Here is a 279655-nt window from a genome sequence, read left to right as displayed (position 1 = left end):
TCCTTCTGAGGTTCCTTTCCTACTTCTGCTGAGACTGGTTCTCATTTAGGCTTTTCCTAACACTTGTTTCTTATCTGCCTGGAACAGACTGTACTGGTGGGAGAGACTGATCTCAGTTGACTTTCTGTAGCAGAACTTTAAATGTTTTCTATTCTCACATAAAAGAGCCAAGCAGCTTCATGTGTCTTAAATCCTTGTGTGGCATATTCATGTTGTTTTATCTAAAAAAAGCTTGTGTGAGGGCTGGTTGCTAATGGAAGAAAATTTATGATCAGATGTGAGGTGCTGCACTGCAAAGTGAGTGCAGGATCAGTTTGACCCTGTGCTGTTTGCTTTCTCTCCACAGTGAGTTTGGTAGTTGGAGCAGTACTGCTGACCCTGGTACCATGTGTTGTCAGTGCAGAGAAGTCCTGCAGAAAATAATGGTTTATTGCAGGGGTTTCTTTTGGGTAACATTTATTTGCATTATGCAAAAGTGAGTGTAGGATGAAAAAATGGGAGGAATGGGTGTCCCAAGGGAAACAGAAGCCCAGAAGTTAATGTGATGTGTATTTTCTGAAAGGGGGATAATAGATGAAAATACTTTTTTTGGGGTTAGGAAAGATGGTCAAAATGATGTATTTTTATCCTTTGCTCTTACAGGCTGGTGAGGAGAGAGAGCCCAGGGGAAGACAGTTTTAACCTTTATCAGGTGTGTTCCCAGCACACCATTTGCACAGCAGGGTCTGTCTGGCCAACAGCCATTCCCCACTCCCAGGCAGGGGGGTTTGGGCTCCCCCAGGGAGGGGCTGTGTTAGCAGAGCCCTGTCACCGTGCCTGCCTCACACCTGGGGTGCTGTGCCTGGGTGGAGGCATCTCCTGAGTGCACCCCAGTGTGGTGGGAAGCTGGTGCCAGACCCAAGGGCTGGGGAGGGATGGGAACAGATCCTGCTCCAGTGATGGTTTTATGGCTCAAGGGCAAGCACCAAGCTGGGTTTTTAACAGAACAGACCATCTTTGGCCATGTCACCTGCCAGCCAGCAGCACACAGCATTGACAAGTTACTATAAAATCTCTGAGTTGTGATGGTGCTTCCTGGGTGCCTTTCACAAAATAGAAAGGAAAAGGCAAGACTGTAGCCATCCCTGGCACTGCAGGGTCCCTCAGTAAGGGGTTGCTGGTGTGGTTCAGCAGAAGGGGGGATGAGATTTCAGTGTGCAGGGAGGCTGTTGGGGCAGGTACCTGCTCTGTGGACAGGGCAGCAAAAGCAAACTGGCAGGGCAGAGACAGGCTGTGATCAGACCTGCAGCTGTGAGAGAACATTGGGGAAAATCGATTGTGGGCTGAGAGAAGGGGTAAATTAATGTAACTTACCATGATAACAGTGTTCTAGGTGAGTGTGCTGTGCTCTTGAGTTGTGTGTGAGGGGCTGTGGTGGGTGTGGCTGGGCAGTGGGACAGGAGGGGGTGGGACTCAGGCTGGCATGGATGCCACTCTGTGGCTGCCATCTTTTTACCACCTCTGTTTTGTGCATTGGTGCCCACTGCAGGACACACCACAAGAACACAGTCAAGTGGGTAAAGGAATGGAAATTTCTCTACATCAGGCTCTTTTCATTCTTTTCCCTGACTTTTCTAGCAGATGTTCTGGAACTCTTGCTAGTGGAGAGGTGGGGAGGAAATGAATGTCTGTCTATAGCTGGAAAGGGATTAGGTTAAGAGATGTAGCAGGCCTTTTTTAAAAAAGCAAACCCAAGCTGCTTTCCCCTGAAATTCTCATCCTAGAAACAGGTAAGTAATTTGAAAGAAAATTCACCTCTTTCCCTCTCAAAAGCTCTGTGGTGAGGACCTGTACTGCAGGTAGGGGGCTCAGCCTTTCTCTGCAGCCACTGGCTCTGCCTGGGGTGCCTGTTTGGGGTGTCCATGGCAGTACAGGGACGTGGGCTGCTGGAATCAGTCCTGCATGGAACTGAGCAACAACCTTCCTTCCTGCCCTTGCAGGATCTTTTAAAGCTTTTCAGGGACTGATCTGACAAACCAAGCCCTAAGTAGAGGGTGTAGTTGCTTAGCAAGGGTCAGAGGCAGATAATTCTTGGTGTATAAATGCAGCTGTGATTAACTGAGCAGACAAAACCAAGGTCAGGGAGGCAGCTGTTGCCTTGTCCTTTTGCTGTTGAGCTCTCTGTGAGAGCATCTGTTGCTAAGGCTGTCCTGTGTAATGATGCAGTGACCCTGCAGCAGGAGGCTGTGATCACCTTGTCACATCTCCAGTGGCACTGGTGATAGTAAAACTCTTTGCTCCCTATTTCTTCAGAGGCAGCCAAGTGCTGCAGCTTTCTTCTGGGAAGATGGGAAAGAACAGCTTGTTTGGGGATACTTGCTAAGACCTCTGTTTTTAAAAGGCATCCCCAAAGCTGGGGTTTATTTGCACCTTCCTTACTCAGACTGGTGCAACGATACTTCTTGTAAAGACTTTTTTTTTTTTCTGCCAATGCCCAGTGAATGCAAATTATGTCTGATATTTGGCCTTGGCAGTGGACCTGCTGGTGAGAGAAAATGTCCATGCTTGCAATATAACGTTAATGTTTAGCAATTAATGCTTCAAGGAGCCTTAAGGGACTTTGCCTGCTGCCTTTTGTGCACTGGCAAGGGTTTGATGGTGCAGGTCTGTCCACCATCTGCCCTTCCACACAGTGCTTGCTAGAGCACTGGCATGCATTTGAGCTGACTTAGTTAAAAGCATGTGAAATAATTCATATTTTCTGCCATAGCTTAGCATCATTTCCAAAGCATTTCTGGTTGCTGCTGGCCCAGGAGAAAGGGAGTGTCACCTTTCCCTGCCTTCCAGAGGAGTTTTGTGAGAGCTGGTACATGAACTAGTCAAAACATGAACCTTTAAGGCTGCGTAGTGCAGCCTCCCCTGGGTGAGAGCTGAAGGCATGCTCTGAAAACAAGTGGGGCTTCCACTTACCAAAATTCAAGCAAAATCTCACTGTGGCTTGGTTTGGGGTTTTTTGTTTGTTTGTTTGTGGTTTGGGTTTTTGGTTTTGTTTTGCTTTGCATATATATATATAGAAATATTCAGAGTTGCAGGACCAGTAATTTTATTTGTGAAAGAATGAAACACAAAGCCAGACTGGTTTGGGGTCAGGGGAACCCTGGTATGGTCTGGGGACAAGAGGCAAACAGCTGCTGGCCAGGCTGGGCAGCAAAGCAGATTTCAGACGCTTTCAGCAGAACCAGTTGCTCTGCAGCAGCTGCTTCTGAGTCCCTGCAGAGCCCAGGTGTTGGTGTCTATTGCTAGGTTTAGCTGTAATAGCCATAAAAATGGAACTGAAAGGGGTTGGGGTTGGGTTTTACCCTTAAAAATTTTCCTGTAATTACAAGGTGAGAGTGTATTTTGCCACAGGATTGTCCAGTTGTAGAGTGCTCAGCACGTAGGACTATTTTGGAAAAGAAAAAAAAAGCAGGGGGAGCTGAGTTTTGACTCATGAATAACATTTGAAAATTACTGTTTAGCAAAGCTTAATTCCTTGGCTGGTGGTTGGTTACTAAACGTGACTGTGAACAACAGTGGCATTTAAAGTGAGCAGGGCAGGGTGCCCCCACCTTTGGCTCTGCATGCATCAGGTGCTGCGGTGGCCGTGCTTCAGCTGGTAGTGTGGGCTTTAGTGGGCACCTTTCCTGAAGTTTAGAAATTCACTTTGCAAATTTTGAACTTCTTTGGAATAACAGGAAGCTCATTAAACCTTTACTTACCATATGCGGTTTAACAGCATCCTTTGAGTTTCACTCGAGCCTGACTAATGCAAAGGAGTGGTCACTGTAGCAGTCTCTGGAGGCTTGTGGAGAGAGGAAATACTTTTTACATGGCCAGCATCACCTGAGGGGGAATGGACTGGCTTTCATTCCTCCACTAGCAGCACCTGGACCCACCCCTGTGTGGCAAACTGCAGCCTCTGCTGCTGCTCATCCAAGGGCTCACAGCTTTGAGAGCGTTCTGCAGCTTTTATAAAATATTTCTTGTGATCTCTGATGATACTGGTATAAAGTTGTCATTTCTGGGCCTCAGCCTTAGCTCAGTTGATTTGAAGTCCCAACTGCAGAGCCCAGGAGCCTGGCAGATGGGGGCGGGGGTGGATGTTTCTTCTAACTCCACAGAAAACAGATGTGTTCAAGGCAACTGCAGAGGTGTTGTGGCAAGAAAAAGCAGAAGTGAGACTCTCCGACCTTATGCTGGTGTATCTCTAGCGAAAAGTGCCAGCTGTTTCCGTCGGCACTGTCCGTGGCCTGTCGCGGCTCGCTGTGCCCTCAGGGCCGATGGCGCTGTGCGGGCTGGGCCCTGCCCGGACCCCGAGCAGGGAGGAGGCGGCGATGCTGCAGCCGTGGGACCCCGTGGGCTGCGGCACCGCTCCCCGGTCACTGCGTGGGGCTGAGCGGGGCCTGTCCCTCCCTGCTGGAACTGCTTGTGGCTCATCCTTCCCTTAAAAAGGGAGCTTGCAGTGGCGGGTTGTGTTCCCTTTGCAGTCCGGTTAAACAGCTCTGCAGGTGGCACAGGGCCAGCGCGGCCGGGCGTGCCCCAGAGAGGGAGCCGCGGCCGGGGCAGGCCGGGCTGCTCCGGCACGGGAGGTGCTGGCACAGGAGGAGCTGGAAGCTCCCGGTGGGATGCAGCCCGATGTCGCTGGAGGGGATTCCAGCCTGCTCGCTCCTGCCCAGGCATCCTTGAGCACCGGGCAGCGTTTGGCCGCGTTTTCTGCCTGACCTCGCTGGGGAGGGCCCTGAGGGGATCCGTGAGGCGGCACTGGCAGCACCAAAGCCGGGCCCCGGCCCCCGCAACGCTGCCGGCTCGGCTGCTGAGCACTGACGCTGCCAGCTTCTGCTTGTTATTTATTTCTCCATTTATCTCTCTTTCCTCCTTTCTCTCCCGCCCCGCTTTCCTGCAGAATGGTTTCAGTGCTTCTCGGCTGGGTGGCAGCGGTGCCACAGCCCCCCCAGCCGAGCCTGCCCCTCTCCCAGACACTGCTGTGCCGTCAGGAGCCAGGGCCACGACACGGCACGGGAAAAAATGGTTCAGAAAAGGCAAAACACTAAAATGGCCTCAGGAGATTTTCATTTCTTTCCCTTCTTCTGTCTGCTTTAACTTTTCAGATCAGTAACATTAATGAGCTGTGGTGAAGTGAAGTAAATAATCACCTCCGCCAAAGTCAGCGCACTGAGTGTTAAGTCTCTCCTCACTAATTAGTGACGGCCTTTGTAGGGACTGACAGCAGCACTTAAACCTCTGGCAGCAGGAAGGCAAAGCAACACAGTGGAAAGGGAAAAAAGAAAAGACCTTTGCTTGTTTTCTGACTTTCATCATGTTTCTACTAGAATCATACTGGCATAGTTTAAAAAAGCTACTGTTTTTTGAATAGATCTATTGGTGTATCATAAATTTGAATTACCTTAAAAAAATTATTCCAGTTTACTGCTCAGTCCAAACAACCCATGTAAAAAGGTGGGTAGCAGTCAGCATCAAGGTGACTGCAGGGAAAAAAGTTGTATCACCATTTAATAATTATTGTAATTCTGCTGCTTAACCGAACAAGGACCAGTATAAGTATTGAGGAGTCTTGCTGAGGTGCCTAAAGGTCAAGGCACTGTCCTCACAGTGCTTGCACATCTCACAGGAGTAGCAAAGAACATTCCTGAAACTGTCTGTTAGAAATTTCACCTGGGTTCACTTCTAAATTTTTGGTAAATGATGTTTCCCTTTGTTAATACAACAATAACTAATACATCTTGTAGTTTCTTCCTCTTAAAACAATGAATTTTAAAATATGGATATGCAATAAGTATGATTCTTCATTTTCATGTGATTATGCTATTCTGTATTTATAAATTAATTGTTGCAAAGACACATGCCTACCTAACAAAACAGAACAAAAAAAAAGAGAAGTTACCAAGTAGTATGCTGGCAGCCAGTGAGTTATACCTGTTCAAAGGCCATGAAGAAGGCTTTATGTAAGAGAGTGTGCAGGTCAGTACAGTCCTGGGATGAAGAACTAATTGAGAGAGAAATAACAGAATACTTGCTAGTTTTGATGAGGAAATTTGGTTCTCTTAAGACAGGTAAGGGGAGCTCTTTCCAGATATTTTTTAAATTAATGACAAAAGCCAGAAAGTAAGTGAGAAAAATTGTTCATATGCTTTTCTACTTGAAAAACTAATAGAAAAATATGACTGTCACTGTCATTCACTGAGACTCATAGTTTTCCCTGACTACTTTCTCATGTCTCTGGTATCTGAAGTGTTCATTGTAGAATGGATTATTTGTCTTGCAAACACCCATGTTTTGGGGTTAAACCACACCTGAGAGGCCTCATTCTCTCTCCTCCCTTATGTGTCCCAGTTTTGCCCCAAAGTGGTGCATGAAGTAGTAACAGAATAATAATAGGGGACACTGGAGGGAGTGTGAGTGTTCAGAGGAATGCCAGGACATAATTCCAAAAGTGCATTAAATCAGGCTGCACAGCTTGTTTATAGTATAGGAACTGCTTGTAAAAGAAATGAGGTTAAAATTAATGACCAGGTGAATCTGCATATGTAATTTATCAGAGCAAGCAACCAATAAAAAAGAATTACTCTAATTAAAGCCAGTAACACAGGAGGGGAAGGATACTCTAAAGAACCCCCAACAGTACCCAATCAAGCACTGTGTATGTTTAGTCTCCTTGCCTTTAGGGTAGTGAGGGACATGGGGTTACTCACCTGTCCCAGCTCAGGTGTTGAGTCACACCACACCACATGCTTGTTTCCCATGAGCAAACAGGCTCTCCTCTGAAGTAAGGGTTATCTGTTTTCACATGTTGGATGTTATCCTAAGCATGCAAGCAACTATATCTGACAGAACTTGCCCTCTTATGTGATCAGCTTGCACTGGTTTCAAACAGCTCCACTGAAACCAGAGTGAACACGAAGCGATGGATATTTATTTTTCCCTCTTTCCTAATAGTTTGTCAGTAGACATGTTCTGGGAACAGGTTTCAATGGTGCTGCTCCTGCCCTTGGTGGCAGGTGCCAGCTGGGGAGGGCATGCCAGGCCCTGAGCACTTTGAACAAGAAGCACCAACACAAGATGTTCTCTAAATATTTTCTTGCAGTACTATTTTTAGTATTTGGTGAGGATGCAGTGGGATCACTGTGCTCACAGTCCCAGTGAATTACCACCATGACAGAATTTTTCTCTCCAGCCACAGATAAATCAGCAGTGGCCAGTTGAGTCGGGTTTGCCATGAGCTCCTGACTCACTTTTGGCTGCTGTTTCTTTTGTTCTTTGCCCTCCCTGTAATACTGAATGCATGACCCAATTGATCTATGGATCAATGTTATCCAGAGCCTTGGAGAGGTGAGGAATGACTGCAGGGACAATTCTCCTTACAGGTCACCTCCCATCTCTGGGGAAGGCTGCAGGAACACCACGCAGAAGGGAAACAGGGAAAGGGAAAAGGGCTCAAGACATGCACTGCAACAGAGCAGTGTGCAGCAGGAATGCAGCTGTGTCAATAATACTTACAGAGCCAGGATTTTGCATCACCCTGAAGGAAATAAATGCCACAAAAGCTGCACAGAAAAACCCCTCCTTAAAAATTCAATGATGAGAAAGGAGACTTACATTATTAACAAAGCACAGTTTTATTAGAAATGTTTAGGCTTACATTTCAAAATTACTTACAAATAAACTTAATCACAATGTATATATTCTTTTCTTTTAAAAAAACCAACCATATTCATTCTAACATAATATATATTTTCTGAGTTATAAAATCCCATATAAATAGCAAATTCTTCTCAGTACACAGATTACAAGAATTCATAGAAACTGGGATGCATATCTGAAAAGAATCCTGAGTATGCATTCCACAACTGGCAGAAAATAGATCAATGCTAGAGTTGGACATAAGAAATGCTGTTGTCCCAGTATGTAATTTTCCAAAAAGAAAGAAACAAACAAAAAACACAAAAAAAACCCCAAACAAAAAACTGAGAACTTTTTGGTTGCTCAACCTTGTTCAGCTCCATAGACTCAGGAATGGCTCTGGATGCTCCACTCCCTGAGGTTTTTGGGAGCACCCTGTGGATTCTTCTGGTATCAAAAAAAGAAGTGTCTGTCTTCAGGAGGACAGAAATAAGGCACGTCCTTAGAGCAGGTCAGTGTGGGCTGTAAGCAGCAGCTTGCACTTACAGCCAGAAAGCAGCAAAAAGTGCCTCTTGAATGATGATGTGTAGAAACAAATTTGGAAGAGGCAGCCAGTTCTTACACTCCTCAAGGTTCCCCTGATTACCCCCAAAACAACACAAATTCCAACAAGAATGAGTAAGTGGAAACTTTGCATGTTAGAAAAATCAAAGCAAAAGTTCCCCTTTTTTTAGACTGAGGTAAGCAAACAAGCAAGTTGGACTAAGAGCAAGTCATAGCAGCATTTAGACCAGAGCAGTGACCCCGTGCTTTCTCTTCTCTCTTCCCAGAGAGCTGCCCAAGGGAGTTTTGTGCCTGGCACTGTTCCCAGCCCAGTGCTGTGACTGCAGCGCTGCACGAGGGCACCGACGGGAGGAGGCCTCACCGTGTGTTTAATCTGGAGCTATTTTATTAGAGTAGCACAATGGGGTTTTTTCTGGTCATAATGGAAAAAAAAAAAGTCAATTATTCATGGAAGAAACACAGACAATTCTGCCTGTTGTTTTAAAGAGTAATGTAGTAATTACATATTCCTTTAAACACTGCTGTTAGATGACGTTTTTTCACAGGGTCACGAGCTCTGACATTACAAAACCATGAATCACAGGAGCAAACTCATACATGCAAAGTGCAGTAAGCACACAGAGGCTTAAATTTTGCTTCTTATTAGAGTGTCAACTCATAGAGATAATGAAGTAAATTAGAGCCACTTATAGTCTCCTGGCTTATTCCCAGTTTAACTGGGATCAAAAACTGAATGAACGATGTTATACCTAAGTTGAGCCATAGTTGCAGAGAGCAGAACTTCACAGGTAAACAACAGATCCATGATAGCATTTAAGAATCAGAAATTCCCAACAGTTTTCTGTCCTTTCAAATATTAAAAATAACTTCTTTCTTCTTGGCATCCTATGAATACTCTCATGGTAATTTTCTTCCTGCTTTAGGTTAAAAATAACAGGAAGAAGAAGTTGTAAATATTGCACAGTATGTTAGCATGGAAGACTAGAAAAAAAATGGCACTTGCAGGGTGACTTTTCAGTCCAAAGAAAAGCTCTTCATTTTTTCTGCTAATTCCTGTCTCATTTCTATGTGTTTTTTCAGGTTTTGCACTTCATGGGGCAGGTTAATGTCCCACACTGACACGCAGGATTGTAACTCTGGGGAAAAAAAATGAGAATTTGAAAACTGCAACAGAGATGAGTTACTGCATAATCAGAAATTATTTTGCTTATCTGCTTGTTCTCAATTACTCATAAATTTACCCAATGAAGCATGATCATTAAGATCCAGAAGACAAATTCCATGACACTTTGTGTGTGAGGTGATGCAGTTATGTGTTACAAGCTGTTTGTATTTGCACAATGATTTGCACTCTAGTTCCTAAATTTAGACTATACCATTTAAAAGTACTTGAAAAAAAACATTTCTGGTGCCCATGGGCATTAAGGAACTGACCTGAGCTACAGCTAATGCCAATACTGAGGTGCTGCTAAAATTTCATCTCTCTTTCCAAGCAGATATACCCCAATGCCTATGAGACTCAAACCACATTCACTGTAAAATAAAAATTGATTTAATTTAAGTAGTGAATATACTGAGAAAAGGTCACTTCCTCAGTCTCCATTCATCCAAACAACTCTTTGTTCATGAAAAATTCACACTGTTTTTAGTGGAATAGGGACAACTGAGAACACTTACATGAACTGAGGCTTACAAACTAAGGCCCCAAGCATTCTGGAGTCCCTGATTCTTCTCTGTAATTAATGTCATTCTTAAATAAAATAAAAATGCTAACAAGCCAATAAATGTTCTTATGGTTCAGAAATTGGGGAATACCACAATGTAAACCCAATGCTCTAAAGTTTCAGTCATTTCAGTCAGCTCACCCACACTTGCCCTCCTTGACTTTATACTGTCATTGCCACATTTTTAGGGGTCACTGAAACAGGGATGAGATAAAGATGAAGAAGGGCATTGATCAGAGCATCAGCTTTAACTGTTCTTAGAAAAATCTAAAGATGCAGCTCTTCTATCTTCCAGCACTTTGCTGTCCTAATTGTCAGGAAACTTTTACCGAAAGTTGTCTGACCGAAATCTCCCTTGCTGTAACAGAAACCCCTTAGTGCTTATCCTACCCATGGGGAATACAGAGAAGTCTTTATTCTCTTGCTCTTCATTTACATATTTGAAGGCTATTATTGTGTCCTCTCTAAGCTTTATTTATATTAACCAATTTAATTCCCTTCAACATTTCTTCACAGGTTGCATTTGTCTCCTCTGGATTATTCCTAATAGTCCAGATCATTCAGCAATAAATGGTTAGGCTCCTCCAGCAGAGGCCACATTAGCACCCAGCAGAGTGTAAGAACTAGCTCATGCCTTATATACACCACTTCATGGTGTGAGAGTGGTGTTTGCCTCATCTGCACCCACGTGACAGGGCTGATTCATGACCAGCCTCTGATCAATTCTGACCCATTTTCTGCAGCACTGCTGTTTAAGCTGATCATTTCCTCATGCTGGTGCAGCAGATTATTCCTAATTAAATAAAGGTCTTGCATTTGTCCTTACAGAATTGTATCCTATTTCCTTCCAGACCATTAGTTCTATTTGTCAGGGTCACTTTGACTTCTAATCCTGCCCTCTGGGGAGCTTGTCTTAGCTGTGAGTTGTCTGCAAAACTAAAAAGTACATTCACTATTCTTTCATTCACATCACTCATGAAAGCACCGAGGATTCCTGACCTAGCACAGACATCTCTGGAAATCCTTTTGATACATTCTCCAATTAGACAATGACATTTACTTTCCAAATACAGCTTTGAAACAAATTGTATTAAATCCTTCAAACAGTGGCTTCCTCAGATTCTTTTTTGGAAGTTACTTTCAGTTTGTATGACCCCAGATATGCAAAATAAAACAAAAACTACTTAATAGTAGTGTTTCAATAAAATTTCATCAAATGATGATCAACTCTTCACTCTCAGTGAGTAGTCAAGCACAATAGTGTCTCCTCCACTAATAATACAAGTTAGTAAAACACAATGCAGATACCTTTGTGATATTTGTTGTCTTCGGTGTCACTTTTATAGCAATATCCCAAAACAAGGACCACATTCTTGAGACTCCCTTTTACAAAGAAATAAAATGTCAAATCTTAATTTCAATGTGAACTTTGTAATTCAATACAGAAAGAGTAAATGACATCAAGGCATAAGAGCATAAGAGGACAGAGAGCAGAGTTCAATCAATCAGACCCTTTATTCAAAATCATTAACCATGAAAAACCCAGACACAAAGACAATATAGTTCCCATCTCCATTTAATGTCAGGGTTTATCAGGGTTCCAAGGCATAAGCACAGGATCAGCCCACCAGCCTGCTGAACAAGCCCAAGAACAAAGCACCCTATTATACAGCACAGGCAGAGGTGGCAGAGTCACAGGAAACATGTCACAGCAAAAGGACAGGCTGCAAGTGAAGTCCCAGTGCACAGCAAACGTACCAGTTCAGTTATGAAAAAAACCAAACCAACCAAATATGACAAAAAACTGAGTAAAAACTATGAACTAAAACTTATGATGGCATATGGGTGGGAAGTGGAAATAGGGGATAGATCATAAGAAGCTGCCTAATGAATAACACAAAAAAAAAGACCTGGAAGACAGGAGTGGTTGGATCACAAAAGGATAAACAGAATGTGCCAGTGTTTCAATATCAACTTCCTGCTTATTTTCAACAAGTCATGTCTATAAATGTCTTGCAAAGACAGACAGAAGCTGTCACATGTTCTCCTGCCACAGCAGCTCCCTGTTCCTACTGGCAGCACATGAGGGTGGAGAGCCCTTGGCTTTCAGCTGGTAGGAGAATCCAGGGCCCAGCCTGGGTCCCTGGAGAGGAGCAGGCCAGGGAAGGAGCAGCCCCCCTGTGCAGACACCCCACTGCAGCTTCAAGCATGGAGCCTGATGCTCCTAGGGCAAACATGAGCAGGGGAGCAGTTCCTGGGGCATAAATAGTCTGGAATATGGCTTAACTTTTTGTGTGAAAGCTGCAGTTGGGAAGTTTAACATGCCTGGGACCTCTGCAAGGTAGAGAGAGGTGTTTCCTGCCCCAAGGAGTTCAGCACTATATTCTCCTCTGAGAGTGATGTAAATCTGCTTATAGTAGATGAGGGATGGTAGAAACCACACTCATGCTCCATGCTCAGATTTTTCATAAATTTAATTTTTTCCTATAGCCAGTCCTACCCATACTCCTTACAAAAGTGATTGGAACTAAAGTATAATGTTTCTTATTTAGACCTTGGTCCTGTCTTACTGTATAGAAATCTAAATTTGCACTTGCAAAATAAACAAGAGATTTATATCTAAATTATTCTCTATGGTAAGTCTCATGCCTATTGAACATCAATGTGTTAGGTAACAGAGTTGGAAAACAACATTGTATTTCCATATTCATATATGAAGTACAGATAAAATTAATGTCTCAAAGTCTGGCAATCTCTTTTTCCTTTTTTACCCCTCCATGACATTATATATTTTAACCTTAAATGAAACTATTTCACACAAATATTATAAAAAATATTTCTCTCTATCTTCTCTTATTTCATATAAGCCATGTGGTACTGTTGAAACACTGCTCAGCAGTGTTTCAGTGCCATTTTCAGGGATTCCAGTAGAAACCAAGTCCTTGAATTTAGGAAAAAAACCCTAGCCCTTATAAATAATTGCTGCAAAAAGATGATCAAAAGAAAAAAATGCACATCAAACTGCATATATCAATCTTATTTTCTGTTCTTGAGATTTGTGCAAATGAAGCTAAACTCCTCAATATTAATTTTTCTACAAATAAAACGTTGATTAAAATTTTGACATGACTGAGCCTCAAGGCTTTTTAAATCACACTATTCTATATATTTTCCCAATCAATGACAGCAGCAAGGCAAAAATTATTATGTTTTCATAGCAACTATTCTTTACAAAGTGCTGAAAATAAAATGTCCCTTTAAGATACTAACACTGTAGCCATCAGGCCTAGATGGAATGATAATGCTCTGCTGTAGCTGGCACCATTACCAGCTGGGCTCTGACCAGACTGTAACACTTGCTGTTTCAGGCAAAGGAAAGCAGAGGAAGGTGAGGTATGTTTGACTCATACAGCCTTGCCAGAACTATGACCTGACTGCAGTCTATGCATTCATCTGGTGCCAGAAAGGAAGAAACAGCTTGCAGAATAAGTTCCTCGTGGTACAGAGAAAACATCCACAGCCTACAACTGTGATATTTACTAGCAGAATTACAGTGTGCTGCTGAATTCACAACAGCTTCAGTGTTTGCTTGTTTGTTTTTTTTTTGGACAGCAAACACACTTTAAATAACACTGACAAGGAAACTCCAGAGTTTTTTCCAAAACACGGTGGAAAGGGATGGGAATCCACATATTGTGCCACAAAGTACTTTTTGAACTATGTGTATTTTGACTGTATTCACCACAGCAGTACCACAAACTTGAGTTTATATGGCTTTTATTACTTTTGAGAAAGGTGCAGGACAGTGCACAGGTGAAGGAAGCTTCAACAGCCAAAGAGTGTCCCTTCCTCAGCTGCCTTCCTGTGGCTGTTGGTGGTCACCACTGAAACCTCACAACTCCTGTCTGCCTACAGCAGCTCAAAACAACTGTCCCTGATGAAAGCAGCAGCACATCTGTACAAGTCCACACCCCAAGTCCAGGTCTGTAGCACTTAACCAGCTCTGCTCTGATCTGCCTGTGACCCAAATCTAAAAGAACCATTCCTGAATGAGGACAGAAGAAGAAAACTAGCCAATAAGCAATGAAAGAAAAATTATTAAAATCCAGTAAAGTCCACAGAGAGAGAAGCCATAAGTGTAACACTTGAGATGGAGAAAGAACAAAGGCAGACACATGTAAGAGAAGACAGAGTGACCTGTGACAGGATGGTGAGAGCTGTGCTGAAGCACAGCATAGGGATGCAGGTAAGGTGGGGAGCTCATGTGCAGACCAATGACCAGCCAGGGAAGAGCTGCTGATTTATGTGGGCTCAGGTATTCAGCCTGCTCAGTTTGCACCCTAGAGTCTGACACTGATGGAAGAGGACAGCCGTGGAGTAGCATGAATGAACAAATCCTGGATAATGCTAATCTGTTCCTGGAACACCACAACAAGCAGCACAGAGCAAACCTCAAAGTACTCATCACTTGAAGGTTTTACTTACCCAGCTGAGCTGTTACCATGACTCGAACAGAATCACAGAACTTGTCTATAACTCGTACAGGACGACGCGTTGACAAGTCAAGCAGCAAGATGTGTCCTCCTCCTGTCCCTATCCACAGTGCAGTATTCTTCTGCAGACAAATGGTCTTCACTCTTCCTGAATAAGCCAGTTTGTGTTTTGATTCCTTATTTAATTTTTCCACTTTGTTCCTATAAGTATGGAAAGAATTTGCATTGGAATTTGGTGGCACCTATTCTGCAGCTACTAAATGACACTCTGAATATGAGACTTTAAGCAATCATTTACCAAGCCAAACACAAAATTCTCATGCAAACAAACTGGGATGAAAACTATTGGACTCCAAAGAGCCATCTGGTCTGCTTCAGAAGACCTTTAAATAGAAGGCAGGAACACTTCTCAGTTCTCCCCCAGTCTGCAGGAGGTTAATGGCACAGCAAAGCACACCTACACCTGCTCCTAACCTCACCATAAAAATAAATGGATGTGGCATGTTAAGGCAGAGCAACAATTTAAATGCAAATGAAAAAGTTGTCACAATTAATAAAAATCTAATTTCCTACTGAATTTGTGCACTGTAAAAACATTCTTGTTCAGGGGATGCAGGAAGTAGCTGGATTAGCCTTAGTACCTGAAGGGCAGCAAAAGACTTTCTTCTTTCTTGAGCTAAATGAGCCTTCTTGACATCATAGAGAAATTGGGAAATACACTAAGGGTCTTTAAAAAGTGGGATTCTGCATGGAATATTCTGAAGTTCTGGGCCAAAAGACAGGATAGGAAATCCAACAAACTGGATAAATGCCTGACTTCTGGCAGGTTAGGGTAGCATGCTAGAGAAGGCAGTCTAATACTCCCCTTCCTATCGACCAGGCCAAAAATCCGAAATAAACCACTTACTTCAGAAAATGTGCACAGTCAATTAATTCAGAAAGTTTTTCTGTTTTCTTGTCCCAGATTTCCACAAAATGGCTGTTTTTCTTTGCCAAGTAGATGGATTTGTCTATTGCTATTGAAATAATGTTTGCATCACTGTAAGCATTATGGCAGAACCTAGAAGAGAGAAGAACTCCAGTCAGATACACAGAACATACCTAGTAGAAAACGTCACTACTTTGAATGGGATTAGTTTCCCTCTGACTGTTGTAGAATCATTCAGCCCTAAAATCAAATTAGGCTAAGATACAATTGAAAGGCTTTGCTTTAATCTTCCTACAGTTCAACATAAATTCTCATAGTAACAGAGTTAGGCTGCTGACATCCTTGGAGGCACATTAATGCTCTAAGTCTATTAATAAATCTTTCTCATCAAACACTGTTTCCCTGCTCAGCAAAAATTCCCCTTAACTTCAGAGTAGGATTTGTCCATATGAGAATTACATCAAACACTCCAAACCCTCAGTCAATAATTTCTAAATAGTGAGAATTCAGCAATCAGACATGATTAAATATATATAGGGCAAGGATATGCACACATATACTGACAAACATGGAAGGACAAATACTATGATAAATATGTATGTGTAATTCTAAATAAAGCAAACAGGGCCTGGACTAGGCCAACTGGAGATGAAAACTGATCAGTTGCATAGATATTGACTTCATCATTCTCTATGGAGTAAAAATGTATTTCCTTGCTTAAAAGCAGCAACAAATACTTTCAACATTACTCACTGATACTCCATCTGCATTATGGAAAGAAAAGAAGAGAAACAAGCAAACTCAAAGAATGAGCTCTAGAACAAGACATTACATCAAAGTACTGTCAGAAACCTTTGATGAAAACAAATGAGCCAAATAACATCACTTATAAAACTCAAGAACTTACAGTTGACTTGTCTTTGTTTCAATGAGCTTATGAACAGAGAAGTCACTGGTTAAGGCAATGATTTTTGTTCCACAGCCTCCCCAGATTACATTTTTTTCAGAGAAGCATGAGGATTCGTTTAAGCACATCAGGGGTGTGCTAACATTTCCTATTGCCAGTATCTTCAAAGGTGTAGCACCCTTACACTGCAAAAAATATATTCTGTATTAGAAACAAGGAGGATGCAGACACTCAGAATGCTGTTAAAACAAGGCCACACAGCCTGCTGAATTAAATTTACTCATCCAGATTTTCTGATGACCCAGAACATTTCCAGAACATTACTGACTGAAAAGCACCATATTCCCATTATGGATGTGCCATAGGAGACAGCCTGAGAGCAGAAACAGAGCAGGGACTGACACTGTCTGCAACCCCTGGCACAATTCAAGGACTGGCTGGAAAGACACATCTGTGTCTCTGAAGACAGCCTACACTGGACCATATTCTAATTCTGAAATGCACTGCAACTCCATCACTGCTCTAAATGCTTGGTCAGGAACTAAACCTTCAGGTGCCAGATGATATAAACAGCTCCCAGCATTTCTTCATCTGTTCTGTGAGGAGAACTCTGATCTACAGAAAATCTAAGCAATATTTTATTTTTGAACATAGCTGTTATATAAAAATTTACTAAATGAGAGGAAAAAGGAGCTATTACAGCAATAAATAAAGGAGGTCAAAACTGTTAGAATATTCTTAACAACAACCAGTAATGTCAGTCTCTAGATAGTTTGCCAGGCCTTTCAAAGGAATTGTCCACCTCTTAACTCCTTTGCTTATAGCAGTTATTGTAAAGAGTGAAGTTCCTCTCAGACTGCAATAGAAAATTAATTTCAGTTTTAGAGAAGCAATTAATTTTAGTTTTAGAGAAGCAGCTAAAAATAAGTGGCATGAAATAAAGCTCTTGGTAGCTGCTTTAGACATTAATGATAACACTCTGTAGAAGAGACAGCAAAGTTGTCTACCTTTACTGCTCTGTCTTCAAAAACTGCCAGTTTGCCATCAGCTGTGCCTACCAAGAAGAAATTCTTCTGTTTGCTGAAATAAAATAAAATAATTAATTCTAGAAGTGCCTTAATCAGGTAAGAAAAATTAAAATGAGAAGTCTCTAGTATTTCAAGTATTCAATTAAACACTAAAAGCAAACACAACCCCTGTGATCATGAATGAAGTCCCGAGCTGCACTGGCTGCGAAATAAAGTGGAAACACAGGCAAAATAAGCAGTTGTCAGAACAAAAGTGCAGTGTGTACAGATGTCATTTTCTGAACACTTCAGTTCAGTAGTGTTTTCAAAATGTAACCCAAAACATTTAAAATTAATTTATACCTTTGCTTTGAAAGAGAATTACAGTACAAACAAGTGACAGAATCTGACATTTTCTGCAGACGATGCCTTCTTGTTTCATCTTCTGTGTTAACTGCCCACAGAGAACCAGACTGGGTTCCTGCTACAATCCAGTTTTCTTTCTCAGTAGGAAGAGTCACTAAGGCCAAACTTATAATTTTACTGTCTGCAATATCCTGAGTCAGAAAAGAAGAAAAACAACTTGGTCATTATTTCAGTAATGGTAAATGCTAGAAATTACTGATGATAAAAATATAGCACAATCTTCTTGGACTCTGGACAGACCCATGGCCTAATTTCCCCTTTAAGAAATCTAATTCCCTATTAGCAGAATACATCATCAACTGGGCCACCTATCTTCCAAGTGCTGGGAAGGACCCCTCAAACAGTACACAGGAAAATCTCTCAGTTGAATGCTGACAAAAAAAGATACTCTTTTATTTATTTAGAATTGAAAAAATGGAACTCTTGCAGTACTAATTGCTAACAATGAAAATAGTGGCCTAATATTTCTTTTTCTCATTTTATTTTTAGAAAAACAACCCATATAATTTATACCAAAGCTGGCAATTCAGATGTATCGTGGTCAACAGATGGCAGATGGAAATAGAACTGAAACAACTTTGATGATGAATCATGCTCAGTTCTGGCACACATGTTCATCACAGCACATCAGTCCTTGGTAAAACCTTTCCTCTTTGCTGATGGGATAGGATTGAGATGTACAAAATCAAATGAAAAGAACTGGAGGCCATCACCAAAGTGGCACAAGGAGATGGCATTTGTGGGAAGCGAGAAGTTGTTAAGAGACAACCTGGATGGTAAAAAGGAGGTAGAGATATGAAGGTCTGCCTAACTATTAACTCCTTTCTGTAGTCTCCATGCTAGAAATAGTTTCCATCTCAGTAGAAGAAAGTAATCCAGCAGTAGAAAGACAGTATTATGAGAAAGTTCAGGCTGGATAACAGGAAGAGAGTAAAAAGCAACTGCTCTTCTACCTCATTTCATGGATACAAAGATGACTCACTTATGAGCAATCTTTGTCCTCTCAAAGCTTAGCTTTCCAGAAGTAATATCTTGCTGTAAAAATGCAATTAATTTTTCTGAAATATATCTGTCTGCCAGAAAAAACAGAATAAATGTCAACTTTCCCACATACCTCACAAGTATGTCCATCTGTGTTTAGGTTAACAAATGAAAGCTGTGCCTTTTCTGTGTTCCCATTTCCTATCCAGACTCCTGCCTTCTTGCAGCTTTGATTGGCAGCCACCATGCACTCTGCTGTAGATGTGCTAGGTATGGAGACATATCTCATCAAACAGATCAGCTCTGCAGAATTCAGGATCTCATAAACCTATAAAGAAAGGCACAGCACACCCATGGTGACAACAATGGCTTGTACAGCAATAAATAACAAGCAACAGATAACAGCATTTTTTAGATATGGACACAGTATCTCAGCAGGCTTGGTCATTTGTACTGGCACAGAACACTGTGTAACTGCACTGATATTACTTAACAAAGGCTTTTTGCATAGCTCCAGTAAAGTAATCAGAATTGTAAAAAAAATCAGAAGTAATCTGAATTGTGTTTCACTCCAATTGCTACACAGCAACACAGGAAAATAGCAAGCTAGAACATGTGGTTAGTAGATTTCAATGGAATAGTTTATTCTGGAAGGTGAGAGCAGGCAATATTTCATGCCAGTTTCCATTCCAGAAAAGAACAACACAAAGAAACCTGTGCTTCTCATTAACTGAATGTCTGATTCCTTTTCAGAAACCACAACTTTATACTTGCCATCTATCATAAAAAAGCAAATAAACTAAGTAATACCTGGCAAGATGTTGGTCGTTCCTGAGGGTTTTCCTTCAAACACTTTTTAATTAAGTTTTCAACTTCAGGCCATGGGGAACACCCATATTCTTTGACAGGATCTAGAATGGAAAATTACATAACTTATTAACCAGCATTTACTATAGTTCTAACTAACCTTCTTATTTTTAGAATTCATCTAACTTCTTACTGAGCTGCTCTAAGAAATATCACATTCTTAGGTAAAATGTCAGCATGAACAGCTTGGAATTGCTCATCTACCATTATAGGCTAGAGCATAAAATGCTAGAACTAGACTCCTTTTAATTAATAGCAGTTAAAGGAAATGGATTTTGCTTTATCTTTTTCTTTGATGTCCCTGTGGCTGGGACTGAATCCCAGATATACATGGGCTGTGCTTCCATTAATGCTGACCATTCAAGGCTATGGCACTTCAGTCAACAGTCTTTCCAATTCCTGTAAACAGTTTTCCACATTTATTCTTCTGAGTATATGGAATACAGATGAACTTCCAATACAAGATACAGCAAATAGATAAACAACTCCATAAAGCATTTACAAAATATGGAAATTTAAATTTCCACTTAGTGCTTGGAATATGTCTCTTATGTCTACAGCTGCTGAGCTCTCTGAGAATAAATCATTCATGATGGTGCCTGTATTGCTTTTCCTTTTAGTTTATCATAATCCACAGCAAATATTCCAGTCCTACCTCAGACAGAGGTAACATTAGTGATGAATACCTGCAAATGAACATATTCAGTGCAGCAAAAGACAGGCACTGTTTGCTTGTGAGATCAGCCAGCCCCTCTTTTGGTGGAAATACAGAAATTGTGAGCACAGGTGGAAGGAACTGTACTATCTCCAGAAACTAATACTTCAATTATTCCACAAAGCTTATAGTACAGTCAATACAGCTGCATTTAAGGGATACTTAGTCATCAGTTCCTGGGATACCCTCTTCAGGAAGGGGGCAGAAACTGTCTGAGCTTACAACTGGACTGTTTTCCTTAAGGAGCAGAAAATGCATGAACACTCTGCCTCTCATAATGGAGAAGCTATGCCAGACTGAGTGATGCAGTTCTTTCCTAAATGGAGCAAAACATTCCTTAAAGAATGTTTCATGAGTACACCCACTATTGTTGGGCAGTAAATAAGAACACCAGACATTCAGCTTGTAGTGCTATAAAAATTAAACAGCTCTCAACACTGGTAGAAGTTGCCCAAGTTATGTTGTCCAGATGACTACATCATGTCCAGCCTGATAGCCTGTTTAATCTTCCTTCCAGCAGCCAATAATTCCATATTGTAATGCAGAAGGAATATGAAGAATGTATTTTTCTAAGTCTCCTTCTATGATCTGTTAGATACAACATAACTCATAATATATGCTATTTCTGGGGGAGGCAGGACAAAAGCTAAAACTTTTAGAAACAAGGCATACCTGGTAATTTTCCTTGTATTGCTAATTCATCAAATTCATTTGGAAACTTCAAGCCTTCCATTATTCTACCTCCTCCTGTTAAAATGTCATAAAGCAGCAAGCCAAATGAATAAACATCAGCTTGCTGATTGTAAATAACATTTCCTCTGGCAACCTCTGGCGCTCGAAATCCTGCAAATAAATCATTTGTTAATAAGTATGCTTCATGTCAAGATGAAGCTATCTTTGTACTTTAAAAAGTAAACAATTATTGATAAAAATGGCACAGGAAGTGCAAGGAAAAACAAACTATTTCTGGGCTGGCAACAGCTTGTATTTGGCAGATGTCCAAAAATATCAGCAGTAAGTATAAAAGAAGGGGACAGAACATCAGTTACAGAGCTCCTGCCCCTTTTAATGTAAAATAATTACTTTATCAATGAATGCTGAAAATCAAGGGCAAGTCTGCAGTCTTTTTGATGGACTAACATTTAACACTTGAAGTGACACTCCCAAGCACAATTTAAAAGACCTAAAGGAACTTTTCAAAGTGATTGAGTTGTTCAGGGCTTTAGAATGGATGCTAATGTGTTCTCTCTAAAGTTGGGGAAGAGTGAAGATATTTACTGTCTTAAAAAAAATTAAGTCTTACGTACACTTTACTGAAAATTAAAGCAAAAACTTTTAGCATAGTTGTAATTTAGTATAATTTCAATATCACAATAACCATATTAAAATCAGACAACAAAAAATATGAATGCATGTAATTTAATTTCTTCTTTTTAAACCTTTAATATACTCCTTGATTCTTCTAAAAGGTGTTAAAACATGAACAGGAGGAATGGCCAAGAGGTATAAATCTGGCATCACAACTTGTAATATGATTAGGACTACTTTTTGTGACTTTTGACTAGAATATAGATTTGAGTTACTTCTTACAGACTACATGAAAAATATATTAGCTATTTTTGGACATAATGGACTTTAAATCAAATCCTATCTCCATACCTGGTGTGCCTTCCGAGGTTTTTATTCCCATTCGGCAACAATACTGGGCAATGCCATAGTCAGCTATTTTTGCAATAACAGCTGAATTGGGATATAAGGTAAAGAGCAACACATTGTGAGGCTTTAAATCACGGTAGATGATCATTGCTGAATGCAGGTACCTAGTAATCAAAAAATATTTACTGAAAGCATTCACAAGTTAGGGATGCATCTGTACACACACACTGAGTGCATTATTCTGGTAACAGTAAATTGTGCTTTCAAACATGAAATACTGTGTTAAAAATGTCAAATATCGCCACCAAGACACAGCCTTTCTGGATAATGACTTTATAATTGTTCAAAAATACAATTTACTATTTACTACTTTACTATTTACATTGCAGTATTTTAGTACCAAGTTTTATCTGAAGAGTCACTGATAGTCTGAAAAATGCATCTTAGAACCTTAAGCTTAACCCTCTTGCAGGTTTTGTCTTTTTAAAAGTCACGCTGCAATGAGGTAAAGTGATTAATGGATTTTCAGAACTTGAAATATGCACTAAATTAATTTCTTTGACATTTCAGTAAGAAATCAACAGCCACATGGAGTCTTGCAATTTCTTTACTTATATGGACATCACTTGTTAGCAGGAACAAAACAGGTAATGAAAGTACACATTACATATCAGCCAATCAACCATAAAAATACAAGAATTTGTCAGAGCCAGGAAATATTCTGCTTGAGATGTGAGAGAACAGAAGCTTTTCATTTGCAGTATATCATCTTTGAAGCTATATCCTGTTTTTACAGCAATGCAGAAGTCCCATTTACCTTAAGCCATCTGCTACATGTAGAGCTATCCTGTGCTGCAGTGTTCTAGTCAAACTTGCATTTTCCTGTTGAAGCAAACGATCAAGAGATCCTTTGAGGGCCAATTCCATCACCAGCATCCGGGGACGGATTGCAGCAGCCAGCAAAGACACCAGACTGGGGTGGTGGAGGTGACAAAGCACAGCAAGCTCCTGCAAATTGTAAAACCAGATGAAATAGTGCAAAAAGCATAATCTCTACATCTGAAGTAAACTGAGGAATGTTTTGGAGTGAGGACTTGCAATTAACTTAAACTTATAAAACTCTTTGCTAGGGCTGGTATTCCAAGAGTAGCACTACAGAAAAAAGGCAGGATTCCTTACTTGTCTTAGGAGCCTGAGGGAAGTATGTTTATTGAAAATCTTTACAGCAACCTCTTCACCACCATAGGATGCACGGTAGACAGATCCAAAGCCACCATCACCTTTTGAACAATAACATGGAAGAGTACTATTAGGGAAGGGATAACAACCATTTCTCAAAAATAATAGCTGAAAGGGTTCAGTTTTAAAATATGATCCACATATTTTACTGTGTTAAGATTCATGATCAGTAAACTAAACACATAAAACCCAGTGTCCTAGTGCACAAATTAATGGAAAATTCAATACTCAATAACCTGAAATTCAGAATACTTTAAAATAATACATTTCTTCAGAAAAGAAATATCTAAAATGCTTTTCATATGTTACAGAACTGACTTAAATAGATTTGTTTACATAATCTCCATAAAAAAACACACCCTACAAAATAATGCTTACCCAAGAGAAATTCAGGAGCTTCATCAAATTCCAGGTCATCATTGTTCAACATAATATTTCTAGGCAAATCAGCCAGTATCAGATCAGGAGCAATCTGAGCAATTGGAATGGTCTGTCTTGGATGATCTGGATTTACCAAAAGGTCACCTAAGAAAAACAAACGAGAAAATGAAAAAGAAAGAAAAAGAAAGGTATCAGTGAAAAAGCACTGAAAGGCATGAGGACCTTTTAGAATGCATAAGATCAATGTACCTAAAATAAGATTAATATATGTGCTTATATATATACTTATTTGTGTATGTATATATATATATATATATGCCTATGCATGCACACAGACATACATACTAATTAAGTTTGCCATTCAAAATCTTGGCTCTTCCATGTTTAAGTATTTTCAAGGTTCTATATATGTACCTCTCAAATGTGAAAAAAATGGCTACAACATAACACTAACCAAGACTAATAATTTTCTGTCTGTAAAAAGAAAGAATGCTGTCAGTATGTAGAATGCCATACTGAATATTGTCTTTTAAATTACTGTGCTATGTGATCCAACCAAGACATCAAATATTAGTTTTACTATCTGCTGGATTCAGTTCCAAGATTGAAGCTGCATTATCAGTATTATGACAAAATTATTCTTTCCATTATTGTTTTTTTAATATAACTACACAGAGTAGATTCAATCTGTTTCATATTCTATTCTTATTTATACTAGACAGCTCTGACATAAAAAATCCCCAAGCTGCTTTTGACTTCCACTGTAATTTTTTCTTACAAAAATGAAACATTTTAAAATAACATGAAATACCCAAATGTTATAAAGGGGATGTTGCACAGTATTTGTGTAGATACAAGTGTACCTCTATATACCTCAAATGGCATAAATATATACCTTCTTCAGCCTTCCTAAGCAAGTCATCAAGTAGTATTTTTTGGTGTTCTTCACCATCTTGAAAGCTGTACAGAGCCCATTTCTTCAACAGCGTTTCCCCTTCACCACAAACATCAATTTCCAACAAACCTGGAAACCATTCTTCCATAAGAGAATCTATGTGATCTACAACTTGCCCCAAAAGGATGCACCCTTTAAGAAACAAAAAGAGGGGAATTACAGACCCAGTCTGCCATACTTTTAATTGCAAAGGTAAAACTCTATATTCCAAAGGCAGAAGCACAACAAACCAAAATGCCAAGCTGCAATCAAACTGGAGCAAAATTCAGGCTCAGGAATAATAATTAACCTTTTCTGCAAGAAGGTGCTGTGATTTTCAAAAAACTGTCTGGGTTGTTGTCAAATACTGCTGACTCCACTAGACAATAAGCCTCAGGAGACCAGTTCAAGTAGATGCCTTGTCTCCAGTACATTCTGTTAGGACGAAGAGCTCGCTCTAGAAAACACAAAATTAGATTAAAAGTCTGATCTCTAAGTTAATGTCAATTTAAAAATATTTAGAATAATTAATGGTACTTTGAATATATAACTATGATTGTAGGGTTATAATTACCCAAATAACAAACAAAATAAAGGCTACAACGTTGCAGGCAGCACAAAAACTAAATATATCTCAACTTGTGTTCGGTTCTAGAAGGCATTACAGAAATGCTTAGGTACGTTCAGGTTCAAGCACAGAGTATCTCAGGCAAAATATGAAAAGAAGCTGTGATTTAAATTTTTCCTGTCACACACTCATGAAATAGCAGGATGCAACTGGAATTTGATGCTCAGAAAAACTCAAATGCCAGGAAATCAGGCATTTACAAATGATATTTGTAGAGTATTACCATATGAAAGCATGGAATTCTTGGGCAAAAAGCGAAGACATATCCCCTCTTTCTGATAAAAGCAAAGCTTTGAGACTTAAATAAAGAGAGAATTAATGAACCTGAAGAAAAACAGTTTGTTTTTCTGTGTGGAAGACATATCCCTTATTGTATTCTTTGTGGAATCAAATAGCAGCAAACATAAGGATTTCCCCTGTCTCTAGCATGTGAAGGAGAGAAATGGACCACTTAAAACCTTTACTTTCTTTTACACATAACTGCAAGATCAGGCTATCTGATCCTGGATACTTCTAAATTACAAAAACGACCACTGTCTTTTTCTTACAGTTGTGAAGTGTTCAGGATTTAGCTAAAGCAAAACAGTGTTGGGGACTAAAGCTTTAACATGCAGGTGTTGGCATTCAAGGCAAACTTGCACACTATTGCTTTTGAAGATAAAGATTTGTACCTCTTCCTGAGAGCATGTAAGGAGATATCTCAAGCAACCTGTTGATGAGCCTGGACCAAAATCCCATGGGAAAGTATGGCATCTCATACAGCCTGATGATAATTTCAGAATTTTCACAGTGGGGAAGCTCTATAACAGGTCTGTGATCAGACAAGCTGAAAGAAGAAAAACATTAAGACAGTATTTGATGATGTAATATATCTGAGCTTATGACATATATTATGTATAATGTAAAATGCATGATTTATTAATGAGTGCATGATTCAGATGGTCAGGGAGCTACCAGATAGTGTGTTTGTTTATTATGCTTGCTTGTGTCAAAGTGAAGTTCTGACTGTAATTTAAACCCAACAGTGGCTCGCTAATGGATCATTAGATATTTAATGCAAACATGAGAAAAATCTGAGACATACATAAGGCAGGTAAGATATTCAGATAAAATCTTCCTATCCCAGGGCTTTGAAGGACGTAAAAATCCTAATCAGTGCAGCCATGCAACACTCTCTCCACTAGGCAACATAAACATTACCAAACACATTAGGGAAATCTGCAACTGAGGCACAGAAACTGAGTTATTTGCTTCAGATAAAACAAAAATACCACATTCAAAATCATGACAATTTTTGTCACCACATTTAGTATGTACAATTTTTGAAGGAGGTAATGCCTCTGAGTAACTTGTGAGTGGTTCTCACTTCATGCAAATAAGTTACGGAAATGTTTTGTTATCTTTTAAACTTCAATAAATATCTTTAATGCTGGCACACTGCTGTGAAATTAAATTATAACCTCCTTGGTGTAGTCTTGAAGCATGGTAACTGTAAAAGAAGTACTATCCTCATAAAATATTCTATCCTTTATAGTTTCCATTTATCCACCATGTTGATACATAAGCTTTACCTGCTACAAGATGAGTTTAACATATCTCTTCTGAAAGCATTTACTAAAATGTAATATACAAAGAATCTGTCATGTTTTCATGTACCAAAAGCTCTGATGATCAGTGAAACTAGTTAGCCTGATGGGAGATTTCAATTTTGATCTATCTCTGTGGAGGTCATTTTTGGATTTAGCTCCTTGCTTACCTGCTTGGGATTAGTAGTTGGTCCTCTCCTAATGGCAAAGCAATCTGGAACTTTTCCAGAAGCTTAAAGTATTGTGACATATAGATTTTAGGGAACTTGCTCTTCTTCAAAAGGAATTTTTCCACATCTGAACGCTTCACAATTCCCTTAGGGTATTTAGAACAGCCTTCCACTTTCACCATCAGAATCTTTTAAAAAAAAGTGAAACAATTTCAGGTGTACATTCATAATTAGATGAAAGTTTCAGAGGTTAGAAAATATGAGTATATATAATAAATTTTGAGAGTGTTTCTAGATCAACATTTCAATGATGGTCTCACTTAAGCAGTCAGTCTGCTTCATATCCAACTTCATATCCACTCACTTGTCTCTGCCATCTGTACCTGGCATACAATTAAAATTCTTTCCCATTCTTACAGCCTTTAGCCCAAAGTTCCAGCTTTCATCCCAACCTGTGGCAACATATTGCAGGATTACCTTGCATCCATGGGGTTTTTCTATTCTACATGTATTCTTGTGTCTGTTGCAGTTTAAATGATATAGGACATTACAATGTAAGAACAGAGAAGCGACAACACAGTTGTCCAGAAAGCAACAGACATAGAAAAGAGTAAAGTGAAAAAATGTGGTCCTTGAGAAAATTCTAGATTATGAAACACTAAAGAAATGGTGAAGAAGGAACATTGATGAGTTACAGTGATTTTGGACAGGGGAAAATGTACCATAAATTCATACACAAAAAGTGTTCAGTCTGACCTGTGCCATGATTTTACACAGCCACTTTGGATCTACGAAATACAGATCTCTCAGCTGAAGTGCTGGGTCTTGGAAATGAAGGAGAACACCTGCACAAAGAATACTGTAATTAGCAATGCATTGCACAAGATCAATATCAAGCAAAGTAAGCACTCCACTCTGGGCTGTTTTTATTATATTACTTGACATAAAGAATCTGAATAATACATACAGTTTTATTGATGTCAGTATCTCAGAACAGTAGAGTGCAAGCACATCATGCTCAGCTTTACCTTTATTTTCAGAATTTTTGTTAGATTTTTAATCTGACTTGCTTTTTTGCTATGATCTGTGTGGTTTATTATTTAATCTTATGAAGTCAGTACTGCACTGAGATAAACTTTTACATGTGTTTCTCTAATCACAATTCTGAGTGATTGGAGCAATTGCATCTTTCTTCTGCAACTATGCTGCCTAACCAGCAGTAGAATGTCTTCAAGGAGGGGTAAAAGAGAGAAAGAGATATAAACTGTTACAGTGCTGATCCTTCACATCATGGAATTCCTTTCCTAATAATGTGGTTTAACAAACTGATGTTACCCAAGCTTAGACACCTCAGCTTACCATCGTGGGGCTCCCTTGTGAAAGATGTAAAATCATGTACAGATCTGTCAGCTGCAGACTTACAGCAAACTGGTAACAAACACACATAGAAGAGAATATTTTACCTGATTCATTCAGAAAGTGAATTGCATGAGGGAGTTCATTTTCATCCAGCTGTAACTGGCCTTCTTGTACCAGTTCCAGCAAGCGCTTCTGATCAATTACAGGAAATTCCACTGGGACGTTTTTACGTTCCAGCAAAATTCTCTTTTCCAGCTCCAGGTAGCTGTCAGGAATTAGCTGACCAACCACTGGCTGATCTCTGATCTGTAAAATTATGAATAATAATCTTAAATGTATTCATTTATTCATGTGAAATGAAGAAGATAAAACTAAGATATAAAGTGTATGTCCACTCAATAGAAGCAGAAAGGAACAAGAACACTCATTTATTGACTAACATGGCTTCTGAAAGGTAGATGTAAATAATTACTCTTTCAGAATTATAATGTATTCCTGTAAATAACTACTCAGAGAAGAAAATATTTCCATATTACTTGTACATAAAAAAATAATAAATGAGGTCTCTCAGAAGACGTTATTTCAAAGAAAAGCTTTGGTTCAAAGGAAAATATTCACTATATGAGCAGATTATATCATATATCTTCAGTTAATACAGAGCAATATACAAATTAAGAATAAAAACCTATACTTCTTGTAGTATGTAATATCTCTAGCCATGTATTTAGATAAATGGGAGGGAAGAGGATAGTAGCTTGATTAAAAGTCTCCACTCCTGGCAGTCAGTGGACAAGAGAATAGAATGAAATAAATTTAGCCACAATGAGTGACTCAAATGGGTGCCTTGTGCCTGTTTCCTGAGCCTCTGTTCCTTCCTGCAGACACCCTTTGGTATTTGGTAATCACTAGTACCCAGTCAGGCTTTCCTTTCTCCATGCATGCTGACCCACCAACTTTTTTGAGGAAATGGGAAACAACTTTCCCAATATTTACAAACTGGCCTCATAACTGTAATTTTTCTCTCACCAATGTACTGTGACGTTTTTGATGTGTCAAAAATATAATTGGTACCTTGTGCAGATGAAATTAGCACCTTGTGTAATTTCAAAGACTCCGGAGTACTTGATGACAATGCTGAATATTAAACTAATGTGGTCTAATCTCTAAGCAGATTAGAGATTGCAGCCTTGTAACATTCCTTTCACAAATTACCTACATAATTTATGGTAATTATCTCCTTTCAGGCCACCTTACATCTGTGTAGAAGTTTAAACATCAGTTTAAGTCACAGTCTCAAGAGATGTAGACATTAAAGGAACAACATTTTTCAAAAAGCAGAATTGCTCTGGGGTGTTCACTAAGTGTGGTAAGACAGAAGCCACATAAAAGCACCAGCTCAATTCATGCCCACTGGATGTATGAGAGGAGGAATTAACCCATTTCACTTGAGAGGGCACCTCCTTGCCATTTAGGACTGGTTAGCTGTTCTTTGCACTGTGGAATGAAGTTGGAGACAATCTGGATATGGCTAAGCTGCTAATTCCTGAGAGAAACAAGAGAGGTGTGTACACTTTAACACATTTGTAGCACCACTGGTGTGAGGCTGGTCATAAATACATCATTTGCTCTATAAAATCTTCCAAACAGTCATTTGGAAGAAAATTGAGTTCTGGTACAATTTATGAAGCTCTTGACCATTAATTTAAGTAGCACAGGACATCACTTTTTCTCTTTAATGTGCTATGACATAAATGAAAAATGAAAAATGTGTTGTTGCATAAATTTAAAAAAAAAGTATATTCTTTTTGTTACAGATAAGATCCTGTCTTTCCACAAGCTCCATGCCTGAGTAAGTATCTTCATCACACTCAGGGCTTCATGTTGTGGCTAAGGATAGAGCAGGGAATGAGTTGGGATGACTTTGGAGACAGAATTACAAGTGCAGATATTCCAGTCTAGGAGGTTCACTCAGTCCACAGGATCTTCCTTTCCTGCTTTAATTCACTTTCCTCTTTATAGAAACAGTTTCACGCTATGTAAACTAAAATTAGTAAATGAGAAATCAGTTGGTTTTCACAAACCACAACATCCTATTTCCTGTCCCCTGAAATCTTGCCATACTTACTGTAATTACATGATGCTGCCCAAGAAACCAAGATTTTAATTAAATTTCTTTGTAAGCCAAAGATGGCTTGTTTTTCATTGAATACTTGATTTATGGCACTAGTGCTTGAAAACAGAACTTTGCTGGGATTTCAAGTTAATTTTCGGGGAAGAAAATCAAATTAAAACAAACCTGGTGATTTTCCTTCACTATTTTGCTGTAACATTTTATAGACAGCAAGATGACTTTGGTATCACACGGTAATTTATTTAATTACGCATTAATATTCAAAAAGGCATTCACTTAAGTAAAACAAGGTGTTTTCAACATTAAAACAGTATGGATCTCACCTTGAAGTGAAGACTCTCCTTTATGATGATTTTCCTAAGTCTGATGATGGAATCAGATTCTTCTGTGGCATTGACAAAGTGGTAATCCTGGATTGCTGGGAAGCCCCGCTTGTTCAGCAGCTCTCTGGTGATTTTACTCATGCAGACCTTACGCTGCGTTTCATCAGAAACATCCAGATGAGTGCCAACAAGAATCACAGGGGATGTTGATGCTCGAGCCTGATAGTGAGATCCATACTGTCCATTAACTCAACAGCAAATGTTGATTTTAGAGTTTTATATTCACATAAAATGTGAGCAATTTAGTCAAACATTCAGAGAGCTATTTCAAAAGAGAAATATTAAAAAATCAGCTTTTTCCAAAAGGAAGGAGTGTACATCTGTATTTCATTCTCCACAGATTAACACTATTGGCAGTAAAATAGAGGGACATTTTTTTTAAGAACATCCAACAAAATGGAATAGTCAAAAGAAATGGTACTTTGCTAGCTGTCTTTGGAACAGGGCAGCAGGGAAACATCAGCAGGTACTGCACAGCAAAGGAGAGCACATCAGAAATTATTTTCACCAACACTAAACTGACTGCTGTGTCCTGTATCACTGTCCAAGGTGAAAAGAGTGGAAAAGACAAGCTCATTAACAGGAACAGTAAACAAACTCTTTCTGTGAGTGTATTGCCCAGTCATGGCTAAGCATCCTATAAAAGAAAAGACAAGTAATGCTCACTCACCATGCCATGGCTCCATAAATGGAGATAAACACTTATAAAAAAATGACAAATACACAGGCAGGTTCTCAGGTCAATTCCCTACCATAGTTCTGGAATAATTCCTATTAATAATAGGATACTAAGCATACACTTAATAGCATGGTTTCAGGCCTGTATCTATTTATGAGTTTTAAACTAGGCTAATTCTGATTTCCCCAAAATTTACACTGGTGTAAAAGAAAAATGAAATTTAACTCCTTATTTCTTTAATACTATTCCTTTCTTATTTTTATCAATAAATTCAAAATATTGCCAGAATATACAAACTATTCTTTTGCACAGTACTTTGTACAATTTTAAGTCCAAATGGTGCTGATCATGTCTTTTTATGTCTAAAATTACTGTCATATCCAATACATGATGTATTTCAGCTCTTGTTTAATACAATTGTTCTTTCTTTTAGAAGATTTTTTTTTTCTTCTTCCCCTATATAAATATTTATGGCTAATTTGCTGTTCACCTACAGCACCCTGGAAAGGAGAATTCCATTCTGTAAGTCTTACCTTGATGTTAAAAAGCCATGGCTTCATAGCATCCACCTCTGCTTGTCCTTTGCTGAGATCATAAACAGCAAGATATAAAGCCCTCTGGGTCATGAAATGAGGATGGGTACTGTAGAACTCCTCTTGTCCTAATGATCAAAAATTTCCATTATTTAGTACTTCCTTGACTGAACATCTGCAGGTCACAGAAAGGCAGAGGAACACATGTCCCCAGACCACGAGTTCAGAAGTGAAATTAATGTTTGCAGAACTTTATATAAATTGACAGGAAACCAGAAAAACTATGAATTTTAGGAAGGCACTCAGTGGTAGCTCACAGATTGAAGTGTAATGTTTAAACACACTGGTTTTATACCAATGTAAGATTTAACTGGATAAACATGGTTGCTGCATGGACAACTTAAAAGGTTGTGATTCTTTAAAAACCTCAATACTGAATTTCTCCCTCACTCTTTCCTTTCCCTTTATTTTCTTCCTTTCCTTTCTCCTATACTTTCAGCAACTTCAAAATAAATTCACATAACTAAGCATTTAAAATTACAACTAAAGCTGGAGATGCAGCTTGAATGGCACTGACCTGTGCTTATGCATTGTGATAGACTGTATTTAAATGATGACAGACATCTGTTTAAAAATAACTTTTCTACACCCTCAAATAGCCCTGGATTTTAGAAGTGCTTCTGTACTCCTCCAGACTCAGAAAGGTTTCCAGAAACACAAGGTTCAAAGACTCATCCTAAGTGCTTTCCTTACAAACTTGTGATATTGCAGAGCCTAGAGAGACCTGGACTACAAAATGGAGAAACAGAGTTTAATGAAAGATTCTTCTGGTGATTACACGCAATTTCTTTCTATTCTGAAATGATTATTCTAAGTATTATAGTTTAAATGAGTGGTCAAACAACATTTGGTGATAAGAAATTCCTGAGGCTTTATATTAAATTTGAGGGATTAGCTGCTAATTTACAGAATCCACTAATTTATAAGTGGTCATTGGACTTTGGGTGTACGTTTGTGATTCTACTGTCCCCAGTCTGAATTACCACAGGCTGACTCTAAGAATAAGTAATGCATTAAAATGTTAGAAAAGACAATAGGAAAGGAAAATAAACTCAGGAAATACCTCCAAAGTCCCACACATTTAATATAAGCTCCTTCTTCATTTTGCCTTTCCCTTGAATGATCCAGTCTTTCACATCAATGCCTACTGTAGCTTTTGGAGAACCCAGTTCTGTTCGTTTGCTTCTCATGAGCTGTTGCAGCAGGGTGGTTTTCCCACTGCCAGTGTTCCCAACAATCATGAGCTTCACTCTGTTATAAGGCACTGCCTTCTTCAGTCGCTGCTGAAGAAATCTGGTAGAAAAAGTTTGCAAAACTCACAGAAGTGTATAACAAAGAAAAAGATGAACAGAACTCAAGAACAAAGAAAAATCTAGAACCATAAAATTTTCTTCAAATTTTCAGTATCTGATTGATATTACTGTTCTTTTAACAGTCCACTCTAATTTCTGATTTGAAAGCTAAAGTTTAATTCAGAATATGTCTTTTTTTGCTTTGTAATTATCCCAAAATTGTGCTCTGTGCAGTGCACAGAGGAACTGGAGAATACAATAAACATATTACAAATAATTGGTAAGCATCACTTATTGTACAGTTTGTGGAAGCATCAAATTCAAGAGGTAATAATAGTATAGTCTAAACCACTCTGTTATCTGTGTGTGTTGTTATCATAATCTCCCACACAACAGCAGGCTGGATTTCATATGAAAAACCAGTATGTCTTTACAAAACAGCATGGTATTTCCTCAATGCTTACTGCAAATCCCAAGAAAGCAAACCAGGAATATTCAAGAACAATAGGGCAACAAACCTGATAATGTCTCTGGCTTTGCATCCCACATGCTTGAAGTCTAAATTAAGATGGAGTCCTTCCAAAGGAAGATCCCAGACTTTGGACAGTCTTCCCATTTCATCAGGAAAGAATCTCAAATCAGGATTATGACTTACATCCAGAGAAGTCAAGTTCTCTAGGAAGCCAATCTGAGGAGGAATCTAAATAAAATAACATTTAATGAGCAATTAAATGTTAAAAAATGAGTAACATGAATACATTAATTATTTAACAGAACTAGGTATTATTTTTACTGCTGTAGTTCATTTCTTGTAATAAACAGGCCTAATATCCTACAGTAAGAGAGAAAAGACCTTATAAGTAATTCAGTATACAAACTGAGTATATGACACATTCCAGGCAGAAAAGCTGAATAGCATATAGCAATTTTCCTTCACAGAGGAAGGAAATATTTGCATTTACATAACACTTCACTAACACAATGCAATTGCATGAGAGGTGACATGAAAATCAAATTAACATTGAAAAACTGCATTCAACTGAAAAGCAATTAAATTTTCTTCAGGTAGAATTTTACACTTTACCTCCTTTAACTTGTTGTGGGAGAGGTGTAGCTTTTCTAGCCTAGACCATACACATGCCTTTTCACTCAAGTCCAAGACATCTATTTCATTATGATTAAATAACAGCTCCCTTAAATTTAGTGATTTCCAGTGCATTGGTCCAGGCAGGCTTGTGATCTTGTTTTGGCTTAAATCTACTGATCTCAAACTAAAAATGTGAAAATAAAAAAGAGAGAAGTCAGCAAATGAAAAAATAAAACCCAGGTTAGCTGAAACCAAAGCTGTATTAATTTTTAATAAACAAGTTGATTAGCTATCAGAAGAGATGGTTTTCTGACTGAAATCCAAATAAAATAGATATACTTGTATGCAAATACATGTATGTGCAGAAATTACATAGCTCACCTAGACCTATTGGACAAGTTTATGTTGCTATGAAACATGAACCACACAAAATTGCATGCAACACCTTCCTGATTTGTTTGAACTGTGAGATGTAGAACCTGAAAACTGCATTTTTTCAACACATCCATTAAATCTGCAGCTGTGAATGTCAACATGCTGAAATTGTGCAATATCATGGTAATTTCATTAATATAAATTCCCAAATCTGTGGATCTGCTCTCTCTATGGTGCCATCAGCACTCACATCTCCCCACACCTATTGGATCACCCTTCCAAGCACTCCCTCCACAATCTCGTTCTAGTGATCAGTTAAGGTCAGCAACTTTTATAAAAAAAGCAAAAGTCCAATTTTCACATAAGCAATGCTTTGAATGTATAGCAAAATAAATGTCACATGCTTCTTTACCACAACTCCTTCTGGAGGAAGTGTTTTTCTTTGAGAATAAGTATCTCATGTTATTTAGGAAGTGAAAAACTAATCTCAGTAGTCTTGTGCAAAAGTCTGCAGAACTAAAAAAGTTGCTGATATATTTTTATTGTTGTTTCCTAGGAAATATGAGAATTCTAGTATTCTCAATTAAAGAATTGTCAGCTTCAGCTGTCAAGGAATATATTTTCAAGAACAGCAATTTGAATCTGAGGAACAGAATTTTCAGAATCATGAAGAAAATGTGACAAATTAGTCTTTAGTTTAAAAGCTACCAAGTTCTGGATTTACCCAGTGAGGATTCCCTGAAAATCAGTAAACCATGCAGGATTTTCTGCAGAGCAACAATTTTGTCATCAGATTTTCTTTATCAAGAACTTGACATTAACATCAATGAATAAAAGAGTAACTTACTGTGGTAGAAGAAGAATAGCTTCTGGAACATTAATAAAACAATTCTGGGATAATTTTAAACTTGTTATGCTGGATGACAAGTCAGGTATCTTTTCTAGAGCAGAAAAAGGGGTTAATCCTATGATTTTAAGAATGGTTTAAATTATTTTAAAGACTGGAGTTTACACAGACTAAAAGGTCAGGCTATCATTTTCATACAAAGGAATCACCTACCAAAGGCACAGTTCAAATCCTTTTTCTTAAAGCTTATTAAAAACTAAAGTCCCAAAATTAATTAATATATAATCTTTTAACAAATTATACATTGTTATCCTTCATCTCCCGGTGGCATTAAACACCAAAATAATCTTACTTATACTTTACTGTACTGCAAATACAAAACTGAACACAGGATTTGAGGTGTGGCCTCACCAGTGCTGAGCACAGAGGGACAATCCCTGCCCTGGTTCTGATGGTCACACTGCTGTTTATACAGACCAGGATGCATCTATATATTACAGGACAGTATTAAACCTGCATTAGTACTAGATTTGCAAGCTAAATCTCAATGATTTTCTCTTCTTTGAACCTTCCTCAGCAGTGTGTACAATCTCAAGTGCACTCAGCCATTTTTACAGCATCCACTCCAAATGCAGGAACAAGAGGAGTTGTGTGAGTCAGATCAAATGACTGGAAGCATGCTCTGTGCTTCAGTGATCACAAGCTGATGCTTAGGAAACTCTATAAACAAGGACTAGTACTTGTATTACTCTTTTCTGTTCTTCCAAGACTCCAAATATTGGTGGCAGAGGAATTCTGTGACTTGGAATAGTTCCTAAAAGCTGAATCCTATTTTCACAGATACTTACCAAGAACATTCATCCTGGCATTGAACTGCTCCAGTTTTGTACAGCCCATGAAGACATTCTCAGCAAGGGATGAAATATTGTTCTTACTAATGTTTAAAATTTTCAGGTCTTTCAAGCATAGGGGTGAACATAAGCATGAAATCTTGTTTCTATGAGAACAAGAAAAAACAATCCATTTAGAAACTATTAAGTAAAAGGTCAAAGTAGTGTTGATCTGACAAGTAAACACCAGTAAAGCAAAAAGAAGACTTTATCTATATAAAGACTGACCAGTCAGCAAAACCACTTGAACATGTGGCAGCATGGAATAACATGACTGGTATTAAAATCAGTTTAATTAATTTGGAGATCAAGTGTCAAAATGTGTTGCAAGGTTTAATTTTCTGATTACATACTGGAGCTCAATCCCATGCAAAGAGGATTGCTGCATTTGTGAGAGGTTCTGTGTACTAAAATTATGTGTTTGCAATATTACAGAATTGCTAACAACCTACAAAATCTTTTAAAAAAGGAATCCTGTATGGAATGCTATTCAGGATGATTATATAATTTTACACAATATATTCTGGGGAGAAGAAAACTAGAAAGAGGAAGAGAAAGATCCTGAAAATACAGAGATAAAAGATCCATCCACTGTTATGCCAGGGTACTATTACTAACAAAGTTCACCATCTGATTTAGCATGAACTGTAGGAAGTGAATGAGACAGCCTCTGCAGTTTACAGAGCTATCACCAATCTCATTCTTAAGAATTCCACATGGGTATGAATTACCTCACTAAGAAATATGGTAATAAGTGCTGGCAAAGAAAAAGCTACATGTTTTAACCCATTTCTGTGGCTTAAAACATATCCATACCAATACATAAAATTCCATTACTACTACTTCCAGAAAAGCTTTTATGCATAGGAAATAAAGTGGAAACTATTGTGTATACAGAAAACCTAGCTGAATATGTCAGACTACACAGCCCTGTGGATTAATAGTATGGCAGCAGAAAGAAACTGAACTACAACTTATTTAGTATGGTAATGGAACAGCAATGCTGTTTCATTAGATTCCAACAGAATCTAGATTCCAACAAGGTCCAAAGTCATTCCCATACCTTGTACTTTGCAATCCAACTACAAAAACTGTAGCAATTCAATACATTTGGAAGACAATGGCAGTGTTCCACCTTTCTTTACATGGTCTAGAGAGTCATCATTATGCATGACAAATCTATTATTTCCTATTATGTTTATTATGCTGCAGTCCGTTTACTCATGCTACTCACCCTTCCAGCGAGAGCTGTTCCAGATTTTCAGCAACACTTGTAAGAAATTCAGGAGTGCACACCAGCTGATTGTATGAAAGGTTGAGTTGCTTTAGAGTTGGACATCTGAGGCTGGGATCCAGAGCAAAGGAAGGGCCGATGTCATTTCGTGAGATGTCAAGGTTTGTGATACAATTCATCCTCAGTAAGTACGGCGGGAAAGCCGTGAATCGGTTACTGTGCAAGTCCAGGTAAGTCAGGCATTTCAAGTTCTGAAAGAAAAGGATCATTTGTTTGAAAAAAGTTAAAAGATGAATTTATATGTTTGCAATTGAGTTATATTTTTATACAAATTATTGATTTATTTATATTTATCTCACTATGGAAAAGTACGAGAAAATAGCAATCGTACCAATGTAACCTATAATGTTTCTACAAAAAAATAAAGTATAGGGCATTATTCAAAAACAATTAGCTCCATTTAATAAAATTTAAGATATTAATTGCCTGCAGTTCCATTGCTATTATTATGCTACTTAATATCACACATCTTACAGCAGTTCTCTGCAGTAAATTACTTAAAACAATCCCATTAAAACACTTTTTTTTCTAATGAACACGAATCCACTGAATGGAAGTTGAGTAAATGTATGAGGCATACCAAAATATACACCCATATTCTTGAGTAATATTGCTATGGATACATTATTACAATATATATGGATTACATTATTAGAGAACAATACTTTATTTTAACTAATTTCAACTAGTGTTACAAAAAATTATGCAGAATTACTTCACACAGTTGTTCTGGAATGTTTGTAAGAGCATTTTGGTGGAGCTCCAGTTTCTCAAGGTGTTCCAGATGACTTATTAAGCAGCTGTTCTGGCTGATGGCATCAATGTTCTCCAGCTCATTTGATGAAAGATCTAGTGATTTAATATACTCTTTCTCTGTGATCAATGAAGAAAGACTGTCTGATGATCTTATATGCGATGACAATTTTGAGATGCCTTCTATTAAAACAAAAAAGTGAAAATAACATTATTTAATTTATCACTATCACTTAGGTAAAATTACAATCATTTAGCTTGGGATCTAAAGATGCAGAAAAGAGTGAATGTTTGGATATTGGTTAACATCCAGATCCATGAAGAATTCTATTAAGACACAGAAATTTTTAAGACAGTAGGGAAGGGGAAGAGGTGAATGTTTATGCACTGCACAACAGAAGGAGCTTTTGAAAGCTAATAAGGGCACTCATTAAATTTCATTGCTACATAAATTATTTGTGGAGTCCAAGAAATAAAAATCTCCATACATGCATTATTTGTACTTTACTGTAGTATTTCCAAAATGTAGCCTCCTCTTAAACAAATACATATTGTGTCTCAAATCTTTGCATGCAATGCTTGTGAAAGCATTAAGGCTGCAAAATCTGTTATATAATTGTACAGTTTACTTACTGGAGGATTCATCTGAGAGCAAGAATTTTCGTCTTTGTTTCATTAATGGTTCATAATCTGAACCAGGTCCCTGCAAAATCCAAGAGAAAAAGCATTTAGGAACATGTTCTGAAATCATCCAAATTCAGTAAAACTCTTTTTATTGTGATTTCTTTTTATCAGAGCTTATAGGGAGAAGACAAAAAAACTATACACTTGAACTCAAAACAACAACAGGTCACATCTTTAAAAAATATATTTATCCATGAAATATGAAAGGATGGTAGATTTAACGTGCAATGGAAGTCGTGCATTTCTGGCAACCCAGAATGACTTTCACTAGGGTGCAGTAATAGGATGGAGCAGAGTATTACAGAACATAACTTTCTCTAGGAAAGCCAGTCTCTCCAGTTTACCTTTACAGTTAATGGAAAGAGACAAGGTCCTTCCAAAGGAACCTGACCTCTATTCCACCAATTTGTCCTCTTATGTCTCCTTAGGGAATCAGTCTCTCTCCATTGATCATTACTGAAGATCAGCTTCACTAAGGGGAAGTTAATTTTTTGTGACTGGGCCCATGATCCCTGTATTTCCATTTGAACACCAGACTGGAAATCTGAACACTTCAAAAGGGTGTCTACTCTTTAGTGATCATAAATTTTTGCTGACAAACTCATCCACACAGTGCACCACAGCAGAAGGAAACACTGAATGGCAACAGTGAGACAAAGCCCATATGGTTACATGACCTTTCCTATCACTTGATTATTAACAATTTTGGAGCAGGCTATGTAGATGGACTTAAAAACCTGGAATGAGCATGGATCTGACTTACCACAGAGTAGGAATGTCGCATCAAAGTAGGAGAACCTCTCTGACATGCCATTTCCCTACAATATAAATCAGCAACTGCAATGGAATTGGACTTCTTTTTTGTAAAAAGTGAGCCTTCACTTCCTTGAACACAAGAACAGAAATAGGTAAGAAAATGTATTTAAAGATGAGGCTCAGAATTCAACTGTACTATAGATGCTGACATACAAAGAAGAGATGCATTTCAAAAGCATCAATACTGGCAGGATCTCACTGGCCAATTCTGTGGGCAATAGGCCAAGAATGATGTCTGTGTGTTTTAGAGCAGAGGGGCCAGACTCACTTGACATTCTTCAAGTAGGACCTACAGGTGATTGCAGGACCTGCACTGATAATTTATGATACAAAATTTCCATTGGGTTGGGATTATTATGCATGTTTCATAGCACATGTTTCTGCTACTTCAGTGTAAATAACTTTTTAAATTGAAAAGAGTTGTATTTCAATAGATAAATTTGCACTCCCACACTTATTGAGAATGAAACATCAAATGCCACTCTGAATTTGGTGAATCAGGAGACATTTGGTGTCATTATCTGGAGATATTTGATTGTTCCTCTTCTCAAAGCTACTTCTAAAACTCCCCAAATCACTCCTGAATTTTTTAATGATAACAACTTTTCTACATGGAGCAACAAATAGACCCACAGAAATTAAAAGTGGTGCTGAATGATATAAGGAAAACAACAAAGCAGAATAAAAAAATGTTCCTTAGGATTCTCTGATTCCAAAATTCAAATTCTTCACCTGTGTTGATTTTAAGTAACCAGCTGGTTTAAAACAAGAGCAACATTTGAACAACAAAAAAGATATGTTAAAAATTAAGGCTACTTTCATCATTAAGTTGCTGGTATTACAGACACAAATGCTGCCTTTCTATAAGTTAAAGGCATTCAAATGTCCTGGTTACAAAGAATGGTGTTGGGCTGAACATAAACCTGTCATTTACACTTTCAGATCAATTAGTTATCTTTGGGATACAGCTTGTTTCACCTACTTAATTTGTTAATAACATAGTCCTCTATGCCAGATCTGGTTGTATGAACTTTATTTACAGACTACCCAGGGAACAGAGGAGTTTCTAGATCACAATACATCACTGACTTCATGATGAGACAAACTGGGCTCTTGAAGCTCTTGCTTTTTGTCATAGACTATAAAGGCAGCTCAGAAAAAGACAAAAAAAGTCAAAATCGAAATTCAGTTGCAAGAATCTTACTCTTTCTCTCTACAAGAAACTGAATGCATGACAAACTAATTTTAAATGTATAACTGTAAAATTCTTCAAGGTCTTAGTTTTGTACATGAAGCACATACTCACCACAAACTACTTTCCAATGCTACCTCAAACAAAATTTTAGATAGAAGTTTTTTTCTTCATGGGAGATGTTAAATCTCAAATACAAGTAAATAACTGATTTATGGCTACAGTCTAGCCGTAGTACATTAGATTTGGATTATAAAAAGCAAAAAAGAAAATAAAAACAATTACCTTCACTATCAATATCATCACTCAAAGGAAAAATACTGTCCACTAATGGGTCAGGTATGAAATTCCAGTCATAGTTTCTGTCCACTCCATCTTCAGACAAGTTTGGATCAGAGGAGGCTCTTGATCTATCCTCTGAAATATTCTTCATCTGGAATTTGAGCACCATCCTTGCCAGTGCAGAACCTGCATCTATATGTACAAGAAATGGAAAAGATAAAATAATCTCCACGAAATCCAAGTAGCTTCAACAAATAACAGAAATAACTTGATTTGCTTTCAAGTTTTGCCAAACTTTTCATAGCAAGCTGAATGCTATGAAGAGATTCTCAACTGAAAATCTTCAGCCAAAACACATTCATAGTATCATCAGAAGATATTGACACATTTTCTATATTTACAGCAATTTCTACATATACTCACTCTGTTTTCTTGTTTGAGTAAGTTTATCTGGGAACAAAGGAATGAGCCAGGAAGGCTCTAATCTGCCAAAACCAAATCCTCCAAGACAAATACTGCTGTTGGTGACATCAAGGCTAAGTTTCTTTAAGAGCAAGCTGATGATCTGGCTGTCTCCTCTCTTTATACTGATGGTCAAAGCACTCCGAACGTCCTGCTCACGAGCACCACTGGCCAATAACAATTCCACCAATTTAGCATTACTTCCTTTCTCACAAACCTAATACAGAAAAGCAAATAAAACAAACCAAGAATGTGAAGCATTCAAGTAACAGCTCAGACTGCATTAAGATGTGTGTCTCAAATTCAGAGTGACTTTATTTTAAGGATTGTGTCTCTTTCTCAATTATGCAATTCCTTACTCCTTTGAGCATATGCCTGCCTAAGGTGTTTGAGTACCAACTCTAACTTTCATGAAGGCTTTGCCCAAATGTATCAAATGCTTTAGATCTGCAATTGTAATTCTTGTCATGAGTGCACACAATTTTCAGGCAGAAATGAATGATAATTTTTATCTAGTTCGTTTATTGCATGTGGCCTATTGCAACTTCACTTATTTATCTGTTTAGTGGAAAATAGACATTTAGGGGTTATCATCGGGATATTTAATGAACAGGCAACAATAGTCAGTTTCATCAAGCCTTGTCTAATGATTCTGAGCTCAGCTCTGCTGGCTTTAACTACCTGAAAGGAGGGTGCAGCCAGGTAGAGATCAGCCACTTCCCCCGGGCAGCCAGGGACAGGACAAGCGGACATGGCCTCAAGCTGCTCCAGGGCTGCTCAGGCTGGACATCAGGAAGAATATCTTCACTGACAGGGTGGTTAAGCATTGACACCCTAAGTGGTGGAGTCCCCATCCCTGAAGTGTCCAAGAAACAACTGGATGTGGCATTTAGTGCTCTGGCTTAGTGGACAAGGCAGTTTCAGCCAAAATTTGGACTTCACTATCATGGAGGTCTTTTCCAACCTTTATGTTTCTATGGTTCAGTCAGCTCCTCCCAATCTCCAAGTCTGCATTGCTACACAGACCAGTCTTGATTGTGAACATTAAAAACATTTTCTAAAAATACTTTCAGTTACATCAATAAGTGCACTGTGGTTTCCTACACTGATTTGCCTACCTCACACTCTATGAATGGATGGCAGTTCCAAACCCAGCTGTGCTTCATCACCCACAAAGTTCTACTTCCTAATTCCCTCCAGGCAGTATAGGTGGGGTTCTCTCAGACTGTTTAAAACTTTGACACTGAGCCAAAATAAAGAAGTGCTTATGCAAATCACTTTAAAAAATTAAATTTAAAGGTGGTCACAGTTAGGAAGAAGGACTGGTGAGCATGAGGGAGCAGCATCTCTGTTCCCTGTGTTCAGCCAAATAAATATTTAACAACAACAGAAAGGAACCCAAAAGCACGAACTTGTAAGCAATGAAATTGTATATATATTTCCACGTATTACCTGATAGATCAAAGAGTTTGTCTTCGTCTTCTTATTAACATCAGCTCCCAGTAAAAGTAAACATTCAGCCATAATACTATTGTACTCCATACATGCTTTTTCCAGCATTGTATTTTTTAACTCATCATTTTCAGCTATTTTAGCAAAACATCTACAACACAGGCTTTGAAACTGAATGGAAAGACAAAAAATTAAAAGTTAGGACAAAAAAGCACCAACATTTTTCAGCTGTGGAACTGTCAGAGAAAAAAGATACCTGTTGATCTCGCTGGTCAGTGAAACACATAGACATCTGATAGAAAATGACTGTGTCAAATGATTCATTTACCAGCAGCTTTGCAAAACAAGGTGACAAACCAAGAATTGCCAAGATTGCATGAAATCCCTAAGAACACAATGAGAACATTGAAAGAAGTACAGTGTTAAAAAGTGTTACTTTAAAACAGGTCATGCAACAAAATGAAATTTCAACCAAAAAATTTGTGCTTTATTTTTTTCTGTCTTACTTTTAAACATGTAATAGTAACAAATAGGAAAAGTTTGGGAGAGAAGGCAGAAATAGCAGGTGTCTCTGTTTATATAGCTGTAGTCTCATGCTTATTTAGCTGATCCACTTAAACAGATATTAACTGACACTTTGAAAAGTCATATATGCAACATTATATCTGACAACATCCTGCCTGGTAGTGACAAATGTACTTGTGATTTCCTGAAAATGTAAAGAGGAAACAATCTCCTTCTAACGACATGGAATGAAGATACATCCCCTGTTCCAGTGTGCTGCTCTGTAACCCCTGAATTTTAAAAGAACTATTAGACTAAATGAAAAAATTAACAGGTGCATCTAATAACTAAGAAGAAATACAAAATTATCCCATGATTCTGCAAGTAAAGTTTACCCAGAAGGATGAACTGGGTAAATTATGGACTCTGTCCAAACCCAATTGAAACAAAATCACTTAAAGTAACTTCCTTATTCCAGCATACTGTTTTTATTTCTCTCTAATTTGGTTGCTAAGGTAAATGTGGAAAGGCTGGGCAAAAAACAGCAGCAGAGAAGGGAGACTGTATTTGCAATATTTTCATATTCATATGAAAGAGAAATATAGAAATTCTCACAGAAAGCTGATGTCACATGCACATTCTATCCCACTAGAAAAATGAAACTGGTAACAAACAGGGAAAACTTCTGAAGCAGAGGAAACAAAACTTTACACAAGGATTAGATGTGTGTTTACAGACAAAGAACTCTCCTTCCATATACAGATGTGGCTCCAAAGTCTGATAGTATTCCAGTAATATATTTTCTTAAATACAACATTCCTACACTAAGTTTATTCCTGGTGACAAGGCTGGGAACTGTTATCTTCTATGACTTCTCAAAGAAGGGCAAACAGTACTCTAATGATGGTTACTTCATGAAATGGTTACAGATTGACAGAATGATGGATCATGACTGAGAAATTTGTTCTAGTTTGCAGATCTCATAAGTTTTAGATAAACATTTAACCTATGCTTACACATTCTGGATTGAATATGTGCCTGCAAGAAAACCACCTCTACAATCAATGTCTCAGTTTATTTACAAAGGTTTATGCTAATCTAATAATTTCAACAAAATCAAAATCAAGTAAGTAAAATATGGAATTATACTTAAATATAACATATTAAAATAATTTTCTATGGTTTTGAGTTTTGTTTTCATCTTCATAGACAGAAATGACACATACATGCATCTGGATTTCAGTGACCTCTTTAAATCGTCGCAGGGTAGAAACCAGAACTGCTGACAGGACGTGCATGGTGGCAATGCACAAACTCCTCCGTGTGATCAAAGAGCGCAGAAGACTCAAACCCAAACACTGTATGTCTAGAAGAAAAAGAAATATTATTCAGACACTGATCATTCAGACATTCTGATGGAATAAGCCCATGATTGAAGTAGTCTTTCAGTAACATTCCAGAAAGTTACTCCTGGAGTGCACAAGCCATTACAGGACCAGGCATAACTGCAGTAATGATGAATCTGAGGACTGTGCAACACTGCAGCCTCCTCTTGCCATGCAACCAAAATCACATCCAGCACTAAAGAGAGCAGCAGATCTGGTGCAAACCTCCTACCATGCCATTCTCATTCTGCTGACAAAACACCTTCCCTACCTTGTTCATCTGGATACATCTGTAGGGTGTGAAGCACAGTGTCAGTAGCTCCTTGCTGGGTTAAAATTTCCAGTGCACCAGTGCACTCAGCTACAGAACCAAGCAGTTTCAATCCACACTTCTGAATGCTAGGATTTCCAATAAACTAATGGAGAAAAGAAGATAAAATCAGATCAAGATTGTTCTGCTTACAGTGGCAATAGAGGAGTTGCTTGTTCTTAAAGCTGCTCTGTAATAACAAGTGAATGCTGTTCTTAAGTGAAGTTACAGCTGATGTGACAATAAATAACAACAATCAACAATTCCAAAAAGATTCTCTTATCAAACATCAGTTTCAGCTGCTCATAACTTGCCCAGATTTTAATCTTTGATTCTGAAAATATTCCCTAGCTACTTTTCTGATGAAAAATTGGATTTTTCCCCCTCAAATTCTCATTGATAAGACTACACCATTTTTCTAGGGCAAGCAGAGGGAGAAAATCTACTTCCTTTGTGGTTAAAAAGGAAATAATACAGGGTTTGTTTTTTGGGTTTTTTTTTTTTTGATAACTGGAAAAAGTGATAACCATGCTGGCAACTGAAAAATATTAAAAGAAAAAGATATGAAGCAACATATCTCTTACCATCCCCCACCTTGAGATGGAGGAGACCTAGATGAGGGCCTAGATCTGTGTCACAGCCATCACAAATCTGCAAAATTACTTCAATGGAGTCATGTCCATCTCTTCCTCCTTATTCTGTCTCTAGTTTTTAATTAAATGTGTCAATTTCTAGCCCTTCTGCCTGATATTGTAATACCCCAAACCACAAACCAGCTGCATTGGAAAATGCAATCAGGATGATAACAAAATACTGAAGACCTTCTGGAGCAAAAATTATTTTACCTCCTTTGTTAACTTCTCTATCTGATACCTTCAGGTCAAGATGTCCTTTAGACACTCTAGAACTGTTTCACTGATACACTACTTGCTCTGACTTCTATAGTAAGAGACATAAATTTCCTTGACTGAATCTATTTGGCTAGCTTAAAATTCCTGAGAGGGCTTCTAAAAACTAGGAATTGCTACATTTTGATTGTGATCATGTGAACCTTGAAAATCTTGTAGAGACTGGATTCTTCTGAAGGCCATGAAGTTAAATATTTCCAATCACTAGGATTTGAGGTTAATTTGCTGTGCAAAGTTCCCAGTTCCCAAAGTTCCCAGTCTATGTTTGGCATAGAGTGAGTCTGCTTCAGCCTTTCATTTTTCAGCTTCTCCTTCAAGGTACTGTGATCATTCTATTTTACAGGGGTTGGAAAAAGTTGAACAGTGAAAAGAATGCAGACAACTGAGCTGTCCACTCAGTTTTATGTGCAGCTGAGGTGTAGGCATGAGGACACTTCTCATATATACACTAGTCTGTTTTAAGAAAATAGAAATACCAAATAAACTTCATCCTTGAAAAAACCCCTACTTTTTTTTTTTATAAATATCCTTTGGAATTACTGTATAAAGAATCATCTAATACACTCCAGAAAAGAAAGTAAGAAGAAACTCTACAAGATTCATGAAACTTAGGAGTAAAGATTAATTCTATTAAATCAGTAGGAAAATCAATGCAGAACTAAAATGTACAAATGATTCACTGCTTCAAGTGTAAAATAATGACAAAATCCATTAGAATAAAGCTTTAACTATACCCTGTTTAAAGCATTAAGCACCAATGAGTGAGTTCCCTCCAACAGACACTGGCTTTTAATGACTTTTCCTGTAAGTGCAAAAGCAGCATCTCCCACATCTCTGGAAGAACCATTCTGGTGTTCATTCTTTGTACCTGCAACAATGGAAAACAGCCTTCCTCAGAACAGCAGAATTCATATTCTCCCCATCACCAACCCAATAATACAATCTAACAATCAAATGAACACTGAGGTGACTCAAATGAACACTGAGGTGACTCAGAGAACATATTCCAGATCTCATGGTACTTTCAGAACACTGTATTGCAGAGACTGGAATCCCTCCAGATTTACATTGTAATATGAGTACATTGTGCTTGAAAGGAAAATTTCACCACATATTTGCTCACTGCTTACTAGGAAAATACAAAACCATGCCAAAGAATCTGTTCTAAGGTCCACTGCAACCTATTACTTTTTTGAGCTATGGAGTTCCCTGATACCTACTTCAGAATGCCTCTTCCTTCTGGTAAGGAGACACTATAGAGAAGCTATAAACTATTTGTTCTTGCTCACTTGGCAGCACACCATAGGACAAGTTTTACACACAGATGACATTAAGTGGAATGTGAGCATATACAAAAAGAAAAACAACAGAGAAAACCAGTCTTTCAAATTAACCACTGTAGCATTTGGCACTTGCAGTCAAGTGACACTACAGAAAGTACCCAGAGATCCTTTCAAAGTCACTTCAGCATACATTTTTACTGTGATTATTATTTTCCCCATGAATTACTTTTTTATTCTCTAATTAACCTGCAAGTTCCAACATCCAGTTGGTGCTCTCTGTGCTTGATTACACTTTAGAAGGGCCTCACTTCCAGGACAATGGCAAGCAAAGTGCCTTGCCTCCATGTTAGAACACATATATCAAATCTAAATCTTGCTCTTCATTGAAAAAAGAGGAAAGTATTAGGATTAGAACTCAAATAATGGAAGGAAACTGAAAACCTGTAATCAGTCTGCATATTGGTCAGGTTACTATTTTCAGAGTTATTAGTTTTGTAAATGTTCAGCTCAAACTGCTGAGAGATACCTACAAAAAGTTACTCTGAAAAAAAAATCAGTATCCATGTCTGTATTCCTACACTCAATATCACAGGAAAAAAGCAAGATTTACAGCAGTACATTGACAAAAAGAGTTAAAACTTTTCCAAAATTCTACTAAAGCCCTAAAATTAATAAAGATCATTTTTCCACCCTCTGGATTGCTGATAAAGAGGGTTTTTTTTCAGAAAGGAATTTATAACTAGTCAGTTTGGTTTCTCCTTTTTGATAGAAAGTAGTATATAACTGTATATTTTACATCTTTAAATATACAGATCACTGTCCAGTCTTTATGTTCCTTCCAAGAGACACTAACAAAACAATTGCATTTTGTGGTACAACAATGTTCATGTCACTATCATGATTTGCTCTCACCTAAAGGGCATTGATGATGCAAACCACAATGACACTGATAGCTCCACACTCATTCCCTGAGTTCCTTAGAAGGAATGGAGCTAACTCTTCACTGATGAAATCAAGGGGAAATCAGCAGTGATCAGTTTGGTCTGTTACCTTCAATACCTCAAATGCTTTCTCCCATCTCGTATGTTCCTAAAGACTTACACCTGTTCTCTGCTATGTGCAGAACAGCAATTTTTTGAAGTCCCATTAAAGGCTATCTCATTAGATAAGAAAGACTAAAACCCAGCTATCTGATTCTATTCTCTGATTTGGTGTATGCCTTTGGAGGACTTACTGGGCATCATGAAGTGTAAAAGGACTCGAAGTGCTTCCAGTTGTACAGAGAGTGATTTTTCATGTTTCCTCATGGCTTTTACAACTTCTGATACTGCTACTGTCATTACATCCAGATGAGGGAAACTGAAAATATCATTCATAAAATAAATAAAAATAATACATTTCCAAATTTTACATGTATTTGTCCTTAATTAACACTGTGTCATAACCCTTTGGAACACTGTAAATCTGAAACATAAATTAAACTGTAGTAATTTTTTTCATCATAGCAAACTATTTTCATGCCATTCCATTAATTCAGTCTATGTAAATAATTGCATCCTAGCCAACAAGAAATTAATATTAACAAAATGCTATTTTAATAATCAGAGGTAATTTTGTGGCAAATTTCTTATCTCTCCATGCAATTCTGTGGAGCTAACAGAAGGGGAGACCACTCAGTGATTGTCTATTTGAATCTCACTGCTCAAGAACCATGAAGGGAAGAACATGCAGCTCCCTACACACACCCCACTTGGGCATTTGACTACAGGACTTACCAAATTTCATGTCTTAAACAGGGAATTTGGTCAGTCTGTGGTCAATTTCACTACCAGCCAACAACCAAAATGTAATACTCTTGGCACAGAACCTCAAAACTCTTCACCATGAAAACGGACATGCATTTCTAATTTTATTACCTTCCTTCGAAAACATGATTCAGAATCCTGCAGGCACTTTCAACCATTTCAGGAGAATGTGGATGTTTCCTCATTATATCCAAAACATTCATATGTATGCCTTTTGCCAGTAGTGTCTTCCTAATATGTACTAAAACACAAAATAGCAAGCATCCTATAAGTAAATCTTTCTTTCTGTGTAATTCTCAAGCACAACTGGTTTTCCTCCTTTTTTTTTCCCAATGTTTTCGCCTCTTCAAACAGACATTGTAGTATAAATTAAAATGGGAAATAATTTGAGCTGAAGCTGACTTATGTTTGCATAGCTTAATAAAACACCTTATAATTTCTGACTGTCTCATAAGTTTCTATACATTTGCTATTTTTACTTAGGTAAAGTTAACATATGGGAAGAAGAATGTATAGCCTCACTCATATTTACAGAAAAGTTTATTCCTAAACTTTTTCCTTGTATTTGAATTCTGTGATCATGTAGGAAAGCTAGAGCTTAAAACTTAAAAAAAAAACTTCTAACTTCCAAAATGAAACTTTAAAAATGAACTCATATTTATTAATTCTCTTTACTTTGTTAATTCACTTCTTGCAAATTCAAATAGCCAAGCACACATTGTAGCTATAACTGCAATTAATAAAAATTACAACATTATTAAAATTATCATAGTAACTACCACCAAATCTTGTTATTACCAGTTCAGTACATCCATTTCAGATGGTTAGTTCAAACAATACTGCATTATGCCAGAAGGTTTTACTAAGCTTCTTTATGTCTATCATTTATGCTGTAAGCACATCCATTCAGGGGGAAAACAAAAATAATAATAATTAAAAAAAAAAAAGAAGAAGAAAAACTTGCTTTAGACTTCCAGAAGGAACCAGAGGCCCACTTGTCAGTAACATGTTATGAAAATACCTGGTATATGACAATAGTATGCATACATTTATGAGATCCATTTTTCAGTATAGGTAAGATATTGATCTCATAAATAATTATAAAACCTTTTCTGTGTTAGGTTTTATGTACTTGGATGGCTCAATAAACTGGTGACAAAACAATGCTTTCTCACCTAGAGAATGGTAATTAACTGCTAGGATTTTTCTTCCTATCTAGCCAGTGGTTTTCAATGTGCAGTCTGCAAACCACTTGAGGTCCATAACCATTTCAAAGGATTCTGTGAAAGTTATCTAATAAAAGCAGGCCAACTGTCAGTAGGCTTAAATACTCTACTCAGGGGTCCACATCTCCACTGAAAAATTTTGAGGGGGTCTGCAAATTGAAAAAAGTTAGGAAACCATGTTAGGGACACAATCAGGAGTAAAGCAGTCTTGTAAACTGTCATGCACATGCTTAACTTTCTACACAATTTGATCCGCTGAAGTCAAAAGGACTGTGTTAAGCAAGAAGGTGATACTTGTTGGGCTGTGGTCCCCATTCGCGTGATTTTTCAACAAATGCTGCTCTTGACGAAATTCAAACATGGGATAAGTATTTAAACAAGCATACAAAGAGAGCACAGTTTTTTTCATGTCTCCTGCTCCAAAAAGTAGCAATTGCAACACACAATGTGCAGAGAGCTCTTCATTTCCTCATATTTTTTGATACTAGCCAACAGTAACTTTTTCAAAGCCAGGAATAAACTTCCTACTTATCACAACAACATAATATTCTAATCACAGGGAGTACTGAATTCACTCAACAGTACACTAAATTCCCTTTAATATTTTTGCAAAAACTTTCTGCTGAACGAGAAAGAAAAGATGATTGAAGTCCCTTACCATTTTGTTGTGACAAAATTGCCAAGGTGCTAGCAGCTGCCTGAAACACTTCTTTTGAAGAGGAGTGCATCAGCATGGACAGCATCACTGCTCTGTCTATTGGGAACCTTTCAGAGAGAAACAAATCACTGCACATTGACTGTATTACAGCAGTTACTTCAGAACTGCAGTTCAGTTTCTTAAAGAGGCATTACATAACATAATGAAAATTTCAGGTGATTGCTCTTGGTCTCCAATATGTTTCCAGAGCAACAGCTGACAGAAAACCCTTTCTAACCTATGCAATTTTGTCTAGTCTGAGTGTCACTGAATTCCTTGGAACCATGATTTCCAAGGCACCTGAGGTCCAGAAGGGGTATGAACAGGCTTACAAAAATTGAGTGACCAAAATTTTAAGGAACTCTGAGAAACAGTTTAAGTAAAATGGAAATTTGTGTCTTATCCATGCCCAGTAGATTTTCCCTAATGAGGCAGCATTCCCTCTATAATGCTTTTTCATCTGTTTTGTGGGAAAATGAGCACTGCTTTCTATGCCCCTTACATGCTATCTTAATCTTGTCTGTTTTCCCAATTCTTACATTCTTTATCCCTATTGCAACTGAAGACAAAATTCCTCATGAACTGTAAAAATTAGCTCTAACAGGCTGTGTTCTGACCCATTAGGAAAACACTAGCAGATTTTCCTGAGTCAAGGTTAGCACACTTTGGAAGAAACTTTCCCAGGTGTGGTTGATCATCATGCATTTCATCTACTATAAAATTACACATAATTGAAAAGTGAAACATCAAATGGCTTAACAACAGGCACTCTTTTTTTTTCATTTCCAAAAATCCAGTTTAAGACAACACTGACTGATTATCTCCATCTCCAATCTTCTCATGAAGGTTGCGTTGATACAGAAACAGATTTTTCAAAGCCCAGCACGCAGCCTCCTAAATATAAACCAAAACAAAAAGATTAAGAAAATATACCTCTAGAAGATTAACAACATATGAAAAAACTTAAATAGTTTGACTGCTTTTCAGTTCACAAAGGAGGTAGAAGGCACTTTATGTAGAAATAGAACAAAATGTACACTGTAATATTCTTTATAGCTTAGATAGGCCTATAGAGATACAAATGTGTGAGTCTCATTATTTGGTTTTCCTTTTGACATCTATTTTAGGACAAGATTAATTCTCCTGCTGATGGACCTGTGTTTGGCTGTTGGATACAGAAGAGGTACATAAACAACAATCTTTGCATGGCCAAAGTTTCACGTATAAGCCTCATCTTAACTACCTACATTTGATCTGAAAAAGTAAAACCTCTTAATACAAACAAAGATAGGCAAGAAAAGTAAGATTTACTCTAAGTCTAACCCAGACATTAAGGCCTTTTTTTTTGCCTGAGGATACAGATGAGAAAAGCATGTTTCTAAACATTTTATTCAATACATAATACAATCTTTTCATGTTCCCATCACCCATAATTTCTCACCAGCACATCTGTATTTTTTCGGTGCAGTTCTAATGCTCTGTAACATGCTTCCAACCAGCAGAACTTTTCTTCCTCCTCCTCTTCTTTTCTTTCCTCTAAGTCCCGGTTTAAGAATATTGTTTCAGCTGGAAATATAAAATATTTACAATAAATTCTTGCTGTGAAAACAAAACACCTCTGTCTTAACCTTTCTGTAGTCATGCAGGCACTCACACTGGCAATGTGTGAAAATCAGTGGGAAGATAAGCCTTTTCTGAGAAGGGAGAAATCTTTTGCTATAAACTTTGAGACAGACTTGCAGACTTGAAAAATGTCTTCAAGGTTATAAAGGGAGTGAAAAACTAAAGTGCAGTGTAGTAAATGTCACAGAGTTACAGATCAATCTAGGCTTTGGCTCTGAAAAGACCTCTGCATGTACCTCTTTTTGTTGCATATTTATGTACAGAACACCACAGACATAAAATGTAACTGTGAATCATTTGCATGGAACCACTTATTACAGAGCCATCTACACTCTGAAGCAATGCTGTTTAAAACAAATGAAAATAGCAGTTGCTAAGAGAGAAATAGCTGAGAAAGTGCAACAGAATTTGAAAAATGAAATATTCTACCTGTGATTTTCAGCAATTAAGGGAAAGAAAGAGATACCAACACTGAGGCATAATATCTGAGGCATAATGGAATGTCTACTGGTATCTAATCTTTGCTATTTTGGGGCCTCTTAAACAGCATTTCTACTGACTTTTATATGGAACAATTACTAAAGGACAAAGAAGATCAGATTCTTAACTTTTTCCCACTAGCTAACTAATTTCTGTCTGAACTGTATTCAAGGAAAAGTTTACATCTTTTAATTGATTTCAGAACTCAAGCACAAGCACTGATTTGCTATCAACTGCCACAGTACAAGTACTGTCATACCTGGCAAACACAATGTCAAATCAGTGTTGTTATCACTGGAGACTTTATGTTAAGAAGGAATTATCCAAAATTTGTCTATGAATAAACAGTTTGCTCTGTTTGCTCTGTTCAGATCTGTCAACATAACTTACCAGCTCTGAACACGGTGCAGATGTTGGGCATATGATATGAACACAGACTTATCATAGTGAAACAGCAAACTGCAATCATGTAGGAAATCCAGCTTTGTTGAAGCTGTCCTGCCTGAGGCTTTTGTGTTAAAGAAATGGAGTTTGAAATTATTACAGGAAATTACTAGAGTGAAAAAAATTAACAAGTAGACAAAGATTTACTCACTTAGAAGAGCTAAACAACTGAGAGCTGCAGCTTGTAACTTTGCATTTTCAGGATATGTCGTAACAGCCTTCACAATGACTTCTGGAACCTTATGTAATACAAGGATATTGAAAAAATTTCCTGAAACCAGATAAGATATCAAATTAATACAAACACATATCTGGAGCTTTACATGCATTTAACATAAATTCCCCAGCACACAATGCACAAACTTTGGAACAAATGCTGTTTTTCTTACTACAGGGCTTGACATCAAAATTTTATTTGTGGAAAGAAGAGGTTAAGGATAAAAAATAGTTGGGATCTGCATTCTTTGTGGGCCTTTTTGAATTTTTTTTACAAGAGGCAGAAGTTTAATGCAAAATGAAACACACACTGTCATCAACATAAGAAAAATACAATTGGTGTATCATTTGCAGACTTCCTGCCCGGAAGCAAATTCAGTCCTGGTCCTAAATTCCTGCAATGATTTGATTTATCCTCTGACACAAGTAATTTAACCCTAGTTTACTCTCTGGTTTGGCCCTCCTCATTAAATAAATCAAGGCCAGCATTACAAATACAGACTAGAGTCCTTCTGGAACAGAAGACGATAATAAATATATTTAAAGCATAACAATTATTCTAAGTTGTACAGCATTTTGTATTACAGGCTGAATATGAGGCACTCTTCAAAAAACAAGCAAACCCAAATAACTTCCTTGTTTGGAAGTAATATGCAGAAAATAACAGACCATCAGTCTGTCAAATATGGTTTGATAGCTATGGCTTCTATTTTGATATTCAATTTCATTTAAATCTTAACAAGCAAAAATGAGAATTAGAGTAGTAAAGCAGATGATCAGTTGTGTGGTCATGTTATATCAGCATCCCTGTTTCTACTTTAATGGAAAAGGTATGTTTCTGTAAATGCATTACTTACCTAAAGAAATTAATAAACCTAGGCCATGTGATGAGTAGTTCTGTTGGACTTGGGCTGGCCAAACAGGTATAAGCCAGTTAAAATTCCAAAGACAGTCCAGGATAGCCATTACCAGATTAGCAAGAATGCATGATGTTGATTTTGGAAGCTAGTACATGCTAACTTTACCATTTCACTGCCAGTTAACATGGGTTTAGGAAGACAGTGTCCATCAGAATAATCTGGGAAACAACACTTTCAGACTATTTCCAGGAGCACCTAACAATTTTATATCTGTTCCCGGAATTGCGTGGTGCTGTGAACACCTCTTCCATGACTCTACTAAAGCAGCTCTTTATTAAGATGAAGGGCTCAAAGAAGAAATTGATCTTGTGGCTGCTTTTCTGCCCCTCTTTTTTGTTGGTCAGCAGAAACTCATGGCAAACATCTGATTGAAACCAGGCTGGTTGCACTCACAGCAAGATCAAGGCCTCTCAACCAAGCTGCTGTGCTCCCACAAGCGCTTGGTTTCCCTGCCTATCTTCAATTAGCCTTTCACAGCAAATTCTTCAAGGTCAGCATCACCTCTTGCCAAAAAACCCACTGCAATTACCACCTCAGCAGCCACATCTCCTTAAAAATCTCATCTGGCTTTCTGAAGGGGAATGGGAAATTGCTCCATGTTGCACTTAGGTCTGATCTGTATTTTCTACCAAATCTGCATGACGAAGTGGAAACATGGTGAAAGGATGGGACCAACTTTATTATGGGGAGTCATGCACTGGTACCAGCATCTGCAGTAGCTTCACACCACCACCTGCAAAAATTGGGTTCTTCTTCTTGATGAAGAAGAACCAGCCATGGAGTGAGGGCTGCTCAGGCAGCTGCTCACAGTGGGCTTGCATGCAGCAGGGGGAACAACATATTTATTTTCATTTAAACTTCCTATTATGTGGTTCTTGGCAAGTGCTCAAATGGATTTATTAGTCACAAGTGTGAGAACAGAGCTGCTAAGAGGCACAACTTTTTGCCACTGACATAATTTCTCTTGATGTGACACCAGCCCATTTTAGCACAGACAACTGAAGTACTTTTGCTCAAGTCAAGGCAAGTCCAGAACCCAGTGATTCATTCACTGCTGCAGCACAGGGGGGCCCCAAGACAGGCATCATCACTGTCAGGAATGCAGCACATGTCTCTGAAGATAAATGCACTGCAAGGAGGAAAGCTAGAGTTTTACAGAATACTTTTCAACTAATTCTGTAGCACCAGTTGTTTCTTACACATTCACCACTGGTACTTCAAAAAATGAAATCTCTAAGTAATTTTCTTCTTTTCTATAGTAACTTTATACAGAATCAGACCTACTGATTTCCCATTCTCCTATTGTGCTTCTCACCCTTTTTTGTCTCATTGCTCCCCCCTAACTCGAGTCTTTTATGGCAGCTGCTCATTGTTACATTTACCACATAAGGACACCACATTGACTGTGGTCAGGGTCACCATTAGACACAAGGATCCATGCACCACCCTGAGGATTACTGGAATAGCAGTTGCTGTCTGTAAACACTCCCAGTTAACTCCAACTCTTACATAGTCAGAGTAAGCTGACTTTACATAAACAACTTTGTGAACTTACCCAATGTAAGCTTGTGCAACAAACAGCAACTCACTTCCTGAACTGGTTCACTGCTGGGGAAACTTTTCATCATTTCCACTATAACATTGTAGCAGCGAACATTTCCCGACATGAGCACTTCAACGTTACTGGCTGAAGAAAGAAACAGAAACAAAAACTGCTTCTTAAAACAGAGGGGAAAAAAAGCTGACTGGATTCTAAATCAGACTTTAGCTAAATAGATTTATTTAGGGAACTGTGAATATACTGCAATTTTTACCTTGCATCTTGAAAGAAAGGTGGCTTTATTTCTTGATATGGTTATAAAATGATGATGCACATTTGGAAACTATTCATTAAAACAATGCTTTCTCACCTAGAGAATGGTAATTGACTGCTAGGATTTTTCTTCCTATCTAGGCAATGGTTTTCAATGTGCAGTCAAAATTCAGATTAACATTTCTGGTTTTTTCCCATTCTGTATCAGGCCACATAACAGAAACCTCCTCCCAAACTAATCTTAGGTAGCTTTTTTCTTAAATGTGAACCAGCTGTTTTATAAATACTATAGCAATGTTATAAATGTGAACAAGCACACATTTTACAGTATTTCAGGAATATTCCCAGGGGCATAAAATTAAGAAAAAAATTTAGAATTTTTTTCCTATAAAATTTATTCTGTAGTAATTTATTTGATTTAATCATGTATTTTTGAGTTTTCCTTCTTTTTTAGGGGGCAAGTTAGGAAGTTATTATTCTCATATGAATTAGTTCTACTGTAGACCTGCTGTTCAGTACCTGAGGGCACTGAAATTTTCATCTAATGTTCCTGCAATATTTTGAAAGCCATTGCACACCCTGTATTTCACAGAATTGCAGAAGATTGACATTGGAAGGAACAGCTAAGAGGTCACTGTGTCCAACCCACGTGTTCAAGCAGGGCTGCCTACAGCAGCTTGTCCAGATGGCTTCTGAGTATTTCCAAGGATAGAAACTTCACAGCCCCTCCAAGAAAACTGTGCCAGAGCTTGGTCACTCTCACCCTGTTTATGTTTTATTACTCAGGCCAGATACAGAAACCAATAGGACAATCATGTGACCCTATACAAAGACAGAATGTATCCATTCCAACTGAGGACAGAGTGATCCTACATATAGTGATTTCAGGCAAAACAGCATCATAGTAGTTAAAACACAGTGTATGAAAGCATCCTTGTAGCATTTCTATCCAGGGTATGAGACAGAATATGAACCCAAGAAATCTTGGCCAAAATCCTGGCCCAAATGAATGAAAGGGAGTCCTGTCACCAGCTCCAAGGGAGTTTGCATTACTCTGCTGAGGTCTATAAATTTTCTTAATTGCTCTTTCAATAGCTTGGCTTCCCTGATTACAAAATAAGAGAAATATTCACAACTGTAGTATTAAAGATAATCACCCTTTTTAAAAGAGCAGCAAAGCTTTAAAATAATACATCTCTAAATGCTAAATCATGACAATCTACTGGATGAAAAAACAAGCTCTGAATGGGAAGCATTTCTGAAGCACTCTGTTTGATAGTGAAGGAAGGAACCTTTCAAAATGCTTTAATAGGACAGCCATTTATCATGTCATTCTCAACTGAAAACACACATTCCACAAAACAGTATTGCATAATTCCACAGCAAGTTATGATTTCAAAGGTGATACTTATGAATATAGTAAAATAGTCAGATGATTCCAAAACTGATCACTACAGAGATGGCATAATGAAGTGCATGTCAAAATCTGCAAGATCCAAGCAATGGCACATCTGCAGCAAGTCACCGTGTCCCAGGACAAGGTAGGGAAAAAGGTGGAACAGATCTCATTTAATCTTAACCACAAAAACTTGGTCATCCAGGTTCTCTCAACAATTGATGATGAGATCTGAGCACTCTGTATGGAGACTCATCCCAGCTGGTTTAGGGTTAGGTAAATTTCCTCTGGAGGTGACTGTTCCTCCCTACTAAACGAGCCCAAGCCTGGCTGGCTCCCTGTGCCTGCCATTCAGATGGGTAACATTCTGTGATCCACCACTCCACTCTGGAGGACAGTCAGCAGCAAAGCATTTTTCTCATGCCACAAATACTACTGAGATTAAAGAGTTCTTGTACACCCTTATCCTACAATTTCTTATAATCCAAGTGCAAGTATGTATTAATGAAATAAGGCATAGTGAGGTACTCATTCAGAATAGAGACCTGAACTTCAGGTTAAGACATTTGCTACTGGATAAGTTACAGTGTGTACCTAACACTGAGTTATCTTCTCCATAGTGGTCTCAAAGGAATATATCTTATTGAGTTCTTGAGGGATGTCACCAACCAAGAGTATGAATACCAGCTTTGCACACTCATGTGCAAGTAGTCTCTGTTCCTCTGGCTGTTTTCAATCTTTTATATTACAAATGAGAATATTAAATGCCTGCTTTAGAGCAGGTCTTTTTCATGCCTTCTCTTTGTATAACTATTTACTGTTTTGAAAAGGACTTCAAATCTGGCATCCTCCTCCTTAGAAAATAGCAGTAACTTTTGGGCTAGGGTAAAATTATTTCTGAATCAAGGGATACTAAACTTTTTAAATACTAACTGGAAGAGCAAGAATTTTAAGAAACAGGAACTAGATAGCTTGGAGTTTGATGAAATGCAGGACCCTTCAGTCTAGTTCTTGTTCAGTGGGCATTCATGGGGCTAGCACAGTTCCTATAGAGCCAGACAGGATGTGCAAGCGAGGTTTTGTAAGTAAAAACACACTTGCAGGAGGTACAACATTATGCACCTCATGAAAGACACAGAGAGCAGAACCCTGCCCTGTGCTTCCCCAAATTTGTCAGCAGGAAACTGACAAAACCTGCCTCTGTGTCAACAACATCAGATTGCTGTCAACAAATTGACCCAAATCATCACACACATTTGTCAGGAACTGATTTTCCATAGAACAGGGACTGCTGCTACTGGAAGACAAGAGCTAACATAGAGATTTTCCTCCAGTCTTACTGCACAACACCTGAGGACACTGTAAGACACCACATGCACAGTGCTACCAGTGCTCACCACTGCAGCCACCACTGAATGACCACAGCAGGTGTCTGAACTCAGATATTTTTCCCCAGGCCTGGCCATTGAATTTGTACAATTAGATTTTGCCAAGAATATTCTTTACCTGTGACCCAAACTCACAGAAGATTTTTTTAGTCAATAAATGTATCTTATTTTTCAAGTAATAAAAGATGACAGGACAGGGTCTTGAAACTTAAGTCTCTACAACCACGATAAACATCTTTGCTACCACTTAGTCCAAGTGGAAGTATCTTTCTGTTAGGAAGGATTTATGCTTCAATGGTTAAATATAAAAAATAGTCCATTTTAAAAAAAGGGTACTTCCCAAAGGAAACAGGAAGATGATTTGTCTGGCAACTCCCAACCAGTTCTCAATGATTTTCTGCAATCACACAAAGATTACTTTTTACACTTACAGAAAGCAAGAGCTGGTGCATACTGTGGGAGAAAAGGAATTAAAAATAACTTCTAATACTTACGTGGACCAGCTAAGGAATGTAATGAATAAAGTGCAGGAAGGATCACCTCTTCTTTCTCTGGAAACTCTTTAAAAACTTTCAGTATGATCATATGATCTTTGCTTTCAACAAATTCAGTCAGCTGCTCTTCTGGAACTAAAATGAAAGGCAAGAGATACAGTATGTTTTGAGGAAATAATTCTTATCCTGATGCATCATGAGAAAAGACAACTGTTTTTATCAAGTTTCCTTGCATTTATTCTCTATGCTTCACAGAAAGTAAAGTACTGTCCATACACATAATCTTCCATGATTATGGCTTTTTAAACTAAAAACTGAGCTACTTTATAAAAACCTTCTTCTAGCTTACACTTTATGTATTTGAGTTCTGACTTTTAAATGCTACCTTGTGAATCTGTATTTTAGAAGTCTTTTAGCCTTTTTCACAGAATGCTAGTCCAAACCAAGTTTCCACAGACAGTCCAAACCAAGACAATTTACAAGTGAGGGAAAAGCTAAGCATACAATGGGGAAAAAAATTAGGGAATGCCATTTTGCATACTCTGAATTGATTTAATTTTTCTGTTTCTTTTAAATTTTTTTTATAATGGACTTTTTTTCCATAAAACCACATTTAATAAAATCCTACCTTAATGGCTTAAAGTTTTTCCCTTCCTGGCCTCTGTTATTCATACTGACATAACTGTGTGGCTGTGCAATGACACAGGTAAGGGAACTGACCCAGGATGAGAAAGAGCACCTCTTAAATTTCACAAGCAGAATTGTTTTCTGAATCTTGTTAAAGACAAGGTTATGCAAAGATCCACATAACAAAAACTGACAAGGTGCCTCAGAGGTAGAGAAAACAAGGCAGGAGCATCCTAGGAACTTGTCACATTGGTGATGCCATCAAGAAGAAGGTATGCAGGTCTGTACCTGCAGCTAGATCTGTGAAAATCTGGCACTTACAAAAAACATAAGAAGTTCAGACTGTTGTGGAGACTGAAGAGAAAATACAGTAGGGCAAAAGTATTTAGGGACAGGAAGAGGAAAAGGAACAGAGAAGATAATTCCAAGCACACATGTGGGAGAAAGACTTAAAAAATCAAGAGAGAATGGTGCCAAAAAGAGCCAATCTGAAGAACTGAAGATTATCTTTGAAGCAGAGTACAGCAGAGTGATAGCATTTCTCAATATTCATTTTGAATCAAGAAACTCAATTCAAAGCAAGGGGACTACAACAAGGGGACTTCTGGCTGTAACATGCACAATTCCTGAGGTTTCTGCAAAAATTCAATACATGGTGAGTTCATTTTTCAGAATAAATGGGAATATTGTATTGACACATGATCGATTTTTAGCATTGCCAGGGTAAAAAGCAGAAAAAAAGTATTTTTCTAAAGTACAAACATTTTGTTTGATTTTAGAACTGTTCACATTAATAAAATTTACCAGTCTTAAATACACAATCCTGTTTTTAAGAATTAAAATCAAATGCCACTTTTCTTTATTCCAGTTACTGACTAACATTAAATCCCATCTTTTCAGTTAATTTTGGACTTAGAAATGAAGGGACATTTTTATTTTTTAAAAGATGTCATATTCATTGCTCTAATTTATAGAATTTGTGAAATTTCTTGGAAAGTCTGCTTTGTGCTAGCTCATTTAAGAACAGCCATAATTCACAAACCAATCTGGAATGCATAAATTCATTTATTGCCTTTAAATTAAAATCTGTAATCCCTCCCAATCTATACATTTTTCTAACATCATAAAATACCTTTCTCAAAAAGTTTGTGTAACGCTTTACATCCATGCTGCTGGATCTCTTCATTTTTAGGGAAGGTGTGCATGGCATTAAACACCAAGGAAAACACATCCACCTCTTCTTCCAAGAGCAGGAAAGCAATTATGTCTGAACAGCAGAAGAGATTACATGTTGCACTATTTATTTATCAATATTTTCATTGAAACACCATAAAATCCAAAATTCTTTAATACTGTCCTTAAAGCTTACTCTGACAGTTCAAATCCAGATTTGTGTAACTCATGACAAAGATTTCTCTTAAGGCAGCATTTTACAATAGTACTGATGTTCTAAAACTTTACCACCTATAGACAGTTCATACCTACCTGGTTAAAAAAAGGTTCAAAATAGCACTCTTATTATTTTGTATACAAGTACAAATGACAAGTGACTTCATGGAGTAAAATAGAGAAAAAAGTCCAGTCTGCCATGGACAATCACACACTTCAAATCAGCTCTGTGTTTTAAAGGCTTAGATGAAATAGGAAGGTAAAGTACACAATACCTGACATGAGGAGTAGATTTAATGCTTTTAGTCCTATAACTGAAAGATTTACATTTCCTTTGTGGACTGTAAGCATTTTAAGAATCTGCCTAAAAATTAAAGACAAAAAAAAAAGGAAAAAGAGTTATAGCTAAAGAAATACTGATACACACAATTTTTTATCAAACATTTACTTTGAAAACAGAAGTAGTTATAAAAATCAGCAAAACATTAAAAAGCTCTCAAATAATTTTTAAAGAAACTTTTATTTCAGTTTATATTTTTTCAAGTTACTGATGAAGTAATATTAGAATTTCAACTATTATCATAGTTCATTAAAATACTGATGTATAACTCATCCAATTTACTTTTTAGTCAGTTATATGAATTAATTCTGCAGGGACATTTAGGAGGTGGTTACCCTGCAGAGCACCAGTCTGAGTGCAGATTATTAGAGTGCCCTCTAATATTCACTACAGACTGATGACAGCACAGCACTGCTCTGCCTGCAGCAAGAGCTCAGTTACACTCAACAACCAAGGCAGCAGCTTCCCAGATGAAGATCTTGAACAGCATCTTGATGTATTCTATCCTATGTTTCAGCCCTACAGCACTTACATGATGCTGGACAAACCACTGAAAAGAAACATTTCCTAGACTGCCAGTTGCACTCTGTGTACCTTCTGTAATCTGCTCTGACTTGTTAAACAGAGAGCCAAACTATGCCAAGTACTGTAAAATTCAGGTCATGTATCAAACTGGGCACAGAACAATCAGTAGATGTTTTCAACATACTTTACTCAAATTACAATCTGTAAAATAATGACTAAAAATCTGTAACACCTCTTAAAAAAATAAATTAAAAGCATTGATATCACACTAAATGAAGCCTATATCAAAATCGGGGGCAGGGGAGAACTGTAATTAAAAACTAAATTAAAATGTATAGACTTACACACAAAAAACTAAAGAAACTTTATTTTTTTTACTTTTCCTTATTTTAGAGAGCTTGATTCAGCAATTTTACTAATATTCAAATGTGAATCTTTGCATATATAATATCTAATATTAAAAATAGACTGTGCAGTAGTTTGTAATTCTTCAGTTGATATTCTTGACCTGTCTTGAAAAACATAAGCAGCAGTTGAAGTTTCATCCAAATTTCATACTCCAGTCTGGCAGTGATGTTGTTTGCCTTGCTGAAGTCTAAATTTATAAGGGGGAATGAATCACTGTTTTCCCTTCATACTATGATGCTGCCAGTTTCCTCTGTGGTAGCACTAGTGTTGTAGCTATGATGACCAAAGTAGACATGGGAGGCAAAATCTGATGAGAGGTATAACATCAGTTACGGGCATAACATCCACTTTCCAAATTTACTTTCAGAAAATTCCCTCCCATGTATCCTCCCATTTCAAATATAACCTAGAAGGATGTAAACCTTTCTAAATTTTTTCTGCTGTAGGAAAGTTCCACATAAGAGATTACAAAGCATCTCAAGAAGTCTATTTAAGCTTATGGAAAGAAGGCAAATACACTGAAGGAAATTCTCTTTCTTTCACAGTGACAGCAACTATTTAATTATTCATTACACTGTCTGTCAAAAACACCTAAATCAATAGCAAACTACCATTTGTAAACATAACTGTAGTGAAGTCAAGTTGGATCATAGCTGAAAGACAAAAGAAAGAAATGCTTTTTCTAGTTTAATACTCCCATTCTCCCAAAATAACTACACACACAAAAGGGAAAATCTCCTGATAAAAAAAATGACCTTTTCTTCTCTATTGTAACTATTTCCTGCCTTGCTGTAAACAGCATGTATTGGTTATGGTGTTGATTCCCACAGTACAAACCATGCTCAAGGAACATGAGACATAATTTAGCTGGCTTGTTCTGCCTTTGGCACTAACAGAAATGCCTGGGTCCACTCCCCCACTCAGCCTCTCCACAGCAAGGAAAACTGTCAACATGTCACACAGGGATACACAGCTGGCTAAAATGATGGTACTGAGAAAGAATCATGTACAGCAGTGCTATCATCAGATCTTCAGTGAAGTTTGAGTTTGAAACGGATGCTTTGTTAACTGCACACACTGTGTGGGTGCTGAGGAGGCTGTAGGAAAGATCAGTCCCAGAAAGTAATTTTTCTGGGACCTGAGAATGAGCAGCAGTATCTCCAGCTCTCAGGATAACTTTCAGTCAATTAACAAGCCAAAGAAATTGTAGTCAGCATGTGCAGCTTCAGCTCAGTTATTTCTTGCTCATGAAAAACAACCCAAATCACTTTTGCAAATGCACCAAAAAAGCTGATGTAATAACTTTATATATTTCATTGCACATATATGATGCCAAAATGACCAAGCATTCTGGCAGACTCTGCATACAAAATACTTACTGGTGAACACCCAGTACTTCCCAGTCCTTCCCAACATCCTTAGGAGCTATGTTTTGTAGAGTACTTGGACAAATTTCTATTAATTTACAAAGAAGTGACCATCCCATCTGTAAAATAAAAATGCAGCTATTTTAGAATAAATATTCTGCTTGGAACTTCTACATTGTATTCTAATATCCTTGGCTTTTGCAAGACAGCTGTTCTGTTACCTAGCTAAATCAGTAAGGGAAAACTAATTAACACAAAACAAATGGCATGGAAAGTTAAAAGAGGGAAGTAAAACATATGCTAATGATTCTGATTGCATTGCTTGCAGGAACACATCACTCTCAATCTGCTTCAGCACTGCTTGAGGATAAAGGGCACACAGTTAAATGAGTTGCTGACAGACAGAAAGATATGATGTGATGTGATCCATAGCATTTTATCATTGGTCAGGGAAAACCCCTGCACTACTGCAGGTGTATTGTAATAAAAAATGTCTGTTTTCGTAAGAACTTGCAATTTAATTGCAAATTGTAAGGATAAAGTATAGGTTTTTAAAGGCATTCAATCCTTTAAATGGGGATGAGATGCATAAACAATTACTACACATTTCATATTCTTGCCATCAACCCTCAGTAGTGTGTGCTTTCAAACTGTAATGAAGGCAGTAGAAGTTTTGAGATCATAAGGAGTGAAAGACAACTAAACCCAATGTATTTATTCTTAATATCTACCTATTTCATCCAATGCAAATTCTTGGACTTTCAAACATCTGTAAATAATGCCAAAAGCTAAAAATGCTCCTCTTTGATCTTCTGTATTGGAGAAATCTGCTCTCCTATGAATTTTTACAGGCTGATATGACTGAATAGGCTGCAGTGAGGAAGCAGTAAGCAAAATCTGTACAAAGAAACAACTGATGAAAGAAAATCCCTCTGGATTGAAAGAAAAGTAGTGAACTGTGAAATGTCAAAAGTCAAGATGAGGCAGATTTTACAGAAAGGAATTTGAATAAGGCATGTGAGTTTCCTTGAGCCTATAAGTAAATAAAAAGGTGGAAGCAGGCCTCTGTGCTTTAAGAATAGAGTCAAGGCAGAAGATAATATGTCACAAAGACTCTATACATAACTGGATCACTTTTTCACAGAAGAGTTATGTAAAGCAAAGAGGTCAAGATGGGACAGGCAACAACAGGAATGTAAATGGCTACCTCCAAAGAGTTTAACAGCAAAGTTCATATAAAGTGCACAATCCCTAACCCTGCAATCAGTAAGATTAGAGACATGGAATTACAAGCCTGGTAGTGTAGAGTCACCCACAGGAACAGCATAAGCTTGAATTTAGAGATCTTTCCTGAAAGCTTTGTAGAGTGTGCAAAGGTGAGGCAGCTCCCTGGGGACCAGAATTCCACTTTTGTCTTTCACATACTTGGTTGCAGTGTTAGCACAGCCCAAATCTGCAGTACTTTTGTTTCTGTTTCAGTTGAGATTTGAAGAAACAAACATTTTAAGCCAAATACAACCTCAATGTTTGCAGACTGAGCTTGACTATGAGCCAGTTTCCATACATTTTTCCTTGGACAGCAAGCTGCCCTGCATGAGACTACAAACCACTTACTGTGGACATTCAGAGTGGTCTGTATAACTGAGTCCTAACTAAATGCAGGTACAAAATGTAGGTCTTAGTAACCATTGGTCCAAGATGAAGATATAAAATTCCTTAATTTTCCATATTGCAAGCAAAACAGAGTTTATTGGTGACAGTCAATCAGGTACAAATTTCAAAAACTTTGTAGAGGTAACTATCAATTGATAAATTGCTTATTCCTTAGAAAACATTTTATTTTACAAGTCTCACTTTATAAGAGCATGTTAATTGTTCCTATAAAATTTAAAATCTGATGAAAACTTGCTTAATAACTTTAGGAAATTCCTTTCTGTATTAACTGTTTCTGATGAATTTTATATTCCCATTGAATATTTTTATTTGGATTGTCAGGACTCCAAGTATTGACAACATTTGTCAGAACTGTGGATCCAGAGAAGACCAATGGAAACATCTGACCTGCTGATATGTGGTCTATTTTACAACATTAAAATCACAACCTGAGGTAACAGAGCTTTTTAGCTGTTTGAGGATTAACTAAGAAAGCAAGGGTCTTTTAAAAAACAGAAATCCTAAAGGTTACAAGGAAGGGAAATAAAGCAAAAGAAGATGTTCTTATAAAGATTTAAACAGGTCCCTATGTACAGAAACAGTTGGTAGCAGCAATGAGACTCATTATTTTTAAATCTGACCCTTTTTGTTGTTAGCATGCAATTAATTTATATTACATTGGGTCCCACCCATGTAAGAGAATAAAGCACTGCTGACTGCTCTTTACTCAAGTGCACTCATATTTTGCTCTAGAGTTTCTAAGCTGCTCCAATCATTGCCAGAGAAACTGCAGAAAACTATCCTATTTACTTAAAGATATATATTTTACTTACAGGAGCTACTGGCTTTCCACACCAGTATCTTCCTGTTGCTGAAGGAGCTTGCAGGGTTTATGCCTGCAGTCTGACCTGGGCCAGACTTGCAATATTGATGTACTAAATTAACCCTGTACAAGTTAGTGGAACAGCATCCAGGGTTCCAACATCAACCCACAATGCTTTGTAACCTGTTAAGGAGGGGAGTGAAGAAAATTCTCACTTCTCACAGACAGGTATGTCTGTGACTGCGTTTATTCTCTTGTGTGAGTCTATTTTTTTTTAAATACCAAAAGTAAAAGAAGGATGATTAATTATTCATTCAATAAAATTTCATTAGAAGTGCAAAGAGACTGCACTGAAATCAGGACCTCATTACTTCACCACTGCTGTAAAGTGAGAATTTATTCACAAAGATTACAAAGAAATAGAAGTGAATGAAGCAAGAAGACAGAGATCTACTTACATAGTGTTAATGTTTGTAAACATCAGAACTGAATGTGAAAGAACAGCTGCCCAAGACATTTTATGAGGAATGGGATTTGAGCTTTGCACTGGCTATGAATTTCCCACTGCAACACAACATAGTAATGCAAAGGAGGTCCAGAACTTCTGAACTGAAACACTGTATGACTGCAAATGTAGGCAGGTAGAAGATTAAAATTAATTTTAAAATTATTCATTAGAATAAAGTATTTTAAGAGAGTTAAAATGAAAGTTAATCAGTGTCTTCTTTATGCAATTCTGAGAGTCTTGTGCTATCATTTCACATCTACTTCTTGTTATGATTGATGTTTTACTTCCAAGTTTAGGCTTCTGGGCAGAGGTTTTCTAAACTAATGAGCTTTATCTTGAAAAACACTGCAGCTTCATATTCATACTGCTTAATAATTAAAAAAAAAGCATCAAGTGAGTTGCACAGAAATCTGGAGCTTATAAACATCCTCTATGCATAGTATAGTCAGATATTAATATATGCCTGCCAGGAAGAAGCTGGTTTGTTTGACAAGTCTGGCAGCTGTACCATAAGTATAACATCAAATTGTCCAAGTGCCACACCTAGTCCAAATGGGCCAATGTTAAATTACAGGAGCAGGCAGGCAGAACCTTAAATTGCAGAACTTACTCTTAGCTAAAATATTCCCTCCCACCTTTAAAAACGTGTGCTAGCACAAGTCTCAAGGACATGGCTACATATATACAAATTCAGAGTGAATCATGCTTTGCAGAAGTTTGTCTAACCATGGCAAGATTCAATATGCACACGTCAAAATTATATTAGATAACACTGGTAATTTAGAACCCTACATTACACAGCATTCACATGGCTTAATTCTTATTTCCTATTTCGCCTCCTTCTGCCGGTAAAAACAGAGACGCAGCCAGCGGCGTCTGCAATAAGTTGGAACGCTTGGTCCCTTTAAATGCCAGCGGTGACAGCCGCCCTTCTACAGCTCAGAGCACTTCACGAAGCGGCCCAGGAGACACACGGCAAGATAAGGAGAAATCAACAAGCGGAACAAGAACTTTTATCCCGGGAAGGGCCCGGCGCTCGCTCATCCCGCGGAGCGCAGCCGGAGCGGGGCAGCGGCCCCGGCCCCGGCCCCTGACCTGCTGCACGCCCGCCGCTCCCGGGTACAGATCCACCACCAGCAGCAGGGGCACGTGGACGTTTTTGCCGCTGAAGAGCCGGGGAGCTGTGAGGGGACAGAGAGCGACAGAGAGACCGCGTTAGCGACCGGCAGCGGGCGGGACAGGGCAAGGCAGGGCAGGGCAAGGCAGGGCAGGGCGCTCACCGCTCTGCCGGGCCGCCAGCTCCAGCAGGTCGCTCAGGGTCTGCACCAGCGTCTCCAGCCGCTTCCTCTCCTGGACGTTCTGGAGCCGGACGACCAGCTTCCTCAGGGCTTGTTCCTCCCCCGCCACCGCCTCTCCCTCCTCGGGGCCGCCGCTGGCCATGGCCGAGCCGCTGCCCTCGCTGTGCCCATCCGCCGGTCGGCGGGACGAGCGCAGGGCTGGGCCGGGCTGGGCGGTGCGGGCCCGTCCCGCTGCTGCAGCCCCGCAGTGCCGCCGCCCGGCCGCCGTCACCCGGCCCTGCCGAGCCGCCCCTGCCGCGGCCTCCGGCCCCTCCCACGGCGCCGCTCCATGGACACGGCCAAGGACCGGCCCCGCGGGCGGACGGGCGGCCCCCGGTAACCTCTGGGAAACGCCCGAGGGCCCCGCGCAAGCGCCCGGCAAGCAGAACGGACCCGCGGGCAGCTCCCCCTCACAGTGATTGACGAGAGAGCCGCCCAATGGAGCTGCCGAGCCGGACCCGGTCTGCCCAGCAGCGCCGCGCTGTAAACACCGGCCGAGGGGCGCTGTGGAACGGGTGGGTTTGGTTTCTGGGTTGGGTGAGCTTTGGTGGGGGAAAGCATTTGTGGTCCTGTGGGATACCTGCGCTGGGGCAGTCTGTTCCTGAAAGGCTCTACCCTGTGGAAGGGTGTGGAGCGGAGCCTGGGAAGAAGGGAGGGGTGAGGTGAAGGTGTTTTAAGACTTCATTTCCATCTCTAATTGCCCTACTCTAATTTGTTTGGCAATAAACTAATTTCCCCCAGCTGAGTCTGTTTTGCCTGTAATGGTGATTGGTGAGTGATCTCTTCCTGTCCTTATCTTGACCCGTGAGCCTTTTACAAAGTTTTCTCTTCCTCCTCTAGATAAGAACGTGAGTTAGCGACTGGCTTTGCTGAGAAGCTGGTGCCCAGTGAGGTCAACTCCCCACAGTCCTTTTTGGCCCCCACCACATTGCTCTTGCCTGACCCCAGAGACGCCTGAAATCTTCAGTGTGTATCTTCTGTGAACCTCGATAGTAACTATTGTGTAGTTGAAGTCTCTCTGCTTGTTCCAGCTCACAGCTGGCTCAAAGTCCTGGATCACTCTTAGTTCCTTCAGTAAACACCTTGTTGCAATTATAGATTCCTGAGCTAGACAGCTTGAGCCTGAGTTATTGTTTCCTCTTCTTTCCACTTATGTTGGCAAAGAATAAAAAACTGTGCTAGTGTTTCTGAGGTTCCTGAAGAAATACAGGAACTAACTTCTAGAGATCAGGTGTCTCAAACCCTGATCTTCCAACATGTCTCCCAAGGTTCATTCCTCTGCAGGGAGCAGTTCCCTGGAGTGCTGGTTGGAGACAATGCCAGCTTCTGCTAAGTCTCTGGAGGTCTGGTAGAGTTTGGCAAAAGTCTTCTGAAGCATATTAATTACTTAGATAAGAGGAGAATGGAAAGAATGAGGTAATCTTGGTAAGCATCTCTATTGTAGTTTTCCAGGATTTTTCTGGGAAAATCCAGTGAAGATATTAATGTATCTTCACCAGAATGAATGGCTAGAATGGGTTCAAATTCAAAACCAGAAGGTTTAGGTTGAATACTAGGGAAAAAAGTCTTTATTGTGGGGGTGGTGAGGCTGCCTGGGGAAGTAATGGATGTCCTATCCCTGGGGATGCTCAAAGCCAGGTTGGATAGGGCTCTGAGCAACCTGGTCTAGTGGAGAGTATCCCAGCCCACAGAAGGAAAGTTGGAATGAGATAGTCTTCAAAGTCCCCTTCCAACCCAAACCATTGTATGATCTGTAGAAGTGATTAGAGATTGTGACTGAGCTATCTTGTGTTGTTGTCTGGCAGGAAAATTGAGGTCTGATAGTAAAGGGATGTAGTTGTCTGAATGTCATTCTTAGCATGAGGAAAGGGCAAAAGACTTTTATCTTTGGAGCACCTCTTAAATATGTTTCTGCTCTGGAAGTTTCATATATTTCTGACCTCTTTCTAATGTTCCATCATTGAGTATGGATGGCTTACATGATGACCAGTTCTTTAACTAATTTAAACAATTTCTTCTTTTTTTGTTGGGTCTCGGTGTGTTCATTCCACATCTTCTGTTCTCTATCACCTATAGCATGTTGTGTTGTTTTATGCACATAGTTTGAAAAGACTGTACAGAGCCACAGAATTAACTGGGTTGGAGAAGATCTTTGAGATCATTGAGTCCAACCTATGACTAACACCACCTTTTCAACTAGACCAGGGCACTAAGTGTCACATCTTTTTATTTTAAACACCTCCAAAGACAGGGACTCCATTTCTTTTTGGCAACAGGGTGAAATTCCACATCATACAGTCTTCTGGTTTGATTTAGCAATTTCCATGGCCTCATCATCCAATGTATAATGCATATTGTTATATTTTCTTGAAATCAGTGTCATATGTGACTAGAGGATGCATTGACAGTTAGAGAAATTTCTAAGTGACCACAATGTTAGATTTGGCTGTAACAAAACTGTATTTTGTTTTAGGTCCATGTAGAAGTTGATTGGGATAGGAGCTTCTGTTGGTATAAGGCTGCAAAGGGGACTCCAAAGGAAAGGGCAAGCTGCTAGAGAACACACTAGAAGACCCTCAGGAACTTTTTGTCTGAGTCGTGGCCCATGTCTGGGCCTAAGTCTCATCCCATTCCTAGGATTTGTTTTAGAAATGAAATCCAGGTTGGAGGTCCAGGTTGATGTGAGTTGTTAAGGGGCTGTTTTTGCCTTCTGTTCTCAGTCATCTCTAATGTCTCTTCTGAAAATAATTCTCTTGTCTTGGGCCCGTTTCACTCTCTTGGCTATACATATTTTCATATTTGGAATAAAATTTTCTGCTACATGTTTTAATTCACTCTGTCCTTGATATTATCCATCTCTGATTGGCTTTTGCTATCAGCTGTGTAGCAGGTCTCTCATTTCTTCACCCTTCCTAGCTTTGGTGTTGACACTGATTTAAATGTTTTATGGTGCTAATAGGGTCAGATATCAGGATGCAGAGGGATTCTGGGTCAGCTGTGAAAGGCCTGTATGTTGCAGTGTGATACAAGTATTTTTCAGAACTGAAACTTCATATTTTTGACAGGAGAGGGAGGCTGTGTGCAAGGAAAGACTGTAGGCTGTTGTTTCTGCATTGCTGGGAAGGAAGGTGTTTTTCTGGAACAGTTCTTTTCCTTGGATCATTGCTAGTTCAGTTGGGCTTTTTCAGGGCTGAACTCTCTTTGGATTTTCTTTCTGTTTGGTTTTGTGGGAAGGAACATATGTGAGAGTGAGTTTGGGATTTTGTGGGGAAGGTTCTGAATGTTTTTTTGTTTGGTTGTTTTTTCCTGAGGTTTTTTTGTTGTTGTTTGTCTTTTGTTGGTTTTTTTCTCCTTCTTCCTGCTCTTCCATTATTTTATTTGCAGTGCTTTACACCACCTGGTGAGCCTGCAGGAGCTGTGTTAGGTATTGCCTGGGGACTTTCCTTTGCAAGCCATTTCTGACAGAGAGCAATGTCAGTCAGGTCCATTTTTACCCATTCAGTTTTGTCTCATCATACTTCCCCCAGAGAGGAGAATGAAAATTTAATTACACAAGACTTTATAACCACCTTTTTTTGGTTTTGAAATCTGCTTTGAAGAGCCCATGCATATTTATCACTGAAGGCATAATACTCTGAATAAATATTCTTTCCATTGTTGCATCCCCACTCCGTGTGTTTTAACCCTGCAGCTGGAGAGGGGGTGGTGTTAATTTGAATGACAGAAAGTGCTCAGACAGAGCCTGTTCAGAAGTGATATGACAGTTATTTGATTCACCCCTGGACAAAATGCTGATAAATGGTCCCTCTGCTTTTATGTTGTAACCAGCAGGGGCTCTGTGGTGTTAATGAATTCATTGCTTCAGAAAACAGTGGCAGAGCAGGTATTCTACCTCAACCTTTTAAGCTCTCATTTTAGCTATCAGGGATTTAAATTTTAAAAAGATTAAGTACTGTGAATAGGCCCATACTTGTTCACTGCTCTCTGTAAGTGAAGGTCCATCATTTTCACAGCTTCCAAATGGATGGGCTTGAGCAGGCACTCTCTTTGCTGGGTAGGGAACTGGCTGATGGCTGGGCCCAGAGAGTGGTGGTGCATGGTGATACATCCAGGGGGTGGCTGCTCACAAGTGAAGCTCCCCAGGGGTCAGTATTTGATAAAGGTATTAGACAGGGCTGATCCAATGATCTGCACAAGGGGATCAAGTGCTTCCTGTCAGTTTGTGACAAGTTGGCACCAAAGTGGAAATGCTGATCTGCTGGAGGGTGGGAAGACTCTGCAGAGGACACTGGACAGGCTGGACAGGATTGATGGGCCAAGAGCAATTGTGTGAGGTTCCACAAGGTGAAGTGCTGAGTGCTGCACCTTGGTCTCAACAACCCCTCAACAATGGAGTGCTGAAGGCTGGAGCTGAGTGTTTGGAGATCTACCCACTGGAAGATCTGGAGGTACTGGCCAACAGCAGCTGAACATGAGCCTGTGTATGGCCAAGAAGGCAAATGGCATCCTGGCCTTGATCAGAAATACACCAGCAGGACCAGGGCAATGATTGTCACCCTCTACTCGGCTCTGGTGAGGCTGCACCTCAAATCCTGTGCTCAGTTTTGGGCCTCTCACTGCAAGAAAGACACTGAGGTGCTGGAGCAAGTCCAGGGAATGGCAGTGAAGCTGGTGGAGAGTCTGGAGCACAAGTCTTATGAGGAGCAGCTGAGGGAGCTGGGGCTGTTCAGTCTGGTGAAAAGGGAGCTCAGGGGAGACCTTGTTGATCTCTACAACTGCCTGAAAGGGGGCTGTAGCCAAGTGGGGGTCAATGTCTTCTCCCAACTAGCAAGTGATAGAACAAGAGGAAATGTCCTCAAGTTGTGTGAGGGGAGGTTTAGGTGGGAAATTGAGAAAAATTTCTTCCCTGAAGGGGTTGTCCAAGCCCTGGAATGGGCAGTCCAGGGAAGTGGTTAATTCACCATCCCTGGGGATATTTAAAAGACATGTTGATGTGGCCCTTAGGGTCATGGTTAATGGTGGACTTGGCAGGGCTGGGTTAATGATTGAACTCGATAGTTTTAAAAGACTTTTTCACTCTAAATGATTCTATGAAATGTACCTTTCTGAAAGCAGGTAATCTACTTGCCTTTCAAAAATATTTTCATTTTAAAGTATTTAAGTATAAGAAAAATAAAAGTTAATTTAAAGAAATTTGTGCATATGTTAAATTGGGCTGACACCTAGTGGTGGGAACACTTCTAATACAGTAGTACATGGCCTATGGTTCCCTTGGTTCTGTGGGTATTTTAAGTTAGACAAAGGCAGCTTAAAACTATACTGTTCTTAGAGGAGGCCAGAGAAAACCTGGATTTCCTCAAAAGAATGGCTGTCCCTGGATTTCCTGCCCTTGATCTTTCTGAAAATCATCTTCCCTCTGCCTGCTTTTCTCCTCTCATCATCATTTGGGGTACACTGCATTGCTGTATACTCAATATGGTCTGTATGTTAACAGAGCAGATGAGTACTTCAAAGCCCAAGTAAGCTTTCCTGCTGTTTCCTGCTGAATAGCTGATGATGCACTTTGTGATTCTAAATTAGAAACTGAAGGAGATGTTCAGGATGTTTTCTGCCAGTATCCAGCTGATTAAACAGCTTCTGTTAAAGGGACAGCTTCTATGAAGCTTTCACTTCATAGAATCATGGAATGGTTTGCTTTGGAAGAAACCTGAAACACCATCAAGTTCTGACCCCCCAGCCATGGGCAGGGACACCTTCCACTAGACCAGGTTGCTCAGGGCCCTATTCAACTTGCACACTTCCAGGGATGTGGCATCCACAGCTTCTCTGGGCACCCTGCTCCAGTGCCTCATAGGAAAGAATTTCTTCCTAATATCTAATCTAAACCTGCCCTCTTTCAGTTTGAAGCTATTCCCCCTTGTTCTGTCACTACATGCTCTTGTAAAAAGTCCCTACACACCTGTAGAACCCCTTCCTGTTCTTTGCATCCCTTGCCAAGTCCAGCTCCAGTTTCACCTTGGCCTCCCTCCCATCCCTGTACAACTGGACTGTATCCCTATACTCTTCCCAGGTTACCTGCTCTTGCCTCCTTTGCCTCTGCACATACTTTATGCCCTTTAGCTTCACCAGCAGGTGCAGACTCAGTGATTCCCATCTTCTGCCTTCCTTGCCAAATTTCTTGTGCCTGGGGATCACTAATTTGTGTGCTCCATGAAGATGTCTTTAAAAATGTGCCAGCTGTGTCCTGTTCCCTTGACCCTGAAGAAAGATTCCCAGGGGATTGTACTGATGAGTTTCTTGAAGAGCTGGTGTTTACTTTCCTGATCTGGCCTTTAAGGGGGAAAAAACTCCTCCACTGAAAAATTATAAAGTGGACTTGTGGCTGGTCTCTAAGAGGGTGTAATAGAAAGCCTAAATTTCTGGATCACTGGCTTCGAGGTTATGTTAAAGACAGCTGTGAGGAGGAGGGTTAGGAGCCACCTGGTCCAGAGTATGTAGCACTTGGCCATGACACTGCCAAAGTGATATAGGTTTAAAAAGGAGACTTCCATAGCTGAGCATAAAACAGCACTGACTGCTTGGAAAAAAGAGTATGAAACAATCATCCCTTTCAGAGTGGCTGAAACATATCGACCTTGGATATAATAGGACATATAAAGCCACTGGTTTATGAAATATGGTGAACTTCATAAGGCTAGGTCTTCTAGAAAGTGCTGCCTCTACTCATGCTACTTCCTTATAGCACAGACACTACAATGCCTACAGAAGTGAATTTGCTCACCTGATAGAGGCCAGCACTGTGTCTGACCTGGGCAGCACTGCTCATCTTGGGATTATTTTGCTTCTTATTTAATTTTAAAGTATTTTCTTAATAACTGCAGCTATTACTATACAGCACCAGTGGGTTTACAGGGCCATGTATGAGGCATTTTGCTTATGTCTAGGGTTTTGTATATCTTTTCTAATTTAATTTTTATGGGTCTCTTTGATTGTACCATAGTGTCTATCTGTCATCAGCTTTTATAAAGAGTACAAATAAAGATGGGGATGCAAATGAGTGTAAATCCCTGAAGCAGAATTAAAGAATGTGGCACTGAGGTAAATCATAATCCAGCAATATATTTTTTTGCCCTCTCTGTTCAGTTATTAGTGGATTGATCACACTGGTTTTAGTAAGGAGGAAGGTTCTTGGCTCTTATATGGACAGTTATTCATATGGTTAATTATTTACTTTGGCAATTTATAGAAACAAATTCTTATTGAGTTTGCAGTGATAAAATAGAAACTTTCTAATTCCTACAAAGCTTTTTAGGTTTGTTAGATGTTTTTAGTTCTTCCAGAGAAGGCATTGTTGTCCAGTACATGTTTTTGCTCTGGTTATGAATAAAAATAATTTTCTTTATAAGAATGAAGAGAAGGCTTTAGGGTGACCTAATTGTAGCCTTCCAGTACCTGAGAGGAGCCTACAAAAAAGTGGGAAAGAGATTTTTAGAAGAGTATGTGTTGACAGGGCAAGGGGGAATGTCTGAAAACATTTAAATTAGATATTAGGAGGAAATTTTTTACTGTGAGTGTGGTGAGGCACAGAAACAGGTTACCCAGAGAAGCTTTAGCTGCCCCATCCCTGGAAATGTTCAAGGCTGGGTTGGATGGGGCTCTGAGAACCTGATCTAGTGAAAGGTGTCCCACAGCAGAGAGGTTGAAATTAGGTGGTCTTTAAGGTCCCTTTCCAACCCAAGACATTCTCTGATTCTATGATTTCATTAGTTTAAATGTAAAATTTATTCTAAGTAGCACTCACTGGATTTGCAAGTAGCTAAATTGATTGACAATTAGACAATCAGACAATCAGTTTTCTTGTGTCTGTTCAAGCCTTCTGGTGCTGTATCAAGTGACTGATACATGATGGCTCAGCTATCCTATAGCAAGTCCTAGCTTATCACTGAAAGAGCATAAAACTTCCCATTCCCATTACCAAGCAGACAAATTCAGACATTTTTCTGAATTAGTTGTTTATCTATTTATTGCCTTTTTCAAACTAGAAAAAAATTCCAATCTACTAACATTCTCAAAGCAACATAAAGGAGTACTAGCTGATAATGCTCTCAATTAGCCATATACTTTTATGAAAACATTAAAATTGGTTTAGCCTTTGTAAACAATGACAGTGGCAAGGCCTGTCCTCATTATTTCCTCAGTTAAAATAGCAGGGCTAATGTTGGCTTTATTAATTTTCTTGAGAAACTGAGAATTTAAGTGCTTCAAACTTGTTGCTTGTCACTGCAAGAGGCTTCTAATCAATATTTTCTCTCTTCATAATTGGAACAGCTTTAGTACAAATAACTTTAACTGCATGAATCTTTTGACAAATTACCTACTGTAACAAATACAATAATTATTTTTGCAAGGTTTTGTGTACCAGAATGCTGCTCAGATTAAGCAATATCATTATTCTAATTTCACAGTAATTCTCAATGTCTATCACCAGTAGCAAATCAAGGGTGAAGCAAATAACAGGATTGGAAGGGTATAGTCCTCTGGTTTAACCCTGGTTCATATTTTTGCAAGGGTATGTTAGGATCCCTCTTTTCTTCAAAGAAATACTCTGCATATTCTCAGCCCAACTTCTGGCAGATTCTCCCATGTTTGTTCTCTACTCCTATTCTAGTCCCTCAGAGGACTTTTCTTGACTTTGGCATGTTTGTTTCCTGTGGTCCTTCACCAGACTGCTGCAGGCACAAGTGGTGCCTGCTCCGTTTCCAGGACTCTTGCCAGGCATCCATGTGGCAAGAAGGTCAAGCCCTACTGCCACATCTGGCTGCAGCATCAGTCTCCTCCTTTTCCTGCTTGGCACAGTCCTTGCCATCCCTGTTGCTACTCCTGATAGTGATTATCTTGGATCTTACACAATGCTGATACAAGAAATATTATGGCACTGTCAAATACTCTGATATAGCATTATTGAATTGATTTGAAAAGCATTAAGGTGCATAAACTTCCTAATGGTACAGTTCCATCTACTGTGTGTAAATGATTGCAGTATGGAAATTGCATTGCAATTGCTAGAAAACTACTTCAGTCACTTCAGTAAACGCATTGCTATGTGAACAGTATATTCTGATACTGAGAATGCTGTCACTGACACTGAGCATGTAAACAGAGCACACTTAGGTAGTTCCTGTACTTGTGGTGATAGACTACAAAGTCTGCTTACACTGGCTGTTCTTATCTCAGCAGTAAGATAAAAACCATGAGCCACAACAAAGTCAGTCAAATATCTCAGTTAATGTTCATTGCAAGTGTGCCAAGTCCTCCACGCTTTTGCCTCTTTCCAAAGAAGGTATGTGTATCAAAGTGCCCATGAGAAAGGCAACTGAGCCTGTGGCACCAGGGGTGCAGCACCCAGTGGCACAGCTGCTTGCTGTAATGTGCATTTATCTTGGTGTTTTCAGTATTGGCTGTGGTTGGCTTCCTGGCAGGCTTCCTACCACATCCATGGGTGATGTTCCAACTCTGGAAATGAAAGGGCACAATTTCATTTCTTTCCCTTGCGGTCTGTTAACAAGAGTCCTTATTATTTTAGTCAGTATTGCAGTGTAATTAAGCCTCTCTCAGAACTGATTTGGCATTCACTTCAGCCACTGAACAGTCCTCTAAGTCATATCAGGAACTGGTTACCTACAGCAGTAGTGGGTCTGTCTACCAGCTTCTAGTAGGACCTACTAAAAAGGGAACTGTGCAATAGGCTCTGCATGATCACAGGGACCAAAATATTTATTTGCAATAAATGAAGGGCCCTTTTCCCAGTCATGTTGTTAAAGGAGAAAAAAAATAGCCAGATGTTCACTATGGAAAAATATTAATTTTCGTAAGCTTTTTTCCAGATGAGTTCTTAAATAGAAGGGAAAATGAGTCTTCACTTGTGTTGGTCCACATAAGCAATGATGCCCCAGAACAATTGTTCCCAGGCCACTGCTCAAGTCCTGGCCCACATGATGTGTGTGGGTGGCTGACAAAGAGATGTGGGACCGAAGGAGTTTGGCACCATGGAAACTCAGAGGCTTTGCATTGAGGAGAAGGAAGCAGGCCTGACTGGGAGAATGGGATTCCTTCAGAGCATGGTCAAGTGGAGGGCCTGACATAGAGGCCACATCACCCTTTTGGTCCTGAGCCTCAGCAGTAGCAGAAGGCCTTAGAGCAGTGGCCATGCACAATCAAATGCTGCTGCATCTGCTTGCAGTTAGACAGCTCATCATGGCAGGGAAGGGCAGCTGACCATCCTTCCTGGTGTGTTAGTAGCTCACTGTTCATTTTTTTTCTATGTGATGCTGGTTTAGGCTGCAGCACTGGGCTCTGGTGCTCCCCTGCTATGGTTGCAGACAGGTTCTGGCCCAAAGTAATGGGTAAGGCCCTTTGCAGTTTGCTAAGTTGGTGGCAAGAAGGAAAGGATGGATATAGGATGCCCTAGAATATGGTGTTGAGATGTTTGTCAGAGTTTCAGAAGCCACAAATCTATTGGCACAGGCATGGTGATGTCATATTAGCAAGATCTTGTCCGTGCAACCTCTGAAAAGCAATCCCTGCCAGTATCTTACCCCAATCACTCTGGGGTTTCTAGACTGAGCCACACAGAGAAATTCTGTGGTATCTAATATGTAGATGAGGGGTCTGGCCACTCCCAGGCTTGCTTCTTAGGATTATTTTGTAACATGAACACAGCTTGTAAGGACTTTTTACTGTTACCTGTGGGAGAATGGTTTAATCAGATGGGAGTTCATATGAGTCTGGCAATTGTATGCAAAGTGACACTCAGCTGCTGCTGGTTCAGAAAGTTTGCAGCTGTTCATGTGAGAATCTCACGTGTCTCATTCAAGGTGAATGAGGTTGTGAGTGACAAAGTACCTTGCAGTTATTTTTCTTCTCTTCCTCTAAGGACTAGGAGGAAAGCAGAGCTATTCCTTTCTGCTTCCCTTATTCCCCAAAAGAGCAAGTCTGTATTTGATCTATTTCCTTTTTTAAAAAATTTCTTTCTTTCCCTAATGCACAAAACTAGGTCATGAAATCCATCTGCAGACTGCTTGGCAAATTTCTTTTAACTTGTTTGAAGAACCAGGCACAGTTTTGATGTAGTCAGTGTCTTTAAACACTGCTGGTTTTAGAAGATGTGTATTGGTGTAGACAAATGCAGCATTGCTTTCTCTTGGATAGTCAGCCAATAGTACCACACAGCACAAACCAGCAGTGAATTTCTCAGTCACAAGTACTGTTTAACAGTATTATTTGAGCTGATTTTGTCTGCTGTGTGCAAGAGTCTAATACTAAGGACTCACAGACTTCTGTTACTAATCAAAGTATGATGATTTCCCTGAAGAATTTCTGGATGGGTATTTGATCTTGGTGTTTAACAGTTTCAGGAGGTCTGGCACCCTCCTCCTTCTATGCTAAAAAGTGAGATTTGGTTCTGCAAATATACTCTGCAATTAGACCTTCAATTTCTTTATAACTTTTTGTAATCAGTGAAGTGGGACTTCCTGTTGATGTATGGTCTCAAGCTTTTGATGAATACTGTATCAACATGTCTACTGCAAAGCCAGACTAGGCCATATTTAGGTGCATGACTTTGGAGTATAGTGACAAGAGTGAATACCTGGGTTGTCAATATGTTTGCCAGTAGTTGTACTTTCCATAAAATAAATCTTCAAAAATACTCTCAGATAATGACTCATTTTTTCTGCACAGAATAATTTGTTCCCCAAAAAAATTGTCCAGTCCTGGAGAGTCCCATTGACAGCAGCCACCTCACCATAATCCTCTTCTCTCACTGCAAAAATTCTCTTTCCTCAGTTATGGCTCATTTGCAAAGCCCAAATCTCAAATATATCCATTCTATTAAAAGAGGTCAGTCCCAACCTCCAGCTGGATAATCTCATCCCTTAGCTGTAGATTAGCAATTCTTGGTCTTTCTTTAATTATTTGCATTTAATTTCTGATCTCTCAGGATTCATGCGCAGTAGGGCTCATGTCCAGTCTATGTGCAAAACAGTCTTGTTTCAGGAAAAACTGGAACAAAATGGACATGAGCAAAATTTTGAGCCTAGATCATTAGTACGAATTATTATTGTTAGGATTATTTTTAAAGTATCAGTTAAGCAAAAACAGTTCAATTTTTATAAGCTATTAAAATATTTATGAAAATCACTGGATTGAAAAAAATTCCTCTTTTATGCTGACTTTGTGTGTATTAGTGGTTGACAAATTTCAGTAAGTCTTAATCTCCATGTATGTTACATTCAAAGATTAAGTATTGCTTCTTAATTCTGTGTGGTTTTGTGCCAGTCACCCGAATTGCAGGGTCAGCAGCCAGGCAACAATACCCAAAATCCTGGTCCAGTCTTGCTGATTGGCATTGCTTTTCAGTCTGTCAGAGGTTTCCAAATATATTGCACTGTCTTTAAGTTACTGATTTTTAGTTGGAAGACTGTTTTCCTCATTTTTTGTCATGTATTTATTTCAATCCTTTTTGTGCATCTCCTTGCAGTTGTATTTTGCTAACCTTTTCCCACAAAACAGTGGAGAGAATGTACTATGTAAATGGACCTGCAATCATTAAGAAGTCTTTGAGGCTGAGAGTTCATTTTAATACTCACAAGCTGAAATTATTTCACTCTTATTACAAATATATTTCTTCATGTGGCTGTATTGCTTGCTGCACTGAAATAATGTTAAAATACCTTGTATTGCTACTATAGCTTTACTTTTCTGCCTTTGATCACATTAGTTACAAATGGCTGTAAATGTCTTATTCCTATTTGATCAGTTATGCTTTGATTTATTCTTTTTATTGGTAAAGAATTGGGCTTTGAGCTCTTTTGAAGTATGTGCAATGGAAGATTTTGGATTTAACTATTTTTGGCATATCCTATTTTCTGCCTGTCTGGAGATGGTTCAAGGTTTTTACTGTACAATTAATCAGATTTTGACTTGGGACAGAGTCATAAAGAGAGATTGTGAAGCACTTTGTATTGCAGTCAACTCCTCCAAAATATCTGTTACAGAGCTAGTTTAATTTAAGAAACTGTAATTAAGTATATTTTTCATCATTCCACCACAAATGGAATTTTTTGAAAATTAAGTATATTGGACAAAATATTTGTAGTGGAACATAGATTAAAGAAATATACAAATCTGGATTGTGGCACAAGCAAATATTGATCAATTTCCCATGTCAAAGGCCTTTAAGAAGTCAAGGTAGATACATAAGATGCTTTTCCCTTGTCCATTGTAGAAGGCCACTAGGTTAGTCAGGCACTATTTGCCCTTTATGAAGTCAGAAATCGTAGAAAACAAATATGCTAGGATTAAATCAATGTACAACAAATCTCTTTGCTGCAAATGAAATTTAGCAGGGCACCAGTTGTGTGTATGACTGGTGGGCTATGGACTAACAATCTAGATTGTCCAAATCTCTATAACAATCATATGATTGTTATACTAAATCTGGCCATTATCACAAAAAAAAAAAAAAAAGTAATACAGTCAATATTCAAAATATTCAGTATAAGGTTTTTCAAGGTTAGAACTGCAAGAAGTGTTTAATAGAATATCTATGATGACAGTGATTTGACATTAGCATTGTCTCTGTCAGATTGCTTTTCTTTAGGAATTAAAAAAAGTCAGCTTTTGATGCCAAAATTATTACTGTTCCTTCCTTTTTTATTTGCTAATTGAAAAATTCACAGATAGGATTTAAATGTGCCATGTTATCACATCCATATTATCCTCTTTGTGCAGAGAGGGTTAACAAAAAGTTCAGGCAATTCATCCTCGTTCATCAGCCTTACTACACTCACTGCAATAATCCCTGTATTTAGCCTTGTATTTATTGTTCAATCTTGCATTGTTTTTTTTGCTCCTCTTTAAACATCAGAGGTAAACCTGAAGTTTTATTTTAAGCATGGTTCTGTTTTGAGATCTTAATTTTCTATTCTGCTTCTTGTCTTAGACCTGGAAGTGTTTATTAGGGCAAAAATGCTCACTGTGCACATTGCTTGCAGGAGTTGCTGAAAATAATCAGAGTATTGCTTTGTGAGATTGCTACATAAATATGTTGAACTATCTTTAGCAAATTAAAGTCATTGTTTATTTGCAAGAGCTTCCAAGCACCGTGTATTTGCTGACAGGTCTGCATTTCCTGCTGATGAATACATCTTTGAAAAGTATGAACATGTTTTGGAGATAGTTATCATGAAAATCTAGTGACTGCTGCTATTCCATGATAACATGATATTTTACAGGCTTCAATTGCTCTGGCAAACAGTGGAAGCATAAAACTGATGAAGGTAACAGTCTGAAAATAAATGCGAAAATTTTCTGAGAAGAGCTGTTCTCCTGGAGACAGAATAAGCAAAATTTGAGTGGTTGCCAAATTTTAAACAAACCTAATACTGCTACAGACCAAAGTAGCCGGCATTTTTGTGAATGAGACATGCCTGTGTGCTGTGGTAGAGTCAGGGAGGTTTTATTAATGTTTTCACAAAAATCTGAAGCCTTTCTGCCTTCTTGTTTATAAAAGTAAGTAATTGGTCTCTTGTTTGATATATTTGCTGATGAAAAAGATCTGTAATGGGTTTTTTTTTCTACATAGAGGACCAAAAATTCACTTGGTCTTTGTATCTTCTTATTTTATGATACACACAGTCAAAAAGTCATTGCATATTTCAGCTGCAACTTTTGTTTCTATGGTCTTGAACATCAACACTGTGGCTATGACTTATCTCATGAATAGTTAAATTCTGTAGATGCTACTTGTTCCTCTCTTTGCAGCTGCTGTTTCTGTCCTTAGAGTCCTTTTCACTGCCTTGTGTAGAAATGCTGCATTTCCCAGGCTTATTCACAGCTCTAAAGCCATCATGCTCCATTGGGAAGCTTAGATGCAATTAACATCATCCTCTCTCAGCAACATCCTCTGCTCATGGTTTTTTTTTCTGTCTTGAACTGTTCATCACCAAATGGATATATTACTGTATAAATCTGTGGTGTACTGACATCTTGAACACTTTATAATTTTTCTTGTTATCTCAAGAAGAATATAGTAAAACTGGAAACATTATATTGAATATGTGTCTGATTTGTGATCAAGGAATCGAATTATTCCTGTGTGGGGGACAGTTTGCTGAATCCTCATCCAGACTCTTTGGTCTCAAAGGGAGAACTGGGTTATGTGAAAGGCTGTGAATGGCACAAACTACATAGGAAACTTCTTCCACTGTCATTCTGTGCAAGAGTCAGTAGGTGTCAAAGCCACCTAGCCCATGGTAGGGTGCAAAATATAATTCATCACAACATCCTATTCCAGTGTGGAACTGGTCAATACAGGACATTGTGGAAGCTAAAGATGTGTTACAAAACTGATTGGATTAATTCATAGAAGAAAAATATCTCAATTACTATTAAGTACAAAAATTCACTTTTGACTCGGAAGTCCCTGAGATGCTGATTCCTGGAAACAGTGCTGAAGCTTGCACTGCTCAGATCAAACCTTACCATCTGGCAGGTCTGTTCTTACTCATTTGTGTGGAGCTGTAATCTGACACCCAGGGCCCTTCTCTTCAAATGCTGGGGAGAAATTTGTTCCAAAATGCCAGTGTAGCTGAAGAAATGAAAGGTATCATCACAATGAGAAAAAGTCCCAATGGCTCAGTGAAGCTGAGGGGGAAGCAATAAATATAACAAAATGGTTGAGGTTGGGAGGAACATCTGGATGTCTTCTGATCTTCTGATCCATCCACCCTATTCAAGCAGGGCCACTTAGAGCAGTCCTGGGATTGGGCCTGTGGTATTCATCCAGCCCCTTAAGGTTTGCCATCATGTAGTCAATTGACAAATGCACTGGTCAAGGTACTGAGGTGGTCAAGGCTAGTGGGAGTGCATCAGTGAATGCTTGTGTGTTTTTATTAGAAGGAGGCACACAGTGTCTTCCAAGCCTTAGGGTGGTATTTGAACCTTGGGTAGGCTGGTGTGTCTGTGCCTGGGGAAAGTTCCTTGGCTTTACCTTTCTGGCCTTGGTGTCTCAAGTGCAGCTGCTGTATTCATCTTTGTCAGCAGTCTTCCAAGAGTGATGGAACCTTTGCCATTTATTTCTTGGTAGGAACTTCTAGGTAGAAGATAACAAATAGGATTTGTTATTTGGTTTTTGTTCATGGCTCCAACGCAGCTGAGGGGCCCCTGGGTGGTAGGGCCTGACCAGCCTTATGTTGTATATATTTGGGAAACCAACATTCAATTTATTCAGTCTTTCCCACCAAACCTGTTCATTTTAGATATACAGGGGTTTCTCTTTCTTTTATTATGATGGCATAGCTCTGGAGGGCAGTATAGTGTCCTGGGAAATGAGGTGTTAGTGCTAAATAGCAAATATTAGGCGCCATGACATCCAGAAAATTGTGGTGCCACTGTTGTTTATCCTGTGTGTATACATTGGTCATTCCTATCAGAAACAGAATGGTGGTGGCTCAGGTGAGCTGGCCAACCACAGCAGTACCACATATCTGAAAGGGCAGCTCAGACCCTTGACCTGTAATAAAACCTATGATGTATAGAGCAATTCTTGTGATCCCATATGCTGGGAAAAGCCAGATCCACAAACTGGAAAGAGAAGACATCAGAGACCCTCTGGAAGAAGTACAAGGAGCAAATGCAGCGGATGTAGCAGTAAGATCAGTGAGAACAGACATCACTGTACAGAGTGCTGCACAAAGGTAGGAGCCATCCTTTAGGTGTCTGTTTCTGTGCCCTGGGCAGCCAAATGCACACAGTGTATGTGCTGTGTTGAAGAAGTGTGCAGGTCAAAAGACACCTATGAGCACAGAGTAGACACTGAACACTACAAGTGCAAAGTGAACATAACAGAGCAGATTTGGTCTGTATGGTGCTCTTTGGGCTGCAAAGAGGAAATTGTTGCCCAGGGAGATGTTTGTGGTCATGTAGATGCAATCTAAGGTAACTGTAATGCAGTTCTTGGTACCTAACTACATCCAGCTTAAATATGTGTGTCTAATGAGCTAAAGACATCATTTAAATGTCTATTTAAAAACCAGGTTTCTACAGAGAGTTGCCTTTTACCTCTGGTCATCATAGTGTTCTTCCAAATGGGAAAAAGTTTTTATATAATATATGTACATTATTATGTATCCACTCAGGCAGTGTTACTAGCCTGGTAGGCCAAGGCAGCTGCAGCCATCACCATTCAACTTCTGAGGGGAAGACATAAAGTATGTGTACAGGATGAACTGTGTTAACAGACATAGAGATAAATATGTACAGAGGAAGACCACAGTAACAAGGAACATTTGTTCTGAAGGAAGTCTTTTTTAGCTCTGGTAATAAAGTTGCATTTTTGTGCTATGGGTGTATTTTGAACTCGTTACACAAAATCTGCAGCAACAAACCCAATAAACTGGGCCTGCTTTAATAGCTATTAGGTGGAAATTAGTGTCTTTTGGGGAGCAATTAGAGCTCCTCCTAGTGCCTTTGGAGTAATATTGTAGAGAAGCTGTTCCAATTACACTCAAAATATCTTGCAATTTTCACAGAAATAAAAAGTAATTAACAGCTTGCACTAGTGTTCTCATTACCTAAGTTCTGAACTGTTTCGAGGCTAGGATTTTATTTGGAAAATTATTGGAAAGCTTTCCCTTAAGAACTATTCCCTTTTTCTATCTTTCTGTCTTATATAAACAGATTTTAGAGTAGCTGTTTTTGGTACTGCTGCTGGGGAAAATAGTTACATCTTTGGTTTATTAGACACAGACAAGACAACTAGGAAAACTGGATAAACCTGTACATTTTCATGATGAGACTGTTTGAAATTACCCATCAGCATGTGTAATTATTTTCTGTTTATCTATATTTTCAAAATCAATGTAACTCTAAAGGATATTAGCTAGCTAGTTGTGGGTAGAGCCTGAGTTTTGTATGCCAACAAATCAAACTGGCAGGGAATTTTTCTTGCCTATTTTATTTTATATTATTCTTCCTGAACTCTGAATTCCTTTGCAAAGAAAAATTTTACTATAGCAAAGACATGTAAATGCTAAGTAGTACTTTTGTAATAGAATAGCATTAATATTTAACATAATCTTTATAAATATAAGGGTTTGTTCAGCCTGGAAAAGGGAAGAAAAGGTTTAGGGATGACTTTATTGTGGCCTTCCAGTAGCTGAAGGGAGCCTACAAGAAAGAGGGAGAAGGCCTTTTGACAAGAGCGTGTGGTGACAGGACAAGGGGGAATGGTTCAAACTCAGAGTAGGTTTAGCTTAGATATTAGAACAAAATTTTTTGTGGTGAGGGTGGTGAGGCACTGGAGCATGTTGCCCAGAGAAGTTGTGGCTATCTTGTCCCTGGAACTATCCAAGGCTCAATGGAGCTCTGAGCAACCTGGCCTAATGGAAAAGTGTCCCTGTCCACAGCAGAGGGGTTGGAAACAGATGATCTTTTAGGTAATTTCCAATCCAAGCCATTATTTGATTCTATGAAATATACTACAATTTCTATTACATAGTTGAAGTATAATGGCAAATTTAGTTTGGGAAGCTCCACATGTTCTGTGTCAGGCTAGGGGATGGGGTAGTTACTGACTTTGCTCATGTTAAAATCACATTGTTGCCAAAAGGCAGCAGCAATTGCTTTAAGACTGATGGAGAATCCTGTTTTAGTGAAGTAACACTGTGGGCTTAAAGCTGCTGAAAGTATTGATATGTATCAGCTAAACTATTCTTGAGCTTGATAAAAAAAAACTGGCATTGCATTGGGAACTTTGGCAGCCAGTGTAACAGAAATGTCCAGCTTTGGGAAACTGGGACATTTTGGCAACTGAAACGTACTAAAAGAAGATTTTAAAACCCCAAAGACCTGGAAAATTTTTTTGCTTCCTGGAAGTGTTGACTACAGTTTTATCTCCTTGTAGGTATAAATTGAGACTGTCTAGGTAATTAAATGTACTGCTCAGACATTTTCACAGTGAATTAATCATCTTGAACCATGCTTTTCTATTTTCCTGAACTCTTGAGAGAGCAGTTTTAAAAAGCACACAATTATTTTATGTTTGAGATAACAGAGGATCCAGGGCTCTTGACAAGCCTGTGGGCTCATTAGGACAATAGCAGATCACACTAATGAGTGGGGTACCAGCTCTGAAGTGATGCAGCATGTGGTGCTGCAAGTATGCACAGAATGAAGATTGACTTTGATCATATTTCAGCTGAGAATTAAACTGCTCTCACAGAACACTTGGACAGTTTGTGCAGTGCAAGGACTGTGCTTGTGGCACCAAAGCAGGCAACCTGTTTTCAGAGGCTGTGGTCCATCTTTCTGCTGAAGAAGCATTGTGCCTACCTAGAAGGCAGCATTGCTAGGGTGCTATGATAAAACATTGCTTATGTAGGGAGATAAAGAATGAGAATTTAAGCCTTAGCCTTTGAATGATGTCTTTTTCTACCTTTTGAGGCACTGAGTCCCTCCTAGTCTTTGAAAGGAGCCCAAAATCAAGCAGAATTACCCAATCCTGGAAAATCAGTGATAAGAGGAAGCATCTACTTTTCAGGGATTGCACATTAATGTTTAGGGCCATGTATGTCAAAGGAGGATTCCTTCACTTGCCAAATATGTTGTTTCATTACAGATTATTTTATCATGGATAGAAGAGTTGACTGTCTAAAAGGCAAGTGGTTTTATTTGTTAATATGACTTCACCAGGACAGTGAAAAAAACTTAAGATTCTTCCTAATGTTGGGTTAAGAGGCAGACTGTAATGTGGTGTAGAGCACAGAAGTATACTGCCTTAGCAATAAGCTGATGAAAGCATCATCATTATTAATTGCACTGTTTGCATAGAGTATATTGTCCAGTTTGGGTGAGTGAACTGAAATATTTCTGAACCTGCTTGGACATAATTTTTTAAAGATGTCATTTGGCTTGCAATAGTCTTATCTGCATCAACAATCACGGCTGAAAATGGAACCATATTATCTCAAGCAGACATTGAATTCCTGTATCTGTTAAATCTGAAGCTGTCACCACTCTAAATATCTTTTTAGTCTTTCTGTTTGAATTGTGGTTAACTGCTGACATTATAAAAGCAACCACTTCTAAGTAGATGTAATGACAAATTTCCTCAATTTGGGTATCTGTTTCACTACACTTACCTCTATTTGCATTTCTTCAGGACTTTTTCTGGCTCCTGTTACCACTTGAAATGTTTCTGGTGAATCTGTTCTCATGTGTGACTTTTGACTAAGTGAATGGAAACAAAGTGAAGGATCAACCTTTTACTGTGAAAGACTCTGGTACTTGTAAATGTTTGTCATGCAGAGAATGATGGATTAAGTACTAAAAGGAAAGCTATATTTTTAATTTGAGGTGTTTTGCTCAATTTAAGGCCTAGGTCAGGGGTATTCAAAGTACAAAAACTAATGGAGCTTTAGTTGTATATGATAAACGACCTCAGATATTGAAGCCTGTACTCTTGCACAGGACTTCTTGGACACAGCACGATGTTTACCATGTGTTAGCATAATATATTCTAAAATACACCATTTCTTTCAGGTAATATTTTGATTGCTTGATTTAACTAATAGTCTCCTGCATGCTATGTAAATACTATCCTTGCCAGGTCAAATTCAAATCATTAATAGTCACATTGATTTTTGGTTGTTGCTGTCAGGTTCAGGTGTTATCAATAGATTGTAAATCTGCTAAATAAATTGTATTGCTAGAACATGGAGTGCAGCTGCTGTTATTCCTCAGATTAATCACACAAAATTACTTTTTCTGATGTACAGATTACCTGGAACAATCCAATTAGATATTCAATATTCATATTGTCACCCACTTATTGTAGACAGAAAACCACCCATTTTTAGAATTCTGTTCTTGTATTACAAAATATGTTTGACTGAACATAAGAGAAAATATTTAAACAAAAATACAATTGAGACCCCTGACATTTAGGTTCTAGTTTTTTCCTTCATTTCTTCCTCCTGTATCCTTTCCTATGCAGATGGTTTCTAGCATAGGTTTTGATAGGACCTGTACAGTTCCTATCAAAGCCCTGTGATTCACAGCCCTGCAAGCATGGCTTCTGAATGCTTTTCTTGCATCCTAACAGGCAGCATACAGCCCTTTTTCTCTTGGTGAATTGTATCTGTTCTGTAATAGCGGGAGAGCTGGCAGAAAAATGGCTGGAGTAGTTATGAAGGTGAGAAAAAACCCCAGATGAATTCTCCTGCCATGATGTGCATTTTATATTCCCTATTCTTTTCTTTCCTTTCAAGAATCTTTAGTAGTTTTGCTGCTTTCAGTGTTCCTAAACCATTGGATTAAGAAGCACCAGAGCACAAAGATAAGGTGTGACCTTAGACCTATTTCCATTAACGTGTAGCATAATTTTGTCACATCTTTTCTTTGCTACTTCTGCGGCCAGACTTACTTCTTAATAGCATACTTCAAAAGCTTAAAATTAAAGTAATCTAAAATATCTGTCAGTGACAGAAGAGAACCATTAAACAGTAGCAAGTGAAAATCTAAGAGCTATCTTAGGCTAAATGTTACCCACATCAGTTGGTATACCAGAAACCTGATTTTGAATCATCTTGCAGTCTTGATTAGAAATTATTTTTCCTCCATTTATTGATCTAGGATGAGATGGAGGCAAAATTCCTGAGCACTTAAAGTAGCTCAGGCTATGACTGTGCATAAAAGTAGATAATGAGTGATTCTGGTTTTTGGGTTTCTTAAGTTTGTCATTTTAACTTAAACTTCTGAAAAGCTGATCACCATCCCACCAGGCAACTAGCTTTTTAAAAAGGGTTTGCTCTCCTGCATGGCAATTTCTCCTGCTTCGAGTTATTTATTATTCATGTATTTTATTCTTAAATGTCATGTGATTAAAATAAAACCTAAAATAAAGGCTTTCTCATAGCCAGTTCCTAATATCTGACAAATAGTATTGAACTGTGTAAATATAAAATGTTTGAATTAAGAGAATGTTATTACCAAAAAAACCTTGCAGAAGTTCTATCACTTAGTGGGTTGGTTTCATAGCATAGAAAGCACATGGGGCTCCAAACACTGAGAACCAGACTGCTCATAACACCAAGCATTGCTCTGTCAGCAGCTGGGTCCATCTCTTGGTTCATGTACTATGAAATTTTAATAATGTTCTAGTTAGGCTAGTCAAGTGGAGAATTAAACTTTCCTTCTGACAATCCAGCTTAAAGGAAAGAAAGAAATACTTCTTTAGTAAATACCATGTTTAATCTCCACAGTTCCAAGTAGCTCTGAGAATGACTAAGATCACTTGCTTTCATAATGATTATCACTGTTCACTCCAAAGCTGGGTTGGCAGATGGGGCCACCATAGTACCTATAGAAAACAACTTTTTCAGTGATGAATAATAATATAGGCAAGCTGGGTGGACCTCGTGGGCAGTTTGAAATAAATAATAAGATAGAATTAAAAATCTGCATTCTGTGTCTTTAAATTTTATTTCAGACATTAATTTTCCCTTGTCCCTCTTTGTATTATCTTTTATGTCATGTGTATTTTAGGATATTTTTAAAAGATAGTGTTAGATAAACATCACAGAAAGTGAGTAAAATATAATTTCAGTTCAATATAGAATACATTTATAATATACTATATTGTTTATAAATACATTTCACTGACTGTACATTCAGTCAAAAAGCCAGGCAGGTCTCTGGGCACAAAGGAGAGGCATCAGAATGTGAGCTGTCCTTATAAACCTGCAAATCTGGTTGAATTAGGCTAAGCTAATCACTGCTGAGGCAAATGAGCACCAGACCTGGAACACTAATGGAAGCTTCTGGCTGCAGCCTGTGGTTCATCCAGGGAGACAAATAGCTGGGAGAGGGCTAGGAAAAAGCATCAGGGCAGGACCAGATGGAAAGGAAAAAGTGAAGGAGTTTCTGTAGTGGTACAGACAGTCCAGTTATTTTGGATTGACAAGCCTGTGTCTATCAAGGCTGGGAAAGAAGAAACAACTATTAAAAAGCAGAGTAAGAGAAATAATTTTAAAATAACAAAAAATAAATCCAAACTAAACCCTACCCAATGATGAAAGAACTTACAGAAGAGCAATTGCAGGGCATAGGACTGAGAACATAAGGTTCATATTGTGTCTAAGTCTTTACTTACAGCTCTACAGAAGGAGTAGACTTGGTTAAAAGATCATGTCAGCTACTTTTTAGACAAGAGATGAAAGAGAAACTGATGCAGCAAATTGAGATGAGGAGAGGACAATGCCAGATATACTTGGGGTGATGTTGCTACTATGTATTTCACAAAGGGATTAACATACCTTTCACCATTGATTTGTCTTGAGTGGAGTGGGCAACCCTGAATGTCATCTGAGTCTGTTTTTCTTGTTTTACAGATTAACTTTCTTGGTATAATAACTCTAAATACTGTTGACTTTAAGAAAGCCACAAACAGTTATTTGAGGACTTGATCTCTGCCCCAGTAGAGTATTTCCTCAGATACTAAAAAGCCAAATGTAATGTTTTGTAGAACAAATGCTGGTTTTGGGTCCTGTGTGAGAAGCAGTTGAAGCCTGTTGCAAATTTCATGAGGCTTCCCAGAGTTCAAGGAATGTCCTGTGGTGTGAGACCCATCTCTGATGGTGAAAATTTAAAATGCTGTTTAGGGAGAAAGCACAAATCTAGCTGCTTTCTGCTATCCATTCCACTTGTAATCCTCTACTATCCACACTCATGGTGTGAGGGATGCAGGAGGGGAAAGTCCTGGTCTGTTCCTTCAGCATCTGGTACAACACCTACTTGAACCTTTTGCCTCTACAGCTTTCTATGGCAACAGATTCCACAAGTTTGCTACAACCCATGGGGAAAAAAAGCAGTTTCTACATTTTGAATTGATCCCCTTCTATTTTCAGTGAGTGCTCTGTAGTTCTGACACTTGAAGGATTTGGTGAAAAGCTTGTGCATGTAGCTTTTCCTCTGCTTTGTGATTTTGTAATCTTTACTTGTATGCCCTCTCAGCATTTTGAGTTCTCCTTGCACAGCAGCTGATCTCTCCCTGTCATCATTCAAGTTGCCCTTCTGTGCTTCTTCCCTCTCTCTGCCATTTCCTTCCTGCTGTGTGGAGAGTGGGGCTGTAAATTGTGTTTGAGATGAGAGCTCAGCAAGGTTTTGCACGAGGCAGAAGGGTGCCCTCTGTTTTGCTGTACTGCCCTTCTGGGTTCAGAAGACAAGCTGCATCATCAGCTGCTCAGTGCTGGAATGTGCAAACCCCTGTCCCAGCCATTTTCCTTTGGCATCTTCCTGATCCTGAGGCCATGTCTTTGTGGCGCTCCCCAGAAGTGAGATAAGCAAAGACCCCTGGAATTCCCTGACTCCAGCATAGAAATGAATGCTCCTTTTGGAAAGCTGCAAATAGGATTTACTCCTGCCAACCAGAGGTAACCACCCTTTCTCAAGAAGAGCTCGGTGATCATGGATTGCCCATGGATTATGTTGGCACAGTCACAGGGGTGCAAGGAAAGACTCCCCAGAATCCTGCTTGTGGTGGCTCTTGCCTGGTAGTTGTTCACACTGCTGGGTAGGGAGGGAATTTCTTATTTCTGGCAATGAGTATTTGACTGTACATCAAATCTACCATTTATTTTGATTTCCATATTTTTCTTTCATGAAATGTTTGATTCATTTGCATCATAGTCTGTTTTCTAAATTAGAAATTCACTTTAATATCAATTGCTTTTGGAACTTCCATATTTTGAGAAGCAATCAGTGAGGCTGAAATAGTTTACATGACTAGAAACTGAAACCTAAAGGTACTTGGTGACTGCTGCAAGATTTTCATTAACATTTATCCACAAATAATTATGGATATTTCACTCTGAAAAACATCTTATTCCTAGAGCTATATTACTGCAAAGCTAGAATATACACTTTTTTGCACAGACATTTCCAACCGCACATCAAACCAGTCTTTGCTCTCAGAGGGTCCCTTCTACAGCAATCGTCCAATTAATGCAGCAAATGGAAAAAGACCAGGCAGTACTGGGTCTTGGAAGGTGTAATACAAAGGAAAAGCCTGTAGGAGGATCCAGTGGGAGAGCCAGGCCCAGGAGCCCTGGGATGAAGACACCTGGCTGATGTGCTCCATGTGTCACAGCAAGGCCTCCACAGGACATTTGCCTAGGGGATCAGCTACTGCTCCCAGAACAACTTCAAGCCATCCCCTCCTCTCACCAGCAGCTTTCCTGGGTTGCCATAAGGCACTTGCACCTTCTTGCTTCTATTCCTCTGTGCTCCCAGTGCTCAGATGAGGCACTTAGAAGGCAATGTGTGATTTTGGGGTGAAATAGACCATGCATATCTTGGTGGGCATACTTAAGAGCAAGAATGTTCATGAAGCTTTCCTTTCAATGCTTTTCTCCCTTGAAGAAAAAAATACTAACTTGAAAATGGGAGAAGAAACATGGCTTTTCTTTTACACTTGGTTTTTCTCTTTGTGTAGTTTACTACTCACAAACATGTTACTTGAGAGTCTATTTTATTTTCCTATGATATTTTTGTAGCTATGTGATGTGAACAGCATTTGTGTTTGTCAGAGCCATGCAGGAGGTAGAAATGCCTGGAAGCATCTGGATGCATGGCAGGTGTTGGGTTTGTGCCTGAGGCTGACAAGGACTAATTGTCACTAATAGCTACCTGAAAGAAGCTGAGCAAGGTTACAAAGCATGTAAATTGTAAACTCAGCAAAATGCTAGCTCTGAATAGCTGGAGAGAATGCAAACCAGACAGAGGGTGTTCCTCTGTGATATTACCTCGTTTGAGTTGTTTGATAAGCCATTCTTCAAAGCAGTGAGTTAGAAATTACCTGCTATAAAAGAGATTGAAACAGCAGGTTGCCTTACAAAAGTCCTATGATTTGAAATAGACCCTTAGCTTGTCTGCAAGAGCAGATCTCTGCCTTAGGAACACACTGTGAAGTCTCCATTAGGAGGTTGGGAGGAGGATTTATGTGCCATGAAGGTGCTTTTGAACCTGTGGGTAATGTTCTCTGGTGTCTCAAAGCTTGCTTCCAGGGAGCCTTCGTTGCAGTTCTGGCTGTAAAGATAATCCTAGCGACATCAGTGTAAATGTAATCCTTTGTATGTTCAACACTGAATGCTTAAAGCATTTATTAAGGAAGGTGGAGGAAGAAAAGTGAAGATGGGAAGATGAGTACCAGCAATAGATTTAAGTTCTAAGGGCTGTTGCTCCTTTTCTTTCAGAAACCCTCTTAATCCTTCAGTTTGTCACAGGGTTTTGATGTTCAGCAGGGGAAATGCACAGGAATGTCTCTTCTGCATTGCACAGAATTCTGATCAGCATTTGGGGAACTGTAAGCTGTTAATTGCTATTTCCACTCTCTTCCTTTTATTCCTGATGATAATTTTAGCAAGTGCCTAGGAATGCTGCATTTCACACAAGAGCTCAGCATCCCTGGTTCTGAGCCTGCCAGCCACAACAGCTGTACTGAATGAGGTGAAGGAAAATTATACAGTGTGGTAGGGGTCTTCTTTAAGGAAAAGGGATAGATCATAGATGTAGCACCTCCTTCTTGGTCCCAAAGCCAAGCCAAACTTAGAAGTAGACCCTAAGCCTGTCTGACTGCCCTTGGGCACTGTCTTGAGTCTCAGTCCAGCCCCAGGGAGCAGCCAGGGCTCCATTCAGTCCCTGTGTTAACAACCAGCCAGCACAGCTGGTTTTGAAGGCTGGCAGTTGTGAAGGTAGAGGTTCAAGGCTTCAAATCTTATGCTGATTCCTGGTAACAAAAATGTTGCCCTGAACACAATTGTTTATTTTTTAGCCTTTCATTTAAAACAGCTCTTTTAAATGGTGAAGTGAAGCACACAGGAGAAAGGTGTCAGGTGCCTCTTACTGGGCATGACAGTGAGATATTCAGTGTCATGAGCATGCTCTGTTTTGTTCAAAAGGACATCCAAACTGCTGAATAGATGCTCAAGAATATCTATTTAGGGCTGCTTGATCCTCATGTTTTCCCTACTTTACTTCACAGCTAAATATTATTGTAAAATGCTGCTAAAGGCACACACCTATTCACAATTTCTTGGCTATGCTGCCTCTCAACATGTTTTCAGTGTCATCTTCTGACAGAAATGTAAGTAGGGGAAAAATATTTATACTTAAGAAATACATCCATGTGTACAGACTGAAAATTGTGTCATTGCCAGAAATAGTTAAAGCCAGAAAAAAATAAGAACTTTAAAATGAATCTTTCAATATGAAATGTAAAAGTGATTTCTTCAGCTTTTGAAGGTGATTGATAAGGTCATATAAATGCTTACATGTGGGAATGAGAAATTATAAACTTTTCAGTGTTTTAGATAAAAGCACAATAGCTTGCAGGTGAAGTTTCCAGCTGGAAGCTGTAATCTAGTAAATGAAAATTTCCACATGTGAGGTAAATTTTCTGACGTGTGCACTGTCTAGGGACCTTACAATGAGATTAGACAGCTTTCTAAAAAATTATTGTACTCTATCAATTTTAAAATTATTTTGACTGCTTAGTGCAAGGAAGTCTAAAAGAGCAAAATCGCCCCCTCTGGCATTTGTCTGTGTGTTCTGTAACTAAAAATGCTCAGTAAACCCACCACACCTGCACATGGCGTCCAGAAGTTGAACTTGACTTGAAAGTCATGGGGCTTTGCATTACAAATTCATTATGTGGAAATAAAACATCAGAATTTCCTGGCATGTTTTAGCTAATTACATCACCTGACACTTTTTCTTAATATATTGCAATTTTAAATCAGCTTCCCACTGCCCTTCTGTTCCCCACCCCATGCTGATACATGCAAAGGCCAGACAGCAGGATTCACATGTGCCAACTAGTGCAAAAAAGCTACTGATTACTTCATCCTTCACTGTGTTGTCTGTCCCATTCACCTGTGGACCCAGGTTATCTCTTTTTACTTTACTACCCTTTATGTCCCTCATTAATTTTAGTTCCATCTGGCTTTAGCTTCCCTGATTTTATTCCTCAGTGCCTAAGCAGTGCTTTTTGGTTTTGCTTCTTGCATATTCCCTGTCTGTATTGTAGTTCACCTGGATGGTCCTTGCCTAGCCCATGGGCTGTCGGCTGAAGCTTCCTGTGCTCCTGCACAATGGTATAGCTGATGCATGAGCTCTCATTAAGTTCTCTCTAAAAATCAATTAGCTCTTCTGGGGACTCTTCCCCTTCACAGCTGCTTCCCACAGGCTATTTCCTGAATAACTCAATCTGCTCACTTGTTGCCCGATTGATAAATGACACAAAACTCGGATAAGTTTTGTGGGTGCTTTATTAAGGGCCTGGGGAACTGGGGGACTCACGTCCCAAAGTCCGAGCCCCCAAATTCACATATGGATGCTTCCCTCTTATACATGCGATTCACAACAAAGTCTCCAAGAAACAGTTTCCCGTTCCCCTTGCCTGGTCACAGACCCCTTGTGATACATTCCTTGGTTCACAAACAAGATCATTAATCCTCTGCTTATCTTATTCTAAGAGCATTGTATGCTGCCTCCAGACAGGTTAGCATTCTTACTTTCCTGCACTAGTTTAATTATTTATTAAATCCCTAAGACTACCTGCTAGGTTACACACAAAACCCAACACACACTTTCAACGGCTACAAAACTACTTTTTAACAAACCAGTTCACACACAACTCACTATAATTAAATATTTTGCTAAATTTCATTTCTTTTCCAACACAGTCTTGTGGCTCACCTTCCTGGCTCTGCTACATCTGTCACCTCACAACTGCTGCAGCCTGTGACAAGCCACCCACAGCCTGAGCAGTGCTCTGTGACCCCTCTCACACCCACTTCTTCCCTGCTCCTCAGCAGAAATCCAAGCCAGCATGAACAAGTCAGTCATGACTGCCCTGCTCCCCTGCCAGGAAAATGCTACAATTGCACTCTAACATCATCCTGGGTTGCCTGCCCATTGCTGCCCCTCCAGCAGACAACCAGGTGCCTGAAATACCCAGTGAGGACAAGGGCCCCAAGCTGGAGGCTTCAGCCCCTGCCTCCTCCTAGTCTGCAGTCCTCATCTACCACAACACCCCCCAGGCTGCTCCTTGCTGTGATCCTGACCCAGAAGCTCTCAGCAGGTCTGCCTCCAGTTTGATACCGGGGCAATGCATTTGTCAAGGAGCTCTTTAATGTAAAGCATAACACCCCAGGCTCTTCTCCACCTGTCCTTCCTAAATCCTGTGTATCCATCCATGGCCACATTCCAGCTGTGTGCAGCACACCACAAAGTCTCAGTGTCCTGCAACAGTGGCAGGGCAGCTGCTCCTCCTGACTGCCAGGCACTGGGCACCCCTGAGGGCAGCCTCTGAGTACCTGCCTTTAGATACAAGCAAAGATGGAATGGGCTCAAATCTGCCTGATTTAGGCATATAATTTGTAGCTGCAGAGAGAAGCAGGTGCAGAAATTCTGCATCATTAGTGAAAACAGCCTGGTGCCTTGGAAAGCTGCTAGAAAGAGGTCGTGTGTGTTTAGCTCCCATTTTTTCACACAGATCACCATCAGAAGTGCCTCCTACATATACCCAGGGCCATGTGCTGTTAGTGCTATATTGAAAGCAGAGTCCTCACTGAACTTACAGACGCTTTTTAAAAGTCAGTGGCATTACTTTGTGATGGGTATTAGTGACTGTTCAACACTTCCTACTAAAAATCCAACCTTCCCAGGGGATTAGCACATCCACATATCAAATGCTTTGAAGGGGTCAAAAATCACTATTAATGCAATTTTCAAGAGTCTTTAATGTTAAATTTAATATTATCACCTTGGCCCCTATGCTGCTTGTCAGGGAATTGTTAAAATTTCTAGAGGAAGTTACAGAAAACATTTCATAGAGGATCAGTTCTGAAGTGCAGCAGATTTTAATACTTTCAGCAGAACAAAATAGACTAAAAAAACCCCATCCAGCTACATTGGTGGAAATAAGATTTTTGAAGTACAGATAGAGAAAGAAATAAGCAAGGAAGCAATTACAAATGACAGTGTGCTGCAGCTACATCCTCTTTCTCAGCAAAGGAAAGTGCTGGTTTTCACCTTTGACGTCCCAGTATGATGCCTGGCATGTGTCGGCCAACTTTAGGCACTCTGAATGTATTTTGCCTTTGTACAGGTGTTGCCATTACATTGCAAGAGGTCTATTGTCATTATATTGTAAGGGTTCTATATTGCTAGAGTTTCATACCTCCTTGATGTTTCTCATAGACAGCTCCTCCAGGCACTGACTCTTTCTTCGTCTCACAGAAACCAACTGACTCCAGCTTCCCTCAAACAACCAATCTACTCTTTTATAACATTCCTCTTCAGGCTACAGCTGTGGCCTGTTAAAGTCAGGCCTGCTCCTAATCTTTAATAATTAACCCAGCTGCAACTCTTTAGGGGGTAAGATTAATTTCTATACTACATTTGTTTACTTATATTCTATCCCCCTACATACAGGGAATTCACATGGTACAATTTTCTTCTCAAAGTTGCCTATCCCTCATGGTACAGTCCTCTCAGAAAAAATCCCATTGAACAAATTTTGGTGGATTCATAGTCAGTCATATCCAAAGGGTCAACCGACTTAAAGAGTCAGTGACTGGATTCATCCTGGCCTGATTCCAGTTTCATTTGCAAACTCAGAGAAAGCATTTCTGTACAGTGCTGTGCTCTGAGGCAATGCAGTGTCAGGGCTGACAGCAAAACCAGCTTTTAACCTGCAGCTTACAGAATATGGCTTCCACTTCCTGCAACTTTAATTTGATGGAAATACTTTGCATTGACGAGGTGAGAGTTTATAAAGTAGCGTATTCATACCAGGTCAGATGCTACTTTTCTAGGGATGGAGAACAGCATTTAGTCATAAATAAGCCTGAAAGCCTTTCTGATTTATTTTTCATTAAATGATAGACAACTGATGGTCTGGTCTTATATAATCCATAGAAAGATTTGGTTTAGAAGTACTGTCCACCTTTTATGGAAATCATAATAAAATTTGTTTAGTGAACAATAGAATGAAGGAGGTTTGGACCCAAATTAATGGGTCTGCATGTAGCTCTCTTCTTGGATATGTCTTCCATGTACACCAGCTGCTAGGTGCGTGCTGGAATAGAGCATTACTCTGATTCCAGAAACCTGAACTGAGTGAGAGATGGCCTGTTGTCATTCTGGGTTTCCCTGCAGCACTTGAGGAGGTTTCTGTTTGGCAGACAAACAGCTCTGTGTTGGTGTACATCTGTTTGAAGATACACTGTATGAAGAGCATTCCTGGTATCCCTGGAATCTCATGGGTAGTGTTGTGCCAAGGCCTTGATTTTCATGCTGCCAGGTGTTGTAACTAAGTAATTATAACTTTTACAGGGTAATAATGACTTCATAAGCATTGTAAACTGGCAAGGCATCTTTACAAGTACACAAATGTAAAAAATCCAAATTGTGCAATGATAAAAGTCTGCATTCCCCTCCACTCCCACTCCCCATTTTGCACTGGCTTTTAGCATGTGCTGGACACTGAATTTTAGAGCAATGCATTTAAATGCACAGCCTGACCTTCACCCCTGGACATCTGCACAGATATCAGTGCACAACTCCATCTCATAGCTGCAGACACAGCCATTGGGGCACACTGGATTTAGCAGCATGTTTTCACATGCGCTGCTGCTGCCTGTACCAGAGACTCTTCTTCAGTTCAATCTTGTTAGATCTTCCTTCTGGCAGCCAAAGGAAAGGCAGAAAGGAACTGTTCTCCTGCCAAAAACTGAGTCTCTGCTCTAAAGCATAAAAAAGTTGTTGATTATAAAAATAGAGAGAAAAATTTAACTTTGAGAAATGTGCTTCTTACAATTACATTTTCAATAGGACTGAAGTGGGTTTGCTGGAATTCATATTTATAGAAAGAGAGTGAAATTATACAAAATGTGAGCTCAGATGGTTACTTTGGTAAAGTTACCTGGGATTGAAACAGCCTTTGATGTGATGTCTTAGCAACTTTAGCTGTACTGCTGCCAGTCTGTCAGGCAAAGAATGCTTCATCTCCCAGTTTGTCAGCTTCTTTCTGCCAGCAACCATCATCCATACCTTCCTCCTGTGCTAAGGCTGTAACTCTTCCTCCTTTTTAAGCAACTTGCCACTTGACCAGTAGGATTACATGCATGGCACCAGTACATTCCTTATTAATAAATTCTGATGCTACTTCCATTTTGAAAGGATTTTCCAGAGGAGGTCAATAGTGATGTCCCAGTTTACAGTTTCAGATAACTGCAGTAGAAGGTAAATAACAGGTTAAAATCTCACTGCAGAGCAGGACACTCAGGAATAAGAGTACTAAATAGCAGCATCCAATCAAGGAGAGGTTGTGTATATGAGAGGTGACTTCTGTTGAGATATTGGAGAAGGATCTAATCAGATCTGTACATAAAAATGAGAACCCAAATCAAACACTGGAAGGATTACAAACAACTAAACTGTATTGAGAGCTCAGAGATAGGCACATTCAGATAAATGAATGACTCTGTCAGATAGAGAAAATGGCTGGAGAAGGAATGTTATATGGGGACTAGCAAACTATAGAATGTATCTGAAAGTGTCTTCTTTCCAAAGAGACCAAACAATGTTGTTGTAGGATGAAGTTTGGAACAAAATGAAATCTTATAGCAATACACTGCTTATTTCAAATAGTTTCTAAACTCTTATTTTCAGATCCTGTTTTTTTTTCTTTAGAGAATTCCTTACAGTCTCAATGTTATATTACTCATACATACCTGCAAACTCAACAAACTGGTGTGATCATGGGTCAGGGTTTGTGTCTTCTCAGTAGGAAGAAATACTTTTCGTAAAAAGTTGTACCCCACCATGGCACACTGATAATGTAAAATTCTGTGTTCAGAAAAGGTTTCTGAACCTTGAGACTGCAAGCAAACTTGTAAGAAAAGTTTCTGTCATTGCTTTTCCAAGGTTTCAGACATTATATAAGCTGCTGCTATAAACTGCATTTGCTGATCTTTTTTTGTATATTCAACTAGGAGATTTCCCTCAGCCCAGCACAGTAGTATTTCTCAACTCATATAGCAACTCTGTTCAGCAAAATATTATGGCAAAATAATTGACTATCAAAGCAGCATCAGAGTTTAAGACATCATAACAGTAACAAACAAGAAATTAGTTTACAAGACTAAAATCTAAAGGGGTTGGACACTGTATTGCTGAAACCACATGAGGCTAAAGACCTCATGCCCCCCCCCACAGCACCAGCTGAGAAGAGAAGAATTCTTGGTTTGAGGATTTGCTCCTTGTATTACTCCTTTTTTTTTTTTTTTTTTGTGAAACTAGTTTTATGTGAATAATATACCCATCATTGATAAAGCTGACCTTCTTTTCCCACAGAATCACATCCTTTTCTGCCTCACTGTCTGTCTCACCCCATGGCTCTTACATTCTTGTCTGCACATCAACCCAATTTCCTTTAAAAATCCATCTTTTCCCTATTGAACCTATAATCTTCTTGAGAGGTGAGAAAGAGATTTCCTGGATCCTGAGGCCTGGGCTGAAGCAAATCCATGAATCTGGCCTCCCACTTGCCGGGTGAGGCTACTGACCGCCAGACTGTCACACAACAGACCTAGAGCATCTCTCTGTGAATCTTGGCTGGAGATTTCAGCACTCATCCACCCCCTTCCGAGGATCTGCAAAGACAGGAGCTTACTCCCCTGTTCTGTCTAGCAGAGTTCTGGGCACATTACAAAGCCCTCGGTAATTTTCTGGAAGACATTTTCTGATTTATACCATGTATCAACAAAATAAAAAGCAGCCAAATCCTGTGATTATTCCTGCTCTCTATTGAAACACAAAACTTTGAGTTTTTGAAACTGGAAAAGTTCTTTGATCTACTTCACAACATCCTGGCAAACAATTATGCAAACACACCTTAAAGGAGAGAATGAGGAAGAGCTGTGAATCTAAACAGTGTTTCAATTAAATACTCAATCTCTTGAAAGCATAACATCATAGCTAAAATCCACTCAAATCCTTCTTTGAATCTGATGCCGTCTTAGATTACTGATCATACCTACTGCATTTTTAATTAATGTGAAATCATCTATAAGTCAGTTTTTATCATGAAATGTAGTACTATAGAGAGATGATCACAACAGTGAAAATCTACAAACAAAACAAATGCTCCATCTCTCTCATGAAGCCAGTCTTCAGTGTAATGCATGAACTCTCACAGCTAAACTTTTTGTTGTCTTTCTTCAGGGAATCCTTTTAAGAGAGAAGCTTGACAGCATGATCTGATGAGAAATTATGTCTGTTTGTGCTTGTGTTGGGACATCAATTGAAAAAAATAAAAGCTTTTTGCTAGCTCTCTTGAGTCTCTATTAACTGCAACATACAGGATGCCTCCAGCATCTGTGGTGGCTATTAAAAAGACAGGTTGTTTTTGTGACAGCCAGCTGTTGTGACAGTATTCTGTAAAAGCATTCCTTCTATCTGGCTGGGGATTTGGTGTGAATGTTTTCTGTTTCATGCACTGTGTCCCACATTCTTATTTGGGACTTACATAAAAAAAAAAAAAAAAAAAAAAAAAAAAAAACAAACCAAAAAACTAGTGAGTGTTATGCTTGTTAGGCAAGTCTGGAGTCTTCTGGAAGATTACAGCTTCTGTGCTGCTCGTGCAGTAGCAATGTAAGCCAGTCTGCTCATGGAGAGCTGCTGGACCTGAGGGGACAGTTCCTGGTAGCCCACCTATTTGATCAAGGAGAGTTGGATAATCTTTTTGGATTTTAGTAAAGCTTTTGATACTGTCTCTCATAATATCCTTCTGGACAGAATGTCCAGCATTCAGCAGTTCAGGGAAAGTGCCAGATTCTGCACCTCAGATGGGGCAACCCTGGATGTATGGACGGACTGGAGAATGAGAGGCTGGAGAGCAGTGCCACAGAAAAGGACCTGGGGGTCCTGAGCAATGGAAAGGTAAATATGAGTCAGTAGTGCCCTGGCAGCCGGGAGGGCCACCCATGTCCAGGGGGCATCAGGCACAGCATCACCAGCTGGGCAAGGGAGGGGATTGTCCTGCTCTGCTCTGCTCTGCTCTGGGGTGGCCTCATCTCGAGTGCTGGGGGCCGTTTTGGGCCCCACAATATAGAAGAGACATTAAACTATTAGAGAGTGCCCAAAGGTGGTGAAGGGCCTTGAGGAGAAGCTGTATAAGGAGTGGCTGAGGTCAGTGGGTCTGTCCAGCCTGGAGGAGACTGAGGGGAGACCTCGCTGCAGTTACAGCTCCCTCATGAGGGGAGGAGGAGGGGCAGACCCTGATCTCTGCTCTATGGTGACAGTGACACTGAGGGAGCGGCCTGAAGTTGTGTTGGGGGAGGTTTAGGTTCAGTATTAGGAAAAGGGCTCTGAACAGGCTCCCCAGGGCAGCAGTCACAGCACCAGCCTGACAGAGCTCAAGAAGTGTTTGGACAGTGCTCTCAGGCAAATGGGGGACTCTGGGAGTGGTGCTGTGCAGGGCTGGGAGTTGGGCTTCATGATCCTGGTGGGTCCCTCCCAACTCAGCACATTCTGTGATCCTGTGATAACTTCATTCCTCATGCTAGAACCTGGAACTATTTCTTGCTTTAGTACTGGGTTGGCCCCTATTGGTCTTTATTAAAATAAGGAATGCTCTGTGCCAATCAACCCAAATATTGACTAAAAATAACTGAATGTTAACATGCATTTAATTATTATCTAGTTCAGGCTTCTCCCATGCTCAAACATGCAAGCTGACCTATTGTATTTAGAAATCCACCGCTACATCTCTCTCTAACAGGATTACGTATAGAGACATTATTACACTGTTATTATACTTATTTTAGTAACTAAAGCTCACTATTTTATTTAGTTAGTATTATCTGGACCAGTATCAGCATGTCACAGCTTGCTTTGAGGCAGAGGCAAATCACCAAAGAGACTGTGTGCAGCTGGCCATGTTGGACTTTGCTCCCTCTTCTAATTTTTAAATTCACATGGCTATGACTAGTACTGCTCACAAGGTGTGGGCTGGTAACTGATCCAGTTAATTACCAAAATTCTCTGGGTGCTGGCTGGCCTCATTATGAGAATCTCTGCAGAAGACAGTTAAGTCAGAATGAAAATTTTGTTTTATCCGTATTCGTGCCAACATACAAGAAGTACAAATTATAATATTATGATATTATGACATATACTTTTCCCCAAAAATGCATTGCATCTGGAAGGCCCTTCCATGCACACTGGCAGCAAAGCTTGCCTGGGTCCTCATGGAGACAGGAACCTCTCCCTGCTGACAGGATCCACCAGGCTCTGCATCCCGGGGAAAAATCCCCAAAAAGACTGCTTAAAGGTGGAATTAGCAAAACACAATGCTCTACTTCAAGCACAGGAACAAGCTCCAAACTCTGCTCCTACATGGTAAGAAACCTGTCCCACTCTGAAAAACAGCTGGCAATTTCCCTTTATTTTTGGAACAGGATCCCAGAATCGTAAGGGCTGGAAGGGACCTCTGGAGATCATTCAGCGCCCCCGCTAAGACAGGGTTAGCTAGAGCAGGTTACACAGGAACACGTCCAGGTGGGTGTTGTGTCTCCAGGGAGCAGCCAGATGTCCCTGGGCAGCCCGTTCCAGCGCTCTCGCCGCGCTCTGAGGGAGCAGCGCCGGCTCCAGCTCCCGTGCAGCGCGCAGGGACGGGGCGGGCAGGCTCGCTCGGAGCCCCGGCAGCGACAGCCAGGGCAGCAGCGCCGAAAGGAGCCGCGCAGCCTTCCCATTCAACACCCTGAAAAGAGGGAGAGCAGGGGAGGTGGGACAATCAATCGACACTAACGATCTGAAATGGTCCCCCCAAGTGAGCTTGGACGAAGAGAGCCGGGAGACCCCAGCAGCGAAAACCTGCTACGTTCGTGCACAGCAGCAGAGACAGTATCACCCAGTGCTTCAGAAAACGACAAACGCGGACGCGGAACGCTGTCTCCGTTCAAACGATCCAGTTACTAAGCGAACCTCGATCGTTACGCGCCCGGCACCCGGACAGCGCTGCCCAGACAGTGCGGAAACCGCGCGGGTGGGCAGCCCCGGCCGGCGGCCCCTGCTCCTCATGCAGACGGGGGCCGCCAGCGGGAACAGCTCCGCGGGCTCAGGGACCGGCCCCCAGGCTTGCGTGGCGCCCACCCGCCCAGGGCTTCCTTCCCGGCTTCCCTCCCGACTTCCTTCCTGGCCCCAGCGCCACTGCCAGCCCCGCCGCCCGCGAGCGAGCGCGGCGGGGGCGCTCCGTGCGCAGGCGCCCCGGGCCGCGCCTGCCCCGTGCGGCGAACGGCGGGGGGGCGGCCGAGCCCGCCCCTGCGCCCGCCGGGCCGCGCTCGGCGCTGTCCCCGCCTGCCTCCGCCTCCAGCTCCGCCCGGGCGCTGGGAGCGGCGGCAACTTCCCCTCAAGTCCGCCCGGCGGCCGGGGGACGATGCGACCCAGCTGAGTGCGGCCCGAGAGGGGCGGGCGCGCTGAGGACGGGCAGCGTCGGCAGCAGCGGCAGCCCCGCCGCCCGAGTCTGAGTAGCCCGGCAGCCGCCCGCCTCACCCCCCTGCCCTCCCCCGGTCGGGGCGGGAGCCGCCGCGGCCGTCCCATGTCCCGCAAGGCCAGCGATAATGTGGAGTACACGCTGCGGAGCCTGAGCAACCTGATGGGCGAGAAGAGGCGGCGGCAGGCGGACGGGTCCGCCGGCTCGGGCGCGGCGGCGGGCGAGCGGAGCCTCATCGCCGCCGAGTCCTGCTCCAGCCTCAACAGCGCGGCGTCGGGCGGAGAGCTGGAGCGGGCGGCGCGGCGCCAGTTCCAGCAGGACGAGACCCCCGGCTTCGTCTACGTGGTGTCGGTCTTCTCCGCCCTGGGGGGCTTCCTCTTCGGCTACGACACCGGCGTGGTGTCGGGGGCGCTGCTCCTCCTCAAGAGGGAGCTCAACCTGGACGCGCTCTGGCAGGAGCTGCTCGTCTCCAGCACGGTGGGCGCCGCCGCCCTGTCCGCCCTGGCCGGCGGCGTCCTGAACGGGCTGTGCGGCCGGCGGCCCTGCATCCTGCTGGCCAGCGGGCTCTTCACGGCGGGCTCCGGCGTGCTGGCCGCCGCCCGCGACAAGGAGACGCTGCTGGCGGGACGCGTGGTGGTGGGGCTGGGCATCGGTGAGTGCCGCACCGCCCCGCCCGGCTCCCTCCCCCGCGGGGACCCGGCTCTTGTCCGGCGGGGGCAGCGCTCCCCGGGGAGGTTTAACCGAGCCGGGAATCGCCCGTCCCTGCACGCCCGCAAACCCCTTGCAGTGAAGCAGAAGGCGGAGCAGTCCCGGAGTGCCCCAGGCTGGGGAGCTGGCGAGGGGAACGCGTGGCTGAGCGAGGTCCGGGCGGGGTCGCATGGCCATCGCAGCGCGGTGTGCAAGGGGATGGGATGTGTGCTTGCCCTCCTCGATTTTACTACAGGTGGTGTAGTCCTGTAGTTGCTGGGAGAGTTGTCCGTTTTCTGTACGAGGAGAATGGTCCCGCATCCTTCCTGCAGTTTCGTGTTTAGAGTGGTCTGTCAGTGTCCACACCGTACGCCGCAGGCTTTGCATTTGAGGGGGGTCTGGGAGGTCAGGGGCGAGGACATCACGCCTGTGTTTCTGAACTGTAAATCCCTCTCTGCTGGTTCCCAGCATAGCTTTACTTGGGCACTTAAGGAATGCCTCTGGGGCAAAATGAGGTCGTAATCTCCCTAGTCTGAATAAGTTAACGCTTGCTTTGGAAGGCTGTGGATTTCATTGATGATACACTGAACGTGAATTGCTGCTCTTTATTTGCCTTCCTGTATGGGTTGCAAGCAGTGGGTTCTCGTAAAACTTCGTAGTTGTCCCAAGGAACTTGCAGTGATGAGGACTGTTTTCTCTGACCTGTGAGACTGGTTTCTGTGCCGACTATATCCTAAATAGCCCTCAACTCCGAGTTGCTCTTCAGCTTCAGCTGCCGTCCTATCTGGCAGTAATTGAATTATACTCATCATCTAAGATAGGCTGTATGAGGTTAATCAGAATTCTTGGACTATAGTAGGCATAGTCTTGCATCCCTTTCTGTCTGAAAGCACAAGGACAAATTGAGAACTAAGATTGTTTTTGTCGGTGTAGCAAAGTTATGCTTCTTAGCCATCGGATAATTTTCTGAGTCCTCAGGCTTGTTATAGACACACTTTCTCTGATGCAAATTGTGGCCTTATTAAGGAAGAAAAGTTAGTGAGTCATAATAAGGGCTGTCAGAAACAAAATTGTCTCCATCCATGAAAAGGCTCATGCTGCTTTTCCCGTACAGCAACATCGGGTTGCAGTTTTCCTACCTCAAGTTGGATGGTTCTTTTTTTAATTTTTCTTTTGAATGCTACCTCTCTGCATGTTTGCTGTTTATTTCAAGACTTTTAACTGCAGAATGTTGATAATATTGGTAATGAAGTTCAGGAGGCAAAACTAAATTTGACTATGAGATTGCATGGATAACAGGAGTTTTGATGGCAATATGTAGTACATATATTTAGTGGTAGATACTAAAAATACCACGTGTGATGTCTTTCTGTGTTTGTGAAGCTTGTCATGTTCCTTTACTGTAACTGGTTAAAATGACAACTTCAGGGACTGTAGAGAAATGAAATGGATGGATGGTTTGCTTGACTCCTGTGTGTATGATTTGTAGAGAGATACATAGGCATGTTGGAATTGTCTGACCATAGTGCAAATAAATGATATTCAAATTATTGGGGAGATATGAGACCTGGGACTTAATATAATCAATATATAACCAGAAATGAAAACTCGGAGCCCTAGATCTCTTGTGTGCCCTGGGGAGAGAAATCTTTCTTTGGCCTCTGTCCACATCAGGGGCAGAGGTGGTGGTTCTGCTGGGACTTTGGAGAGCTGAAGTAAGAAAGGAGAAATATTCTGGGGATTTTGGAGCACAAAGACAATAATTTGTGTTTTAAAAATGTGATGTTTTAGCTTTTTTTTTTTTTTTTAATCACTGACTGCTCTTCTTTATGTGATGTAGCTCAGAGCCAGAAACAAAGCTTTACCTCAGGTTGCTGTGATTAAGCATGACAAGAGACTCCACTAATTGCAGAGTCCAGATGTAACACGGTTTGTTTTACAGAAGGAAAAAAACCTGTTGTGGTTCAAAGCTGTTCTCATATAGCAAACTGGAACAGTCTCTGCATTAAATCCCCCACCAGAGGGAGCCTGGATAATTTAATGAAGGCATTAGAAATTGGTGGAAGTTTTTTCTTCCCTTTCATCTCTTGTAGACTTCTGACTATCATTTTACTGTCCAAAGTGAGCCAGAGCTTCCTAGTGCTGGTGTGAGGAGTCTGTTCAGTAACGTGACACTTCAGCAATAATGCAAACTGCTGAAATGTGAGGGTGCAGGGGTGCAGTGTTACAAATGCTTTCCTACCTGAAAACCAGTAAAAACTTCTAAGAAATGTATAAAATTATACACAGTTAAGGTTTCTTTCCTGTAGCTCTCTGCAAATTGCCCATCAAAAGATCTCCTCCAGATACATGTGGGTTTTTTTGCATTTACTAAGTGAATTACTGTGTTGTGATCAGTACTGTGGTGCTGTAAAAGCAGATGTGGTGATGTTCCTTTTGCCCTTGCTGGCTGCAGGGTAGATCAGTGTTAATTTTGTCTGTGTGAGAAAATGGCTATTTTCCTTGTGACTGTGATTTATAAAGGAATAAAGTTAAACTTTCAAGGGTGAAAACCAGAGGATATATGCTGAAATGAGGAACATCTCTCATTTGTCTGTCTTGTCCATTTTTTACCATTGTCCTTAGAGCTGTTTTGAAATGGAAAAACTGTCCTTTTTCTGCAGCCATTACAGAATGAGATGTTTCTGGAAATAAAGTCTTTCTCTCAAGGAGAAGTCGAAATCCTCTTTTATTGTAAATGTTGAATAGATTTTTATGGTGGAGACTGTTATGTTCCCTTTCTGTGCCTCTTTCCCTCAGTATTAATACAAAATTTTAGAGAATGCATAAAAAGGCAAAACATGTTCAGCATGAGCTTGGAATATCCTTAGATCTTTTCAGATCTGAATTTCTAAATATATAGTGCATGCCAGTTGCTAAATGGCTTAAGGAGGTTGTGGCTAGTTAGTCCCTGCTCATTTCCAAGCAGTTCTGGTGCCCTGAAGTCTTTAGGAATTTGTCTGAGCCAGATGTCAGGAGTGCAACACTTGGACAGATATTCATTACAGCAAATGGGGGCAAAATCCAAACATTTAGGAAATTGGATTGCATGAGCTTGGTAACACAGTGTGGGCTTAGCTGGGTAAAGAAGTCATTGGTACAAAGTGTGTTTGGACCTTCAGCATCTGATAATGGTGAAGGCTTCCTCCTGTTGTGTTGGCTACTGGGTCTAAACCAGAGATTAGAAAGGATAATAATAAACAGCCTTGTTTGCAAAATCACTTCTTTCTTAGGCTGTGATCGGTCCAATGTCCTAATTTGCCCGAACCCTTTGGCCATGGTTTGCCAACAGCTCATCTGTCTGCAATGGGAGTTGTTTATCCTTCTGTCATCTGGGGCTGCTGCAGGTTTTAAGCTTGCAGCTGGTGTAGGTGGGTGTTGCATGGTGCTGCAGGGAGTGAGTGAGCTGTTCAGGTTACTTTTGCAAGAACACTTGCTTACCACCTGTGGAAGGGAAGCAGTTTGGGCAGAGTTCAGGAAGTGACAGCCCTGAGCTTGCTCCTCCATAGCTGATCTCTGTCTTGATGTACAATCATTAGCTGGATAATTAGATACTCCTGCCTTGTTTGGCATGCAGAATAAATGGTGCTCAATTAATGATCAGCTTTTCAGGTGTTGTTTTCTTGCTGTATGTGTGGCTTAGGCATTACATAATGCACACATTACCCAAGCTCTTGTGAAAGCAGAGTTACTTGGGATTACAGAATGTGTGTTACTGAGTCTGCAGTGCAGTGGGGACCTGCCTGGTTAGGTGCCTCATCTTCTCCTTTACTCCTGTCTGTCATACATGAGGTTTCTTCACAATGTAAGCCTACTGCTCACCGTGCTCAAAATGTCTCTAGTATTTTTTTGAAAGGCTATATTTGAATCTGACATATGTAGTGCATCTGGTAGCGTCTTTTGACTACATATGTAGGTCATTTTCTGAGCAGAGGAAACAAGACTGTACTCAGAATTAGGCAGGAGTGAAAAGTTCTGGCATATGGCTGTGGCTCCCCTGGTGGGGTTGGCTGCTATTGACAATAAGGTTCAATGCCAAATGACAAAAATAACCAAATTTATCCAAAGGACTTGCACCGTATAGTGCAAACCCTGTATGATATTTGAAGTGGTTAAAAAAAGGTCTGCCATATAATCTGGACTACTAGATATGCTGTGGAAATACTAGAAAATACCTGGGATGACATGTTGCCTATGAAAGGTTAGGATATGTGTGCTGGTTTTTATTACCTTCTTATTACCTTCTTTTCCCTTCTCTTTTTTTTTTTTTTTTTTTTTTTTTTTTTTTTTTTTTTTTTTTTTTTTTTTTTTAATGTGACTGAGCTTTTCCAGGTATTTTTTCAGTGTATTTTTATCTTGGAAAACCAGATTAATAATCTCATCCTCCCTCAACAACCTGATATGGGAAGCTCTGAAGCTTCAGTGCTTCAGTCTGTTTTTATAACTGAATGTCCACCAGGTTTTTTTGAAGGAGTTTATACCTTGGTGCATTTTGGAGTCACCCTAAACCCCCAAATATGCTGTGCTGCTTCTGACAGATGCTTGTAATTTTCAGTCCAGAGGTTCATAGCTATTTTTACCTCTGGAGACAGTGGTTTGTTAAACTGGCAGTAGGGATGCAGGGGAATGGAAAGACAAATTTCTGGGTTGTTGCAATTGATTCTTGTGCTATCACTGTCCATAGATGGTCACCCAAGCTTCCAGGACCTGAAGGTACTGACATTACTGTGTGTGCTCAGGATTGAATCCCTGCATTTTAGGAGATTAATCTATTCTAGTGCAAAAGCATCTGGAAGGACACATTAGCTTCTGATTGGAGCTGCAATCTTTCAGGGTACCAGGATTAATTTAAGATTAAAAACTGTATATTTTGAAGTCCTCCAATTTTGTGTGTCTTGGACAGGATACACAGTACTCTATGCTCAGTTCACTGTCACATCAATAAGCACTGACTCCATTGATGTTTTGTCTGATGGTGTAATACAAAAATCAGCAATTTGCACAGGAATGTTGCTACCTTATATTTAGTGACCATTTCAGAAAACAATATTAAGTACACAGTGTTACATCTAAGAGAATTTTTGGATTTTTGATTCTTCTGGACACTCTTTAAAGTCATGAGGGAGGTCATAAGTCATAAGTCATAATTTTTTTTCTGAGCGTACTAATCTGTACTTTGCCAATTGTATTCTGAGGAGCAATGAAAAAAGAAAAAGAATCACTGAAAGGAGGTGCTGCAAAGGTCTTTTAAATTATGTTTTTCCTTATCTCATTATCAGTAGACTTCAAGATTAATTACAGCAGATGTATGCTCTTAAGTGGAGTTTTATAGAATATATCCTATTTTAAAATACATGAATTTCTTTTAAAAATAATATTTTAAGAATCTTAGGGATTATTACATTCGAAAATGGTAAGCTTTTGGGTTGCAAGTCCTAAAGCAGTTCTGAAAATTGGTGATTCCTACTTAAGATGGTTGGACTCAAAGTGAGAAACTGTGGCTGTGTGGCATGCTGGCACCACAGAGGTATAATGGGCCTGATGGATAGCTTTGTTTGCAAAATTGCTTTTTGGGTCTTCATCAGTGGGCTTTCATATCTGACCTGTACAATCAGTGTTTCTGGTGTGAAGCTTGTGAAGTGCATGGGTCTGCATTGAAACCAGTGGCTGAGGAACATCAGGAGAGCAGAGTTCCACCTTTGGGCTTTTCTTTGCAATGATTATGCCTGTAGTATCAAGAGAAGCAGTTGTTAATTCTGTTGTATAGATCTTGTCTAACACAGCTCTGGATGAGTCTGGAGCCATCTGATTACTTTAGCTAAACTCTCTGTAAGACTTTTGATGCAACTTGGGTGCAAACTCTTCTAAAATGCTCATGATAGTTGTAGAAAATGAAAGTTTAAAAGCACACATTCCTGTTTTTTCCATTTCTGATCTTCCTCTGATTTGTTGTCAGATTTAGGCTGGTTTTGTGAAGGATTTATTCAAAGTAAATGCATGTTCTGAAGGGGATCTTTTCATATGTGGTTTCTTTTTTTGGCTTTTTATATACCCAGTCACTGAACTTCTGTTTCTTAGCTCAGACAGTCTGTCCCTCCTTCCTTCACAATCCCTTCCAGACCTGCTGCTGGCACAGATGAAATGCCACACAGTGACCTCAGAACCCCTCTCCCCCTGCAGCTGGCTGTGGATGGGCCACAACACACTTTCAGCCATGGGGCTGTCCAGTGTGTTCCCACTTCTCTTGCTCAGCTGAACAGTAAGGGTGTCTGCCTCTTCTGCAGTTGGGCACAGACTTCCTTTTGTGTTCCTCCCTTTCAAACCACAGATTCTTGTTTGGAGTCCCCATGGGTGCCCTAGGGATTGCACCTGGGTTGACTTTCTTTGGACTTCTGCCATCATTTCATGTGGCTGTGTGCTAGTGAGCTGAGACACTGAAGCAGTTGTATAAATTTAATAAAAAAAAGAGAGGTGTATGTTTATTGATAAATGCAACTTTTTGCCTTTACCTTGGGCTTGTCCTTAAGTTGTCACTCAGGGATTTTCCCCCCTCCTCTGTAGATGGGTTTTTTAGTTGTGTGTATTCAGGAATTGTCAACCCAGCTTCTCTGCCTGAACTTTTCTCCCACCCTCCTCCTTGATTCTTCCAGTGTAATTCAGCAAGGGAGCAGCTCTCTGGAGGAGGTTTGTCATCTATGACTAATGTGAGTGGCTTCTTGGTTCTCATTAGAGCTGCTGTTTTCCAGGACCACCTGGCACTGACCTTGGGGCTCATCCTTTGTGAGTCTTCTACAGCAACAAGCATATTCTACTTCTACTCCTGAGTGACAAGACAGCTTCCAACCAAAAAAATTTTCCAGGCAGGAATACCTGATGCTTTTAGCATACAGGCTGTCAGACACTGCAAGGCTGAACAGTCTTCAGGGAGAAGTAAGGATTCCCTTTCTTCTCCCTGAAGGCCTGGCAATTGCTTCAGGTGTCAATTCTAGAACTTTCTGGTCTCTTTTCAACACTGTACTTGGGAAGGTCTGATTTCCACGAGTCTCATCTCAAGTGGTGGCTTTGAGGAGCTCTCTAATCTAATGAGCAGCCAGCCAAGCACATGCAGCTGCATGCTCAGTTGTCTCTGAGGCAGGGGTGAAGTGGCTGTCAATCTCCAGATGATAGACACAAAACCAGGAGATGCCAAAAATGGAGGAGAACATGCTGTGTAAACAAAAATGTGTAGCTAAAATTAAAGTCACCTTGACATCAACCATATTTTCATGGTCTAGACAAAATTAAATAGTTCTAGAAACTTGGTGCCGTAAGTGGGAACCCTGTGGCAAGAGTTTTCAAGCCTTTTCCCAGAAGTAGGAGTTTCTGCAGGCTAACCTGAAGAAACAAGAAGTATCAGCCCTTTTGTTTCCCTTTCCATTTGTTTGGGAGCCTCATGTACATGTTTTTCTGTACTGTTGCTTCCTTTGGAAGGGAAGCAAAACCAGTGGTTGTGGCTTTAATGTGTCTGTGCAAATAATCACTTTGGAAAAAGATTGTTTTCCAGCAGCTGGAAGTATTAAGTATGTGTTTGTGCTTAGCTACTTTTCTGCCTTTCTCTGGAAATACAGGGGATGCATTCTAAATTGGAATGAGCAGAAGAACGTGCCTGGGGTTGCTCAGGTTGTGTTGCCCATGCTGTGGCCTTGTAAATAGGAAATGTGTTCTGGTGAGTGCTGCTCTGAGAAACATCTGCTGAACTGATTGCTGGCATGTGCCAGTGGAAGAAGCTTTTTAATTTCTGTTTGCTCATAAGAAATTCCTGTTCCTTCTCCTAAATACTTTTTCTGTGCAAGAACCCTATGAAGACTTGACCAATCTCCCTTTCTTAGTAACATTGGACAGTTCTCTAGGTATGTTTTCATAGTTTTAGCACTCCTACTTTTGGTTCACCAGATAAGAACTTTGAACTTAGGCCTGCTTGAAGGTGCCAATAATTTGAACTTCAAATCCATCTTGAACTGACCACACTTCTAATAAATGGGTGGATGTCAAAGTGTTGCATTGGGTTGCTTGTTCTTTTCTGACTGTCTTCTTTCCTTCAAGCTGAGAGTCATAAAAGCATGAAGGTGACCTTAGTGTCATTAAATAACTTCATGTTGTTAGGACTGATATGTTGCTGTCAGAGCAGTGCCATTGTTCATAAGCCATCAATTACATTTATTCTAACAGAAAAGTTAAATATTGGCAGTATTTGAATACTATAGCAATTGCCTTGATTCATGTCTTTCCCTGAGCTGTCTTCTGCAGTTCATCAGCTCTTGCTTTTGCATCTCTCTCATTTCCAAGGGCAAGAGATGAGCAGATCTGGAAGTACTCCTCCTTTTGCCTAGTGCAGTACCAGAGCAGTACTCCTGTGCTCAGAGGGGCAGGCAGGGAGCAGGAACACTGCTGCCATCCTGTTCTCATGCCTTGTGGTGCAGTTTAGCCTCAGAAACAAGACCAGACCAGCTCCTGTTTGCATCCCTCTGATTTCCTCCCTTAAATTACCATTGATTCTTGTTCAAAGCCTGTAATGGTACTACAATACTTGGAATCTGTGATTCTTTGGAGTTTTTAACTAATATTATGGAAATTCAAACACCATGACCCTTGAGGTTTTACAGCACTAGTCTTGGGAGGAGCTTGCAGGACTTAACCTGGAAAAAACAGAGTTGTTGATTTACTCTATCAATAGCTTACAAAAATGAATAGGCAGTCAGGATTCAGTAATTTCTTTAGGGAAGACTTAGAGGATCCTGATGCTGAAGACAGCTAACTTCTCAGCATGTTGCAATTTTTTTCTCATGCTTTTGTAGCATAGGTTTCACATTCCAGCTGTAAAAATTGTCAATATTCCAGTTGTAAAAATTATCAGGAGTTATGAAAGGGAAAAAAACCCCTACTATCTTAAATGTGCCTAAAGAAATTCTGAAGCAAAACCTCTTTATTGAAGCTAATAAATATACTTAATAAAGTACTTATGCGATTTTTATAGGAAGAGTGGTAGCTAACTAAATGAATTATGATGAAAGCCATGACAAGAAGGCTGGAGCAACTTCAGCAATCTAGAAATATAACAAGCACAGAGCCTACATGAGGTGTTGGAGCCAGGGAATATTTTTACTGCCTCTTTGAACATCTCACTGGAGTGCAATTGGGAACAGGGAGAGCTGGGAGCCTAAATTCTTTTATAGCTGGTGGAGGATGTTTAGCAGAATCCCAGAGTCAGAGGACTCAAGTCAGATTTAGTGCTTCTTTTCTCAGTAGGTGATGGTAGGAAAGAAATACCCATGCTTATGGCATTTTTTGTGTGTCTAAGGTTCAGATCAGTGTGCTTTATTTGCTGTTCCTAGTTGTATGAAGACCTACTCTGCCTGTTATGTTGAACTTTTCTCCTTGTAGCTGCCTACCTAGGAAGTTTTGTTTATGAAGTTAAGGAGATAATCATAGTACCACCACTAAGTACTTGCTCTCTGATTTTGTTAGTTAATATTTTTGGGATTGTTGGTTGGAGCTCTGATGGAGAGTGTGGAGAGTCTGAGGAGGGACTGAGTCTGAGGAGGAATCTGAGGAAGGCAGTGTGGTAATGGATGAACTGCAGCAGGCTGAGCATGGAGGAAGTAGTGGATAAGTCCAGAGCTGTGTGTACTTTAAGCATGCACTTCAGCAGATGTTTGCATACAAGTGACCTTTTCTGTTTGTTCACAGGTCCTTGATTATTGGGCTGTTGAGGTCAGTAGTAGCTATGTCAGCACAGGAATGGGGAATCTGCCTGAGGGGAAAAGGTAAGACTGGTTTTATTCACTATGGAGTTCAGCTAAGTCTTTTGCCCGGTAGACTCCCTGCTCCTGCATTAATCATAGGTGCTGCTGACCTCACCAGTCCAATTCACATTGGAACAGCTTGGTACAAATGAAATCCAAGGCCACCTGGGCAATTTCAGGATCCTGAAAATAGAGATGGAAAAGGCTAAAATGTTGCACGTAGGCATTCATGATGTTTTGCCCCTAAAATTCAATCACTGTAAGAATATTTTGAGCTTGTACTTGTGTCTGGTTTTTCCTGTGTGTTGTTCTTGGCTAGGAGGAGAAATAAAGCACAGCTCCTTCCTCTTGTAATCATTGACTGGTGTGTTCTTGGAAAAAATCACTGGTGCATTTAGCAGAAACATGGGCACACATTGAGTAGAGCATCACACAAATAATGTTAACTTCTCTTTTAGGGAGTGGGAATGTACTTTACTAAGTTCTTTGACAATTTGGATGAGAAGATACTATTCATCATAAAATTTAGCATTGTGTAGGGCACAATATTTGTTTGCACCTGTGTGGTCTGCGTGATTTCCTCTGTGCATCTTGCCATCCTGCAGGTTTAGGGCTTTACTCTGCTCCTGACCTCAGTCTGCAGGTTTTCCAGATGGGGTACACAAAATATTATCATGCTCAACAGCCTGTGTGCTTCTGAAAAAGCTGGAGTTTCATGGCATATTTTTTAGGTCATGCTTTGTTGTTTCACCTTCTGTTGTGTCTCTGATGGTGACTTTAGAATAAGAAGAGATGCTGTTTGTGTTTTGGCTTTGATTCTACCTACTCTGTCCCCACCTACTCCTTCCCTTCATTCAAAAGCTGCCTGTTGGATCAGTCTGCTGGCCTCTCCCTGATTCAAAGTTAATTGCTTTCCTGACACCCATGTAATATCTGGGCTATTAATCATTATCCTCTTAGATGTGGAGTGTTTCCTTGCACAGGAGGAAGCAGTACTCCAAGCTTGTTATGCAGAGTGCAGAGAAGGCTTCTCCTCATAGCTCAAGACCAGCAGTCCTGTGTCCTCTGTAATACCAGTTGGATCTTTAGCAGGATCTGAGCCACCTGTTTGGAACAGTTGTGCTTAATCTATTCAGAAGCTAATTCTCAGTAATTCACCTTGTGGTGGTGAAACTTCTAAGGGACTGTGGGCATGTTTTCTGGTGTTCCTTGTCTAGAATATTAACATGTTTCTAGCTGACTTAATAGAGCCTCTGCTTATATGCTCACTTTAACCCTGAGTATGGATTTGTTTCAGATGAGTTGTTGGGGCATCAGTCTCCATGGCAGTGTGCTGGTTGGGTGAGGCTGAGCCTGGGCTGCCTGTTAGCCTGCTGCCTCAGGCTTTGCTACTCATTCTGCTTTTCTTCCTGGAGACTCTTTGTGGGATTTACGGGATGGAACTGTGCTTGTGTCTTAAGTGTGATGGGGACTTCTTGTGAACTACTTTGCTGCAGTCAAACTAGTCAGTTTTTCAGTTCTGCTAGCTGCAATTGTTTCTTACCCTCAAGTTTCTCCAGGGGGTTTCATTTGGGCTGGGATGTAGGGAAATCAGTCCTTGCATTGGTGCACAGGAGGAGGAACTGGAAGTGTGAGTGCTAAAGCAGCACTGTTTGAACCTCAGTAATTCATCTGCCACACTTGTCTTTCCTGGCCCATGCTGGTGAGAAACAATGTCTGGTCCTGGCCTTCTAGCCACAGTGGGATGTGGGAAGGAGTGCAGACATCTGGAGAGTTCTACATGTGTGGGTATGCACAGAAAGAATTGAGTAATGAAATAAAATTCTATTGCTGAATATTTTAATTAGGAGTTGATTGTATTTTTGTGGTGAGAAAAAAGGAGATGGAAGATGGTTTTGCAAGAGGATGCTGTAAACCAAGCGCACTGATTTTCAGGATTAATGTGTTTGATACAGATTCTGCAGCTGTGCTCTGGAGGACAGGAGAAGATATGAAGAATGGCTTTGGGGTATGGGGCCATTCTTTCTGCTTTTAGTGGCTGATACTGCTGCCAAATAGAAAAACAAACCAAAGAACACTCAGAACAACTGTGAAAAGGAGACAGAGTAAAGCAAACACTTCTCAACCTATTTTTGCTTTAGGAATACATGAAAGGTCGATCTCAAGATGACAAGAAGTAGACATTTAAAGTGCTGAAAGCACACACTGCATTGGAAGCATAGTCCATGAGGAGCTTTTCTGGCTGTTGTATTATTGCAGTAGGTTACAAGTGTTAGGGAGGAGGATTCTGTTATTAAGGAGGTTATCTTTGGTGACAGGAAGAGTAGCATTCTGCTAGAGCAGTTTATTCCCAACCTCATTGACAAAAGCTTGCCATCCATGTGTGCTTTGCAATGGGTAGTAAAATTTTATGGGGAAAATACCGTGGTTTTATTATTTTCTTACTGTATGCAAGTATAAATAATACTGACTTGGCAGGTAGGAGTAGATAGTGACTAATTCAGAGATCCAGTCACCTATGAGCTGTTTTGTGCTTCATTGTTCCTAGTGCCTTTGTTAGAACTATCACAACTGGTTCCATTCCTACTCACAGTTACTTTATTAGTGCCCAGTTTAATGATTCTTCCCCAGTGAGTAATTAATTCTGCTTTCTGATGTTGCACTCTTGCAGTATTGTCAGCAGTCCCTACCTTTTGTTTTGGGAAATAAGAAAGAGGAAGTAGGGCAAAAATGTTTTAAAATGTAAAAAAGTGATTTTTACTTTTGAGTGGAAATTCAGTTATATGTAGCTAGGTTTTACCATAATTGATGTTTCAATTAAATCTTATATGAAGATTTAATTAAATACTTTAATTAAAAAATCAGGTGAAATGTTATATAGGGAAAATCAAGATGGGAGATAGTAATTACTCGATAGAGTTTCTTTGGAAAGAGTCCAGTGAGGATTCAGGCATCCTTCCCTGCTCTGGTCTAAGACTTTTCAGTTATCCTCGAGTATGGAAATTTCTTCATAAATTTTTCTCAGTGAAAGTGGAGAAATGCTGTAATCACAGGGCTTGCAAAGTCTGTTTTTCAGAGATATCCTGGATTTACTTATTTTTCTCAGTGGAAGCTTGAGCATGAATCTTTTCCCTTAAAGCTTGAACCTTAAATGAGAATGTCTTGTCACTTCGAAGGAGAATGTGCCTTCATTTTTAACTATAAACTTTTCAGTCTTAAGGTTGGAACCCACTTCTAAGTGGGAGCAGGTATGAAGGAGTTAAAATTTACTACCTTCCAGTAGCTGTGCCTCAAGTGCAAAAAAGCTGGGTCACTTGGAGGCTGGCAGACAGCAAACTGAAGCAGTGGAGTATTTCATTGCCCAGCTTGTTATCTGACAGCTTACACTGATTTATTGCAGCTTGTCTAGTGCAAGTCCCAGGAAAAGCAGATTCTTTCTATCTTAGAGATACTTGCTGGATCTGTGTTAATTGGAATGGGACTGTCAGATATAGTTTTTAAAATTGCAGCACCTAATTTTTCTTAAAATTTCTCATTTTCACTATTCTCTCACTGTATAGGGGCAACACAGCAGGCTGACAGATAGGAGAATCAGTGCAGTGCCCTGAGTGGCAGAATGGCAATTCAGATACCCATCTTTATTTCCTCTTAATCTTGAGGTTATCTAAAGTTATCAAATCTTGTATCACTTAATGAGATTTACCAAGAGCAATGCAGTGTTTTCCCAGCTTTCTCTGTAGGCTGACCTGGAGCTCTGCCTGAATCCTCCCCTGCTCATGTGCCTGGAGAGTGAAAATGGGGCAGGAAGGGCTGCTCTGCAGGGGGACTCAGAAGCTGTGCTTGGTGCTGAGTGAGGATGTAACAAAATGCAAAGTAAACGCTGAAGTAAAGCAACTGTTACCAGAATTACATCTGCTGTTTGGAAAATGACTGTCCATCACAATGCATCAGAGAATTGCTTGCTAGTTGTCAACAATTGAAAGTTGTGAGAACAACATTTCCTGGAAAGCTCTTTGGCTGTCCATTTCCCTGCAAAATTTAGCAGTAATTTCTTTCCACCTACAGCATCCATCCACTCCTGGTTGGCTGAGGCTTCCTCAGCTTTTTGTCCCTTAGATTTTGGTAATGGAGTAGTTGATCTGTTCCTTTTTTCCTTTTAGCACTTGACACTACCGTCTTGCTTTTGTCCCCCTCAAGTGCAGCAACCTCATTCTTCACTTGTCGCTTCCTTTTTTATTTTTTTCAATATAAGCCACTGGTGGAAGTACATACACATCAGAAGTGTTTAAGTAACCTTGTATCCCTTGACAACTTGAACATTACACCACGAGTGCTGCAGTTGTGATAGCATGGGAGAGCAGTCACAAGTCATTTCCATGTGCAAACCTGTGTGACATGAAGAAATTGGCTTATCCCTCTGCTAAGAGCACTCTAATGCAAGATCCTTGTGCTTATAGTTAAAACCCTCTCTGAGACCACCACTTTTCTTGAAATCTTTACCTGGGATTCCTCCACAGATGCTCTTCTATTACAGTTGCATTGCACTGGCACTGAGCAGCTGTTATTGAGTTGGTAGCAAGGAAACTCCAGACCACGAGGAGAAGGACACTAAATATCCCACTTAAATATCTAGTGGCAGCTAGATATTTAAGCTGAGCTGCTTCTCTTAAAGCAAAGCGTGCAGCACTGGTTAACTTAACCCATGGGCACTGGGAAGGGCCTTGCTCTCCCTGGCATGCACAATGTGGGTGCTGCAGAAGGTACCTTGAGGAAGAAGTACTGCACTGATTTCTACCACCCTCCAATACTGCAAATATTTTCCCCTATGGTGAAAAAAGAGGAGTTTTATTATCTTTACATAGATCACTTGTGTTTGTAGACACAAGCTTGGTTGTGTATGAATCTGCTAGTGTAGAAGGAAACTGAGCAATCGCTGGGATTCCTATATTTTCATTATAACTGTAGTTATATTACTGTCATGAGTGCTACTTGCATTATAAAGACATCATTGAAACTTAGATTAAAAAATCAAGCCTTAGGCTATAAAAGGCTTACATGGCTTTTGTTTATTTTTTAGAGTAATAGGTACAAAACCATATAACTGGTCTTTCTACCACTCATGCTTTTTTCTGCACAAGTGGATAAATGTAGCAATTCCTATAAAAATGTAGTTCTGTGTGTTGAATGTTTGCAATGTATTTACTCATGGCAAGCACAAAATTCCTGGGACTATGCATTAGACAGACAGTATTTTTTGAATGGCTTTCCTGAATAGGGAATGAAATCATTAAGTGTTATTTTTTCTCTAAAATGTTCTTTTGTTTCTCTAAAACACTAAGTTTGCAATGAGATTAGTCTTTCTAGTTTTTTTTTAAATAATTGCAAGTTATTGGTAAGAAAATGGGTTCTTCTGCTAATCTTCATCTGAAGCTTCATGTTTAGAGACAGTTGCTGTACTTGAAACCCAGTGAAACCTAAAGCAAGTTACAGAGAAGTAAACCAGTTTCACTTGTAGAAAGAGGCACTGTTAAAAAAAAATTAGATCTTAGTTGAAGAGTATAACTATAGCTTTCAGGTATAACCTGAAGGTATGCTTTTGGCTGAGTTCAGCTTCCAAAGCTTGTTCATGTTTATATAGATGTCACTTCCCGTAGAATTCTTGTAAGTTGGTTCAAGTATCACTGTAGTAGAATTAGGGAAATAATGGTTTATAAGCAAAAGTGTAAAGGTACAAGGAAACATTTGTTTTCTGTATAGCTTTCAAACCATTATCCTTGTCCTCTGAAAATAAAATTTCTCTGCACAGAAAATATGTGCTGATCCTTGAAGCATTCAACCATTTTCTGAGGTTTTTGATGTGGGATTGGTTTTTTTCAACCATGTAAAGGTTGTGTTTATATTGCTGGCTTTCTGGCATATATGGGCTATGCAGATGAATCTTTCTGGGTCACTATAAAACCTCGTTTCCCTGCTGGAAATTGCAGTTTGTGTGGCTGAGTCAGCAGGAGGAGCCAGATTGGCACCCCCAGCCTCTGTTAGTGCTTATGGTGATGTGTGCCTCAGCACAGTTCTGTGCCAGCCACCAGACCCAAGGCCTCCAGGGGCCAGTGGGGAGCTGGGATGGGGATGCTCATCCACGTGAGCCTTGCTGGATGGGGAAACAATTCCTTGCCTGTGCCTGGGGCTGCCTCAGGACCTGAGCACCTTCACCTGCTGGTTCTTGCTGGGGGTGAGCAGCACAGGCAGAGCAGTCTGCTGGGGCTGGAGAATGTCTGCAGAAAAGCACTGCTTATCTCAATTAGTATTTATTTAAACTGAAACCACTCTTGAGGCAGATCAAGTAGTGCTTGACTTAGGTGTTTATACAAGCTGTCATAAAGAAACTACTATGTTCTATTCGTAATTTTCAAGTGAAAATTAAAAAAATGCTCTTATTTTCTCAAGTGAGAAGTTTTTGCCGTGTAAAAATAAGTGTTGAGTGGTATAAACATCTAGGCTGCTTTGCTCTTTCACAATGAAAGTCTGCATCTTGCAATGCAGTTACAGTTTTTTTGCAAATAGTTCTTGATCAAAATTAATTCTGAAACAGAACAAATTAGAACTTTTTCCTAGATTCTTTTGATACCTTTTACTCACTTCTAGGGTTGATTGTTATTCTACTATTGCTATAATAATTCAAAAATGCATTTCTTCATGATTTCTTGTATCTTTCTGAAATGGAATCCCACAGGTATGAGCTACAGGCACAGATTCCCAGTATGGCATTCTCAGTGGGATACTCAGGAGCTCAGGCAGCTGGGTGAGGTCTGGCTGGAATTTTCCCATCTTGGATTAATAGGAACAGATGGTAGCCATAAAATGACTGAACACAGGTAACTAATTCCAGGTTGCTGAGAAGTGTAAACTGATATCTGTAGTGCTAGGTGTGGTCATAGGCTTGGACAGTTGCAAAGAACTTTGCTTCACATTTTCTGGATAATTATCTTGATTATTTTGCCTCTTAAATAATTAAAGTTAATTGGGTTAACTAAATCCCACTCTCTGATTTTGTCACTCAAGATAAATTTCCTCTTAACGTTTGTTTTGGGTTTTTTTAAATTATTATAGCCTTGAATAATCTCAACATAATTTTGAATAGAAAAAGCTATTTGTGTAGGGATAGTTTCTTCCCAAAATGAGCTGTTCCACAGGTAGTGCTAATGTTGCATTGAATAGGACCCCACAGATGAAATGGTTCTAACATTTGGATCATAGAATAGCCTCAGTATTTTTTAAATTACTGCCTGTTTGCTATTAAAGATTACTACATTATTTTTGTAACTCCTAAACTGTTTTCCTTTAATAAACTGAGTAAACTAAGCTTTATTTTAATAAACTTTCACTTTCACACTGTAGCCTGTAGGTGGTTCTTGTCTGTCTTCCCTGAAGTGTCAAGGCTCAGTTGTTTCCATTTCATAACCAGAAAATTATTAAAATATTTAAAATATTCCTTGACTTTAAGAATTTCAATGTAGAAAAACCAGAACTGTGATAAATAGTCCCTCCTTGATTATACTTTGTTGAATATTCATGTCTCTTTTCTATGTGTGATTACCCGAGGCTGTTCTTCTGAGGTGCTGTCCTGGAGATGCCAGAAAAAGGCCTTAACACTTTAATTATGGAGGAATTGTATTCTGTCTTGGCATGGTAATTTTGTTATGAGCTGGATTTACTTCTGTATCCTTTGAACAAGGGAGAGCTTGAAACTTGAAATTACTCTTGTGGAAAGCTAATGCTCTCATCTTGGGGCATTGCATTTACTCCATGACAGTTGTGGTTCTTTTTACTGGACACAATTTGAGGTTTTCTGGAGTGAAGAAGGATTTTGTGGTTTTGACCTATGCTGATAGCACAAAACAGTAAAAAAACTTTCTTGTGGTCATCAGAAAGAATTATTTATTCAGGCTCATTAAGATATGATTGTTCTATAAATCTGAGACAATATCAACTAGTGAGGAGCTTTATTTGCATTTCTTCAGATTGCTGTGGTCCTTGACTCCTTCACAGTTGGATGCCACATAGCAACATTGGGTTTTGGTTATAATTACAATGTTGCTCACACGGATTTGGGCTGGTAGCTAGATGGGATGTAAAGGTCTGTAATTACTTTGTCTATTAGGTGTTCAACAGTAGAGGTTTTTTAGTTATGATGAACCAGCTCTCTACAATTCAGTGAATTAGTGTTAAAATACCAGACTTGAATGAAAGTTGCTGATGTTGAACCCCCATTCTAGAAGAGATGCACCTCAGTCTGTCCATTACTGTGAGCTATGTTCTCATGTGGTTTTCGTGCTGCTGTTTCTCCCTCTGCCCTTGTGCATTTCAGTGCTCTCCTGTAGCCAAGTACAGCTGTGCTGCAGCTAAGAAATTGACTTCTACTAATCTGACATGGGGGAGATACTAAATGGGGAAGTGTGCTTCCAGTCATCCTTGAAATAACTTTCAGTAACCAGTTATAAACTGCTGATAATGCCTCTACTGGATATGTGCAGTGGGTGGGAAGCCAAGGTATTGGAGAGGACTTGAGCTTTCACTGATATTCACCCTCAGGTACCAGCTGTGCAATGAATATTTTAACTTTATCTGCTAGGGAGATGGTTAGTGTACTAGAACAGCATTCAAATGCACTGCTTTCTCAAGTATTTCCTATTAGCATGTTTAATAAGGCACTCTGTTATCCCCTCAGGTTGACTGTCATTACTGAAAGCTGAAGTGTTAACTGTAACAGCACACAAGGACTCTATGAGACTATAAAAAGGCTTAATTTCTGATTAGGTTGAGCAATATAATTGTAATATGTTGTGGAGCTGTCTGTAGAATAGGAGGTGGTGATTGTTGACAGCTCCTGTATGTGTGTTTGTGAAAACTGTCTTTTAAAATAAGTATCCTTTGCAGTTAAAATGTATCCCTTACATCAGCAATGGATTTATTTTCTCCACAAACTATTTAAATAGATTCTTCTTTGATGGTAAAGATTATACAGTTATTGTAGAACTTTTCAACTCTTTCAGGAAGTTAACCAGCATGTTTCCCCTGTCCTCCTGAGTTCTGCTACTCAGATGTGAACAATGTTCTAAAATTATCAGTTGGCAAGAACTCTGGTTTTGTCAGAGTAAAGCAAAAACCTTAAAGTATAATTTTGTGGGAACACAACTGAAAGAAAACACTTGATGAAAGTCTTTTTGCCTATATAATGTGACATACTTCTGGGGTCAATCATAGTTCCAAGGCACTAAATTCAGATTGCATGTCCGGTATCCAAGACATAGGATGTTTATCACATTTCCTGCAAAGTTGCTGTGAGAAAACATTAACTCAGCTGTAGACTGCAAGTTTCCCCTTGTCACCTTAGGAGTTTGCTGTTATTTATACTCCCATTGCACCCCCACTGAAAGCTCACCTTGACTTTGTATTCAAATTTTCTTGTAGCATAGCAGCCTCTGCTAATATTTAATTCCTAATTCTCTTTGCCATAAATTTGCTTCTTCATCAGGTTGCCCCCATAAATCCCCTGTCTGTGGAATCGCTGCTTGAAATCCTTACCATTAACACAAACCATTATGGGATGCTTCTTAATTAAGTGAATTTTAAAATTGGCAGCATTAAAGTTGAACATTTGAATGAAAATTTGCTCTTTCAAGGTATGTGAAATATTTTACCTTGGTTAACTACTTCAGTGCAGCTTTATATGTTAGTGAAGGATGTTCTGAATGGAAACATTTTAGTTTATGCCTGTACATTTGGAGCTCTTAACAACACAATTTTTTGTTATAAGCTGCATATGTTCTTTGTTTTTAATAGAGATTAATTGCTGAGTTGCTGTACTCTGAAATAGGATCAGAGATTTCTTTGCACTTTTTTTATGGTTATTTCACATTTTAGTTTTGGTTTCCACCTGGACAGTCTGGAGTCCCATGGTGGTTCAGGTTACTCCATTGTCATAACCAGTCCTGCCTGGTACAGTCAACTGTGTCATTGTGAACTGTTTAAAGGAGATAAGTGGTACAAACCCCTTGAGAGGCAGGTGGATTCCTTCTAGTTGTTGTATTCCCTGGTTTGCTTGGCTTTCATGCAAAAGGTCAGCACAAGCTGGACAGGAGGGACAGAACCATGCTACAAAGAGACATCAGCTGCTGCATGTGCCTCCTTAGCACTTCCAGTTAACATCAGTCCTCTATTACTAAGCATGAAAGACTAATTGAGTTGCAGTAACAACAAAAGTATGTCAGGAACCCTTCCCTGTGGTTTTGCTGCTCCTGCCACTGGTTATTGGCTGATGCCAGTGAAAAGACTGACACATTTCTGCTCCCTTAGAGCTCTTTTATTGTGCTAGCAGTAAAAGTGCATCTCATTCAATATCCTGTCTCCAGCTTTTGTTGCTCATCTGTTCTTGTGACGCCCCTTCCCTCCTGTTGGCAAGAGACATGACAGGAGTGTGGTGGAAGTCCTGATCTGGACAGGGTACATTTGTATCTGTCTGATCTTGCACAAAGAAGTCTTTAAAATGATTCAATTTCCTTAGCATTAATGCTCAAATGCATTTTACAAACAATAACTTGGATTCTATTTTTAGTCCTTGTGTTTTCTACTGTAATCTCATTTCTTAAAATATAATTCTAATTGTCATAGGAACTCACCTTCATTGACCTTTTTATTTCTCTTGTCAGTAGATTTGTTTACTTAGTTTCTGAACTTTTAAATGAATTCTTTATGATGCTTACATGTTCATACTGGAAATACCTTTCTGGATGGTAAGGTGCCTCTAGGATGTCTTTTCACACCTCTGGTCTATTGATTGTCTTAAAATTGAGCTGTGTACAGACTTGTCTCTGCTTTCTACTGCTAAGTCTGTACATTATAGTAGGAGCCCTAGTAATTAGTCTCCTAAGTGATTTTAGGGGTGGAAAAACATTTAATATGATCATTTCAGCCCATTGTGTCATCTGATGTTTCCCGTAGAATAATTAGATGCATCTTCTGGTCGAAATTTAAGGAACCTTCTGTTATGTTTTTCCTAAGCTTTATCCTTTAATGAGGTCAGAAAGTTCATGCCTTGGTTACTCAAGTGGATAAAGACTGGACTTCTCAGCTCTCTTTTTTCATATTTCATAGCTGTGGTGCACAATGTAGAGCTTCAGGCTTCTCTGACAGATTTCCAGCTAATTATTTTCGTTTTCTATTTCTCATGTCTTGTCACTTATCAGCTCTACTAGTTAGGTAGTAATATACTTGCCTGCAGCAAGAATCTTTTATTTGGTATGAGCAATTTAACAGTGAGAGCATATTAGAAAATGTCATCCAAGTGTAAATGAAAGCATTCTCATATGAAGGACTAAGGAAAGATTCCATTGCAGCTATATTTGTTTTGCTAAGAAAGCTGTTCTTTGTTTTTGAATTTCTTTAATATCTGGCTATTAAAATAATTACATAACAAATACTGGTTATGTATTTTAGAGATTTTTATACTTGACTAATACTTAATGCACTGCTTCTGAGTATGCCTTTTTAGAAGAACTTACTCTCCTGTGTTCTGGTGTGTCTTCAATGGAAATCAGAGGGAAGTCTGGAGAACATAGATGCATTCTAAGGCAACTAAAAGGAAAAGAGTAATGCAATTAACACTCGAGAATCTAAAATATTATTTCTTTAAAGTCAAATGATTTTTTTTCTCTTATTTTCATCAGTTTTAGAATAGTCATTTTTTCACTCCTTGTGTTTTTTTCAAGAAGAACTTTGCTTTTGTGTATGAGTGCTTGCACTGGGAAGGCTTTCCTAATTGCCTCCTCCTGTTCCCCGAAACCTCCTGCTGTACTCTCTCAGACTCAGAGTAGCAAAGCATATGTTTTGATATTGAAAGGATAATTGAAAATACGTAACAAATGGGTCTTTTGAATTGAGATTTTTTGCATGAATGTTTTGAACCTGTAGGTTTTGGTAGAGGAAGTAAGATCTAAATAGAGATCCACAAAGGCTGTTTTAGACAGCAGCATTGTGAACACATTTCTCAGGGCAAGAAAGCTGGCATGGAAGCTGCAGAATTACAGAGTCATTTTGGTTGGACATCCATGTTGAGATGATTAAGGCCTAACTGGGCATGGTTCTGGGCAGCCTGCTCTAGCTGCCCCTGTGTGAACAGCTGTTAGATTAGGTGATCTTCAGATGTTTCTAGCAAATCTGTGTGATTTTGAGCTAATACCCTTAGATCTTCTGCTATTTATTGCAGGTTTGATAATAAATAATTTCAGCTATTTATTAGTGCCAGCTGAATAGCTGATATCACTGGCTAGCTTGTGACAGGACTTGTGTCACAGGGGTGTGCAAGCTTCCATTTCTCTGTTTTTTCCTGTAGTCATCAACTTGTGAGAAGAATGCAGCAGAAACAATAAATGTGTTGTCATGATGCCTCTTGTTCAAGACTTTTTACAAATAGATGTTAACTTTCATACCACCCCTGTGTTATGCAACAGGCTTTAGTTTCACCTGTGAGAGGGGCAAGTGCTGTAGCTGTGTCTGCCAGGGTTCTGACAGTGTCTCGGGGCTGGTGGTGTGCTCAGAACATCAGTGAGAGCTGCTGGTCTGAAAAATGGTGTGGCTCTCCTTTGTGGATGTCTGAGAGGCATTTTTGGCTGTCATCCTTTGAACAAGATTCCTCTGCAGGTCCTGGTAGAATGATCTTCATCAAGATTTGAAAGGGGATAAAAGGTAGCTTTTTTACAAAGCCTGTATTGGTTTTGGTCCTGCACATCTTTCTAACTGCTTTCTAGTAAAAACCACATAGAGATGTTGCCATCTTCTCAAATTAACTTCACTGCATGATTATGGGTGTCAAAGATACATGTTAACATATGTGGGGGGATAGAGTGTAAGAAAATAAAGACAGTGCAGAAGGCAGTCTCACACCTGAGGAGTTGCAGCTGTACCAATCACCAAAGATTAGGAACAGGCTGCCCTTAATAGGCCACAGCTGTGCCCAATAAGGATGAGTGCTGCAAAAGAGTGGGGTAGCTGGGTGAGGAGGGAGTTGGAGCCTATTGGTTGTGCTGTGAAGAGAGTTGGAGGCTGTTGGCTGAGCTGTGAAGAAGGAGTCAGTGCTGTGAGGAGCTGCACATGAGCAATCACCAAGAAGGTGTGGGACTTTAGCAGTAAGATGACAACATATGGGCCCAAGGATCCTATGGGAAGATGGCCACACCACAGTGGGGGAACAAGCCTGGGCATTGGGTGAGATGCCCAAGGCAAGGGCATGGCTGGGGAGCAGGAAGGTCGAGCCTCACCAGGCCAGGGCTGCCACAGCTGTAGGGCTCTGCCCCTCTGCTCCAGTGGCAGCTGTTGCCTTGGATGGGTCCTCAGTGGCTTTTGTTTCCAGCAAGTGGCCACACACCTGTGCTTTCCCAAAAAGGATTTGCTGTTATATGTGTGCAGTCTCCATCGCTTTAATCATCATTATTTCAAATACTGACATGAAATATGGAAGAGAAACATCCCTAATGGTGAGCTGGGCTTGAAAATTCACTTCTCTGTCAAATACACAAAGGACTATTTGAATGCTTCTTTCCATGATGCATTCTTGTTGGCTTTGAAAATTGGTAAATTGGTTGAATAAATTTTTAATGCTCTTTTTTTTCCCCTGACATTTTCATTTGGGTTTTTTATTCTGTGCCAGTTGCTCACTTGATAAGAGAAGGAAGCATTGGCATGTCCTGGGAGGCCCTGCTGGGAACTGGGTTATCATGCTGAGAGGCTGCTGTGAGTATTTACCTACCACAACAAAGGATCTTCTCATGCCATTTTGTTATTGAATGATCTGTATTCCTCGCTCGAGCTTTTGGAGGCTCCCGGCAGTCCTGTCAGGCTAACCTTGTTGCAGAAGATGATTTTGTGCTCTTAGTTTGGCGAGTCAGCCAGGCTAGCCAGAGCCTCTGCCCATCCCATGATGAATCCCTTCTGCTGTGACACAAGCCAGGAACCATAGCTGTGCTTCAAAAGCCATGTGCTTGCTTTTAGGTGACCCCTTTTTCTGCTGGAACTGTGGCACTGGCCTGTGCTTCTGTGGGGCTGCCTGGATGGAGCTGGTGGAGCTCCCCAGGCTGGAAGATGTATTGTGTCTGATGGTACTTGGCTGTGCTCAGGTTGTATCTCAGCTGACTTCAGTCAAAATATGGTTTTGGGTCGCTGCTGCCAAATGTACTTCTAGTTTTAACTACAAAAGAAATTGCTGCTGCTTGTCAGTGTTGGTTCTTGTAAGGAAATAGGGATTTTGACCACCAAAGTATGTGCTGCAGCCAGGTATGCTCTTCATACACTGTTGAACTCTGTTTTTACAGTTTGTGTGTGTTTCTTGTGGACATTTCTGTCTTTTGCACAAATGACTCATTGCCTAGTTAGTAGGAAATACTGCTGGTGTTAAGACAGAATGAAACGCAGCTGTGGTTTAGTGGCAGTCCTTGTTTCCTTATGGTGATAGAGTTTTTTGCATTGAATCATAGAATGGTTTGGGTTGGAAGGAACCTCAATGATCATCCAGTTCCAATCTCTCTGCCTGGGCAGGGAGGCCACTCTCTAGATCAGGGTGCTCAGGGCCTAGCCAGCCTGTACTTGAAATAGCACATGGAATATTGTTAAACTAAGTCAGGAAATTACACAATAATAATAACAATAATGCTTAGCCTTGGTTTTGTTTCTGGCTGTGGAAACCATGGTAAAGTTCTTTCTAAACAGAGTTTTGTGAACACCTGATGTCTTCAGTTAGCCCCTTTGACTTATGTGTGCTTACTTCCATTATAGCATCACTTTCTTTCAAAACTATAGTTATATCTATCCTTTAATTTCATTGTACATGCAAAGTGAATTGAAGAAATTTATTCTTTGTATCGTTACATCAAACCTTGAAATTCCAATACAGCTGCTAGCAACCATTTGCTTTTTGAATGCTTCTAGAGTTTGTTAGTTGCATTTTTGTTGTTTTCATCCTTTGAAAGTCAGAAATCAAATTTGTCCAGGTTAATCCATTTAAGTGTGTGCTGATTTCACCTTGAATAGAGTTAATTTTGTAAGCAAAAAAACCTAAGTTTAAATCCAAAATATAGCCCTGGCTGCTATGAAGAATAATAACTCTACCCCAGCTGAAACCAGCACATTCTCCACCCCTTATTTGCTCTAGATGCCGTTATCATCGTACTGCAAAAGTTCCCATACTTTCTTGTGATTGCTCATGGGCATCTCCTCACAGCACTGACTCCTTCTTCACAGCACAGCCAACAAACTCCAGCTCCTTTCACAGCACAGCTCACAAACTCCATGTCTCTCCCCACCCAGCTAATCCACTCTTTTGTAGCACTCATCTTCATTGGACACAGCTGTGGCCTGTTAAGGGCAGCCTGTTCCTAATCTCTGGTAATTAGTACAGCTGTAACTCCTCAGGGATGAGACTACCTTCTGCACTATCTTTATTTTCCTACATTCTATCCCCCCACAGATGCAGTGCATTCTTATTACCCATGAACCCCCTGCCCATTCTTTGATATAATACACAGATATCATTCCCATGGTCTATGGACCACCCTTATGGAATATCTGTAAAGTGTCCATTGAGTTCCTTTAGTCCATGACTTTGGGCTCCAGCTGTTGGGATGGTCACTCAGGGCAGGAGAAGAGGTGTTTTCTGTGGAGTTACTGGGCACCACAGCCAGCTCAGTTTGGGTCACTACTTGTCATGCCAGGCTTGGTCAGCTGCTCAGCCCTGTGTAGCTGCTCGCTCACTCCTTGCTGGAAGGGTGAGTGAGGGAGAGAATTGGAAGAGTAAAAGTGAGAAAACTCATGGGTTGGAATAAAGACAGTTGAGTAGGTATAGCAAAAGCCACACACATGAGCAAAGCAAGGAACTCATTCACCACTTCCCATGAGCAAGAAGGTGTTGAGCCATTTGCAGAAGAGCAGGGCTACATCATGTGTTACAGCTGTTGGGTGGGGAAGATGGACTCCACAACTCTGACTGTCCCCCCTTCCCTCCTTTTCCCCTGGCTCTGTATGTTGAGCATGATGCCATGTAGTCTGGGATATCCCTTGGGTCGGTTGGGGTCAGCTGTCCTGGCTGTGTCCCCTCACAACTACTTGTGTGCCCCAGCCTTGCTGCTGGGGTGGGGTGAGAGGCAGAACAGGCCTTGACTCTGTGTAAGGAATAAAGAAAATATCCCTGAACAGTTAACACCGTTTCCAGTACAAATATAAAACATAGCCCTGTACTAGCTACCATGAAGAAAAAGAACTCTGTCTCAGCCAAACCCAAAATAGTATTTTATGACGAAAAAGCCATGTAGTATCTCTTTCAATTTTATAACTGTAACTGAATTTATTCCTGTAGGTGTAGCATCCATGACTGTGCCAGTGTACATCGCAGAAGTGGCTCCACCACACTTACGAGGCAGATTAGTCACCATCAACACTCTCTTCATCACTGGAGGGCAGTTCTTCGCCAGCGTTGTCGATGGAATCTTCAGCTACCTCGCCAAGGATGGATGGAGGTTTGTGAGCCTTCCTTGCTAAAAGCAAGCTGCTGTAGTCCTGATTTGGTTGACAGCTATTATAATTCTTGTTGGTAAAACAGAATTTACATGGAAAGTGGTAAAACTGTATACTAAAATGGAACTTGGATATCTTGCCAAAATAGATCCCTACTGCTTTTGCTTAAGCTTAATATTCACAGCATGCACAGGTTTTTTGACTTTGCTAAACTTTAAAGTGGGAGAGTAATAAATATACATCACAAATGTGAATGATTGTCATGATGTTTATGAAGGTAGCTTGCCTTTTGCATTTGCAATAATTACATGCTGATTTTTCAAAAGGCAAATTTCCAATAAGTAACATGCTGTATGTGCAAGATAGAGGTGAAGTTTGAATATTCTTAATCTGAGCAGTGGTAATCTATCAGAATTGAAGGATACTGTAACATAAATTTATAGTTAAAGCTTATGTTATAAAATAATAAAAATCTATTTTCTGGGCTGCACAAACCCAGTTCTCTCAGCCTCTTCTATGTCACATGCTCCAGTTGTGCAACTCATCTTAGTGATCCATTGTTATTCCTGGTTTGTGGCTTTCTCTGGTATTTTGTAGTTCTAGTGCAGCACGGTGTGTGGAGTAGTGAAGAGCAAGTTTCTGCAGCCTGCTGGCATGTGCTGGGTGACTTTTGCAGTAATGCTGTGTTTTATGCATGTGCCAAGTACTGCTCTGCTGGATTGAATGGAGAAATAAGCTACCACCTCAGTGATGAGGTATCCAAGTATTCCAGCTGCAGTGCTGGAGCTGTTAATTGAGGATGGTGTCATGTCCTCAGCTAGTTTATTGCAACCTGAGGCTGAGCAGGGAAGAGTGCAGGTGGTCTGTCACCTGAAAGGAGTGGCCAGCAAACACATGAAGAGAAATCACAAATATCTGCCCCTGAGTCATTACACAGAAGAAGGAACATCACAGCAATTATTGAATCTCATACTGACTGAATGGCTAAGCACTGGAGTGCTGCAACAAACAATAAGGAACTTAAATTTTTCTTGGCTCTGCTTATTCTTGGAAATGCTGGATATTAAATTAAAATAAACAAAACAAATATTTAACATGACCCTTAGGTTAGCTTTATAAACTCTGCTAATGCCATCTTAATAGTATTGCAGCAGTATGTCAGAGAAGGAGAAATGTTACAGCAGACTTATTAAATTTCATGCTGGATTTTTTCAGGTCTGCTAGACATCTGGCTTCAAACACAAAGTCTTGTAATCTGTATAGGAAAGAATTATATTAGATTTCTGAAAGCTGGCTCACTGCGTGAAATGTCTAAAATTGCCTGCTTTTACTCTAAATTGATTATATCAAAATGGCTTGCTCTGAAAATAACACCAACTCTAGAACTTGCAATGGATGTTCCCTCTCAACTAAACGTTTTCCTTTTGACCTGCTCCTTTTATTCAACTTTGATCAGAATTTTGCAGATTGGAAACTAACTTCAGTGAGGGAGCTCTGTCTGTACATTTCTTTCTTGTTTTGTCTGTGATAAACAATCCAATAGAGTCCAACTGGTATGAATCAAGCTTTCAGGAGCCTTGATTGATTTTGCCTCCTAAGATGATTGCAGGCACCCAACTGCTTAGTTCTGGAGGCTCTGCTGCATTTAAGTGACTGAAGGGCTTTGGAGGAGCAGAAATTTAAGCAACAGGAGTCTGAAGGACTAAATCTGCATACTTAGATGCATGAAAACATACTTCAGCATGCACTTTGACAGGATACAGCAGTTGGTTTTAATCTCTGTAAGTTTGTTTTACTCTTCATTTGAAATAGAAAAGGCTTTCTAAATGTCACTCCAATAAAGATATTGAATCTACAATTTGGTGAGCTTCAGTGGTCTATGTATTTTGTAGACTGCTACCAAAATGTTTGTGGAGAAGGAAAAGTGTAGAAATAAATGAGGTCATTAATGAATGAGAGCATTAGTGAATGAGGAATAAGAACATGAGTGGATTAGTGACAGTGTTAGATACATTGACTGAAGACTACTCAGCTAATAAGCCTTCCACTGACTTTATGGTTTGAATTTATTTTCTTTCTTATGCTTTTCTTTTTTAACTAATAGTGAGCTATATAATTTTTAAAGTGTTACCAAAAAAAGAGAGCTGCTAACTGAGCTCTTTCTAGACCAAGTTTTGTTTGTATGACCTTTGGAAATTTTGACTGGTTTTAAGAAGAACTTGAGAGCTCAGCTGGGGGTGGGAAGACTGGTCTGCATGCACATTGTCCTGGGATGGACATCCTCTTTGCATTGCCTTTTGGGTATTCTTTTTACCATTCTCCAGTTTTCTGTCTGTTGTACTGCCCATGTTTTTCTTCATTAAATGCCTCTAAAGAAAGTATTTTTCCATTTTTACTCAAAATGCATTTGGACTTGACAAATGCATTTGGTTCATTGCCCCTAATATAAGGTTTTCAATAATAGTTATTTTCTCCTTCCTACTCAATTAGCAATCTCAGGCATGCTTTATAAAAAGATCCAGGTAAGAGGCTGCAGAGTCACTGTGAAAGCAGGCATCCATCCTGGGGTGTGGAGAGAGGAGCTAGAGCAGAGATTAGCAAATCTCCTTAATCTCCTGACTGATGTCAAGGTGTGAATTTGTTTATGAGTACAGGCTACCTCAGTTTTCAGAGGGACTGGTTTCTGGAGGTGTTTTAATGATTATATCCACTGATGTGCAACTTGTGATAACTGCAATAATGTACAGGTGACAGCAGACTGTTTAAAGCCTTTAATGAAAGTGAAAAGAATCTGGGTGAAGTGTGAATGGGAAAAGGTCAGATGTAAAAGCAGAACAAAATTATACAGGGTCCTGCAATTCTTTTTATCCTTTTGTTGTTTTACGGAAGAAATATAAAAATGTGGTGTGTATAGACCAGAGCCACCCATGAAAATTGGTGGTGTGCTGATCATTGGAAGTATAACTGTGCTTTTACCAGTGGTAATTCTCTGTTGAGTACAGAAATAGCCTTGATGCTGTAAATAGTAACCCTTGGGCATCTAAAATGCAGTTTTTGTTTAAAACCTCACACTGCATCTGTGTGGAGATTTAAGAGCAGACTCTCTGAAAGATCTTGTGCAAATTGCTGTGCTGGTGCTATGAACTTTTTTCAGTGTTTCTGCTTATAGTCAGAAATTTTCAAAATTAAAACTGGCAAATGTGTCTGTGTATATGTACTACTGACCAAATTATACATTGCTCTCTGGCTGGTTTTTTTTGGTGTTGTTGTTTGTTTTAATATGTTGGTGAAACAATTAGCAGGATTTCAATCTCATCTTTGTCACCAACAGTTCTTGGTTTTCTCCATGCATTTGCTTTCTCTTTCTGTTGACTATTGTCACTGAAGGGTTTATCCATTTTCAAACTAGTGTAATATTTCAGAGTTTTTGTTTAGTCTAACTTAGTGTCCTCAGGAGCAGTGGCACTAGAGTCAGTGGTGGCAGAATAGTCACCATGTCCCTGAGATTTCCTGGAAATGAAGGAAAGATCATGTTTTCTAAAATACCTGCAGAATATGATTCTTCCCCCCTTAACTTGCAGTGAGAAAGAATACGAGGAGTGGGAGATTTAGTCTGTAAATACAGTTTGACTAGCTGTAACTGAATTTTCTCATAGTGTGTTTTTGTAGGAAAATAGTAGATATGTATCTATTTTCTGATTTATTTGCAGGTACATGCTGGGCCTGTCAGCTGTACCAGCAGTTATACAGTTTCTTGGCTTCCTGTTTCTTCCCGAAAGTCCCCGCTGGCTCATTCAGAAAGGGCAGACCCAGAGGGCACGGAGGATTCTGTCTCAAATGCGTGGCAACCAGGCAATTGATGAAGAGTATGACAGCATCAAAAACAACATTGAAGAAGAAGAAAAGGAGGTTGGAGCAGGTATGCTGAATACTTGTTGGCCACTCTGTCTGTCAATGAGGAGATAAAAATCAGAAGGAATGTTGAAGTTGTAGCTTGTGGGAGCTTGATGCTTTTATGTATCTGTATCAGTTTTGCTCTTTGAAGTATTTAATGTACTGGTAGCTTCAAAATTGAAGATATTTCTAGGATCCCATGCTTTCAAATTAGGTCCTGACTTCTTAAGTGAGGGAAGAGTAAAGTTGTGTAGGTTTCTTAAGTTTATACCACCTACGCTTATGTGAGAATTGATTTCAGAAAATGGATCAGTTTAAGAATGCACATCTCCGAGAGTGGAAATAAATAAAATAAAGTTTGGTTTCTTTCATCAGTGGAAAAGGCCAAACAGACACGAAGGAGGTCAGAAGGTATTGTACATGGTTCAATTATCCAGCAAACTGCATTCTAGACAAGAAGCCTTTGAAAAGATGTACAAAACAAGGCCTGTAATACAGAGATTCTTTTTCTGTAAAAGCAGCTTCTGAAAGTCCATTTGATCTGTCCTCAAGAGAATAAGGCACCTAAACCAAATCACTTTTTTCAGTCTTTTGAATCTTTGTGTCATATTTGCTCACAACTTTGTGTTCATGTATGTACTTATAAAACAAGATTACCATTTGATTGACTTTCTGTACTCTGCATATTTTTTCTTTGCTTTCTGCAAAGAAAGTGTTGACTTGAGAATGTCAACTAAGGCTCTTAAGAGTTATCCTTGATAGGAAAATACTGGAGTTTCTCAGACTGATGGAAAGAAAAATGGATGTTACTTTAAATCTGTGTAAACTGAGATTCAGCATCTGATAATACCTATTCTCACTGCCTTATGGAGTTTTCTTTGAATCTTACAATAAATAATTATGAGTCTAGAAAAAGATATTTGACATATAGTTGAAGAATTTTTAAAATATTCATCACTAGTGTGAAGCAGGGCTGGGGTTTTTTCCCCTCACACACAGTTTTGAGGCTTTGGATACCTTTTTCCCCAGTTCTTCGGGGCTGGGAAATGAAGTTCATTAAAGCTAATTTGTTAAAAAGATGAAGTGGGTGTTCGTAGAACAGCTTGGACTTAAGAGTCCCGTGCTTAGGTTCTTCATTCTAATTAGGGATTGGGGTATTCACTTCTGAGGAAAACCACTTAATGTCCAGTACTAAAGTTTAACACTTTGTAGAAATAAAAAGAATGGGCATTTGGCCTACTCAGTCCCTTGTTTTCCATCACTGGGCTATAGGGTATGACCTTGCTTGTCACTCCTAAATCTTTTGTCATGATGCTTCTTGACAATTGTGAATCAAATGTGGTGTTGTAGGTGCAGTAGAATTGACTCCATTGTTAAATAAATCCTTTATATATTTGTAGCTTGGACTGGGACACTAATTGTGTCATCAATCAATGAGATTGTTGTCAGGGATGTGCAGATCTCTTGGTTCCCCCCACACACTTCCCCAAAACCTTAATGTGTTCCTGGAGTTTAGTTAAATCTATCACATTTCCTAGGAGAAAGCTTGGCTACAGACAATCAGTGTTTTGCTCTCAGGTAATCTGCAGCCTCAGAGTTGTTACCCAAGGGCATTATAAAAATGAGTAACAAGTATATGCTGTCCCATTTGTTATAAATGCTTAGCAGACAGGCAATGGGCAGCTATGGTCACTTTTGATTCTGATTATAATTGTACTTCATCTCATTTAACTCAAGAACTTCATTGTTATAAAGAGGTACTTTGTATGTCAGCATCAAGACATACATTGCTTTTGTTAACTTTCTGCAACTTACAGGTGGTATTTACAGGTGGTGTTAAATTGTAATTGCTTTCATTTCTGTGAGGAGTTGTTTGGGTCCCCAGTATTGAATTTTGCTTGTGTAGTGCAAAAGCAGCTTTCTGTTCATGGTTTCACTGGCAGGTTTTCAGGTATTGACAACTTAAACATGTGCATCTGCAAAGACTTTGCATTTTATTTTGCTATGGGTATATTATTTTGGGTGGGGATTTTTTTTTTGTTGCTTTTTTGGGGGGAGTTATCTATATTAATGGGAAACTTTTTTTTATTACTTTCTCCTATTTGTGGCAGACAGTGTTTTAAAATGTTGGTTAATAGCAGTGGCAGATCACTGTAATTCCTGTCAGACATTTTGAACCTCATTCCAGTTTCACAAAAAACTTTAATAAACCTGAAATGACAGTGTGTGTTCATGACATTCAAGGAAAGATGACTTTGCATTCTGAAAATCATCTGGCTTACTTTTGGGTAAAAGTGCCTTTTCCTTTGCTGTCTTTTTCTTTCTTGAGAAAGGACAGATGTTCTTTTTCATTGACTAATGCAGAAGCATCTTTGCCAGTTCCTTTGAGCATCCCTGAGTGAAACTAAGGCTGTATTTGACTCCTTCTCTGCAAGGGAGTAACACAATGTAGCCATAACACCTTCTCCAGTCCTACACCAAAGAACTGTAATGCCTTTTGGAACTGTTTCATCAACTGCTCTCATCATGGAGGAGTGAACTTCATCTGTATTGTTGAAGCTACTTTAAAGTTTGGTTTAAATGTGTGTCATGAAACTAGAGAACTTCACTGCATTTTTCACATGACCATCAAGCAGCACCTGTCTTCAAAATGACAGAAATGCCTTCAGCAACAAACTTCTGCTTCAGAAGTCTTTTATACAGTTATGGGATACCTGTTGAGTGAATGACTCACATTTCTGTATCCTTTCCAATATATTTAATCAAATTAGTGCTGCTGATACTGATAAGCAGTTTACAGTTCAGCATTTTGAGATTGGCATCAGGAAAATAATGTATCTTTTTGACAAATACTTTCCTCATGACTGGTTATGCAAATGACATTTTTTATGGCAGCTGTGGATACTGCTTTTGCATGCTCTGTTATGTACTTGCAGTGTGACTTCTGGTGCTGTATCTTTGCATTTTGAGAAGGGGAAGGGAGGGTATTGCATTCTGCAGTAACATTGCAAGACAGGTCAAATCTTGGTCATCATCTAATCATCATCTGTTAACATCAGCTCTCAGATGCTGTACTGCAAAAACAGGCTGTTGATAGGAAAATTGGAATGAGGAACATTTTAGAAAAAGAGTGTTCCCCAAGAGTTGAGATGCAGAGTGACCTTCCCCCTCAAATATGCTGTGGGGACACAGATTCCCCAGTGCTTGGCTTAGGTTCTGAAGCCTCATGGAGAGAAAAGGGAGAGAATGGTCAGAAGGGGGTCTGCAGTTGAGAGAAAGATCAAAGACATTGCTGGGAGAGCATTCTGGCACAACTCTTCCCAGCAAAACAAGTCTGACTCACACTGCTTTGAGTTGTAGTTTTTAGTACAGTTAAGGCAGAGGTTCTGCAGTGCACCTTAGTTAAAAATAGGCAATCAAATCATAGCAGTGCAGGTAAGCACTGGCACAGGGGCTTAATTGCAGAATCAAGGATCATGGAATAGTTAGGGCTGGAAGGACCTTAAAGATCATCTAATTTCAATCCCCCTGCCAAGGGCAGGAAGCTGTTTACTTGCAGCCTCATCCAGCCTGGTCTTGAACATCTTCAGGGATGGAAAATACAAAACTTCTCTGGGCAGCCTGATCCAGTGCCTGAACACCCCCACAGTAAATAATTTCCTCTTAATATCTAATCTAACTGTGCTCTGCTCCATCTTAAGGCCATTCTCCCCATCCTATCACTACATGCCCTTTTAAAAAGTCCTCCTCTAGCCTTCTGGTAAGCCCCCCCTACTTACTGGAAGGTTGCTCTGAGAGATCTCCAGAGCTTTCTCTTCTTCAGGCTGAACAGCCCCAGTTCTCTCAGTCTGTGTTTGTAGGAGAGGTGCACCTCTGTGCAGTCAGCTGATTCTCTGGATTCATTCCAGATCCACATCTGTCTTGTGTGGGGAACCCCAGAGCTGGCTGCAGCACTCCAGGTAGGGTCTCATGAGAGCAGAGCAGAGGGGAAGAATCACCTCCCTTGACCTGCTGGTCTCAGCTCTTTGATGCAGCCCAAGATGTGGTTGGCTTTCTGGGCTGCTGGCACACACTGCTGATTCATGTCCAGCTTCTTGTCCACCAGCACTCTCAAGCCCTTTTCCCCAGGGCTGCTTTCAATCTATTGTCCCCTGTGTCTTTGTGCTTGAGATTGCTGTGACCCTGCTGCAGCACCTTGCACTTGGCCTTGTTGAACTTCATGAGGTTCTCACACACCCACCTGTAAAGCCTGTCAGGATCCCTCTGGATGATCTCCCCTTCCTCCAGAGCGTCAGCTGCACCACACAGCCTGGTGTTGTCAGCAAACTTGCTGAGGGTGCCCTTGATCCCACTGTCCATGCAGCTGTCAAAGCTGTCACCTTACTGACCCCTGAGGATTGTCACTCATCACTTCTCTCCACTTGGACACTGAGCTGTTAACTGCAAGTCTCTGAGTGTGACCATCCAGCCAATTTTTATCCACTGAGTGGTCCATCATCAAATCCCTGTCTCTCCAAGTTTGGGCAAGGCTGTGATGCAGGACCCCATCAAATGCTTTACACAAGAGGGATATTTTTTGCCTTTCCCTTATTCACCACTGCTGTAACCCCATCCTAGAAGTCCACCAAATTTGATAGGCTGTGGATATAGATGAAGTAGCTTATGCTCTTAAGCAAATTAAAGTGTGGGATTTGTAATGTTCGTTCTAGAGCAGGCACTTGGGAGTGAACTTAATGTGGTGGTTTGTGCATGAAAATAAAGCTGCCTAGCAGACCTTTTGTACAAGTTTTACTGGCTGCTAGTCTAGTAGTCGCTTCTGACTGGAAAGAAATCATTATAGCATCCAGTTGAGATGTTTTAAATTATTGTTAATTTTCCATATGCTGGACAGTACTACAATGTTCAATGCAAATTGGAGAAAAGTATCTGTTTGTACTGTCTTTCTGGGTGCAAAGTGTCTTCAAACTGCATGGGTTTTCCTCCCACCCCTGCAGGTAGCTGTCCTCAGCTGTGATGTGCCAGGATGCATGGATGGTATTTCACACAAAATCAGAAGTGATGTGTTTGGTACTAACTTAGCATCTTGAAGAAATGCACGTCATTTGCATTAAGACTAGACATTTATTTTTGTGTAGGTGAAGGATGTGTAAGTGTGAATTGTAATTAGGAGAGCAGTGTAATCCCCCCCAGCCTTAATTTTCCCACATTTCTCTAATCTGTGAATTAGGGTTGAGATTCTTGACCTTATCTGCTCTGCATGTGGACCTTTGCCTTTTGTTATCTGTAGTTATGCGTGTATATGTGTCAGCTTCTGATCATGAAGATGTCTTCTTTGCACATGTTCTGCTTGCTGATTTTGCCATGTAAAACTACTGGGGCTCAGTGGTGCATGGAACCATGCTGCTTCTGTGAAATTCAGTGAGACATTTATAAAATTGATCATTACAATGTAATATTGTTAACCTTCCATTCTGTGCCTGTACCAGAATGTTATGTAATGGGCACTGCTTCTCGATGAGACATTTTCCTGTGTTTTCATTATTTTAATGCACTTTTGTAATAGCTGAGCTTTTTTTGCGGCACAAAGAAAGATGCCACTCTTTCAGTCTTGCAGGCTTGACTCACTTTTTTTGCTGTATTTCCTATTTCAGCAGTGAGTCCGTCTCCTTTTTAACATTTTGTATTTCCCTGTTGGAGATCTATGTGTTATGACAGAAAGGTAAAGCCACCTCATTGCTTTTAGGTTTCAGCTAGTAATTTTGTCCATTTAACTGAAAGTTAAAATATAACATTATGAGGCAGGACATCTGGACCCTCAGTCTTTCCTGGTTCCAGTATTTCTATTTCTGCACCTTTGCTTCTTAAGTAATATTTTAACTTGTTAGTATTCCTGGCTGTGGCTTTGGCTGGAAACATTTGATATGCATCTTTCTAGGGAGACACTTAGAAGCTTGCAGTGTTTTCATTCTTATTCATAGTTCTCCTCTTGCTTCTGGGAGTGCTTTTTATCCCAAGGCCATTGCCCGACATGCTTGATGTTCAAAAAGAGATAGTCATGCTTATTATTATTGGACATCAGCTGGAATCCTATTTAATGAAATGTGGTAATTCTGTGATGCTCTGGTAGGGCTGTGTAGATTGCTGAATAATTCCACTTTCGGGCACTAAAATCCTTATTTGGAGTTAATTCTTCTTTTCTGATAATCAGTGGCTTTTATTGCCTGTAACCATGAAATTAGATGGAAGACTCTGGGGCAAGAGGAAGCAAAGGATTTGGTTAAGGGTTTGTGGAAGAAGTCCTCAGATACAAAAGGGGTGGTAGTCATGTCAGCCTCAAATTCTTGCTTCTGGCAAACCAAATGCCAGCTTCAGTTCCAAGTGGGTTTTGCTTTTAGGTTTGTGGGACACTTGGCTGATGTGAGAATGGAGTGTCTTGGTTTCATTCTTGTACTTTAACCATTTTATACTTAGAAGTAGTACTCAAGAACAAAAATTCTTTCTGTGTGTGTCTCCACTGGAGTTTGTTTGGAGTTGAACCCATTAAAAAAAAAGCACTCCTGGTTAATTAAAATTCATACAATGCAGGCAAATAGAACATGGAGACATTTGATCTTGAGAAAGTATACTAACAAGATTTAGTGTACAATCAGATAAACAGAAAAAAACTTTCTACACAACTTAGTAAAGAATATTGAAAGTATGAATTATTGTATGTAACAATTAATAGAGAGAGAGAAGACTTTTGGTTCCCTTTAATCCTTAAAGTCTTCTGAACAACTAACTTATTCTTGCAAATATGACCTTTGAAGCATGTAATTTATAAAAAAAACATAATTGTTTTTTGCCTTGTACAAAAAAGTGACTGCTATATTTGAAAAATAGTAGGTTGTTGCTGGTATCTTAGAGCTCTGCTTATACTTTAAGAATCCTGCTGTGAGTTTGTTTACCTGGCAAAGTGTTTCAAGTTGGCCTTGCTTCAGTGGCTCATAACCAAAATCCCTTAATCTTTCACCTAGTTTTTTGATGTACTGGCATAAAGTGAACATTTAGCTGGACATGGTGGGTAATGGCCATTGAAAATCACAGATCTGAAAATCACAGATCAGTTGTGTGTTTTGGAACAAGTTCTGTTTTCCTGAATTCCAGACAGATTTCATGTATGGTAGTCCTAAAGGACAGGAAAAGTAAAACTTGGTAAAATTTCCTCTAGGTATAGGGAAGCACTGAAAGGCAGGACACTTTCAGGTTTAGTTTAGTTTTGTTAGGTCTACTATGGAATTTCTGGAAATACATTTAGCTTTTTATTGACGGTGTTAATAAACTTTTATTAGGTCACAGCTTCTGAAGCCTACAGAAAATTCAAGCTACAAGTCTGAAAAATAACATTTAAAATACTTCATCTCTTATGATGATTCAACAATAGATTTGAGCATAATGAATTTGCTTTAAGCCAAATGACATTATTCACAGAATGACCTTGGATTTGCTGATATTTGTATAGTTCAGAACTGCTGCTCTTCTAAGCTTGACTGTGGGTCTGCATGTATAGAAGCAGTATTGGAATGCATCACTGAACATCCTGCTGCACCCCATGCTTTGTTTAGGAACAGGTATCTGTTTTGGGAAAAAATAGGTTTCAGTGTGAAAAAATATTGGAAGAATAAGACTACTAATTAACATCCTTTTATCAGAGAAGGTGGTTCTTCTAAATCAAAAACTGTCTAATGAAGAGGCAGTGAATAAGGATAGTGTGTTTCAGTCAAGTCCAAGGGAATAGGAATTTGTAACTTGTGCTACAAAAACAAACAAATCCCTATGCTTCTCTCCCCTGCCCTTTGGACAATTTAAAATGGAATAGTTTATTTTTCTTTCCTAATATGAGCAACCAAAATTAGATATTTTTGGCTGGCTCTCAAGTGTTAAAATTATCTCTTTCATGTTTGGGATAGCTACAGAAATTTATATTTATAGAAAAGTATCTATTTCTTTTAATACAAAAGCTACTAGTTTTTGGACTTAAACAAGTTGTTCCAACTGACCTTGACCTAGATCAGTTGCTGGAAGGTAATGGCTTCTGGCCCCAATTTCCATGTCTTCTCAGAGCTCAGTTCAGTGCTGGAAAGTGATGAGCTAGACACATTTCTTGGATGTTCTAGAAGTAGTGCTTAGTTGTATAACTTGGGCTGTTATCAAAAGTCTTCTATATAATAACATAAACTTCAAACAATACTTTTTATATTTACAGTAGTGCCTTCTCAGTCAGGGGAGGACCCCCAAGATATTGTGGTGTGTGATGAAATTTTGGGAAAGCTGGACAAAAGATTCCTCCAAAATTATTGAACTTGAAGGGCTTGGGGGCGTGGAATATTCTTGATCAAAAAAAAAAAAAGTAGATGTGTATAACATGAGTAATAGTAAAAGAAACATACAAAAAATTAACAAGAGTCTGCCAGCATGCTGGAGGGCAGCTTGGCTGTGAACTGGGTTGGCAGCAGTGTGGTAGCTTGGTTGTGCTAGAAATGGGAAACCTGAATTTCCTGAGTATTCTTGTGGGAGAGGTGGGCACACACTGCCTTCACAGTACATTTGTGTTTTGGGCCTTGTGTTATTTCTGGCATGGTTACACTGATGTACTTGTTCCTCATCTGAAATTGTGGATCTACTTTTCCTATTTATGTATATCTTTTTTAAGGAGTAATAAAATGATGGTGCCTCTAGAGCTGCTAATGGTATTCAAAAGCAGCTAATTAGAAAAGGGGAAAAAAAAAAGGCCTGGTTCTTCATCATTTCTCTGCTGAATCTAGCATCTGCACTGAATACACAATTCTAAGTCAAATGCTCCTGCCTGAGCCTCCTGTTTACATGCAACAGGGATTCAGACAAAATATAGTGTTGTGTGAAAATGTTAATGGGTATAGGAAAATTTTTTTATAGACTGCTGAGGAATATTTTTAACACTTTGCTAAGCTTAGTACTATGCTTCTTTGAGCTAGCTCTTAGAGCAGGTTCCATAGCAAAAGTTGGAGGTAATCTTGGTGCTTCTTTGCTCTCAGACCTGTGAAGAAATTCAAAAATAGATTTAAGGATTTTAATAGCAATATTTATATGTAAATGCTCCAGACAGATAGTTGGGCGGTCTTTGTCTACTGGTCTCACTTTAGCCTTTTCAATATAATAATTAAAGTTATTATTGTTATTTTTTAAAATAATGTAGTTTTGCAGTGTTGGATGGCTCATCCTCTGCAGCATTTTTGTGTGTCAGGTTTTGCACAAGGGTGGGGATTGGTCCACCCAGCAGATATAAATGATTCTGCAACAGCAATAGTTTTTCTTTGATTCAATAGTTAGGTGAACACAGTGTTTATACAGCCTGTTTAAATCAAAGTATTTTTTAATAGGAAGAAACCATTAGAGAGGAAAAAGGGTTATAAACAGTGTTTGTGCTTACTTCTTTTACATAAGGCCATGTTCTGCTCCTACAATACAATAAAGTTTTGTTCTTCCTGGAGACCTTCACCAAGGCATTGTCTGCCTGATTTTTGTCCAGCCTCATCTTTTTGCTTTTCTTTTAAAATAATACCATTGGGTAGTTTTTTTTCCTCCTCTCTCTCTCTGTCCTTCTTTCCAGACATTTTGTTCTTCTAGTGAACCTGAAGAGTTTGGTTCAGAATAAGCAGCTGTGCTTGCACACTGCCTGATAGTTAATCTAAAATATTCATGAACTGAGCACTTTGGTAAATCTTGTCAACCAGTGTGACATCTGCCATAACTGACATGCTGCCAGATGAGGATTGTGCTTTGTTTGACAGAAGATGGATTTGGAAAAAAAACAAACAAAAGCTTTATTGTTGTTTGTTGCTGTGTATGTTGCTGCTGTGATTTCCAAACTACCTGCGCTCCTTTACACAAATATTTTCAAGCTTTGCCTAGGTTAAGAGAGCAAGTTGTTGGGATTATTCCTTTGGAAAAAAATTGAAAAATTGTATGGTACTTCCATGTTGACTATTTGACTAAAATATATATTTAGGCCTAGTGCTTTCATCTAGGAGATGAGAAACAGATTCTTTCTTTACATTCATTCTGTTTGACTGCAGTGTTTAGAAATGGTGAACCAGTTCAGAATTTTGTTTTATTCATAACTTTTGGACAATAAAAATGTTAGAATTCAGCTTTTCTTTTTGGTCATGTGCTGTTTGTTTGAGTTTTTTTAGAAGTATCCCCATAGCCATTGTGAGGCTCAACAGCTGTAGTATGGTAGCCTTGCTCTTGAGCCAAATTCCAAGGAAAGAGCTTTCACTTTGTGTTATTTCACTCCAGAACAGGAAGGGTGAGCACAACCTCTGCCTTTTATCATCTGAATGAATGCATCTGGGGGCTTACTCTTATTTGGGGATCTCTATAAGTGAAGTGTTTTCCAGGAATTTTTTACACTATTTTCTATTCTAAAATATTACAAGTCTCCTGGAAAATGTCCACGTAGATTTGAGAGGGTTTATATGGTTGAAGCATGTGTGTGTGTGCATGAGATAACTAATGCTTCATGAATAATTCACAATGAATATTTTTTCTAATTAATTTAGACTTTCTTCTTGCCATTTTTACTAAGAATTCTTTGGAATTTGTGGCTTTTACAAATATTTAACTGTATTTCAATCGTGTTCTAGAAATACCTGCACAAAGGTCTGATTAGCTCAGCTAACAATTCAGAAAACAATTACAGAAAATTAAAAAAAAAATAAAATCAGTATGACTGGTCCCTCTCCACCCCTGTGTTCAGGTTTTCCTTTTCCTGAAAACCAAACCAACTTCTCTGCAACAAAAATCCCACCCCTTCCATCAACAATTCCTTCACCAAAAACCACTGGTCGATTTTTAACACTTTTTTTTCCCCCTCAGGAAACTACAATTCTGTTAAATGTCACTCCACTGTTCCTGTAGTGGTCAGTTTGTGTATGGCTTTTTTCCTTTGAACAGTTAGACTAGCCAGAGGTAAATATTGCATTTGTGGATAATGGTGGTTTCAAAAATTTTTGTTGTTGAGTATTTCTATTTAAGAAGAAATAATGTTTTCTAAGCCAGTATAATTTAATATCTATGGATGTTCAAATATTTTTCAAAAGTCATATGGAAAATGTTGTTATCTAGTCAAAGTAAGCTATCCTGCAATGCAGCCATGGTAATTTATTAATTTTTTTCTCCAATATTGTGAATTATATTTAGAATTCTTCTGTTATTTAATGTTGGGAGAACTTGAAAGTTTTTTTCTTTTCCCAGACATACAATAGTGAATATTCTATTCCTCCCTTAGGCGGGACTTCAGGCCAAAATTTAGCATTGGTAAACCTTACATGCTGTTATTTTTCCCCACTTTTGTTTCAAGTAGATAGAATAGCTAAGAATTGCTGAGAGCTCAAGTTGCTGCATTGCATGTAACAGTTTCAATATGTCCAGCTGGACATGCTGCATGTTTCCTCTGCCTTTCCTGGTGAAATGACTGGTTCTCCCATTTCCCATTTTATTCTAGAGGGTCACAAGCCACCCTTGCTGTAACACACCTCAGCCTTGCCCTGTTGGTGGCTTTGCAGAGCTGGGCAGGGGCTGGTGGGAGCCCAGTGCTGCTCCTGGGGTGTCTGTGAGCCCCAGGCTGTGTGAGCTGGGGCTGGGAGGACTTCAGGAACTTCCTTGCCTTGTAGAACAGCCCTTCGGTATTTTACAGAAATAGCTTAGAGCTCTCTTTTGGTACTAAACCTGCATGAATATATTTGGGTTTTTATTAGCACTGGATGTCTTAATTTCTTTGATTTTTTGGTGTGCATTCTCCTTGGTGTCAGTGGCTTTAAAGAGAACAAAAATACCATTCTCTTCTATGTGTTCTGACTTGTTTCCCATCTCATTGAACACAGAAAGGTTTAATTACAATTATTTAATAAAATCGTGCATGATTGCTCCGAACATTACTGTTGAAGTAAAAGTCAGCAAAAGTATACTTAAAATTGGATTGATTTAAGAACTTTAATAATTTAAAAGTAATTCTGTCCTTTTGACTTTATATAGAGTAGATTGAAGTAATTAATTTTAATATAAATGTTCTATAACTATCTTACCTAACACAAACCACATATGAATTTTCATAGTAGCTGAGGTGGATGTAGCTTATGTTAAAAGTATGCAAGTATGGATGTGTAAATGAATAAATTTTGTCTTGTGTAGTGTATGATATAGAAAGTAGATGATTGAGCCAGAAGACTTCATTTTTAGTTAAAGCAAATTTACCGTTTCTATGGCAATAAAAGCAAATTTAAAATGTAGGTGGTTCTGACTGTTGCTGGTCTAAAATAAAGGTGGCAGTTGCAGAATAGTACATTTCATAGCCAAAAAAAGTCCAAAGTTTTTATTAAAGAAAAATACATCTATATTGCTCCATACTTAATTTTTAAAATTTCTGGATTGTAAGCTCCTGCTGATATATATACTTCTCCCTCCTCCAATTTTTCCTTTTTTCCGCTATGCGTAATAGCAAAGATATATATAAAATCTGCATATATGCAAATCTTTTATCAAGTAGATGTTAAGTATCTTTAAATGGTGATACTTATTACCTTTGCATCTTTCATAATTTGTTGAGACTTTAAATTTTTAGTGCTTGTGAAGTGATGATTATTTTTAGTAGTACTCAAGAGACACGAGGCACGAGATTCTTTTATCAGAAGATAAATTAAAGCAGTATTTACCAAAGAACATGAGATTGTGGTGGGATAGGTAGGGGATAGCAGGTTGCAAATAAATATTATATAATGAGAAGTGATAATCCTACTCTGACTGGAGTTCAGGATAAGAATGGAGACACCATTTCGTTCCAGACTAGATTGTTCAGGGCTTCACATCCACTGAAGCACATTATTAGAACAATCCATTATAGAATTCCCAAATACCACCTATTCATAAGTGACTCACCTCAAACTTATCATCCTGTCCTGTCTGTCATACGTATATCATTCAAGCTGGGTGCTTTTGTGTGCTCCAAATCTTCCCCAGATCCATAGGCTAGACTTCAGAGAACTCAAGATTCAGCATCTGTGGAATTTTGTCTTTTTAAAAAGGGAGTATGGACAGCCTAATTCATATATTAAAGATTATATTTTGCAGCCAGAATTTCTTATTATTAAAGCACAGTGTGCATACATAGAAAGCAAGTAGTATCTTTTTGGTCACTCATGCATTTTAATTTTTTGTGCCATACCCTGACAGTTTTACAGGAATTCAAATTCATTTAGCAGGATGGGAACATGTGGTACTAGTACAAGGTTGAAACTGGATCTTTCAGTTGAAATAATGTCAGATTTTGTAAATTGTTCTTTTGCAACAATAGTCAAGATTTTCTTAAAGTTGCAGCCTGGGAATATTTTGTGTGAAAATATCAGCCTAAATTTGCAGAGATTCTGATATTATCTACAAGGTACCCAGTGATTGCCTCTTCACAGTGGGTGCTTACTTGGCTGTCCTTGATAATTCAAATAATTGGTGTTAACTACTCAAATACAGTAGATGAAACATCTTGAAATACATAGGGTTTGTGCCACCTGATTGCTGCCTGTGGCACTGGGATAGTGGATTTGTGGTCCAGTTCCTATCTAGCAGGAACAATCAAGACCTAAGCAAAGGATATCTGGATATCTGACCTGCTGGGAGCCAAAGAAGCTGCTGGTTTTGAATGCTTTACCACAGAAAACCAGCAAGTTTTATATTATATGAATCTGTAAATAAATGCACCAAATTGTGGTTGATAAATGATTCTGTAAGCCTAGAAATAATGTATGTACTCCAAGGCTGCTTCACGATAATATGTTGACATGCGGTATTAGATGTAAATCCTGGAAATAAACAGAAAGACACATTTTTAAATGTAGCTTCATTTATTCTATATTTGAATGCAACTGTAGTGTGACCAGGCAGAGGAGAGGAGACAGAATTTATATTTTTTGTTATTTAGTTATTATAAGGCAAATTGTTTGTGTTTTACAAATTTGAGATGTTGTCACACAGCTTAGTGTTCTGATCCAGGAAACATTCCCTACAGTCTGCAGCCAGGTCTGCTGTGCTCTGAGAGCCTGGCTCAAAACACAAAATATCATCTGGGCTGTACAGCTCTGTCTTTGACAACTCCTCCCAAATGTGCTCATGGAGGCCAAGGTATTCTCTGTTCAGATGCAGGCAGATACACATTAAAAACATGAATTCTGAAAAACCTTTGTGAGTCTTTCATGGATTTGATGCATTTTACTGGACTGCAGTTTATAATGGATACATTAAGAGACATGGCACCACAAAAATTTTAAAATAAGGTCTTCTAATATGCTTTGATTTTATAATTTTTTTTCTTATCAGCTGAAACTGGTTTTCAAATTCAGCTGAGAGGATCTTTTTTAAATGTAGGTTTAATAAACTTGCACTCTTCTGCCCTGATGATAAACTTACGTTCTTTTGTACCCTAACTTCAGTAAGAAAAATTGACCTGCAAAACCTGTATATACCTTTTCCCTACAGGTATTTTGGAACCTAATGAATCTGAAGAGAAGTGTTCCATTTTAGCAGCAGTTTCAAAGCAGATTTCTTTTATCATGACTTTGATAATTTCAAAGTTTTCTTTTCCTCCTCTGGTTCTTCCTAAATGTATTAATTTTATTTGGTGATAAAGCTTTCCCTCTAACTTTTAAATATTTTTACAAATTTGAATATTGTTTTATGCTGAAATCAGCCGGAGAACCAATTTTTGCTTATATTTTGTAATAATGATTGAGACATTAGTGATTATTGATATTGAGATATTAGACAAAATTTGTGAGTTCTAATTGTAAGACAACAATGGATAGCTACTCATCACTATTTTTTAAATCTGTATGTTTGGTATCATATGAAAAAGTGAAATATTTTGTTGCCATGATGATAAGAACAGTAGTTGTTTCGCTTTTTTTTTTTTTTGTAGCAGCTTATAATAGTTGAAGTAACTGCAAAGAGAAAAGTTTTATCTGCAACTTGAGTTCCTTTGAGAATATAGGCCTTGAATGACATATAAACTTCTTTTATAACAGAAGGTGCCTTTAAGGCCTGAATTGTACTAGTGCATTACAGCTAAACTTTAGCTGTAGAATAAACTTGGATTTGACATTTAAATTCATTCAGGAAGGTTTTAAATTTATTTGTTCAATTGGGAGAAAAAAATTGCTGGTGGCTTACTTAAAGGATTTAATTACATGGAGTACAGGCTCGTGTTTTTCTTTAGGGAGTGTCTGTGTGGGTTTTTTTCAGTGATTCATTTTACTGTGTAGTGAGAACAGAGAATGTTTGGTGTAGCCTGTAAGGTCTCTGTGTATTTTCCTATATTGTATTTCTTAGTAACAGTGTGTAAGAACATTTGTTACTACAGTAACTGCACCACTACTGTGATAATACATCAGCAAAGTTTTTGTGTTCAGTAAAGTAGCCTGTAATTGTGACCTACTGGTGAGCCTTAAAACCAGAGGATTTTGCCCTTTCTTCTCTTCTCAGAAAAAGCATTTCTTGTTCAACTCTAATGTTGGGAAGCACAGCATGGAACCAAACTCCTTAATATCTCAAGCAAACCTTGATAGGAGATATTTTCTCCCATTTTCTTCAATTTGGAATGTTTTGGACAGGGGGTATATAAGATGGGCTGAAGATAAAGGCTTCAATTCCTCTTTTAGCTCTTCCTCTGGGTACTGGATAGCCAATAGGTGGTGGTTCTTACTCAGTTTCATTCATGAGGGATGAAGATCAGCTTGCTCTTTTACAGGATAAATAGTTGAGGCAGTGTGATTTCATTTCTGGTAGAATTGAGAATAGACTCGTTGTATGAAATCTTCTGACTTCAGCACATTTCTGACACAATATAGTTCACACACTGTAGGTGTCACCTATGGATTGTGCCTACACCATTTGCTATTACTGTTACATGGCATCTTCTAGTGGCAATAAATGTGCTGCTGGATGACTCTTCTTGTCTCATTTACTACAGATGATGAAGGGACTGAAGTGACTGCAGGCAGATAGTTGCACATTTGGGTTTTCTTAATTAACAAAGTGCATGTATTGGTAGCATCAAAAGAGCATTCAGCAGTAATGTTAGAAGGACATGCAGAAGTGAAGTGTTCACATTTTTATGGAAATGAAAGCATTAAATTGTCTGTAATTCTGCTCATGTGTTTGCTTCTGTATTCCCATTAGCTGTGTCTTGGTTCAGCAGGAGTCAACAGCAAGTGTCTAGGAAAGAATAGAACTTGAGCACGTATGGTATTTTACCTAAGTAAATATCATATATATGTATGTATATACACAAGAGTTTCTGGTGATTTTAGATTTATTATCCATGAAACTCTCTGGTCACATGTAAACTTTTAGTACATTATGCCTATTTATATGCTAGCTGTTGATTAACTCCAGCTTGGAATGCAAGTGTTTCATTCTATAACTATTTTTTTTTTAATATGAGTTTTTTTCATCTTCTCAGATATGTTCTTATGCATTTAGTCTGGTTGGGTTTTTTTTTAGAGTAATAACTAAGGTCTCCAAAAGTTTTCAGGAACTAATTTGGGTCTTTTGTAGAGATTTTTTTGGTAGATTTGTCTTTTGTTAACAGAGTTCTACAGTCTGTTTCAGAAAAATTATTTGTAATTTTGCAATGGATTAGAAAATGCCTCTATATAAAAATTATGCATCTCTTGACTTCTGAACAACTGAATTCTCAAAATCCTTCATGCAGTGAAGTTGTACTAATCCCACTTCCCAGAGAATGAGCAGATAAGGGCCTGGCACCAAAGGAAAGTTGTCTGAAGCTTGTGATGGGATTCCCACAAATACCCCTGGCAATACTAGACCATCCTCAACCTCTGAAGCTGGAGCACAGGAGCATGCTGTGTGCACTGAGGGGAGGGCAGGGGGGTGTGCCAGCCGTGGGTGGAAGCTCTTCAGGAGCTCCAAGCACGGATGTTGACAAAGCTGGCTTCATACCAACGCTTCTGTCAAATGTGCCCACGTGGGTGCTGCTGAACTGAGCAGTGTTCAGGCTGTTATTCCATGGCTCTTGAATAGAGTCCCACTTCATTCAGGGTGATGTTCTCTTGAACATCCTTGTTTGGAGGCAAGTTTGGGTAATCTTTGTGAAGGTGAAACTACAACAAATTGTCTCTGTGTTGTGGTTGGATCCTAGATGCTGTGGGGGATTTCTCTGTGGTCTGTAGGTCTCACACAAGTCTGAAACAACCAAATGGGGCGGGACAGGGGCTGTCTCAGACATCTGCCTCAGCTGGCTTGACTGTTGCATTTGAAACTGATGCTTTGATGTGTGTTCTTTCACAAGCTTTGGATGCTGTAATGTTCCCCAATGTTTTAGAAACCCAGCACCATCAGTGGAGCCTGGTCCTTCTCGGGTGCTCTAGCTGGTCAGAGTGACCCTGAGATATGTTAGAAAGTCTCTTTTCCCAGCCTGGTGGTCGAAGAAGGAGTCAGGGCTCTTCATTTCTCAATCTCAAGGTTGTTTATTATCTATCTAGTATCTTATCTATAAAATTCTTTCTCCTGCCCTGCCGAGGTTTGCTCAGCAAGACAGTCCAGGCACTCTGCCTGCCCCCATGGTGGTGTTATCTCTTTATACTAAAAACTACAGGTACAATATTTACAGTGACTTTCCAATACCTATCACCTGTGTTAGACAGTGAGCTTCTACTCTAAACCAATCTAAAAGTGCCAACATCACAGCAGAAGATGGAGGCCAAGAAGAAGAAGGAGAAAGGCTGGACATGCCCAGATTCCTCCATCTTGTCCCCTGAAGCCTCATTCTAAAAACCCCAAAAAATCTATTTTTCACCCTGTGATAAATTCACTGTCATTCTACTTAAACTTTCGTGGCTTGTAATTCTTCATGTAAAGGTTGGTAATTGTTTTTTTTTTCCAAGGGCTAAATCAAAGGCGCAGGGGTCTTGGACTCTGTGCCAAGGTCTCTGAGACCCCTCACAGGGGCTCGAGTCTTCCAGGGCAGCCAGAGGAATTCCTGGGTTCCCACAAGTCCTGTGCTCTCTGTGCGTCAGCTGAGTTGCCATGCAAAGACACAGTAACAGTCTTACAGTCTCTTTAAAAATTAATACTAAACAACAGAAAGCAAAAAACTTAAAAGCAATTGCCAAAAATTGCATTAGATGTCTAACTAGGTCAATGCATCCCCAAAGACAGATGCAGACAATCACTTGCATTACATCTTGACTGGTTCAGAGGTGAAATGTAATTTGTATAAAAGGCTTTCTTAGTCAAAACAGGAGTCACAAATTAATCCCTGATGCATGTTTGAAATACAGACCTCCAGAATGATGAGTTCTAGGGAATGCTTGTTGCCCTGTCACTTTTAGTTGGTTCATATTTTCTTCATTTCTTTAACCTGTTTTTATTACTTCTTGAGATTTGCCATTGGATTTTTATTTCTTTAATTCTTGTGCTACTTTGTCAGGATAAGTATTGCTTGTTTCTTCTATGGCTTCAGAAACAATGACTAATGAATTGGTATCTGCAAGGCATGATTAGGAAAAATTGAGCTGAGACTTGCTACTCACAACTGCAGGTTTGCAAGTTTGGCTGTACCTTAGGGAAATCAGAACTCTGAATTTTGCCCACGCTTATTTTTGGTCTGTATCTGTTGTGTCAGCCTACCTTAAGTGAATTTTCTTTTCTTTTATAGCTTGTTTACTAGAGGTCAATTCCAGAAGGGCACAGAGTCTTGTGCATTAGTCATTGAGAGCAATGTCCTAAACTTTGCCCCTGTGTAGGCAGGAGGTAGTGATCAGCTCTGTGTTTAGGCTGGTTGTTTGTTTGATGCTTTCTGTGATAACATTGTGCCATCAGGGAAGATTTCTGGTGAAATAGTTCCCATTTAGTGGAGTGCACCATTTGTGCATCAGTGATGTGGTGGTGCATCTCAACAATATCTTACCCCAAGTTAATGTGCAAAGGATCAGTCTGGGCACTTTGCACATGCTATGACGCTGTTGCCATAATGGAAGGAAAAACCTCGACTTGTGGAAGCCACAGCTGAAGTTTCCCCAGTAACTCTGAGAGTCTCAGGAGTCACTGAGTACAAACAACCAGACTCTGAAAAAAACCAGAAGGGAAGTACTTTTTCCACATGTTAACAGTGTAGTTTTAATGGCACTGTACTTCTTTTCCCCTCACAAGGTTAAGTTATTTACTGAATCTTTCTCTTCAAACCTTTTTTGGGCTATCCACGTCCAGAAAGATTTTTTACTTCTGGGGCAAGCAAGACTATCAGACTCTCTTCTTTTGTAAACCTAGGAGCGATGGGTGAAATGTTCATTCTGAGTACATATTTGTATGCATTTACAGGTAAAATTTACTTTTTTTTCAATTCTTGAAATTTAATATGTGCACTGAATGCAACAAAAATGCTTTTAATATGCAGTATATGGTTTTTTTCTTCTTTTATATATAAAATATGAAGTGCATTTCAAGAAGTAACTGAATTATTTGAAAAGTCTTGCATTTATTCAGTTTACTTTTTTCTTTGATGCCAAACCACTGGTGTAACAGTGTTGCTCTTTGAGAAAGCAAGAGCAGGCAAAAAAACCCCACAACCATTTGTGCTCCCCTTATTAAATGAAAAGTTATTATCATGCTGGAATTTGTTTTGGTTTTCAGCTCTTTAGTATCTGCATGTCTTTGAGACTTGCCTTCCAGCATGTACCAAATGTGAACGGTCAAAATCCACTTTTTCAGTGACAGAAAAATGTCTTTATTACCTTCTCAGATATTTCTTTCCATCCTTGTGAAATAAGGGAAGATGTTAGAGATGCAGATGTGAGATCTGTATCACAGTACTTGAGACTGGAATAACTTATTTTGTTTTTAGTGTAAAGACTTTTCTTCTTTAAAGTTCTACAGTGCATTTGTAGAAAATTTGTAATCTATACTGTCTTTGCAGTTGGCCCTTGTAGGGTCATGTCACAGGGAGTTAGTGTCATTGATGAACTTTGAGATTATAGAGAAAATACCTGGACTTCTGGAGGAGTTTAGTGTAAATAGAGTGTAGTGTTGAGAAGGGTTAAGAGACGTGGTTTACATGTTGAAATTGGGTAACAAATGCTGAGTCAGGGTTGTTCTCCTACAGCAGTGTGTGTTAGGAGAGCTTCCTTGGCTAAAGTCAGGGTGGTTCAGTGTCACCTTGCACAAATGCTAGGGCACACTGGCAGTCTGAAGTGTTGATATCTCTCTTCTAGACACAACTATATGTTTTTGCTATTGTTATGTCATATTGGCTGCTTTTGAGAGCTGCTCTCTACCTGAGGCCTGGGAAGAAGCGTGTCACATAGGTGACATTTGTGATGATTGTCTTTGTCCACGGAGAATAGAAGAACCTCTCATTTTAAATCAATGTCATTGCCATACCATCTATCAGACGTGAATGGTGAAGTGAAATGCTGCTCTTTCAATCACAGAATCGAGTTCCTGTCCTTCACTGAGGAAGGTCACATGTTTAAAATCTGAATTCTTTTACACTGGGGGATGACATTACTTCAATTTCTTCTAGCTGTGCTAACAGGTTGGTTTACAGAGTGAATTATCTGAAAGAATCAGTGTAAAAAATACTCAGACTCTTCTAATAAATAGCATCATGTATCACATCTTTGGAGGCTTGCACTTCATCCATAACATAGTGTGTTGTATGTGGTGGATACTGGTGGAAGGTCTGAGCACACACAAATGAGGCATGTGGCAGAGGGTTGTTGGGTGGTTTTGGGGTAAACACTTGGCAGTGGCATGGGATGGCATCTGTAGAAAGCACAGAGGAAAGAGCAGTTGCCTGACTCAGCTGCAAAGCTTCCGGGTGCCAGAGCCAGATCTCCCCTCCTGTGTCCTTTTCCAGTAAGGGCAGCATGTGTTGATGTCCTTTGTTGGTATGTGTGTGGGATTGTGCCTCTGGATCATTCCTTTCCCACAAGCTGCTTCCTCATACGCTTTTGTAGAGGATCTGGGGTTTTTTTGAAGAGGATTTGTTGTTTTTATGAATTTTAGATGTTTTTTGCCATTAGAAATGTTGCTGGATCCCATATCTTTGTGGTGTCTATTGTGAGTGGTGACTTTGGTCTAGCCTCAGTACTTTTCATGGGAAACTTGTGTGCATTTTTTAAATAATAAGTGATATTGGACCACTTCCTTTCTCACATGTTATTTTAAACATGTAGAATGTAGTGTGTTGTGTTTTTGCAGAATGCTCCATTCAGTCCAGGGGTTTCAGTGTCACCTGCATCACCTTGTCTGGCAGCTGCTGCCCCAATACACAGAGTGACCCCAGCTGCTGTTGGATGCTGCCACATCTGGTCTAGAAGTGAAAGAGCCAGCATGTCACCTTCAAAGGTCTGCAATGCACCTGGGAGCAGCAGCTGTAAATGCCCTGATATACTCTGAGTCAGTGTGGGAGAATCAGTTGTATTTTTGTGGCACAAGTAAACACTTTCTCGTAATCCCTCTCATGTAACAGCTGCAAATATTTTTCTTCAAAACTATCACTTGAAAGCACAAGTTCCTGCTTTGTTTTGTTCCAGTTTGGTGCTGGCCCTTGTTCAGCTTCTTTGGAAGTTTTTTTTGAGATATTTTCTTAATATACTGCAAAGGATGGTTTGCAATATGAAAAGACTTAAAAGTGTCATCTTCAGTCAATCTTAAAAGACTTAAAAGAGTGTCATCTTCAGTTAATTGAAGTCATCATTATCTAAAGTCAATAGAGTCCCCTTTCCTGTGGTGTTTCCAAGCACTGACTGGTGAGGAAGCATGGGATGCCCAGGAGCTGAGGCCTCCAGAGCTGCTGTGAAATGGGCAGTGCCCTGCAGGGTGCAGCTGGGAAGGGGCAGTGGAGCTGGGATGCTGCAGGAGACAGTGAGGGTGGGATGCCTGCCTTGAGACTTGCATTTAAATGGGCAGAAGGTGTATGGAGGTCTGACAGGAGAAAATCTGGTGTTGTCACTGAGAAGGAGAAAGTAGAATAATTTGTATTTGATGTGAAGGCTTGTATCTGAAACTGTCACATCTGCAATGTACTAAAATAGCCATCTTCCCTGGAGCTGGGACTATCAAGACACACTGCAGTAACATTGATATGCTAATCTCTTCAGTGTTCACATTGCTGTTGGCTTTGTAACAATGGTGTGTACCTAAATGTGTTTCCATTGGAAAAGATTTTTTCTTTCTATCAAAAGCATACTTTTGGTTTCCAAAAGCTTTCACTAACAACATGGTAAACACTTCTTTAAACCAATTTTAGGAAGTAAAAGTATTGAACCTTGCCAGACCTCTTCTGAGGAACCTATACTAAAATTATACATTTTTTCCTCCTAATTGGATTTTGGTTGTCCCTGAAAATCAAGGATGAAAGAAGAGGGCATAGAACATAACCAGCTCGTAGAACTTGTCTTTATTTTTCTGTTGTTGCTCCCCCAGCCCCAGTGTTTTCTATCACTATATACTGGGCTTGTTTAAAAAAATGTACAGTCCTAGTAAGGGGAACAGGGCCTTACAATTCTTCTGCAAAATAAAAAAAAAATTGTTCTGCAGAAAAGAAGTATTCTTCTCTTTCTTGTCAAAAGCTATCAACAGTAATGATGAAGGACATGACGTGGCTCTCAGGTTTTTTCCTGAATATGCAAAACTAGTAATGAGGAGGAAACTAAGAAAATACAGGAAAAAACTCCCAAAACTCAGACCTCCAGGGAGCTGCTGCACGATTGAATACATTGTGCTAATGTTACAAAATACTGAATTAATTTTGTCCTATATTTCTTCTAAATAATTTTAATTAAAATGTAATACTTCATATGAGCAGCTCATAATTGCGTTTTCCTAGTGTGGTTTGTGCAGAATCATTCCAGCTGCTATCAGTAGAAGATGCATTGACTGCCTCTGCATTAGCATTTTGGCTCTGAGCAGCAGTGTATCTCTGCAGTGAGTCTCTTCTCATCTCCCATTGCCATCCCCACAAACTTTTTGATCAAATCAAAAAGTGGTGTCAGTTCCCATGGAGTAATTTCCCCCTGGGGAGGTTAAACCACAGGTCTGCTCCAAGGATTCATTCCATGTGCTCAGATTCTTTTGGAGATGTCAATGTTTAAATCAGTGAGCGAGTCTCAGAGCAGCTTCTAACAGTCCATGCACAGCAATGTTCTGCTTAGGGGACTGGCCTAAATCTATTTTAGCATAACACCTAAAAATGACATGTCGTGGATGTCTCTGGACCTCAGCTTCAAGCAGCTTTGACCTGGTAATCCCTGCTAGTGCACTGCCTTACTTGCTGAGATGCACATGGTCATACTGCTTCCAAACTGTGCAGTGCCCAGAGGAAGTAATTCTCTTTACAAATGAGTGATCTTCTCTGCTAAAATATATTGTGTTGTTTAGTGTACAGGCATGTTGTTACCTGTAAGATAATTGAGTGCAGGGGTTATCTGTATCCTCTTCTTACCCCACTTCTCCAAAGATGGGAGGATTTCATAATATTTTCTGTCCCTAAGGGAATTAGTTTCCTTTGTGGTGGAATTCATCTCCAAGTTACCATGCAATGGCCAAAATTTTCTTGTAGCTTGCTTGTAGCTTAGTGTATCAGATGCAGAGATCAAATTGTGTCTTAGTATTACTCTGCAGGTTTTACTACATTTGATTTTAAATATCCACTTTTCCCTTTAGATGACTGTTAAGGTACTTGAACAGTGATTACTGCATGCATTTCTTGGCTGGTAGTTATCTCTGGCAAAACACTTGCAGAAATGCATTTATGACTGCAGACATATTTTGGTTTTTTCCTTCTTCAGTGCTTGTCCGCTGGTGTCTTTAACCTGGCTGTGTAGGAACAAAGTGCATAAAGGTGTGTATAGGTGGGGAATGGAAGTGAATTAGAGTGAATTAGCTTCTCAGATTAGCAGCAGAACCTGTATGATCAGCAGTGGTGATTTCTCTCAGTGGCTAAGTGACAGCTCAGAGGCTCAGAGAAAGCCAGCAAATACAAGGTCAGTGAATAGGGGTGTTTGGAAATCCACTCTAAAACATCGGTGGCCTGAATTCCAGTTTTTTTCCAGCTTTGCTCTCCCTATGTTTTTGTTTACAAGTGACAAGAATTTTTCCTTTCAGCCTGCTCAGAAGGTTGGTGGCAGCTGGCAGAAGGCATAGTTAGGCAACGATGCTTTTGCTGAGAAACATGAAAATATTTTCTGTATCCATAGAAAGATGTAGATACTTCTTATATCTGACACTGAAAATTAACTTTCATTGTTTCCTGACCTAGCCCAATGTCAACCAGACTGTTGTAACTCACTGGTGATATGAAGCAGTTTTGCCTTTTACATTCATCAGTCTTTGCAGCCTGACAAAATCTAAGTTAAGTGATTGCCCCCTCCCTTTTTTTTTAGTTAAACAGGACTTGATTTTTTTTTCCCTGTTTATTTTAGTGCCCATCCTTCAAATACCTATTTTTCATAACAAGTTGTTTTGCCTCTGGAAAGTAGTTCAACATCCTGGAAAAGTATTTTCTATGCATTGTAGAGGATATGCATATCTGGGTAAAATTCTGTTCCTTATCTGTGCCACAGGTAATCTTTATGGCTAATCATGGGTGGGAAATCTACAATTTGCCCTGAAACCAAAGAGGTTATCTAGAATTTCAGCTATACTAGAGTTATTTTTTCCTTCAAATTTAGACAAACCATGTGCTTCTTGGGACACTGAAATGCTATTTGGTAACCACTAGTTGCTGACCACATACTTCCACTTGGAGTTTGTCTGCACCATGTTTGGCTTCAGGTAGTGTCATTTCTTTAAGAGAATGGTTAACTTGGAAAGGGTTGAAATGCAGCATAAAAATTTACTTCACTGAAATGACAAGGAAATATCTCAGAATTCCTGTATCTTCTTGAAAAATAGGTTTCAGGTCTCTAAATAATTTAATACAACCTTTCTGATCCTACTTTCTATCTGCTAGATTTGTGAGGCTGCAGAGAAGCCTGGAAAAGGCCTTTGCCCTGCATGTGTCTACCTTGTAGTGCATACTCGGCTGGGGAAATAGATTGAGGGTTATCTTACACTCTGCTGGACTTCCAGCAGCTTTCTCAAGAATTGCCTTTTAAAATATTTTGAACTTGTAAGGAAACTGCTAATAAAGATGGCATTTACACAATGCCATTCTGTCTTCATCATGCTGAAAATGATAAGAAAGCTTTCTGCTTCATGTAAGACTATTTGCCTCACATGAAGATTGCTCGCAGATTTATTCCATTGTATGTGAGAGACCTTGAACTGTCCATTATGACTATTTATTAATGATCTTTCTCTATTTCTACCATGTTCCTCATTTTGAGATGAGGGTGAGAAAGCAAAGGGGACCAGAACTCCCTCAGTGCAGCACTTAACAATCACAGAATGGTTTGGGTTAGACGGGGCCTTTAGAGATGGTTGAGTTCCAAACCCCTGCTATAGGCAAGGACACCTTCCACTATAGACCAGGTTGTTCAAACCCACATCCAACCTGTCCTTGAACACTTCCAGGGATGGGTTACCCACAGCTTTTCTGGGCAACCTGTTCCACTGCCTCCACCCTAAGAGTAAACAATTTATTTCTTATATCCAATAGAATTTACCCTGTTGTAGTTTAAAACCATCACCTCTTGTCCTTTCATGGCAGATCCTGATACAGTGTCTCTCCCCATCTATCTCATAAGCCCTTTTATATATTGAAAAGATGAAATAAGCTCTCCTTTATTTCTTTGTTGTATTTCATACCAGTTATGGAAGCTATTGGTTTAGTATTCTATACCTGCTGTTTTCAATATTGATCTGTATCTTCTGCAGAGGTTATAAATTCAGGAAAAAAGCTGTCAGTCAAGTGTGACTGACAGGCTCTTGATTAATGAAGCCTAGTACTGAAATTGCAAAACATCTGCTGTTGGCAGTATATAGATGATTGAGTTTTACAGGATTTGTATGTAATGATGCTTTTCAATCACTGTTGTTTAAGATAACCATGAAAAGTGCCAAATGTACTTTTTCATTAGTACTGGTTGTAATAACTAGTACTAGATCTTAGAAATGCTGTATGTTTCATGTAAAAATCTTGTGGATGACCTCTGAAGGTTTTCTAATCCAATCCCTAATCAAATCAGAATAAATTAGAGCAGGTTGTGCAGGAACCTTATCAGTGAAGTTTTTGACCATGACCTGTTTGCATCTCGCTTCCTCTGTTTTTTCATTTCCATGTTATAAAATAAACAGACTTCACATCTGGTCCAAATTTTTTGCAACCTAACTTACCTGTTGCCTTTTGTTTTACCTTTGCACTCCTCTGAGGAGCCTGGGTCTGTTTTCTCCTTTCCCCTCTGCTAGGTATCTGTAGACAGCAAAACCTTTTCCCTTCACCTTCTCTTAAAAGTGGAACAATCCCAACTTATTCAGCATCTGCTTGTATGTCCTGTGCTCCAGCCCACCCACCTTGGTGGTTCTGCTCCAGGCTCAGGCTGCACTGGGATGTTGTTCTGGTTTGAAAGCAAAACCAGTGAGAGACTCCAAGTCAGAAATACATTTATTAGGAAAAGGGAAAAAACCAAACACATGGAATAATACAAAAGAAAAACCACTGACAGAGTCAGAATACAGCCTGATACTCTGCTAGTTAGGGTGGTGGTAGCAGTCCAGATGAAATGGTCTTGTTGAATTGGTGCTCCTGTAGAAACCATCTGGTAGCACTTGTTGTCTGGAAACCAATGGGTAAGGGCAGCCATTCCTCTGGGAATCCAATGGAAAGGCTGCTTCTTGTGTCCCAAATCCCAGATCATATCCAGGTGGGGATGCTTAGCTCCTCCCCCCTAGGCGGAGCATCTCACAGTGGGCTGTTACCATTCTGAGTCATGCAGTGGGTCCATTAAACAGAAATGGCTCCCAGAGGGGGTTATCTCTGACTCATGGGGAAAAGGCATTGATGGGCCCATTAACAGGAGATAAGGAAAAAAACAATGCCCCTCCTGGTTTCAGCAGCTCTTGAGGATGGGCATAGAATACATCTTTATAATGTAACCTAGGACAGATGTGCTGCTCCTGCTGCAGGGCTTGCATCTGCAGGGCAGAGAGAAAAAAAAAATTTCCTTGACATGCTGACAGTGCTCCTGCTCCTCCTGCCAGGATGTGATTGGCCTTCTGTGATGAAAAACATGGTGTTCTTGAGTGGTAATGGTTGCCTTAGAGCCCTTGGTGTTTCTGATGGGAGGTGGTTAATACTGAAGTGTAATAAATTAACTAGTACCTTGAGGTAAGGTGTGATCTTAGGCTGCAGTTTGGTGAAATATTTAGGTGTGTATCTGTCATTCTGTCTTCAGTGAAACTCAGCTTTGTGCTCAAGTTCAAATGCTTTCCTTAAAATAAATAACTTGAAGCAGCTTTGTAAGACATACTGTTTTCAGCTACACGCTGTTTTGCTGTGCTTTCTGTCAACTAGATATTCACTGATGGGGGTGTCCTGTTCTTAGGAAGCCAAAGTTATAGTTATAGCACTTTAGCTTTAACCTACAGTGATCTTTTGATTTTTCTTCTCACTAGGTTTTGGAATTTAGCTGAGCTGTGCTAAAATTATATTGATTTCAAAGCAGGTTTTTATAAATCTGTTTAAATGTGGATCTCATCACTATTTTAACTTTTTTCCTTTTATTTTTAATGAAGCTTTTATGCTAACAGCATCTGATTATTAAAAAGTGAGAGGAATTTTTTAGGCCCCTAGATAAATCGGGTTTTTAAACGTTTTTAAGGAGATGGTCTATACTAAATGTGCTATTAGTAAAGCAAAATACTGGAGTGGATAACTGCTTATATTCATAAATTCCTATGGATACTTTCATTGACCTCCAGGCTTCTTTTTCAGTTCTATTAAACTTTGCTTTTTCCCCATTCCCTCCTGAGAATGGATTCCTGAGTCTCATTCTTTTGAAGGGCAAGAAGTATAAATATGCTTTCACTGTTAAACCACTGGCTTCAGGCAGAAATAAAGATATTTCATTTAGAAACAAGGGATAGAGGGGGCAAAATAATATCACTAAGCCAGGATTTTTGGCAGAAACAAATTGCAAAAAATGTAAGGTTTGAAGTGTGTTGTCCAGAAAATAAAATACAATATCTATATAGGTGTTAATACAGTAACAGCTGGGAAGATCAGCTTGAGAATAGACTGCTGGCTAGGAGGGATCTCTTGAGTCATCAGCTTTTTTAGTGCTCTTTTAATTGAAAACGAACAGCAACACACACCCCTGACTGCAGTTCTTTGTTAAATCTCTTTCCTCAACTAAAATGAAAGTAAAAAAGCCTTCTAATTCCAGATTGCTAAATGCTCTGCCCTGCACTTCGCTGCTTGATGGGAGAGGGGTGGGAAGCTCTGCAGGCTGTTACAACACTTGGCTTATTTTGGTTGCTGCCTGCGTAATGCTCCTACATCAGCTTGTCTTTCCTCCTCTGCTTTCTGCAGCTCTAAGTGAGGGTCACAAAACTGTTCCCTACGTAAGGCAGGAGTTGTGGAGCAGACCCTAAAAAAGAAATGCTGATTTGCAGGCTGTAGGTATGCACAAGTCTGCCTTAGAATCTGTTGCCTTATTTCTAAGGTATTTTCCACAGCCAGAAATAAATCACAATGTGATCCTTGCTTTTCTCTGCTCCCAGCCCAGTTTTCATGTCAATGAACCAGGAAAACCTCCCCCTTGCTCATTCTCCCACTCCACAGGTCTGACAGTATCACAGGGGGGTCCCCTTTTCTTGTTGGTCATTGTGCCCACTTCTCTCAGCTCTCTGGCATCACGTAAATGACCACTCTTTGTTGTCTGTTTTGTTGTGGTTTCTCTACTTTTAAAGGACTTCATTACAGCAGATTCTGTTTTCTATAGAGAACAAGTCATACAGAGCCAAAATGCAATCCTTTTTTTTGCTTCCCTGCTTTCCACTGCTTCTTGTTCTATTCAGAGGTGTTATTAATTGCTGCTGCCTTTGTGCAAGTACTCAGTCATATAGATTTTCCATCACCAAAGCTTTATATCAAAGAATGTGGTATCAAAGAAAAGATTTTTCCTTTTAGAGATAAAAGAAAATGTCTTTATTTTCAGAACTCCCAAAGACCAACTCAACTTGCTGTCAAAACAAAAAAAAAAAAATCTATATTAGGGTTTCTTTTCACAATGTGTGGATTAAAAAGATCATTTGGAGAGACCATTTATTTGAAATACAGGTTTCCTGAGCAAACAAAAAAAGCCCTTCCAGTTTGTCTAGGCATGGAAAATTGTGGAGGGATAGAATGTAAGAGAATAGTGCAGAAGGCAGTCTCCCACCTGAGGAGTTGCAGCTGTACCAATCACCAAAGATTAGGAACAGCCCTGCCCTTAATAGGCCACAGCTGTGCCCAATAAGAAGAAGAGTGCTACAAAAGAGTGGGTTAGCTGGGTGAGGGGAGAGCTGGAGTTTGTTGGCTGTGCTGTGAAGAAGGAGTCAGTGCTGTGAGAAGGTGCCTATGTGAGAAGGTATGGGAGCTTTGCAATAAGATGACAACAGAAAACCTCCTTGCACAGCCTATATCTCTAGAATCTAGGTGGTTATGTCTCATTAGCTTTTGTTTGTTTTTTGACTAGGCTGTTTAGAATAGAATTACAGAATGATTTGAATTGGAAAGGACTTTAAATATCATTTAGTCCTAACCCCTCTGGCATGAGCAGGGAATCTTCCATAAGGCCAGTTTGCTCAAAGCCCCATCCAACCTGGCCTTGCCCATTTCCAGGAATGGGCATCTATAGCTTCTCTGGGCAACCCCATTCCAGTGTCTCACCACCCTCAAAGTAAAATGTTTCTTCTTAATATCTCATCTAAATCTCTCCTCTTTTAGTTTAAAACCTTTCCTCTTAGTCCTATCACTATCTGCTCATGCAAAGAATCTCTCTTCTTCTTTTTTATAAGCTTTTAGGTACTAAAAGGTTGCAACAACATCTCCCCAGAGCTGTTCTTGAGGCTCAACAATCCCATCTCTCCTAGCATGTCTTTGTAGGAGAGATGCTCCAGCTCTCTGATCATCTTTGTGCCCTCCTCCTCCTGCTTTAGACCGGCTGTGCTTCAGTGTTTTTCTTGTGGACACAGCACTGCAGGTGGGATGTCATGAGGGTGGAGTAGAAGGGCAGAATCCCCTCCCTCACCCTGCTGCCCTTGCTGCTCTGGATGCAGCCCTTGCCACCTCTGGCTCTCTGGTCTGTGTGCACATATTGCCAGGTCACTTCTCAGCTTTTCATCCAGGAGAATCCCCGAGTCCTTCTTGGCAGGGCTGTTCCCAGTGAGTGCTTCTTCCAGTCTGTATGCACACCATTGGATGGTTTAGTTGTGGAAAGCTGGAAAATGCTGAGACTCAGCTGTTGGGCAAGCTGACAGTCTTTATCCTTCTTGGCTGATGGGGATCTGTGCTGTTAAAAAAAGTCTCAGGCTTTCTCAGAGGGTTAACAAGCTATATGAGGCAGGGATTTTCTTGTAGGGCTGGGAGTAGTTCTTCCAATGTCAATGGAAACATTATAAGAGAGTGAGGAAGAGCATGGTACTTAAGTAAAATTGGTTTGTATCTTCACAGGATAATTAGTGCAGTTTTGATGTTAGAGCTAATTCTGTTTTCTTTTGATTTGTTACATTTTACAGAAAGGAAAAATTAATGAAGTTGATACTTCTAGCAAATAATCATGTAATAGGCAAGGAGAGGAGAAGGGTGCTTGTTTTACTGTGTTATTCATACACAGGAGATAATACCTAGCTGTAAGTGCTTTAGAGTAGGAGTCATAGGTGAAGGGAGATTCTGCAGATGATGCAGAGAAGGCTGGACTGGAAGCTGTTATTTTATAAGAAAGAGAAATCCATAAATAATTCCAATATTGTCCTCTGTTATTGAGATCACAGGCCCAAACTTTCTTTTTTTGGTCCCTGCTGTAGACCAGTTCCTTGAAGGTTTATCTGAGTGGAAGAGAGGGCATTTGAACAAGAAAGATCCAGAAAACTAAGCTGAATCTTTAGCTTAATTGATGCTAAACTGATGAGTGGCTGTGTTGTTGCCTGGCTAAACCTGCCTTTTTTGGAAATGCAAAGAGTACAAAATGCTGGCAGGAGCCCTATAAGGTTTTAAGCTGTTGCTACAAGCTGTTACCTAGATGAGCTGGCAGAAGAATGTTTGAACCTGCAAATGACTTTGGCAGGGCCCTCTAACCATAGATTCCTGGCTGTGAAATCTGTCCAGTTATTCTACTAATAATATGAGGGATGGGGAATCACAGGGTTTTCTGGCACCAGATGTCTGCCTGCCTTTGCTGTGGGATTTTTAGGCTTTATGTCTATACTATCATTTCTTTTTTCCTGGAAGTGAATGCAGTTCTTTTTCAGAAGCAGATATTAAGACTTCATTAATACTAATTTTTCTACTTTTTAGCTTTCATTACATAAGCTCATTTTAGAACTAGGGTTTTTGTTGTGTTGCCTTTGAAAATCATCTCATCTTTTAGTTGGCTGTGGATCATACCCAAGCTCCTATGATTGCCATACAATCCATTTTGCTCATTTTTGATGAAAATCAAAATGCCTTACTAGGTGATTCATAATTTCCATAACCTAACTTGTGGGTTATGCCTAGTAACAAAGATAACTGCTAAAATATAGGAAGCTGCCATTAAAAGTTTCAGATAACCAGTCATAAAATATAATGTTTGGAGTATCACTCACTTTCAGAAGTAATGTTTTGACAAGAACAGCTTCTCCTTCCCTGTTTGGCTCTGTGTAAGCTAATAAGGGGTTTTTTTTGGATGTGAAGCTAAAGTTCCCAATTCTATTTTTGCTTTTTGCTTATAAGGATGAATTCTATTTTGGTAGACAGATAATGCTATGAAATATCTACTTGGATCCCAGCAATCCACTTTGTGTATCGCCACTTGAAGTAATGTCACCTTCAGCAGTATCCTTGTTTTTCCATTGCTCTTTCTCTCATGTTGTTGTTTTTCACAGAGGAAGCTCTAGCTGCCCTTTACTGTAGCATGTTTTGAACCTTGTAAATATTATGTGTGAAAGAATTTTACTGCAGTTAAAGTAATTATCAGAAACAACAGCACAAAAAGTCCAGCCAAATCTATTCTCATTAAATTCATCAAGGCATTAGGAGGTCTCATCATTCTGACTTCATTTTTATTCACAGATTAGAAGGAGGAAAACAAGCATTTTGGTGTTTTCTCAAGTTCAAATGAAGTGATTCTGATCAGGAATATGTCTAAATATCTTAGATGAAAACAACCACAATTAAGGCAGAAATATCACTAACAAAAATACTGACTTTTTGGGGACAAATACCTATTTTGTCCTTTCTAAAAATTGCCAAATATTTTTTTTCTGTATTGTATGTTTAAATCATCTGTTTCCTTCTAGTTCTATGGGCAGTTAAGTTGTTCCATTTTTTAAAGGTGTAATGGTTTTATTGTTTAGTGCTATTTTACTCTGTTGTCATAACTGACAGCATATTTAAGGGTTATCAGAAACTACTGAAGTGCCATTTAAGTTTTCAGAAGACTTATTTTGAGAAGAAAATGTATTTAATTCTGAACTTTTTTTCTGTTTTCATTTTTTTAAACACATTTTCTGTTCTTAAAATCTATATTATGCCTGGAGTTCTTTATTTTTAAGAACATGGTGGCATACAAACTCAACAATATGGATGGAAGGAGTGCTGATAAGAAAATGCAAATATAGTATAGCTAGTTTCAGAGCTAGATGATTTTAATAAAAAGTTCCCACTCATTTGCTGTTATGAGATCAGTTACCTCACAGTCAAAGTCCTTTGGGCTTTTTAGTTGAGTTTGTAAAGCTCCTTTAATACAGAGATTAGCAGTTTTTTATTTCTTTCATTCCATTTATTGGTTTGTAAACCTGAAGGCTGTGAATTTTATGAAAGAAAATCCTTTAATTTTGTGTATGCCTGTTGGTATGTGGTGGTTGCCATGGTACATGTTTGGAGCAAAACTTTTTAAACAGTGAGTGGAGTATGATAATTTTTAGCATCATTTTTCTGATAAAATTATTCAGAAGTCTGAAAAATTTAAAGTACTTACTGAATTTAGCTTGGCTGGATGTTCTAAAGGTCTTAAATGTAAAGTTCTGATATAAAGATCTGAATTTCACAATATGGTCTCAGCATTTCTGCAGGGCTGCCCTTCAGATGCACAAACTGATTTGTGTGATGGAGCTTTGTTGAGAGTTCAAGACTCCCTCTGAGTTGCAAACCATTGTCTGAGAGCAGCTGCTTTAATTTCTCACTATTCATTTTAGTGCCTTCTTCCCAATTGTTTTGGACAATGCTGTATTGTGAATAAAGTTTTATAAACATCTATCAAATAGCTGAGTGATTCAGGAATTATTAAAAACCTTGCATCAGTTCCTTAGGACATTTCTGCCTCCTTTCCTAACAGTCCCTGCTGCAGAGTTCCAGCTTATTCAATGAGCAGGATCATGATGGTGCCTTGAAGATGTACGTTGTCCAAAATGTCCCTTCAAAAAAAAGATAGATTTTGAACTCTGGGATCTTATACAGAGTTTATAAAGAATGAAAGATCTCTCCTAGGCATTCAGCAGCCTCCGTTTCCAAGAGATGCTGCAGAATCAGTTGCCAGATAAGATTTTTAACTTCCAAGACTCTATGCTCACATGTGGCACAGGATCTGAGAGCCCTAGGGCTGTTGTTTGTGAGTTCAACTTCATGGGTACATGTTTTACTAAATCTTTTTTCTTTCTGAAATTTGAGCTGTGGACTACTCCTTGCTAGCAGCTGGCTTTGGTGCTTTTCCACTGAGGAAATGCCACTTTGAGTATGGAATCCTTGTCAGCCCAGTGATGTCATGTGTCTAGCTTGGGAATACCTTATGAGATCAGTGGATTGACTGTATCTGTCACTTGGTTTTACTTGGAGAATTTTTGAGGTGATGATGTGGCTAAATGGCAGGACATGTGGGACTGTGTGCTGACTGAATGTTAGTGTTACTTGGAAACCAGCTAGAAAATTTGTCAGGCTGTATTCTGCTATTAAAGGACCAAAGTTAAATTATGATACAATTGAGATATGAATTAGAAATACCATAATTTTAAATGAAAATAAGTTTTTCTTAGGCAGGTCTGATTATCTTTCAATGAAGAAAATGTTATCTAAACCCTCTTCTTGAGTCAAACTCTTGAAGCTCTTTGTAGCTTGCCAGCTTTCTGAAGCTGAAATTCTGCATGTAAATTGTTCTTCACTAACAGACTCATATAGAGTTTTTTACTAAATCAATACTTCTGATATTTTCTGTATGCTCAGAAAACAGTGAAAATATAAATATGTAGATCCCCTTCCCCTCTCTCTTTTTTATTTTTTTTCTTTGATGGTAACTATTTTGACTTATTAATATTGTGATTAGATATTCTAAGTATACTAGTTGTGACAAGATGTATAAAACACAGAATTTTTCACCAGACTTTTCTTGTGAAAAAGCACTGAAAGCAGTACTCTGGGCAGAGAGGAGTTCAAGTAAATACTGTGGTCAGGAATTTTAAATGTTTGCCTATTATCCCATAGCTTTCTGTATTTTTTGTTAATAGAATACTTCTAAAGTCTTAGAGCTCTTTCTGATAGCCAGAAATTTTTGTGATTTTTTGCTTCATTGAATCTTATATTCAGCCTCATGCCATTGCTATAGGTATAGAATAAATGTAATTAATTTCTCTCCCCCTCTGCTGGCCTTGAAGCTGTGCAGAATAAATCTGTCCAGTACCTTCCAAGTACCCACACCTGCAACTGCTCTGTGGAAATTGGGTCTTTTGGGGACTAAGGAGAACACTTTATCTCCAATATCCAGACCTGACTAATGGCATTTCTGAAATAACTTCTCAATAAAAATGGAAGCTTTTAGAAAGGAAACAAGAGTGATATTTTGTGGTAACTTTTGAGTACATTCAGGTGCAGCCAATCTGTCAGTACATTTCACACCAATAGTAGACACTGTACAAATGTGGTTTCATTTTTTGCTTGGGCTTCCTGATAATCCTCTTTGTAGTACAGTGGAGAAAGACAGAACTGAAATGATCATATTGTTCAAAAATAATTGAAATAATACAAGTTTGCTTGAAACTAAGGTGCAAATCTGCTATGCCTGGCAACATTGTCTTGATAGCAATCACTTAAGAACTATTATGTATTCTTTTGTTGTTGTCTTGTTTTTTTTTTTTTAAGCTGGACCTGTGATCTGCAGAATGCTAACATACCCTCCAACTCGAAGAGCCTTAATTGTGGGTTGTGGTCTGCAGATGTTTCAACAACTGTCAGGGATTAACACCGTCATGTATGTATTTCCCAATTGCTTCTTTTTATAAAGAATTAGAAAAAAAATCAATCAGACCATTAGCAGTTATAACAACAGATGGTCTTCTGGACAAAGTCTGAAAAGTGAAAAATTGATGTGAGCTGGAATGCTGGTTTGAAATCCAGATGTTGGGATACTTGGTAACACAGTAAATTGGTACAAGAGAATGTTGATATAGGGGTAAACTTGCCATTTTTCTAGACATGAGAATACAAACTGTGTTCTGACAGATGCATTATTGTGTTAGGGTTTATGGTCAAGGCTATGTATTTCTGGATAAGAAAGCACATTTATGGTTTGAATGTTTGTGCAAATAGATCACAGCAAGGTGAGGGTTAGATTAACTGCGTTAATGAGGTGGACCATTACTGTGAAGTGCTAAAGGATGCTGAGGAAAGAAACATTTCCTGCTTTTATATGGTTTTGTTATGTGTATGAAGACTCAGTAAATGTGGAAGTGAAGAATAATGTATTGGGTTTTCTGACAAGCTGTCAGCTCATCACAGGAGTAGCTCTTGACAAATGTGCAATGGGCAAGACCTTGTTTAAGATGAAATTATTGTTGGGCTGCCCTACATGACTAATCATAATGAATATGGTTGCCATATTGTTTTAAGAGCAAGTATAAAATATGTTGCCATAACATTTTAAAGAGAAAACTATGCCTAAGGGAGCATGCATGTTAGGAAATTGTTAAAAGAAACAGCTTAAAGGATAAGGCTTTTAGTGGTATCAAGAGTTACCATATTAAATTAAATGTTAGAGTAAACACTGCCATCTGTCATACTGGAAGAAAAAATGCCCCAGACTCAGTATCATTAAACTGCACAGGAGGGAAATCTGTAACAGGTAAAGAAAGACTTCATAAAGTAGGAATTGTAAGCCAGTGTGGGAAACACTTGGACACAAAACTGGTAAGTTACGTGTGAAAGCCAGAAGAGAGGCGCAGAAAGAGCTTTGATAAATTTTTTAGACACATCAGAAGCAAGAAACCTTAGAGTCTCCAGGCCCAGAAAGGATCAAGACTTTGGGAGTACACTAGCAGATCATGATGACACTAGCAGAAGAGAAGTGTTTAGCGCCAAATCTCACAAAGACACTTTTTGCATTCATGTTAATTATACAGGGCATATGAAGCATTTTGCACTAGTGCCTACTTAAGATGTTACAGGTGGTCTGCTTGACACTCAAGTATTAGGGGAAAACATCTAGAGCAAGCTGATTAAAAATAAATTAATCAGGATACACTCAACAGGTCTCGAGTAATTTGCATCTGTAATCACTGAGTTTGGAAATGTAGCATAATTTACGAGAAGCTATAGCCAAAAAAGTTTTATTTTGGTCTCTATAAAAATTAATTAAAACTTCATAGAATCAAATAAGATGTGTTAATAAATATGAAAAATGAACATGTACACATACAACATAAAACAACAAAGAAGAGCCAACATGATTGTTGTAGACAGATTATTGCTTGCTTGGATGTGAGTTCATGGTTGTGTTAGAACTGTAAATCCCACATGAATTAACCATCTTAAGCAACCATGAAGCAGCAGCCAAAGTTTCTTGAAGAAATCATATAGTCATAAGAGTGAGAAGTCCTGTCACGTAAATAACTATTTAAGATAGGAGTAAAAAGGATGAGAATAGAAGATCAGTTATCACAAACCAAGAATAGACTCTACAATGATCTATATGAAGATCTTTGCTGCTTTAATAAATCTGTGAAAGCAGCTGAACAACAAAGCAGCAGCTTATATTCATACAGCATCCACAATATAAAGATCCCCCAAATCTGTGAGCATGAACAGTTGTGGGAAGATAATGCAAGATAAAAAATTAGTGGAATGGCAAGAGCATTAACTATACGATGTTATTCAATAATGCCTGCAGGAGGGAATTGGGTAACTAACATGCATGGCAGTCTAAATGGTTGCTACTCAAAAAAGAGAGTTTGCAATTGCATTGCTGTTCTATACAAACATCATGATGACATCCATGGCCCATCTGGAATATTACAAACAATGGCAGATGTCCTTTCTTTTAATAAGAGCAAACCAGGTTATGTGTGGGGAAAGAGATACCTGTGTTTGAACAAGATTATTTGAACTCTGCAGCTTGGAAAAAGAAATGAGGTCAGAAGAAATACAAGAGGTATATAAAGCTACTAATGTTATGGAGAGGATGGGGAGAGCATGATTATTCATCATTTCTTCTAACACATTTTTGGGACTCCTAGCTCTTACCCAGCAGTAGGTTTAAAATAAGCATTTTTTCATGCAACACATAATTACATATTGGAACTCATTGCCACAGGATGTTACAGATGCCAAATGTAGAAATACATTTAGAAGTTAATTAGGGAAACTTACATAATAAACATTATTAAAATGTTATGAAATGTGGTATGCATGCAATCTCTGGCCAAGGACAGTCATTCTCACAGTATGGTTCATAATACTTTGGGATGCCCTATTAGGCTAGAACAAAAAATTGACAGTTCACTAGGCTTGTGACACTGGTAGGTTGACTTTGTTTATTTTAAACTTACTATGTTTTAAAATCTCAAACTGCTTTCTGTGTAGGAGGTTTTACAAATAGTTTGGAATTGACCTAATTTACTTGTGGATGTGTAGGAGGACAGAATTACAACTATAAAACGTGGTTGAATCTTAGCTTTAAAATAATAAAATGCCTATAATAAACACATGAAGGCACTGTTGTTAAAGGACTGGATTGTCAACCATTTGCAATATCCAGTCTGTTTTAATATTCCATTATAACTAAATTTTTAGTTATCAGGTATGCAAGACAAACATTCTCCTGTGAAAGGACATTTTTTCAAATACAAGTAAGCAGCTGTCTGTTGATGGGTTGCTTACATAAAAATTGGTAAATGCCTTTTAATGCTGTAATTAGATGGTACCTTAAGGAACTGTCAGGTTGTATTAACTCTCTAAGCACTAGTTTTCTCTTCATAATGTTTAGTTGTGCCATTCTGGGATTGCAGTTCTCTTGCAGCATGAAAGCAGGCATTGGTTATGGTTGGAGGGTCCAGTATTGTGTGGACTTTGCTTCAGTGGTGTCTCAGAAACAGACATGACAGGTATTTTGACAGTGGATGTTCACTGTACCTTTGGTGCTACTGTAAATCCTTGTTTGTTGGCCCTTTTTAGGCCATAGAAGAAGAGGCTGATGACCCCAACTTGCAGTTGCCTTATCACTGAAGGGGTATCAGGGACAGAGAAGGTGGTAGAGACGCCATCATCAGAAGGCATGAAAAAACACTTTATTATTAGAAATCATAGTTCTTACAGAAACAATGGTGGTCTTAAGACCTGTTTGGCTTTTACCAATCTTCTCTCACACTATTGGTGAATTATGAATAGCACACTCTGGAGAATCATATCTATAAACAATGGTTACAGAAAGGGAGATAATAATTGTTTGAGTTCTTCTAAGTTTCCTACAGCTCCTCACAACTTCCCAGGATTTTCCTGGGACAGCTATGTCTCTCTCTGTTCAGAAGATATGTGAATACCACATTGCCTGGCTTTCTGTGGCGGAGAATTTGGCCTCTGGTTGCCCTCTTAACAATTAGCTTAACAGGGCAGCATCTATGACAAGCCTTAACTTGTTCTAATCTTCTGGCTTGAGAGTTTCTGCTCTTTCTGCTATAAAATAATTTGTGTAATCTTGTATTTTACTGCAAGAAAAGTGAGGCCATCAGAGTGAATTTGTGTGTGTCTGAAAAGCTCATTTAAACTCCCATAATCAAATCACAAAGGGACATGAAAACATAAAAAATGCCACAGTTGTAGAATGATTTAATACTTGCCCAGTATATGCTTTACTGAGTCATTAATCAATTTTAGAAAAGAAAAGATTGAAGCAAAAATTATAGGTGTTAGAGGAAATTTGCAGAGGTCTAAAAATAGTCACTGATTGTACCCATAGAAGAAGAAATGCTAAAAAGCAAAAATTACCTGCAAGAAACACAGGGAGATAACAATAAAAATCTAGAGCTTCCATGCTTAATAATTCAGTAATCTGGTGTAAATTCTCTGGTTAAAAACTGAATATCAGTAGTGGAGCCAGTGAGAGCAATGAAGTCCATGTGTAGTTGGAGCTCTCTTGAGGATGGGGCGAGGAAAACCAGAAGAATTGCTGTAAGAATTGTTGAAGGCTGTGCTGAGCACTTTTTATTGTGTAATAAACTGATCTAGTTTTTGCACAGAAATAGTTTCATATCATACTTGAATCACATTTTTTATACGCATGAATGTGTGTAAAACCAGCCAAGAGGAGCCAGAAGCTCATCAGGAACAGGATGTTACTGAATGGGTGAGAACAGTATGTGGAGCAACCTCTGCATTGAGGAGGTAGATCTAAAAGAGAAGCAAAATAGAAGAGAAGTAAAAATAGGCTAAGGAGGTTGTGACTGTCACAGGAAAAAAATCTAGCATGATAAATTTAGTCAGCAAAAGAATAAAGCTCAGTGACCTATTACTTTATTCCTTTTTTTCCCCCTAAGAACAAGGTATCACTGCTGCCTGACGCAGAAAAAATATTTCCTTTTTGTCATGGCTTTCACCAGCTTAACTGACCTGTTAAAGTCATTCCATTTTAGACAAGCATCTCTCACACTGGTGTGAGCAGGTCTGAAATGGTTTAACTTCTCAGTTTCTTATCATTCTAGTGTTTTCTCATCTTGAAAACAGAAGCTCATTGTTTCAAGCCTGGAGCCCAAGTCTGGTTGGCAGGAGACTGAGAAAGGCCTTGTGAAGGAAGTTATTCCAGGGGAGTGGTTGTTACAAATCAGTTTTTTAATAGTAATAAATCCCAGAATTTGGTTAAATCTGTGAAGTTAAGATATTTTCAATCCCAAAGTTGCCCATAGTTAAAACCTGGGGGAAGAGGACCATTTTGAGGTAAAAAAAAATAAATTGAAGTTCCATTTTTGGAGGGTGGGAGGAAGAGGGGCCTTAAAGGCTTTGAACTTTTCCACATTGTATAGTGATAACCATCAATGGATGTTTTATCTCTGTGCTCATGTTCCTGCAGAACCAGGACTTCTGAAAACATTTCTGGTAATGTGCAGCCTCATGGCAGTTAAAATACTTCCAAACCATGGGGAAGAAAGATTTTGGAAAAGAATCCCAAGTTCTCTTGAATAGCAGGGAGTAATTTAGCCATAATTGGAGGGAGTTCAGTATTGTCTTGACAGAATTGCTTGCAGGTGGTGTGACCTACACTGGAGACTCTGCTGCTCTTTGAGAGGCTTTTTGTGTGTTCCCAAAGGCTGCTTGTGCCCTCAAGACTATAAATCTGAGATAAGATTGAAGAGACAGCTGCATCATCTTGATAATTCTTACTCTCACAATACTTTAAGGGGATGTGATGAAAGCCAGAGAAAATACTTTGTTCTGCAGTTGAAACACTAAGTTTGATGTGGTGCTAATTTTGTAATTTGCCATTATCTTTTCACATTGAGTTAGCAAAGCTTTCTGCAGCAGAAAAGTGGTATAATGTGTCAACAGGGAGAGCATATGGCCTTCAGCATTTCTGCTAAGCTATTTTGCAGGTGTATATGATCTGTTAGTGCTATTTAATAAAATGGTTTTTTATTTCTGAGATATCTTTGCACCTCCTAGAAGTTAAGTGAATCCACATATAAAATGTGTTGCTGCTTGGATTTGGTCCTCAGATGCTTTTGAGCTCTAACAGTGTTGCTTTTTTAATTTACGCAAGCAAATGAAAGAACCAGAAAATGAATGATAAAAAGAATAATCTTTTTTCAGCTGGCAAGAAATAAGAAGGGGAATAAAATACTATATGGAGAAGGAAAAAAGCTCAGAATAATGAGCGGAAAAAGAAGCTGGATAATAGACGAAAAATACAAAAGAAGATACAAGAGGAGGTTATGTAACAAGTGGAAATTTGGGGTTTGAAGACCAGAATATTAGAAAAATTAATACAAAAAGTAAAAAAAAATAAATTGTACTGAATGTGAATGAGAGACTGCAAGAAAATAGGAGTGGGACTGGGAACGAAGTCAGGATACTTCTGGAGTTGAATAGACACCAGAGAGGAGTTTAATGAAAAGCCCTTTTCCTGGCAGGTTTAATTGCCAACTCTGTTGGGCAGCAGCTTCAGAGCTGACACCTGCAAGCTGCAGCCTCAGAACCAACCTGGTACTTCTGCTTAACAGGAGTGTGCAGCTGAATCCCCAGAGGGATGGGCAAAGTCAAGACTCAGAAACTCATCTTTAAATTCCAGTTTTTTAACTTCTTTAAAATGAAATACTGAAAAGGGAACATTGGACAATATCTGACATATCTGACTGCAGATAAACTTCTCATTTTTTAAAGATCATTGAATAAATACATTGAATAAATATTTTGTGAATTACTGCACAAGTAGTAGCAACCTCCTCCACTCTTTCAGCATATAGATTTATAGCTCTATAATAAATTAGAATTAATTTATTATAGAATAATAATATTCTCTATTATTATAGAATATAATGACATTCTGTATTATTCAGCAGCAATATAGAGATTTATAAGTAATGACTGAATGTATTTACAGGTTATGACAGATTTATAATGAATAAACTGGTCATTGAAATGAGGTTATCCTCTAGGAAAACATTGTTTGTTGTTGTTTTGAATATATAATATATAATATATTTGTTGTTGTTTTGAATATATAATATATAATATATAACCAAAGCATTGGTTGTTGTTTTGAATATTGGAAAATAGTTGTTGAGATCTGTAAACAAAGTTCTACTGGCTAAAAGTAATGGTGATTCACATTTTTCTTGTGATTTGTATTCAGGCATTGACTTTCAAGGTTGTATAGGTTTTTATTGTGTTCTCTGGCTGTGCATTTTAAAACAAAATCCAGAAAGTAGCTTACTGTATTAGGAACAACCGATCAGACAAAACAAAATCCCAATCTGGCACAATGCTAAATGTCATCCAAGTTGCCCAGCAGTTACTGAAGGAGATTACCTTTTATTGTGCTCTTGATTTAAATTCAAATTGGGCACAGTAACTCCCAAGCAGATTGCCATGTGACATTTATTTTTGGATGGCCAGGAACTTGTCACCTCAGTTTTTCTTGAGTATTCTCAGACCCAACTGGGCTTTAAGTCTGCCTAAAGGAGGCACTATTGCATTAATGTTCTTTCTAGATACAAACTTTGTAGAATTGTCAGGATAATTGGGAAGAGTTTGTAATTGACAAGTCAAATTTTCTCTGATCACTCCATGACATTAAGGCTGCTGCCTGGTTAGGTTTTCATCCTTCAGTATTTTGTTGTGGGTACTGTCCAGTTTATATCTTTCTTTTAGTTTTTGCATTTTCCTCTTAGGCTTTAGGAGAGGTTTAATAAAACAAAAAGAATTTCTATGTTGAACATCCACTGGCTTTTGAGATAATAATCCATTAGAGATTATGTTGGTAGGTTTTCATAAATTCTTTCAATAACATTTTTTTGAGAAGTGACCCTTCATTTTACCATTTTAGCCTTCGTTCATATTGCAAGATGTTTTATGTAGTCCTGTGTGCAAACGCATCATGTAAAATACTTCAGTGGCACGTAGATGCTTTTTATATAAACTGCAGGTATTTTTGGAAGAACAACTAAACCAAAGTCTAGTCTAGTCAAACACACTAGGTGAGGTGAGTGTCCCATTGCACCAGCTGTCTCTGTTGTATGTGTTATACAGAAATAATGGGATTAACTTATAACAACTCTTGAGAGGAATAAATTGTAGTTGATCAGCAAAATAATTTCATATTACTCACTGTAAAACATTCTAAACAAGAGTTTATGGAAACTGCTTATATCAGTCTCACAGTACTTGAAAAGGAAAATGAAATTCTGACTCAGGCTTTTTGAAAGTTCTTCATTTTCAGCAACCAGTTTTCCATAGGCAGTGTACTGCTATCACAGCTGAGCTTGTTTCTTTTAGAGTGCATTGAAAATAAAATATATTAAAAAATCCCCAACTTCAAACATCTGATGGCCACTAAGTTGTACACATTAGACACAAGTTTGTGTATAAGCAGGCTTATACAGTATTTTTCCAAGCCCTGTAACACAGGTGATGGAGATGATGATGATTATCATTATTAGAATTATTATTAATTTTTAATTACTTTTCCCCCAGTTGAATGGCAGATCTGAACTGAACAATGTTTGTGAAAATCTGTCCATTAAGTGTGAAAAATTATCACACGACCTATAGCAGTGACTTTGGAACTGTGACCCAGGACAAACTCAGATTTGGAGGTGGAAGTACAGAGCCTTAGGCTGGGCAGAAGCAGTTCTTGTCAGCAGCTGAGATGCTGGTTGTGTGAATAACAAGAAATGTGAAATTCCCTTTCATCACTCGCTCTCAGCAAGAGCCCTGGGCAGTATTTACAGCAGCTGTGACTTGGCAGAGCCAATCCCTTCCATCCCCTCTTTGTTTGCCTGCACCTCTCCATCAGTGCAGGGCAGCGAGGAGCCCACACACAGTTTCTCTGCACCTTGATGTTCTTCCTTCTTCTCAATCATTAGTAAATGCTGATGTGAGAAGGGAATACCACCTAGTAAGGGGAGTGTGCCTTAGTCAATCTGCTAGGAAGTGGCTGAAACATAAATCTGTTGATGACAGGATGCCAGTGGCTTCATCCATTAATGAAAACCAAACCAGCCAACACAAGATCAGCTGGTTAAGGAGCCCTGCAGCAGGCCTGAGAGGAAACAAATACCTCTATGTTCCACAGGCAGGATGCAGTGCAGGTGGTGGTGACTTGGTGTTGAGAGTCACAGAGAGGGATGGGAAGAGAAATCAGCTGGGTCAGTCTGCTGGGCAGCCAGTATGGCTCCACAGCTGTGCAAGAGCTCTGAGCAGTATTTAGGGCTTAGCCTTCCTTCTGGTTTTGTACTTAGCCACAAGCTGCACGACTGAGTGACCTGGGTGGGGGCAGGCTGCAGAAGGCAGTTCAGTAAACTTGAACATTTTTTTAGGCAGTCGTATTGCTGAAGTTTCTGTATCATTTACTGTGTTTTAAAAAGAACTCCTATGTTTTAAAATTTTTGTTTAAAAATTGAAGTGTTTTTCTTAAATATTCTTGTGTGCGCTTATAGGGTGGCTTGCAAACCCTGAAAAACTTATGGGTTTAATGATTTAGCTCCAAAGGCTGTATTTTCAGTTGAAATTATTGTGAGAGGATAGTTTGGATACAAGTAAGGAACTGCATCTGTATTAAAAACAAGTCACCTGTGTGTCAGTATTGCTAGCAATAAATCCACACTATGCCAAATTTCCACTAAAAATCAAAAATTATATCAAAGCCATTTTCTTCTGTAGCTTAAAAGTTAGTTTAAGAGTATAGATTTGTAATTTGCCATAAAGCAAAGGAGTTAAAAGTTGAAATTTGATTTGGCCAATGCCATACATCTATCTTCAAGATTCCTTCATAGGAATGCCATTTCTGTGTGCATTTTGTGTTCTTATTCCTTTTGAATAGAAAAGGAAAAATCACAGCTTTATGCCATTTAAAACTAAAAAAGAAAGATGCAAAACAAGGCAGTGAATCATGATGGAGTAGTTAACTGGATTAAAGCTATAAAATACACATCTTGCTTAAGCTGCTTGCCTTGTTGATCAAACTAACCAGAGATTTTGGAAGATGGTTTTTACAGGTACATCTTCATTCTAACTGTTGGAGATCAAAGGATAGGTAATTCAGATAAAAAAGTTTTGAAGGTTTATTGGAAGATCAAGGAAGTATTTCAAGCTGCTATGTAATGGGACTAATGGGATGAAATGAAGGAAAATGTAGAATGATTATTGGAACACAGTTCAGTGCTTAGAAGTGCTATATTGAGTGTCTCGAGGGAAGTAGGAAACAATTGTAGTTTCTAATTGCTTAAACTGTTATGACAGTAGAGAAATACTGGAAATAACATACTTGGGGGTTTGGTGTTGAGATTAGTAGACATACAAAGCAGATTAATATAAGTTTATATGTAAAGACTAATTTCCTTTATATTAAACGTTTATAGCCCACATCTTCTGATAATTCTCATAATCTAACCATTTGTTGTTAAAAAAGTAGAAAACCAAACACAGCCCCCACCTAAAACCTAAACTTAAAAAATCCTAGACGGCTGGAAACATTAAATGATATTGAGGTGGATTTATTTGCATTATCATTTTTGTCAGGTTGAAAAACAAACAATGAAGAACCTTCTGAATTTGCACAGGAGGCAGGTTCAGGGTGTTGATGTGAGGCATTGTAAGGGGCTCTTAACCATAGGCTCTCATTCTGTTTGGAAGCACTGGATTTTTTTTTCATTTCATAAATCTTGTAAGTATTACTGGTTTTCCTGATTTGTCTGGTGCTGAACATCAGCTTAGTTGTGGGAGTTTTGTGTTGCTTGGGTTTTTTCACCCCAAATTTGGACCTTTAAATCCATGAGTGGAAGAATGACCATATGAAATATTTTCCTTATTTACTGTCGTTTTTGAGTTCTATCCTGGATTACTGGTTAGAAGAATATATACTAAAGAATGGAATAGCATGAAAGTTAAGTAAATAAAAGTAAATCTCATGGTTTGCAAATGCAAATGGTTTGCCACAGTCTGGATCCATCTACAGATGGTTTGGTTAATAATTTTTCAGATTATTTGTAGGTGTATTAAAAAGGATCTGAGTATTAACTGATACTTCAATTTCAAAAAAATAAAAATCTTCAACAAAACCCCAAGTTATATGCCTTTAATAAATTGGTATTTTTCAGTGTAATGCTTTCACAGAAGTAAATTCTTTGTAAATTTTGTGTTGACTGTTACTAATATAAAGGCTTGTAATAGCTTCATTTGGAAATCAATGTTTATTTTTATGACATGTTCAAAAATGCACATTCAAAGAATTGTATAGGAGTTAACATACCAAATTACTGTAAAAGAAATCCTACTATCTTGTTGTTTGGCATGTGTTTTATTTTTAATATTGCCTGATCAGCAGAGACTAAGTGCACAAGTGCACAATTTTACCCCCAGTTCTTCGTGAATGAAATCTGTGAAAAACCAGTCAGGAGGTTGGACATTTAGATTAAAACATTGTAAATCACCTCAGTCCTGCTGATTGTACTCTTTGTTTTACCTTACTGTGATTTTCTTAATGGAAAGTGATAGTATCTGTTCCTATAGTTCTTCAGGCTGTGAAAGCATATTGAAAGAGATACTGTCACTTTGGAGAAATTTTTCCACATATTTCTGCTCTCCCTTTTGCCTGTAATGAGTTCATAGAACTGTTTGATTTCTATCTGTTGCCTTAGTAATAACTTTCAGGTCACCAATCCAGTGTTAATTTCACTGCAGGGCCATGCAGGAGAAATTGTGTGAAATTGTCTTTGCCTTACATGTGGTACACACACAGTGTAGCTGTTAAGTCAGATAAATGCATCTTATTCAATTTGTTCATGTGTAGAGCCAAGTAATGAAAAGAAGTCAGGGCAGTGATGCTGTTTTTAAATCATTCATGAATGATTGCTGGGGGAAGTTCCCTAAATAGCACTACTGGTTTGTTTGTTTTAATGTATTATTTGCCCAGACAGCTCTTGGAGTACAACAGGTCTCAACAGTTTTTCTTCTGTTGAACATTTCTAATAATTTTGTAAAAATTCCATTTTAATCCAACTGTTAATGTTTAATATGCATCATTCTGTTGAACTGTACATTTTTGTTATCTCTAGCATTTATTTTGAGATCACCTCAGGAAATCACATACCAACCAATGACCAATTTATTTTTTTTCTATAAAGCACAATAGAATAGTAAGGGGAGGGCTTGGTTTTTGCTGTAGGTTTGCTCCCTTGGCAAAACCTATAAGGCACATATTATTCAAATATTGGACTATATTTGTAGCAATAAGGAAGTGTCTTCCTCTTAGGTGAGAGACAGGGAATATAGAAATGTGAAACAATTCCAAGTTCACAATGTAATCAATCTTGAAAAGACTCAAAATTAAAGTGTAAAAGGTCACCTGGTTAGGTGCTGCCTGATACAGCAACATGAACAACCTCAGTGAAATATATTACTGATGGATTCAAACATAGAGTAAGAGATATGATGCCCTTTAGATCTGTTTATTCACCTTTACTTTAAGGGCAGAGGAACCAGTTCTGTAAATTGGATTCTTTGGAGTCTGTCAATAAGAGTTAAGCTGCCACAGGCTAGTCAATATGCCTTGTGCTACAGATTGGAGACCCAAACAAAAAAAGGTTGAAAGGTTATGTAGATTGCAAAGATTTGCTATAAATGAAAATAGTCCAGAAATGAACCGTGAATAAAACATGGTGCTATCGAAAAGTTAATCCAGACCTTGTTATTGGGAGCAGTCTGCAATAAGCAGAGAGATGGCTGTGGTGAAAATGGGCCTTACAGAAGGTGTGAGATGGAGCACAGTCACCAGATCAAAGGAAAATAAGAAATCACTGATGAGACTCTTAATTGCTCAGTGTGGTGAGAAAGAATAATGTCTGTAAGGCCAGTGAGGAGGAGAGTGGGATATCAGGAAGGGGAACTAAACAGCATTTGGGTTCTTATCTTTTGTGGGGGCTGGTTCTTTCCTGGAGAGTTTCCAGCCGTCAGGTGGGGTCAGAGCTGGAGGGGTACAAATTGAGTCTGAGCCTCTGCAGGTGAGATGGTCTCACCTATGACTGCTTAAAATATTTGGGAATTTTTTCTACAGAGTTCTAACAGGTCTGGGGGAATGATTTTAAAACATTTTAATGAAAGAATAAAATCCTTTTGTGATATTTTATTTCTTTTTAATAGTCACTTGTATATTGCACTTGCCCAAAGCATGTTTAACAGACATCTTGAAAATAGGAAAAGAATGTGAGAGCAGATTATTATCAGCAACATTTCATGTGTTTCACAAGGGGAAATTGGAACAGGGATGTACTGGACTGCTGATTAAAACTTCTGGCTGCTAGAGGCCCCTTCCTCATGTAAACTTGAATCTTTTGGTCAGTTATGAGTGGAAGAGGCTTTTTTTTTTTTTTTTTCAGAAGAAAGATGGAGAACCCTGTTAGAAGCCAGGGAAGAAAACAAAAGCACAACAAAAATAAACAGTTAAGACAATTTGGGCTTTCTTACTCTACTCCCTCTTCTTATTTCCCCAGTTATAGAATTTCTATTGTATGTTTATCAACTGGGGAAGGAGAAGAGAAAGTGAGCAGCTAAAATTTTATGTTTTTAACTTCAGGTCTTGAAATAATAGATTTAAATGAAAGTACTGGAATTAGTTCTTGAAAACAGGAGTTGACAAAAGCTAAAGGCTTCTTTAGCTTTTGTTACCAAAGGAATACCTATTGCCCCTGCATGTTGGTGAGAGAGGGAAGCAGATGAAAGTACTGAAAAAAGTACTGAAGGACTTGTTGGTGCTGTAAGGAACATGAGGGCATGTAAGGAAACAGGTAAGATCTCGCTTAAACTTGGACCAGTTTGGCTATTTTTAAAGAAAGTTTTGAATGTTACCTTTTAAAACCTACTCTGTCCTGCATCTGAGCCCTTAAGGAAATGTGAGAACTGAAACTGTGTAACCACAATTTAATACAGATGGCCGATGAATTTGTTACAGATGAGATACAAACTGAAAGAAATCCTAGCACTGCACGCAGCCAGCAGCTCTGTCCCATTTGCACAGGAATGAGGGAAGAAAGGGGAGTTTATCAGAATGAGAAGTGTAAATTATGCTTGTTAGTGATGGCACATTCCAGGAGTTTTAGATTTTTCAACCATCTTAATATTTGAGAACCAAATTTTGCTTCACATTGTGACACACGCCTGTAATGTGGCTAATTTACAGTGGAAATAAAAGACAGGATGCAGTTCATATTTTTTCTGGTTCATGTAGAAATGGAGAATGACTTATTAGTGAAATGGAACAGCTCTCAAGGGAAAAATGTACTAATTCCAAATAATCTTTCTTTCTTTTCTATTTCATATAATAGTAGAGAAATTATGTGTAACACATTTATGGTTTGAATATTATCAAATATATTACAAACATATTACGTCTATTACAGTAATCCTCTCTATCTTATATGCCTTATTAGAGTTCTGAATAAGTAGTATTAGTGTGGGTTAGCTCATTGTATTTTTCAGGACATATAGTTCTATCTTAAATACTTTTATCTTACTGCAAATCCCAGTTTTTTATGACTCTTGTCACATTGTGGTAAACTAACTCAGACACTGCCATAATTCTGAACAGAGGCAGAATCAGGATGTATAAAATAAAACAACTACAAACCAACCCCCTTTCCCTCCCCTGTATATATATGTATGTGTGTATATATGTATATGGATATCACAATTGACCTGGAACGGACTCTGCAAAATACTGGTCAAGTCTTTACAAGTATTTGTATCTCACTATGTATTGATTTATCCTATTTGTTAGCTTTAACCAGCTAGAAAATCATCTGAACACATGTCCATATTGCTAAATCCCTTTCCTCATGCAAACTCTGGGATGGCCACCTCCTCTTTAAGCATCTCTGAAGAGGATTCTGCTGCCCAGCCATGTTTTCAGTTATGCTTGAGCAGCTCCAGTGGCTTTTCCTTGCATCAATGTAAGAGATGCCACCATCTCTGCAAACCCTTTAGGGCAGAAATGTCCACTAACCAGGCAATAAATATGGGTAAGCAGTTTGAGACTGTGGACTTGTGTCCAATTTTGGAAATCTTAATTCCCTTAATAGTGTAATAAGCTACTGCAGACAACTAGTATTGGAGGAAGACTAGCCAATGCTAGATTGGGAAATTTAAAAAAGGAAGTACAGAAAGAAGAAGAAAAACACATCAGCTGGGATGGATTGTGCTTTAAAATGTCCTGTAAAGCCACTGTTGGAAAAAGAAATTAATTAGAAGCTGGCTCAATTGCCCATCCTCTCAGCAAAATCTAAGAGCCCTGTCTAGGTTTTGCCTTTTGAAAACTGAACAAGCAGCTCTTGGTCAGCTGTGACAACACTTGAGCCCTCATTTCTATTATGTTTTGTTAGGATATGCTGAAGCAAATGGTTTTGTAAAGAAAAAAGATGATGTTGTATAACTTTTTTCTTTTCTTTTGCAGCTTGCTCTGAGCTTGCTTGTTCTACTTTCTATAAAAAAATTATTTATTTTCTTGTTTTTCTGCGGGAATGTTACTCCTGAGACTTACTCAGCCGAGGGACAGATGAAACCAGTAGATTCCTGCAAAGAACATGTTGTGTTGCCTCCAGTCCTTCTTACAATGACTTTAAAACCCTGCACTGTATGCTTGCAAGAAACTTTAAGCACATTTTCTAATTCAGACTTGCAACTTACTGCCCTTAAGTGACACATTTTAGCTTCCTGTAGTGTGTATATTACAATTGTGTTCACACAGAGACACGATTTCATACTTCTGAGTTTTTCTAACTCAGACAAGAGACTCATCTGGACTATTACCTTGGAAAGAAATTGTAGTTCAGCTTCTGTGCAGCTCTTGATGATGACTCAGGGGAGTCTGTCAGTGCTCTGAGTGCTATGTGCAGGGTCATGCAGGGTGGCTAGAGCAGTATGACTGTCACTGGCCTGGGCAGCTCCACACTCTCTCTTTCATCTTCTCTTCCAATATAAAGCTGATCTTTTCAATAAATCAACTTTTGGGTTTTTCTAACAACATAATCTTGCAGTGATTCCATGCTTGCTGCACTGGAAACCATCATGTACAGGAGCATTGAAGTATGTTTACCATACACCTTCTAAAATTTTTATTTTTGCGTGTCTTAGGTTCTGTGCATTGGCTTATTGCTTCTTGTTCTCTCTAAATAAAATTATGAAGAACTTATAAGCAACCAGTATTTATGACACCTCCCTAAACTAGATGTTCTCTGTAGAGAACCCATTTGGGGATTTATTCTGGTTTCATAAAAGACATTTTCCTTTCCTGACAGCAAAATTCTCTGTCTGGAACAAATTAACTGCCATTCAAGGACTAATCTCTTCCTCCATGGCAGAAATTTCTTCCTCTGTGGCACTGCTCTTCAGGCTGACTGCTGCAGTCACTGTCATAGAAACTCCCCAGAGGTTTCAGACCAGAATCACATCTGCTGCTTTGAGTCACAGCTTCATCCTATCTGGTGGGATTTCAGTGTTCATTAGACTAATTAATAATTAAAGTGCAGCAATATGACATGGCTTGGCTGTTTTGTCATGTCAGTCAGCTTTCTCAAGAATTCACAGTATCAGCTATTTTCTGAATGTGTGGTTTTATGCAAGATTTTAAATAAGCAGCTTTCTCACCAAAGGCAGAAGTGCACTGCTGTCTGGTATAATCTTGCTTGAGCTGCACAGAGGTAGCTAAACCAGCAAAACCTGTATTTGTAAAAGGAAATATTCAGGCAGAAACCTCCCTGTAAGGGAGATCTTTACCTCTGTGAAATTTGAGGTAGTATGAGGAGAGAGGAGCAGAATGTAATGCTAAAATTGAGTTGCTTTTCTCAGTAAAGCAGAACAACACATAGCACTGAATCTGCTGCTGCTTCATTGTGACCCTGTGGTTTCCCCTCAGGTTATCCACCTCTGCTCAGGTACTTCAAGTGGTTTTCCAGCTTTTAAAGAAAAGCTGCTTTGTAATTCTTTTCAGGTTAAAAATACCTAATTATATTGTATGCATAAGTAATTATTGTTTATATGTATTATTAATCTAATAACTGATAGCTGTTGTGGATGAGGGGGTTGAATGTACCCTCAGTAAACTCACAGATAACATCAGGTTGGGTGGGGATATTATCTGCTGGAGGGCAGGAAGGCTCTGAGGAGGTTCAGGCTGGACATCATGAGGGTGATACACTTGGAGACCACTGAGTATCTGAGTCAAATGGAACCCATTGATTGTAGTATGGCACTATCTTCACTGTGGAAATCGGGGCGATCACAGTGATGGCCCACATAAAGGGCATAGGTTTACTGACTTCTGGAGATGATTTAACAGTGTGTGACCTGGTGGTGAGAAGGCATAGAGCAAATATTTATCTATCCATCAGGTTTTGACCCTGCAGTTTTCCAAACCCATGTTTTCTGTCCATCGTGCTTGAAGTCTGACTTGCCTGGGAGAGTGTGACCATTGCTTCAGGGGATGCCACCTTACCTGTGGGATCAGATTTCCCCAGCAGTGTTATGAAAGGCTTCTTCCGATTTCTAATCTTCTGGCAAAGTATCAGCCACCAAAGGGCAATGTGTCAAATAATAGTAGCCATAAAGGCTGCTTGCCCAACAAAGTCAGCTAATTTTTTTTGTAAGTTATGCAGTAATTCATTTGGTGTTCTTGTGACACAGCTGTTGAGGAAGATTTCTTCCATGACATGTCTGCAGGTATATATGAAGAACAATGAAGAGAGGCTACAAGGCACACTTATTTGCTGTGTGCATGCTATTACTTGATACATTTTAAATGTGAAATTTTTTTAATTTGGCAGCTCACATAGACAGGTCTGCCTGTCTATAGTATAGATAAGTATTATTTAAGATTTTTTTCAATGCATTTTTCATATATGTTGTCTCTGTTTTTTTTCCATGCGACCCCATGTGAGAACATGACTAGCAAAAGTTAACATTCTGTCAGTATTCCTTCTTCAGAAACTACCTTTGTATCATACACTTTTGCCTCTTCTCAAAACCATGTAAGTTCTGTTTTTCTCTGGTCTCTGTTCTGTGGCCCTCTTTATGCCTGTAATAAATGCTGACAGCTCCCAGCCCAACAGTTATTTCCATCAAATGCAGACTGTTACGTCACTCAGATTTCTGAGTGCCAGTCTGAGATAAGGGCTTGAATGAAAAGGCAGCTGGCATAAGGTTTGTGTCTGAAGAAAATGTTACTGTGTCTGCTAAGGCAGCAGGAGCATCTAAGGCAAGAGCAGCCTTAACCTTCAAGGGGTGTCCAGATCTCCAGCATTCAAGGACAAAGCACATATCCATTTGGCTTCTCTCAGTATTCCTAATAAAAATTGCTGTGAGAAGCTGAGAGATGGTGCTTGCTTCTTTCCAGCATGAAGATGCTGTGATGATCCGAGCTTTCAGCACCCTGAAGTAGGCTGCTCCAGTGTATTTTTATTAAGATCAATATGGTGAGTTTGGGCTTATTCCACATGCAGGTTTCTGCCAGCCAGAGGTGTCCCAGTGGACAGCACAGCTCACTGTAGCCACTGGGCCTAGGTGTAAAGAGCTTAAAAGCTTTAGGGGTTTTTTGTGCTTTGATTGTTCTTTGTGAAGGACAGAGCTGACAGGTAGATAGGCTGTGCAGTTGTATAATTGACCACTCAGGGAAACTGATGTTTCCTTTCTCTGTAGTAGCAATCTTCCCAATGCCAGTTGGTGTTTCCCCAATCCAGGCCTCTCACTTGTGTTATCTACTGTAAGCTCTCAACCTTTAATTTCCTTTTTCCTTGCAATACAAGTTCTCTTCCTGAATGTGGTTCTTTAAAAAAAGGCACTGTTCTCAAAGCAAAATCTTTGTGAGCAGTTCATGATGTCAATGTGCTGACGTGGTCTCAAGTCAGGAATTAATGGTGCTTCCTCATTATCTCATCTCTCCCCATCTGTCAGCATCCATTTGGGGTTTTTGCCTTGTGTTTGTATTGCAAGCTTTTTGGGAGAGGTGATTTAATTGTTCTTTTTCTGAACAGCACTTAGCACACTGAGTCCTTCCTGGTGCTGGAGACAGATATTTCAGTAATGCAGTCAACCTTTAGCAATGAAACTATGTTCTGCTTCCAACAGTGTAATTCTGCAGACAGTTCTCTTCTAAGTGTAGAATATAATGATCTGATTTCTCCCCTCCTCTTTCCCTATAATGCCCACCAATGAAAAGCTTGCTCTGTCCTTATGCAGGCTTTCCTTCCAGAAGGAAGGTCGTAGTCTTGTGCTGCCAAATGTCACAGACAGCAGCTTCTGCACTGGCCATGGGAGTCTCATTTCTCTAACAAAGGTAGTTTTTCCATTTAAAGGAGAAAAAAATACCACATAGATAGTCCTTTGTATTTATTGCAATGAGAGAAAGGAGCTTTGCTGGTGGTATGTGACAGCACTTTTAATAAATGAAGCTCAGATTTTAAATTCTTTGTGAGAAATAGCTGGATGTCACCCATTTTTTTCCAGTGCAAGTAAGGTCTGTCATTTGCAATGTCAGTGTTGGTGTTTGAGGGTACAATACTTATTAGAACTTTACTTTCTAACCCCAGAATATTTATATTTTATATTGCAGCATGCTGTATTTTACAATGAAATATTTATCTTCTGCGAAGAGTGCCAGGCTCTCCCCTGGTCAGGAGCCATGGGCCTGCTGAAGCCCCAGTGGAGTTTTGCATGCTCTAGAGAGGTGTGGAGAGTCCAAGGCTAAAGCTTGAGGTCAGGCTGAGAGGAAAAGGTAAAATCTTAAGGAAAAGAATACACATTTAGTATGTGTGTCTTGGAGAACTAGAAAGTAAAAGAGCAACTTAGCTTTAAGGGATTACTTCTGCAGAAATTTTGTTTCAAGAACTATGTTAGCTTCTCAGCAGATTAAAGTATGGAAAGAAAATATGTTGTTGCAGGTATGTGATGTTATTAGAAATAAGTTAGGAGGAACAGTGAATCTGCATGTGTGGAGAGTCTTGCTACTGCAGATGCACATATTGTTCTTCTCTTGACAAGGATCCCCAAACAAATTTCAATTTGAGAAAGTCAGCATTTCCCTCTTAGACAAAGCTTACTTGGCTGGATTCTGGGTGTTGTTCTTGATGCAGTAAGTAGATCCTGGGAAGGAATTAAGCCCAAATTAGAACCCAAGAAGAGTGAAGACAAAGGCAGCAGTCAGAAAGGAAAGCCAGACAGAAACACAAGCAAGAAGTTGGATGAATAGTGAGGTTTTAGTGTGCTGGAGTGTCTGTTAACTCCTCTTATCTTGGAAATATTTGAAAAATACAATTGTATTTTATTAAATGTTTCTTTGTATCAGATAGTACTACACCATTGAATTTTTGTGGGATTATTTTGTATTCCACAGTTTTAAACTCTGGCTTTTTTATTGTGAGCCAGTCACTGTTTGGCTGACCTTGTGTGTGACTAATCCAATGCCATCCATATGATTGTACTTTTTTAAATCTTGTGAACCCTTCCAAATAACAAAAGGTAGGTTATGGCAAAACAGCAGCATCCAGATTTAGTGGCTGGGAATAGAGAGATAACAAAAAGATCCAGATTTCCTATGTGCAGAGATGCTTTACTCTGAGTGGGAATGAGCAGAGCAAAGGCAGTGTCACCCTACTAGTCATTCAGTCACCTGCTGACAAATTTACCTCTGTCTGACCTTAAAAAAAGAGAAAGGAAAAAACTAAATGAGAAGCCAAATTACTAGATCCTAGTCCCTTAGTCCATGAAATAGGTCTGCTAACTCTTAAATAAATAAATAAAATAAAAAATACATGCTTATGTGTGTGTGTGTATATATATATATATATGTATGCATGTATATATGTAATAAATAGTTTCATAAATAACTTGCTCCAAACATTTTAGGTCATATCTGAGGAAGTTAAAGTTAATAGGGCCAGAAGAAATAGTGCAAAATATCAAAACAGTCTCCCAGCATTTAGGTGAATTACCTTTAGTCATTACCTTCCCATTAAAAGGGGAAAAGCCTATTCATGGACAGCTTTGCTTGAGGAGATTTTTCACTCTTCCATTGTCTCATAAGCCAAGTGTGTCTGCTCAGTGAACTGCTGCTGTTTCATATTTTTGTAGATCTCTATCTTCCATTTGCACTTTGGTTCTCCTCTTGAAAATGAAATCTTGCTCAGGACTGCTAATTGCAGTTTCCTCAGGCAAAAAGATCTTTCTTTTGTGTCAATGAAACTCATAGAAATTTCATTTTTGTGATGGGTTTTCTCCTCTTGGCTTTACTGTTCCTACCCTTTTGGGATTAATTTATCTTGGCCACTTTGAGAAGAAAAGGACTTTTATTGCAGTGTTATTTCTGGAGTCCTCCTTAGGAGGCCAACAAAGGCAGTGCAGTGAGGATCCACAGGGCTCCACTGCCTGATGCTGAACACTTTGTGAAGCAGTTTATCATCTCTCTTGCATGCCATGATGGCAGTTGTCCTCTGTCACTGAGCTGTCAGGTCAAGATGCTGTTTTTAGCTAAGGTTGCCATTTCTAAAAGGACCTCTGGGAAGAATTGACTGTCTGAAGGCAGATGCCTGTTGCCCTGTAATTGCTACCTAATTAAAATATTTCAGCTACAATTCATGTATGCCCCTAAGTTCTCTAGATACCTGACATGGAGGCTGTCAACTGTAAAGTAAATTTTGTTCAATGTGACATTTTGGAGCAAAATCCCAGTTGTGGGATTTGAGTTAAAGCTGTTAAGATGACTGGCTTCCTCTGGAGACCTTAACCAATGCATCCATATTCTCACTTGAGTTTCTTCACTGTTCTATACTCCTATCTCAATAAAAATTTCATTCTGATGTCCAAGTAACCTGTCTAATCAGAAGTGAGAGGTATTTGCCAGATAAGCATTTCAGTAGAGCCTACTGGGTGAACTGTGAATATAAACTGAATGGAGTTAAATATTGCAGCCTACAAACACTGAGCACATCATCACCATCGTCATCATCAAAGAAAGAAACAGAGTCCAGAGGGGAAAATCAATGTTATTTTTTACATTTTTGGCAAGACATTTTTGCTGGGGTTTTTTTAAGATTATAATCAAAACCAGGTACAGTAATTACTCTTTTGAATGCACAACAGCTGAATTACCTTTGCCTCAGGCAACATTATGCTGATTGCTGCTTACTATATAAGACCCATAAGATTATTCTAAACAAACCTTGTCTAGGTTGCCATTTGTTCTTACCTGCTGAGAGTGCTTGAGTGTTGAAAAATGTGTATAAAAACAATTCTGTGTAGAACACAATTCATTTCACAGATAAGGTAATGGTACAGTCAGTGTGGCAATAGGACTTTTTCCCCTCTTTTCTGGTTCCATTAATTTGAATGTTGGACTTTTCTGGCTTTCTGTATACATTATGTTGTATTTTATATACTTGGTATTGTTAAAAAAAAAGAAAAATGCAATAACTAGTCTTGAAAGTATACTTTTTTTTCTTTCCCCAATCCAGGAATAGCTGAATCATAGGAAGTTTTGGAAAGGGAGACCATTAAATCCATTGACAGCAATAATTACTATTGGCATATGAATACAAGAAAACATAAAGCTGTTTCATTAAATGAACAATTTTGTGGTAGCTGGCCTCAAGGCTAATAAAATGTATTTGTGTAATTATTGCATTTTAAAGGCTTATTTGAGAAGCAGGATAGTGCTGCACTAAGTGATGTAGAAATGTAAAGCAGAACAGCTCTTGGTTGAAGAGATTACAGTTAGAAATTATTGAATACAGGAGTACCAACAAAAAGAAAAATTAAAGTGTGAAGAATAATTAGATAAAATAAAATGGGATAAATAGGATACAGTGCATTGATTTTATAAAGCAAAGTCAAACTGTAGAGGAACCAGATACCTATTCTTTGAACAAGTAAGTGGTTTTGATAGAACAAGAAAATGTTGAAATTTTTTTTTAACTGGAAAGTTTTGATTTTTTTAGTTCAGTTTTAGTTTGAGGATAGTGGCATTGCTCAAGAACTATGAGTAAAGGTATAAGCAAAAATTTTGTTCAATAAGGTTGTGAAAAAAAGCTGCTGGAAAGACTAACTTTATTCCTTTCACTGTGGTCCTGTTCATACTTTCACCGAGTTTGATACTATCAGAAATCAGATCTTTCATGTTTTAAAATGATGTTAGAGCTCAAAGAGGGAAACTTTCAACATAATATGCAGCAGACTACCTACTTATTAAAGCTTTTATTTTCAGCACTATTCAGCACTTGGTTTTATTGTAAATGTATATATTGAATATATACATTAATATATTGAAGTAGTATTAACATGGGGAATCCCAGGGCCTTCTCATCATACTAAGGTGTGTGTAATGAATCTTTATTTCAGCAGCATATTCTGCTTAACTCCCAATGAGGCCCTTTGTTCTGTACCTAGCTGAGAATTGTAGCACCCTGGGTGTTACTGTTTGGTACATTAAAGTCATTTCCAGTAAGGAAATATATGCATCAGTGGGTACAAAACAGATTGTGTAGTATGGTTATGATTAGATTAATTTTTCACTATGTTGTAGGATTAATACACAACTAAAGAAATGTAATTATTCTTCCTTATTCTTTGTCTCCATTTTTTAATTAAGAAAGAATACCTTCATTTTTCTTCACTTTGCTCTTGTGATTAGTGCTTGCCAAGTGCAGAGCTTAGGGCTGATGCTATTACTGGAGCCTTTTGAAGCATTTTTCAAGTACCTGTCACTTGAGCACATAAATGCTGAGGTTGTGTTGGGAATTGCTGCACGTTGTGTTCAAAGCAGAGCTGGTCTGTCCTGTCATTCTTTCCAGAAGAAGCTCCTCTTATGGAGAGGAAAATGACCTTGACAGCACCTTCTTAATCAGAGTCTGAAAGGTAGCAAAAGACAATTTTAGCTTCTTAACACTTCAAAAGAAAGATCTGGATTTCATTTTCATTCATTGCCCTGAAGAATAACCTGACTCTTCATCTCCCCCTTTTGGACATTTCCCCCTGTCCAATTTATCTCTAAACTGTAACACAGAGCTCCACAGCATGCTTGGGGTGAGCAGGAGAACTTATCAACACCTACTTTGTCTCCCTTTTCTTTTGGCTGTTTTCAAGTATTATCCCCATATGAATTTTCTCATGAGAAGCTTGGAAAGTTATTTAAAACTTTGCAGAGAAGAAACAAATATGAAGAAATTAAATTACATCTCCAAGGTTACAAAGTCATAGAACTGAGATTAATATTTAGATTTTTTTATCTTGACATTGAGCTCCCATGATGAATTCTGAAGGACAGAGAACATAAATTTAATGTAGTCGAGCTGTCCTTGCACATAGAATAATTGGTCTGAATTGGATAAGCTGCCAGGAATTTAAAACTTGGCAGTTTAATTAGTTGCAACAAGGAAATTATAAACATGAAAGCAATCTTTACCTGGAGGTAACAAAGCAAGACTCTGGATGTGGAAAGTATTTGCTCAGAGCAGTTAAACACAAAGACTGTTCTGTATCTATCCTTTATTAGGGGTTTCCAAGTAACAGTGATTTACTTCAGAGAGGAGTTAAAATGTATTTTCAAATGGGACTCACATAAATATCTAGCATAGAATCTTTCCAGCTGTTTACTGATTTTGTGTCGAAATTTTCATTCAACTTTATCTAAAATTTTGTTTTACATGTATTTTCTAGCAGCTTCACTGATTTTTCAATGCAAAGTATATGTAAATACTATACATAAGACATAGTGGTAAAGGGTGGCAGCTAGTTCTCTCCTATGTGGTTAAGTCATACATAACTTTTTGAGAACACTGTAAGATGCTCTGTATAAATTTAGAATGGAATCTCCCTGTTGAATAGAAGTATGTAGAGTGTAATACACTCTAGGGATTACCAAACAAATCTGATGTGCAGCATATGGTTCACAGATTAAAAGGTTACTATTCTTCTCTGTAGAGAATGCAGCTCTATTACATTAGCCTTTAGCTCTGTGTTACACGAGTCTTTGCAGTGCTTTCTGTAGCTGTAGCAGTTTTGATGTGGCGCTTAAGCAGATTTTTTTGTATTGAAGAGCAGTGTGTTTGTCCCTTTCAACAGGTAGTGCAGTCACAGCACCTCACTTTGCTGCCATCGTGCAGGCTATGCTGAAACACATCTCACAGCACATAGAAATGTGTTGTAGCCTCTGCTAGAAGTTTATTTTGTAGCTGCTGTAATTATAATTGTTCTTACCATTTATGAACAGCAACCGGTGCAGACGTCACCAACTTGGCAGCACTGGGGAAATGTTTTTGCACTCACATTACAAATAGGAAAGTGCCAGCTAAAAGCTAAATCCTTGGAGGAGTGAGTAAATTCAGTTTCCTCAGGTAAAATTGCTGAAAGAAGCTCAGCTTCTGCAAGTGGTTCTCTAGTGGTGCTAAAAGCTCGTTCTGGGTCTTTACAGCTGATATATTTTTCTATTAAAGGTTTTGGACTGGGAATTATACTCCAGTTCTCCCCTCTGCTGTAAGCAGAGCATCTCTACAAAGCATAGTCAGGGCACAGAGTGAAGCAGCATGGGTAGGAAGAGGTCTGATGGAATTCTCAGGCTAGAGCATCAAAAATTGAGACTGATGTTTTGTTTATTGGCAGAAAAGCAGAAATGCATAGTTGGGATGCTTGCAGATTCATTTTTAGTAAGTGAGAGGGAAAGAACGAGGCTATTCTGACAAGTTTTACTGTTGAAACTGAAGAGGAAATTACAAAAGCATCATCTAAATGCTGCATTTGGCTAGATTAATCATTCAGACATCAGAATTTGAATCCTTTGGGTTTTTTGATTGTCATTTTTATGCTATGTTAACATAAATCCTATGGTTTTACCCATCCTGAACATGAAATGAAAAAAATCTGACTACATTGGTGATGCCACCACAAGAAATTTTTTGGATCTGCTGTGATTTTTTTCCTTTCTCTGCTAGAACAGATGCGACAAAGGACAACAAAAAGAATTGTGTAATACAAGCAGACACTGCTGAATTAATATTCACATGCTGCACATGTTTAAGTTTGCTGTGCAATTACTTTTGTTTTCTAAGCAAGGAGAATATACAAGTCTGTTGAGATCTTGATGATGTGAAGTGTATGTCTGAAATCTATCACAAGGGTAATATTTGATTATATGAGTATTAAAACCTGAGACTGGATTTAGAAATTTCAATTAAAGTACCACAAGTGAGTGGCATGGATTTGAAAGACACTGAACACCTGCCATTTCTTAGAATTTGGTTCCAGAAAAATCTAAAAATATGAATTCCTGAATGCAGATTTAGAATGGTCAGTTGAGGTTGTCAAAATAGGATTTTTTTGCCAAAACCTGTACTCCTGTAAAGGATCTCATCTGCCACCACAAATATGAGCTCAGATGGACTCACTCCAGAATTACCCTTTTGGGTTTGTTTTGTAAACAGTCCTGAAATGACTTTTGGTAATATGGGTACATCTGTGCATTGAAGTCCAGGGAAGACTTTTGTACCAGTTATATCAAAGAATTATTTTTATTTTTTTTTTTACACAGGACATATGCTTAAAACTGTTACTAGTGAGGGCATTGTGCCCAGTAGTGACTGCAGCTACAGCTGCTCATGTGCACATATGCATGCTGCTTTTCCTCATTGCTCATCCTGCAGTTTTCCCTCAATGAATGTGGGATTTTTAATAGGGTTTTAAGGGTTTTTCTGTGTGTGGTGTGTGTGTGTGTTTCTGGTGCTGTAACAGGCTAATTAAGAATGGAATGAAGGTGTATATTTAATGTAACATTGTTAAGGAAGGCTTCCACCATTTATTCCAGCATGGGGTGTGTGTGATGGGGTCATCACAGGGGCTTTAGGTGCTCCTGTGCAGCAGTGCCAGAGGCTGCTGTGGCTGCCTTGCTCTGTTTGGGCACTTCCACCCTGCCCCATGTGCCAGGGCCTTGCCCAACCTCACCTTGCAGAGGAGTTTTTCTCACTGAGTCTTTCACTGTTGGCTTTCTCAGCTCTCCTGCCCTTTGTCCGACCCTTTTTCCCTGGCAATAGGCTCTGAGATTGGTTCTATTTTTTTCCATTTTTTTTTTTTTTCAGAAGGACAGTTTGTCATCTCAGTAGCTATACTTGTGGTTAAATTACTTTTATCTATTTTGCCTCCTCTTGCCTTTCCAGAAGTGCAGCCCATTCTCTGGCCTGTTATGCTGTGCAAGAAAAATATCTTTAATGCAGTGTCTTCTAGTTAAAATTGAAAAGCACAGAAGCATAGAATGGTTTTGGTTTGGAGGGACCATAAAGATCACCCAGTTTCAACCCTCTGCCATGGGCAGGGACACCTTCACTAGACCAGGCTGCTCAAAGCCCCACCCAGCCTGGCCTTGAACACTTTCAGGGTTGGCTTGTCCACCACAGCTTCTCTGGGCAGCTGTTCCACTGCCACACCACCCTCACAGGAAGGAATTTGATCCTAATATCTAATCTGAACCTACCTTTCAAATCCCATTGCTCTAAGCATGCTGGCTCCTGGCTCTTTTGAGACTACTGTGTCTGCACTCCCATTGTTTGCTGCTGGCCTTGGCTTTAAATTGATTTTTCTCTCTTTTTAGTGCTATGTACATTCTGCAGGTCTATTGATTTTAATGAGGACTGATTTCATTTTTTGGGATTCCAGAGCACTTACAGCAGGCATTAGAATACCCTGGAATATATTAGACCTAATTTAAATTTAACTGAAATTGTCAGAATAAATGAATAATTGAACAAGGTATGTTTTGTAAAACACCTGGGGGATTTTCTTTCCCTGCTTTTATACCCAGTAATTTGCAGACAGCCCTTATCTGCATTGAGACTCTGGAGTGTCATTATTCTGCTGCAGGTAGTACTGGTGGATAACTGCAAATAGTCATTCTTCTTCCTCCTCTCTCCCAAAAGCCCCAGTGGTCTCAATTTATACAACAGGGATGGCAGTGGTGGTTTTCTTCCATAAAAGTTCTGATGAAGAGTTAGGCACTCACATACTGAGTAAAGGCACTAAAGACAAGGTAAAGTTGATATTACTTTGCTTTTTGTTGCAGTGCAAAACATACAAGTGTTATGGGCTCCAACCTATTTTTTCTATGCTGGAAACTGATCTTTGTTTTAGGAAGAGAAGGAGGATGATAAAGACTTTGTTCCTTCCAGTGCTTTCATTTGATCTTCAGCTCTGCCTATTACTTTCCAGTTTATCTCTTCAGTAAATTCAACCTATCTCTTCAATAGATTTTTACTGCAGGGTTCTGTCTGAAAATTTACAGAACACTATTTTGCAGACTGATACATAGTTTGGTATTATTTTCTTGCCTAATATTTTTTCTTTTCATAAATAGATCCAGCTCATTGTATTTTACTATTTTTTGTCATGAAGAACAAAACAATTTCTGTCCCCTAAAGTTTCAGGTGAGAAACTGTGAGGTCCTGTGAAGGACCCACATGAATAGGTGAAATAAGTGAATGTGAAAAGCACACTGACTGTTGGAAAAGAGGTATCTGGTGCAGAGCAAATAAATTGTAAAAAAAGGAATTTTTTTTTCAATCTCACAGCAGATACTGCAATAGTATTTTCACATAACCCAATAGTTGTGTGATAGTACTGTGGTAACTTAAGGGAGTGAATTTCTTTGTGTATCTTGGTGATCTTAATCCTCTAAAGCTTTTTAATCCCTGTCAAACAGAGATTGTTTGAGAGGGTACACTTATTTTGCTTAATAGCTATAGAGTTATTTTGCTTAATAGCTATAGATTTTAGTCTGTTTGGACACTGAAATAAATCCTGTGTTTTTTTAATTACCATAATTATATAGTAATTTTAAAATAATTTTCATGTACTTTGTACATGAATAACACATGAATAAGAGAACCTATTGGATGTATGTAGTTATCTGTTAAGCAGTACTAAATTCTGAGTGTTTGTATTACCATAATATACTGATTGTAATAAGTGGCATTCACTGTGTCATTTCAGTCTGTGCTGAAGGCATTTATAACACAGTACATTGTTACTGCCAAACAGGGGATTTGAAGGTTTAATTTAGTTTAAGTGTATAGTGGCAGCTCCCCAGGTTGCCTCCCAGGTACTGATCCTGAAAATCCATTACAGACATAGAGATGATGTGGCAGCCTTTCCCTTGAAGAGCTCCTCAGGTTTCTATAAAGAGAGCCTTAGATTTTATTCATTACTTTTATGAGAGTTATAAATTCTGTCCAAAAAGGCTGAAATCCTGAGGCAGATACTTTGTTGGAGTGGATTTAGTCTGACAGGTGGGCTGGAGCAGCATCTTGTGGAAGAGGGGGACACTCAAGGCAGTGATGGCACCTTAAGGGCAAACATTGATTTTCCCTGGGAGCTGCAAAGCCTGGCATGGTGGCAGCTTCTCTGCTGCTGAAGATGCTAAGCTGGGAACCCCGATGCATCCAGAGCTGTCTGTAAGATCTGCTTGAAGGGAGGAAATTATCCTCTTCTTTAAACATTCAACATTGCTGCCATTAAAACACCCTGACTCATTAAAAGAAAAAGGGAGGGAAAGTGGTTTAGGATGCTTAATTTCCTTCAAAACTGTTCATTTTCAATATAGAATCAAAGGACAGTCTGAGGAGGCTTGAATATGTTGAATATGGAAGTGTTTTCGGGTTTATTTTTCTTCACTGCTGCTTTTGATATTACAATTCATAATGCTGAATTTCTTAATAATTTTGACATCCTCAGAAATCAACTATATTAAAAATCTTTCTGTATGTATCCAACTCAATTATTTTGTGTGGCTTTGTATTTGCATGTGTTTATTTGCTTTCTAAGATACAGTATTTGCCTAAAAACTCCAAGGATTCACATGTGTTTTAAATTTTCTGTACATTTTAGAAAATAAGCTAGGATTGCACAACTTTGTCACTGAAGCTGTACTCCCTGCAGGACTTGCAGTATTAGCTGTGTTTGTATAGTACCACAATTTAACCTTTTCCTGCCATGTAGGTTTTTTCCCTTGTCAGGAAGAACTTGAAAAGTCTGACATTTTGTTACATTAATATACAGGCAGGGCTGCACAGACTTGTATAAAAAATGAGCACATTAAAACAGATGAACATACTAAATATATTTAGTAGTTGTTACAGTCTTTTTAAGTGCCCTTTTAAATTCTGGAAAATAAGTTGCTATGCTGTAATAACTGAACATCACTGCTCAACACCCAGACTTTGGTAGCTTGGCATTTGGATTTGCAGATTCTAAAGTTCCCTTAAAAGTTTGTTTTCCACAGAAATGAAATATGCTGTTTATTTATGGATAAACAGCAGGCTTCTATTTGAAAATATATAACCTGTGAGTGCAATAAGCAACCAGAAGGAATGATGGGGGCAAAAGGTACATGCTTGTAGGGATTAGGCAGTAGACATCTGCATGCTTTTATGTGATTTCTTATTCTTTGCTTTTTTTGACTGCATAGACAGTGCATTATACATTGCTGCTTGACAACTGGCAATTTCTGACTTCCCAGTAGAATTGGATTTTAAGAAGATTTAGATATGTGGAGTTAAATTTGGCTTCCTGAAACCTTGTCTGGTGGAAGTAAATAGGAGTTTCATAGTAGGTGTCAGCAGGCCAACCCTTGACATTTATTATTTCCCTACCCTTATGCAGAAAAAGAAATGTGTATTGGGAAATCAGAGACTGAGTCATTTTGGTAGCTGAATCAGTGCACTACTACGTAAGGTTTGACAGGCAGTTGGCAATTTAATTTAGGGATGCCTTAGGACACGAGGTCACGTTAATGTTTTGATGTCTCTCCTTCATGAATCTTCCCTCCCTGGGAAGCACAGCCTGGCTGGGATCTGTGACAGGAGCTGAGCCTGGGTGAGTCACTGCAGTCTCTAAGGGGTGGGCATTGACCCAGCCTGGCTCAAAGCCACCTGTAGCTGCTGGGTCCCCGGTGCCAGCAGGTTCACTCTGGAGGCCCTGTCGTGCTGCTCCACCAGCTGGTTGTGTGGGCATTGCCCCCATGGCTGCACTGGGAGAATCTCAATGCCTTGTGGGTGAGGGGTAACACCCACCACAGTCATGGTCAGTCATGGGTGGCAGTGTCTTGAATGGCATCTCAGCATATTGCCCCATCACGGGCTGTTGATGTGAAGTAAAAAGCAGAATGTGCTTGGAATAGAGGAATGGGAACTGCTGGTACTCCTGAGGCCAGCACATCTGGGTGTTAGACAACAAGGGGACATACAGCAAGCTACATATTGACCAGAGACAAAAAAAAAGAAGCTTTGACATTCTTGATGGTTATTCCTGTGTGATAGCCTGTTGACTGCAAGGTGTTTGAGGGCTTGAGTATTCAGTATTTCAGTCAGCATAAATTAATAGAAGCTGAAAGGTGCTTTTACAGCATCAACAAAAGTACTCGTGTTTCCTTGGGCATTTATTTAGCTCTCCATGAGAACATGGGCATAAAGTCTGTGTTCATTTGATTGCTGTGAAAAATGGTAGAAGGCTTCCACTCTCCTCCCTTTTCATTTTGCTCAGTTCAATTTTTTCTGAGTTATTGTTTGTGTGGAACAATTGATTCCGTTTAGAAAGAAGTAGAACATTCTGTCAAATGCTCCTGTTGGGTGCAGATTCACATCCCTGCAGAGTAGTGCTAAGGCATTTCAAAGCAATCATTTTTTGGTTAAGACAAAAGTAATGCCATGGAGAGGGTTTTGTGCATCTCAGTGGCACTGAAATAAGACTGCAAAACCTAAAACCAAGAGGATGTGAGTGTCACTTGCAACATGTTGGATGCCATAGATTAGTTCTGTATGACCTTTAAGAGGACTGAAAATCTATTTGATTTTGAGCTGTCTTTCCCTAGACAATATACAGACTGCTAAAATCCTATTAAATAAAGCAATGGATGAATATGAAAGGCAGATTAATTTAAATTAAAAATGCAAACCCCATTTCGAGCAGAATGTGATTGACTGTTGAAAATATAAACAGCCAAAAAAATGGCAGTTCATCTCTTGATGTCCTCCAGTCAAAACTTTAGTCAGGTGCAAGTTATGCCTTGGTTATGCCTGATTTCCCAGGGTGATTGTATGTCAGTCTTTAACTGCATTATGCAAGAGGTCATACTTGATATTTGTTATCATCTTTTTCAAATTGAATCAGAAACTATAACATGAGCCAAATTGAAATAAACAGTGTTCTTATTTGTTTCTCCCTCCCTTCACAGGTACTACAGTGCTACCATTTTGCAGATGTCAGGAGTGGAAGATGACAGGCTTGCAATCTGGCTGGCTGCACTGACAGCATTTATAAACTTTATTTTTACTCTTGTGGGAGTCTGGCTTGTTGAAAGAATGGGTCGCCGGAAACTCACACTTGGTAGCTTAACAGGTGAGTGTTTCATTAGTGTATAATATTTTCCTCATAATTATCAGTTAAAGGAATATAAAATTTCAAGTACAGCTTTTTTCAGAATAGTTAACTTTAAAATTACGATGTTGATGCCATCTTCTCTCTGAAATCTTACATGTTTTCAAGCCTATTAGTAAAATACCACAGCTAGAGGCTAATTTAAAGGTGACAGCCAGTTACTTTTTTGAGATGACTTTCTCCTTGAAGCCATGTTTTTACAATGTTTTCATTTAGCCTTTTTTTCAGTTTAAGGAATCAAATGCCTGGAACATCAAAGCTGGTTAGTTTTTAAATCTCATATATAATTTTGGGCTTCTTAACTGGAATTCAGAACCATCTGATGAAGGTGTGCCAGAGAAAGCATATTGCATAGCCATTGCAGCACTTTGTAAAGAGTAATGCAGTTCTCTGCATAGTTACCTCAGAGACAGTGCAGTAAATAGCTTACATACATTAATGTGATTTTAATTCACCTCCAGTATGAGATACACAGACTGAATTGTGATTTTGTATATTTTGTCCAAATACTCAAACACCATAACTCATCACATAGTCTTTTCTTCAAAGCAGAGAAAGGCAGAGCAAGCAGCCTTCCTGTGTTCAGTGTGTCATGTTAGGATGGTAATTCCCTGCTTGTTCCTGCCTTCTGTGCTCGTTTTTGCTGAAGTGATCTGTGACCAAACTTGCCTCTGGCTGAATGTCTGGAAGGTTCAGATGTTTCCAAGAGCAGAGTTTTGTAAAGAGAAACTGTTCCTGCGCCTCTTGAAATAGTGTTCACAAATGTTTAGCTGTAAGGGTTTCATATCTTCATCTTTTTTCTTCATATTTTGTTCTGCTGTTGCTGTCAAGGATCCAAATTTCTAGTTAGTGCACCACAGCAGAGAAGGACACCAGCTGCCATGTCACTGGGTGTGCAATTCCCAGCTCTCAGCTGAGTTAATCTACACTTGAGTATTTGAATGTGTTTATATAGGCAGAGCAGCAACAACAGAGTGACACGAGTTCTTTGGTACACAGTTACTCAAAGCATGTTTCTCACATTTTAAAGATATGAAAAAAAATCTCAAATTGCTACCTTTAGTCTGTTCCACATCAGTTACATCTCCCTTCTATGTCCTTCTGTGCCTGCAGACTGTCTGTTGTCCTGTCTTTCTGTGGTGTGCATCTCTCCAGGGCTTGCACTGACATTTCTGATTCTTGGGTGCTGCCTCTCCTTTAATGCCTTTTGAAACAGAGGATTGATTGATTGATTGATTGGTTTTTTATTTGGCCCCACTAATCTTAGAAGTCTGGCCAGCCACCCCCAAGAGTTTATTGCTTATCTGCACCCAGCTGTATAGCTGTGATAACCAACATGGACTTTTCATATTATCAGAGCTCTTTGCTTTTTGGCTCTGCTTAACATGTTCAAAGGTTGTACATCTGAAATGTAGATGTAAGTGTCTCTTACAAAGCATGTTAGTCATGGATCAGAAGAGGATATAGCAATAAGACACAGAATTAACAATGGAGCATAATGCATTTAAAGAGTTATTTGTTAATGCTGTTTGGACACAAAGTAATCGTTTAGTAGAAATGGTCTTTTTCTGTGGCTGGTTGCTGGCTGCCTGTCTGCAGCATCACTTGAGCCAAGCTCTAATGCTTGCTGTGGTTTTATCCTACAGTCCCTCCTTAAGGATAATACAAATAATGACAGCCATGAAATCATACATCATCCCTCTGTACTAGTTAGAATTTTGTCATGCAACATTTGATTTAGGTAGTGGTGGATATGATATCTTTTCCTTAGCAAGAGGGCTGTGTAATAGAATGATAATTACTAAATCTACTGATGGATTTGTTTTCCATGTTGAGTTTTCTCATGGGGTAAACATATCTTACAGCTCTACTTTGGTTTGCATTTCTAAGGACATTACAATTTACACTGAGTTATTACTGGCAGCTTCTCTGGTCTTTGGGGAGGACAGGTATGCCCCAGTCTCCCACTGCATAAAATGAAGACAAAACTACTGCTTTTGCCTGCTGCTGCAAGGATGTGGGGCTTTTTTTTTTTTTTTAATAAAACCTTATTGATTAGATGTTTATTAGATAAAAACCTACAAGTATAATCAGAGAGTAACATTAATGTTTTGATTAAAAGCCAATATACTGTAATTTAATTTTTTAATCTTATGCAACTTTTCCTATTTTCTGAAAACATTTGGCAGAGATGTTTTAGATTTCATTATGTCTTTGTCATTCTCAAAATATTAGAAACTTTTGAAAAATGGAACCTTCCAGATAACATTATGAAAAATTATACTAAATTTCTGAAAAACCCCCCTGCTGTTTTAGTTCTCTTTACTACAATTACTGATTTGTCTCGGTTTCCTGTCCATTTTATATCTTTCTATATCTTGTCTGTACAAGTTCTTTATTTTTCTTCTGCTTTTTTCTTTAGTTAATGTCTTTATTCAAAGCTGTTAGTTGAAAAGCATGCAGGAACTCTGACAAGTATATTATTCATTTTATTTGTGTTTTCTTCCTTCCCTTCAGAAATTGTCAATTTGAAAGGTACTTGAGCATTGTACAATTTGTATCTCTTTTTGTAACAGAGGGGGTCTAAAATATCTTCAGGATATTTTCTTTTTCCCACCTGGGCTAATGATGTTCTGTGATTGTTTGATTTTGTTCATCATAGAAAAACATCCACAGAATGAAAACATATTAAATTTCCTTTGCCGGGTTTACATATTCAGTAGTTTTCCAAAGAAACAATATACTTACAAAGATACTGGAAGTGAGTGTTAGTGTATTTGGTTGACTTACAACACAGAGCATATTTAGAGCAAATATAAGTAAGATTATAGACCCTTTCTTAATATATCTGCTGTCTGGTTTATGGATTTTGAAAGTACAGGACATCTAGTGCAATATCCAGCCTGCCCTGAAAACTGAGATTATTAGTGCACCTACCAGCCATAGCTAGAAAAGAGCCAAGAATGGAATATCTCATGGTGGGAAGGTGCTTTCTGCACATATAGTTTAAGCTCTTAGTTGTCTCAGTTCAGGTCAATGTGTGGTCCAGCCATTCCTGCCTGTTGGCTGTGGCTGCTTGCACAGACATATCCACAGAGAACATTATTATATAAATGTTATAAATGTTCAGATGTTATTTTTATCTCTGAGAAAGGTTGTCACATACTTGGGTGTGTTTTTCACATACTTCTGGTATGTTTGCCAACTAGGAAACCTTTCTGCAGCACAGATCTCAATGTGTCATCAAGTAGCAAGAGCTGAAGTTTTAAAAGTCTGAGTTTGAGGCAGCTGCAGTATTATCATGAGTAGTGAGGTTTATCAATTTTCATTAAAATGATACAGTATATTGTGTGTGTGGCAGATAATATGAGTTATATTCCAGTAATGGCCTGTTGCACAAAATGTGAACCTATTTTGTCATCTTCCTCTTGCCATTTTGTCCAGCTTGTGCACAAGGTATTTGCTGGGGAAAACGGAAGCAAAAAGATGGAAGGGGACTTTTTCCCAGCAGATGTTATGTGTGCTCTCTGTTGCACTTTTTGACGGTGTTCTTATGAAAAGTCAAATTTCTCTAGTTTCACAAAGGGAACTAGAGTCAATGAAGAAGCTGGTGCTACTTTCTGCTTTACAGAAAAGCCTGCAAGTCTGGGTGTGGGAGTGGAGAAAAGTATGGTCATTTCAAAGCCACTAATAAATTTTACCTTTACAACATTATTTTCAACACCAAAAATAATAATACCTGTTCATTCAAGCAGTCATCAATTCCACAGATTAAAGGAGTCTCGACCTACTAATTTAGTATCTGGACATGACAGCTGGTGCACTTGACTTTAATATCTAACCTAATTTAGGATGTGGATGTAGCAAAGGGTTTTTTTTTTCTTAGGTTCTCATCACAGCTCCTTAGGGAATGCTGTTTGCATAGTGATGGGGTGCCTTGCTTTCCCAAGCAGAGTTCATTCAATAGAGAATTATTTCATGTGCTCTGGAGAAAAGTGTCACATTGTTCTTTATCTGTATTTTTAGGTACTGCTGTAGCACTCATTATCCTAGCTTCGGGATTCTTGCTATCAGCTCAGGTCTCGCCAAGAATCACACTTAATCCAACAGATCCTTCACATCAAAACTCTACCTGCACAAAATACAGGTGAGATTTCATGGTCATTCATCCAATCTTCTTGAAGATCGTTTCCAATTAATTTTTACAACCTAGTGTGAGTAACAGACAATTATTCACAAAGCCTAGTACAAGGAACTAAACTAGACAGCTAAATTTAAAATCCTAAATTCTCTCTGTAGAGAAAATGAGGCTTTTTGATTAAATTCTCTGAGTATTCCTTTGGAATTTCTTAGACTAAGTAAGGTGGTTAAGTGGCAAATTCCACATATGCCTCTTCTAATATATCACACCTGCGTCAGGAATATTTTATAAGGAATTTATAAAAATGCTTGCTGTTATTCATCTGCTTGTCATGTATAGCAGCTGTAAACTCTTCAAGAAGATGGGTTCCTTGCCTGTTGTTTTCCTGATCAGGAAGAAGTAATGTTCAGATAATTGCATACCAATAAACAATTATAATAAATGTGTAGGCTTTGATCTATTTTCCATATGCAGTCATAGTTTCAAATAACATTACTTCTGGGGGTCTAAGAATGTGTCATTTTTTATATTTTGTGTTGTTTATTCACACGTGAGTACTCTTATGTTCATTTAGCTGACAGACTAGAAAATTCCCTATTCAGAGAAGGCTAGTTCAATGGCTGAAGAAATTCATAATTATGTCCAAAATCTGTCTTTTTGTAGTAGAAATAAATATCAAGAAATGAAAGGTACACTTCTGGTTTTGTAGCACTATTGGCTAGAAATACAGTTCTTGGCTTTTCTTATGCCAGAGCAATGTCTTAGATGAAAGATTCTGAGGATCTGAAGATTTATAGAAAACTTGGGAGGGGATGGAAGGTCCTCATTAAGTGTAAATAGTTACAAATAACCACAACACAGGATACTATCAGATATAATGATTCCTGTACTAAAAATTGTTTTCTACTGCAGAGTCAGCTATAATTTGCAATTTTTGAGATGGGCCTGTCTACAAAATGCTAAGTAGTCTGGTTAAAAGAGGTGAGGGGGGAAGAAGCTCTCCATTTGGAATCAGATTACATTAAAAGAAAAAATGTGAGAAAGATTTGCCTAGTGCTTCAGTTAACTGTTTGGAAAGGATGTCTGGAGAGAGGAGATGCACCCTTTGTAGAACTCATAATTTGTTATTTAATAAAGCTAGATGATAAACGTAACCTGAAACCATGTAAAATTTATGTACAGGAAATATGGCAAGTCCTATTTTAAAAAGTGAAAAAATCTTCAACAGAATTTTCATGTTTGAGTTAACCACAGCCAGTCAGGAAGAAAATTTTCATGGCTTTCAGTGTGTGCACTTCTGGGCAAAAGCATGAAAAATTAAAGCAGATAGTTCTCATAAAGGCATGTTACTTCATGAATTGTTGGAATACTTGTAATCTGTCGTGATTTCTGTTTCTGATGTGAAGTGGGGAAAAGCAGATAAGATATGATAAAAATTCAGAGGTTCTGGAAAAAGAGCAATAGAATAATTTAAATATTTTCATTTGAGAGTATTTTGAAATAGAAGGAGCTCTCTTTGTTTAAAGATCAAAGTGAATGGAGGTGGAAATAATGAGCAACATATGGGAAAGCTTTAGGTGCTTCTATTTTAATCTTATGCCATACTTTAGTAGAGAGACACAAAAGCCAGAGCTGAAAATAATAAATGGATGCATTTACCCACAAAGTACAGAATTAGACTACAGCACTCAGTCTTTAAAAGGTTTCTAAAAAAAAAGGAGGGATCGATATGCCTATTAATAACTTTCACACTTGTATACCTAAAACTGTATGAATTTTTATGCCTCAGAACATCACCAAACTGTGATCCAGATGGAGCCAAAGGAAGAATTCCTTCAGCATTATGAATATTAGTATTAATTATTTCTGAAGGGTTTGATATACAAGCATATATTTGACTTGGAAAATTGGCTGTCTATGCACATTGTCAATAAGCTCAATGAAATGTAATATATTGGTTTTGTCACGAGAAAGTAGATGGTGTTTTTGGCATTTCACTTTGGTTAGAAGAACTTCAACATAACATTCATGGTCTTGGAAGGAAGAGGAGAGGGGGACTGCAAACCAGACAAAAGCTGAAGGTTGAGCTTTGTGATTCACCTCTCCTTTTTGGCCTTGGAGGTATTCCCCATGGCACTTATAAAGTTGAATCAAAAAGACTCCCAAACCTGAGGCTTTGGAAGTAAAAGTCTACTCTGTGTAACATAAATCTTGCATATCTTCTTTGCTACTTGAAGAGTAATGGCTTTACTGCACAGATACCCACAGTGTAGGGCAGCAAGGGTTGCTGTAGAGACAGGTACAAACAGAATATCCAATCAAAGTAAAGGGAAGTAAATGAATGGCAGTGGTCCCTTGCTCCTTAACCCATATTTTAGCTTGTTCTAGTAAAACTGCTGGTGTCTCAGATTGCTGAGCATTGTGTCTTGCAAGTCTTCAAGAGGTCTCAGAAAGTTTGGGAGAAGCAAAAGGCAGCAGGGCTTCAGAAGATGAACACATAATGCCATCTCCCTGTACCTGCTTTAAGTACGTGCTTGCAGCTTGTAGTTCTCTTTCTCTTATGGGGACACAGTGCTTCTCTGAGCTGAGCTAAACTTAAAGTTTAAACCTCATTGCAGATGGGGCATTTCAGAGTGTGGGGCTGTTTCCTAAAAATAATTTGTGTTTGTCTGTGTCAAAAGGTATTTATAAGTTATGAAAAAATCAGTAGAATTTATTTTGCTGGCAGAAGCTTCACTGATACTGCACAGAGTAAAAATGTTTTTTATGTTAGTAAATCTATTGTGTTAAAGTGTGGGTGTCCATTAAGGAACCCTTAGAGCTGCTACAAACAATCTGTTTGCTTGTTGTTCCTTCAAATCCATATTCCTCTGCACAGACTAATTCCTGCTGCTAGAATAACAATGAAGATAGAAAGACTAGCAGATAAAGAACACAGTCCTTGTCCTAACTCAAAAAAGCACATAGGGCTGAGTACTGTGTTCTCAGAGAGCTGTGCCATGCAAATGGAGTTACAAGGCACCTGTACATGGTTGCAGAAAACAAACCAGTAAGATATGCTGTGCATAAAATAAATAAAATATTTTCATTTGATCTGGAGATGTACAATATTGTAGTTGAACAGCCAAAAGATAATTCATTTATCTGTAAAAAAAAATATTGAATCATGGAAATACCTCAAATTCAGCAGGGCACTCCAAACACTGTGATTTGTTTTGCCTCCTTACAGCTGGAAGTGGGTGTTTATCTCACTGAGGAGAGGCAGGGTGAGTGCTCCACTGCACCATCCATTAATCAAATTTCATTTTCACACTCAGCTGTATAAGGTTGTGTAGATATTTGCAGTGTGACCACCTGTTTTATTTGATCTTAATCTCCTCAGCAGGTGTGATTGTACTTATCATCAAGGCCACAGAAATCTGAAAGGTAAATTTAAGAATACAACACAACACCATTCCAGAATTTGTCACCTTAGAAGTGAAAAGGTGAACTACAATTCAAAAGAATTCCTACAATTATTCTGACTACCAAAACTCTATAAACATTCCCATTTTTACTGGGAACTTGTCTAACTCTGGAAGGAGGTTTAGGTTAGGGCATGTTTATTAGCTACCCTCCCACCTTTTCCCAATCTTTAAAGAATCAATGATGTGACTGTTTGGGACATTGGGCCATTTCTGTAAGATGACTGTGGTCCTGCTGCCCTGTATTCTTGCTTGGTTTATATCTATTCATGTCTTTCTCTGCACTTCTTGAAACTTGGTTTGCTCTAGAAGACATAATGCAAACCTGTTCTGCCTAAGCAATATTTTTCCTGTCAGTTACTGTATGAAAGTGGTAAATATTGTGTTAAGCTTAGGTCAGCCTTCATATCTTAGGGAAATGATACCTGAGCACACAAAGTTTCTCAGAATCCTTCCTGAACAGATTGTCTTCAGATGGTTAAAATAACACAGGCAGTGCCAGCTGTGCTGGGCACACAAGGACTCTGTTGTTCAGTTTTGAATTAGTCACCCTCATGTGGTTCATGATCCTTTGTACAAGTGCACACCACTGAGATGAAGGCAACAATATATAGTACTTCAGCATGGCCATTTAATAAGATAGGTAATGGATAGAAATGTATATTTTCTTTATGAATATAGCAGAAGTATGTAATTGTGATCAGTCCTGAAAAATTCAGCTAACCTAGTAATTGAAGCTAGTTTTATTGTATTTAATAGCCTTAGGATGCATATAGTAGGTGTATTAGGTATTGTACTTTATTTTACTGAGAACTCATTGACAATCTGATGTATCAACAAACTAGACAATTCTGTTTTTCATAATGTCACTGTATCATGGAACCAGTGTTTGTTAAAATATGATTCTCATTTTCTCTTTCTAATGTCAAAGTGCCTGAGCTACTGGTTTTCTAATAACTGAGAATTGCAGTAATAAATACAGTAATGCGTTTTGGCCACTGAGGTCAGAAAATTTTGAATATAAAAAGAGATAAACATGTCTGAGAATGCTTTTTCCAGCTCTTATGAAGCATAGTTAAAATTCTAATAGTTTATGTTGCAGAACTGTGAAATGACCTCGACATGGTCTTGAAATTTATTAAGTAAATAATATAGTGATATATTGCTTGGTAATGATTTTCCCTGTGCTGGCATGTTGGTCCTATCAATCAAAACTTGTAATTTAATTTTAAATTATAAAGGATAGGAAGGAATATGTCAATTCATGTAGGCATCTTTTAAGTGAGTGAAAAAAACCTTCTCTCATCAATTTAAACACAAAGATCTGAAAAGAAACTTACCTGAACTATAATGTCTGAGTGCACTGCAGTTCCTGTAGCCATTGGTAAGTTTTCCACATGCTATGACTCAAACTCTGCATTAGTGAGGAAACAAGTTGTTATTCATTTAGTAGCCTTTTAACACTTCACATCTCTGCTAGTACTTCTAAGACTTTGCTGCTTAACAAAACCCAAACCAATGCTTAGGGAATGATTTTTTTTAAATCTTCCAAAGTGATGGTGTTAAACTTTACAAGGTCTGCAGGTTTTAGTCACACAATAATGATTTTAATCAAGTTTGAACAGGGCTTCTATCTGATATGCCCGGAAGCTGAAAATATATTATCTACCTGGAGTGTCTCTTTGGAAAAATAGTTTTGAAAACAAATTTTTCTACAGAGACAGCCACTCTGTCCAAAATAAAGGCATGTGTAAGTCAGTTGTTTCTGTTCTTTATTGTCTGTGTTGCTCAAAAATAAATCAAGAAGCTCTGTAGTTGGAGGCTATATAAATTCAGAAAAAAAGATCAAAGACAATAAGCAATTGATACCTATAAGCAGATAGATCAGGACCCTTCTCACAAGATGTGAGCATTTCAGCAGAGTCTGCTGCCAAGGTGCTTGCAGCAGTAGGGGGATGGCCCTAAGGACTAGGCAGGGTTTGTAGAGTCATCATCCTCATGGGACTGTGATAGGTGAGGAGAATAGATGAACCTTCACATCCTCACCACACCTAAACACAAACACCAAGAGGCTGAGAACAATTTCTGTGAGTTTGTATAAATTATGTTGCAGAGTTGAGGAATGGGAGCCTTTGTGAAGAAGGTTTAAGCAATGTTTGAAGAAAGCTAATGTATTATAGGTGGTTGGCATATCAGGAAGAGTAAAGATTCAGGGCTGGTCTGGAGCTTTAGGGAGGACACCTAAGAATTATCTCAGCGGAATAGATGGAGCAGGAGCCTGATTTGCAAATGAGAAAGGGTTGGTCATACTTTGAACTTAACTGTAATTTACATCTGTTGGAGTATCTGTGTGGTAAACTACAGAACTGCAATTAGCATCCTAGTGCTGTGATTATAAATTGTAGCTTTTCCTTATGGACACAACTAAACAGATGTATGTGTTACCTCACAGAATGTTGGTAGAACTTAGCAAATACACTTCTGTTGCTTGGTCTCTTAACATAGCTGGAAAGTGCTCTTGAAGTCCAACTGGATTTTTCTCATTCTTTGTTAATTTGTTTGTTTCCTATGTCCCAAATACAACAGCTGGAAGTGATATCTGCAGTTAGCACACATTTGAACTGCTTAAAGCATCCCCTATATTCTTGTCCAGTTATTTGTAACCTGAATTTAGTGCTTCACTTCTGGAAGCAAGGAACCATGAGAAGTATAAAGAAAGGCTTGATTTCATGCCTGTGCAAACAGCACAAGCCCTCAGGTGCAAGCATCAGGCAGCTTTAAACATGGTCCTGGTACCTAACTGAGATGAGTTTGTGTATTAAAGTGAAGTCAGCCATTTGTCAAAAAATCCCTAAGATCCTTAGTTGTACATCTGGCAGAAAGTATCAAAATCCTAACCTGTCAACAGAGCTGATAAGTCCACTGCAGTATTTGTCCAAAAGTCCTTGGCTGAATTTTTTTGTTGTTGAACTCAAGGCTTTGGCTATTTGGATTCATGAGTTGCCCATGTCCTTGGTGAGTGCAGCTGGGCAGGCCTGGCCTCAGCAGTGATGCTCAGCTCAGCTGCCTTGGCCATTTCCTTTTGCTCCAGGCTGGAGGAAGAGACATTGACTTGTATCTTGTAGACAGAATACGAGAACAGAAGCAGGGGAAGCTTGATTCCATCTTGTTATTGTTCTGTAGGGAGATGAAAAGGAACTGCACTGCATGCTAAAGCAGGCAGAGACTGTGCATAGCCAGCCTTGGGAGCAAAGAGTAAACTGAGAGCAGGAGGAAGGATCCACCTGGCCTAGGATCATGCTTCCAGGGTGCCAAACAGCAAGCTGGAAATAGGAGAAAGCAGCACAGCCAAAGTGACATTCCTGCCAGCCTGCAATGATTTGCAGCCTGTATTCTCTCTGGGTGGGGTGTGCTAATCCTCAGCAGGTGCTGCAAGACCCTCCTGTCCTGTCCCTGCATTGAGCCTTTCCTGCCTGAGTCAGTTTTTATTGTTCCTGCAGTCCTCATCTTCAGGAAAATGAATATTTGCATCATACAGAGCATGAGCAGTGGGTTAAAAAAGTAAAAAGTGCACAACAGGACAAGACAGGATGTGAGCAAAATGTCCTGCATGTAATATCTCTGGTTGGAAGGGACTCATAAGGATCATCAGGTCCAACTTGCATGTAGCAGATCAAGCAGATTTTCCCATAAAAAGTCTTCTTCACATACTCAGGCTGTTTCTGCAGCATATACTCAGTGTGAATGATAGATCTGAAAGAAGTGGAAAGAGTCTGTCCACAAAAAAAGTCTGTATTTGGGGATGTTTTGGTGCTCTGAGTGGCTGTTCTGCTACTTGTGCAGTAGAATATAATGAAATCAGGTGCTACATTCTGTACAGCTACACAGTCCAGAGTGCATTATCAGGCTCAGTTTGCATTTCTGTAGCTGGACAATAGGACCATACAGGAACATACAATTACATTTTGTAATTTGATAACAGAGAATTGAGAGCAAAGTTGAAAGTTGTTTAAAATGCGGCAAAAAATGAAAATTGATGAAAATTTTTTAATTGAGGTTCAGCTTGAAAAAGTCAAAATAGTGTGAGAAAAAGAGAAATGGTACTTGCAGAGCAAAGGCACTGGGCAAAGATCTTTTAGTGGTAAATCACTCAACAATAAGTGGCAAGGTAAAACTTGCAGCTCAAATTACAAGACTTCTGAGAATTGTAGGAGAGTCATTACTTACAAGGTCATTTTGCAACTTTAAAGTGCAAGATGTAATGATGAAACAAACATAAGTATGGAGTATTCTAAGCAAGGGGGTAAAAGTAGTTAGGAACTTTTCCTCAGCATCTGGAGGGCCACTTTGTCAGGTCAGAGATTTTATTCAGTATTTTCAGAGACTGCATTAGAGCCTGGTAAACCACCCTGTTAGGAAGAAAGAAAACGGTAATTTTGCTATCAAGAAAAATGTACACAGCTAGTCAATTAGTAATTCATCCACATAGTGTAAGATCTCTGTGAGAGAGGATGGCATTGTGGCCTTTGTGATCAACCTCTAACCTCAGGAACAGTTAATTGGGCAGGCTGATCCAGAGCAGAGCAATCTGAAAGTTGCTGCTGCTCAGGCTGGCAAGAAATTGCTGTCAAAAACCTCAAAATTGGTGCTGTCAGTCTTTCTAGATATCAGTTATTGCTGTGTGGTTGGATGAAGGGGACATGTGTTGGGTGTGTTGGCAGAATCAGGGAGCAATCACAGTGTTGAGGATGTGGTGTTTGTGAGGGCCCCAGGATGAGGTGAGAGATGAGAATTTAATTCCATGTTCTCAAAAAGCTGATTTACTATTTTATGATATTATATTATATTAAAAATGCTATACCAGAACTATGCTAAAGAAAGAGAAAAGATATATCAGGAGGCTTAACAAGAATGATAAAGAAAGCTCATGACTGACTCCTCAGAGTCCAACACAGCTGCTGGTGATTGGTCATTAATTAAAAACAATTCACATGTTTGGATAAACAATCTCCAGATCACAAAACATGGAGAAGCTGAGGCTTCTCATCTTCTCAGGAGAAGAAATCCTGGTGAAGCGAATTTTCAGAAAATATCACAGTAACATGGGGATATCTACTCTTCTGACAGTCCATCAGCTCCTCAGCAAACGTGCTTGATGTTTGAGCAGAAATCCCATTCCATGGCAACTCCCCATAAACTGGGAGGTCAGGCTGCTTTGTTCTGTTGAGCTCATGGCACTGATCTGCAGAGAAGCTGGGCATTTTTGGACTTCTGGAGCCTGGTTATTGTTATTCTGCCTCATGGGCTGCAGCATCTGACACTTGCCTTGTCTGGGTTGCCTAGGAGCCCAGCTGGCAAGCAGGGAGGGAAACAGGCTCCTTGTAAAATCTTTCTGCTGTACTGCTGCCTGGTTTCATCAAAATCAAACAATCTCTCCCAGGTGTTTCAATCTTGAATTGTCAGTCTTACAGACCACCAGCCTACCTGGGAATTTTGAACTGGCTTTTCACAGATGAACTTGTTTTCAAGGCACTAGCTCATAAACTTAGCACAAATAGAAATATCTCAGGATAACTAGAGGAAGCATATCTCCTGTTTATAATTGGATGCAAATTTCCTTTCCTACTTAGACATCCAAGAGTATTCTTATATAGAGCTTTCATATAGAGAAAAAGTACTCTGTTATAGAGCTTTACTTTCGTAACTGATCTCTGGTGTGGATTTGAAGAATAACCAATATTTTTAAAGATTCATCCTCAGATAGATAGATGGATGGATAGATGGGTAGATGGATGGATGGATGGATGGATGGATAGATAGATAGATAGATAGATAGATAGATAGATAGATAGATAGATAGATAGATAGATAGATAGATAGAACTGATAAGGTGCTTCTGAGAACAGGAATGAGCTCTGTAGAGATAGTTTCATCTCATATATAAGTATTCATCTCATAATAAGTATTGAATTGTGCATTTCTCTTCCTAATATATTCTATAGCCTATATTATTTATATCACTATGAGCATGTATATCAGAATATGTGCTCAATTTCAAATTGTTTAAATAGTTTAGCAGATAATAATGAGGCTAGAGGGAAGAAGAGCATAAACCTGAAACTACAATATATTTTATTTCTAGAGTGAGCAGCCTCAGCACATGGTGTCTTTGTTTTTTAACTGCTTCTTTGAAAAAAAAAAGCTTCCTTGCTTATTTCATGCAGATATTCTGTTATCATTAGAGTTAGTAACTGATAGAGGTTTCTGTATTGTGTTATGAAACAATTTTAATGTGTATATGCTGGGGTTTTGGAGGAAAAAAACACTGGTCTTCATCTTGGAAAAACCAATGGCCATGTCCCTCATCAAAGACAACATAAAATTTTATATCAGTGATAAGACAGGGCACAGAAGAATGCTAAATGTTCTGAATAGCAACTGCCTGCTCTTAGTCTGCTGGGAGTTAGATTTGAAGTGGCTTTAAGTCTTGTGTGTTAGATTTCTTATATTTCCTTTGGCATAAATGGATCTTGTCTCTAAAATCAGAAGTCAGAGTCTGATTGTATGAACTCACTGTATAGGATGACAGGAAATCGTAGCCCAAACATAAAGGGTTTATAAAGAGCTGTTATTTAACTGTTCAATCTGAAAGACAAAATTCAGAAAAAAACATGGAAAAGAATAATTTTAAGTTAGTAAAATTGTTAGGAGTAGCTCTGTATAACCGCTGACATTTGGCAAAACATGAAATCCAGAGGCCTTTATTTGTTGAATGCCAGCAGGAAGACCAGTTGGATTTGATGGTGTTAAAGGTCCTTTTCAACCTGAATTATTCTACAATATCCAATAAAGCCAGAGGATCAGCTGAACCAGCAGCCATGTAGACAGACACTGGAATCAATACTCAAATCTCTCAATTTTTTTTTTCTGGATGGGAGTAGGAATAAATAAGATATCTTGTGTTTCCCACTTGACTGGTTAACTGATACCAGCACTACATGAGGTTGTGTGGAGTTACCCAGCAGGATGGAACAGACAGTGCAAGTTCAGCTCTGCTGTTCATCTCTGCATTGATTCTTGTGAGGGAGCCAGGAGGTCTCCAGTCCCTGTCCTCTGCTGGTAACACCATAAAGATGACACTAATCACTGTGTCTTGTTAGAAATTCATGTTGCTTCAGGCACTTTGATAACATCATTTCAGTGGAAAATGTTCTACGGTTTGAAAATTATATGTTGCAATCCTGTTTGATATCATGGGATTCTTTTCAATATAAGAAAATATTTTAATTTTATGCATTTTAATATTATTATTGTATACTTGAATACATTTGTGATTTATAAAAATGTTTTCATTCACTTGCAGTCTTCTGTTCCTGTAAACTCTTTTGATTACTGCCCATTAATGTACAAATATCAATGTAACAAAATGCAACTAAATCTCACTACTGTAATAGTAGTATTGGCCTTTCCTTTGAAAATTCCTAATTGCAGAATTACAATTTTCTCATTTATCTTTGCAAGAGAAGAAATGTTTACTACAGTTAGATAAAATTGACTTTTATCTGAAAGTTTTGTTTCATGTCCAATGTAAAAATATTTTCTGCAGTCTATATCTCAATTAAGAGCAGATTTAATGCAGCTTTCCTAATTAAAAAACCTCAAACTGTTTAGACTGGAATTTGACCAATCAGTTAAGCAGAGGAAGGTGTGTTTAAAATAGATTTATATTCTAAACGTAGACAACGTAGAAATTCAGCAGTAATTTAATAATTTACAAAGAGCACACTTTTCTGAAAATTGGGAGAAATAAGAAAATTTTCTTAACACAGCCCTGTTTTTGCCATCTGCCATGTGAGTTGTCCTTATAAGTCTTTTAGAAACATTATAATACAAAGAGTTTGAATAACTAGATTTTAAGCATATACTTTCAGATATTTTATACCCATTTAATCTGCTTTGCTATTTTAATTTCTTGAGACTTTGTTATACAGTTATTTCTACTTTTCCTCATAATGCTTAAGTAGTTTAAGCAAGATATTCCTTAATTCACAAATTCCCTCTTGTGTTAAAGCAAAGATACACACTCAGAAAATATTATTTCCTTTGTTTTGTTATTACAGGTGTGGATGTTAAAGCTACTTTGGTCACCTTAATTATTTGTTTCCAGATGTTGCATTTCAAAGTTGAATTTTATTTTCAAATTTCCAGGCTCACTCTATGTTTTACAGTACCTATTTTTTTTCTAGTTTTTACTGGCTAAAGTTATCCCTTGGATATTCAGGGGCTTTACTGGTGAAAATGTGTGTCTGAATCTAAAATGGCTTCCAGGGAAGATAAATACCTGTGTAGTTTAATCACAGGAGCAATGAGTGAGTGTTTGCAGGGCTTTGTGCCTGCAGCTCTCAGGTAACTTGCACTGCATGGGGAGCTTTGGATGCCATTGTAGCTCACATAACTACATCCCCATCAGTCAGATTTTATGTAGCTCACATACCTACATCCCCATCAGTCCCATTTTATGTAGCTCACATAACTACATCCCCATCAGTCAGATTTTATGTTGCTCACATACCTACATCCCCATCAGTCCCATTTTAGAGAGAGATTTTGGACTGGCTCCTCAGTGAAGTGTCTGTAGGGCCCTTGGTGTCCAGGCTGGCAGAAGGGTCAGTGGGAATGTGGTCAGTGCAGCCAGGGGCATCTAGAGAACAGTTTTGCTGTCTCAACCCTTGAGCAACTAACAGAATGGCATTGGGGAGACTTTGCCTGAATGTTAGCATCTCCTGCTTATTGGGACTCTCAATGAAATCAGAGACATCTCTACAGAGCTGGCAAGTGTGATGCATGGGGATAACCTGCAAGAGCCCTGCACACTCTGCAGTGACAGATAGATGGGATATTTTTGGGCACTGGATACCTGTATATGAATTGTCTCCACTGACATAATGACTCCTTCCATCAAATGTTGTGGAAATTTATGTGTTGAGTTTGCTCACAGAGACAGACACGTGGTGTTGTGATCACTGACTGACTTGCATCCATGGATACCCAAATTCCAGTTTGGTTATTAGGTATGATGCCTGACAGGACAAGGGGGAATGACTTCAAACTGAAATAGAGTGTTTAGATAGACATTAGGAAGAAGTCCTTTTATTGTGAGGGTGGTAAGTCACTGAAGCAATTGCCCAGAGAACTTTTGGATGACTCATCCAAAGAACTATATAAGGCCAAGTTGGATCAGACTCTGAGCAACCTGATCTAGTAAAAGATGTCCCAGCCCATGGCAGTGGACATTGGAACTTGATGATCTGTAAGGTCCCTTCCATCTCAAACCATTCCATGATTCTATGATGATTCTTTTTCTTCAACTCCAATCTGTCTTTTTTCAATTTAAATTTATTGTATGAATGAATTCTCCTGCAACCTGATCAGATATCACAGGGTAGATGCAGATGGACTACCAAAATGAGTTACAGAAGAGGTTGCAAGCAATATGTGATACTTTTTGGAGAAACTTATTGGTCTTGTCTCCAACCCTGACAACTTAGCTATGTGCATTCCAAGACTTATTGGGAGATGCTGTTGGTTTTGACATCCACAAATGAATGATGTATTGCTTAACTATTTATGTTTTTCTCTTTCAGTTACTGCAATGGATGTATGTTAGATCCAGACTGTGGTCTCTGCTACAAATTGAATAAATCAAGTGTTGTTGAGTCCTCATGCATTCCTGTTGATGAACACTCTACAATGAAAGCAGCTTGGGGCAGGTATGTCACTTGTCAGGATTTTTTAGCCTTGTGCTCTACAGAGAGTGTATTTTATGCTATTGAGAACCAATTTTTTTTACAGAAAGTGTTAAATTCTTAAGATGTTCAGGAAGAAGAAAATAACTTGGCATTGTCAAAAATAGGTTATTACTTCCTAACAATAAATTAAGGCCTTGACCCTGATGTGTGCAGCTCTTTTGGTGTAGTCTGTCACTTAGGAAGCATGGCAAAAATACTCTAGAAGTGAGGAAAATTACCTTTCCTTAATGTTTTTCATTCATTTGAAGTGGCACATTCCCTAGTTATATACTTAAAGCCCTCTGAATGAATTTTCTTTTAAAATGCATTAATTAAACCACGCTTTTAATATTGACCTACCAAATAAACAGCTCAGCTGAATAAACTAAAATTAGCAAAATCTGAAAAGTTCAAATTGTCAAAAGCATGGGGTTTGGCCACAGATTTCTGTGGTTCTGTGCCTGAAAGGGGTGTCATGCCATATGTTGCACTTGGGTGTAAAAACGTGTGCAAAATACATCACACCTCATTTTTATGCAGCACAAAACTTCCTGTGAAGTCACAGCAACCTTCAGGTTTTCTGAAGTACTGACTATTCCTAAGAAAAGCTTTGTGAGGTGGAACATTGTCTTGTAGAGGCTTTATAAATACTTAAGTAATGAGCAGGGCTTGGATTGGGGTTTAGAATGGCTCAAGGGCACAAGGGAATTATGTAATTACTTCTGAGAAAACCACCTCGACCGAATTCATCTCAGCCACCCACACACCGTGAACATACTTAGGGAATAGGCAAAGGTTTGTGTGTGATTTGGGCCTCTTCTCTTTTATTAACTTTCATACATATTCCTCAGAATTTAAACCAAACTGTCTCAAAGGCACTGAGTCATATTGGACAGAGGTGAAAAAGTATGAAAAAAAAGTCTACTAATTGTAGAATTATTAATTTAAAATTACTCTAAAATTGCCCTCGTTTTGATTTCAGTACCATTAGGACTAGTAATTAATTCCAAGTGCAGAAAAGAGAAGCTTATATTTTTTGTAATCCTAATTTAAAAGCATTAAAAATTGGGGTTATTGCTGTTAATAAATAACTGTGAAAACTACAAAATTTCATCTGACCTGCTTGTTCTGTGACTAACTTCAATGTCACATTATGGGATATGCCTTGCATATTGCCTGATACCCTCAAGTGATCTGCAGCATGTGGATTCTCATATTTGTAAGGTAGCAGATGTCTCTTTATATTCCAAGTCAGCATTCATTTTCTATGTGCTGTAGTTTTAAGTAGCCTGTCTGTAATTAGCAGAATCACACTAGAAGGACATACATGCAAACAAAAAATTTGTTATGAATAGTTGATAGATAAAACTAAACTTTATTTCATTAGCCAGTGCTATTTTTTAGCACAGTAAATGTGGGCATAAGCAACTATTTCATATTCGTGATTCAGTCTCATGTAGACTCTTTGCTCTACAGCCTGTTGGAGCAAATTAGGGGAGAATAAATATTTCCTTTTCATATTGCAAAATGAAAGTCTTTCCATGTGCAAGAATTCCATACCATGAGGACCCTGCTTAAAATCCTTCAAAAGGAAATGAAACAATTTTATATATGTTATACTGGTAGTCACCACTATGAAAGTCCTGCCTAAAGATGGAAAACCAATAAAATATCCACATTTCTTTTTTTTTAATATTCCTCACCATTTCTAGTGTTTATTTCATTAATTTCTGTCTTGCCTTCATTTTCAAAAAGCTGATCCTTCAAGCTGTGCAATGTCAGGTGGTGTCTTCTGTGCCTTCCAAGCCCTGTGGAAGAGGGAAGCATTTTGCCTTCTTTTCCTTCTGCTCCTTCTCTTCACAGATAGGTGTATTTCTGCTTACTGGCCATGGGGAATCCCCATAGAGTTTTGGGGATCACATTCTCATACCACCCCCCAGCTCCATTTGCTCAAGTCCTGAGTCTGCTTTACAGCAAAATCAGTCCCACAAAGCCATAGGATTTCCCTGCCAAGGAAAGATTGCTGCAGGGAAAACAGCACAGTTCCATCTCCAAATGAGTCTCAGAGCAGCCAGAGGCATCTGTATCTCCCTGGCAGCAGAGGGAGAACAAAGCCTGAGACAAACTACAGCCCTGGGGAAGGGAATTGCTGCCCTTTCTTTCACAAAGTTACTTTGTCACAAGCTAGACGTACAGGGGCTATTGCTTTAAAAATATACATGGCATTATGGTGATCAGAAAGTAATATAATAATTGCAGAGACGATTTTGTGGGCTGTGGACAGCTGACAGCTGTAATTATCAGCAGCCTCTTTTGTAACTCCTGTGTGTCCCGATGGCTTCATGCATCCAGTGTTAGATGAATGAGTTCAAATGGCTTAAAGCCTCCAGGGTTACCCTTGGCTCATGGAAAATATATTTGGCCATTAATTTTGCTCAGGAGAGAAGAAATTTGTTTCTGAGCTATTTGTTTGGGACTTGTTGGACCTCAGATGTCTGAGCATTAGCAGAAGCAGCAGCTCTCATGATGTTGATGAAGGAGTTAGAGAAGCAGCTTCTCCTGGACTCGGGCTGACAGTGCCATGCAGAGCATTTTGCTGCTGCTGTGATCACATCTTGTTTATGATTTTCCTGCTGGAAAGCTGGGAGCTGCAGCCATCTGAACCCCAACTGTCCTGACGTTTACTCAGGGGCTTATCTATTCCTGATGTGCAACCTACCACCAAGGTGAGAGGTGCTCAGAAGCACTAACAGAGAAGGCCTTGTCATGTATTTTTTAAAGCTCTCTGCAGCCATGCAGACAGACATAGAAAACTTCTGTTTATGTATTTATAGCTTTGCACTGTTTTTCACTGTTGGTCCCAAAGTACTTTGATAGCTGTAGTGGGCAATGCTTTGACTGTTACTATAAAATACTGTAATTTTATTTCCAAGGCATTTCCCCAGTGCCAGCCAGGTGTACTGGATACCACCTCCATTGTTAATTGCATTTATTTGGTTATGATGTGTTCTACATTGCGAAGTTCTGGGGAGGGGAGGGAAGAGAGCAGAGATTTCAGTCTCCTGTGGCTGCCAGCAAGGCTGTTTATGTTGCTGTGGTTGTCATAGAAACCCAGGGAGACAATTAAAGCATCCACATATTTTTCAAGAAGAATATAGCATTTGGGCTCTGTTGGATGTTGGGAACTCAGTGGCTGGCAGTGGCCCTGGGGAGGACAGAGACTGTGCAGGAATAAATCTGACCGAGCCCAAGTCACAGCTTAAGCAGCATGGGGAGTGTGCCTGTAAGATCATGCATGTACCTCAAGCAGCAGAGATATATTTTTCATTATTTAATCAGTTACATAAGCCTGACTGGTATTACAATAACACAGGGAAGAGTGTCTTGCCCAGGGCACCAGCACAGGCAGGTGCTTTGCTGCCTTGGTATTTCTGAACTAGTTAACAAAATAGCTGTTGACATGCAAATCTTCCTGCCTCAGGCTCTGCCCAGGGACACATAAAGGATGGTTCCAAGACAGTGAGCAAGAATATTCTTAAATTATTTACTTTGTAGTAAAAGAAGAAGAGCTGTGTCTTTTCTTTCAGTGTGGTCTCACGGTTCTGCATTGGGACTCTGTTTCCCAAGATTTAGGGAAGTTTTGCACGTAGCAGTAGCTCAGAAAGCCTTGCAGTTCTGTTCTTCATGAACACTGACTTATGAAATCCCCATGAACTTAATAGAAAGCATTAGCTCACTTGTACAGATGGGGTTTCAATGGGAAGGTTCCCATATGAAACTCAGGTGGCACAAGAGGGGTCATGGATAGAGTCCCTCTCTCAGCCAGGACAAGATGTAGAGGTGATTGCTTCCAGGGCTGTGCTTTCTGAACACAACCCAAAATCCAGGGGTTTTCCCCACAACTACAATTATTCCCACAGTACTCAGAGAAATTTCTCTCTTGCAATTTCTCTTTGTGTAATTGCAATCAATACTCCTAAAGGTCAGCCAAGAATGGAGAAACTTTAAATTGCATTACTACCCTTACAGTTGAAAGAATAACTGCAAGGGAAGGAGGTACTTACAGTGCCTTGATGTGACATTAACCTTGACATGAGTATGTTGTCAAGACGACAGCAGGCCCACAACTGAGCTGAAACGCTCTCATGAGCAACTCTGAGCAATCTTCCTCTGGAGAGAACGATGTTGATTTTATACAGTAAACAATTATGAAGAAATAATAACATCATCCTCTGATCAGAGACAAGCCTAGAGCCATCTTGTCCACACAATTAGCTGGCAGGTCTCCACAGCCCCCAGAGGAGAATGATTGGGAACAGAAATCTATAAAGAGACAGGAGCTGAGTGATTTGCTGTTTTCAGCCATTTTTATTAACTTTGTTAGAGGAACATCTCTGTGCCAGGGGAGTTTAATGCTTCATGGAGAATCCTGCTTTTCTCAACATAAAGAAGCAGTCTCCTCTCTAAGGGCAGCCACTGCAAAGGCAAGAGAGCAGAAGAGCTCTGTCTTTGGGAAGCTCTGTTTTCCTTTAGCCAGTGCTCTCCTGAGCATCTTCCTTCCATGTAAAATTAATGGCATGTTTACAGATGCTCAGTAATGCTGTTTTGTTTCACTGTGTGCCTGTTGCTCATATCTGCCAGTTTGCTGAGGGGTTTAAATGTGTCTTGCAAACCTGTCTGGGGGAAAAGTGGGTTTGAATTGCCTGTGCAGTGAGAGCAAGCAGGTCAGGCAGGCAGTCAAACCCTCTTTCCCAGCTTCAGGAGCGTGCCTAATGACCTTGGCATTCAAGCCTGGATGCTAACTAGATTCCACTGGTTAGAAAAAATAAATTCATGGGAGTTCATTAGCTGGATTCTCAGACAACAGATTGGGTTATGTCCAACAAGGGACATGCCAGTGTCTGTCACAGCCTCGAGAGTGTTCTGGGGAGTTTTACATTCATGCAGCACTCCCTGTTGTCTAATGCATAGCAGGTGAGACTCTTAAAATCATTAGAATACTTTTTCTTGGTAAGAACATTAGATTTTTCTAAAAATATCACATTACTTTTTCCCCTTGTAGATAAAGACAGACGTGTAAGTTCATGACACTTGTTTTGCATCATCAGATACATTTGTAAAAGTTCCTGTGACTGCTTTACTAACGTAAAAAGAATGGATGGGCAAATTTACACATTTGAAGACTGAGAATCTGTTTTCAGTATATCATGGGAAGCAGTGTTGCAGACCTTTGCTGGTACCACAGAAAGATTAGCCCCAGAGCAATCTTTCAGGAATTAAGTACTCTGCTGTCCATGGGTAGACATGGCTTTGTTTCATTTTCATGTAGAAAGTATTGCTAGAAGATTTTATTGTTGAAATGATTATTTGAAGCCTTTCTACAAGGGTCTGCATTGAAAATTCATGCTTAACTCAGCAGTAATTACAAGATAAACTAGTATTTCTCTTACCAAGTAGTCAGATCAATGGATGAAGATTATACATAGGATTATGGTTCTCATATTTACCATGTAAAAAACAATAGTAGAGGGAATAAAGGATTCAGGAAAGTAGCAGGATCAAGAGAATATTCACATCTGCATGTATGTTGGCAGCACTCAGGAGAGTTGTGATTATAACCAGTAGTCTTAGAGAAATCTCTTGATATGGTAAATGTTGGCTAAATTGAAATATTCATAACTTCAGTAGGAACCAGAATATAAAATGCCCCCTCTCTGCCTCAATATTGTTCAGAAAAGAAAATCAAGATATATGCAGGACTGTATTCTGAATATCTTCCCCGGTGCTAGTAAGTATGAAAACCTGGAGCAGCTGTGTGCCAGGGTGCAATCCTGTTTGTCCTGTTGGGTTTAGAGTATGTACTTCAGCACAATGTAATCTAATATATTTTAGTGAGTGTGTGAAAACAGAAATTAAAAGAAGATCTGAAAGTGATTACAGTCTTTGTCAGCCAAACTCCAAGGCACGAGGTCTTTCCTGGGAGGAGGTTATCAGACATGTAATCACATTCTAATGGTTGCGTGTACCAGTGTGATTTGTAAAAGGGATGTGGAAGAGGAACTTAAGAAATCTTATATGTATATTTTAAAGCCATTTCTGCTATCTGGTAAGAGCAAAGAGGAAGAATAAAGTAATATAGATAAACTAATATAGAATACTGTGTCCTTAATCCTTGATGAGGCTGTCTTATCAGTGATGCAGGAGTAGGTAGTAAAATAAGTGGCATTTTAATGTGCAGATCCTTTCAACCACTCTTCCTGCTCAAATCTTTAAAACATCACACTTTAAAATTATTTTAAAAGGAAATTATTTCATGGTGGAGCTGAAAACCATAACAAGCTCCTTTTAAGCATATGTAAAGATGGTGGAAGCTGTATATGTGCTGAAATATTGTAAGGGTGTAATTACATAATTGAGGGCGGAATTTTATTGTAACTTTAATAGAAGATAATCTTGTCTTTTTTTTAACTGATTAACTTACTAAAGAGGGAAGTCATTTTTTTAGCTATTGTTACAACATAATTATATTTTAATTTAATGCCTGTACAAATAAAGTACTTTGTATATTGTAGCTGCATTTTAAGTTGAAAATAGTGACCAGAGCAACACAATAATCTAAACTGAAATTGTTTACATTTCTTTCAGATAATTGCTTAGGAATTACTATTAATAGCTCTAGCATGATATTTCTACTCAACCAGTGGCAAATTCTGGATGTTTGAAAAGCCTTGTTATGAAGTGAATGTGCTCTGACTGGGAAATGTTTAGTGTTTACATTGAAGACAGAATTTATTTGTTGGAGACACCCAGCACAAAATAGGATTTTAAAGCAGGGCTGGTTAGTTTGAAACACTGTCTGTTAATTTGTTCTTTACCCATTCCTTTTTATTGCACTTTGCTGCTAAACATGCCTCTGGATCTTACTGCAGGTTATTGGTTAAAAGGCATTCTGGTGGGGGATGCCAACTGCTATTTGGGTTACTTGGTACAACTACTTCAGATGCAAGCATTGAGGTAATTGGAATATAAAAACAAAAGTGGCCCTCGAGCTAAAACATTATCTGTCAAATGCTGCTGGCTGGAAAAAATTGCATTATTTAAATAAAAAAATATTTGAGTCAGTGTTCTTCATTTTAAAAGTGGTCCAAAGAAGAAGATATAGGGTGTTCAAAATTTAAATATACAACTGCTTAAGAAGCAAGCCTTCAGTTTTTTTCATGCATTCTCTGGCCAGCTGAAGGGGAGCTAAAAGGAAAATACTCTTGTTCCCTGTTCAAAAAGTATGTTTGCTCCTAGCTGGCAAAGGAGATGGGAAAGGAAAGGAGAAAAAATGCCAGCGTGTACGAGAGAGTTGTCAGTCTCCCTTCAGTGTGCTTGGAGTATGAGGATAATTCCTGCAGCTTTTCTCTCTCCCTTATGAAATGTATGTTAGAGAGTCTTTTACTGCCCACAGGAGCTGCTGCTAATTGGCTTCTCCAGCTGCTCATGCTCCTAGGGACAGACGGAGCTGTCCGTGTGTCCCTGCTGGGGCCGTGCTGAGCAGGGCAGAGCTCAGCCCAGCTCTGCCCATCCCGGGGCACCCAGAGGGGCACAGAGGGAGCTGCTGCTGCCACAGATGGGATTTCCCCTCCTGCCTTGGAGCCCAGGAAAGGGAACTGGCTCGTGTTTGGGAGCATGTGCATTTTTTATCTGAGGGGAGAATTTCTAATAGTTGTTTTTCACATTTATTTGCTCAGCAGATTCCTTTATGCTGTGAGATGGATTTACTAAAATTAAGTTGTCTCTGTTTGGAGGGTGGAAAATATTTTGGAAAGACCCATGTGGTAGAGGATTTTTACTGAAAAAGACCATTCAACAACCCAAACATCCATACAGCAGCTTGTACCTTTAACAGCATCCCTAATCCACATCCAACATACCTTTGTTCCATACTAAGTAATTCTTCAATAATCACAACATGGGATTCAGTAAATTTTTTGTATCTTTTGAGGGAAAATAACACATTTCTGCAGTAGGGCTGCTGAATTACTCAACATGTTATGATTAGTTTAAGTCATAGAAACGACTACATGTGCTGTTTGCATTCATTTCCTTTGAATGGAGGCAGTAACATCAATCCCTCCTGGCACAAGATGAACTGGAATTATTGATTCCTTTGATTTAAAGTCGTGACCTTATTTTAACTCAGTTGGTACAGGCTGTGAGGTGGCAGATGCTACTTCTCAACAGCAGCACTTTGAGCATTTCTTCCTCCTTGTAGGATGCACAGAATTCCTTCTGTCCTGCAGCTTTCCACAGCTGTCTATTAGCTTTGCAGAGACAATAGTAAGTTTGAGGTTCTGCATGATTATTGAGTTTTTCAGACCTGTGATTCAGGTGGGGTGTGTTCCCATTTAGCACATTTTCTTGGAAAAATAGCTATTGTTAAAAAGCACTTATTTGTGTCAAACTCTTTTTAGATGTCAGGCCATGAAAGATAGACAATTACTTTGATTTCTGCCAAGTTCTTCAACAGTCACATCCCAGACTGTTGAGTTGCATATAACAATGAAGACTTTGGTACCCAAAGCTCATAAATTTCATAAACCAGAGATAATGAAACCACTTACCATATATATATTTTATAAAATTCATTAGATTAGGCATGGGTATTGCACCTGTATGCACAAATCAAGGCAGAGCAGCACTCTACGTTAAGTGCTCGCTCTCACAAATCAGGCATGAAATAATTATCTTGTTTTAAGTGTTCTTAGAGCCTTCGGGCTCCATTTTCAATTACAACATTAATGATTTGCAGTGAATTTTAGGGCTGACAGCAGAGGAATCTTCTTTGGAGAGCTCTGTTGGGTGATTTAATTCAGAGCCTCTCTGGTACAGCAGGGATGGGTGGGGATGCAGTGCTTCATTCCCCTTCTGAAACAGGTTTCTCTGAGCTCTTTAGGGCAGAGCTATTGCCACCTACTGGAATCAGGGAAAAGCTCTGCCTAAGAAATAATATTCCATCACCTATTTAAAACAATGAATGCAAGATCTCAAGTATTGTCTGGTTACATTTCAGTTGTGATGGCAAACAGTTGCTGGAGTAGTGAAAATGTAATGTTTGTGTGTAAATTGCTGTTACAGAAAACGAGTGTCACAGTTCAGTACTCAGATGGAAGGTTATGGTGGTCAAAATGTTATTGTTAGAACTGTTGAAATATAAAATTTATATGTATGTCAATAACTAGAAATTAAACAGAGCAGGGACGTGCTAAAAAGACATGCTAATGCATGTAATATTGATCTCTATTTTAAGCTCCTTGTCCTTATGTGGTATTTTGTCTCAAATTCAAGAAGAAAAGGAAATTTAGAAAGTCTCCCCCCTCCTTTCCTTTTGTTTCAGTAAAAATTTCCAAAAAAAAATTATTCTCTCTTCAGCTCCCATTGAAATATGAGGTTAACTGAGGTTCTAAAGTATTAAAGCACTATGGAAAATTCTTTCTGCACAGTGCTGCTTTGGCTGGGAGGTACAGGGTCTGCTGCCTGGAATAAGCAATAAATTATCTGTAAGCCTCAGCAGTGTGCCTGAGACACAGAGCAGACCCAGGTTGTGCTGGAATTGTGTCACTGTGTCCCATCTGTGGTTTGAGGTTGAGGTTTGGATGGGATTTGCTTTGTTTTTCTCAATTGAACTATAAAATCTTCCCATTCCTTGCTAACTTCACGTACCAGGTTTCAAAATGAAAGTACAGGTTTTACAGTACCTCTGTATGTCTAAAACTTTGGGGTAGTTAAAACAATCCATATTTTTCTCTTTATTGTTTTCTAAAGTGTTTGGAAGCATTCAGAAAAGAAAAAAAAAATTGTAATATAGAATCTATTTCATTTGGAGGGTGAATTTTTCTGAGCTACCTTGATTACAGTTACAGCAACCACCTTGATTTCTTTGGTCTTTGATTACCACAGTCTTGGAAATGCTTTTGACAATTGTAACTCAAGGGATGCTTTTGACATTATGACATTCCTTTGACACTACCACTGGCACATGGTGGACAGCACAAGCATCAATAAAGGTTACTTGTAATTTATAAGAATAGGAAGTCTGGATGGAATTTGTTTAAATCAACTTCACATGTCTAAAATTGTAACCTTGAGCTGTCTTGTAGTTCCTTGACTAATGGAGTAGAAAATATTCCTTTTTTACTTTGCAGCTGGTCTTTGCCTGTGTTTTAGAGAATAGACTTTCTTATGCCAGGCCAGCAGCTCTTGCATGCTGGTCTGTTAATATTTCTTCAGTTAGCATTTAAATGTTGATACTTATTATTATTGAGCCCTACACTTAGCCCTTCCCACCAGTATTCATTGGAGCTATCTGTCTTTATTCAGCATTCAAAAGAGGCAACACCTGGGAGGACTGATATTTCTGCAGTGATTAGGCAGCTGGTTGGTATTTCTGTTATAGCCAAAAGAACTTTGGAAATTATATTTATTAAGAAAATGAAGTGTAAAGTCAGGTGAAATAACAAATGAGATTAAACATCAGGTGGATATTTGTTTTATGGTAAGCCTGCATGAAATTCCAAAGTGCTGCATTTGACATCATGATCTTCAGACCAGTTTGTTTCAGTAATTTTATTATTGGGTGTCAATGCTGCAATCAGTGAGACTAAATGCTTTTAAATCTGGAAAGAAAAGCTAGAAGTTCTTCTATTACCCCAGTTCTGTCAGTAGTTTGGTTGCAGTCTGGTGCTCCATCCATAAGCTCTCCAAGATGTCAGAGCAGGGATCACCCAGAACTCCCAGCAAAGCTCAGGAGCAGCAGAGCAGCTGCAGTTCAGGGGGACACCAGGAGCACTGAGGTACAGAGAGGGCTCTGCACACAGGTGAGATTCTCACTGAGCCAGTCTGTCTTGGATCTTGATGCCAGTCTGTCTTGAACAAAAAGTACTTGAATCTCCTACATTTATAAGCAATTTTGTCCTGAAAGAGCTCCAACAGAATGAAGCCTGCCTGCCTGTAGGCAGGAATAGAGTGACTAAATCTGTCTGGATTTTGCTAGAAAGCCTCGGGCAGCACAAGTTAGCTCTGGCAGCCCCCAAGGTGACTGATGGACTCTTCCCAGTTAGTGCTCATCTCTGAAATTGCCCAAAGGTTTGCCTTTCAGAAGAAATGGCCAAATCATTAATGAGCACTCCCTCCTTTCAGAGAAGCAGGGAAGCTGGCAGTGACTGGATGAAGCCAGACTGGATGTGCCTGCTCACTGCTGAAATGGATTGTTCCAAAAGGAAACTATTTCTGTACAACCACAGAAAAGCCACTAAACAATCTTTAAAGCCCATTCTGGGGTCACAGGGAGTCCACAAGTGTTTCTCAACCATGATGGCTGCCAAGAGGGAAATAATAGCTCATTCTGTTTCCAGAATGTCCCTGTGATACCTTTTTGCTGCTTGTCATGCAGAGACGGCTTTGTGCTTATATTTTAAATCTGTGAACTGGCATCTACTTCACAAGCAGTTAAATATTCCCAGATGTCATTTCTTACAAGAGTTTGCCATGAGTCTGTGCCCTTACTGTTGCATGAGATGTTTTCTTTCCAGTTTGTACTTGATTGCAGTGAACATAATTAAATGGAGCTTTTGTGGCAGCCACCAAGGTGGTGGGAGCAGGAATTCTCATGTCCCACTGGCCACTCTGTGTGCAAGTGACATCACATCTCCATCCAGACCTGCACATGAATACATGAGTATAAAAGTGTTGTAGCACCCAAATTGTGGGTCTTTGCCTCTACCACATCATGGAGTTTTCCCCACTCCATCTGGTAGAATGTAGTGGGTTTCTTATATATATTTTTATATTACTGTCATACTAAAATACCTATTGATCATAGCAAAGGCTTCAAAATGTTGGGTACTATCACTTCCATCATATTTAATCAAATTTCTAAACATTCTTTGTTGATCTGCTCCTCTGGGAAGTTCTTCAAGAATTGATAATACCTGAAAGAAAGAAATAGTGGGAACTGCAGCATTTAACTGGAGTCTTTCAGTATGAGAATTAGGACTGAACTAAAATGTTTGTTTATCTCATACTGGATCTTTCTTATTTGGAAGACTGGCTGAGACTTTTAATTTGAAAACAACACTGAAATCTAGGAGGCTTCATGACTTACTGAGGGCACTCTGCTGGACCTCACCTTTTATAAAGCATTTATCAAGTTGGGGTTTTCATGCACATCATTAGTTTGGAAGCTACAAGAAATAGTAGAACTTGTCTTGAAAGAGAGTAAAAGATTTAGGGTTAGTAAAGTTGTTCAAGGACGTGAACAAATAAAAGTTTTGTGATGAGAGGTGAAATCCTGGTGGACCACTGGGCACAATTTCTTGTAGAGCCACAAACCTTAGCAAATGCTGAATGGCTAAACATAAGATTTATTTGCATACTAGGAATGTTTCAGTAAGAACTGTCAGACAGTTTAGTGGTTGTGAAACACACTGATTATTTTTAATTTTTTGAATCAGTGTATGCTACATATGAAAAAGCAGGAAAAGTTACTGAAGATTTCAATCTTTAAAGTACACAGATGTAAGTTTTCTGTAAACCATTGGAGTGTGTCCTTGACAGGGGGAAAAGGGCAGAAGTCTTACATTACCTGCTGTTGCCTTCTGAGCCTTACCTGAAATGGTTCACTCTTCTGTTGTTGCTTTTTCATAGACTTTATTAGCTTGTAAATACACAGAATTATGTTTCAAGTTGCAAAAAATATATTCTTGTGTCTTCTCATGGAGACACTGTGACCTGTTGAAGTAGCTGAAACGATCACAGGCAGAAATGCATGAAGGACAGTGGTATTCAGCTAAGATGCTTATGCTCAAAACTAATTAAGTTTTTGCATTTTGATCAGCTTTTAATTGGAATTCTGCCCATTAAAATTCTGTACTTATGACTAGGTATTTGTTAAATGAACAGTTGATTATGTTTCATAGTTGCATGACCTCTCACAAGTTCCTGTGCTATTAATATAACATTTGAATTATTTATGATTACAAAATCATACAATTTAATTATTACTAATTAATTCTAATTTTTGCTGGGGTTAACCAAGTGTGTCCAGTCAGAATCAGAATTAGAACTAGGAAAGGACACTGCAGAGCACAGAGATATCAGATGTTTCTGGACACTTTTTGTGACCATCTTATACTTTGGAAGAGGAGGAGAAAGCTTGGGAAGAAAAATAAGTCAATCTCTGTATAGTGCAATGAGGGTAATTTTGTCTCCTATAACAAAAATCTGGTGTGTATTTATTTCTGCTCCCAGCTTTTGAGAGCACTGTCAGCTGCTGTGAGATCTGAAATGGTTGGGCTTTAACACCGGGTAAACATTATTCTGCATGTTCCTGGTTTGAGTCCATTTCCCAAGGTAAGGAGTGCACTAAAGATGATGGGGAAGCCTGTTGGACAGAGTTCTGGCAGATATGATGGAGAATGAAGCCTGAAACCCTTGGGGTGTGACAGCAGAGTGGGGAATTGTAGCTGACAGCTTGGAGGTAGCCACAGGGACTTGCAAGGTGCCTGGATAGGATAAAAGAAGTCTGAGGCAAATCCCAAACTGAGCATCTTTAATTGGGAGATTAGAGTTATCTCCTCCCACCAAAGGTGCTTGCTCAGCCCCACCGGTCAGGTGTCACCGTGATATTTTATGAAAAATCCCTTTGCCAGGATTTCTTCTCCTGGCAAGATGAGAAGCCTCAGCTTCTCCATGTTTTGCTGCTTTGGAATGTGATTTGGAGAATTGTTGACCCAGCATGTGAAATTGTTATTAATTAATGGCCAATCACAGCCAGCTGTGTCAAACTCTGAGGAGTCAGTCCTGAGCTTTCATTATCATTTCTTTGCTAGCCTTCTGTCTGTATCCTTTCTCTGTAGTTTAGTATAGGTTTAGGATGTCATTTTCATATCATATCATAAAATATTAAATCAGCCTTCTGAGAACTTGGAGTCAAATTCTCATCTCTCACCTCGTCTGGGGACCTCACAACACCACACTCAGGAGTGTCGAGCTGGCACTGTCACTGTCACACAGCTGAGTTTCTTCCTTTGGCAGCAGAGACAACTGTGTTGTCCACACTTGAGAATCCACTGATGGGGGGGTTACAAAAGTACTGAAATGTCCAGATCAGCAAACAGTTCAGAACCCCTTTGATGTGATTAATTTTGAGCAACTATTTCTCATGGGGAAAAACGGGTTCTGTTTCCAGGCTGTTGCTCAGTCTACTCAGACTGAATAACAGCTCCAGCAATCTATTTATCAGGCAAATTCAGATGCATTTGAAAAGCTGGAATTTCTCAGCTTGTGAAAGTGTTTCAATTCAAACTTAAAGATTCTTACATAAATAAATAATAATATTTAAAAATTATGTTCATCTGTGATCAGGTAGCCAGGACAGAGATAAATGAGAACAGTGCGCTGTCTCTTGCAGGTGTGTGTTCCGACATCACTGAGAATCATGGAATCATTTAGATTGGAAAAGGCTCTTAAGATCATAAAATAATGGATAGATCCTGTAGCGGGGGGGGGGGGGGGGTCAGTGTGATAAAGACTTTTTCCATTCCATGCAGATGCACCAGTCATCTACTGAGGTGCAATTTCCTTTCTTTGCTGTGAACGAAACTATTTTTCCAGGTTTTTGAAACATATACTAGTATTTTTAAAACTCTTTGCCAGTTATAGCAAAAGGCATCAATAAGTGTCCCAAAACTCTGTATTTTATGCAATGAAGGTTAAGCAGTGTGTAGCTGAATCCCATGAAGTTTTATGGCAACAGTTTTTCAAGGCTGTATGTTTGTTCTTTTCTGGTTGTCTGGGATTTTGGGGGTTTTTTTGTTTTGGTTTAGGGATTTTTAGGGGTTTTTTTGTTTGTTTTTCAGTTGCTGTCATCTGGTGTAAGAAGCTTCATCTGTAAATTTTTAGCTAACATCTGGTTTAATGGATGAATTATTTCTCTGTGTAAACTATAAAGTCAAAGTGATAAATGCAAACTTCTCCAGAGAGGTGTGGAGCTTCTGAGGCATGGACCACAGTAGCTAGGGAACTGTGGGAAAGCTTAGAAATTATTGACTCTAACATTAGTCAGGTTTAAAGTAATCTGTCAGGTTGAGTTGCAGTTCACTTGATGCTTTAGACAGCGTCTTACCACGTGTATAAAAAAGGAGCAAGGATTTTTCCTTAAAGCAGAATATGCTGATTTATAGTGAAATTATTGCTCATGGTTTAACTGGTTTCTGTGGGTTGTGCCAGTGTAACTATTTTTGGTGTACCTGGGTGGGTTTGGGAGGCCACTTGATGGACAGGGTAGAGGTGGTTTCCAGAGCTCTCCTTAGTTACATGTCTGACTACCCCTGAGTTGTTACACAGTTCATCTGGTACCTTGCTAAATTCTGCCTCTAAGGTAGCTGGGGCTTTGTTCAGACAATTAAATATCTTTAGCAGAAGAGGAGGAGCTTGAACTTATGAGAACTAATCCAAATGTTGAGATTCAGATTCTTCTACAGGATAAGTAATTGATTGTGGATAAATAATCTTAGTTGTTCCCAAGCATCATCCTTCCTCCATCCAAACAGCAGCTACTCTAAATTGTGTCTCTTTTGTCCTCTGTCATTTCCATGACAGATTTCAGATGAAAACATGACTGAATGAACTTGGCATAAGTTTATATTGTTCAGTAGATTGCCATGATATGAAAGTCAGCACTCTACACAGGAGACTGTAAAAATCTCCTTGAAGTAGATTTTTAGTAAATCAAATATATTTGTTTTACACTTGAGACTTCAATTGGCAAATTGTAGATTATCATCATCCTGATAACCTAGGCACAAAGGCTGGCATAAGAGCAGTCCTTAAGTAGTTTTACTTGTGTTAGAACAAAGAAATGGGGGATTAGTGAAATTGTGAATTAACTATAAAATCTTTATGTGCAATCAGCACCTGATGTCAAAGTCTATCTCAGAGCAGAATATGTAATTTGGAAATATGCTTGTTCTAACAAGCATTTTACAGAGATGGACGATCACATTAGTGTTTTTCTTCAAAAATAATTTCCTTTGTCTGACTTCATTTGAATTTTGACCTTTTAAGATTTTTGATCTAAATTTAAAATTTTGATCTAAATTTAAGATGCTTCTGAAGGGCTTAAAAGACAGTAAGAAGTCAGAAGCTTTCATATTAAAAACATTTGAACTGTTCACAATGAAACAATTAATCCAAGCAAAAGATATATCTTTAGGGCTACAGAGTCCTTATTGCACAGCAAAGCAAAAATTAATGGATATTTGAGAAGAAAATCAAATTGGTCTCTGTCTTATGCCTGTGCTGTGTCTTGCCCAGCCATTTCTCACACTGGGGTTTTCAGTGTTGTGCTTCAGAATTATTGTACAGCCAAAATGGCTCAAGTATTACAAAAATTTACATCAATCATCAAGGGAAGTGGTTTTTATCCTGTTTCATCCTCCTGTAATTACCAATAATATTTTAGATTCCCCACACTGGCTCTTTTCTTACCTTCTTTTATGTGCCATGTGAAGATAATTTAAGGAGATGGGGAGAAAAGCTTTAGTTCTTTTGAGCTGCAGACCATATCTGATAGAAAGTGGATTCTGTGATTTTGAAACTGACCATATAATGCTTGTAATTTGAAAATCTACCAATTTCATCTATTTTCAGTCAGTTGAATTTTTTGCATCAACTGTTGGTAGTTCAGGCTTTCATTAATTAGAACTGATGTACATCTTAAGTAGCCTGCAGAAAACATTTGGCTGAAAAAAAACCATAGTAAAGGTTTTCAGTGTAGCATTTTCATGTTTTTGGTCTGGCAGTAGTTTCAGAGGCTATGATGTGGTGTGTCCTCACTGGTTGTACCAGTGTGACTGTTGCCCAGCTTATTGGTACATGCAAACTCTGCCCCAGGACCTGACTGCATCATTTCACTTGTACATTTACAGGGAATTGCCTGGGTGGTCACTCAAAGTGTTGCAGTCAGCAGTTCAATGACCAAGTGGCACCAGTGACAAGTGGCACTCTTCAGGGGTCAGCACTGGAGCTGGTGCTGTTCAGGATCTTTGCTGATGACAGGGACAGTGGGATGGAGTGTGCCCTCAGCAAGTTTGCACCAAGCTCTGTGCTGCTGTGAGCATGCTGGAGGGAAGGGATACCATCCAGAGGGGCCTGCACAGGCCTGACAGCTGGGCCCATGGGAACCTTCCAGAGCCATTGTGTCATCAAGGTTGGAAGAACCCTTTAAGATCAAGTCTGACCAGCCCAGCACTACCCCTGTAACCACTAGAATACATCAGCCTCTTAAACATCTCCAGGGATGGTGACTCCAACACTCTCTGGACAACCCATTCCAATGCCTGAGCACTCTAACAGGGAAAAAACTACTTCTACAATCTAACCTTAATCTCCCCTGACTCAGCTTAAGGCCATTTCCCCTGGGCCTCTTACTTCAGTCACTGTACAGGAATCCAGCCCTCATCTAATCACAATCTCTTTTTGGGTAGCTGGAGACAGCAATGAGATGCCCCCTGACACTCCTCAAGACTGAACAAACCCAGCTCCCTCAACCATTTCTCAAAAGGTCTGTTTCCTAAATCATTCATGACCCTTGTTGCCCTTGGCTGGACATGCTCCAGCACCTCAATGCCCTCTTTAAAGTGATGATCCCTGCACTGAACACAGGATTCAAGGTGCACTACAGGGCTGGGTACAGTGGGGTGATAACTGCCCTGCTCCTGCTGGCCACAGTATTCTTGACACCAGTATTCAAGATGCCACTGGCCTTCTTGGCCACCATCAACAGGGATGTTACCAGGCTGTGGAACAGGCTGCCCAGAGAAACTGTGCATGCCCCATCCCTGAAAGTGTTCAGGGAACAGTTCAGAGAGGGCACTGAGTAACCTGGTCTAGTGGAAGGTGTCCCTGCCCAGGGAAGGTGCAGGTTGGAACTTGATGATCTTTAAGGTCCCTTTCAGATCACACCATTCTATGATTCTTTGATTTTCTTCTGTATTTCAGTTTATGAAGGGATGGGTAGCTGCTCCTCTGCTTCCATCATATACGCTCCCTTCATGTTGGATAAAATTCAAAATTTTCTCTGGTAATAAACTGTATGCTAATTATAAGTATGTTCTTCAGCAAAATAATAGGTCCTATATAAACAATGGTGCAATAGTAGAATTATGACAGTAATAGAGCTTGAACAAATCTCCAGCCTTGAAGTGTTACTTTTTTAAACATTCCCAGCACTGCAAGATGCCAGCAAATGCAGATGTCTTTGCCTTTACTACCTGTAACATGCTGGTTTACAACTGAAGGATAAGCAAAGCACAGTTTATTACTGCCATGTTTCTATTTAATCTGGTCTCAAGTGCTGTTTTTCCCATTTCATTGCACTGAATCTGCTTTTTTAGCAACACAATTTCCTCTCTGTTAGGGGCAGACAGTGGAGAATAGATGAGTGGCTCAGTCACAGGAGGCTTTGGAGACATCTGGTCTTCCCTTGTATCATTTGTGTTCCAATCTGTCAAAAGCAGGACACAACTGGGGAAAGATGGCAGGGGAAGGAAACACACTGACCTGCCTGTAGTGGTGTCTGTGTGAATCAGCATGCTGGTTTGTGCTCATGGAGGTGGATGCAGGATAATAAACCAAGTATGTCTTCGTTTACAGTTTTGTTTGAGAGAAACCTCTCTGCAGAGCTGCCAATCTGGGCAGAATGGAGAAATTTCATCTCAGCATCAAGATGCTTAAAAATGCTCATCAACTTGTATTCATTACAAACACCTGCAAATGAAATTTGTGTAACAGCAAAAGAAGCAGAAGTGATGATGTTGAAGCAGTGTGAAGCTGAGCACTCCTGTGTCTGCAGTGGGCCAGTCTGCACCCAGGCACAGAGGATGTGTCTTGGAGAGGGAGTTCAGCTGATCTGTTTTCTGTGCTTTCCACCTCAAGGGTGAAAACAAAACAATGCCCTGGCTAAGATGGCCTTTCCAGGGGAACTCAGCAAGGCAGAGCTGTGGAAGGGTGGGAAGGTGCACTGGCAGCCCTGGCTGCATTGGCAACCCCAAACTAAGGGCTCAGCTTTTCTCCACTTGATCAGGTGATACTCCAGTGCAAAGTAGAACTGTAAATCTTACAGGTTACTGCCATTAAGAAAGCATTAGGGTTTTACCAATTATTGGAATATGATCCCAATATTACCAGGAAGATTGGGCCTGAGCTCATCTGACCCTTGCTGCTGGGCCAAACGCAGCAACTCTGGTATTTCACCTCAGAGACACTTTTGCCTGGCTGGATGTTGCAGCTGGGCACTGAAACAAACCCAGGCTTGTAGAAACTCAGTTTACCTCAGGTGGAAGGGCTTCAGGCGAGGGTGAAGAGGAAAAGGGAGCGGATTCTGTCGGAGGGTTTATATCCAGAGTTTTATTCCATGGTCACAGACATCTGAATCTGGGTAACAGCTCCAACAGAATGCCGAGCACGTGGTTCTGGCTGAATTTAAGCCCAGGGACAGGGACAGGGGAAGGGACAGGTGAGGCACCAACCAGGTGGGAGGGGCAGGGTCTCAGGGGACAAGGGACACCTAGACAGGCCAATGACCCCCAGGCCTAAAGGGCATCCTTTGAACTTGACCAACCACACGAGGCCTTGCTGGAATGTTAAGCCTGATTGACAGAACTCACTCAGCAAGGGGGCGAGGGGGAAATTGGGTCTGCGACTTCACCATGATATCCTGCTTTAAATGTTGTCCTTTCATCAATGGTGACAAAGGGAAGATTTCTTCCCCAGGAGTGCTGGGGGGATGCCCATCAGTGCTTGGCACATTGCTGCTGAACTCTGAAGCATTGCAGGGTGCCTGTTACACCACCATCCACAACTTGTTGCCCACCTATTGCCTGTTGCAGGCATCTTCATTCTGGTTTCCCTACTGTCAAGAGGGTCACATACTTCACATAAGTGCTCAACTGATCTGGAAATCATAACTCAGGCAGATATTCAGCTCACTGTGATTTCTTCTTTGCATATGAAAGAGTAGTGTCTCTTTAAGTCCTCTGTTCCAAAAGTATGGGGTTTTTAATCTCTAGCAATTGAAGTGGTGGCAGCTAAAAAGTTTCACTAGTTACATGTATGACTTACTCCTTTAAACAAATGTTAATTTAAAAAAAATTAAGACAAAAATAAAGTTGTGAGTACGCTGTTAAAATATTGTTGACAGTCAGAAGGAAATACCTGATCTTATACCTATTCCTTCAAATATGGAATTCCCACGTGGTTCTTGGAATAGAGACATATTTTCTTTCAGTAGCTAATTACAAGCACTACATTCTCTTAAACTGTTTCACTGTGTGGGAAGGAAAATACACACCTCTTTTCTTTATAGCTTCTCTTGACCTTGGCACTCTCCAAGACATTGCTGATTACTCCTGAAGTGTGCCACATGTAGTTGGTTGAGCGGTGATGTAAGGACTAACTTCCATCTGACCTTAAATCCTTATCATCTCAATCTTTATCTCAAGTCCTGCTGCTGCAGCTCGTTTTGCACTGTGTGATATTCCTGTGAATTGGTCTTGATGGCTTTGGTATCACCATTTTTGTAGTAATGACTGGTTGTTTGAAGGACATCTGTAAATAGGTAAGTGTTTAAACTCAGGGATGTTCTGCTGATTACTCTTCCTAAGACCAGGCTTGAGAAAAAAACACCTTTCTGAACTTTGCTCAAAGACCTTGTACGTTACTTGCCATGTTTTTATTGCAATGTCAACTAGTGCCCTGAAAATTCTTTAATAAAAAGGAGTTTTGTTGATTTTCAGGTGTTCAAATGAATCCATATTCAAAAAGGAAGATTTATTTTGGGCATACAATTTCTGCCCCACTCCGTACTCTTGGACAGCACTTCTGGGCCTTATTTTGTATTTGGTTTTCTTTGCACCTGGTAAGAAAATACTTGGTTTTGCATATAAGTTTAAAATGTCAAACAGTGAAGCTGCATGTTAAATTTATTTTTAAGTCCAGCCATTAAAGTCAGATTGATGTTTTTATTCCTGATTCTTAGGGATGGGTCCTATGCCCTGGACTGTCAATTCTGAAATTTATCCACTTTGGGCCAGAAGCACAGGAAATGCATGTTCTTCTGGAGTCAACTGGGTTTTCAATGTGCTCGTGTCACTGACATTTCTGCATACAGCTGAATACCTGACATACTATGGTAAGTCACAGTTCTGTCCATGTGTGCAGCACTGCCATTGGCACAGAGATTTTCTCTGGATTCTGGGTCCCTCCACTGGTTTTGCTATGAAGTGTCAAAGCAGTGTTCTCAACCCACTGTGGTTTCATAAGACTACAGATCTGCTTGGATTATAGAGTTTGGTCTGGATTTCATAAGAAGCATTTATTTTTGTCCTTAACTGAGAACCCTGACAGCTGATTAAAACAGAAGCCGCAAAAAACCACTTTTGATTTACTGAAATAATGCTGACTCCCACTTAAGGTGACAGCATCTGCAGTTTTCCACTTTATGGTGACATCCAAGGCCAGTATCAGATGGTCCTTGCAGAAATGCAGCTGTTGATAAGTGCTGTCTGTGGGACCCTGTGGAGTGTTTGTCAGGTTACTGCTCAGCCACTCAGGTACAAGTCATTTAAATCACATTAATCTGCCAGGGAGCTGTTGTGACCTTCACATCCCTACTAGTGCAGAGCCTCTCAGCTCTGCTTGTTATTCCTTTGAGCCATCAGTGTACCAACTCTAGGTAAATGTTTGTTGGTCCTTTGCTACCTGCTCTGCCCCTCTAGGCAGGGTGGATTGTGGGCAGGAACAAGCTCTTTCTCAGTATTGTCACCACAATGTACTTTTAAATGATAATTAGGTGTAAAAGGCACAAACATTATTCTAATCCTGACTCATTTCTTCTGCTAGAGATTTTCATTTTGAGGACTTGTCTTAATGTGTCCTTCACTGTCAAGACAAACTAAGAAAGCTCTTTCCTTTCACATCTGCTTTTTTTTTTTTTTTTAATTTGGGCATGTGATTGTCTAATTGCTGTTTATTTTAAGAGCAGAGTGACTTGCCCAGAAAGGATGTGAATAACCTTTCACATGAATTGGAATTGCCTTTGTCAGTTTACTTTGGTGAGGAATGAGGCAGTAAAGAGTCCTTCTCCTACACCCACAGCTCATTGTTGTAACTCTGCCACTCCAGCCTTTGCTTTCTCACTCTGCTGTGTGAAAGCAAAGTGTGCTGTGCCTGCTGCTTCTGCCCCTCCCCTGGCCTGGCACACAGGAGGGGTGGGGACCTCTGTACCTGACTGTGACAATGGTTTCACATTGCAGGAGCCTTCTTCCTCTACGCAGGCTTTGCTGCCTTGGGACTGGTTTTCATCTATGGCTGCCTTCCTGAGACTAAAGGGAAAAAACTGGAGGAAATTGAATCTCTGTTTGAAAACAGGCTATGTACATGTGGTATGTCAGATTCTGATGAAGGGAGGTACATCGAGTATATTCGGGTGAAGGGAAGTAATTACCATCTCTCTGACAATGATGCTTCTGATGTGGAATAATTTTCAGCTGCTGATGTATTTAATCATTTAAAAGCCTTCTGGGGGAAAAGCAGCTCTCTGATGACCTCACTGCCCTGCTTCTGGTCTGGTTCTCCTTTCTACTGTGTATTTTAAAATGCCTTCATGTTCAAAAATGCTCCATTTGGGAGGAAATTCAATATGCTAGCGTTTTCTTGATAACTGAAAGCAATGGCTTCCAAAAGAGATTGAATTCCACGGTTATGTGACTTTACCAAGTGTGTGTGACACTGCACCATCCCCAGAGGTTTAGTAGGGTGCACTGTACCAGATGAATACAGAAGGCTATCCTAGATGGTCAGGGGCTGTCCTTATCTCCAATGCTGACAAAACCTAAAAAAATCGCTTGGCTGATGAGAAAGCAGCTGACAGTTGTTGGATCCCCATCCCATAGGAGCCAAGGAAGAAGCTCTGCTGTGCAGTATGACAAAGCATGAATGCATAAGCTGCTGTTATAGTAACGATTTAAAAGGTTTAACTGATTGGGAAAATACAAATACCTGCTGTATCCATCAGAGGGACATTTCCCAAATTTACCCAAAGAGAGAGAATTTCCATTATTTATTTGAGCTAGCAAGTAGAGAGCCATACTCACCTGGATGGGGGTTCACTAGGGTGGTGTGTGCCTGTGCTACACCTGGTTATCCACCCACTGCTGCTCCTGAGTACATGCTGCAGTTGGGAGTTGATGTTTGTGAGAAAAACTGCCAAAATTGATTACTGACAGCAGGAAAACAGAGCTCAGTACGTGGCCACACGTACAATGTACTGGTATATATTGCTAGGTACAACATAGAGGCTTCAGTTTAAAAAAAAAATAAATGTTCGTTTTCTTTTTTAGCATGTGAACATATTGGTTTGTGCCTAATTTTGAACATAAAAATACCATTAGCTAAAAGAAAGAGAAGGAGGGGAGTGGGTTTGTGCTGCTCCATGCACAGTGGTCATCCCTCCTGCGCCTTTTGCTGTGAGTGATTATTGCCTTCAGTTTATCTCCAGATGTGCCGAGTAAATGACTCCCAGCACATTTTTCTTCAGATTTCCATAGTCAATTGGTGTCTTGCTGGATCTAAAGAGAAATATTAGCCATGGGCAGAAGCCTGCATCTCATATTAATTGCCTTACCGAAGCATTGCAAGCTTGTCAAGAAAATGTCAGGCACAAAAGTAACTTGGCTGCCTTTAGCATGGTAATGAAAATATGAATGGTATTTTATTCACCTGCTGTGATTGCTTGCCTTGGCAAATTGAATTTTATGCAGCTACATAAAAATATTATTTGTTTTTTTCTTTGTCCTGTCCTCACTGCTTTAAGTCTTCAAAGATATGAGTTTGAAAGCATCAACAATTCAAATTCTTATCTTTGGAACATTTGCTTCATGAAAGAATGTGGGAAAATTCCTCTGCCTGTGGGCTGACACCCATTAATTTGGTAAAAAATACATTTATTTTTCATTGTGTAAAGATTAAAGAAGTCATTAGGTTCATTAGCTTTTATAGATTTGGTTTGCGGGTTTTTCTTGGGTTGAAAAATGTTTTTAATGTTGGGTTGCTATCAAAACCAAGCCTGGACTTTTGTTACTAAATTATTTTTATTGGATAACATGGGGTTTTGTTGTTGTAAAGAAGTCTTACATTATGTTATCTAATCTTCTGTGGGGGGAGTTCTTATTCTCCAATCATTGACCTTCAGGGATTGGGTGTATTTTGGTTTTTTTCTTTTTTTTTTTTTTTTTTTTGTTTTTTTTTTTTTTTTTTTTTTTTTGTTTTTTTCTTTTTTCTTAATCAGAGAAATATTTTTGGAAAGAAAACATTTTAAGGAATCTTCCTGTGACTTGACTGGAGCTAAAAGGGAAAAACATAGTAGACTGAGGGAATTTCAAATGAATCTTTGCAAAGAGCAGCTCGACCTTGCACGTCTCCTGTGTGGTGAGAGGGCTGGATTCTCATGCCTTCCATCTTGCCTCCCTTTTAAGCGCACAATATTTTTATGCTTGAAAGCACCGGCTGTAGAAAATGCTGAGATCTCCAGATCTGTCTATTGCAAATGCTGAGGTCCTCAGACCTCCCTACAAATGCCCCTGCTGTGGGATGCCTCCCTTCGGCTGTCACCTCTTTGAAGGTTTCACTGAAGGTGCAGTACCCGAAATGGGAAAATTAGATACTTGGCACAGAGAGAATAACAAAATGGTTTCAAGGAGAAATTAACTTATTTCTGAAACCAAAAAGTGGTGTTTGAAGACCTGAATTGGAAGCAGTTTTGTTACCTAGAGCAGTGTGTGAATAGGTGTGTAACAGCCAATCTGTGCTTACACAGTTTAAGTGGTTTAAGTGGGTATTTTCTGGCTTCTGGGGATGGGGACTTAGGGTTCTGACAGCCCCAGAAAGCACAAGCCCACATTCACCTTCACCCCTGTGAACATTCCCTTGCTTGGGGTGTCAGGAGTGGGAGCCAGGTCCCTGTGACAGCGCTGACCTCTCTTGTGTCACAGGGAGAGGGAAGGTGCAGGGATTGGCCAGAACTGCAGCAAAGTCACTGGAAAGGTCACTGTCACGGGGTCAGCAGCCTCTTCTGTTTTGCAGGCAGTGCTGGGGCTTTTTAGCAGCAGAAGAACCATCCCTGTCTGCCAGCCTTGTTCCATGGACCTTCCCAAAGGGCGCTCGGTCGCGTACAGCGCTGGGCTCGTTTTCTCAACACAAGAGAAAACAGTTAAACTTACTGAAAACACTTTCCTGAAGGTTTGTATCCCTTGTCCCTTCTCCCAAGACGCAGCAATTGAAACATGCATTTATTCCTCACTGCTGCTGGCCATGAGGGTACAAAATACATTGGCTTCTTTATTGTCCCTCCCTGTTCTGTGCATATGGAGAGCAGGGTTTAAGTCTTCCTTTTAGGGTTTCTTCACACCAAGAAAGCATTCCATACCTTACAAACACTGACCCAAGCATCATGTGTATTAAAAGTGAGATCAGATACTTCAAATTAATCTTATGCTGTAGGGTTTTATTTTTAGAATCTGTGAACATTGAGAGTTTATGAAGAAAATTAGAAATATGTTTCTATTTTGCAAATATTTTTTATATTTATGAGTATTTTAAGTTTTATGAGATTTTTGCTAAAGGTAGACTTAGTAACATTCCAGATTAAAAAATAAAAATACAGTGTAACTGAGTAATTTCTTATTACAAGAATTTCATTTATGAAGTAGCATAAATAACATGTCTAAGCACAATATTCTTTTATTGAAAGCTTTTTGCAGAAGATGTGAAATTGTTTCTTCACAAGGACTGCACACTTAATTCAGGTATTCTGTGCATCAGGAGTGTTAGAGTAATACTGCTGGTAGAGTTGGGCATGTTGATTATACACAACAATTTGAGATATTTTAATTCTGAATTATCCACCAACTCTACATGTCGTGAGCTAACACCAGATATAAAAGAAACAAGTCCTGATGCATTTTTAATATTTTAAAATTAATTTCATGGTAATTTGCGTTTAGGATTTTGTTCACCATGCTGAATAATTTGAGATAATTTGGCACTTTTTTCTTCCCCTCGTCACTTTGTTGATCAAAATAATCTTTTAACAAGAGAACCAAACCTGTTTTGAAAATAGAGAGAGTCAAAGCAAAGCCCAGGAGCCATTTGGGGGCTGGAGTTTCATTGCTGTGTTGGCACCTTGGGTTGGTCTCTCTGGTGGACGTCTCCCTGGGAGGTGCAGTGACAACGCTGGCAGAAATGGTGGGGCAAGAAAGGGTGAATCACAAAGGACCATTGCTCCAACACAAACCCATTAGGGATGGGTTGATAATGCCACATTTCACTTGTGTAGGAGTTAGGGTTGGGGGGGGAGATGAAGGAAATGATGCACCAAAGGCACCACAAAGTCCAGTTTCAGTAGAGATGGGTGTTGTAGGCAGCAGGAGCAGTCTCTGCTTGTCTCCCTCATGGGGTGGGGATGATGGGGCGAGGGCCTTGGCTTGGCCCTGTGGACAGGAATGGAGGGGCTGTCAGGAGAAGAAGCACTCTAGTGTTGCTCTCCCATGCCTGCTGGGAGGTGAGGACGTGGCAGTGGACTTGACAAAGTTGTTTTTTCCTTGGTGAAATCTCTTTTGCCATTTGTAGTCACTTGGGCTGAGCACTGGGGAGAAGTTTTGACCTTCAGGAGCTGCTACAGGCCCGAAGCAAGGGTCTTGCCTTAGGCCATGCAGTCCCACAGGCATTCAGTGGGCAAGGGAAAGACAGACCTTGTACTTCTCCACTTTTTACCCAGCTTTCTACTTCTTGGTGATGCTCTTCTAACATGGTCATTTTGAAATTTAACTTGCACTGTTGGCTTTGTTGGCTGAACATCACTACTGCAGAAGAGGCAGAATCTTTACAGCAGAGAATGATCTGGGGGTAGAAATCAAGGCAGAAGAGATGGCTCTGCAATGCACTTTAAAGAGTAAGATATCTGTGCACTTTTTCTGAGAGAATCAAGCTAACCAAACCCATTCCTCTGCATTGGGAAGAGAATCAAGCTTTGTGTACCAGGCCAGAAGCAGATAATGCCACAATATGTGCTTTATGGCAAAATGTGTTTTTATTGCGGGTAACATTTACAGCTTACATGTAGCTGCTGCCTATAAAGTGACTCAATTGTTCTCTGGATTTTAACAAGTCATACTTTTGTGCAAAAATCTTAGTGGTTTTCTATCAATCTTCATCACCTTGTGTACAGTACAGTTAAGCGTAATCCACAGTGGTCTAGATTGTGGCAGTGTTTCAAATGTCAGCACAGTAAAATTCTAGGTGAACATTGTTAAAGAAGTATTGTTGTTTGTGATACTGGGGGTTAAAATTCCTCAAAGGCAACTATATATAGATTTTAAAAGTCTGAAAAAAAAAGGCAGTTCTTATCTATTTTGTGTATGTTTTCATATAGAGAAGGAGTTTTTTATGTGCCAATAACCATCACTGTAGTGTTTTGTAAATGGATGTTAATAGTGTTGCAGAGTTCTGTATATGAGAATATACTTTAGCCACAATGACCTGTTAGTGTGAACCGTGGCATGTTTTTAATCTTACACCTCTCATCAGAGGTGCTCACTCGTTGGCTTCAGTAGAGCTCACTCATGCCAGGGGAAGTTTGACAAGAGTCAGGCCTCAACAATACAGACTTCATCTAAATCCCTGCTTTTTCACATTGTCCCCAGACAGTATGTTACATGTGAACGATCTTGCACATGTAATTTTAAAGCTTCAACTCCAGTTCAGTTAATCTCCTTGATTTTGTTGAGCAAAATGTTGTCAGAATTTGCTTTGGCCTTTCATGACATTTATATAAATAAGGAGCATACTGATGAATTGTGAACATTGTCCACCTATTTCTAAAGGAACCATCTGTTTCTGAAGTGTTAAAATAAAGGCAAATTTCTCTTGCTGCCTTAAACATTACACAGACTTTGGAGAGGACTGAATGTATGACCATCATCGTGAACTTCTGCAGGAGAAACTTCACGGATGCTCAGCAGGTGTGAAACGAGGGGGTCTCATGGTGCTGGGTTACACTGCAGGCCCTGCCTAGAGCACGCCTGCCATCTGTTTGATTTCCAGTGTTCCAGCAGTCCCTGGGAAGCTGATGGGATTATCCATGTGCTTGATATTCTCCATGTGCTCAGTGTCCTGCTGGTCCGGGACGTCCCTGGGAAGTGGCACGAGTCATGTCTCTGCTTTCCATTGTGAATCTCACTCCTCTGCAAAATGGTTCACTGGATCTGGGTGGGACAAATGCCATCTAGAATATCTGAGACATTACTGGGGACCAAGCTGATGGTAATAATTCCATGCTGAATAATGTGCACATGGTGCCATCAGGCACACTGTAATCCCTGGGCACGGGTTATGGTGTTCAGTACAAAACAGGTTTTGGCAGAACAATTTGCTGGGTTGTCCAAGTAATTTCTTAACCATGTTGAAAATGTGCCATTTCCATTTCCAACCGGTCAAGCCTATAATGTATGAAAGTGTTGTACATTTTCTGAAACTTAAGTGATGTAAAATTATTTAATTGACTTATGATTGCTTTAATGAAGTTTGGTCTTTACATAAAAATAAATATCTTCAAAGAATTGTCAGTGCCAGAAGTGTAAATGAACAAAATAAAAGGTCAGATACTTAATTACAGAATTTTTGTCAAGGTTTCATTTGTTTGAGTATTCAGGTTGCCTTTTAGAGTGGCAGCTTCACATTGCTCAGCAAAATGAGCTCAGATAGGCCATGGGTTTGCCTGAAATAAGGGAAGGGTAAGATTAGCTTTGGATATGATCTTAATATGATGTTTTTCAAATCAGAGAATGGTTCTGTGACACCAGGTAAGTGTCCCTTCCTTTCAGGAGGATTTGTGTGAAGGGCTGAATGCAGAGCTGCCAACTGTCCCAGTGTCCCACCATGGGTTTGCAATGTCCTCTGCCCAAGCAGACTGGTTTCCTTACAGCAATTTACACTGTCAGACTTGGTTATGGACTGGGAAAAGAGCAGGAGTTACTGTTTTCTAATGAGGAACTGTCCTAATTCAGTGTGTTTTATTAAGAAAATTGCTGGAATCAGTTTGATGTCTAAAACAAAGCAGCATGACCATGACTGTGCTGTGCTGGGGCTGCCCTGGCTGCACTCCCCAGTGTGACAGAGGAATCGCACCCGCAGGAACAAATGGAAGATGGTTCTGGTACATCACCCAGCACAGGTTCACAGCTGAATCCTGGTGAGATCCAGAGCTGGCTCTGACAGAGCTGCAGCCTTTTGGTCCAGGATGCAGAGAGATCACAGCCAGTGGGAGAAGCTGGCAGTGGGAGCCTGCCTGGCAATCCTGTATCTGTGGCAGTGCAGCTCTCCAAGAGGGCAGCTCAGCACTGTGCACTGGCACCTTCTCTTTCTAGGTTTCTGGCTGATAGTGCTTATAAAGGTGATGAGTGACTGCAGTTCATATTACTTGTCACCCAAACTACATGGCAGCTTTGTGGGATAATGAAAATCTGGTGACTCTGCTGTTAAACACTCAATTTTTTTGCCTTCTGCCATTTGTCTATGCTCCAGCTACTATTATAAAACTACTACTGATGGATTGATTTTTGCCAAATGCATTCTCCCTTGTGTAGAACTGAAATGGAGGCAGTTACAGTAGTTGCTCCAAACCTTTGTGAGCATTTTCAGGATCAGGACTGGGCGATGCTCCATCTGAACTGAAGTCACCCACAGAGTGCTGTGTGGCCTTTGCTTTGTGCAAGGCACTAAGTGCTTCTTTCAAGGCTCCTACAGTTTGTGGGAGGTAAGTGGGGAACTTAAAGGTAAGTTTACTACAAAAAAAAGTCCCTTTTCTCTGACCTCAGTGGTCACCTGGGCTGGTTGAAGGGACCTGCTGCCCCTTGTCCCCTGAGCTGGTGCCCCTCAGTTCACCCCTCACCCCCACAGAGCTCCCTGCACAAACACACTTGGGTGCTTCAGCTGCTGCAGTTTCACTTCCACTTGACCCAAAATGAATGGCATCTCAGCTCTTCTCCTGATGGACAGTTTAACACATTCAGCCCATCAAGCAAGCAACTGAGCTCTGTGGGCACCAGTCACACACACTGGCATCAGCAGTTCCACAGTCTCAGCCTGGGGCTGTTTGTTAGCTGGTCTCCAGGGCAGGTTCTCACTCCCTTGTTTATCATGTGTTACCTGCATGTGTGTGTGTGTGATTGAGAAGATCTGCATAGTCCTGACATGGAGAAAGCTTCTGCCTTTTGAGAGTTAACTGCAGAACTACCAGGAATATTTTCTGCATGTTGATTTTGACAGAAAAATCTGGAGGGCTGTGTGAGTTTAATTTGGTTGGATACTTTTATAGGAGATATTGGGATCTGGGTTTCAAGAGGATACAGGGATCCATCTGTTTTTCTGATGTGTGAAACCTTTGCCTTAGCTAGCACACTCTGATTTTGGGGGCTGTGATATCCCATAAAAGCTCAGATAGAATCCTTAATGCCAAACAGGAAAGCAGGGGGTCATACACAGAGCAGTGAGATCTATTGTGTGAAGGAAGAAAGAGAAGCACACATCCAAAATGACCTGCCCACAGTCTTGTAACACATAAACACCAGCACCACTCAGGGGGGACTTAGGTGCCTTTTATTGCAGGTAGAAAATGGCAGGGAAATGAAAGGCTTCCAAAGCAGCCCTGTTCTGTGGATCATTCTTCAGAAGATCAGAACACACAGATCCTTACAAAGATGCAGGAGTTATGCTCAGTTAAGGAGCGTGGAAGCTGCAGTGTACTGATGCCAAGGGAGCACATCCCTTGAGGGGACTCAGGTGTGAGAGGGGAAAACAAAGGCTCCCCCCCTTTCACAAAAGCAGTGAATCACTGGTGTCCATCCCCACTGGAAAGAGAGTTACTTACAAATCATTAAATGTGGAGAAAGGGGCTGGAGAGGTGGGGAAGATCCATGCCTGAAGGAACAGGGAGAGTTTGGGGCCCATCAGGGTGGTGGTGTGAGATACATGAGCAGTTTGAGGGCAGAGGGGGCTGGATTAGCTAAACTTCATAATCAAGGTGATGTGTGAAATTGAGACTGGATCAGGTTGCCATGGCAATATGAGCAGGGAAAAACACAAAGCAAATCCTGAGCAGAGGCTGGGGGAAGGAAGGGATAAGGTGTGGAGGATGGTTAGTGAAGGGTGAGTGTGGGGACATAGTGTCCATGGTGTCTGTGCCTCACTACTGTGTGGTGTCAGGGGACAGTGCCAAGCTGTCCTGGGCAGAGGGGGGCAAACTCAGAAGGCAGCACTGGGCTGAGGATGCAGCTGATTCAAGATCTAAATATCTCTCTAAAACCAGAGGTTTTTTTCCCCAGGACTCAGATTCATAGCCTTAGTCTTCAATTTTTAATTTTTTTTTTACACTTCTTGAGTGCTGCAGTGCACTCTGTTAATTGCCTAATCTATCAAAACTGCATATATAGAGAGAATTAGTCCCCATTTCCATGGCCAGCTCTGTTCTCAGCTGTTCTCACCAGTTTGTGCATGGTGACAAGGCACAGGAGCAGGGTCAGGAGCAGGGTGAGCCAAGCCCTGCTCTGCTGGCACATGCTGCCCTTCTCCTTAACATGTGGCATCTTCAGCCTTCCCAGCCCTGCAGCTTTTCCTTCTCAAAACCATTTCCACAGCTGAGGCTGCTGAGACCCTGTGTCCCCATGCAGCTGCCACCAAATCACACATGCACATTTTCCACCTGAGGCCTTCACTCAGGGCCACTCAGCATGGCTGTGGCTGCAAAGGGGAGGCTGTTGGAAGCCACACAAGGAGCTGTCCTGCAAGTGCCAGGTGACTTCTTCATCCCTAAAGTGGCAGTTGTGGCCTGCAGCAGGTGGCCAGGTCTCCACTGAGAAGTGATGCCTTGGAATAAGCATTGCCATGAAATTGGTACTTGTTCTAATATATTCATGGGGAGATGGCATCAAAACTGTCTGGCTGCTCCCAGTGAGCTCCTTCATTGTCCAGGATGTCTGGTCAGTGTGCCCTGCCACGGGTTTGTCACAAGATGTGGCTGCAGTCAGTCAGTCTCATGCTGTATGGCTTTTCCTGTGCTCTCCCTGGTGTTTGAGGTGCCCATAACCTGCAGGTTGGCTGAGGGGACTGAGGTGGATGTCCCAGCTTTGGAACTAAGCTGGAGCTGCTGTCCCCACTGCTCTCCTCTCATGGGCTGCTAAAAACGATGGGATAAAAGTCAAGAGCAAGCAAAGTTTTTGTAAGCTGGCTGAAGGCTAAGTGCCACCCCCAGCCTGGGAGCAGATGAGATACCTTTTGTATTCCCTCTGTATGAGAAGCTTCCTTGTGGCAGGTGGGATTCACAGGGATAGCCTGGGTACCCTCACAGTCCCTGGTGGGGGAGTGATGAGTGCCCACAGTTAGTGCAGCCCAGGGCTGCTGGAGGAGCTCTGTGGCTGTGCACTCAGGGATGAGCTGGTGTCGGGGTGAAACTGCTGCTCTTCATTGCTGCACAGAAATGTGGGGGAGGAGAGGCAGGAGCTGTGCTCTAAGGAAGCGGAGCAGGGCAGGGCAGCAGGAGCACCCAGCCTCCCTCCCCACACACCTGCAGCTCCCCCTGCTCCAGCCCCAGGCCCTGCCTTGCTCTCAGCACAGGGAGGAGGTGGCTCAGGCAGTGGTGCCTCCATCTGCAGCAGCTGCTGTGAGCAGGCACAGCTTCCCTGGAGCCCCTTCCTGGCAGGGCTGATTCCCCAGCCCCAGCCTGGGGGTCTGTGATAGCAGCTGGCCCTGGCCCTGGCTCCAGCTGGCCCTGCTGTGAGTGGGGCTTGCACTGGGCAAGCTTGGAGATCCCTGCCAGCTTCTGCTGGTTTGGGGTTCTCCAGAAATTAATTTGTTTGCGTGGAGTGCAGCTTCTCTGGGGAGCAATGCTCCTTACAGATCTCCTGCTTCTCAATAATGACTCCAGCCCAGGAAATGAAATAAATCTTCTGCAGTAAGAAATATTGGTCTGTCCTGTGATCAGCCACAGCTTTGGGTCAGACCAGCACCCATGTGCTGAGTGTGACACTGGCAGTAAATCACAGCACTCTCTCTGCAAACGGGCACAAATAAATGGTTCATTTGGACATGCTTTCTTTCAGCTCTGTTAAACGATTCAACAGGCCTCTTTCAGCCTCCTGCCTTATCTTGACTCTCTCACTCTCCTCCCCTCTGTGTTTGGGCCCAAGATCCCCCATCACCTCCCACAGAGCAGGTGCACCAGCACCCTCTGCAGCCGTGTGCTGTGTGGGAGCTCACCAGGCGCTGCTCCCGTCACCTTGCACACCCAGAGGGCTGTGGCATCAGAGCAAGCACCACCAGGGTGTGCAGTCACTGCAGAACGCCTGGAGAGGGGGACACGTTCAGCATTCAGCTCAGAGAGTCAGGAGACCTGGCTGGAGTTCCACACCCCCTGCCCTGGAGAAGCAAGCTCTGGTTTGGGTGACTGGGACTGTCACCTGTAACCTCTCAGAGGCTGTCAGGGAGAAGAGGCTGAAGGAAGCATTGCAAAAAGGTGATTGACTTTCATGAGGACAGAGTAGGCGCTGAATGCAGAGACTTAAATGTTTTTTCCAGGAAACCTCATCCTCCCTCAATCTGCTATCTGTTAAAACCCTTGAAAAGCCAATTCACAGTTTCTACCAGAGAAATAATTACTTGTATGAAGACTTAAGCCTCTCATTTCCTATAATAATAATCCTTCATGAAAATAATAATAATCCTTCATGAAAATGAAATAAGAATTTCTACATTTGCGGAGGCTCTTGGCAGAACATCCAGCAACAAGCTGGTCCATTAATGACCAAACTTCTCTTGGTGCTTGCCCAGAAAATCTCACCTTGCAGGTTGCTGTAATTAGAGCTGATTTTGGAGGGAAATTAAGTTATGAGCTGTATATTAAAACTGATTCTGACTGAAGCTTACAGTAGTATTTTCAGTGACAGCCTTTCAATCTGTGTTTAGAAGTATTTGACTGCCACCAATAAACTCCTGGTTTTTTGCTTAATTACAGGTACCTTTCTGTCCTTTTCCCCAACAAAATTGTACTTACAATTGATGCTTCCCAAACAGTTAAATACATGTGTATTTCCATGGCCTCCCTGGAGGCTCAGCACGCTGCCAGGAAGAATGGCATGGATGAAAAAGGAGTGTCTCTGCCTAAGCTATTGCCTCAGAGAAAGCTGGTGGTGCCTGAGTGCATGTAGAGAGATGACAATCATTACATTTAGTGACATGACAATCATTATATTTAGTGACATGACAGTCATTACTGCTGCTGAATTATCAGCTGAAGAAAGCACAGTTTGAGGTTACTACTTGCTATCAAACCAAACTCAGCTCTTCCCTGAAGTCACAAAAAAATCAAGGGAAAGAAAGTACCAAAACAGAGGGGCAGACTGGTGCTGAGCCAAGGAGAAAGCACAAGTCTCCTTAATTACAATAATAGTAATGCAACTGCTTTAAAATACTTCTCTAGTGGCTATAAAGAGCATGCAGCCTTATTTGTTATCATTGCCAGCACACAAACCACTACAAAGATAGGTTTTTTTTCTTCTGATTGCTTTGCAATTACAGGTAAAAATGGGAACGTAATTTGAATTTATATACTCTCATCCAAAGGCTTTGAAACATGATTATCTACAGTGATTGATATCCCAAGTGGTGAATTATTGCATTAGAGACATACATGCAGCTCTTGTGTACAGTCAGTCAGAGGCTGAGTTTCTGGCACTGAGCAGTGGAATTTCAGTGCAGTCCAGGCTGAATGCTGGCTGGGATTGGACAGATTGTGAGATTTTCTCTATCAGTGGCTGGAGTGAAAATAAGTGATACCCCCTGAGAGGCTTTTAATGATGATAAATACGAGCAATAACTTAATAAAGAGGATTTGAAACCCCACACACATATATCCATATGGTGCAACTGTCCCTCTTTTCCCACCTAAGTTCCAACCTGCATTCTTTGTCCCTTAGGTTCATAGGCACAGACTGGGAATATGTTGGCTCAGGGGCCAGCTCTGCAGATCTGGAGTATCTGCCTGAACGTGGGTAGCTCACTTCAGTGTAAAACTAACCACAGTTTAAAAGTGCCAGCAAACAATGCCACCATCAGAGAGGAACCAGGAGCAGAACTTCCATTCCACTGCAAGTTAATGGCAGTTCATCTCTGTCTGGGTCACCAGCACCTCTCTAACCCAGACACCAAAGAACTCTTTGGCCAATTTTGCATCTGCTATGGTAATGAAACCCCTCTAAAGCACACAGTGTTGGAGCTTTTAGCTACGATGTGGCACAGTGCACTGCAGGCTGGCAGGCCAAGTGCCCTGGGGACACATCAGCTGTGGGGGAGGCTGGGAAGCTGGACACACACCACTGCAAGGACTGGCAGCTGTGTACCAGGTGTGAGGGACTTTGGGAAAGCAGCATTCAAACCAGCATGGGCCGCTGCTGGTGTGGCACAATCTGAATTGACTTTGTCACACTGAGTGAAAATCTGTGCTTTAGAAACCATGGCTAACAGCTGAGCTTTTAGAAAATCATAGCTGTTATTCAAATAAATGATATCTCCTGTGAAGAAGATGAATATTGCAGCTTAAAAAAAATTACTAGGGAGTTTGCTTTGACAACAAATTGGGCAACCTAGAAAAGAAAATCTGCTTGTGTCGAGCCTTAGGAAGTGGGCAGTGAATTGGCTAAGTGATAGTTACATGGTTTAGAAGTCTGGCTGTGCAAACCACTTCCTATGTATGCAATTTAGACATATAAAAGACAGTGCTATTTTCTCCCAAGAACAGAACAGTCCACTGAAATTTCTGAGCTGCTATTTTAAAAAACAGCACAGCCATAAACCTGCAAACTGTTGAGCAATGTAGACCTTCTTTTAAAAATGAGACTTAGCTTCAAAAAAAAAAAAAAAAAAGCAGCAGCAAAACCAACCAGCCACTTGTTGGATGATGAGAACAGAGACAAAGGATGGTGACGAGTCTCATCCAGGCTGGGTGACACTCACCCCTTCTACAAAGCATAGAAAAACCCCTGACCTGCTGGGAATAAGGGCAGGGAATCTTTTACCAGCAGACTCCAAGGGGAAAGCACAACATAATAATCTTATAGAGGCAAATCTCCTGTTCAAGGAAGTCTCCAGCATAACTTTTGCCCAAGCCCAGTTTGTGAAGAAGAGGAGCCCTGCATGCAGCCAGCTGGCCAGGCCAGCACAGGCATTTCTATATATACACATAGGCATATGTATATATATGTACACACACATACACACACAGAGTTAAGATAGATATCTATGCAGAAGTGAAGGTGTATGGATCTGTAAGTTGATGTTAGTAACAGCAAGTCTCCCTGACACCTTTACCAGGAACTTTTTAGAAGACAAGAATATAACCTAGAAACATTATCAGAAACTTTTATTTGCTGTGATTTGTAGCTTCACACAAATACTGAAGTGACAATGCAAGTAGTTCAGATTTTCAGTTTGCAGACAGAATACAGAAACACATGACAGACTTTTTTAGATTAACAGCCAGAAAATGAATGACTGGATCTGCTGTGGAAAGAAAATTGAGCATTTAAAAAAATTAATAAATTAGCTCTTTTAAAATTACATTCTATTCTATGTGTGCAGATGTACATTTTCTGTTTCCAATTTTTGTGTTTAGTATGAACACATGACAAAGGCAAGTTTTTCTGTTAAAATGGGTGAGAATCAGACAATGGCTCTGAACTCAGAGCCACGCTAAATATTTTTTGAAGTAGAACAACATCTTCCTATTACCTTAAAAGAAACATAGTCAATCAATTCTAAACTACAGAATCCTACAGATATATGGTGGGGAAAACAATATAATTCCCAATGTTTTTATTTACTAGGTTGTTGTAAAATACTTTGTTAATAGTTGGATATTTATAGAAACTCATACTTTGAGATAGCAGTAGGTAGACAGAAACCCATAATTATTGATAGTTAAAGCAAACAAACAGGAAAAGTATCTTTTGCCTAACCATGCTAGAAAAATCAGAAAATGCCAACTGAACGAAATACACTGAGAACAGGACAAAACTACTGTGTTCCTAACGTGCCGTTACAGATGATCACTGCTTCTCTCTCTCCTTCATTTTATCAATGTAGTCCAGCACCTCCAGAGTCCTGCTGCCGGCCACACTCAGGTACTCGCTCTCGGCAGAGAGGGCGCCTGTGCCGGCGCTGCCGCTGCCCGCGGGCTGCCGCCCCTGCCGCGCCGGCCATTGCCGCTCTCGGGCCGTGCCCGGGCTGCGGGCGGCGGGCACCGTGCCCGGGCTGCGGGCGGCGGGCAGCGAGCCCCCGCAGCTGCACACCCTCAGCGCGCCGCACTGGGTGCCCGCATCCACCTTCCCTGCGGTCACGGAGCCCTCGGTCTGCGACCACGCATCGCACCCGGCGCTGCTACCGACACGCTCCCTCCTAAGGGCGTGCTGGGATGGGCCCTGAGACAGAGCTGCGTGCGTTTTGTTTTCCTCCTCTATGGCACAAAAATTAGAGTCTTTCTCCTGAAGATTGTTTGCTTCTTTTCTAGCCAAAGTGCTGCTGGGCTTCATACCCACACTTTGGGTGTGAGAGCTCTTGGGGGCCTCTCTGCTCACTGAGGCTGAGAACAGGTTGGCACCACGTGCCTTCAAGGACTGTTCATTCAGATAATTCTTCTTTTTGCCTGTGTCTTCCTCTTCAGACTGCTTGAACAGAATTGTACAGTTGTAACTGCTCAAATAGTTCAGTAACTAAGGTCAAAAGCAATGACTTGCTAATAGCTAAGTGAAATAAACAGAAAAGGCAGAACTGTCTGCTTTTGGTTGTTTGTGGGGTTTTTTTTGTTCCTTCTCTAAGGATGGCCCTTAGTGAATATAAGGTGGCCAATGCAGACCTTCACTCTCACATGCAATTTATAATCTCACACCATGGCATTTTTGTGTTCAAGAATGACTGAAAACACAGGGCATCAAATCATTCTGCTTTACAGGCATGTAATGTAAGGCAGCTATACATAGAGGAAGGGCATAGAACATTGCTTAGCATCTTCCCACAGTCATGCTATGTAATTCCACAAGGCCAGCCATTATCAAGAGAACAGACCACATGTCTGTCAAACTACTTAGGAAAATTTACAGCTCATAATTTCTTGTCCTCATCACACATGAAGTTACCTCGTACAAAATAAAACTAGATTCCAGCTACATCCACCCTTAGGTGCACTTGGGCATAGAGATATGATTCAAATAAAGCCCTGCCAGCCCACAAGGATTTACTCACTGTGTCAGGACTGGAGCTCAAATAGCTCTCAGTCTGCCTTGGAGAGTAACTGTAAGACTGGCTGCTGAGTGGTGAGTCCACATCTTGAAAAATTAGATGAAAAAGAAAGAAAAGGTTACTCAAGGAACAATCCCCAAAGATCCAGCTCTCAAGTACAGCATGTAGAATTAAACATTACTATTTCTGATGCAGGTTTAAGATACTGTTTAAAGAGCAAAATGTTAGCAAGGTCAATCTAGTTCTCAGCAATAGCCAGTTCCTCTCTTCTCTTCTCAGGTAAACACATCTTAACAGAGGTTGTGGGATGGGGCCCCCAAAGCCTCAGCTGTGCTGTTAATCAGCAGCAGAACTGGGCTACCCAAAAAGGAGGAGGGACTCTGGAGAGCAGAGCCTGCATGAGAGCACAGCAGACTCCATGTGCACACTGGCTGCCATACAAGTTACATGCTTCTCTCTTGGAGGCCCTTGAGAGATCCTCTTCTCTGAAATGCAGCCAGCACACAACCCTACAGCTACTGAGGGAGCAGGAAGGATGTAGAATTGCCTCTCCTACTCCCCTCCCTCTGTCCACACGTGGAGTGACAGCATATAGTCTAGTGGAAGAGAATAACTCTTCAAGGAAAAGCAAGCACAGTTAATTCTTAGTTACCTGGTAATGCTAGTTGTCTTTTTACAGTGCTGTGAATCAGAAATACACCTTATCAAAGTTAACATCCTAAAAACATCATTCTCCCTGGCTTTAAAAGTAACTTTTTCAGTTCCACATGTAAAGAAAACATTTTTAAGTGATAATGTATAAATAGTACTAACCCATCTCTTGAAGATATGAACTCAGTCCAAACTTACACCCTTTCTCTTGTGCTGTTGTGAACTGTTAAAAATAGTAAGTAAAGTAAGTAAGTAAGTAAGTAAGTAAGTAAAAAAATAAAAGGTATTAATAGTAAGTCTTCAGCTGGATCAGCATCTCAGGTTAAGAGAGGAACATTCAGTTTCTGTATTACCTAAAGGAATCACTGCACTGTACCACAAATTATTTTAAGAGGTATTTTTACTCCTGAGTTGTACCATATGTGGCTTCCACAGGCAAGACATCTGAAACACTTTTTATATGTATGCTGGCACAAAGCTCCTTTATAATACTGAAGCATCCTGCATATAATGTCTGGGCATTGCCTCCAGAACCTGACCCTAAGTGTTGATGGGTAACTTACCCAGTGCCTTTCAGGCATCAGCTAAAGTGTGAATGAAACAATGTGCACTGTGGACCTGTCTATCTGAACCACGTCACTAGCAGCAGTTCTGTCTGAATTCCTTCTATAAACCACCATGGAAAAGAAGCTTCTATGGTAGTTAATTCAGTGAAGCTACATTCAGTTTCTAACTGTTGTGGACAATCCTTCTCCACCTCAAATGAATCATGTAAACAGTGGGTTTGACAAAAAAAAAAGACATCTTTTTAAAAGTTACCTCTTCAAATACAAAGACATGGTTCTGGTTCCAGGCTGTTTCCTTCACAGACTTGTCGTCACTGAGGAAGGCAAACACAAGTTCTCTGATAAGTGATTTTTCCCCAGTATTTTTATTTTCTTTCTGAGTTAAATTCCTTACTGGTGACTTTTCAATTTTTACTTTGTCTTCAGTAACCATTAAATGCTTCCCACTACTGAGATCACTGGACTTATCTCTGAACCTGAGATTTAACACCAAGAATATGTTTTTCATAAACTTCATTTCTGTTGAAATGCAAAAGGGAATTGAAGCACTAACAGAAGATAGTGCTGTTTTGTAAAATGGAAGGTACTATGTATCAGTCTCTGAAAAACAAGTCTTTAGTAAAACACAGAGCACTCAGCCCAGAGGAGACACTTGCTCTGTAGCCAGTGGAATGAGACAGAGTGTTTTAAAAGACAAGACAGATCAACAGCTTAACTTCAGGATCTCCAAACTGCCCCATGAAGCAGTATTTCTGTCTGTTTATTATGGGCAGATACACAGAGGCATAATGGGCTTTCCTGTGCATAGATTTATTCACATTGTACGGTGCTATTTTCACTAAGAAAACCTGAGTCCTCAGTAATACTGTTTAGAATTCTGCCTTCTTGTGCTCTTAGCAGGATTTCTCCAATTCAGCAAAGTCTCTGCAGTTATCACTGGCTAATAGATTGGTAATTTCCATGACACTCACCTTTTTTTTCTTGAATAATTCTGCACATTCTCCTTTAAGATATTCTGCTGATCATGGTAATAAGCCAATGTCTCTAAAAGTAAAAAAAAAAAGTAAACTTTGATTTTGAAATGCAATAGAATAAATACAATTTAAATGCTTTATTCTATTTGCAATAGAATAAATATAATAAAAGTTTCTGTCAGGTTTTTAAAATAATTTAAATGGTGGGTTTTAAAATTACGTGACTGCATTCTGAAGATTCATGATGTTTTCAGTTGGGGCAGATACATCTCTGGTTATAAGAACATATATCTTTAAAAGGAGAATAAAACCCAGAATACATGTCCTTAAAATATGACACGCACCAATTTTTTCAAGGTTTGCTCTTCTTTCTCTCTGTTCACAGGGCATGAAGTAGCGCTGTCCCTCATGACAGTTCTGCCGGTGTGCTTTATGAAGTGCACTTGTTTCCTTGTAGCTTGTACTTGACACATTATTACTTTTAAGGAAAACCTGTTCTGGAGCTGTGAAAATGCCTTCAAGGTGTCTGTCTACAGAATCTTCTTTTGCATTGATTGCAGGATAAACCCTTCTAGTGTCGTAAGAATAATTTCTGTTGGTAATTTGATTTCGAACATCAGGAACAGTGAAAAAAATGTCATTATTGCTTTGGTTAGAAAAAGGATTAAAATGCTTGGTGGAAGGATTATTATGGATTGGTTGGCTCTCTTCTTCAAATAGTGCCAGAAAGGAACAACCACTTCCATCTTTCAATCCTGCAGTTTCTTTCACAACATCAAATATTGGTTCTTTTATTCCTTCATATTTTTCTGATTCATTACTGGCTATTATCACTGGATTTTTCCTGGCAGAATTCATGTAGTCTGGCCTGGGGGTAGGCAATGAGGTATAACAGGGGTAGAAGAGAAAAAACCATTTTGCTGAGTACACAAACAAGCAAAATACTGTTAACACAACACTTTATGATAATTTGATGATAAAAATATCAAAAACTTCACTGCTCATTACACTTGATTTTGTCCTAAATATACAGTATTTCAACTGAAAAAGTGTGTATTTTATTATGTTTTATATCTACTTTATGGTAAGATTGATTTAAAGGGGGTTCTATTTCTTAATGTCTCCAAATATACAAAGCCATGGAGCACATCCTCCTGGACAGAGAACTGTGATTTATAAGATCAGCCACAGCATGTCACTGCTGCTCCACCAGCTGACCAAAGGCGGCCACATCAGGGAGAAAAAGAAAAAGAGGAAAAGAGTTTCTTCCATTCATAAAAGTAGTTTGCTTAAGACTGTATTTCTCTTCCATGTTGAAAGCCCATAACAGGTGACTTTCATTTGTACTTGAAATCAGTAATCCTGATTCAGCACAGAATTTTTCTATTTCACAGTCAGGAGGCCAGTCAGACATTTTGTTATGCCTCTACTTCCCTATCCCACTTCTGAAAGTAGTGGTTTTGAAGATTTTATCATGTGAGCATCATGGACATGAAAGCCATCATGCTTTCACTTACTTGGCTCTTAATCTAACATTTTCACTGGGTTTTTTTCCAGGCTGGATCTGCTGACTGACCTTTCAGAAACTCTGAGCTAAAAGTTGAGATTCTTCTGAAGGACAGAGATCTGGCAAAAAAAGGCCATTCAAAAACAAAAAAAAAAAAACAAAACCCTTTCTTTAAAACACTCTAAGGAAGGCTGACAATAGAACTTGAAACTGAAAGGTAGTACAGAAAACTTTTACTGGAGAAAATGCTTGTGGTGTTTTGATCAGCAAATACTTGGAATGGGATAAAGATTCTATGGAATTTAAATGAGAAACTAGTTTTCTCTAGTTACAGAAACCTTACCAGGACAGTTATAGAAGACTAAACACACAAGAGTTTATTTCAGAAGATACTTGGATAGATCTACATGAGGAAGGTAAAACCATTTTGTGAAGCAATTCAGAGAGCCTTTCTCAACTCCAGCTGAATATTTTGTTATGCAAAATAAAATTTAAGAGTAGATGAGGAAATATGACATTAAAACTTTTAATTAATATTTAATAACCTTGAAGTGCCACAGGTCTTAGAATTATGGACATTGATTACATCATCAGCATGTTACATTAAACAACTGTATAAATTGACACCCTACTTTTCACATACAGTGAAAGAAACTCCCTTCACAGAAGAATTTTTGTGATCTCTTGAGGTATAAGAATTTATGGCTACAATGGATGAAAACAAAATGAGGACAATACAAAGAAATGGATCTGAAGAGCAGTTGAAAGGAAATGGTGTTAGTGACCCATGAACAGGTAGAAGATGAGGGGATGTGACATAAGCAGATGAGTGCAGGCCTGATGGCTGGCGGAGAAAGGAGAGATGTAGGTGAGATGAGGTTATACAGGGCTCAGTGTAAATATATAAATTGAGAATTCACTCAAATGAGCAGCAAGATGAATTCTACGCTCATTTTAGGTTTTGCTGGAGAAAGCCAGGAGAAGCCACAAGAAGAGTGGAAGTTAAAGGGACTGATGTGTTTAGTTATTATTTGGCCAGTGATTTTATGGGTCACTTGACTCCCCAAGCAAACAGCCTGCAGGCCCTTCAGGAACAGCAAAATACTGTATGGCCTTTTTATGTCTCTATCCAGCCTAAGCTAGGGATGGACAGGAACTTTCAACCAAATGGCAGACTGATGGAATAGAAGGAATAAAGTAAGATTAGCTATGTAAGACCTCTAGGTCCAAGGGAAAGCTGCTGGAAAGAAAATTAAATAAAATGTTCAGTACAAATGAGTCTGGCCCTAAATCATCTGTGATTTGAAAGAGTTTTAATCAGCACATACAAAAAGAAATATATTCTCAATTTCTATCCATTCTTTTAAAAACAAAGTGTATATTCTCATACAAGTATTATTGAATCAATTATAGGGAAAAAAGAAAGCTATAGTAGGATCACATATGAAAGAGAAGGACAGAAAATGGGTGTTCCTGGAACCCCTAGCATAAATAATGCAGGTGCAGATGCTCAATTGCTATTGCATCAAGATTGTCAGAAAAGCACTTGCAACACTGCCCAGAACTAATAACACCTGGGGCAGCTTCCCCCTCCTCGTGGCCTCTTAGTAAATCTGTGCTATCATTCAAAGTGAATTCAGCAACACTATCATGTCTGTGACATTGCAAAAAATAGATCATGATTCCAAGTGCCCACCCAAAACTCAGATTTTGTTTAAATAGCTTTATTTAAATAGCTTCAGATTTTTATTAAAATAGTTTTGTTTAGTATTTCCATTTGATTTCAATTTTTGTTTGAAAAACAGTCAGTGAAAAAAACAAGTAGCAATAAGGTTTTGATTATTTCAGTATTTTTCTTAATTAAACTTGACCATTATTTTCCTCATTAATGTAAAATCACTGCCTACCTATCAAATGGCTTGAACAGCTCCTGAGGCACTGTATCAGACTTCCTGAAAATACACTGGCTTGGAGGGTTTGTATTCCAAGGGTCTTGATCAAAGCTGTTACCTGGCTGAGAAAACAGTAGAAGCTGTCAAACTGTGAATATACATAATTGTCTTTAAAACTTTCAACTTGGGTTTGTAAACAATACTCATATTTTCCCACTATTTTTATTTCTTTACATCTTTACAGCAGAAGCCCAAACCTCCTTACAGCCCAACTGTTGCCAAACAAACTTTAGCCAACAGATAACTACTTTGAGCAGGAAAGTAACAGACAGTTTTTTCTCATCCTATTGTCCATTCATCTGGTTCATAGCCACCCATTTTGGCTACCAGAATCCCGTGGGAAACTTCATCAAAAGCCTTCCTAAAGGCAAGGTGAATAATGCCTGCTCTTCTCTCTAATTCCCAGAGACACTAATTCCATCACAGAAAGCAATTGGGTCCACCAGCTAGAGTATGACCTTGCAAAATCTGATGGCTGTTGGCAGACATCTTCTTCTTCCTCGTGTACCTTGGAATTGCCTCTGGGAGCTTAGCTCCTTAATCCTTCCAGGGACAGAGGTGAGATGATGCTTCCCCAGATCATGCCTACATTTTTGCAGATGGACAGAACATTTGTGTATTTCTTCTCACTGGAAAGCTTCTCTGCTCCCCACAGCCTTACAAGGGTGATAAATATCTGCCTTGCAGTGATGTCATCCAACACCCTGAATATACTAGGTTGGACTCTGTCCAGTCTCATGTATTTCTTTATGTCCAAGTTACAATGGATTCTCTGACTTGTTCCTTCCCTACTGGTTCATTAAACTCCCCTCAAATCCTGACTGCATTTTAAGATGAGCCAGAGAGAAGATTTTGTCCGAAAAATATGAAGCAAAGTAGTCTTTGAGTACCTCAGGCTTTTCCATGTAACCTTTCACTAGGTCTCAACTGTATTTAGCAGAGGACAGCATTTTCCTTGCTTTCCTTTCTTTGATAACATACCTGCAGAAGTCCTCCTTGCTGTTCTTCTCACCCATTGTGATTCTCAGCTCTGGCCATGCTAATGCCACCGCTCCCAGCTGAGGGGATGCTTCTGTCTTCTTCCTGCCTTGCCCATCCCTCTTTGCATCTGACCTCAGTCAGGGGTTCCCTGATTCTGCCAAACTGGCCTCCAGAATCAAATAATTCTCTTGCACATAGCAGTGGACACAGCATAGTTGTGTTTTGAAAACATATTTCTCAGGCTTCTTTGTTCTTCAGGTCAGCTTCCCGTGAGTTTTGGCCTACTCATTCCCTGAACAAACCATCATCTCCCTTTCTGAAACCCCTCAAGCATTTCTTCCTCACTTACCTCAAAACTTCAGAATACCATTGGTGAAACACATTGTTTTTTGTATTATTTCCAATGACTAATATATTTGCTAAAAATAAAGCATATTATATTTGCTATCACTTTTTTAAGGTGATTCTTTTAAAAATCACAAAGTTAACAAAAAGAAAAAATAGTAAAATGCAGCAGAACAAATAACTTTCAACTGTTACTTAAAAGTAAAGAGTTAAATCGCAGAGCACTGAAAATGCTGTAAGAACTATGTTAATCACTGAGACATTAAAAGACAAAAAATTAGGTCATGGGATCACCTGGGATCATGCAACACCCAGTTACACTAACTGTATGTTTAGGAAAGCTGTATTTCTAGCTGTAATATATTTCAGATTTCTTTAACCAAATTTACAAGCCAGAAGCTAAAGAAAGCCACCAGTATGTGACTAATTCTCTCTCTGCAGATTTCAGCAACACTGAGAGTTCAGTGAACAAAAGCTCAAGTTGAGCTTATTTCAGAGCAATAAAATAAATATATTTGTATGTACAGAACATTCATTGCCACCAGCCTACAAAAAATGTTGATCAATCAAAATTACCATTACGGTTACACTAGTTTTACACACCAAATAAATGAAAGGTAGTTTAAAGTAATTCCATGGAAGTAAAACATTAACCAAACCTGGTTTTGCAGCTTTTTTTCATAGATCTGTTCCCAAACATTGCCCATTAGTTTTGTGTTGAAATTTTCTTCTGAAAGCTGTGTACAGTTAGAGAACTGAAAACGAGAGGAGGGCAATGGACAAGCGCTAAAAACTCTTGCCAAGTTGTCTTCATTTTCCACACTAGAATCAACATTGCCTAATTCCATTACTTGTGGAATGAGCTAGACAAAACATAACAAAGACATATTTTATTTAGCTAAAACTGTTTTGACTTAAGCATAAAGTTCAAAGTAATCAAGCTATTCTGCATCTTTTACAGTTCTGCACATAAACCACAAAGAAGAGAAATTTTTCTATATTCTGATACAAAATTAGAATTCTGATATAGAATATAGAATTTCTATATACTGAATTTTCACTAAAAACTTAAAGCAATAAGGGCTTATTTCAGGGAAACATGTAAGTAACTACTTAATCTGAAGGATGCACACAAATGCTATCCTGAGGAAAGATGGATATAAATACATTTTTTGCTTTTTTTCAAGAAATATATAAGCAGCATGAAAATAATTTATCCATATAGTCTTGAAGAGAAAGAAGAGTTCATGTGTTTCAGTATCCATGAGATTTGTCCACTCTTTGAAAAATCACTTTAAAATACAGTAATTACTGCACATTTTTAGTCTTATATCATAAGAATAATAAACTTACCTTATGCCGGTGTTTTACTTTTTCTGAGAGATGTTGTCTTCTGCTTTCCAAAACTTGCTTTTGTAACCTTGCAAAATGAATAAAAACAGCCTATGAAATACGAGATCAAAGCAATTAAAATATTCTGAGCATTAATTTCAGAATAACTTAGAAATATTTTTCCACACATCTTAAAACAGCCTGATTGTTAGGCAGTTGTGAGCAGCCTGTCTGTGAGTTGGTCACTTTAGGGGGTCCAAAGCTGGATGGGAAACAGTGTAAGTGCATAATGCTGCCTGAATAACCTGCTTTGAGATAAACTTAGTATAAGTACCTGACATGAGTACAGACACTTAAGCATTTTTAAAAAAAATCTCTCAGCTTCATGTGCAGTTTTTTATTCAGAATTTATTAATTACTCTCTCATAGTAAGAGTACCACTGGAATGACAGGACTGGTTGTGAAACTTCCCTGTTTACAATGGCATGTTTATGTTTTCTTAATACCCCAAATGTTAAGACTATAATGAAATACCTCTTCCAGAACCTCACTATTGCATAATTATTGCCTATTTTATACAAGTACCTGCTCTGGAGATCATCTAAGTTTGACTTATGTTGTGTACGTGGGGGTGATGTGGGAAGCTCTAAGTTATGTCTCCTGATGGGTTTTTTTTCATCTTCAGTGATATCAATGTGGACTGGCTTCCTCAAGTTCTCTGCAATGAATGTATTTGTTATGTCAGTGCTGGGCTTGGAGAAAGTTCAGAGGTTCCTGAATTTTCATTAGAGTACAAAAGCTGTTGTTTTATATTTCTTAATCCATTTAAAGCCATATTTGCTTCTTTCTTTAATACAAAATATAAAAACTCTATTCTTTAATACAATTCTTTAATACAAATAGTTTAATTCTTATTTAATATTTCTTCTCATTAATATTTATTCTTTCTTCAATACAAAATACAAAAACTCTATTCTAAATGGCACAATAATATAAAATTATTGAGTCAGCCACTGTGTGTGTACAGGCTCTGTTGCCTTCCTCAGTCGCCTTTTCTGAGCATAGGACAAAATATATCCCATAATCTGGTTTATGAATATGTCACAGATGACAAGAATCATAGAATCACAAAATCATTTATGTTGAAGAAGACCTTTAAGATCATCGAATTCAGCCATAAAATCAGCACTGCCAAGTCCACCATTAAACCATACCCTTAAGTACCACATCTACATTTAAAGAGCTAGGACTCAAGTTTTTGTGATGTTTCTCAAGAAGTTTAATAATGGATTTTAAGAAAGAGAATCTGGGTAGAACTGACATGACTATTCCAAATGCCTCCAAAGTTATGAAAAAGGAAAGGGATGGGAAATGGACCCACTCAACAGCAAAGAGGAAAATAAATGAATCTGGGGTAAAATTAATGACTAGAATGGGGAAGGTAATAAGTGTGTGTAGTGGTTTAGGAACAGTATTCTCCAATTTAGTGTTCCCACAGATACACTTCAAACCATGCACTGCTTGCTCCCTCTCCCTTCTCCCTCCTTTCCATCTCCCTCTCCCTTTCCTTCTCCCTCTCCCCATCACTCTGCAGAGGCCAGAGAGGAGAACTGGAGGCACAAAAGGTAAAGATCAGGGGTTGAGATAAGAACAATTTACTGGAAGCAGCAATGAAACAAGAAATTGTATTCATAACAGAGTGATGATTCACAGGCAGGTGCTCCCCACAGGGAGCACAACATTCCCTGGCCACTCACCTCCCACTGCCCACTGAAGGATGGGACTCCTTCCCCTGTGAGGTGTAGAATCACATCCCCTGCATGATGTGAGGAGGTGTAGAATCACCTCAGGGTCCTGGCCATGCCTGTCCTGGCTACTGCAAACATTCACCCTGCCCTGGAACCAGGACACTGCACAAGGCTTTAAAGGGGAAGTAGGCAGGAGCCAGGGTTGCTTGATTCCTCTTATGCCCAGACTTTTTATTCAGTCATAATTTTTGTATTAACATAAAAGTTTTTACTTTAAAAATAAATCAACATTTACTTGAGGGTTAAGTTGTTAATGGAAGAACAAGAACTAAAATAACAGCAGCAATAGTTAAGAATAACAAATTCTGATGTGTCAGAATACCCAAAACTCACCAGTGTTTTCTTTTTTGGTTGATATCTGGTTAACCACATATAGATTAAGAAGATCCAAACTGACTGCTGAACTTTTAGGAGACGATACTTCCAGGAGCTTCATTTTTGACTTAAGTTTCTTTCTTTCAAAGTATTCCTTAATTTTTTAAAGGAGAGAATAACTTTTTGACAGAAGCTTCAACCATGCATTACCAGTATAGGTAATTCTTTTGAAATTAGCAAGCAAGCCTTAGTAAACTAGTCCTAATATAAAAGCACAGGGTTAAGTATCTCTGAATTCTCATGCCCTGTTTGCTCTTAATTTATTTTTATTGCCTTGAAAAAGAATGTAAATATAATTTGGTCATATTCAAAATAAATCATTGTTATCTTGATGTCAAAAATTTAGTCCTTAAATGCTCATTTCTCAAACTTTCTGTACAACCACTAAAAATATTTCTTAAAATAAAAGATACCAAATGTGACAAGGACAAAGTCCTAAAAAAATTTAAAGGATCTTTTCAGAAAGCATATAAGATAAGCAAATTAATCAGCAAGATTACATACACCAGATGTGCCATCTATAATGATACAGAGTTTATTGTTCTCCAAATTTCTCTCCTGACAAAGAAAATAGTCTTCTGGCAAAAAAAAAAAAAAAAAAAAAAAAAAAAAAAAAAAAAGAGAAAAAGAAGTCTCTGGGATTAGGAATTCAGAAAGAATTTTTTTAAAAGGAATAAAAAGAGATATGACTGACACTTTGAATTTATCAGGACAATAATATAGGAAACAAACATCTCCATTTTGCAGAGACTATTAATAACCATCCTAAAATCATTAATTACAGCAGATGAATAAATAAAGCCAGTAAGATTTTTTTTTCTAAACAAAATACAGATATTGAAAACTGAAGGCTGTGCCAAAACAAAAAATAGCATTGGCTTTTCTTCTGAAGTGTAATCCCTGTCATGATTGCAGGTTACAAATAACTAATATACCTAACATGTTTGTTGGTAACTAATTTTTAGTATCATTTATTATTATCTTTAGCTTCCCAGGATAATATTATCTATGGAAAATATCTGTTCTTCAGTTAAGATGAATATCTTCAGTAAGGTAAAATCATCCTGTGTACAAATCAACACTTCAAAACTCATTTTACTTTAGGACCCACACCCCCAAAATGTAACCACTTCCCTTCAGTGTCCCAGATGTTTTTTCCCCATCACCTCTAAATTACCAATTTACTAATAAATATGTAATAGTAATTAGAAAACTACCACTGTATTTAGTAACTTAGTACTACATTACTAAAAACAGTCCTGTATTTTCTTGTTTTCCCTCCCCACTGAAACAAATTACATAGTTGTAATATAAATTATGTGGCTTAGACCAGTAATCCCTGAGAAAACAGAGAGCTCACAGGGCTCCAGGAAACTGGGAACGTGGTGGGGACAAGGTGCTGATTGGTCCCACATTCCCATATGTAAATGTTTCAATTTGAGTAATTGTCTCTATACAGTCAGCCTGCTTTTCCTCAACCTCTGTATGCCTGTGCACCTGCTCTGGGTATTGGGGGTATCAGCTTCAGTGCCTCTTTCTTCCCTGCTGCTGAGGAGGAAACTGACTCCACTTATTATGGTTATGGCAATTTTCTCTTGCTGTTTTCTTTCCTGTTTGAAATGTCTCCTGCTATGCCAGGGATAAGTTTGATTCCCTTATTTCCACTTTCAGATTCAAAATACAAATAAAGCATCCTCCTTTTGCAGATGCCAGAAGAAGGACTTTAATTTACATGGCCCAGAAGGATGGCTGTGTAGGGGTGTGTTGGGCCAGCTGACCACATTGTTATCACCTGAGGCTTCAAGCAATCCCTTGTGTTCCCACATACCAACTCAAAATGGTAACAGAAGTAATCCAGGAAAGCCAAAACTGGGCAAAGGCCAATTCATTCATTCACTCACACCTTCTCTTCTTGTTGTAATTCAGTTTAGGAAATCTAGAACAAGACTTTTACCCTCAAAGTCAGGGAAACACATTTAACTGTTTAGCTACTGTTTTGAATCTCACTCGAAATGCTTTGAAAGTTTTACCTAAGTGAACCCACCAAAGCTTTTATATAACAATATAAAATCCAATATGGCTGAAACCGTTTACCTTTTGTTTTCTCCTTTCTTGCTTTAATATGATTCTGCTTCTGTAAAATGCAAATAATTGTCATTTTAATTGCAAAAGTGCAATCTTGAGTCATGGCTTGAATTTCTCATCAGTGGTTCTGAGTTTTAGGACACAAATATGTTAATGTTATATGTATGTTATGTTATGTTATGTTTTATGTTATGTTATGTTATGTTATGATGATCAAACCTTCAGGTAGTAAAGTCAACATATCTCTGTTGAAGTAATTTTGACTGATCCCAGTTTACTCCAGTAAGGATAGGAACACATTTGATAGTAGGTTATCAAACACATTTAACATGAGAAAAGAAAACAGGAAAAGCTTTTAATCATTTGACTTGTAATGCACATTTCATCAATTTGTAATTTCTTAAAACTTAAGAAGTCTTTGTCAATATATTATTTCCTCCTAATTTTCTTTGTCATGCTGCAATATAGCTACAAAACTATATTAGCAAACAAAAGGAGCACTATATGAGCTTTTACCTTTTGGGACTTTTCAGAACACTGGGGACCTTTTGTAAAACAGGAAAGCAAAACAGATTGACATTACAAGTTGCTGTTGTTTGTTCAATATAGGAGACAGTTATACCTCCAACTACTTGTCTCACCTGTCAAACACAGCCTTATGTGAAATGCTTGTAGAACTTGATGCATAAAATTGGAAGTTGGAGTCACTGTTCCATGGGCAGAGTGAGCATGGCTGCAGTCCTTAGGTCATTAAGATTAGGACTTTTTGTGAAGGTTAGAAATATAGAGTATTCGCTTGGAATTACCTTTTGCTTAAAGCTAGAGCAAACTTTCCAAACATATGCATATAACATTGCAGTGGGCAGGAAAACCCAATGACCTGTAGTTTTTCTGACACCTAAAAGGTAAACCCCAGATTCACCCAAGGAACCCTGACAGATACTACCAGCAGCAGCAAACAGCAGGTTGATTTGTATTTGCTGAATGTGTGCAGTACTCCTACACACTGGGTTTTCTTACAGAGGATATGGGAGGCAGGCATTTAGGACAAAGGTCGGGTTGGTGTTTTGGGGTTTTTTCCAAGTGAAACTCTCCCTTTCTCCTGCTTCACAGAGGCAACATTCAGAAAACTCAGTTTGCTGGGAAGACTTTTAGATGGGTAGGGTGTTCTTTTAGTTTGATTCTGCATAGTCTGGATGATTCCACAGCTGTGTTCAGCAATGCTGCTTCCCAATGGCCGACAAAATCTGTGGGGTTTACATTTCCAGTAGATTGCAGAGGGCACAGCACCCAAAGAAAGAGAACATTATCTTTTTTCTTTTTTTATCATTAAACTCAGTTTGTGATGCTTTACTATTTCAGTGACTCTCAATACCTGTACATCCTTTTCCCCAAATGGTAACCACTGCTTTTTGTGAGGGCATCAGAAAGGCCTCACCCAGCCCCTGTCTGTGGAGAGACAAGAGCCCAAACATGACTCCCTGCCTGGGGTGGGAGGGCACCTGCACCTTCCAGAGTCTGGCTCCGGAGGGGACTCCGGGGCTGTCACACACCATGGCCTGCTGCTCTGGGAGGGGACACCAGGCCTGAAACACACACACTGGGGCACGACTGTTCTGTGAAGAGATACTCATTTGGTCACAAACACCATGGCCATGCCCAGTTTGTGAGGGGAGATGAGGACTGAAGCACACACCATGGCTGTGCTCAGTTTGTGAGGGAAAATGAGGACTGAAGCACACACCATGGCTGTGCACAGTTTGTGAGGGAAAATGAGGACTGAAGCACACACCATGGCTGTGCTCAGTTTGTGAGGGAAAATGAGGACTGAAGCACACACCATGGCTGTGCTCAGTTTGTGAGGGGAAAGGAGGACTGAAGCACACATCATGGTTGTGCTCAGTTCATGAGGGGACCCCATGGCTGCCACACAGAACATGGCAGTGCCTGGTTTGTGAGGGGGCATAGGGTTGTTAAACACACCATGGTGGTGCCCAGTCTGTGAGGGACACTGACAAAGCATGGAGCTGTTTCTGTCGGCTTTGAAGAGTTTCACTTACCGACTGCCGCCCACCCAGTTCATTTTCTGCTGCTGAGGAGGCAGGCAGGGAGGGAGGGCTGCCCGGGGCACTGCTGGCACTGTGGGCAGAGGCAATGGCTACCCCAGGATGGTTCGCAGCCTCCCTGCAGGGCCACAGGGCCCTCGGCGGGGCCTCCTCCACCCTGCGAGCACCAGGGCAGCTGCTCCCCATGCCCCAGGCTGGCAGGGGAGAAGGAACGGTGGTACAGGGATTGACAGACAAAGGGGAAGGATGCAGATGGCCAAGTGAGGCACTGATGGCAATGCCCTGGTTACTGCTGCCCTTCTTCTACCCCAGGTGTTTCCATACAGGCTGCTGCCAAAGCCATTGCCCTTTCCCAAGGGAGCCATGAGCATCTTGCTGTCTCAAGTGAATTGGTTTCTCTTTCAGATCCAGCCTTTCTCTGCTACAACCACTGTGATTTTTAGGACAAGAGAGCACTTTCGATCCTGCTCTTCCTCGGGTATTTTAGGGGCAACAGGGGAAGCGATGAGCATTTTCTACAGGTAGCTGTTGTTACCCTTGGTCCTGCCTGATGAGCTGTTGAGTGTAAATGTGACTAACCCTCGAGAAGGGATGCAGAGCCACTCAGGGATTCTTGGCAGCAGCACAGCTCCACTCGCTCCCTTCCCTATAACTCACTTCCATCATCTCAGCAAGTGAAGGCACCCATTTAAAAAACAATCATCAAAATTCTACATGAATCTTTGCTCTGTGGTGTTTCTTTCCTGAGTTATCTTTAGCCTAACATTTTTCAGGGTACTAAAGTTTGATTAGCATTAGTACAACAATGTGAAGAGTGTTCAGAGTAGATATTAGGAGTCTAAAATTAAAAATTAGCTAAGATAGTTTTATTTCTAATACTTCCAATTTGGCTAGGCTGTTTATAGAATCTGATAAGTATGCATAATTGTTTCTTGTAACAACACTAGATTAAAATCTTTGTGATAAATGATATCTATATTTTAAGTCTATGTGTCTCTGCAGCTAATGTGACAGATGACAGACTGAACATTTCCTTAATTTCTTCACTTCAAATAGTAATTTTTATTTTCAATTCTATCTAGTGTAAATGTTGAACTTGCTAATACTATGTCTAAGATGTAGTTTCATGTATAACATAATCAAATCCCTTTTACATTTTTAATAGATGGTATTTTCTATATCACCCTTACTCTTACTTTTTCACAGTATTGTCTAGATTTAAAGGAAAAAAGTGGGATTTTCTGTATTTTTTACTTATTTTATCTGGTAGTTATCCAGGAGAAGTTACATGGCTGCTTCAATTATTTATTTTTCAACATAATAAATGTTCTCCTCAAATTATTTCTTGCAAATAAAGCTAATGACCTTTCAAACAATCATAAAATAAAACATCAGGGTTTTTTTGAGGAGGGCAAAGTAAAAAATGAAATAATACCTGAGATGAATATGATTATATTTCCAATGTTTGCATATTTTGCCTTGACATTCAACATATTAAGTTTGCAATAATTAATTTGAATTTCGGCATAATTTCAAACAGTTGTATGATATAATTATTAATTTTTGAAAGGTCATGAGAGTGAGTTTCATAGAGCTTAGTTGATTCTCTGGGAAGTGAAATAAGAACAGATCAAAGAGGCTTCCTCTATTTGTCAAAGACTGAAATTTAAAGATTCTAACTTTTACAGCTACTCTTCAGAATAACTATATCTCATGTTCCTTTGTTAAGAAACTATTATACAGGACCTTCCTCAGAACAGCTTTCCAACCTTCAGCCCTGAATTTTCCTATCTGACATGCTTCTTCATTATCAGATCAGTTCTAGATATGAGACATATCAAAGCAGCCCAAAGCAGTCTAAGAAAACATTTCTCCAGAGAGGCTGGTGTTGAAATGTTGACTGTGCAACTTTTGGCACCCAGCTTTGAGTAGGTCCTTACAGAATTCCTGAATAATCAAATAAGAGGGAAGGAGGTCTTCTGATGGGCGACTCGAGCATTTAAGTGAGGCCCCTACTCTATGTCCCAACACACCCAGAGAGGAAGCAGCCAATTTAGACAATGAAACTGTGAATTCAAAGTGTGTGCCAACTCTGTCTGCAGCATTATTGTACCCTGAGGGTTTGAAGATGCTTCTTTCCCTAAACACATTCCCTTGAGTGAACAGACAGTGCTTATGTAAAATCATACCCACCAGAGGCAGCGAGAGAGAAACAGAGACAAGATGCACTTCCAAGAAATTTCTCAGAACTAACTGCAAATAGTTCTCATGTTTCTTAATGAACCTTCCCCTTCCCAGAAAGTGTCCTACTCTAATGCTCATTAAAAAGGAAGGAATTATTAAAGAGATGAATGTTAAGTAAAAAATCCAAAATAAACCCAAACTGGTGACTTTCACAGTTACATTTTAAATATTTTACAACATTACTGATTTTTTTAATGTTAATTTAACATCCTTTAACTTTGATTTTTTGTTTGATCTTGATATCCAGCATTAGGTAACTAAATCCATCTGTAGAAAACTGCATAAAAGATGGAGGGAAACTAAAATGCTTTCCCATTTCTATCCAGGGTGAGAATTTCTGGCACTTTTAAATACCAGGATACACTTATTCAGATTCCTAAATAGTGACCTAATTATCTACTGCTAGGAATGCATGACTTAAAAAGCCTGACTCTGTTCCAAGTGGAAGATTTTCTTTGGCAAATGCAGTGTTTAAACTTTGTTTACAGAGTTGCATGGCCTTCTTCCAGGCCTTCCATGGCCTTCTTCCATACTCAATGCCATTCCCTTCCTTGAGAGATCAGCTTATGGAGAAATAAAGCAACACTGACCTTGTGGTGTTTTATAGTAACCTGGTTGATGATTTTGCCCTAAAGAGTACTTTTTAAAAGATGGCTGTGATATTGCAAAATCATGACAGAGCCTGAGGAAGTTCAAAACACAAGACAAAGCTTTATTTAAAAACAAAGTTTCCCCTTTTAAAAGTACCTCTTGAAAGATAGATTTCTCTTCCAATTAATTTAATGGAAAGTCCTTCCCCTATTCACCTTTAAAGGGTGGAGAGATAGAAGACTGTAGAGAGGCTGATAAGTTTCCAAACACAGCAAACTGGCCAGCTCAGAGAGAAGCACCTAATCTATCTAGATCAAAATTCCGTGCCCAGCTGGGAAGAACATGGGATTGGATCCACGTGGAAAACTGCCAGCCAGGACAGTAGTACTGACAATGTGTCCCAGTAGGTTGACACATTGCTATACGAAGCAGGTGCCATTCTTAGGTGGTATTAGATGGAAAGAATAATTTTTTACAGAATGAACTCTCACGACAAAGTGCCATCCTTGGCTTGATGGAGAGCAGTGCACGAGGTCAATTACAGAGTCTCGTGCTGATAAAACTCACTTTACAAAAACAGTATTTCTATAGATATTAACAAGGACCAAAGAATCCTCTGTAGATGTGCCAAACTCCAATTAGGGAATGTCAAAAGCAAATTAGGAGATGGAGCCAAGACAATTAAATCCTTACAAGGAGTTAGGAAAAAGCTGCAGGATACCAGACTTGACTTAGAGACAGTCTGAACCATAGCAAAAAGAAGATAACAGAGGGGAACACAAACTCAGAGAACAATACAAATACAATTGCAACAGGCCAGAAAAAATGAGAAACAAC

General features: G+C 39.4%; 4 protein-coding genes across 6 annotated transcripts; 1 reads left to right on the top strand and 3 right to left on the bottom strand.

Annotated features, from left to right (window-relative positions):
* Positions 1-7651: 7651 nt before the first annotated feature.
* On the bottom strand, positions 7652-69469 carry LRRK2 (leucine rich repeat kinase 2). 3 transcript variants are annotated; one of them, XM_058022366.1, is made up of 51 exons: positions 69246-69469; positions 69061-69146; positions 64994-65100; positions 62617-62705; positions 62085-62219; positions 60326-60460; positions 56790-56921; positions 54250-54369; positions 52993-53117; positions 52366-52445; positions 51513-51619; positions 49740-49869; positions 49058-49182; positions 47275-47408; positions 45594-45738; positions 45164-45303; positions 43690-43818; positions 43434-43604; positions 41943-42198; positions 41523-41711; positions 39993-40114; positions 39179-39248; positions 38508-38728; positions 37733-37983; positions 36457-36605; positions 35609-35702; positions 34384-34570; positions 33818-33999; positions 33071-33300; positions 31948-32075; positions 30676-30894; positions 28326-28527; positions 27619-27707; positions 26863-27050; positions 25778-25932; positions 24789-24935; positions 24440-24631; positions 23542-23688; positions 23104-23204; positions 22742-22932; positions 21928-22088; positions 20941-21111; positions 19497-19597; positions 18820-19014; positions 17643-17836; positions 17280-17352; positions 16273-16457; positions 15345-15497; positions 14430-14638; positions 11253-11327; positions 7652-9356 (listed from the first exon to the last, which is right to left on the bottom strand). In XM_058022366.1, the coding sequence occupies exons 1-51, from the start codon at positions 69403-69405 to the stop codon at positions 9235-9237; spliced, it is 7599 nt and encodes a 2532-aa protein (XP_057878349.1). In that variant the 5' UTR covers positions 69406-69469; the 3' UTR covers positions 7652-9234. The 3 variants fall into 3 exon arrangements, with proteins under 3 accessions (XP_057878349.1, XP_057878350.1, XP_057878351.1); XM_058022367.1 differs by lacking the exon at positions 69246-69469 and having other exon boundaries at positions 67468-69106; XM_058022368.1 differs by lacking the exons at positions 51513-51619; positions 52366-52445; positions 52993-53117; ... (6 more) ...; positions 69061-69146; positions 69246-69469 and adding an exon at positions 50804-50876.
* A 35910-nt stretch (positions 69470-105379) lies between these two features.
* Positions 105380-107030, bottom strand: LOC131083024 (collagen alpha-1(I) chain). Its single transcript, XM_058023303.1, has 2 exons — positions 106416-107030; positions 105380-106191 (listed from the first exon to the last, which is right to left on the bottom strand). Exons 1-2 carry the CDS (start codon positions 107028-107030, stop codon positions 105970-105972), a joined length of 837 nt encoding a protein of 278 aa, XP_057879286.1. The 3' UTR covers positions 105380-105969.
* Positions 106848-251667, top strand: SLC2A13 (solute carrier family 2 member 13). The gene is made up of 10 exons (XM_058022407.1): positions 106848-107575; positions 133831-133990; positions 137699-137907; positions 173221-173329; positions 205304-205467; positions 209533-209653; positions 222756-222881; positions 243740-243861; positions 243982-244134; positions 245258-251667. The coding sequence occupies exons 1-10, from the start codon at positions 107029-107031 to the stop codon at positions 245482-245484; spliced, it is 1938 nt and encodes a 645-aa protein (XP_057878390.1). The 5' UTR covers positions 106848-107028; the 3' UTR covers positions 245485-251667.
* An 8485-nt stretch (positions 251668-260152) lies between these two features.
* C4H12orf40 (chromosome 4 C12orf40 homolog) lies at positions 260153-276000 on the bottom strand. Its single transcript, XM_058023302.1, has 13 exons — positions 275978-276000; positions 273927-273966; positions 271791-271926; positions 270235-270367; positions 269671-269737; positions 268977-269180; positions 266947-267053; positions 263877-264400; positions 263530-263602; positions 262812-262872; positions 262155-262215; positions 261345-261427; positions 260153-260767 (listed from the first exon to the last, which is right to left on the bottom strand). Exons 1-13 carry the CDS (start codon positions 275998-276000, stop codon positions 260153-260155), a joined length of 2127 nt encoding a protein of 708 aa, XP_057879285.1.
* Between the last annotated feature and the right edge of the window lie 3655 nt (positions 276001-279655).

Source organism: Melospiza georgiana, chromosome 4 (assembly GCF_028018845.1).
Source record: "Melospiza georgiana isolate bMelGeo1 chromosome 4, bMelGeo1.pri, whole genome shotgun sequence".
NCBI classification, from domain to species: Eukaryota; Metazoa; Chordata; class Aves; order Passeriformes; family Passerellidae; genus Melospiza; species Melospiza georgiana.
This window is presented reverse-complemented; position numbering and strand designations above follow the sequence as displayed.

Coding starts and splice junctions, on each gene's coding strand:
- LOC131083024 (XM_058023303.1), bottom strand. CDS start 107,030: ATGGGACGGCCGCGGCGGCTCCCGCCCCGACCGGGGGAGGGCAGGGGG. Junction 106,192..106,415: donor CCGGGCGCGTAACGATCGAG/GTTCGCTTAGTA, acceptor CCCTCTTTTCAG/GGTGTTGAATGGGAAGGCTG.
- SLC2A13 (XM_058022407.1), top strand. CDS start 107,029: ATGTCCCGCAAGGCCAGCGATAATGTGGAGTACACGCTGCGGAGCCTG. Junction 133,991..137,698: donor CTCGCCAAGGATGGATGGAG/GTTTGTGAGCCT, acceptor ATTTATTTGCAG/GTACATGCTGGGCCTGTCAG. Junction 173,330..205,303: donor TCAGGGATTAACACCGTCAT/GTATGTATTTCC, acceptor CTCCCTTCACAG/GTACTACAGTGCTACCATTT.
- LRRK2 (XM_058022366.1), bottom strand. CDS start 69,405: ATGGCCAGCGGCGGCCCCGAGGAGGGAGAGGCGGTGGCGGGGGAGGAA. Junction 43,605..43,689: donor CTGACCAGCGAGATCAACAG/GTATCTTTTTTC, acceptor CTTTCCATTCAG/TTTCAAAGCCTGTGTTGTAG. Junction 23,205..23,541: donor AGCTCCTGAATTTCTCTTGG/GTAAGCATTATT, acceptor ATTGTTCAAAAG/GTGATGGTGGCTTTGGATCT.
- C4H12orf40 (XM_058023302.1), bottom strand. CDS start 276,000: ATGAACTGGGTGGGCGGCAGTCG. Junction 269,181..269,670: donor AAGTAAAACACCGGCATAAG/GTAAGTTTATTA, acceptor TGTTTTGTCTAG/CTCATTCCACAAGTAATGGA. Junction 261,428..262,154: donor TTCATATCTTCAAGAGATGG/GTTAGTACTATT, acceptor TAATTTTTCAAG/ATGTGGACTCACCACTCAGC.